Source organism: Excalfactoria chinensis, chromosome 2 (assembly GCF_039878825.1).
Source record: "Excalfactoria chinensis isolate bCotChi1 chromosome 2, bCotChi1.hap2, whole genome shotgun sequence".
NCBI lineage: Eukaryota > Metazoa > Chordata > Aves > Galliformes > Phasianidae > Excalfactoria > Excalfactoria chinensis.
Genome location: NC_092826.1, coordinates 122413542 through 122688648, shown reverse-complemented (window position 1 = coordinate 122688648; position 275107 = coordinate 122413542). Strand labels below are relative to the sequence as shown.

The 275107-nt window shown below is 39.3% G+C and overlaps 2 protein-coding genes across 2 annotated transcripts; both read left to right on the top strand.

Annotated features, from left to right (window-relative positions):
* Nucleotides 1–130003: 130003 nt before the first annotated feature.
* On the top strand, nucleotides 130004–175936 carry MINDY3 (MINDY lysine 48 deubiquitinase 3). Its single transcript, XM_072328491.1, has 15 exons — nucleotides 130004–130222; nucleotides 135508–135587; nucleotides 136064–136121; nucleotides 136871–137044; nucleotides 140846–140897; nucleotides 142614–142728; nucleotides 143220–143293; nucleotides 143723–143802; nucleotides 148571–148641; nucleotides 149737–149817; nucleotides 166012–166084; nucleotides 167574–167646; nucleotides 170817–170904; nucleotides 174291–174362; nucleotides 174866–175936. Exons 1-15 carry the CDS (start codon nucleotides 130126–130128, stop codon nucleotides 175013–175015), a joined length of 1338 nt encoding a protein of 445 aa, XP_072184592.1. The 5' UTR covers nucleotides 130004–130125; the 3' UTR covers nucleotides 175016–175936.
* Nucleotides 175937–181008: 5072 nt separating this feature from the next.
* Nucleotides 181009–274851, top strand: ITGA8 (integrin subunit alpha 8). Its single transcript, XM_072330194.1, has 30 exons — nucleotides 181009–181386; nucleotides 181522–181646; nucleotides 190101–190201; nucleotides 192079–192202; nucleotides 194248–194309; nucleotides 195338–195383; nucleotides 196348–196473; nucleotides 198786–198830; nucleotides 201014–201057; nucleotides 201631–201687; nucleotides 201859–201911; nucleotides 206635–206840; nucleotides 209073–209264; nucleotides 220084–220129; nucleotides 221796–221903; nucleotides 224340–224395; nucleotides 224932–225086; nucleotides 226182–226319; nucleotides 226797–226864; nucleotides 227698–227845; nucleotides 232863–232955; nucleotides 237262–237341; nucleotides 240087–240167; nucleotides 243479–243584; nucleotides 245212–245370; nucleotides 250510–250635; nucleotides 253668–253781; nucleotides 264822–264923; nucleotides 271232–271354; nucleotides 272439–274851. The coding sequence occupies exons 1-30, from the start codon at nucleotides 181223–181225 to the stop codon at nucleotides 272523–272525; spliced, it is 3135 nt and encodes a 1044-aa protein (XP_072186295.1). The 5' UTR covers nucleotides 181009–181222; the 3' UTR covers nucleotides 272526–274851.
* Nucleotides 274852–275107: the final 256 nt, after the last annotated feature.

The following is a 275107-nucleotide window of genomic DNA, read 5'->3' as shown; positions in this document are numbered from 1 at the left end:
TGCACTGGGACCTATGAGGACACAGTCCTCTCCAGACCGAAATCTCATCAGGACTCAGCTACTCAGGTGTGGCAGCAGATATAAGAATCATGCCATGTTTTGATTTACTCAGAGGGCAACTTATAATGTCTACGCTATCTTAAATGAAACATGTTTCTTCTTTGAAATAAGACCCTTTGTGGGGACTCTGGTTACAGTGCAATATTACAGCATTTGTTAGGCCAACTGATATACCTGGAAAAACAAACTATCAGATGCAAACTGTCAGCATCAAGTATGATGCTGCATATCAGCTGGATAGTTGGCTGACTGAAGAAACTAGTCTTCAACAAAATGTTAGTCCCAGGAGAATTTCAGTTCATTTTAACAAAAATTAGTAACTGGAGACCACAGATTGCTGTTATTCTTTCTTCAGAAGGATAATAAGCAAGTAAAGGAAAAAAGAAGTAATGTGTAAATTAAAGCAATATTTGTGCAAGTGCAATTGCAAACATTACATGTTCGCACATAGCACTGAAAAATGTGAAGTGAGAGTATGACTTGCACATATATATAATTCAGTCCATAGTTTACAGGTTAGCATGGATGAATGGGAAGCCTCGATAATATTTAGCAGAAAATAACAAAGCTGTTCGTTTATGAACAGCAAGAGTAAAAGGCTGTTTCTGAAGAATAAGAAGTTACAGTTTTCTGGAGGCAAAAAGCAGAACACTTAATTATTGACAAAAGAGTTACTCAATATTACATTCTTTGTTTTAATCTGAGATGGTGGAGGATATTTAGAAATAGCCCAGCTGGGCAGATAGTTTTGGAAGTTTGAAGAACTCAGCTTTGATATTGTTTCTGAATGCCATCTTTCTCCTTGCATTTAGAGTTAACATCTGCTTAAAATCCATGGAAATAATGCAGAAGAAAATAAATTCTAATAACTGAGGGAGTTTGGAGGAGCAAGCATCTGTAAAATAAGCTGTGGCTTTCCAGCCGTTGAATACAATTGTCTCACCACCTTCATCTGTTTTCCCTTTGTCTGGCTATGCTGGGGCTGTGGGCTGTGTGACGGTACCTCTCTTGTTATCCTGCTGATTAATATTTTAGGAGGAAAGGTATTGTCGAGTTTTGGTCTCACATGAAAAATGTCTATTATTTTTTCCCCAGAGAGGAGTATGCAGACAAGTTTCACAGCGAGTCTGTAAACTTCAGAGGTATTCGCAGCAAAAAGGATGTGTTCACTTTCTGAGTGAAGAGGAATTTTCCAAAGACATGTATGTAAATCCACTCAATCTAGATGCGAATTGACTATACAGACTTGTTTTAGAAGATGACAGGTTTACCAGCCACGTATCATCTTAAGCTGCAGGTGCCTTACTGGGATGATTACATAGTAGTGGAACAGAAGGAGGAGAGAAATGAAATTCCTGGTTGTGCTGGCAGAGTGGAAAATGAAATGATGGGGCAATTTGCATGATTTCTTATGGGCTTTCGGTTGAGAGCAGAAAGTTCCCAAATAAACATTACAGTCTCTTTTCAAGAAAGATTTATTTTTACTGTACAACAACAAAAATAAAGATTAGTGTGACTTTTCCTGTTTCACTTATTGTTACTGCCGTTAACATCATTTTGCCGTACTGGGTGGACTTTCACTGCTGTGTTTCTGTCTTGGTGCCGTAGTGGTTTCATTCAGTAGTACAAGATCACTGTTAGTGATCGGAGATAAAGCACATAAGTAAACAAATAGTGGTCACTTCAGCCTGCCACTTGGCTTTCGTTCTTTTGATAAAACCCAAGAGCTGCTGATAAACGACTTCTTTGATACCGTCTGTACTTGCAATTAGTACCAAAGTTACTAATATCTTCACAAGGATGTAATTGCAAGCAGAACCTGAGGCTATTACATTTCAGCTCACTGTACAAACACAATTTCTTCTAGTTAGTTGCCACCTTTTAAACTTTGTGTCTTTAATGAGAGAAACTGAGAATGAGAAAACTCCTTAATGAGGGGAATTGAAATGGAGATGGCTCTACAAGCTCAAACTAAACCATCAAGTGAGGCCAGACTATTTTATTTTCCCACTAACTCACCGGATCAAATCTTATCTCCTTAAATCAGTTCCCAACCTCCCATTACTTTATTACAAACAACATTTGTACTTTATAGCCTCAAATTACCATATCTTAGGATTAGGCTTCCAGAAGGCCATGAGGTTGTTTAAGTTTAAGAAAAGATAAAGCCTTTGCCTTGTCAAAAGCACATTTCAATTTTGTTTAAATGCGTTTCTCTTATTTGTTCACAGAAAGATGTTGTAAGTCATAGAATCATAGAACTGCTCAGGTTGGAAAAGACCTTAAGATCATCAAGTCCAACCACAGTCTAAGCACACTACCCTAACTCTAAGAATCCTCTACTAAATCATGTCCTTGAGCACCACATCCAAATGGTTTTTAAACACATCCAGGGACGGTGACAGCCAACCTCCCTGAGGAGCCTATTCCAGTGCCCTTACAGTAAAGAAGTTTTTCCTGATATCCAACCTAAACTTACCCTCGCACAACCTGAGGCCATTTCCTCTCATCCTGCCACCTGTCACCAGTGAGGAGAGACCAACCCCACTCTCACTGTAAGCACCTTTCAGATATTGGAAGAGAGCAATAAGGTCTCCCCTCAGCCTCCTTTTCCCCAGAACAAACAGCCCCAGTTTTCATGTGTTCTTTAAGCCAAGGAGTGAATTTAGACGCAGGGGATTGGGTCTGCTGTGCTCCATCCCCTAAATATTGCTGTTGAAATCAGTGTGAACATCACCGTTGCTCTATTCAGATGGAAGTTGAGTCATGAACATTATTTAGTCAAAGGTTCAACTGATGGCAGTTTAGAAGCATACAAAGTTAACAGGGAACATCCTGACTGGCATCCAAAACAGAACAGATGGACCTGAAACTGGTTAATGCTTAACTAAGTAAAACTCAAGGGCTTGTATTTATTAATGCGTGGTTACCTTCAGTAAACACAAGGCACTCGTGCCTGCCATAGCTTGCCCGTACTTTGCACTAAGCTAGCCTGATTCAAAGAACTACACAGACAGCAAAGGAGGCTCACGCAGTGCCTTTAACCATTGCCCTGCTGAGCAAAACTCTATAGTTTTGCCTCCAATGATCCACGTCCTAACAGTTTTACTTGTTATGGACTCTTCTTTTTAAACTTATATTAGCGGTCTGTATTTTTTCACAAGTAGAGTTTCTTTATTTTCCCTTCTTGCAGTTACGACCATCTGCTAACACTTCAACAGCATCTTTTTGATCATTTATTCTCACTTGTTCACTTGCCCATTGTTTTCGCCTGTCTCTCTAAGTAATACTAAGCATACATCTTTCCATGCTTCAGCGTCCAGTTTTTGCTCCACTCCGTCTTCTCAGTTTTTGCTCTCTGTCACGGCTCATGAGACACACAGTTCAAAACTTTCTTTCAGAGAAATGAAAGATATTGCATTTTCTCCAGTCTTCCTCCAACTCTTCACTTTAACCTTGATCCTTCTCTCATTTTTTTTTAATACTGATATAAACCGATTCATAACTCTAGACCAAAGAGATGCCTCCCCATGCAATGTATTATTATTTCCTTTTTTATTAGAAAAGTAAAATTAATTTCTGTGCACAGAAAAAAAAAAATCATAGTTCAGCTTTAGGCATTATAAAATGTTGTTTGGGAGATGATGCAACAATTGTTCTGATCCATGAAATTAACTACCAAACTCTAATCTTGATGAGATTTAGCTTGCTAAAAGGGGATTCAATTAAACATTTAAATACCTGAGAGTTTTAATTCTGGTTTTGTAAAGTTGGAGCTCATTTTTCCCTTATAGCAACCCTGACTGTACTCCATTTCCCTCATAGCTGACATGTACTGAAAAGGGACATTTTCTTATGGAATCCTCCTCTTAATGCCTCTCTTTTTGGACAACATCTATGTACTTGCTGGGACAACTCTTCCACTCTTGTTCTGCTGTCATATTTCCAGTCAGCGAAGCTGCCAAGGTATCAGGTCTGTGAGTGACCTGGAAGCTCCCCAGGGAGTAGATTGCTATTTAAGAATTGAGCCCTTTCAGTTGGCCTGCACTGCAAGGAACCTGCTTTTATCTATGGTAATTGCTTTTAGAGCTGGATAGCAAAGAGTCTCTTCCTGAGATTCCCATGCTTCATCCTCGCTTGTGGCAGACTGGTGTCACAGCAGCTCCAGCCCATTTAGGAGTCATTTTTCTTTCACCTCGTTGATATAAATCTGTTGCATCCCGCCCACAATTGACTGTCTCTCTGCTTCACTTTAGGACTTGTCCATTCAGAACCGCTTAATGATCCTGATCCTTCAGTCCCTTGGCATTGACCATAAGTTGGGTGGGAAAGGGGTCAGCTTTGAGGCTGATTGATAGAAACAGAAGTGACTGCCCCTTTCAAGTCAAACTATGGTGAGCCTTCTCTGCTGGCTTGCTGAATCTAGAATGCAGCTGCAGTCCACGCTGCTTAAGAGCAAATGTTTACAGGAGAGAACCAGCTTTCACAAGGCAAACAATTTTCTCTGTTTCTTACAGATTTCCTAATTATTGATCAGCACAGCCACTTTTCTGAAAAGGAAGAAAAGAGCCACTAGGTCGAGGAGAAAAGTAGCAAGATTTATACTGCATTAATTTGTATGATACCAACAGTATACTTAATAGCATTGCTTCTAGCCATATAATTCAGCCATAGAAATTCAAGGCTGATTTCCTGTTGCTTCCAGGGGCTATTGCAGCACCTTGAGACTGCTGGAATGAGAGTGTCCTGGATTTACCTTCTTTCTGCATAATTCTTCAGTTGCAAATATACTAACAGGGACAGGAGTACAGATCTGAAAGTTAAAACATTTCCCTTCTGCCTCATGCTCACCACGCAGGAATTGATGTAGCTGTGGGGAAAGGGGAAAACTGACAGCTCTTCAAGAATAACCAGCTGGAGACCAGGCACACAAACAAAAGGGATTTTCTCATATTGAACACTCATGGGGGAAGGACACGGAAAAATCTGCTTTCCATTTTGATTTTACAAAGAATTCCTTGAATTTTTAGATCTATAGTTCTTGCTCCTTAGTCAGGTGCCTGCTTCAGACAATGTTTTGCATCATGAATTAGCCCTGGATGCTGCAGGAAGCTGCATGTGGGAAGCCCTGTGCTCCCATGTGGAGCTTCACCACCTTCAATGGTGTGCTGTGTGGGAAAGGCATTACCCTCAGAGAGAAACTTTCAGCACCAGTCTCCTTTTATTTGCTTGCACTGATCTTCTAGGTAAAAAAAGGAAAGTAAAAGAAGTTAGCAAAGAGCTGAAAATCATGTGTCCTCGTAACACAAGCATGGAAAGGCACACATGCACAGAGGCCTGGGATTCAAAATAAACTATTCTAATTAATTTGTATGTTGCTGAAATTAAGAACTGGCAGTATCTCCTTATAGCCTAAATGGCATTCAACAGCTGCAAAAATCACACAGGGAGAAATTTCACATGCTCCTATGTTCTGATTTCAGAGGACATAACTTACGTTAGTGTATGTTTTTACATCTTTATTTCTAACAAATCTTCTGTTGTGCCTTTGTCTTATATACAGACGAATAAAATCAAGGATTATTCTGTTCAGCTGAAGCACTCTTTCCTAAAAAATTTGGCTGCTGTGTTCTTTGATTTGTTGCCTGACTTATGTTGGCCAACATACCAAGTCTCAAATCACAATATTCTTATTACAAATAGCAGTGTTTGCTGCTCTGAATATTATAACAGTTATCTCATTGACTGCACTTGAGACACTGTACCTGCCTGATTAATCACATTGCAGAAGCTATAAGTATGAGTTCCTATATAGTCATACAGGTTGTATCGTCAGTTACCCTTGTGCAAAAAGTGTGTGAAGGCTGAGACTCCTAGCTGAGACTCCTCCTTTGTCTGTACGATTGTCAGCAATAATACATGGAAGTCCATGCTTACAGAGAGATCATTTTCTGAGCAAAACAGATGGGACAAATTAATCAGAGATAATAGGCACACTTTACAGATTTTGCTTTTATTCCTTTCCTATTTGAAATGCCATCAATTCAGAAATGTTGTTAACATGGGTGCCAGTTTGCTAGAAGTATTCAGAACCAGATCCAGCTACTTATGCTTCTTTTGGTTGTGGCTTCCTCTATGAAATTAGGGGGAATACTCACAACTAAGATATAATTTTAGATGCCAGAGGTTTGGGCCCAGCCAGACTTAAAGGTCAGTAATTGACATGCAGCAGTTTTATCTCCAGTGGCCCTCAAAACACATTAAGAAGATGCCGAGAATGTTGGGCACAACTTCCTTCCAGCCATGCCACCTACCTCAGCAGGCCTGAGAAGTGGATGCCTCCTTTAGCAAGGAAACCCTCACACTGATGTTAAAATTTACATTACAACAGGACATTTGTTGCTAATTTGTTAAGGTTGACTTAAATAGATTGCTACTTTTTTTTTTTTTTTAACTTTTTTTTCTTTTTTCTTTTATTTTTTTTTATTAAGAAAATAAGATATTCAAAGAGAATCTGCTGCATGGCAGCAAGGCTCTGCTGCTCTTTGAGGTCACAGTGGAAGCAATACTCAGGAGATCAGCTCCAAAATATTTCTGCACCGATAATAGAGAGGAGGGCAAGCAGCCATGAAAAACCTGCAAAAAACTTTGTCATTGTCTGTATGAAAACACTTAAAGAATAAAAATAAATAAAGGTTACTAACATTTAATAGAATAAAAACAATGTTACTGCATTCAGAGCAGGCAGAGCAGATGTACTGAGCAAGTTAAATATCTCCGTGACCAGTACTATGAAAGCCAACAACGTTATGAAGCACCAAAGAAAGGTGTGAAGAATCTGTTGGACTGTTTGTACTCCTGGCCATCCTCCCACAGAAAGACCCTATTAAGTCAAGGTAAATTGTACCAACTGCCTAAAGTGGTACCTGTCTGTTCTAATTTTATTGAAGCACAGAGCTGAAGCTTGGTGTAATAGTGATTGCACTGACCTATTAAGGCTGAAACAGGAAAATGCAATTGTCACATACAGGTTTATTATTGTGATGCAACAGAAATATTTTCTCCTTGCACTGTTCTTGTGTGAAAAGGAGACAGAGGTTTGCTTCTCTTGTTTTCCAGTTAGATAACATTTGTAACTTTTGCTAAAAGGATGCATTTTAAGTGGTGTTCTTTTTAAAACGTATTTGACAGCCTGAAGATACTACCAGAATAAATTGCTTGTGCTTAATGCTGTGTTCTAACGGTACCTTCTCAAATGCTTTGTAAATAGAGCCACTTCACACTTTGAATCTGTTTATGATGGTTCAGTGTAACTCGTGTTGTTGGGCTAAACCAGACTGGTGATTTTTCCTCTCAGATCTTTTATGTGAGTTTAATGTTCATGACAGATGCCAGATTAACAGCCCTGGAGACTTTCTGTTCCAAGGACATCCAGAGGACTAGCAGTGAAAGTACAGTTTTTGCCATGCTGCCCCTGCAATGTGACATTGTTGTGACTATACTGACCAAAGGAGAAAGTAGCTCAGATTGTTTAGGTCAGAGTGTTCAGGTAAGGTTGCCATGGGAAAGTGTTTTGCTGGGATTGAATAAAAAGTACTGCACAGTGATGGACGTGTAGTCATGAGTTCACAGATTCTAGCAGTTGGCAATCCTGCCTGTGGAAGTGGGATCACAACTTGATGATCTTTGGGGTCCCTTCCAACCCAATCCATTCTATGACTCTATGCATGGTCCCACAGAAGATGGGTTACTGCTCTGGTTTAATTGTATGCTTAAGAGTCCATAACACCAATTTTACCAACAGCTCTCTATTGATAATCTCTTTTGATTAATATTAAAAGTTGTTGAGCAGTAATTAAGTCCTCCTGCAACCCTTTATGAAGTAACTTAAGTCCAAGATGTATCTTCTCTTTTTGGTACAGGATATTTTCCCGTTTGTTCAAGTGACATGGGAGCCAGCATCCTGACTTGTAAGCAAGTGTTGTTCCCAGTGCAGACAGGACTTCAGACTCAGATATTTTTCAAACCATGATATAGAAAGTGTCAAGCTTTCTTTGCTTCTTGCGCTTAGAATTCAATTGTGTAAAGTTTACACCTGAGTACTTGGACCGTGAACAATTTATTTGGAGGTGCCAATCAAACAGGCAGCAGTACAAATACTCCCAGACGTACCTGCATTTTCTTTTGCAGGTACAGAAGGAAAACTAGTTTTCAGTGAGTTGAAAGCCCCCAAATTGTGTTTCTTGATTAACCCTTTTTGTATTTTGTTTGCTTTATTTTGTTTTGTTGTGTTATTACAGGTGCAAGGGGGCATCAGAAGTATTTCTTAGGCTTTTCTTCAAAGATTAGCAGAAGCATTTTTAAAACTGTAGTTTTGGTGAAATAGCCAGGAAAGAATTACAACATGATTATCTGTAGCATCGTGATAGTTTTCTTCTCAGGATCCATGCAATAGATTCCTGGACTAGTACTACCATTTTCTGTATACTTAGGGTACTCTTTAACAGCCAGATGAAGCTTACAGGGATTTTTGTCACAGAAGTGCTAGTGAAAAAACTGCTAACTCCTCTGTGAGCTCACCTGTGAGGCAGTGAACATATGGGTCAAGAACAGGGACAGACAAGGCAAGGCAAGGCTTAGAGATATTTAATCTTCCAATACGTTAGTGTTCTATCAGGAGAGACGTAATTTTTCTCAGGCCGTCAGTCTGTTAGCATTGAGTGTTGGTGTACTGAAGCGTGAGGGACTGTATCTTCCTTTGATAGGAAACCTGTCTGATACAAACATACAGAATATATCAGACCTACGTGATATCAGCATAAAGTAATTGGTATGGTTCGATATGTTCATGGGAGCTTGCTTTGGTGTAGCTAACTTAAAGACAAGGTCTTAAGTCCAAAATGCATCTGGTCCTACAGATTCTGAGGCTACAAGTATGTGGTACAAAATGCAATAAGTATGTATGTGTTATGGAGTCCCCAGATTCCTTGCTAGAGATTAGAATAAAAAAATTGTTATTTTCAAGCCTTGGAGTATGGTTGAGAATTGACATGCGCTGTAAAATAACTCATGGGTTTCAGATTCAAGCGGCCTGCATTCTGTCATTAGGCATGTGGTGCAAGAGCATGTAAATCAACTTGGCATCTCCCTGTAGGAAAGGTACATTCTTTAGGCTAAACCTATGCCTCCAGGGTCTGTCCTCGGAAAGCTATTTCAACAGGGGTGTTTTCTGTAACTAGGGGAGCAAATCCAAGCAAATTCTCTCATTTATGATCTAAAAATGTAGACACAATAGACTAATAGTTCCTAAATTATTCATTATCTCATTTTAAGAAACTTCCTTTCCTGAAATTAAATTGACATACTGAGTACAATCCAGCTCATACTCATGTGATTTTTCATGACAGGTCTGTTCCTTCATCCCCTCAGAATACTCGTTTTACATCTTCTTGTACATCATCTGCATTCAGAAGTCTGAGAAGCAGTAGATGCTTACAAAGGGGATTTCTGTCCTGCCTTAGATCAAAAGCTTAGTTCCTGCCCTCATTATAGACTGAATACAAACAGTATTTACCTTTTCTAACTCCCTTGTCCTTGAATGTATTTTTTCTTCATGTTGTCTCTCCTCTTAAATGCACTTCAGCAGAAAAAAAAAAAAAAAAAAAAAAGGTAAAATATCTAATATTACATAAAATTGTTTAATATAGCTCAAGAAAATCATCTGTTATGCAATATACACGATATAAAATTAGTTTATATCTCTAGTCCCAGGCATTGTACTCCCAAGTTCATGTTGTAATAAGAACATAGTAAATAATTAGTGATAACTGTATGCTGAAATAATGGGATGTACACATTAGCATGAGTCTGTTTAGGCCACAGACACACAGACTGTAATTACTTTACAAACAAAGTTAGTTACAGACGGTACTGATTTGCAGATACTGATTTGCAGATATTGGCTCCAGATTGTTCTGTAGCTGCACTTTTTGAGTGAGCTGTTACAAATATATTGGGGAAGAAAAAAAAAAGAAGAGTGGGGAAAATAAAGAGTGCCCCCAAATTAGAGATTCTTGATTTTGTTCCGAGTAGCATTTTTTCTTCATAAAACTTTGATTTTTTTTCATTAAAAAACCCTTCTTTTCAGATGTGAGATAAAACAGTCAACATTTACATTTTATCACTCTCCACAACAATTTCTAGAAACACAACTTTAAACTTGAAACATACTGAACACGAGATTGACATTATACTGATTATCTGGAACTTGACTACACAGTAAGTCTCACAGAATAACAGTAAATGGGAAAATAATGATCTGGCATGGACAAGACATCTGTTCTTGGTTCACTGCAGTTCAATTGTCTTACTAATTATTTTTTGAATAATCAAATTAAAACCTCCAGATGCACACAAAAAATTGTAATGAAATAAATTCCATGAGATATAATTACTAGAAGAAGAAAATACTTTTTTTGAGTTTAACTGCATACAAAGACTTATAATTCAACTCACAGGAAGTATGGATAAGATAAGAATGTGAATTCAATACACCTGAATATAACAGCAGATAATCAAAAGAAGCTGAGTTCCCAATCTGATGCTTTATGTACAGCAGCAGCATAATTCCTCAATGCTTACACCTGCAAATATGAAATAGAAGTGGGAGACAGAATTACCTCCAGTCCATAGTGTCAGTATCTCAGCCTAGGTTTATAATTCTTTCTCGCTTTTGGATCTTCTTTCACAGAAAGAGAAAACAAGAAAGGGGCTCAGGGAAGAGTTGCATGAAGAAATATCAAGTAACAGCACAAGACTTATTCACTGTACATTAGTAAGAGATAGCCATTTGTATGTAGCTTTTCATTGGGAAAAGTAAAAGCACTGAACTTGAAGCTAGGCAAAATGAGATTAGAAGTAATACCCCATTTTTTAACAAGAGCAGCCAATCACTTTATCATTTAAAAATTATTTATCTGGGGAAAGAACAAAGTACTCATATCAAAGATTTAAAGTCAGTCAGAGAACCTGGGATTGCGATACTGAAATGCTAAGACAAAATTCTCCATAGTGCTCACCTTCTTAGAGTCTGTGAATGGCTTTCAGTCCCTTTGCTTTAGCCCTAATACTCTACAGCACTACCAATGGCTCTCACATGGATCAGAGAGGCTGAGGGCCTCTCTGAAATGAACCCAATGTCAGGTCCTACATCAGACCCTTGGAAACCCAGGTCCATGTGCGCTGCAAGCTACTGCTTCATCTTTCTGCTCCTTTACTTCTCAATACTGTTTCATTCTGCTCAGTTAGATCATTAGCTTTGAAGACGAGAATACACTGAAATACAAACAAACAAACAAAAAAACACAGTGCTATTATTTTGCTTCTCCGGTACTATATTTTCATGTTTGGACATCTAAAAATGACCTGCAGGTATTCATGTTTCCAGTCAACAAACCTGAGATATTTACATTTCCACACATCTTTTCCAGCAGCTGTACTCTTAAATATTGACCTGTGGGGGAACCTCTTACAGGGTGAAATGGTGGGGTTATTTCTTAGGAGATTCTTACGACAATTTTATTTTTAACCAGCCCCAACATATACATCTATGGATCATATAACATTCCTAGAAGGCTTCATTCTGCCTTTTGACTCAGTTCTGCTACATCCACTTGTTCAGAGCATTCTCAGAAGCGACAGACATTCAGATGAACTGATTTCAATGAATACCAAAGCAATTAATAACGATTAAACCCTTAGATTAAATGTCATCCTCTATATTTCAGTTTGAAAAGAATTTCTGGCACCTACTTTTACTTGAAGATAGTCTTATTGCCCACAGAAAATTTCAAGTGCATCCTCAAAGTTTAGCAATTAGCTGAGATCAGAAGGGCAGAAACAGAAAAGGCAGCACTGGGCATTTGCAGTTTGGGTTATTTCACAGGAAGCATGCGCCTTCCCAAGCTGTTTTTTTTTACCTAGAGTTAAGATGAGAATAAACATGCAAAAAATCATTTCCATTTGTTTTTAACAAGAGAGGAATGGGAGAGTTTCCTTTGTTGCTGTTGCCACATTTGGTTATGAAAATGTGGAGTGGGAACAGATTGCAGGGCAAATGGAGGCTCCATTGCTCAATTTCCTTTGTGACCACACAGTTTTATATGCATAGACACTAATGGTGGGGATGGAAACAGGAGGCAATAAGAGCAGTTTCATATGTCCCTGGCTATAGAAAATACAATAAGCCCTGTAGTGGGGGTGAAAAGAAGGTGAGGATTTAAGCATCCTCCAGGGATAGTTTGTCATTGATTTATGCTTAAATCTTCTCCAAAAATCAAATTGGACTGGTTTCCCGTTCACATTTGCAGGCCCCACTGTAGTAGCAGCCTCACTGGCTTCCAAAGAACAAAAGAAAACACAATGGTAAAGTGGAAAGATGCATCTAACCTCAAGGCTATAGAAATTATTCCCCTTTTCTGCCTTCACTGTGGACTAGAAGGACATGCACTTGCTGAACTTGTAACAAGATTCAGAAGCTCTGATAAAAGTAAACTATTTAGCAGTCACAGTCACTTTTATAGTCTCAGTGGCATTTAGAGCTGCATTACAGTGCACTGCAACTCAGCTTTCAATGCATGGGATGGCTTCTCCTTCACTAAAGAGGAAGATAGCTGAGCAAAGGACTAGTGTAGCTTCATCCTGGTCACTTCTTGTGTGGTGGCCTTTATGAAGAAGAGAACTAGGGTAGGGTAAAGTGTCATTAATCCACCATAATTGAGACATCAGTTTGGTTGGCAGGCATGAAGAAACCTTGAACAAAAGGGCAGAGCCACTCAGGAAATACTGGTTGTTTGTCTCCAGTAACAGGCTGATGAAGGAACCCTGAGGAGGCTCACATCAGTCTGCTGCTAAGTGGCCTTCAGGGAGGCTGCCTGGCCTCTGATCCTGCAGAGCACAGCATGGCTGGAGATCAGTGTGAGTGCCTTGCTCGGGGTACATGTGCACCAGCTTTACACTTGGCTCCTGCTGCATGACAGCTCTGTCCCCAGAGGTGCACAGGATTCTGCTGGGTCTTCAGCAAAGGCTGCTGAAAGGAGGAGAATTGACATTTTGCTGATTATCTTGACTGCTTTACATCTCATTGGCAGTACAAATGATCACTTATGTAAAGGTTATTTCAATGAAGACAACATCCCTTGGTGTGACTTAACTGTGAAAGTGTTCCAGTTCCCTTCAGGTGTCCCTCTGTGATTTCTAGCCTCCTAAAGAGTGCGTGTATTTCTAATAATGCCTGGGGATTAAGAAGAAGTTGGAATCTCAAGTCCGCAGAGCTTGTCTGAGCTGGCAGAAAGCACTGAAACTGAGGCTTGCTGCAAAAGGCTTTGAAGAGCTACCAATAAGACATGGAAAAAGGTGAGGAAAATCTGGCTCAAAGAGCTCTTTTGATTAAAAGTATCAAAACAGAGATGGGATCAGTCAGGAACTGCTGGGGTGGATGCTTGTGCCACCAGCATCACTTGGCAAGAAGAGGGCTTGTCCCAGCAGCGTCAGGCTGTTCTGAAGGGGCTTGCTCCCATCCTACTTCTGGGACTCTCAACCTTCTCAGGATGCTCAGAACAAAGAGACATAGTGTCGAATGTGATCTTTTGGTAAACTGGATTTTGTCAAATTAACGACACTTTGCTCAAATTCAGTGCTAGTCCTCCATAGTCACAGCTCAGCTTCTCCCTTCCTGTGAGTGTAAGAAAAGCACAAACACAGCTTGCTACTCCCTTATTTAGGATTTATCTCCTTGGATCATGTCTGTAGGTCTTGCTTGGCAGGCCCCTTAGGGTGCTGGCTTATTTTGTTTTTGTTGTTTGTTTGGTTTTTTTTTTTTTAAGTTTAGTTTTAATAAACACTGAACATTTCTAGATGAAACTATTTAATTCAAGGAGATGAAGCTTTAAGAACCACCATCAAGGACTGCAAAGGGCTCATGATACAGCAGCAAATCTATGGCTTAGCCATGGCCTGGCTGGCTGGACTTACCCTCCAATGCTCCTGTTGTGAGTAAGCCCAGGGCAGGGATGAGGCAGAGACATTTGTGCAGAATCCTTCTGGAAAGAGGAAGGCCAACATCCTGGTGCTATACACCAACCATGCTGTGCACTCTGCTGTTAGACATCTCATTTGCATGCCCATACAAGCATTTTTTCCCCCGATATCTGTATACTTAACTATTTAGTTAAGGTACACAGAGGTATCTGAAGTTTCTTTACATACTTGACATGGAAAAATGCAAATACAATCTTAGATATTGCTTTTCTTCATGTCTGAAAAATGCTCACATACTTCACTGCACTGATGCTGTTAGATCATGAAATAACAGGCCAAAGCAAAATTACCCCAGGTTAGTGAAAATGCCTTGCCACCATAGGTCAGTAAGCAGTTCATTTTCTGAATACTTGCCGTGAGCTCTGAATTAGTTTGATGCAAAATCATTTTGTAAAGATTGAACATGGGAGTTAATCTCAGTGCTATTTCATTGCACTGTAACGTGGGGTGGTGGTCAGAAGCACTGGAAACTTCCCCATATCTCAGAATTTCTCTCAGTTATCTACCTATGATTAACTAGAGGTAAGGGAAGAGCCCCAGACACAGTACTTGAAGAACTGTGTTGACTACCACTATAATTATGCTCTGGTCCTACTTCCGGGCTAGAGAGGCGCTGTGTAGAAAGGTAGGTCCACGTGGTTGATTTACAAAGTCTCCTATGAAGTGGTATCACTGTAAAATCATATGAAGGTCATGTAGTAGTTACCTGAACAGATTGCGCAGCACTCCATTCAGAAGAGTTTATGTCATGATACCACATTCTCATCAAACACACAGAAAAGAGCCTACATTCATACATTCCCTCCAGCATAGCTAAAAATCTTTATATCCAAATAGCAGTATTCTTCAGGAATGCACCAGAAAATCCAGATGTACCTCAAAGATATAAAATCTTGAGCCTCATCTTGTTTCACAGAGGAATTTCCATACCTCTGGAGCTGGTGGCAAGGTTTCTATCAGAGGGGCACAAAACATCAATTACCTTTCACAAGAGAAGATCTGCACTCACTCAGCTGACAAAGAAAAGCCGTAATACATTTGAGTCTGAGTGTAGAGGAGATAAACAGTGTTGTTTTCCTATGTATTTTGGTTGTGAAGTTTTGCTAAAGCTCTTTACTTTAAATAAAGCTGTGTACCATAAGTACACTAAGAACGTCAGCTGATGCCAAGCTATAGCAGGCATCTGGAATTGCCTGTTGGATTCATAATTGCAATAAATTAGTATATGATGATTTCTATAACAAATTCTGAAATGCCAAGTTAATTATTATTTATTGGACACTTGTTATACAGTATTGCCTGTCAGCGTATGACTCCATCTGGTCTGAAACTGTTGCAGATACTCTGAAGCAAGAATCTTTAAGAGAAAAGAAAGAGCTTCAAAACATGTAAAGTGAAAGGATGACAAAATAGGAAAGAACAAATGTTTCCAACTTTCAATTTTGTTTGCTTGGTGTTTAGGCTCAGTGAAATTCTTGTTAAGCTTTTCAGAGGCTAACAGTAAGGAACTGTTCCTCCGTGCAGAGATGACTGCATAAAGTTCCCTTGAGGTACAGACTGACTGCTAATACAGGCACTCACCAACATGTGGGGCTGTCTTCTGTTCTACAAGAGGAGCATACTGGCGATGAGAGAAGAAAGGATTTCTCTTATAATGGCCAATTTTAAAGTAATTTCTGTGCTGAGGAAAGTTGGGCATTCATATCACAGTGACTGAACAGTGCAAGGTGAAATGAATTCAATGCACTGGAAACCTGAACTAGAAGAGCCATCTTCTCTACAGTCATTCCAGGCAGCACAGAATGGTGCATTTAATGACCTTGCTTTGGCAGGCTGTTAATAAGAACCAGACATGCTGGTCAGACTTGTTTCTAAGTTTCCCCCAAATCAGCATGCTTGATTGTCCCCCACTTTACTTTTTTCAGCTTTCTTAGTTTTTGTTATATTTCACCATTTGCTCTCCAGTAAGAGCAAAATGTTTCCTGTGCTGAATATACTGGTTGACCTCCCACAAACTATCTCCATTTCTTTCTAAATAGGCTTTTCAAATGAAAAGTTAAAAATTAATTGCTGAAAAGCAATTGAGCATGCTTACTGATAACAGTATGATACTGGAAATAAGTGACTTCATTGATGTGACTATTAGTCACTGTAATCCTGCCACGCAAGTGGGATGTGATGAGCTGGCCCAGCTTCATACAAATATTGCTCAGACCCAAAACCATGAGTCTTCCCAAGAGCTGGGTCTAAATATATTTCTCCTCTACTTGAAAAATAATACTCCAGGTTTCTGTTGGATCTCTCAAACCTCACGGAGTCAATGAGGATGATTCCTCCATCTTTTGGGTTTCACTGTGGCTTGGTTTTGATGATACATTTGCAGTCTCCTGTTAGAAAGGATTTCACTTGAGTACACATCTGCCTATTGACAGCCAGCTAATCACAGCCATTTGAAATCCTTGGGCTAGAAACTCCAGTGGTGCCATTTCAATCAACATATACTGATTTACCAAAGGCAGCTGATGATGAGGCAAGAGACACAGACCCATCTTGCAACCTCTGTTACCTACGAACTGCTCAATCAGTTTCTACTCAATGACCAGTGTACAGTGATGTATAGTGACAATAATGCAAAGACAGTGCAAGAGAAGTAGTGATAAGTATCCAAAAGGTTATTTAAAAGAAAGACTCACCCAACATGGGCCTTCAGTCTGCTGAAAAATACTGAAACAATCTCCACCAAAGAGCAGTCTCAAAGAGATGCTGCTTCAGTGGTGGTCAGCCCTTAAATGAGGTGTAGAGGGGGTGGAGTCAGGCTCCACCCCTTCCAGGAGCACAGCTGAATTACTCTCACCTGTGTTCCCACAGCTGACCCGAAACTTGCCTCAGCTGATTAATCAGAGGTTCAGGCTGTGATTACCAATTTCCCACACAACCAGTTATTTTCTTCTCTTGGACCACAATAGATCTGTAGGTTCTTTTCTCCTTGCTTATTTTTCCCTCTCCCTTCTTAAGCACCAGTGGCTTTTGGTGTTTTTGTCTTTCTGCTCGTGTGTGATTTGTTTTGTGAAGCTTCCTCTTAATTCCCTTTTTGAGTCATTTTGCTTCCTGCAAAAAACATTTTGCTTTTATTACTAGGTAACATCTGACCATCTTCCCTGTCCTTCTTGGTTGTCATCCTACTCCCTGGCAGAGTTGACACAATAAGTCACAGAAAAAAACGTCTCACTTGACAATCAATTTCCCACTTTCCTTCCTGTTGTCCAACTGAAAAGGTTGATTCTCATTCTGTCTCCAGTTGCAGGCAACTCCAGAGAGGAGTTCAACTCTATTCTTCCTCTGTTAAAACTGTTTTTCAAATAAAATGGTGTGATTTTGGGCCTGACCTTACCCAAGTGAGTAGAGATTCTCTCTAAAGAATTTTCTGGATTATACTCCAGAAGTGCTTTTATTTTGCTCTGAACACAACAAATTGCTTTCTTGCCAACCTCCAGCTGTCTTAAAACAAAATCACAGCAATTATCAAGACTGATATTCTGTGACTCAGTTGCCACTTGACTGCAAGATCCCTCCTGTGCTTTGCTGCTTTTTCCCTTCCTTTGGGTAGCACTTCTGGCAGTAATCACCTCATCCATCACTGAGTTCTGCTCACCCAAGACTGAGGCTCTGCAGCCTCTCATCACTGCCAGTAGTCACGATCTTACTAAGTGTAGATGTTTCTGGTGTCTTACAAGAGTAACAGGTGCTTCATTTTGGCCCACAGTATTTCCACTAGCAGAGGAATTCTGGGCAGAAGAACTTAATGGGCAAAAACATGGAGAGGAGTCAGGGAAATGTAAGATCTCCTGAGTGCATGTTGAGCCACAGCCTGCCCCTTTCCCAGAACAAGACATCCTCTTGCAGCTTTCTGCACAGCTCTCATGCCGCAGGCTGATCAGGAAGCTGGACGTGCACAACCAGTCTGAGCAAACCCAGTGAAGCGGGTAGTCAAAGAAGCACAAATTGCACTGTTGCTGGTGGTTTCCTGACAACGGAGCCAACATTTTTGTCAGTGTTTTGATTGCTCATGTCTTCCTGGGCTGCCCTGAACACCTGTAATCACCTTTACTCCCCAGCAAGCATGGAACCAAAGGGAGACCCATAGGACCTTAGTCTGAGTTATATGGCTTGAAGACAGGACAACAGATTCCAGGGAAAGATCCAGACTTTCAGCAGATGCAGTTACTGAGTAATATCTATTCTAGAGTGTATCATGCAAGGATCCTGGTTTTCTGCTAGAATTAACTGTCTGTTTTTATGTATGTATTTTTTGTCTGAATCCTTGGCACCCAGGGACTGACTGGCTTCATATTCCAGAGAACTAGCAGAGAAGGCAGAATTTAACAGTTTGCTCTCAACAAGCAAACTATGCTTGTGTTGATTTCTTGTTTATTTTACTTCTGTGTTAAAATGTGGTGCTTAAGAACAGCATTTTAATTGTAAATGAAAGAAACACAGCCTTCTTGCTTCAGCAGGGTGAACGCCTACCTTCCAGGCTGGGTTCTTAGCGACTGGCTGTGAGGAAGAGGCTCTTTTCCTCTTTCCTCAGAACCCCTCGGGAAGATGAGGAATAAAGGGGAGCTCAGAGGCAGCCCAGATCCCCACATGAAGATGGGAAGCAGAGCACCAGGGGGCTCGAATGTGGCCAGGGTGGGTGCATTCTGGGTCAGGGTTAAGCTGCGAACTGGCTCTGATGGTGAGGGAGGCTGCCTGGCACTGACAGCTTTGGTGTGTGGATGGAGAAAAGGCTGGAAGGGTTTCCTGCTCAGAAGGGGATCCTGCAGTGGTTCCTTTAAACTGTGGCGTGTCAAAGAATCATTAAGCATGAGCTCAGGGTCACCATCCTGATGTATGATTTTTCAGCAACTTGCTTTTCCTCACAGGTGCTCAGGCTCTCAAAACTCTGCAGTTGTTGCCATAGTGAGAGGACCCAGCTCAGACAGAAAGACTCACATATTTTTTTTGACAGAGGTCCAAATTAAAAATAAGGAGAGTCCTCCTTTGACTTCAGTGATTGTCTCTTACCCAGGGAAAATTCATGCTCTTGTAAAGAAATGTGCTCTAGACGGCATGCCCTGGGGAGCTGCGTTCAGGACTGGACCACTTAGACATGGCAATGAGAGAAGGAATGCAGAGGGAAGATGTAGAAATGTGGTTAGTATGTTTACTGACTGAGAAGAGTAAGAGGCGTGGGAAGGAAGGGAAGCAACCTTGTCAGCATTGCCCACAATCTGTGAAGCAGATTCCAAGCCAGAGGAGAGCAATCTCACAGCCAGGAGGGAAGAACAGACTTCTGAGGACTTGCAGTGCTGCATGCCTGCATCTCTGGCGAGCTCTGGCTTAGAGCTGCTCCATGGTGCCTGTGTATCCCAGGGGTTTCAGAAACTGTTTTTCTTTGACCCTTCTGCCCTGCAAGTCAACAGCTACACTTTTCTCACTACCAAGAATTTCATACTCACTTTTAATCTAAATACCAGCTGTTCTGAACATTACTGCCCATCTATCTATCTCTTTCTCTAGACATACTACCTGAAAAGACTCAGAGATAAGGCTTTGCTCATCTCTGTTAAATGACTATCCTCACTTCTGATGGTGCCATGAAGAGAAACAGAACAAGTGTGCTAAGTGAGAAGAAACAAGTTCAGATATCTTTTGGAGGGAAAGACTAACATGTGGGTACAGGAGACATCTATCACACTGTCTGCGTGGTCAGTTGGAGTTTTGCCAATGATTCCAATGGGGATGATTTGGCAGGAAAGGGAATGGGAAATATTGGTGAAGAAGTGTATCAGCTTTGCATTTGTAGAAGAAAATGCAGCTGCATTAGCAACTGTCCCATTAAAAGGTGCCCAGGGAAACCAAGATTCATTACTTCGATCTTCTAGGCATTAACTGAACATTTTTACTCTACCTACTGATTAGAATATTTGATTGTACTAAGCCCCATGTTTTTCCCTCCTGTATGCAGTGTAATCAACCCAAGCAAGACTTAAGCTTAAAAGAAATGAGAGAAGTGGATGAGGGTGCTCTTCCTTCAGAGACTGAGATGCTCTCCTCCATGTCATGGGCAGACCAAGAAGTGACACAACTGTCACGTCCAACTAGACATGCAGGGAGAGCACATTTAAACATGGTCTTCACTACTGCATAGGAGAAAAGTATTGACACTCAGCCATCTCACTTGCTTTCACAGCTTTGTTGTTATTCTGTGAAAGCAGAGGACTTACAAATCCAGAGAGCAGGACATTAAACTCAATCTACAAATTTGGAGTCCTCTTCTGAAATTACTATCCCTTGTGGTAAAACAAGAAGTAAAAATAAATGTGGTTAATGATAAAGTAAGCAGGAATAGTCTGATTTTGTGGACTGGCAAAAGGGCAGAAAATGCTCTGTAGGTTACCTTGATGAGTACCAAGTCTCTGCATCCTAATGCCAGTCACTTGAAAGTTTGTCTTGACTATCGCAGCTGAAAGCACGTCTTATCTTACCACCAGATACCATGTTAGATTCGAGCTGTCTGGATCAACATATCTCCCATAGCTGACAGAAAGTTTTCTTTGTGAAATTGGAGCATATTCCCTGACTTTACTAATCAGCTAAGTTTCCATATGTGGTGTGATTTTTTCATTAACCAGATTTGTTCCTTCGCTTTCAGAAGTTCTGTAAAATACCAATTCTTAAGGCTTTGCCAGACTATTAATTCTTATTTTTCAAAAGTCACTTACAAAAAAAAAAAAAATTGGTTTTGAAAATATTGTCTTTCTGTGAGCAATCTTAGCAATGTTTTGAAGTAGTGATATCCCAGAATGCTCCTAGCAAACAATATTTACAAATCATTACAGCCACAAATGATCCTTTGAGTAGAAAATGGATGGCTACTTACATGGCTCCCTTCTTTTTCAGTCATATATATTAAAAAACTAAGCAGAACTAAAATATGGTCGCGCCAAAGATGAATCTTTCAGTATTTAATTTTTCCTTCTTTTGTGTAAACAGCATATTTGCATGCCTTATATATGAAACACGTTGCGAATATGGAAAAATGAATCCATTGGTTGAACTTGCATTTTCTGCTAATAAATGGGTTAATGTTATTAAGTAGGCAATATTCCATGCTTGTAGCTTTCGTCGTTATGTATGGCATCATTCTATCATTCTTCTTGCACCAGAATATAGCATAGAACCAAATCAGAATATCATGGAGAAAGGACTGGGTGATGAGAGGACTAAAATAGATTGGGTCATAGAGTATTGAATAAAAGATAACTGCACTTAAGGGAGTGTAACAAGACATTTTGAGGTAAACCAGGAATTCTTTGGTTTGAAATGAAAAAGGAGAAGAAAAACTTGGATGCGTTAGTCAATGATAGAGTGGCTGCCAGCAATAATTATGATAAAACTGTGAAAAAATCAAATTTGATACTAATGTAGCATCTGAAACATTTCAGAAAATAAGAAGTACAAATGTCGTTGTACAGTGCAGCTTATGGCATACAGCTCTGGGTATCTCTGTGCTAGAAAGATGAATTCAAATTAGAGTTGGTGCACAGTGAGGATGAGCAAGAGGGATGGAGATTAAAACATTTGGTTGATACTGGGAAAGCATGTGATTATGGTCTATAAATGCATAAAAAACATATGTAGTCAGAATAGGAGAGACCTAATAAGTAAAAGAACCAAGTAAGCACAGAACAAGTAAATACATATATTAGGCTGGAAATTAGCAAAAAAATAAAATAAAATAAAATAAAATAAAATAAAATAAAATAAAATAAAATAAAATAAAATAAAATAAAATAAAATAAAATAAAATAAAATAAAATAAAATAAAATAAAATAAATGTTTCTAACTGTTGAAGTGGTGAGATGCTGGAACAGCATCACCAAAAAGGTAGTTTTGGAAGGCAGAGCTTGGTGAGTATGCAGTACGGCTGTGTAAATTTGCAGAATTAGGGACCCATGGGTTTCTTTTCTGTGGCAATTCTTAAACTGTTTTCTCACAATTTCCTATTCAAACAAGCTAAGAGGAGACATGAAAGATTTACAAATAGATAAGGACCTTGAACTGACAGTCAGATTCTACTCAAGTCATCTGTGTTTTGGCGCAACAAATTGCCATGGCCAATGACCATGTTCATGGCCATTGCAACTGCTTTTCTTCAGGGAATTACAGAGAGTCTCTGTCTGACACCAGGAAGTAAACTGTGAATCACTGTCTTCCAGTTAAATGTCACAACGACTCAGTATCTCAGGCGGGGACTTGTATCAGGTATCCTTGGTTGTGGCCCAGCACCAGCAGCCTGTGCAGCAAAAATAGATGCAGGGTCCTCCCTCGGTTATACAGACCAAACTGCTGCAAAGGCACCGTTCTGTTGTTAGTGCGAGAAATGATAAATTCAGAATGTGCTCAACTGTTAGCCTGCTCCAGAAATTTTCTCGTCTAGGCAGCAAGTTTTGTCTCTGCAACAATTTCAGTTTAAGCAATACAGAGTCTGGGACCAAAGTAATAATCATAGAAAATTATTCTTTTCTAGTAAAATTCTCTGCTTAAAATATTTGTGCTGTTGACCCTCTCCTTCTCTGATATTCGCTCCCTCAAGGTGGGTATTTTTGTTTTCATCCCATGTCAGATGAAAAGTAATCCTTCTTATCCTGCACCACAGAGTTTCAATTCTGATTAAGCTTCAGACAGTATTATGTGGAAGGAGTTGTATGTTCTCAGAACAAAGCAGTTTCTTTACTGTACAGTGTAACCATATTTTCCATGTCTGAGTAGCAATGTGCTGCAATTCGCCCTCAGCATTCTGTTATATGTAGCATTTGGGGGAAAGCAGTGAACTGAAATAGACAGAAGATGCCTCAGACTCGGATTCCATCTTCATGCACTGACTACAACACTAAGCATACTTCGGCATCTCCTGTTCAGTATGAGCTATTTAATGCTCATTTCCTCATGATGCAATTTTGTTAATAGCTGAATTCAGTCACAAATGCACTTGTAAATAAACACCTTGTTACAGATTATGGTGATCTCGATCTGCATGGCTGTTTGGCTCAGTCAATCACCCAGTAAAATCTGCCAATATTGTGTATTAACTTCTGTCATGTTCAAGCGTTTTTATGCACTAATGGAGCAGCTTGTAATTTCACCATATAGGCTACCTACTCCTGGATATACAGCACATATCAGATAAATAAGCTGTCCAAAAAAGACATTTGTATTGGATGTTCACTGTTGGTTTCCTCCCATACTGGCCTCAGATGCAGAAGCTGCCCTGGGAGATGAATGTGCCAGGATAAGTTATCTGGGGCTCATAAAATCTTTTTTAGAAGATTGAAATAAAGTCAGTGCTTGCAGAAGACAAATCAATTGTGACATTTCTGAATAGAGTGCGATGCATTTAATTAGCACAAGACATACTGGCAAATGCTGAATTACCCAATAAATCACTGAATGCTGGAACCCATACAGCGCCAGGAATCAGCTGTCTTTTGAGATGTACAGCAAGTGATAATAGGAAGATCTGGCCATTTCTCCTCCATTTTCTGCTAAATTTCTCCCATTTTGACATTTGCACACCAGACCATTTTAATTATTTTAAAGTACTGAAGATTTTCTCCAACATAACCTGAGAAATCTGTACCATTATCTGCATTTGCTGAATACTTAAACTTCTGTCTGATGATGTACTACAGTTTTACCTTTCAGTCTGAGGAAAAGGATGGAAGTTTAGGCTCTGGGAATAAAGGAATTTCTATTTATAAGAAGAAAAGTGCCAGGGTGCTCCCAAGGGCAAATGTTACAGGACCAGTCTCAGAATCTCCTGAGGTTTCCCTGTGTGATGGGCAGAAGGGACTTCAGCCTCACTGCAGCCAGGCAAAAATGGAGCAGATATAATAATAGAATCAAACAACGGCTTGAGTTGGAATAATAAACGTGCTCCTTTGTTTGATGTTGCTGGCTATCAGCCCTCTCACCTTAACGAGGTCAGCAGCAGGGCTACGGTTGCACTTAGGTGTACACAGGCAGAAGTACCATCTTTATGTGCAATCCCAATATACTAGCCATGCCCTGGTACCACTGTCCTTACTACTGCTGTGTGTCAGAAGTGATTTGGTAGCTGTTCAGCAAAATTTCTATTAACATAAAACTCTCCAAGTTTTTACGTTGGCTCTCATCACCTCGCTGTTTGAACACCTCAGGAGGAGGCAAGCTCAAGAAGATTTTCATCAGAACACTGTTCGCCTGGGCAAGAGTCGACTCATGTACAGTTTGGACTGAGAGGTATATAGAGTTGCTTCACTGGGGCAAATCCTATTGCTTACTTTCAGTACTTTGGGTGGCACTGAGGAACATGACAAAGTGAATTAGGTTAATTAGCTTAATAAGGTGGTTAGGTGTCATTTTCAAAAGTTGGTCACTCAAGAAAGTTAAGAAAAAAAAATCAAAGAACAAAGAAGCTGTTAACATTATGAAGTATGTACACGGTTATTGAATATTTTGCGTGTAGCAAATCTGAATTTACAAAAGCTTCTTGTTTGCTTGTTGCTCTACAGCTTAATCTCACTTTTAAAATCTGTTTAATGGGGAAGGATATTACTGTTTCAAAAAACTTGGCCTCAAGCTAAACTGAGCTGTCTTTAAGAATAAGATACAAAGACACACACAACCGTACTGCTGATTTTGTGCCTGCAGTGATAGGAAACTGCATATGTAACAACAGCCATGGAATAAAGATTTTGCACGCATTATGAGGCCTGTGATTCTTAGGCTTTGGTATTTAATGATATTCCATCATTCGGGGTGGCCTACAGCCTCTGCCCAGCATCCTCTATCAGGCAAAATATCATGGCCTCTTCTCAAGAACAAATTCAATTGCTTTGGGTGCTGCCAGTATTTGATATTTATTTAAATCTGTATATCACCAGCATGAAAACAAATATAAATTTAGCTTCAGTTCGTGGGCCTAATTTCTGTATTTCTTCTGGCTGAATACATTCAGCGCAGTAGTGATTCAGAATACTTAGTAACCCATCCTTCTTCTGTAGAGGCTTTATTCTCCTGTCAGTTATGCAAGGTCCCATGCTTGTTTTCAGCCCACAGTTATTACTGCCCTGGAAGAGATGGTCTAGGCCTCTCTACCAGGCATGACAAGTGGCATGTATGTGATTCTTTTTTCTTCTCTCTGTTACCTTTGTCAGCAAGGGCACAGTGGTCCACTGGTTTCAGTTGAGATTACCTGCAAATAAAACAGGAACAAAACTGAGTGAAGAGGTTCTACTTTTTGCTTCTGTTTCTACATCAGCAGTCTTTACTTTCACCAAACAAGTTCATGTAGCCATGTAGTCTCTGATTTCACAGTGATGAGCATGGAAAAATTACAGCTTCTGTCCCCAGATCACAGCCTTCTACCTTTGGTGTGAAGCTGCTTGACTTCACTGATAGACACTTGCTACGGCTGTTTTTCAAAACAGATTGCAAACATGTAGAGTTCTGTGGACTGCTGGCAACAGAAGCGAGACCTCCAGCAAGACTGTGCTCCGCACACCAGTAGGGCTGGGCACTGCATCCCACAGGGGCCAGTGATGGAGGTGCCAACAGTGTTGCCCACCCACCCAAATCCTGTCAGTGCCTGCAGTGTAGGCCCTGAGGCTTTCAGATCAAAGCCACAACACTGCTGCAGAGAGGAGACTGGTTTGTCAAAGAGACAGAAAGAGTAAAGTCTGCCAAAAAGAAAGCTCACAGCACATTTGTGATGTGTATTAGAAGTATCACCTTTCATTCTGGCAGCCCACGCAGCCCTGCTGGGGAGCCAGCTTCTGTCCCCCAGCTCCTGGTGCAGGATGCAGTAGGACTCCTGCGGCCTGGCCTTCAGGTGGGAGGCCTCCCCCAGCCCCGAAATGAGCCGGCCTCTGACCCTGATGAAAGTCAGGTCTGGGACAGCAGAGATCTCTGCTGAGTGCTCTGCCATGCTTTGATTTATAAATTATAAGTGCTGAGGTAATTTGTGGTGTGGTGCTGTAGGTGACGATTTCTGCATCTTCTGCAGAGATGAGGTGCGACAGAATTAAGATTGTTGGCTCGGAGAAGACAAAACAGAAGATGTGTTGCCCACTCTTACTAGATCCTTATAAAACTTGAGCTCAATTTGTTAGGTGATCCCAAAGTTCCTTAGAGGCATTTGTCTTTTCTTCTGTACTGTTTTCAGTTCCCTTCATGATGCTGGTACTTCCCAATGTGGTATCAGAAGCACACAGGCCTTTCATGAATCCTTATTTTTGTTTCAGTATTATTAGAAAAAAGTTTAAGTGTACTCAATCCTACAAATTGTTCTTTGAAGGTTCCACTAATAAATTTCCCCTTTCTTTTCCTATCACCATCCAGGTCATTTTCTGAGGGATTTTATGATTCTCAGATCAATGCCAATCTCTTCCAGTTCAACACTGGATGACATTACATTGAGATAAATGAAATCTACAACATCTCATTTGTGCTGAAAATCAGCAGTGATCATACACAAACCCCAAATCTCAGGATGATTTGGCATGACCTATTCTGGTAAAGAATTGTACTTCTATTTCATTTTTTATACATTTCTATATTTTTTCATTTTTCTTTCCTTAAGGATACTTTCTCTAATCTTGAACGCTGTTGATTTACCTTGGGCTTTTCATAAGTTCTTCATAATTACAAATATCTAATTAACTGATCTTTGATGTGTGACACAGAACTGCCTTGAAAATTTCACCAAAAACCATTAACCTGGAAGTTCCAGTCTTTCCTTTTGCATTTGTAGAGCTGTAGAGATTTTCCTTCCACCTTAAATGTACTGATTTCTATCTCCCTTCCTTCCTGGTGTCAACAAGACCCAAATCTGGCCTTTTGTTGGAAGCAGCAAGCGACAGCGTGTACACAAAGCTGGGAATGCAGAGAAGGGCAGATGGGATTTCAGAAGCTGTTTTTGATAATTTGTCCTTACACATTTGTCCTAGTACACATGAGGCATAGCAGTAAGTGAAAGAAGAGAAAATTAATCCTCTTGCTAACAGAAGAATTTTCTCCTGGATCCTCCCCAATGAAGGGAGCATGAACAGCCAGTTGTCTTTGTAAAATTCAAGCCCCAACTTGTAGTGTATGTATATATATTGTGCTGTAACATGGAGTTTACCTGCTGAATTTATCTTTATAGAGGTTAATTGTGAGCTTTGTTGAGTATTTTCTGGATCATATACATCTTCATAGTCAACAGAATTCCTTATTAGTTTATCTTCTGCAATACCTTGCTGTGACAAAGAACAGTGAAGCTTTAACATCTTATATTAAGACTTATGTATTTTATATCTTCCATTTACTCCAGCTACTATAGCATCAAAGTGCTTTTTTCCTTACCGCTCCAAAACCAATTTGTTATTTGACAGTATATATATTTTGGCAGAGATAAGATCGAATTAACAGGTTGATGGTATTTTAATTATTTTATTGAGATGGTGTTGGCCCAGGATGCTTATCAGAATTTACAAATGTGCGTTGATTTATATTTTATTTTGTAAACCAGGCCCAAGAGGCTGACTAATTAGAAGCATGACTCAAAGCTATAAGGGTACTTATTGATTCAGCTCATGAAAAGACCAGAATGATCAAAAGCAAACATCTATCTCCCTCTTCATCTGGGGTTCAGAAGGTTAAGTGCTATTTGTCTCAAATCCCTGGCATTAGCTCTATCTCTGTAATGGAGAAGACAATTAACATCTATATCTATTCCGTTTTAATATGCACTATATTATTTACAAGAATGTGTTTTTCATAACTTAATTAAACCATGCACAACAAACTAATATTACAGGTTGTTTTCTTATGCAGTATTTTTGCATTTTTCTTCCTGTAAATTATGTTTTCTCTCAATACTCTTAAAGTTTTGGAATGTATGACTTCCTTTTGGAATAAATGATATGATTGGCTAAGTATACAGGTTTTGTGCTATAAATCTCATTTACATGCCATGGCAACATATCACTTCATTGGTTACTTGGGATCAATCTTAAGTGATATTAAGATTTCTATGTTGCCAGAAAGCAGTAAAAACACTAAAAATGTTAATGCATTCATGAAATTATCACAGAAAAGACAAAGCAGAAGTGTTTAATACTGTCTGCTCTGCTCCAGATCTCCAGTGGAGACTAGCTTCAGGGCTGAAATGGAGGAAATGGGAATGCTGAAAGCAGGCTGAGTGGGCTCCTCCTGAAGGCAGCTGATGGAGGGAGGTTTTGTTCTGAGGAAGAGAGCAAGCAGCTCCTTCTGCCCTGTGTCCTGCCAAGGGTGCTACACTCTGAGCTGATCTGGGTATATCCTTCTGATCCACCAAATAACTGCACAGGGACATAATGCGTCTGTGGGCAACCCACAATTTTAAGCAATCCCTTTTTCAGGCTGAAGAGCCTAATGCAAGGAATATGGTTACTTTTCAGTGTGTAATAACACACAGATTAATGTCTAGGTGTTCTGACTACTGTTCTGTCACTCTGTGTCATCTCACCACAGCAGACACACAAAGCAGAGCTAATTGCATTAGCACCAGGATACAGTGAGAAGCTGTATGTTGGAGCTGGGGCTTGAAAGCAGGGTTCTGGTGCAACTGTCTCTGCCAAAGCATTCATTACTATGAGCAGGAAATATTCACACCCTCCTACACACAAGGACTGGATTGAAAAAGTTTCATATTGCAGATTTATGGAAATTATTAAATAGGAAAACAAAAGATGTCTCATATGGGAAATGAACAGATCGAGTGTTTAGTGGTGTTAATGGAAGGCAGGACTTTTCATTCCAGATCAATGGGCTTCAGTAACAGCTACCACAAAGTCATTCATCCATTCAGTACCAAAGTAAAAGTGGCTTGATGCTTTCAGCACAGTCCCTGCAGAAGAAAACCTATTTTCTGTCATGGCAAAATTCATGGACTCAAGTGCAAGCTGAGCACCCAGCTTTCATTGCTGGGACCTGTAGGTATCCAGCCTCTAATGCTCTCTGCACTCAATGTTGCTCTCATTCCCTGAGCTGAGAGTTTCATGCTGGGGCTGAGGCCTGTTGCAGGCATCAGGTATCATTCCTGTGGATGTCTGCCTATGTTGTTCCTGTCCAGGAAGTAAGAACTTTGAACAGTACAGGGAGCAGCGGAGATGGAAGACATGGTGCTGTGGAGTGGTGAAAACATTAGGAAGTTTCTGCCTACTCTAATTATCCCAACCCAGCTTGCAATCTGTCATGTAAAACACTAAATCAATTCAGCTCCAGTTTGCCCTCGCTCAGCCTTTAGCATGTCAGGGCTATAAACCACAAGGATACAGGAGCGTGTTCACAAGAAGATGGAAAAAATGTACGCCTGGAAACATCTTCTAGAAAAATGGATGCTATAAACAAACCTGATTTAGACTGCAGCCAATGGGACAGCTGATTTCTTTAATTGTGCAATTATTTCCCAGAAAATGTAAATGGGATACATAGGTCACACTGAAAGTAATGCCTCCTATTTATTTTTATGGAAACTACAACAAATTCAAGGAGTACAATGGCAATGTCTGGTAGAGCAAATTCTCAGCTACAAAACACTATTTTTTAACATGAATCTTGACATGAATGATGCTTGTTTCTCACCAGAAAAGAAGGTCCCAGTGACTAGCTCAGACTTGGGTCCTTGCATTATAGATGTGTAAAGTTAAGTAAATTATTCCTACTCAACATGACAAATATTCTTCCTTTCTTAAACATTCTCATCATTGCCTTTGTTCCATGAAATATTTGAACTGCAGTGACCTTGCCTCCTTACTGTTCTGTTCTGTACCTTATTCATTTCTTTAGGCTGCAAATACTACTGAGAGGACATTGTTCTTTGCCTGATGTACCTACTTAACTGCAAAACGCTGTGTACACTGCTATATAAATAATATCTCTGAAAAAAAAAAAAAATGAATAATTGAATAGGATGGAAAACTTTGTTCATTTAGTTGACCGAAATAATGTAGTAGAAGCTGTATGGGAACAGAACCTACTGGGAAAAATTTTCTGAGCTTATCTCTGAAGAATTAATGTTGGCAGTTCAGTCTGGAGTTCTGTACAGGTACAAGCAAGTCAATACACAACTTTGGAGATGACAAGAGGATGACAACAAAGCAGGGAGCCCTGCTCCAGGTGGAGTTCATCTTGCTGATGCCTGTTTCCAAAACTCTTTGACAACTGGAATACCCGTTAAAAGAACTGGCTTGTAGTGCAGTGTGAGGAAGCTGCTGTTTCCAAATGGGCCATATTCTTTCATTTTCTACTGAGGTCATGAAGTGTTTGGCATTTGTGTTTCCACACTGGGTTGTTTTCACTTTTCCGAGTCCTGTTGGTGAAGGTGCAAGCACTTCTTGTAGGTAGGACTTGTTGTCCCACTATCTACTATGACATGAAGACTAGACTTAGTACTGTTGTACTAAGGGACATGGTTTAGTGGGGAAATAGTAGTAGGGGAATGGTTGGACTAGATGATCTTGGAGGTCTTTTCCAACCTTGGTGGCTCTGTGATTCTATAACATTTCTGTAGGTTATTTCTTTGGTCACGGACAAATTAAAGTAATTTTGCTTTCTCTTCGTGTCCTGCTTTGTAAAGAGACATACTGTGGTCTTTTACCCTGTCCTATTTAGTTAAAATTAATCTACCCTCATGAATCTTGTGGTCGTTTTCTTCTCAGTGGCTCTAATGCTTAACAGTGATAGCAAATTTTAATAATTCCGAAAAAAAATGTAAATATTTCTTAAAACAAACAAACAAACAAACAAAAAAAGAAAAAAAAAAAAAGAAAAGAATTGTCATTATAGGATCACAGGTTTGGATTGGATTTCATAGGTAGGCATTACTTCCACAGACCGTTACCCGAAGTTATCATCTTGAAGTAATTTAGAGGGAAATAATCATGGAGAACGTATATTGCAATTCGTTTTTAGTGTAAACTAGAGTTACATTTAAGGAAAGCTGCAAAAAGCAATTCTTAAGTTCTTGAATTTTATTGATAAGCAAAACAAAACAAAACAAAACCCAAAAACCCTTAAAGGAGAGCTTTGATGTAGTACAAAGGCATCTTTAATAACCCTGCAGTGACCATGCCAAGCTGGATGCAATCTGCCAATAAATCATACTTGGTACCTAACCTGTTTTTATAACACTGACAACACAGAGCAGGGCAGTGAGCTATCATGGGACTACAGGGCCTGTGCATTTCTGGCACAGATGTCTGTGTAAAAGGCTGAATGGAGTTTTTGTAGTTATGTATGTCAGAAGATGGGACACGGAAACATAAGTAATAATCAAGCAAGCAAGGATTTGTACTTGGTACCAACTGAATATACCCTTTTGTCTCTGAAAATTTACACCTTTGATTTGAGCAGCAGTGGGAATCATACAGTTTGTGCTCATCTATTGGGGCAAAAATGTTTGAGATATGTTCAAGATGGCTTTACATACATCTTTCAAGTGACCACAGTACACAAGCTGTTGTGGTACAATGTTCACAAGGAGTTGTCAGCCTCACTAGATACACGGAGTCCATGCAGAGGCCTAGGATGCTGTGCCTTTTGTGTTACATAGATCAAAGCTGACAAAGGTAAATCTATCCCTGCAGCAAGTGCACTGGCAACTCAGAGCACCTAAGGGTGTGCATGGACTCCAAGCTCAATGCTCCCACCTGTGCTAGCAGAATTTTCAAGAGTTACAGAGTATCCCATTGGTTCATTGGTCCCCTAATTAAGATTTTGGCCAATGCATGTGACACTGTATGAGGGTTTAGATGTGTTTTATTGTCATTAAGATGGCTTTTGGCCTTAGACTATGTCTTTCATGGGATATAGTTTGCTCTCAGATACCTTTTCTCATGACTCAGATAGAGATGATAAGTCATTACTGGAGTTATTGTTTGAAAGCCTAAATGAGAGCTCATGACCTGAATGTGCTGGTGAGGAGCTTGCTTTGGAGCAGTAAATTGCATGGAAGGAAGTACAAAAAGACAGAGAAAGAGATTACATTGTACATCACAAACTACAGTGAACCCCAAATTAACAAATAATATAATGCTGAAAAAAAAACAGAGATCTACTTGTGTGGATTCTTTACCTTCTTTGCCAACAGATGTTCATGGAAACCTGTAGCTCTTCATGAGAAGATCTTAACAAAGTTGCAGCTCCAAGAGCTTTGCAAAGAGACAAGTATTAATTAATCATTAATGACAAAAACCTCAAGAACTGACCACGGGAGCCAGAACTCAGCTGGGACCACTTTGCAAGTGGGAGATAGCATGTCCATAAGGGGCAGAAGAGACATACACACCTGGGTTAGATGCAGCCAGGCAGTGTTCCAGCAGAGATCAAGCACTGCAGAAAGAAGGGCTTCAGAGGAGTAGCAAAGATTTTCCACTTAGAGAGTCCGTATAGAAGCGTGCTGAGGAACTCGCAAATCCAGACTTTCTGCCTCCTCCTCTTGTGAATGCGCTTACCCCTGTGCATAACCCCATTTCATCATCCTCATATGTTTGTGTAATTTTTGTATCACAGATAGACAGAGTGTTAGCAAGGCAAACGTTTCCCTGAAAAGTAGCATCTTCTGTATGCCCGTAGCAGTACTGTCTTTTTTTAGGTTTACAGCGGAACATTTTATTTTGTTTGAAATTATCCCTTTGTTTAATCTTTTCCAGCTTTGAGTTGAATGTTGCCTTTGTGGAGGTGGAAGTTAAAGCATTTTCTTTTGTTCTAGTGACCAACATTTTCTATAACTATTTTCTGCTCATTGTTGTCTTATTGTTGGCAGTCAGACTTGATCCTTTTGTATTTGCTGTAAGCTTGGTCTTAAGATCATCTCTGATAAAACCCTTAAACCTTTGCAAACTGTGTTGATTGCCACACTATATTAGACCTTAACTAATACATTCTCACTGATAATATACTCTTAAGATATGACCATATACATATATAAGTTGCATCTTGTACAGACTTGTGAGCTGTTCATAAGGAACTAAGCATCAATGTATAGATTATCTCTTATTCTAAAAACAGTATAGATGCTTCCTGCTTATAACCACACACAAATTCCTTCTGCAACATAAAACCCCACATGCATCCAGCCAGTAAGAAAATATGTTTGGAAAAATATCTGCCCAAGCTTAAGACTACCGCAGCCCTCAGCCTTCTCTGTCCCCTGCTTTGGGTCCCCCCATGACCCTGATTAAAAGTACAGAGAGCAGTAGGTCAGACAGTTGCTGTCACTGGATTGGGGTCTGTTGCGGTGCAGCTCTCACTACACACCTAGTGTTACACCTGGGGGCGTATGAGAAAAATAAACACAAAATCTGGCAGCTACGAAAAGCTAGGTGCTTATTGGGAATATTATTGTTGCTACCTTATATAGCTGCTTCATCATGTTGTTTATATTGGCCAGTGATCCCCAAAGATTTCTTGCATGGCAAGGCACCTCAGGTATGTTGGAGGTCAGTCTGACCTTGCTGAACTGCCTGCTAGCAGTTTTTCTTGGCAAGATCAAGGTAATCAGCATCTGGAGGTAACTTTCTCTGCCTTTTCATTTCAGTGAGAGCCTCGAGTGACCAGACTTGCAGCTAGCTACCCATGACTAAGTAAGTGCCTAAATTTAGATGTTCATCATCATCAGTGTTGCAAGATACTGTAGTAACTGTATAGTAACTATGGCTTGTTGTTAAAGGTGAGAAGTAGATCAATCATCTTGTTGGATCACTGAAATAATGTGCTGGCATTTGAGCTGATTTGGGTACCTTTTCTTGGAGACGTGGTGTATTGCACTGGCATAAATGTGGTAATCCACAATTATGTGCCACAGAATTATCACGTTTAGTCCATGGAGTTATGACCCCAGCTTTGCACATGGGTCCATTCTATTCAGCAGCAGCTTTAATGCATGCAAAGAGCAGTGTGGGGCTCCTGCATTTAAACGTTATATTGCTACTAGTTCCTAGACTGAACAGAGATGGCATTACAGCTAAAAGACAGATTCACAGGGAGAGATGCTTCGTGAAACCTGGACCTCCTCTGGACCACCTGTAAAAGACTCTGGTTATTGCCTTCTTCAAAGCATGGCATTCATACACTTAGGAAATTAAAAAGTTCTGCAAACAGATGAGTTGGGAATGCTAAATGATGATAAATGTGCTTGTGGGAATATGGGAGGATGCTACTAAGTGGCTTAAATAGCAAAAGTTTTCATACATGGTATGATGCCAAAATGAGTGGGTGACAACGGAGGTCCAAATGCCAGCAGGAATTATTAATGTTAATACTGCTTTGGAGAGTACTTACCAAACATTTAAAATCAGGTTTTCATATTCCCCATTTAACTGCATTCTTTCCCAGCTGGTTTCCATTGCAGCTAAATTTGCAGATAAAATAGATGAGTTTCTGCAGTGTTGGATATTCCTACCTCTTGTTCACACATGCTTTTCCTTCCTGTCTGGTCACCTCCATAGTTACAGAGCAGACATCCTTCAAATACAGTTAATCTGCATAAATGCAAGAACTTTATTTTTCAGTGTGAAAGACAATGGGGTGGTTCTAGGCTTGGTTGAACATCTTGTCATTGGCAGTAGGCAATTGCTCTCACAAACATGGCAAGGATCTGAATTGCCTTTATAAGAGTAGTTCAAATCTTGCCAGCTTGGTAGGCAATGTTTTTACAATAAGCTGAAAGCAGAATCAAATATTAGACCAGCCTACAGCACTCTGCCAGTTGCTGTGGCTTTGCAGTCTTTTATTTCTGGGTTGAGGTTTTTTTTCCAGTCTTGGTTTGCAAGCATGTATATGTGTTTCTGCAATGGAAGTGAATGGCAGATGACTGGCTAAATTCCTCTAAGGGAGTGCTCCCAGAGACACGGTGTCAATAAACTGAAACATGCAGGATTATAATTATCTGCAATCTGTCTAATATAGTAATAATTTAATATGGGTAGGCACAGGGGGTCAGCTCTTTAGTTCAAATTAGCGCGCCTCTGTTGAATTAAATGGATCTCTGCCAGTCTTCGGCAGCTGAAGAGCTAGTTCAGTATTTTCATGCAAACTGTGATTTCAAATCAACAGTGCACCTTAAAAAGCCTGTGCACCGGTGGAACTCTCACACTTCACTGCAGAAAAAGAAACACCACTCTCTGCAAAGTGATTTGCCACCTCTTTCTCTACAGCAGTCTGGAGGCATGTGTGAGCTGAGTGGTACTGAGAGCTGTTCACCAACGCCAGGAAGAGAGTGCTGATCTTTACCATAAGCAAGATGCCAAGTGAGGAACAGTTTAATAGAAGAAATTAGTAAAGGAAGACAAAACATCTCTTCCATGAATGCAGAGATGTTTTCTAATTCCCTGAACACAACCCGTGTTGATTGGATGACATGACATTAAAACTGCTGACACGCTCAGAGATAGGCTGCTTGTTTACAATGAATTGAAATTCAGATCCATACTGTCTGGCAAGGCTGGCCGCAGACAGTTTCCTATTTCTTTCCTTTCCCTGCACTGCATCTCCAACAGTGTTTTCCCCCAAGAGATACTGACTTCTGCTAACCACACAAAATATATCCGTGCAGCAAATTCTGAAGCATATGCCAGCTCAGGGGCTTCATGATCTTTATGATGCATAAAAAAACTTCATGTTATTATATATCTTATTTTCAGAAGATCGATTCCCAAGAGGCTGAGCCCTGAAGGGCATGGTGGGATACCTGTTAGGCCAGGCCATGTTGAATCCTCCCAACTCCACCTCCTGGTATTGGGTGCTGAAGAGAAGACTTGTCTCAGAAAAAGGGAGCAAAGACTTGTGGCCTTTAAAACACTGCCTCAGCATGCTGTGCAAGCCCTTCTGGTGATAATAACTGTCTTTCTTTTGGAATTCGTGTACAGAGCACTGAAGATAGGAGGGAGCTCTCTGACAACTCGCCTCTTTGAGCACGGCTGCAGAATGCAGTTTGGAAGAACAGTGCTCCATCATTCAGGACATGCTGGTTTGGAAGAAAGTTCTGTCTTGAGGTGGGACTGCTGAAGTGCTTCATAGCCAATGCTCATTTTGCTTTTTTTTTTGTCCGAAGACAGTGGTGATGTCCTCTTATCCTGCTTGAAAATTAAAGCTTACATCACTTCCAGCTTGCAAACTAATTCTAAATAAAATTCTAAATGCCTTAAGAAACATTAATGTCATGGCATGGGAGGTTTATAAAATAAGGAAGAGCTCAGAAAGGGTTAATGTGAAACGATTAATGTCTCTGACACTTCTAGTTACAAGATCCAGGAGATTACATCAGTAAGTGGAAAGTTACATCTGTAGGTGGAAAGTTCAAAACAGTGGAGGTGTTTTTACATATCATGTAGATAATCCGTGTAACCCCTTGAGTCTGGAGGCTGTGAATACTGAGAATTCACACAGCATCATAAAACCAACCAGACAAATCCAATGAAGAAACCACCAGCATCCATTAAATGTAAAGACAACACCCCTCGTTCAGAAAGTCTCTGAGCTGCACATTCTTGAGGCAGGGAAAGAAGATGGGGGAAAAACGACTACCTGCTTCCCTGTTGCACTGTTCAGCTGCTGCTGGCAACAGTCAGGAACGCGGCACGGCACACAACGAAGCCAGGGTCTGACTCAGTAAAACTGGTCTTGCATTCTTATGTCATGCTGCACTACTGAATAGAATCAGAGAACTACTGTAAAGACCCATTGCAGCTGAGAAAGGCAAGGGGCTGGAAAACCTGCTCCATGACTATTTCTTTACTTTGGTGAACAACTGGAGTGGGGTTTTACACCATAAGTGTTGTAGGTCTGGACCATAATGTAGTTCTTCAATCTTTGTTGAAATCTTAAGAAATTTTGTAAGGTGAGGTAGTGGTTGAACAGAAAACCACAGTTTCCCCAGGATTTTTTCACAAAGATCCATGGCATGCACAGGCATTTTGAAATGGAGCAACCCTGTGTTTGATTATGCTGCAAACCAACAAAAGAGACAGATCAAGCTAGAACAATTTGCATTATCTGAAGCTCACATATATGTAATCTTGTCAAATAAAAAGCCACAACAAGCACAGTAGAACAAAGGACAGAGGGAGCTCCTTATGCTGTTTGTAGTGGGAACAGCTAAAGCCTTGATCCTTCCTATCAAAGGCAATATGTTTAAAGAAGCTGGGAAAGATGCCCACGTTCAAGCAAATTTTTACTTGCCCGTAATGTAAAGCAAGTTATTGTCATGGTAAAGAAACAGGCTTTAAACATGGTAGAAATGTGCATATATATATGTATATATATATACTTATATATACATGTATTTATTATCCCTTACAAGAGAAAAGCATATTATAATACAATTACCTGCAGTGAGAGGCTGCTGGGGAGCTCATAGCTCTCTGTGTTCTTGAGCTTGCAGAGCTCTGCGCTGCACCCAAAGGGCCTTCGCACTGTATGCTCTTTGCCTCCCTAAATTCAAATCTATCGCTTCAAAAAGAAGTTACTTTGCAAAGCACAAAGATGTATTTTAATAAAATAGTTCTAACCAAATTGCTGACGGCAGGACAATTCTGCAGCTTCACAATAGGAACTGTAGGGTTCCTGCTGCCTGATAAATGCATGATAAATTGCAAACCTCCTGCTCCTACATCACAAGCTCAGAGTGTTGTGTGATCACCATTGTTTTCCTGATTTATTTTTCATGCCTACTGGTGCCCATATACAATCTCAGTCTATTTATGCTCAGGCTTCCTCCATTTTTTTCATGGATTATGTAGCGCGACGATCAGATTGCCAATTAATGTAAACATATATCACGGATGTGAATTACATTTTAATTCTCTGCGTCCATCACATCTGCCATCTCTATTTGTGTGACTGCCTTAGCTGTGTGACTATTAACTCCAGCAGCAGGGCTCTAGAGAACAGTTTGCTCAGCTTTCCACAAGGCCTGGGTCTGCAGAGTTCTTATATTTACATTTCATTTTCATAAATGAAAAATCCTCCAGTTTCACCCACATTTTGCAGGGTTTCTGCCATGCAAAGTAAGGGGTTTATGACTGTTGCTGTTGCTTGAGTATGGCTGTAAGGTAGCCTCAAGCACTGGTAACACACAAGGACTTTTTTTCACCCAGACCTCTGTTCCTCACATTTCCTTACAGCTCTTTGAACAGATCCTCGTGGGCATTGGTCAGCTGGGCTTTCTCCTCTGTTTAGGCACAAGGAATTTGTGGAACTCCAATTATTTGCACGTCACTCTGGGGATCTTAACCAAAGTCCACTGAACATGAGAGCCTGATAATGGCTGAGATAGGATTTGCTTCCAGCTCAACAGTGAACTTCTTTGCCTTGAGCACTGTGAAATCTTAATTGATCAGATTAAAAAATCCCATCATAAGAAAAACAAGGAAGTAGAAATGAGGATGTATCCGCAGACGTAGGGCCTGCATGAGACCCCTGCAGTGCTGGCTACTCTCTGCCTAAACCTCAACCCTGCCAGGCCATAGGAATAATCTGATGGCCTCTGGTGCTCCATAAAGAGACTTGAACACCTTTGAACCAAGAAAAAAAACCACAAAGAACACATCAATGATTTCTTTCCAAGATCCATCAGTTAACCAGTTTTTAATCTATTTAGTACGTGCTTCAGTGATTCAGTTAAATGTTTTAATCGGGACGTCATGTTGTATTAAGTAAAAGAACCTGTGGAAATGTGTGTGTTTTGTGTCAGCTGTCACTTTTTATTAACTAATGCTTACCAAAAATGCTAGCAATATTTTTCTGGTAAGTGCTAACATTTACAAATTTACATTTAACAGGGATGCTACTGTTCTCATTAAAGAGCGCTGATAGTGTTCATTGCATCCGCATCCCACATTCATCAATTCTTTACAGTAACAGATATACCATGCTCAATATATGCTATTTTGTTCGGGGTCAATGCTAGCATAACAAGGCTGCCGTTAGCCATGCAATACCTTTTAGTCTTTAGAGCCCTTGCACACCATTAACATTTCAGCTGCTCAAATGCATTCATTGTTGTGCAGTATCAAACACAGAGTTCTTCCATGAAAAGGTGCATCTTGGTGAAGGCTGGTTGTTTCTGCATGCAAAAATTTAAGCTCTACCAAAAGCATCTACCAACGACTTTGAAGGTACAGTGAAAGTAAACACAGCACATCTTCTAAATTGTGATGCAGACTTTGGCACTTAACACCTGCAGTTAATGCTAGCATTGTTCAATGAAGTTTAAGGTGTGCATGTGTTGGTTAACATTTACACAGTATTTTGAATATACAAACAACACTACATAATTCTGCTGATTTAGTAGAGACAGTAAAGACATGAGCCACTCGAGGCATTATAAAACCTCGATGACAAGAGGGAAACTCAAGCTCAAAGCTGACATCCTACTGTGGCAGACAGGGTCCTGGTTCATTAAACAAACAAACAAACAAACAAACAAAAACTACAACAAAAACACCTTATGATTACTCAGACATTTACAGAACACTGTAAAGCCTAACTTGTGGCATGACTACAAGGAAAGGACACATGCAATGACACTGAGCGATCGACTCAAGTATGCTATAAAATAACAGTCCCAAAATAGTAAACCTCGCAATGAATTATTAAAGTTGCTTATTTTAACATTTTATTTACTGAATTTTGCATTATTAAAATTACAAATCATCAACTCACATTGTGTTGTCATTGAGTCTGGCCTCCCTGAGATTTACCTTGTTCCCATTCTGTCTACCCAGTTGGTTAACAAGATCTCGGATGCTGACCTTTTCCTCATTATACCCTTATGATTCATGCCACTGCCTCTCTCTTGCCCATTCCTTCTCATTTGAAATTTCTTGGCTGTGCCTGCAAAGCTTTGCAAGGCTCCATCACACCACGAATCTCTGATCATGTGTTTTCCCATATGCAGCACCTCTTGTCCTCCCTGTCCCAGGGTGCTACGTTACTGCTTTCTTTTGTTTAATTTTATCCTTGGCACTCATCTTTCCTGCAATACTCTAATAAGAAAAAAATTAGAATTGCTTGGTGAAAAGAAATCCCTCATGAAATGCCCAGCAGATGCCATCTTTCCTGTGATTCTTTTCAGACTGTGTAATTTTTTATTAAAGTGTTCCAATAATATCTAGCACCATTTCACATACGGGTCCATCAGTGGATTCTTTGACATGATGGCAAGTAGGGATTACTCCTGTGACATGCTTCAAATAGGCCAAGGCTTTGCGATGAAAGTCCTTATAGTGAGCACCCCAAAAGGAAACAACTTGTAATTCTAAAACCTGTACACTAAACAGGGAATGTTTTAGATAGAGTGAAAGAACAGAAGAGTAGAAACAGCTCTACCAACACTCATCTGAGTTCCTAGGAAAAGCTTGGGTTCCTAGAATCCCACTGGAGGAAATAGAACCGCTGCAGGATGGTGTCCAGGTCTGTTCCTTCCTGTGGCTCTCTTACCCTCTGGGTCTTCTCTGATGTCTACCTACAGCCTTCCTTGTCACTCACTCTGTGGCAAGCTGGGACAGCTGTTTAGCCACAGATGGTGGCACTGCCAACATGAGTTACAGCCATGATACTGCTGAGCTCCTGGGCTACCCTGCCTGGAGTCTCCCAGCTTCCTGCCCTTGTGCCTTCAAGAATAATAATGTATAAGGAAGAATTCTTATGAATACTTCCTTAGTATTTACTGAACTGTTTTTAAGGACACATAAAGCAGAATCCACACATTTCTGGATTATTGTTAAAAATGGTTGTGTGTTACATAGCAAATATTGCTAGATATACTTTTTTCTATTCCCCAAAATGGTATTGCTTTTCTGTTGAGCTTGAGTTCTCTTTGCCACTACAAGAAAACCCAGGGCATCGGGTAATCATTCCCAGACTGTTTCCATTTCAGGCTAAAGATCAAAAAGAGCAACTCCCAAGGTAGAAAGCAATTTAATACTGCTGCCAAATTCTTCAGGTTTCCCTTAAAGAATGGTCTTAGAACAAATGCTCTCTTGTGAATGATTTTGTGGAAGGTTACGCAAAATAATGTCAGCGTGTATTTTCTTCTTTGCTTCAGCTATCTGTGCCAAAGCAGCATATTCTACATGGCAAAGCCATGATATGTTTCCAAATGCAATACCTAGCACCAAGGCCTTCTGCATCTCATGGTATTAGGCCAGTGACTTGCAGATGCTGGCCTCAGTGATGTTCTCAGCTTGGCACAGTATCATCCTGGTAGGATTACACTCTTGGTGGAATGCTTGCAAAATCTGACAGCCTAGATGGATGCTCATTGCTGAATAAGCTTTGTTTACTATTTGTTTGTGTGCTGAAAACTAATCGAAAGGCTCTTCGATCACCTTCTGGCCAAAAGGCAGTGCTAGAGAAGTTTTCTCTCCAAAGACAATTTTGAATCTTGCTTAATATTTTCTGAAACTTGAAGAAACAAAAACAAATATTGTAATCCAACAGATACTTAGGAGCATGTGAAATAAGGTTCAAGTGAGTGTTCCAAAGTCTTTTGTTCATGCTGGAACATGGTGGTTACTTCTCTGTTTCCAAGATTTTAATTTATTTATATGTTTACCATCTCAACTTCACAGAATATAAATCCAAGAAAGTTCCCTTTATAGTATTTGGAATTAAGTACTGCACAGATATTTTGTTAACATCTGCCTGCTTCAGTTGAGAGAACAGAAACTGATTCATCTGAGGAAGCTGCTGGCAAGTGACATATAGAAATGCTGAATTACAGCCAGCACCAGAATCATAAAAATGAACTGGTTTGTTCAGAGGAGCGAATTTTGTCATTAGCCATGCCAAAGCCTGCCTTCATCAACAGAAATGGATGACAGCACATTATCTTATCTCAGAATCCAGTTTACCAGGTCACACACTGATGATATTCTGGTTGCACCCCTGATTCTGTAGAGATGACAAAGCCAAGATTGTTCCTAACTCAGGAGAAGTTTATCAAAGTCTGTATCTTTGAAACAGGTGTGTGGCCATCATGCCTCGTGGAAACAAATAGGCCTTGCAAGGAACTCCTCCATGGCACCACTGTGTCCTCCCCTTCATCCCACCTTGGAAGGGCTCTGTAATCAAGGAGGTACCAAGGAACACTGCAAAAATGAGAAAAAGAGGAGGAAAAGTCATTTGTCTTCTAACTTTTTGTGCTTTGTCATCTCAAAAGGTGCCTCGAGTGTGTTTTTTCCCTTTCTCTGCAAGTTGTTTGTATCTCCTGGGAAAGAATCTTAATAGATGAAAAACAGTTAACTAGCACAGGGAAAGTCTACAGGAAAACTACTGCCTTCTCTCAGCTCTGAGAGCAAATCTAAGGCTGAGTTTGTTAATGTGGACAGATGCTTAAACATCTGTAGTACATGTGATAGAAAATGAAAGGCTGCAGTTATTCAAAAGCTCAAACTTCTATTCATTTGTTAATTAGAGCACAGTTAAAAGATGAGTAAATAAATACCTTCATCCCAGAAACAATAAACTTATAGGCACAAGTACTATCAAGCTGTGTTAATCCTAGTTTCAGCTAGTTATGTCTGCCATTGTTACTACATTTCATGGCTTGCCTATACCCTTATATGCCAAGCATATAAATATCAACATTTCTCCTACATCAGGAAGACCAGAAAGAAAATGGGACTTTAGGAAACACGTTAGCCTATGTGTCAAGGGTGTGTTTGCATTAACAACAAAGATTCAGGAAAATAGGATTATGCACCTTTGCTCATACATTTGGCAGTTCATTGGGTTGTAAAACAAGGGATCTCAAGCTGTTCACATATTCATTCTCACGTGTTCTCAAGAAATCACACAAAAAAACTGAGGAAGGACTGCAGTAATTCACTAAGCACCTTCAGATGCCTTGAACTTTATATATATATATATATATATAAAGAATTAATAATACTATATGAAGGAAGATGCTTTTCTGCTGTAATGTGTATTGAAGTAGCGCTATAGTGAATGACCATGTGCTGTCAGAAACATTCTGAGAAGACGTCTTAGGTCCCTCCAATTTTTTTATGACCTTCAACTGAGTTTCTTAACATGCATTATGTTTCCATTATTACATTTTCATTTTAAGTTGAAATGATGCTGAAGACACAATGGCTCAAACCACTTTCCCTCCTGATCTCATTTCAAGTGCCCTGAAGTTATTAGAGTGGAATAATGCTTTTTTGTTAAATTATACAACTATTCCCATACACTCCATATTTTCAGTGTGAAGAACCCAGAAATATATATATATATATATATATATATGTAGCAGTACCTTATTCATTCACACTCATTAGAAGCCCTTAAAAAGCTTACAACAGCAAATTTGTATTTCTTCTCTCCCAAGCACCCTTCCCATTTCAGGAGAGTTGTAGCAACAGATGTCCCATCTTGATGTCCCATCTTGATGTCCCATCTTGATGTCCCATCTTGATGTCCCATCTTGATGTCCCATAGTGCTATGACAGCCACATTCTCCAAATATGCTGCCAAATATGTGCTGGATTCCACTAGGAAGTGGGCAAAATCTATTCTTAAAGTACTCAGCCTGACACAGGGAGCCTGCAGTAGGGCAAGGTGATGCAGCCTTGCAGCATGCCAGGGGGTTGTGACAGGCAGCACTTTGAGGGTGGGGTGAGGGGACACAGCACAGGTGCTGCTCAGCATCCTGTGGAATGAATCCGCTTTGAAATGAACAGACCATCTCTAGATGGTGTCATTTATTTTATCGCAAGCTTCCCAAACAAACCAGTTCCCAGAGGAGCCTCATGTTATTAAAGAGCTGAGAACAGGTAAGTTTCTGCTCTAATTAAGAAAATATGAATAAATAGAAAGGACACAATGTAAAGTGAAGGGTCAAATGCATGCTGTTCAAAAGTCTGTTACCAGAAAGCAGGGCCAGACTCACAGCTGTTGTAAATCACTGACTTCCCTGTTAATGACCTGAAACTCGTTTGTTGCAAAGTGCCCTGTGACATCCTTCTGAAGGATGCTGTGTGACAATATTCTTTCATTATGCAGTAACTGTTTCTTTACAGTAAGGGTTAAATCTGTGGGGCTGCAGAATTGCTCTCCTTTACAAGAGCAGCATTTGAATGGTAGTTGCACAGATGAGCCATTCTGACCACGAGTGAGAAGATGTGGAAAATCAGATACAGGTGAACTGTGGTTCGTAATCAATAAAATGGTTCTGACCCAAATTCCAGTGGGGAAGTAATGGTTGCCGCTGTCCTGAGGACATCATGGCCACCTGCAGCCCTGTAAAACTGAAGCACACACACACATTTGGCCTCTTTGATCCAAAACTAAACGTTGTTCTCTGTCTTCCATAGTTTTTCACCAGGATTATTTCAGTAAACAATAACCTATAGGTGGCATTCAAGGACAGCAAATTACTCCGGTTTTGCACACACGTGTAATGCTGCCACAGCTGGTCACACGGGATTGCTATGAATGGGTTTATTTGTTACAAACAGTGAGCTTTATGGTCACAGCCTGGCTGCGCTCTCGCAGACCACAGTTCTAGTCCATAAATGAAATCCCAAACGCTGTTGTTTCTTGGTAGAGATCAAACCCTGATAGCTCAGGAGCCTGTGAGGAGCTATCATGTGTCTCCTCAGTGGATCATGTATGGGCTTGTGCAACAGAGAGGACAATCTGCCTAGAAAAAGCAAAGGAAAGTGTAGAACGTAAAGTGATAGCACTGCTCCCACCCTCTGCTGTACATCAGTGCACCAAGGCTTGAGGCTTGATGGGAGAGAGGGAGGAACAAAAGCATGTGGGACAGCCTCAGGGGCAGTCCAGGACCACGGGTGGCTGCTGGGATCAGGGTGCTGGCTGGAGTGGGGCCACTTATGGCTTCCCTGCTATGTCCCAGGTGGTCCCCATCACACCAGTATGAGCCTGGGTTGAAAAGTGGGCTATCCTGGGAAGGGGGCATGCAGATAAGATACAGTGTTACCTCATCTCCTTGCCAAGGTGCAAACTCCAAATAAACAAGCTGAACTGTGCTGGAGTAATCTGCTCTCCAAAAATGAGCCTTTAATCCATGTATCTGCACAGGCCAGTCTTTCAGAGCATCCTCAGGTGGATGCATGACCCCAACACATGGGATTTCATCCCAGCAGTGCTTGAACTGCCCCGATGCTGTCCCCTATGTCATATCTCATCCCAGCTGGCACCAGGGGATGTTGGTCTGCACCAGCTTCCTTTAATCTCGTGTAGAGTTGGAGAGCACTGTAATAACTACCCTTATTGGTTTTACTTCCTTTATCTCCCATTCATCTCCACAAAGGGGAACCTCCCCTCCCTTTAACATACACAGCTGCTTCATGCAGGGCACGGGGCAGATGGAACAGCTTTTCTTATGGAGCAGCAGTGAGGTGCTGCTGCCTGCACTGCCAGCCTTTGCTATCTTCAGTGCACTGCAAGGGCGTGCAGTACTCTATTCTTGTGCAATAAGGGTTTCTTTAATGAATATGGGGCTTGGACATTGTTCAGGTATCATCCCGAAGGTCAGACTTTGTTTTGCCAAAGTTGTGACATTTCCCTTTGCATAAGCAACCTGTCCACACAAGGACTTTTTGTTTGCAAATTCGGTAAGGTATTGTATCAGGGGTAATTAAAGCAGTCTGTTTCTACAGCACGTTCTGTCTGTTTCTTCCTTTCATTATTAGATGTGATGACACATTTGCCTGTGTGGCTTCTTGCAGATGGCACGGAAATTTTGTGATCAAATGGTAAGAGTAAACCAACTGTCAGCTCCGATCACAGCTTCCCGTGTTGCCCCGCTGGTGGAAGAACGCTGCTTTAATAAAGGGCTCCTTCATTTTAGAATGGTTTAGCATGCGGCAAGGATGAAAGCTGAGAGTATGATGTCAAATTTGATTTTAACAGCTTCGAGATTATTAAGAAGATTGATATAAGTTTCAGCGATAGAGTTTATTTGCAAATGTTGTATAAAAAAATGAATGTAGGAAAAATTCTCGTTTCATCTTTTCTTCTTTTCCCCCAAGATAATCGGTCTTCTAAAAGCTCAGGAGTTTCCCTTAAACATTGAAGAGAAATAAAATACACAGAAAAATCACTGTGAAACATTTACATATCAACATCTTTTTGAGCATCTTGAAGGGTATTTTATTCAGCTTTAAAAATCTTTGGTAAAATCGGAAGGTCTCATTTTCTTGTATTGTTTTTGAAGCGTATTCTTGAGTACAAATTTCTACAGTAAGTGCCCATTGTTAGAGAATACGCTTTAAATCTGTAGGTTGTTTTCCTAGCAAACTGAATAAAATACAAAGTAATCTGGGTGGTGAAAAGCTGAAAAGCTTTGAAAATTCAGTCTTCAAAATAATAATAGTGTAAAATAATACCAAAAAGGAATAAAAGAAAACAAAAGAAGAATCTCTTATGTTACCTACCTGCTTTTGTTCAATTTACAGCAGGAAGGTGGTTTACAGGGAGAACAGCTGTAAGTTAGAGGTGCCCGTAGCAGTGTTAACACCAGGCACACTCACACCTGGCACTGACCAGCTCTCTGAACGCATCAGACTTGTCATGGGGGCACAGGAATTCTGATCCGGCACTTAGGAATCTCAGTAGAAATTCTAATTGGTCGTTTGGGTACTTGATGAGGAGCATAGAATATGCAGGAAAATAAAAAGAAAACATTTATTTGCAGTTTTAGCCTTTTCTACTATTCACAAATTAACTGTGAACAGAATTTGATCTTGACAGATTTGCTCAATATTCAAAATAGTCAGAACATATTCCAGACTATGTCTTGTTTGCAAATTATTTGTATTCAACTGTTTGCCGAGCACCATCCTATGTTGTTGAGTTGTTGAGAGGAGGAAAAGATTTCATAGCAAAGACAGGAGAAAATAAACTTCACACACTGATAAGAACCTGCATGCGGAGGTCAGTTTCTCTTCTTGCAGAGAGCTGTTGGACAGAAACATTTGGTGAGCTTCTCCCCGCCTTCCATCATGTACCCTAACCGTGAGGATGGAGATGCTCTTACTTTAGTGTGTATATGTGAAACTGTGCTGGAAGCAACCAATGGCCTGGGCTTGGCAGAAGGGAGGGGAAATCTTTTGCTATGAGGAGCTCAAATCCCTCACAGGCTGCTACCAGCACAGCAGCCTGCCAATCCCCCTGCACTCTCAAGGGACTGATTAAAAGAAGAGATCAATGTATGGCTCTGCAGCAATTTCACACTCAGAGAAAATTCCTTTTGCCTCTTGATATAATTAAAACAACTGACATTTTTTCTATGTTAATAAGTTACTTTATTCCTTGGCTGTGCTTCTTGGGGCATAACAAGCTCAAGCATGTGCAGGTTTGATGTTGTAAGAGGGCTGCTCTGAAAGTAATGTCTATTTCATTATATTGGCTCACAACTCCAGAGGCAGGTGATGGTGGTAGAGCAGGAGAGGCTGGACCTTTCCACCAATACTCTGCTACATTTTGTTGCTGTGTGACAGATGGCAGCAGAGGGGCACACTGACAAAGTGGTGCCTGACATCGGAGTGTGGATGAAGCAAAGGTGTGTCACTGAATTACTCGATGCAGAAAAAATGGTGCCCATTGACATTCACCAACGCTTGCTGAACATATATGAAGACCAAACAGTGGATGTGAGCACAGTGAGGCAGTGGGTGCTGCGTTGCAGTGGTGGTGACAGCAACACTGGTCACCCAATGGTGCAGATCATTACAAGCAGCACAAGGAGTCTCTTGTTCATCACTGGTGAAAATACGTAGCTGATGGTGGTGACTGTTGAAAAGCAGTGTTTTGTAGCTGAGAATTTGCTCTCTCAAATGGTATTATTGTGCTCTTTTTATCTGCCATTCCTATTCCTATTCCAAGGAAATATGTAGGAGGCATTACTTTCAGAGCGACCTGCGGTCATTGTCCTTTTTAGTTCTATAGTTACAGATGATTTCTCAGTATCACATGAAAGATCAATTTGACTAAGATACAATATTTAGAATCATAGTTTCTCATGCGCATATTAAATACTATTTTTAAAGGTCATAGCAATTTAAACGGTGATCTGCTGAACCTTTGCTATTTAGTGCATTATGCATTAGATACAAGTATTTTCAGGTTTTTAAGTCTCAGATGTTAAAAACCATTATTTTCCAATTTTGTTCTATAATTTCTGCCTTCCCTGCTGTCTCTGCTCATGGATATTTTTTGTGTTCTAAGCACTGATGAAAGAAAGGCACTGCTCTCACCTGAGGGAGTGTACTGTGCTCAGCGGTTGGCCCCTCACTACAGGGACACAGAGAAGACCAGCAAAGCTGGTGAATGGAACAGAAAACAAGAGTAATGAGGAATGCCTTGGGGAAAAGGGGGCTGTTTAGTCTGAAGAAGAGGATGCTGAGGGGAGACCTTTTCACTTTCTGCAACCACCTGAAAGGAGGTTGTGGTGAGGTGAGGGTTAGTCTGCTTTCTCAGGTGACAAGTGATAGGATGTGAAGAAGTGGCCTCAAGTTGTGCCAGAGGATGGTTTGACTGGATAGAAGTAAGATTTCTTCATGGAAGGGCTAGTTAGGCATTGGGATGGTCTAGCCATGGAGGTAGTGGAGTACCACCCACAGAGGTATTTATGAGACATGTGAATGTTTTGCTTCGGAACATGGTTTAGTGGTAGACTTGCAGGGTCAGGTGATGACTGGACTTAATTATCTTAATGGTCTTGTCCAACAGAAATGATTCCATGACTGTAATTTTTACCTCTACTGCTGTCCCCATGGTGACTGCCATGCCCATCAGTTCCTGGGGAGCACCTCCCTCTGCCGCAGGGGATTGGCACTGGAACCCCCAGCAACATGGTGACTGAAGTGTTTGCAAAAGAGCCCATTCCCAAATACACGCTGCCCAGTCCCATTTCAGCTGCCTTGGAATAAATGATCTGGTTTCAGGAAAAATCAGATTGGCTTCCTAAGGGTCTTGTTACGTTGCCAAGTGCAAATTGCTGTTGGAATTGAGTGTTAAAGATCTGGGTAGAGCAGGTTAAACATCTGCCAGATTTATTACCGTTTTATTTGTACTTCATCTGTAACTGGTACAATTAGGCCAATCAGAGTAAGTGAATCAAATCTAATTTACTCTCTAATGGACCAAAAAGGAATGGATAAACACAATGCTACTCGATCCAAATGATTAAACATGTCTCTGAGGTATTTTTTTCTATTTCAGTATAGAAGAATCATGGTGTTTATGCTGTAATTAACCACTAAGGAGTGAAGTGAAGCAGTTTGAGCATTCATTCATTTTTCATATGGTTTCATATAAATGCTGTACAAAACGTGTGAGTGTAATGCAAAAGATTCCATTGGAACGGGATACTTTTATTTATCTATTTACCTTATGCCTAAGATCCTGATAGGATTGATACAAAGAGAGAGACATATTTATCAAACAATTTGAAAATATGTTGTAATAATCTTTTTCACAGGCAATTTAAAGACAAAAGGTGTAAAACAGCTGACTAAGACACACACCTTGTTCAGCTTTGTTAGTTGACCTTAAAAGTTAGAGGAACACAGCCAAGACTCATTTGATATTTTCTGCTTTAAAAGTATGCCAAAAGGAGGTGGGTTCTTACCTGCTTCCTGGTATGCAGGGGCTGCACTGCTCCCTGGTGACTCTGAACCCTTTCACTCCTTACCTCCGGCAAGAACACCTTTGCTTGTAGCTGTTTGCTCACATCCCAGCTAGAAAGAACATTTAGCCTGAAATGAATTAGCTAAATGAGAAAAACACTTAAAACGTTTGACATGATTTAGCCATATCATTCAGAAGCAACCCTTGTTTTGGAACAACTTGCTTTGTAGCCCCAGTGTGATATCATCCAGTTTTCTCATTTGAGGAACACCTATTTATAAAATAGTTTCCTTTAGTGTATCTGGAGTTCTGTGATGTTTCTTTAAACCCTCCTCCCTCCTGCTCCTCTTTGCATCTTATACCCCTTCCTTCACATATGTGCTCTCATGTGATGATTTACCTCCCAACCATAGACCAGAAGGCATATGTCGCCATACATGACTTGGCTTGAAATACTAAACGCATTGTAAATGTGAATGTATTTCATTTTGTGTTGAGACACCTCTGCAAACAAGAGTCTTTTCCAAGGGCTCCTTGTTCCTGCAACCTCACGAAGTTCTTCTTAGTCATGTCTTTGTTAGGGCATTGGTCTCTATGCAAGAGACTAGTAATTCTGGGGCAGAGACACAAGGAAAGAGAAATTCTTCAGTCTTTTTGTAAGAAAGTATGTTTTCCCGTAATTTCTAAGCACACATGGAAATTTAGCAAACAGCTGAAGATATTAATAGCAGCATTCATGCTCCGAAAGCAGTACATTTCACAACTGAGGCTATCATCATCCATCAAATCACTTAAACAGTAAATTCCCAGTGACAGTTTTCAGTCTGGGCTGGTACAAAATCTAGCGTGAAGGAGTCCTGGCCCACAGCTGAGGCTTCGGAATAACATAACCACCAGACATACTATGTTGCTATAGCAAATCTACCGCTGTCTTGGCATAGACTAGAGCGCATATTTTTATCAGTCGTTACCATTCCCAAAATATTTTCGCAAGTGTGGCCACCATGATGAAGGAAGCATTTTCACAGCTGGTGTCAGCGTGCTCCCTGGTGCTGTGAGCAGCAGCGGTGCCATGGGGAGCTCCCCACTGCTCTGTGAGATCTGCAGACTGCCAAGCTGGACTGAGGAGAGAACACTGAGCGTTGCTGCTGGCCTTTGGGATGCTGAGAGGAGAGAGATGCCACTCTGAGGCAAGTTGGGCAGCTCCTCAGTGCTTCATGCCAAAAGCTAGCCCAGTAACCTCACTGCCTGTGTGCTTCCCAGCCATCCCAAGACAAACCAAGCTGGGCTCCAATAGCAGACACCTTGAGAGGTGTGGGACTGTGTGATCCTTGTGGGTCCCTTCCATCTTGGGGCGGTATTATTCTGTGATTTTGTGCTGAAATGGCATGGGGGAGTCTACATGGTAAATGAGAGATTAGCTGTCTGGAGGTGAAAAATGGGTGTAAATCTCCAAAATGATTACACCTGGGCTAAACACCAAATATAAACAGAACTTCTTGCTTTTTCTTAGGCGTAAAATGAATGAAACCAACAGCAGCGCTCAGGTGCAGATCCGTGTAAACATGCTGTTCACATATCTCTTACCATTTGCTTGGGTTGCTGCTGTGATGTGAAACAACCTCAATGCAAAGTCGCAATCCCAATGCAAAGGCACAATCCCAACGTTAAGACCAGTCTCCTCAGGTGTTTGCACTATGCACATTTTATTTCAGAAGCAAGATGCACGCCACGAGCCTGCTGGATAATCTGCAGATCTTTTGCAATGGTCTTTTCTTCGTAATGTTTTATTTAAGAAATGGAATCAATAAGCCTCTTCTTGTAATACTGCCCAGGTACCTGTTGCCTTTGGTGCGTGACTTTCAAGATCGGTGATCCATGGAGTCAGTTCAAAGGACGCACGTACCCTGCCTGAATGTCTGAGGATAAAGGCTGGTGCTGAGTCATTAGCTACGAACTGAATCACCCCAAGGAAAGGGAATTCTGCACAGGAGGATTTCGGATCTGAGTGTGGGAATAGATGCTGAAATGCAACATCTGCCTACAGATTTGTGTTGCTTTGATTTTCACTTAGGCTTACAGCAGGGTGTTAAGTAATGCAGTTCTGAAAACATATGTAAAGGACAAAACAAGATGTTTATTTTCAAAGTGGCAGACCAATTCGAAATTGCAATGAATAATTTATCTAGCATGATTAATAATTACTTTCTTTTAAAAATATAATGAGCATGGTTTTGATAGGTGGATTTAAGGCACTGTACCTAGCAAATATTTCTTATGAAAAGCACTTCAAAATACTTTAACTAATCGCCTGGAAAATAACTGTGTACCAAATAAAAGGGACAGGAGCCACCTGAGACTGCAGATCAGAGCCTTCAGTGAGTTAGCTTTAATTAGCAGCAAGAGAGTGAGAAAATGCGTAAGTCTCTCTGAAAGTAATGCCTCCAGTTTATTTCTGTGGAAACTACAATGGATACAAAGAGAGCACAGAAATGCTATTTGATGGAGCAAATTGTCAGCTACAAAACACTATTTTTCAGCATAGTCACCATCATTAGCTCTGCATTTTTGCCAGTGATGAACAAGAGCCTTCATGCTGCACTTATAGCAAAATGTATTGTAATATTGGTGGGAAGGTACAACCTCTACTGCCATACCACCAACATCCACCTCTGATGTCATGGGCCAACATTATAACACGGGAGGCATTGCTTTGGAAGCAGTCCTTGTATATTTCCAGAGCCAAAGCTAAAATTCAAAGTATTTATTCCTAGAAATGCAAAGGGACAGATATGCAGAGCAGTGTAAGTACCTAAAAATGGATTAAGGGTAGGGCAAAGAGAGACACAAAGCCAAGAGCTCCAGCTGGAGTGGGGCTGGGAATGGGCTGCCAAAGCGAAGGCTGGAAAGATGTTTGGATGGGAAGCACAGAGGCAGAAGATAGAAACAGCAGCTAGATTAGAAGAAAAATCTTTGGTGAGAGGCTTTCTGCTCAGACATGGGGTGTAAGGGTTTTGAGTATTTGCAGCATTTGCTTTTCATGCATATCCCAGGATTTCTGTTCTTGATCACCATATTATTTCATATATGCTTTCTCCTGTGGTATCTCCTGACACCAAAAATCTCCCCACTACTACTCAGTGGGAATTTCTGTTCCTCCATACCTAGTTCTCTTCATGTGTTATGCAGATACCTACCTGGCACAGGGAGGTTTTTAAAGGAGCTATGCTCCTTGTGCGGGGTTCACTGGTGAGCTTCTCCAGATGGGAACTCTGCAAACCCACAACTGTAGCAAGCTTGGGGTGCACCTGATGTCAGATTCAATCTCAGAGTTTTCATTCCAGCTCCTTGTAAGTGTGGTTAAGGAAGTAGGGTTGGTATGGAAGCTAGAAGTCCTTCGTACCACAGGTTCCTGCAGGAAGAAGATGTGTTGGAGAGGGAAAGCTGTCCATGTTTATGGATATTACCTCTTAAGAGTCACACATAAGTTTCTTGGTTGAAACTACTGTTGTGTAGGATTGCCTTTGAGTAGAATAAAGGGCTGTTTGAAATGTTCTCTTGACTAAGTCAAAATAGCGAAATACTGAAGCACCACCTTGGTGTGATGCATACATTTCACCTCCATGAAAGTTCTGCATTTCTGAATCTCTATTTCTTCACAGGCAGCTGTATTGCTAGCTCTTTTGGCAGGATAGAACAGCAGAAGTTCTACAATCAGGAGGACAAGAAGGTGTCAGGCACAAAGAGAAGGAGCTAAGGGGCCCAAGGCTGTAGTAACATTGTAGAGTGATAATGACAACATGAAAAGCTCACTCTGTGATCATTAGAAGGATCATGGTATGGTTGTCTTCTATTAGTGAAGCAACATGGCTTTCCAAGCTGGAAGGGGATATTTTTTCTTATGATTACAGAAGACTTACTATTACATCAAAGTTGCTCCAACTTCTGTTTTAATTTTATTTTTAAACTGGGAAATATTAGTCATCTATTCCCAATCTACAGCACCTAAAACACACATCCTGAATCCACTTAAGGTTTAATCATGCAATACCATCCTTATCTAGAAAACTGAGGGCTGGCTGCCTAGCTGCAGCGGAGCAATGTGTGCCGGGCAGTTAGTTTCCCAGCAATGCCAGAGCATGCAGGTAAGACTGCGCTCCTTATTCCACCTCTACTTCTATAGCTCACAGGAAGAGCTTGGGTTACACACAGTGCAAATATTGATGGCCACCCAAACAGTAACACCAGTCCTCTCCCTTGTGGCTCATCTACAAAATAGCCTGCGCAAAGATAAGAGAAAGTAAATTAGAAATTCCTTCCTCCTGTGTCAGGGAACATAAAGCTTGTAGATGGCAGACGAAAGGTGTCAATGAGACAGCAAGACAATCATTCTGCTGCTGAAAAATGAACTGAAGGTATGAATACATTCAAAGCGAGCTTGAGAAAGGCGTAAGGATGTTTATGTAAATGGAGCAGTTCCTGTGGTTGCAGATGTATGAGAAGCTTCCAGATGACAGGGCCACTTACTGACCTCAGCGTGCAATTAGCCTGGGTTTGCTCTCACTGCTCACAGCAATCTCCTGGCTGCCTTTCCTCTTCCTTCTTCTTTACAGATAAGATTCAGGCTACCCCTTGGTGTAATCTCTAAGGGGATTAATTGTGCATATCTTAACGATTAATTGTAGACTGAATATTAATATTATAGACTACATGATTTAAAATACCAATTTTCATGATACCGTGTGGATATATTTGGATTACATATGTTTCCTTATGTAAAAGAGATCTCCTTTTAGCAACACATTGTCTGCTGCACTTGCCTAGCACCCCCTACCATATGCTCTTTAAAACAAGCTGTTGCATTTCAAGAACTATCCCCAGTAATTAACAGGAAAAATATTGTTGTTTTTTTTTTCAGAATAAACTAAAAGACATTGCATCAATTATGTCTTATTTTCACCTCCGGCTAGTTGTTCCCGTGAGCCATAAAATCTCTTCCTTCTGTTCAGTCCCTCAGCCCCTGCCTATCAGTTCAGCTTCCAGCATCAGTGCTCACAGTAAATGCAAAGTAAGATTTTCTCAATCTTCTTTTCATCTCCCTTTTCCACTTTGCCTCTAAGCTTCTTGAAATCATTAAAATTAGCCTGCTTTGAGATCTCTTTTTCTTCTCTAATTTGCTCCCTTTATTCCTCTGCATGGGTCTCTCTTTCTTCCAGTGCATCTGAAACAGTCTCAGAGCTGCCACTTGCATCTCTTTGGACATCTTTCTGTGCATTTTGTGTTTGTTTCTTTGTTTGTTTGTTTTAATGAAGAAGTAACATTCTGCTTTTATTCCAGAAATGTTTTCCCTCTATGGTTTTTTCTCTTCCAGATCATCTCCCTGACACTCTAGTAATCAATATTTCTGCTGTACAATTCTGTCATTCCTTTCTTATCCTTTCAGTCTCTGCAAGATTCTAGGTCTTCAAATCGTTTCCCTTTTCCCCTTGTACCTCAGTTCTGGCCCATCTTGTTTGCTTATTGACATTTATATTCATATCCACAGATACCTATAGCACATTTACAACTGTGAGAGTCATGATCTTTTAATTCCATCTTCTTACAGTTCTTTTCCTTTATGCTCTGCCCCATATCCCCTAGACACTCAAAAATCCAAATGCACATGTAGCATTTAGTTTTGCCTGGTCTTCAATTTGGAAAGAGGGCAGGTTTTCCTAGAAAGACTGTGTGAAAAAATGAAGTGTTAAGTTGTTCCTGGTAACCTACTCATATGAACTTCACAGGATCTGACCAAAGCCTGAAGCTGGAGACTGTTATCTCATGAAGGCTGAGTGGTTTGGGAGACAAAAAGAGTACTTGAGAAAAACTTTGAATTATTAGCTCTGTTTTGACCAGCGCATATTTGGCCTTGCTTGGCTTGAGCAAAACTAAGCCAGACGTAATGTTCTGTAGGCATTCTGATGTCCAGAAACAGTAGAGGCTTCCTCTGCTTATTGTGGCAGTTCTTCTACTCTTATTTCAATAAAGCTTTCTTTTAACCTTGACAACTCATTTGCTTGTCCCACATACACAAACAGTTATGAGGTTTCCCCTCTTGGGAGATCTGTCACAATGTTTCCTTGAAGAAAGCTGGAAAATCCCTACATCCTTTAGACTGAATCACCATTTGATTTTGGCATGCAGGGACTTTGTTCAATTCACAAAGACAGTCAGGTGTCTGGATCAAATACAGCAGCAGTTATATGCCTGCCTCACAGGGAAAAGTTAATCCAACACTTTGACGTATCAAGTGATGATTTGACTCCTCTCGGGAGTCCTAAGTGATGGATTTGCTTCTTCTAAAACAGCAGCTGTTTCAGATACGTGTTACTGATTAGGAAATCGTTTCCTCATACATTCAGTCAGCAGAACATATGGTGTGTTGAGGTCCCCATAATCACATTCATGTGCCTCCCCACCACTGATCACTCCGTAGGGAACCTAAAACTCTGCTAAATACAGTGTGTAGGCCCTGAAATAGACCCATGCACAGTCCAGTACTGCAGGTTTAACTACTTCCAACTACATTTCCAAAATTGCCTTCTTCTTGCAAAACAGCTTATAAACAGGCAAAAACTAAGAACTAAAATAAAAAATCAGTTGTAATTACTTTCACCATAAAGATTTATTTCACAATCTGCTCATGGCTTTCTTCCTACATTCCACTTCAAAACTCCAAATAAGAAGATTTCTCCTTGAACTTTGTTGCTAGGGAAATACACTGCTGCATATCACATCCTGCAATAAAGAGCACGATGAAGGAGGTATTTGCAACTTCAAGCCAGCTGGTGGGCCTGAAATGGTAATAGTGAATTGTTGTATTTTACAGTATCATCCTATGCATGTATTTTTTTCTGTGGCTTGGAGGGATTCCTAGGGAAAAGTGTAAGACCACGGTAACATTACACCATGACGTGGTAAAAACAAAGTAGGAGTAGGATCTTAACCATAGCCACGTACTACAGGGAAGTGTGAGAGTCAAGGAGGATATCGTTTTATCCAAGTCAGGAAAATAAGTTTCATCCATTCTGTGCTGCAAAGTGGTTGTGTTCACTCCCGTGTTCAAGACTGGAAGGCTGCTGTGAGTTGGCTGGAAGGAAAAGTTGTTGTGGGAGAACCTCCAGACCAGCTGTTGTCGAATCTGTAAACTGTCACCACCTGAGCCAGGGCCGCCTGTGAACTCATCAAAGGTCTACCTTCTTTACAAATGAGTGCTCCACCAACCGACTCAAATCCCCCCTTTGAGTGAGCTTTCTAACAGTCAGCCTTCACCACCACCTTCCAATAACATCATCCTCCTTTGCAGCCTGAAGGATGATGGTCTGGTTAATTTCCAGCGGAGTAAATGTTAGCAGCACCGGGAGTTCTTTCCCTGTTTTGGAAGTAACGATAATGAATAAAAAACGAGGTTGCCCAGTAACAACGTTCTTTTTTTCACGTATCTTGGAGAATGTACTGTTCATAAAGATTCAGTTCCAAATATTATACTAAGGAAAAGTTACCTGGTCTTTCATTCTAATGCACACTGTTGTATAGAGACATTTGGAAATGTAAGTTACAATTCAAATCTTTATAAGTATCAAACATATTTTTTTATTTTGATGTTCATTTGATTTGAGTACTTCTGCCTAGTAATGACATATCTGACATTTAGCACAGCAGCTGTCAAAGGAGAGAAGGTTATATGGAAGAAGTAAAGCTAAGTGAAATTTCTGTGAGTTTTCATGTTGCTTGTTTAAGCTTCTCATCTGATATTTTAACTCTTGCTCGGTCAGTTCTAAGCTGTAAAGTTATTTTAAGTTATTTAAAAGTTTAAATAGAATTTAATTTTTTAACATTTAATATAAATTAATAATAAAATAGGTTAACTTCTTTTAAGACAAGGACAAGCTCTGCATGTTTCGAGAAGTATTGAGACTTGAAGATATGCTGCAAAACCAATTCATTTAAAACAAATTATGGTGGAATGGCAGAGAGGACCAGTAGTGATGTCAAGAAACACACTGTGAGGAGAACTGTACCAAAAATTCAGTACTGACATCTTCATACACTATTGGTATGGAAGTGAGAACTTTCTTACCACTAACTCATTTTTTACAGTGGAATTTGATTCTTCCATGCTGAATTACAAAACATTTAGTTCCAATTTGGTGATTAAAACAAGCGTACTTCTATGGCACATTCATTAATCATTCAAAAGACTAGCAAGAAAGATATATTAAGAACTTCTTGCAATGAAGTTATCATACAGGACTTTTACAGTGTCAGTGGTATAACAAACATGTAGGTGAAGCAGGGAGGACTGCCTTTTTGTTTTCTTTTGTTGCTTTTTTCACCAGACTTAGAGGGAGAAGTTCAAATATACATGACTGCTCCCCAAGAGCAGCCATATGCACCATCAGTTCAGTGCAGTGAAAAACACGGAACCCTACCAGGTATAAACAAAATTCCTTCCTCTGTGCACCTACTGGAGAAGAATGCCATGATTTACTTTTATTTTTTTCTCTTCTACATTATCTAAACATCTAAAAATTGGCTTTAAGCATGGGATGAAATATGATCATCTGTAGTTCCTGTTGTTGACAGAAGTTTATTTAAAAGATTGTTGGTATATTTAGGTGTACGAAATATTACATACACAAATTCTGATCCTCTTCCTCTCATAGATCCTTTGTTTCTTGAACATCATAGACTTGTGTAAGGAAAACAGACAGGCTGGTAGTATTCTGCCTCTCACATTCCTTCCCTTTCATTAATCCTGAACAAAAGCTCTGAAACCCAGCAATATCTTTGGTGTATGTACAGTTTGCTGGGGCACCAACCCAGATTGCTGCATTACAAATTACTATTAATAAATCATTGCAAAAACTCAGAGTTTAATTGTGTTGGAATAAGAGATCTACTATAGAGAGAATGCACAAGGGGTGAAATTGCACCGAAAGATTGGCAACTGTTTGCCTTTAATATTAATAGATTAATTAGACAGTGCATTTGAGACATGATTGCCTGGAGTTTTTTTCTTTGCAAACCAATGCAGTGAACTCAATAGGATGAAAGTTTGGTTGTCAGTGGTTACTCTGTAGATCTTTGAAGAAAATAGTTATAAAAAAATATTTTTATAACTTAGAAAATATCGGCATCATCATTACATGCGCAAATGTAATTGAGTCAGTTCAGTGACTGTGATATTTTAAAACACTCTCAAGATGTATAATGTCAAATCTTCTAACATGCCTTCCAAATATAAAGATTTGCCTTGGTCTTTCTTAGAATCTTAGAATCACAGAATCACCAAGGTTGGAAAAGATCTTCAAGATCATCCAGTCCAACTGTCCACCTATGCCAATATTTCCCACTAAACCATGCCCCCCAATATAACATCTAATTGTTTCTTGAACACCTCCAGCACCAGTGACTCCATCATCTCTCCGGGAAGCCCATTCCAGTGGGAGTGGAACCACTCTCTCAGGGAAGAAGTATTTCTTAATGTCCAACCCAAATCTCTCATGGCACAACTTGAGTCCATTCTCTCTAGTCCCGTCGCTAGTTACACAAGAGAAGAGATGATCCCCAACTCACCACAACTTCTCTTCAGGTATTTGAAGAGAGTGATAAGATTTCCCCTGAGCCTCCTCTTCTCCAGACTAAATAATTCCAGTTCGCTCAGCCAGTCCTCATAGGACTTGTGCTCTGGACCCCTCACCAGCTTCATTGCCCTGCTCCAAACATGCTCCAGAGACTTGATGTCTTTCTTGTACCAAGAGGCCCAAAACTGAGCACAGAACTCAAGGTGTGGCCTCACCAGGGCTGAGTACAGAGGTATGATCACTTCCCTGCTTCTGCTGGCAACGCTATTTCTCATACAAGCTAGGATGCCATTGGCCTTCTTGGCCACCTAGGCACACTGCTGGGTCATGTTCAGCAGAGCATCAACAAACACACTCAAGTTTGTTTCTTCTACAGAGTCTTCCAGCCACTCTGCCCCAAGCTGGTAGCAGTGCCTATGGCTGCCGAGGCTAAAGTGCAGGACCTAGCACTTATCTTGTTTAACTTCATCCCACTGGCCTCAGCCCAGCTTTTCAGCCTGTCCAGATCATTCTGTAGGGCCTTCCTACCCCATGGAAGATTGTCACTTCCTGCCAGTTTGGTGACATCTGCAAACTTACTGGGAGTTCACTCATTGCCTTGGTCCAGGTCATCAATAAAGATATTATACAGGACTGTCTGCTGTATCATCCCCTGAGGAGTACCACTTGTGACCAGAGGCCACCTGGATTTAATTCCATCCACCACAACTCTCTGTGCCCCACCATCCAGCCAGTTCTTTAAATGTGAAAGAGTTTATCTGCCCAAGACATGGGCTGCCAGTTTCTCCAGAAGAATTCTGTGGGAGACAGTGTCAAAGGCTTTGCTGAAGTCTAGGTAGACTACATTGGCAGCCTTTCCCTCATCCACTGGGCAGGTCACTCAATTATAGAAGATCGTGTTAGTCAAGCAGGATCTGCCTTTCATGAATCTCTGCTGGCCAGGCCTGATCCCACAGCTGTCCCACACATGCTGTGTGATCTCCCTCAATAACCTTTCCTGGCACAGAGGTCAGGCTGATGGGCCTGTAGTTTTCCAGATCCTCCTTATGACCCTTCCTGTAGATGGGTGTCACATTGGCAAGGCTCCAATCCTCTGAGACCTCTCCAGTTGACCAGGAGTGCTGATAGATGGTGGAAGACATCTTGGCTATTAGCTCTGTCAACTCCCTCAGTACCCTCAGAAACATCCCATCTGGCCCCATAGACTTGTGGCAGTCCAGGTGGAGTAATAGGTCTCTAACTGTTTCCACCTGAAATGTGGTGGGCTTATTCTGCTCCCCATCCAAGACTACCAGGTCAAAGATAGAGTATGCTGAGGATAACTGGTCTGACTTTTAAAGACAGATGCAGAGACAACATTGAGAACCTCAGCCTTTTCCTCATTCCCAGTGGTCACATCCCCCCTGCAAATTTCAAGACTTGCATTACCCCACTGGAGACATAAGAGCCCAATGGAATGTTTTTAAGCATTTTTTTGTTAGTCATTGGAATTACCAAAATCTGAATGATATCTACTTCAGTAACTGATCAGAGGAAAACAACCTGGATGAAAATGAATGCAAAGCAAGGGAACCAGAAAAAATATGATTCTAAAATACATACAGTTGTACAGCACTGAGTCAGCGCAGCTGGGCGTTCAAGATGCCGTTCAGACTAATTGGTGATGCACTATCAATGTTGGGGTGATGTGTTTGAAAATAACGACACATGATTGCAAAACACAGCTCCAGTAATGTCTACCAAGTACTGACACAGCAAACAAGAATTGTTGCATTTGGTCTGTCAAACCTCGCAAAAGTAATGTCCTTCGCTATCTTTTCTTCTGCATTTTGCTTCAGCTTTGTATGTACATCTCGACTATCAGCTTCATTTAAGCCTAAACAGTGTTTTGTGGGGATCTGTATAGTTATTTGTTCCAGTCAACATGAACTGGATAATAGAATGAGGACTCAGGGTTTGATATTGAAAAATGAAACAAACAACAACAACAACAACAAAAAAAAAAAAAACTATAGTAAAACCACAGCACTACACTGACATGAATTTATTTACAAAATGAAGCTGTTAGCCTCCAGCCAACTTGCTCTCTTCCATCTCAGAAGCTGTCAGACCTATCATACCTTGTAGTTAATTAATAATATGCTGTAACATATCGTGAGGAAATCTGGCAGGATTTGATTTAATCCAGTGTGATGCAAACTTGTCTCAGAAATATTCCTAAAAGGCACAGTATGAAAGCATCATAGTTGAGTAGCAAAATAGCCAGAAACATGCTCTATAAGAACAGAGTGTTTGATGATCTGCCTTCCCCAGCTGTTAAGCTGCTGTTTTGCTAACGAAGTGTCTGCTAACCTCACTTTCCAGGCAACATTTTATTAAAAATGAAACCAGCTTAAGCAAAAATAGAAAGGGCTATGCAGATGTTTCAAATAACTATGCAAAGATTTCTGAATTCTGGTTCTGACTCGAATATCACCAATTTTAATTAACTTAAGGAAAACAGAAGAGAAAACAAAGGGGAATAAAATAAAAAGACACACAGAGCTACTCCATTTTCAGAAATAACTACCAGATTGCCCTTATAATTTCGGGAGCTACTTGCAGAATTCTCATCATTTGAGATATAGTGAAGGTCTCAATTTCAGTTGTATGCAATCAACAAGGGGACATTCAGTCCAAGCACTTGGGCCAGGTTTACTGAAGATTTTTGTTCATTTGAATTGCATTTACCTTTGTACTTATTTACACAAGATTTCTGGGTTACAGTGATCTCATAATTAGGAAAGCATGGAGAATGTCACTTCAGGTCCAGGCTCTCTCTGTGGCCTTGGATGGATATTGTCACCATGCTGCACCTCAACTCTACCTCAGATAAACAGTGTTGTTTCCTAATATGCACAGGTTCTCTGTGTGGTTAACGTCTGATGGTAGAGTATTGGAAATAACCAATTCCCAGCACTTAAGATGCCAAACAAAGTAGTGGGAAACAGAGGTGAAATCCCCTGTGTAATTCAGGTAGAGCAGTGAAGGAAACTGGTTATTATGCCTTGGATAACCAATTCTGGGGTGAAAACCTTATTTTCTAGTTAGAAATTCTGCCTAAAAATATCTAAACTGTATCTGAAAGATATATCCCTCAGTGACACTACACATATTTCCTCCAAATGCAGTTACAAATGAGAGTTTTCAGACCAAACTGCAACACTGAAGAGTCCCACTCACCTCTAATGCTCAGCCCATGCATGATAGAGTCCACTTGGGCAGTCCCCTGGTGAGATGACTGGTGCCAACTAGGGTACTGTGACAAACAGAAGAGGTCATTGCAGTGTCACTGAGTTTGTGATATGCTGTTTGTTTGTTTTACCTCATCAGAAATAATGTCAAAACCAAAGCACAAAGTACCAATGAAGTAATGGGAGTAAACTCAGGATCAAAGTGGCTGTTTCTGACTGTCCTGATACAAAGAGGGGAGGTAGATAGTCTTGCTGTCAAAGTCACCAGGTAACTAGTTAATTTTATGTGCTCTACTGGCTTTCTACTATCTATTTAATTGTTAAAGGAAGATTAGCTATTAATTCTCCACCCATTTCCTAGGGATCCTGAGCCAAAGGTACGTTACACCATCTCTAATGTCACACTTAATGAGAGTCCATCACCATGTAACTTAGAATCACAAAATTACCAAGGTTGGAGAAGGTTTTTAAGATCATCCAGTCCAACCATCCACCTATACCAATATTTCCCACTAAACCATGCCCCCCCAGTATAACATCTAATCTTGATCGTGTAGGTTGACAAGTCTGTGATGAGCTTCCAACTCTTTTGGGCACCATGATGATGACTATATGACATAAATGGTTGGACTGATAAAATGTGAAGTTAACAAACTGTTAAGCTGATTCCTGAAATCCCAGCATGGTAGCCATAGCAATGGGCAATTCCACTTGCAATATGCACTGAAATAGAAATGATATTTTTCTTTGTTTTGCCACCTACTGTCCTTTAGACTAGGTTGCTTATTCTTTTTGTCGTGGCCCCACCTTTTCCTTTTGTTTGTATATGTCTAGGACATCTAAATTGTAATGTGTCCTCTTAGCAATGCAAGATTTCTATCACATTACTGACGACAATTGCGTAGTCAGTCTTCCCAAGGAAGATACTTGTTACCAAACGGCATGAGGAGAATCATGAATTTGTGTATGCTGCTTCTGCACAGTGCAAAATGTCAAAATAGCCATTATTTTCATTTTAACATACGTGTAATCTTACACATAATAATACTGAGATCCATCCAAAAGTCATGAGGCTCTACATTCACTTAATTTGTGATGATAATGTTAGCAATGGTGATACTTAATCATTTGAATATATGATTAAGAAAATTACATGAAACTTCAAACTGGCCACGTGTGGGAAAAGTCTCATTTTCACCCTGGAGGGACTGAGTTAAGCTGCCTCAAAGCAACAACTTTCAAGACTACCCAGTATTTTCTTTTGACATTTCTCTCATTCCTCTTGCTGTGCACCTTGCTGTATGGGTTGCACAAGCATTTTAGAATATCTGGTGTGTTCTTCTTTCACACCAGAGGAAAGAAAGCTGTAAAAAGACTGATTATGATGCTATGTATTTCCTTTTCACAGAACCAAGCTCAGGCTTTGTTTTGGCAGTTAAAGCTCTTAGAAATGCAGGAGTAGAACACCAGGTTGTGGTGGATATTTAGATGCCTGTTTCTCTATAGTCTTAACACCACCAATGTGCTTTCTTTTATAAGAAAAAAAATCCTGAAGTTCCTGCCAACCAATGATAATGAATGTCAGTATTTTGATACATGGAGCAGCTGGTATCTCCTACTAATATTTCAGTTAGCGTTATGAATGCTGGTTATAAATATTTCTGTGTGCTTTGGGAGTTTTCAGTTGGAAGGCTTGACTGCAGAAGAACTGGAAGGGCTAGCATTTTCTGACATTGCCTGAATAACTCTTGAAACAGCAGGTAGACAGGATGACATTTAGATACTATCACGCATGTGTTCACATTACAAACAAGATCCCAGCATTGGCTGTAACTGAGATTTGCTATTGCTTCAAATTTTTAGCTCCTCCTTCTGGTTGCTTATAACTTCACAAAACTGTGATTGTTCATAAGTTTTCTCCTTGTGATTTTCTATTTGGAGAGTAGATTTGTTTTTAAAGGTTTCACAAAAAAAAAAAAAAAAAAAAAAAAAAAAAAAAAGTGCTGTTTGCAGCAAAGCTGGATCTCTCACTCACACAATTTAATGTATTTGTAAGGCTGAAAACATCCATCCGGGGAGCCAAAGTGCTCCATTTGTATGTGCCAACTCTTTGCCCAAATTCCAGAAGAGCATTCAGTTGGCTTCAAATCAGTAAAGTGTTTTTAAAAGTTAGTTTCTAAATTCCCTGAAAATTTCAATAATAATATGTATGATCACCAGTATAGGTGAGGAAACTTGGAGCCTGCAGGTAGATGACAAAGGGAAGAGATGCAAGAACACAAACGGTACTGAGTGGGAAAGGGTACACTTTGCTGATGGGCTATGAACTAGACTGGGAAATGATCTGGAGTCTGAAGGGATGCATGAAACTAGATTTGAGTGAGGAAAGAGTCAGGGAGACAGATACTGAAACTGGAAAGTAGGACTGAGCAGGGAAAGAGACCGAAGCAATCACACTTCCTGGGGAAGATTCACCTTTAATTTTGACATCCACTGTGATACAAGATAACTATACAAATGCATGCAGATCTTTGGCCAAGACAGAAAAGTTAACAACTTTCTAATACAACCAGAGATTACTTGTCTGGATTTTCCTTTTCCCTTTACTGAGACAGCTGGGTAACCATTTCACTTCATCTTAAAAGCAGAACTGGAAGATTGGTCCTGCCCTTGGCTTGCTCAACGCAGCAGTGCCCACCTCTGATGGGGAGCACTGCTCCATATTTCCAATTTCTGTGCACTCTTTCCCCTCCTATAGTTTGCAGTCTGGCCTGCAAGGAGCCTCTGCATGCTTAAATCTTGAAAATTAATGCAGAGGTGTTAGCAAAACTGTCATACCTGTTTGAAGGAAACAAGTAGCCTCTCCAGAACAAGAGGGGAACAGCAGGAGTGTTTTTTCTTAATGTAAGTTTAATTACAATAACCGAGTAGCTGAGCATTGGCAGAGCATAAGTTGCAGCTCCCTGCTTATGATACACCTGCCAGGAGAAATTTCAGATTCCTTAAGATACGTGTCTAATAACTGGTGTCACCCCTCGAAGGCCGAAGCTTTCGCTCTGTATCCCTTTCTACTTCAAGTTGCTCAGTTTTAATTGGTCTGTGAAAATACATAGCAACAAATCCTTTAAAATTAATAACTTATACAATGAAGTGAGATTAATGAAACGCTTTATAAAACAGCTTAATCAATGACAAGGCTAAATGCTGCAGCTCACAAGTTCTGAACCTAGAAATTCACAAAATAAATCATCTCTGTTTATGCATACCAGGTTTACACAACTCACCTAGTAAGCGTAACCTTCAACGGATATACAGAGATTCAATGGAAGTAGAACAAAAGAGCCAACAGATGGCACTACGTGTAATTCGTTAACAGTGCTCACTTCTGTTTTTCTTTTTGCATTAAATTATGTAATTTTTCGGGGCTATTTGTGAATGCATCAACAATACTCAATTTAGTGTGTGACACAGTGTTTTTTTCATGCCCATGAGTAGCATATCTAAAATTTCCAGGGCCAGTTTTAGCACAGCTATAGTAGCTTGAATGGGGGCTCAAAATATTTTATATCTGGAAACTGCTTATTTTTTTCCTCTCTGCTTTTTCACTGACTATCAAGACTATTCCAGGAACACCTCCCAGGCATGCTAGCATAGAACTTCTGGTGGGTGCGCGATAGTCTTCAGCTGTGTTCCTGTAGGAGTGCTGGGCAGCAAGCTGGGGCTGTTTTATTGACTGTGTGCCAGTCTCCAAATCTGGTGCTAAACTTAGATGCCTGCTGTCAGCAGTACTACTCCTCAGAGTAGCACTTGCAGGATGAGGTGCTACCTGTGCAACATTGCACATACTGCACAACTGCTGCAAAGCTGATAGCGCTCTGGAAATGTACTCAGATGTCATAGACGGCCGTGCTTGATTCTAACCCTACTCTACACCTCAAGGACCATCTTCAACCAAGATACAAATGGTGTAATTTACAGTTTGAAAGACAAGAAACAGAATGAGAAAAAAAAAAATAAATAAATAAATCTTAAAAATAAACAGCAATTTTATAGTATTTTAACTACAATTCTGGGGGGTAGGGAAGGTTGAATGATTCTTCCCAAAGATCCTTTCTGGCAATACTACCATCTTCTGGACACTGTAATAAAGCCAGTGAGGAGCTGTATACTGGTTTTCTCTGCTTTTCTTTTCATCAGAGCTTACTAGACTCTCCAGTTTCATTCCTTCTGGTTCTCACTAATTTGCGTTTAAAAATAAAATGTTCTCATCAGACATAAAAATTATATAATTATTCCAACTGTGGACAAGAAGTGTCTTTCTTCAGAGGTCTCAGAATCACAGAATTGTAGGGGTTGGAAGGAACCCCTTGAGATCATCTAGTTCAACCCCCATGCCAAAGCAGGCTCCCTACACCAGGTTGCTGCAGAGGTAGGTGTCCAGAAGGGTCTTGAACATTTCCTGAGAAGGAGACTCCACAACTTCCCCGCACAGCCCTGGTCATTGATGGATTAGCGATGTCTCATGAATACTAACAACTCTTACAGAAATTATTTTGTCTCTATTTTTCTTTTGCCAAACAGGTCAGTTGTCCACAGCGCCATTTACTCTCTTAACATATTTTCTCTTTTAGATAGTGCATCCCCATTTGTGCATCCCTGAATGCCATCTCTACTTCGATAAAAAAATACTCTGGATTTTAATTCTATTTAGGTTACTATTATTTAGATATTGTAGTAGTATTGATACAATTACACCTATTATCTTAATGAGGTTTTCCTGGGACAATATATTTTTTAAAACATTATTATTAAACAACCAAATCAATTTTCAGACATCTAAATGAAATATTTAATTTCCAGGAATGTGGAGATAAAATTAAGTGGTTTTGAGTTCAGTACTTAAGTGTGCACAAATTATAAAGGAGTCTTTACTTCCAATGCACCCAGTGGATAGTGCTGCCCCCTGAAGTAAAAGTGATGCCAGAGAGGCAGTAGAGACATTCAAAGGATGGGAAAGAAAAGTATGCGTTTTTCTTCATTCTGGTGATATTGCCATTCCCATTTCCAGTCAGTTGTTGCAACTGCTGTACCACGAATATCCTTTGTTGTTTGTTCCCCAGGAAAAGAGACCCATAACAGCAACAGAGAGTCCTTGTGCCAAGTAGCAATGTGAGAAAGAAAGTGTAACCCCAAGAAAAAAATACAACCATTATGCCTAAGTCAGCAGACCTGCAGCTGCAAACCTAAGGAGCATTTTGTTATTTCTCTTAATTGAATAGTATTTAGGGATACTAAATCTGGACTTATTGATGCAAGGAGCCATTTAGGAAAAGAAACAAATGGAAAAAATCACAGGAGTATCTCCTACCAAGAAAACAGTTGTGTAAATCACAGCTTAAAAGACAGATAGAAGCAGAATCCAGAAAAGCTATCAAAAACAAAAGGCAATGTTGTACTCTTTTAATTACAATTTTGGAGGGAAAGAAAAAAATAAAAATAATAAGGTTGGAAAAAGACAAGTTGGAAATGGATGATTCCTCCCACAGACCCTTTCTGGCAGCACTACATCTGTGTTTTGTAACATGGTAAATGTCACAAGAATCCTTAAGTTGTTCTCTGATTGAATTTAGTCACCAAAATCTGAACTTCCACTGCTTAAATATAGACTAACAGCACCTTTAACAGCACTAGAGCCAAGCTAGAGAACACTGCTGCAGCCTGCCGTGCCAGCAGCGCAGCCTGATGCAGGACTGGGGCTGGGGGCAATGTAAAATATGCACGAGCGTAAGGATCAACAACAGAAATCTGCTGTTTTGCTTGTTTAAAGAATTAACCCCAACAGATGACACTGCCATGCCACATTCAGAGATCAAGCAGTCAGGAAAATGTCAGAGGTGGGAAATGCCGGGGGCTGCAAACCACTTGGTTTGCCTGCACTTGTGGTACTTTATTCATTTGGAAAGTGGTAATGAGGAGACATTTACTTAAAGGCTGATATTTAAAATAACAACCACCATTTTTACAAGCATTGACTTGTACCAGTTAATAACTGTGCCAAAAAAATGGAAGGTATTTTTAACAGCTAGTTCCTCAATCTGAAAGCCTTGACATGTGAACAAGCTACTCCGAGAATAACAAGTTACCAGAAGGCGATGGCTAAATTCAAAATTGCACCAGTGTGGCTCCAGATCAGCTTAAAATATATTTAAATAAATCAAACAAAACCTGCATTTCTTCCAATTTATCCAAAGTTTATGCAGAGTTCATCTGAATTGACTCAAATTCACATGAACCTGTTTAAAATACAATTAAGAAATGCTGACGCGTTGGCCAGGTCCTGAGTCCTGTAAGTGATGGGAGCATTCAGCGGAACCTTGCTAATCTCGTGACCACGTTAAGCCAGAGCAGGAGAGAATGTTTCTCCTTATTAATAAGGTGGCCATCAGCATGGTTATTCGGGCTGGGAAGAAGAGTCCTGGGGCCGTGGAAATGAAGGGGTGGTGGTAGAGACCTGCCTGTGCCCTGGGCTCCTTTCCTGCACTGACAGCTTTAAGCTGGCAGCCATGTTCAAAATAGACAGACTATTTGCATGGTGAAAAAGCAGTAACAGAGAGCTGCAGAAAATTGTCTGGCTTCTTTTTTCCTTTTTGTTGACTTTTTCACACATAACATTTTCTGTGACTGTTTAAGTCTGTGAGAAAAACCAAACTCTGCTTATTAAAAATATGTGTGTTTCTGAAGGGATACACATATCCAATATAACCTTCATTATGATGCTTCTAATTAACCAATCTGCTTCACAATAACACATCTAGCTGTCACCAAAATCAACACTTTTCAGCTATTAATAGATTAAGGAAAGAATGCTGATTTCTCCAGGCTCCTCTTGGGCTGGTCTCATTACTTTGTGAGCCAGATGGCGGCAGGGCCAGGCCTGTCAGCAGGCACCAGGAGGAAGACGACACTCGAGAAGTGCCAAGACGCAGCCACATCCAACAACCCGTGCTCTGGGGCAGCTGTTTGCCCTTCCCGTGGAGTTAACTCTGCAGAGAGCCCAAGAAACCTTTAACTGATCTAATTCTGTTTGATTTTTCTCACCTTTCCCCCCTACTCTTCCCGACATCACCTCTGAAACAATGCTGGCATTTGCCTCCAGCTGTGAAGGAGGCAGCTCTTCCTTGGTTCCAGGTGCCCAACTAATTGCCTTTTTCCTTTACGCTGATGGGTTTTACTGTCTCCTCTGAGTTGGCAGAGGGGTTGCCAAGTTGGAAGAGATACTGCCGTCTCCATCCAATTTGCTAGAGACTTTCTTACTGCGGGATAAGTCTAAGGAAAGAGACAAGCATGTTTTCACTCTGATCAGTCAGAACGTGTGGCTCAGGCCCAGCCCCACGTGACAGGAGCAGAACGTACCTCCTCACGCCGCATGGATTTACAGCCTGGCATGAAATGGGTTTTGAGCTGAAATTACAAGATTTTTACAAAATTACAGATCACAATTGTGTAGTTCCTCTTGGAAATAAATTCAAGTACTGGGGGTTTGGACAGAGAATTTCCATTAAAACTTCTGAAAAGAAGCGATGCCTTCTGTTTTACGTAACCACTCCCCCCCATGTTGGCTTTTCATTAGAAATTAAAAAAATAATAATAACTTGACATGAAATTAAAATCTAGAATTTTCCCATTTTCCCTTTTCTCCCCTTGAAACTGTACAGGGAATTGGTTTGTAGAGACACAGTGCTGAGCCAGGTCCTCCCTGCATAAGGATGCAGAACGGAACAGACCGAGACCATGCTGGAAATCTGTTCTTGAAATTTTCCATTGTGGGTAGCCCTGCCATCTCTGCCAGTAGCCTGTAACAGTAATTTACTGTCATTATTATTTGCAAGGTTTTTCTAAAGTCAAACCTAAATCTTCTTTGCTGCAAATTAACCCAATGTCATCTTATCCTTCCCGCATGCCGAACAGTTTATTACTCATTCTCTTTAGCCTCCAATTTGTATATTGTAAACTTGCTAATGTGCCCCTCTCCTAACTGTTGTCTGTGCATTCACTGAATATCTTATTTTCAACAAGTTCTGACGTTCCTTTCAATTTTGTCCCATCCTGGATTTTCTTCAATTATATTTTGATTTCTTCCCAGCTTATCAGTGCATTCATAACTGTTTTCTTTTTCAGCTTGTTCAGCCTCAATACAAAAGTAAAAATAATTTCATGTAAACTTAAATGTTTGTCTTTTCCTTAAAAAAGAGGAGGGAGGGAGGAAGGGAATAAACTTATGAACATTTTCCACAGGAAGTCGTCTTCCATTCTCATTCAAAATGCCCTCAGATGGATGCATTTTACCATCCCAACTCTCTATTAAAAAAAATAAAAAATAAAAAAAAAAATAATAAAAAAAGATTGAATGTACAAACTGTAATATTTCTGTGAAACATGACAGTAAAATGGTTCTAAGATTAGAGAACAAATATACCACAATGTGGGATGACCTATGAAGACATAGTATCTGTTCTGATCCTCCTTTAGATTGCCCTTTGCTTTGCTTTGGGGACCCTAAGTTTAGATTTTCTTGCCTATCTGAAGGTAAAGCTGAATGGGGCTCTAAAACCAGGCAGGACCCACAGCCCCATCCCACTGGCGCCACAGCAGGCATAGCAACAGCCTCACAAATAAGGGTTAAACTATTGGCACACAGACAGAGATAAAAGTCTGAGAGCTCTAGTTATAGGCTCGAGTTACAGAGTTTAAATATAAAAGGTTTTCATGCAGACTGATGTATATGATAGTCTTATGTAATTAAATGCCATAGAAGACACAGATTAATTGTAATGAAGGCCATTTTAGAAAGCCAGCTAAAATTACCCAGAAAACAAATTGAGAAATAGAGAATGGAAGAACAGATAGGGGAATTTATCTGAAGAAGATACATATCCTGTCCTTCATCAGGATAATACTGAGGGAGGGGACGAAACTAGCAATACCAAAATAGAAATCTGCCAAGATAAAGACAATAAATCCTGTATTTTTTAAGAGGCAAAATGAGCTTCAGCTGGTAACACGTTGTGAAAACCAGCCAACAAACAAAAAAAACCTGGCTGTACCACTATGAGGCATAAAGAGCTGATCCTGCAGTTTATAGGACCTTCAAAGAAGTACATTTTCCCATCAAAGCAGGAGACTACCAGTTTAAGACCTAGACTGCTACATTTGTTAAGGCTGAACTCATTTCAGTTACTCAAATGCATTCTTGGTGGAGTCAGTAGACAGAAGGATGGATGAGCAACTGGAAGAAAGCCAGACTTAGGCATTTGGATTATTTTGACTGAGAGAACCAGCTAAGTCAACGTAGCTGAAAAGAATCAGGATGGGCATGTGAGACAGGGTTCAGATTTCTCTGTCTCTCAAAGATAAAAGTGTCTGAAGCTCACACACCAGCCTAGAGGTAAATTGCTAACAAAAAGCAGCTGCAGACCTGACCAGTGACCTGGAAGGAAATACTAGAGCTAAGCAATAAGGCTACAATCAGAAGAGGAAAGAACTGATCGATAAAGAAAACAAATGTGTTGAGAAGTATTAAGATAGAATGAGAATCTTCAAAAGTGAAACTGAGTTAGACCTGACAAAGAAAATGTGAAAAAAGATAGGGAAAAGGAAAAAGGAAGTTGACCACAATGCACTGAGAATGTGAAAGAATGATTAAAGATTGACTGCGTACACTCCGGAATATAGACCCTAAATTTTCAGTAAGGATACTCTAGAATACTTTCCAACATTTTGAAAATATGAATTGTAGAAAAAGACTGTTGACAATCTCGTAAAATCAGAGATTATGCCAGAGGAGTGGAGAACATCAAATACGGCATCTATTTTTAGGAAGGAGAGGGCAGAAAAGTGATTCCAACAGCTAAATTCCCGTTCATAATCATCCTGGAAAGCTGGATGCCTGGAGAACTAAACATGAGAGCAGTGTTATCAGAGGCACAGAAGTAAGCAAAAGAGGATTTATTGAGCTAGGGGAGAGAAATTAAGGGTCCTCGTGCTCTATCTCCCAACAGCAGTGACTGTTGTTATGCAGGTGGTGCAGTCAGATGCACAGCACAAGGGTTCCCACTTTGCTTTACACATGCAGAGCAGTGCTCTTTCCAGTCCCGTAGATGGGAGGATATAGACAAAATTCACCATGAAATCATGAGGACAGAGCTATTAAATTTAACAGGCAGTATTAGTCTTTGAGGAACAATGAGCTGAAAATAAACCTATGCAGGAAACTAATGAGGTCTCCAACTATCAGAAAAAAAAACTGTGTTCTCAAATTGCCTTCCTACAGAAACAGCAGGAACAAAAACCCAAAAAAAAAGCAAACAAAAAACAGACCTCTAAGACATTCTACAATGGAAACGGATAATTTTACAGAAGGGATTGTGTGGTGTGACTACTTGAAAGAGCAGCAGTACAGACTTTATAATTAAGGAGGGCAATCCCAGTTCTTCTCTCATAATTCTCTGTCGATAAATGCACTTTGTGGGTTAATCAAATATTTCCATTTCCCATGGCAAACAAGACAAGAACAACATAATGCCTAAATATGAGTTCTCACAAATAGCACAAGGCCTTTCCATATAAATTTATCAAGAAGAAAATGTCTTTAGGCTACTGGGTAGCCACAAAATTTGCACCTTTAATATTTAATGTACTTATGTCAAACGAAGCCCATCTATGACCTGCAAATTGCCAACTAACTGCTGTAGCCTGACATCTCCAAGAGGCAGTGCTGAGTCCCCACAGTTATGCAGGTGTGCTCCAAGCCATGACCTGCAGATTGACCTCAGCACAATTCTCTTCTTCTCTGCTCGAATAAGTGTCCTACTCAGTGTCCTGCCTGGGCGTGCAAATACACTGCTGGAAAGCCTACACTGTATCCCCCAGTTTTGAATTATATGAAGATGGAAGAAAGACCAGAGTGGTCACCCAGCTCTGGAGAGATTTCATTCATTTCCTCCATCGTGTACCTTCTCTATGTCTCTGGTTAACTTTCCTCAGTGGACTGTCTGTAAAATGACTGAGAATTTTTTTTCCAGCTTGTAGAATAAAGGCAGGAGAAACAGAGCAATAAAGATCACAAGAAGGGGATATTTTTCAATGCAAAAGGGCAAGTACTACACACGGTTGGGTTTCGTGTACATAAATGCCACAGCAGGCAGATTCTATTTGTCAATAAATGTCCATTAGTTTAATTTGCTAATGAAATATAATGAAAATGCAATGGAAGATAAAATCTTAGCTCCTGACAACATAGCAGGAGTTTGGCTATTCATAGAAATAGGCTAGTGGATTTAACTCTACATTTACACAAGAGAACTCAAAACCTAGACCGATGTGAAGTCCAGATTCCCTGTGTACCGTCACTGAAGTCTGAAGCACTCTGGCTTTGCCCTGGCTAGTCGTAACTCTGCACTACCCTCCAGCTGGGCATCAGATTAAGGCATTCCCAGAAGAGGGATACCCCTCTGATTTTCCATTGGGAAGGTCAAAGCAGAGTGCAGTTTAGAAGTCAAGTGTTAAGTCCTTGGACATCGCTTGTCCTTTCCTGTTGGTTTCACAAAGTATAAGAGTAGCTGCCATGGTCTGAGCCCTGGAGGACTGGGAGCTTTGGAGAGCTGCAGGGCATCACAGAAAATCACTTTAGGCAGCACTGTAGATAACCCTGGAGATGGAGAGTGAGGGCTGGTTGCTTTATTCTGGAGCAGCTTTTTAAAATCCATCTCTTGGCCCTAACTTTGCTCCCCAGCAGTCCTTCCGGCTGCTGGCTAGTGACTGACAAGTAGGCCCCAACCACTGCCCAGGCCACCGCAGCAGCCCAGGGCCCTTCAGCAAGCCCTGCTGTGCTGCTCGGCTCGTTCCTTGCCTGCAGTGACTGACTGTGAATTTTAATGACTTGCCTGAGATTGAGGAGGATTCTCAGCCTTTCTTCCCCAAGTTAATGACAGCATGCCTGTTAATATGGGATAAGCTTCATGCAAACCAGCTCTTTTCCCAAGCTAAAACAAACCAAAAGATTTCAGACATTTCATGCATATTTTTAGGGGAAAACCACACCTGCACCCACCTCTCAACATTTAAACCTTCATCCCTTCTCTAACCCATCCTCTTTTTGATCTGAGGGAAACAAAAAGCACTGACAAAGCTGTTTCCTTATCTCTCAGTCTCGCCTGCCTTTACTTCAGCCCTGCAAAACCGCAAGAAGTGCTGCATAAAAATATTGTTTGTTTTGCAATTGTCCTTCAAACATACTATGTGCTCTGCTGAAAGCATGACATCATCTCCAGCAGGAATGGTTTGAGATAGAATCATAAAGTCATTAAGGTTAGAAGACCTCTAAGATCACCTAGTCCTGCCGTAAGGTGAGGCAAAGGTGCAGAATGAAACCTAAAGGAAGTAGCTGACACAGCCACATGACTTAATTACTAACATTACTAACTACTAAAGATTTGTCTTATATCTATTGTAAAAATCAGGTCAATTTCTGTGTTCTTTAATCTGCCTTTAACAACACAGTCACCATCAGCTCCGCACAGCCCTGGTGGGATCCCCACCAAGCTCTACAGACTTACTCTGAGGTTTTTAGTTTGCTCATGCTGTTCTAGTAGGCAGATATTTCAAATGGGCCCACAGAGCCAATAGTGCAGAAAAAGAAAAAAAAATGGGCACATGTGAAATTTTTTAATAACACCAGTGTAGTAGAGCACTGATTAAATACTTTCAGGGAAAGATCTCTGAAAATGCTTGTGTGTTGGTTATTTGCAGCAGTGGGTTGGGTTGTTCTTATAAAAGAACTTTCTTATGGATCCCTGCTTACTTAATGCTTATCTATAATTATCATGTCTGTTCTGGCTCAATGCTTTGCTGGCCAGCACTATCTGTCTGTTGGCCATCCAGGTGGCTTTCATTTCCTGTGGCTGCAAATTTCTCCATCTGTATATTTTACAGGAAGGTGTTGTTGCATGGAGTGCCCCGTACACCTTGCCTCATTCTCATTGGTGTCTGATGGTAGTATAATTTGGCACATATATGACACTTAAAGGGTATTGTATATGTGCCATGGAAGCACAGAGAACATTTTTAGAAAGGAAAGTACTACCAGTCAGCCATATATCAGCACACTCCCATCCCTAAGTATCTCTTGTGAAGCCTTTTGTCTTTTCCCTTGACACTATGCTTTTCTTCTTATCTACTTTTTCCACCAAAATGCTTTCAGGAAATATGAGTGTTTGCATCTCGTGACCCCCTTCAGTTTAGCGCAAACTCAATCATGCCATAGAGTTCAGCTGAGTAATAAAATATAATCTGATTGGTAGGGGGTATTAGAGTGGGCCATATCATTACAGATCCTCTTTTAACCCAGTTTAACAAGTTGCTCCTGAGAAGTTATTTATTTTAGCTGTCAACATCTTGTTGCTGATATGACAGCGATCAAATCTCTGTTACATCCTAATCTTATTCTTCTTACTCCACTTTCAAATATTTGAGAGCCTCATATAAGCTATATCACTTTTTGTCAGCAAAATGATTTGTTTGACATTGATCATTCACTGAAAGACACAACAATGTGTTTTTAAATGCCTTCAACAATTATTAGTATGAGATAAGGATGGAATAAATAGCAGACAAAAGTGAAACATGGAGCACTGAAAGTCTGAATTGTTGCTATCTTGAGCATGCTGATCTGTATACAAAACGAAAATGTATTTCACAATTACAAAAAGTCAGCCACACATTCCCAGGTGCGTAGATGTCACAGCAACAAATCATTAGTCAGAGACTGATGTTCTTGTGGTGTCCAATGGAGACCTCACTCACCAGTGAGTGTGCCAGTCTCACCTCTGTTATGAAGTTATAAGAGTTTTTTTATTGTATTGATGCTGGGAACTGGGGAGGGAAAAAACTATTTATTATCTGTCAGGAAGTTTCCACCTCCACTTCAACAGTCCTTAGACTTCAGAAACTCTCATCCCTGGAGAATGCATTCTCTGACTTTTGTCCATCTCCCCAGGCCCAGTCTCTGGTTCACCTCCAGCACTCCGCTGTTTGCATTACACTTGACAGTGACATTACTTTTTATGTATTTTTAGGCTATTCTATAAGGCTGCTGTAAAAGAAAAAAAAAAAAAATAAAGCTTGGAAGAAGCCTGGAATTTCATTGAGTGTAAGGTTTAGGGTGTTATTTGAAACAGGCAAATCACTTTAATTGTGGGAAGCTTAATACATTAGGTTTACACATTTGAATTAAAATATACCACCTACCGATTTCAAAATTATTCATTTTGGATGTATCTGTCTCTTGGGCCATTTGTGAATGCTGGGAAATCTCATTCCAGTAAGGGAGTATGAATGCAAGCTCGGTTTTAATGTTGGTACTCAGACCACCAGGGCACGTTCCATGGACAATAATGGTAAACTCAGTATACAGTATATTTGTGTAAGAATGGGGCCAGCTGGTGTATTTAAAGGTATCCACAAAAGTGTGAAAATCTTGTCCCTAATAGAGAGACGGCTGATCTAGTCAGCTTTGCATCTAATTGCCTGTTCCAGACAATCCTGTACCAAGAGGAGTCCTATTTGCCCATCAACGAGCATCATCCACTGCCTATGCTGCACATCCTCCTCACCATGTTCTGCTCTCTTCAAGCCTTGCAACTGCAAGGTGTAGAAAACATCTTTCATAGTAAAAGAAGGTAAATCTTTTCTCCACTGACTGCCTCTGAGACAGCCTACAGTGCAGCTCCCATCATGTCACCTTGAGCATATTCACCCCTGTCTGGGAAGTGGGCAAATCCCTGCTGCCCCCTTGCTAGCTGTGCGAAGTCTAGATCCTCCCCAGCTGTTCAGTGTAATTTTTGCTTTAATGAAAGATGATGTTGTAAAGAAAAGAGAAAAAATGCCATTCTGTATTCTTTCTTTCTCTTCCCATGAACAACTGACAACCTATACAAACGAGTGTCGTTTTTAAGATTTTCTTTACCAAAAATGGCAGATACTTCTGGAAATCCTAATTTGTGAGAGCATCTCTTCACCAAAGTTACATGTCTTGTATGTTGAGTGGATTTTGACACTTACCTCTTGGTTTCTTGTTACACTGATTTTGAGATCCCATCTTTCAGAAACTAGCATTTTGGGGCGCAAATGGAAAATGTGTTGCCTTCTTATTCCCTATGCATGAGTTGGCTTTCTGCAGTGGTATGCAAAGCCTTTTTCATGCATGCATATTATATGTATGTACAAATATATGTTGTCCTTCATCTCCTCATTACATCAGAGAATTTTGTGTTTTTACATTATTTTTCCCTCTTTTAAGGAACATATTTCATATTTTATTATAGTTTATGAAAGTGAACAGTCTTGGAATTCTTTTTAAAGCACTAATACATTTATATTGCTGGATTTCTTTGCACAAATTTCTAAGAACTGCTTTTGTTCGGAAACATGATCCCAGAAGAGGAAAGTTCCCATCTTCTACAGAAGAACTTGTTCACCACTGCATTTAGCTTCTACTAGCTGAGAAGTATTCTAACTGCATACAATAATAATAATTATTGTTATGTATATGACAATTTCTGCAACTACAGGAAGAATTTCTACTTTTTCCAAGTATTTTATCTATGTACATTTTGATCAGTTCTACAGCAAGAACAGCCTGTGTATCTCAAGGACACTCCATCCAGGATGCTAATAAACATCTTGGAGCATACAAAATGTTGCCTGAGGAAATCCCTAGAACTGCCTGAAATTCCATCTGGAGAGATCCTGGTAGGGTCAGTTGAATGCTCTGCTGCAAAGGAGGGTGCAGTGAACATCTATTTTAGGCCAGTCCACTGTCTCAAACTGAGACAAATATCTGACTGTGCAATTCCTGACTACTCAGGGGACTGATGGCTGAAGTGTGCTGGTGCACACACACTGATATCCAGAAACATCACCATAGTAACTACGCAACAAGCTAGATTTTCATACTGGTAAGTAGCAACATGCAAGTTGAGTTCCATAGCTTTTGCTATGGTGCAAACTGCTAAAAGAACTGCCCCACAACTTGTGCATCCTAAATGCATTGACCTTTCATGGAACAAGGGTCATGGCCCATAATTTCTTTTTCTGGGAGTGTGTTGCTTGAGGTTTCTTCTCTGGACCTACATTTTCTGTAGCACAGTGGCTCACTCCATCAGAAGCAACAAGGAAGATCACATTGTGTTTGCTTCACAGCTTGCTTTTAGAGCACTCTGCTACAAAATTGCATATCTAGATTTGATAGTTACTCAGTAGAGGGGCATCCAAGTGTAAGAAACAAATCAATGGGAAATAATCTCATTTGACTAATTATTTTAAGATAATGTTTTTCTTTAGTTTTACAGTGATCTTTCCATCTTTAAGTCTTCTTAAAGAGCCAGATGGAAATGGGTTCCAAGGGTTCGGGAAGAGCACGGTGCTGAAAACAGATACACAAAGACAAGAAGTAGAGAAGTAAAGAAGGCTGAGCCAGAATCCTCTTACTGGTGCAGAGGCAGGACAAGGGGTGGCAGACACAAGCTGAAATACATACAAGAAATTCTGCTACAACACAGGAATAAAGCTTTCTACTTCTATGTGTGGCCAAACACTAGCATAGTTTGGCCAGAGAGGTTGTGGCATCTGCACCCTTGGAGACACACACAGTCCAGCTGGACATGGCCCTGAGCAACCGGCTGTATTTGACCCTGATTCAAGCACATTGGACTGAGCATCTCAGGAGATGTCTGCCAACTATTCTTTGACTCTGTGAATCTGTACGTTTAGTCTAGTGGTATCTTTATATTCTTTTTGATTTAATATCTTGTCCTTGATTGTAAGGAACATTCCACATCTTCAAATTAGCATTTCAAGAAGTTGCTCGTATTTAAATGATTTTTATCTGTATCTCAAACTGATTTTCTTACATAAATTGTAAATAAAATCCTTGAATTTTTGTCTAATGTTTAAGCAAATTTCCTTCTCGGAAAATATGTGTATGAGGAGCTTCGACTTCTCTTTGAAAATCTGAACATACCTAAACATTGGAGACTTTTATCTGAACACTCACACTGTACAAGCTAATCTTATTTAATCTTTGAACAGGGCTTTATCTTAAATCCCTGCCAGGTGATAGAAATTTTCTCTAAGTCTAAGGAAAAAGCTTAAAGATATATTGCTATATTGTTTAATGTGAGAGATTCTCAATGAATTTGGAGCACTGATTTCATACTCTGACCGGATTCTTACCTACAAGTAAACTGAGAACATACTGAAAAATGAGAAGTTTATCTTTTGATCTTCAACTGTGCCTAATTAACACAGGAGCCTTGTTTCCAATGACAAAAAGAAATGCTCCTGATGTGAATTTTTGTTGTTGTTTTTTATTTTATTTTATGGCTTTTTTTTTTTTTTCCATGTGTGAAGTTAAACCTGTAGAATATCTAAATTAAAATTATATTTACTATGCCAAGAAACTCTTGAAATGGCATCTTTGTAATGTAGGAAACAGAAGATGAATTTTCCTAGTGGTAGGGAAGTGAGGCTCAGAGTTCCCTTCTTTGAACCACATTGAAGTGTTTGGATAAAATGTCAGTGAGGTAAATAATGCATCAATAATGTTAGCAGTGTTTCCTTAAGTTCCTTATGCAAAACAAACAAGAAGTTTACTTAACGTAGGCATAACTATTCTCCCTATTAGTTTTGATCAATTGCTTAGTGGTCATGTTCATTAGACAGCCTAATCTGAACCGCAATTAGATTTTATCCTTTTAAAAGACAAAGCAGAATCCCAAGGCATTAATTAAAGAGCCTGACTACAGTTGGTTGCAAGATGGATGTTGCATCCCCTTTACTGATGACTCAACTCAGCAAAACAGAGCACTTTAGTTTTAAGTAGCAAATATTCTAGCAGTAATTGAATACAAACTTTTGCTCTGGTGCAGCTGGAAGAAAGGAAATCATTTCATGTGTGCATTCTTGAAGACATGAAGTCCTAATGAGAACCACTCGGGTAAGCTAGATTTACATAGGAAAAGCAGCAAGTATGATCAAAATGATAGTATGATCAAAATGTTTGAAACAGGGGAAAATGATTGATAAACACTCCTACTTGTTTCCAGCATTGTTTCTTTCAGGTACAGAAAAAAATAATACCTGGTTTCCAGATCCACTGTTTCTAAGGCTGCAGTATCCCAATGGCCAAAAACAATTGGTTCCCCAGAAAATGAAAACCTCATTACTTTCTTACTACACCTGAAAACTACTGGTCAGCTAGAACATTAATGCATGTTTCAGGCAGAAGCTCTGCCTCTGCAAATGGAAGGAAGCTGTCTGCAGGTAAATAAATCCAATCTATTACTTACTACACGATACACTATCTCACCAAATGCTCCCTGATTGCATTCCAAGGTGTCCCTGAGGCTTCAATTTGTAGGAAGCTACTCCCTCATGCTATACAAACTGTAGGATGTGCATTAAACTTCCACATACAAATAAACCAATATTCTCCATTGTCCTCCTCCAGAAACCATAAGAAGCCTTAAAAGAGCTACTGGTCTTTAAGAAGGTCTGATGTATGGGACCACGTAATATTGAGTGCTCCAGGTTTAGGATTTTGCTTCTCCAAAAGTTTCAAAAAAAATATCAAAGGGAATTTCAATACCTGACTTTAAAGACAGTTGAAACATGGTGCCTTTGTATCTGGGTCTTTGTGGTTAAGATTACAGCCCTTCTCAAGATCTAGGGGACCCTGTGAGGCTCTTCACTCTTGTGGCAACTGGAAGAAGACTCCAAAGGTGAGGATGAAGTTAAAGGTGAAATATGGTAGTGTTAACAGAAGTTTTCAGAAGAATACGCACATAGGAAATTTTTAAGTTATAATATTATATATCATTAAAAAAAAAATAAAAAAAAATGCATGACTTGTTTTCATCTAGTGTTTCTTTGGACTTTCCCTTTCCATGACTTTGAAATAATGTTGCGTAGAAGAAGAAGAAAAGGATGTTCATTGTCAGTGAGGGAAAACTATATTGCAGACCTTGGCAACAAAGGCCTGCAGCTCGACCAGTCTTCTCAGCATGTAGCCAGAGCTGCTAACTCAGCTATGAGAGAGCCAAAGCACACAGAGAGGTTTTGTTTTTTTAATTAGCTGATTGTCCATTATTAATAGGAAACTCACAAAAAATAAAAAATACAAATGGTAAATAAACACAGAAGATTATTTTTGGTCTGTGATATATAGAAGAAGGAGGTACATGGCAGCCACAGGAGGTTATCTCCCATTTCTCTGAAGTTCTCCCCCATCAGTTTATGCACAGAGCTCACTGCCAGGGTTATCTGCCAGAAGCACTACGACAATACTGCATCATGCCCTTGCACAAGGCAGAAGGAATGGAAAAGAAAAGCCTTGCAGTTAGCTTAAGGAAGGTTTGTCCTGAATTCATGTCCTGTAGGACAAGAACAAAAATGACAAAAAAGCAGACTTCTCCCATGATAACCAAGCAGAGCAAAAAAGTCAGAAAATGGGATGACCACAAAACTAAACCCAAAACTAAAAAATCATAGCTTAAACAGTCTTTGCTTCAAAGCACGACTGCTAGCATAGGGAGACAGAGTTTAATACCAATAGTATTTTCTGCTTGTAATGATCTTTATACAGAAACTCATAGGCCACTCAACATCCCATCCATCGGCAAAAACACTTTTGCTGTGTGCTTTCCGCAAACAACTGGCATGGAGGATGATGCCCAGAAGTGCACCCTATACATTACTGAAATTAGAGGAATTTAAGGACATTTAGGTGGAAAAAAGAGGAAGAACTCCATCCCGCTGGTTGTGATGATGATGTTTGCTGTTGTTTTTTTTTTGTTTGTTTGTTTTGTTTTGTTTTGTTTTGTTTTAATAAAAGGCTTTCACACTGAAAAAATGTTTCAGCAAAACATGGGAAAGCATCTGGTCTTTCAGCTCTGAAAAAGAAAACAAATGCACATGATGAGCACAGAGCTTCCAATGTTAATATTTAAAGAAAAGGGTTTGTTAGATTTTCAGCTCAAAAAAGCTCCTGACCTTTGGGCTATTTAAAACACAGAGGTCAGAAGCAAAATGAAATGTTTTGAAACCATAAAAGTAATAATTTTACCCACATTACTTTGCCTTGAGAATTCCCGGTATATTCAGTTCTGATATCTGTATGGTACAGATTTTCAACATTTGAGAATCTCCATAGGACAAAAAATCAGTTCTCTTTTGTTTGTTCATTAAGACATTTGGAATGAAATCATGAAGAAAATTATAAGGGTGTTTTGCCGTGATTAAATAAACATCATAGTGGAATTGCTTCCTACCTTAAAAGTAAAAAAAAAATTGATTGATAATTTGCTGAATTCAACTAACACTTTTCCATTGCTTTTGGTGGGTTACATATCATTAACACCATGAAGGGCATCACTTTTCAGAAATGCAGGTCTATAGTTACATGTTTAAACAGGCATGGGTAAGTAACCATAAACTTTTCTACTGATTATGTGTTCCAGTCTTGCAGCTGTTTACACATTTTTGAAGTTGTTATGCATATATGTATGCCTGTCATGCATATACATAGAAAGGAACATTAAACATTTATACATTTTAGACTGTATATTCGGAACAAGTACACTTTTCTACCCTTAAAAGGCACACCCAAAAGAAAAAGAAAATCCATAGATTGTTAGCAGTCTAGGTTAGTGGTTTTTTTTGATATATTGCTGCCTAGCTGCTCATTAGGCAATCTTCCTCTTCCAAATGTATCACTTTAACATCAGATTTAGCACAAAGAACCTGCCTGCAAAAGGTACAAAATATATGTATTAATTATACTGACCAGTTCACGGTAGTATAAGCATTAGCAACACCAAAGTGTTTCTACTTATCATCATTTGCTTTGATGGAGCTCCATTTGTTTCATTTATTGTTCAATTCCTTTCAATTATTTCTTCTTGGGAAGGAGTGCAATCAGCATTATTTAGTTAGGATTGTGTTTGCCCACCAGGTTTTGTAAAGTCCATTAAAGTAAATGTTGTTGGATATCTGTGCATTGGATTTAGAGTTCTCCTCTGGTATCTGCCTACTTTGTGATTTAAAAATGCTTATGGTTTTTTTCTTACAGGAAGCAAACAGAGATTTAAGTATCTAAGCTCAAAAGTAACGTAGCAAAAATCACACAAACATTTTCTTTCCAATTTCAGGGTAACACTGTTCTGCATGAAACAAATGTCAATCTGAAAATCTTCTAGTAAGCATTGCTATTTACCTTACTGGTTTCAGGGGAGGTGTTTTGTTGTTTGGTGATTACTATTATTATTGTTGTTGTTGTTATTGTTATTATTATTATTGAAATGTTTGGAATTTTAAACCAAGACATGGGACATATAAATCTGACCATGAAATAAAATGACAAAATTTAGCTCAGGGGTTGCACACCCTGCTTAAGTCTGCTGAGTCATTATATGTAATAAGTCTGCAAATTGCTTCCACTTATCCTTCCCCATCTTTCCAAAGAAAAGAGGCCTAGGTGCATACATTGAAGGGACTACTTAGTTTCATGTTGCTGAGTTCAGAAAGGGCTCTTAGACTGCAAATCCTAAAGCAGTTCCCTCAGGGTCTCTGCACCACTCCATGCAAAACAGATGGATATGCTGGTCATGGATTTCATCCTGGAGACTTTAGCCTCCAATTTCTCTAGGAATCGCATTGCTAGACCTTGGCTATTGTCTGTTGAACCAGCAGTCCTATCTCAGCTCCTTCTTGAACTTAAACTGTATCCTTGAAGTATCAGAAGATGCAACATGGTGAATAAATACAGATACATCACCCAGTAGAATGAAGTAACAGTCAGATGTAAATTTACAAGTTTGAATTGGTACATGCAGTAGTGAGTTGTTCTTACCTATGGTGATGAGTTCTCCTGTTTCTGTATCCTCATGAAACTTTCTTGGTCACAGGCACCTGGATACTTAAGAACATTGAAAACAAGAAGATCTGACCCTGAAAGTTGCTTTTGACACCAAGGTAGCAATAATTTTGAAAGTCTGCAACAAATTCCAGTGAAAACAACAGGAATATATTACTCATCACTCAGCATATGAGTCATTGTGCTTCGAGGAAGAAGGCTCTGACTTCTATGAGACTTTTGATTGTTCTCCTTTAAACTTTTTCATTTGACTTTCCTTTGTAGAAATGAACAAGATCTGTCAGGTGCCAGTTTCAGGATGCCAGTTGATCACTTGGTAATCTCTGCAGTTAAAGACATCATTGAACTTCAGGTAGCCTGAGCTGAAAATGATGACAAGAACACTGATGGGTTTAAAGGGGAGTTTTGTTAACTGGGGATGAAGGACACTGCATTTAACACTACCTTGTGAAACACGTGTCACCCCTTTGCCTTCACAAACATTCTCTGTAGTAGAAATGAGACAGAAGAGAAATATTTAAGGGGGAAAAAAAAGGGGGGGGGGAGGGGGGGGGGGGGAGGTTTTTAAAGAATTAGTTGCACAAAGGTACCCCTACATGAAGAAATGCATCACTGTCCCTCCAACAATTTCTATGCTACAAAACCCTTTGGCATCCAAGACTTGGCTCCAGCACTCAGAAACTTTCTTTGACAAAGACAAACCTCACTCATGAGAAAAAGCACAAACTGCTTCCTCTTTGCCTCTTTGAATATGAACAAGAGATCAGGAACATATCTGCCTCTGTGTTTCATTCACTTGTGAAACAGGGACTCTCAGAGGCCCAGCAGGACAGCTAGACTTCCATCTGTTGTGCAGAGATATGTGGGTTTTTTTCTGCAAGGTATACAAGAAATAAGCAACATTTTATTTGAAAAGAAGTAGTTTGACCTTCATGTTAAAGAATGCCTTAGTCTGGCTACTGCCTTAGAAGATGTGGCTCGAGGTCCTTCTCTTCACCAGCCAGCTGAACTGAGGAGGGAAAATGGTCAAAGGAGTAACCAGAGCTTACCATCACATCCCCGCTCCACTACAAACATCCTTAAGGATCATGCAGAATCCACATTCTCTGCTTTATTGCTCTCTCTTAAATGATGCTTCTCTAATTTGTAGGAGCAAGGAGAGAACAAAGGCCATTACACTGTTATGTGCCTTTCAACGCACGGAGTTAGGGGACAGTTTGTACAAATAACAGGTTACTCAGCAGCAAATTCCTCTTTGAATATCACTTGGAAGGTTTGGGAGAGGCAGATTCAGGTACCCAAAGTGGTACATGGATATTCTGTTGATATCTATTATTATCTATTATTCTGATGATATCTATTAGGCTTTTTGAGGTACTTGGTCAGGATGGTGGTAGAAACTGTGACTGTGTTAGACAAGCAGAATCCATCCATACGTAGGCTCTCAGACTTGGGTTTGTGTTTTGGGTGGCCATGTGTGGGGACAATGACCACTGTGGGTCCATTCCAACTCAGGATATTGTGTGATTCTGTGATTCTGTTAAGTCCCAGGTTTGTGAAAGGGCACAATCTGCCAGCTATTCCCCCTCACAAGTAGTGCACAAGATTCTGACTAAAGTTTTCTTCATAAATACTTCTCCAAAGGGCAGCATCTGGGCTTCAGAGTACTCTCATAAAGGCTTTCTTTTGGGGTACAAGATGTGCAGCATAGGAATAGTTTAGATAGTAAACCTGGAAAGCCATTAGACATCAGAAAAAAAAAAAAAATACCAAAGGAAAGAACAAGTGCAATTAATAAAACATAAAACATTTGCACCATAAAAAAGCTAGAATATCATCATTACAGCTTCAAATTAGTTGAAGAGTAATTATCCCCAAGATGTTCTGGCACCTTCTACATCTTGCTCACAAAAGTTTGACAAAACAGAAAAGACTTGGTAAATATAAAGCTATCAGAGCTGTGTTGGATTAACAGAAGGAAGAGAATTAGAATTGAACTATTTTAAGTGAAAAAGCAATACAATAAGAATTGGACAGCGTTAGTTCTCTGTGCGTGGTGTGCACACGTGGGCAACTCAACCGCAGCAAAGGTGACCTTGCATGGTCTCCTCTGATGGAAAAGCAGATTAAAATTCCAATCTCAAATATTGTCATTACTTACTTTTAATAAACAATACGATCCTAGTGAAGAGTCCAGGTGATTGTGTAAGTGCTTGGTTTGCTGAAATTGTGCTGCCTTCTGCGCTGAGGTGATTTAGACAGAGATTTATTAAGCAGTTTTAGGGGCATAGGAAGGGTTTGTGGATCAGCATGGAAAAAGTCTTTATGAAGCTTTACTTTAAAAAAGGTCTTCTTATGAGATCTGTATTGTGGGATTCATTATCACTAATATTTCCACACTTATCTGTGATATGGAAAGAAGAGCACCTCTAGATCCCAGTGGTGTAAAGCCAGCAGAAAAGTCAAGGTTAACGCTGTCTTTGAGGCACATTCACACTTCCCGGTCTGGCCAGACTGGGTGAGACTTGCTGGGGACAGCCAGTGCTCTGCCTGGGAAGGGCATGGGAATGCTTTCTGTTGTGCCCCAGCCTGCTGAGCGTCAGGAGAGCAAAGAATCAGCCACCTCCTCCTCCTCCTTGAACAAGAGGAAAAGAAGCAGGGCAGGAGGAGGTGCCATGAGAGGGAAAGCCGGGGAAGATGGGCTGCTGGATGCCCTTCTCTCCCACCAATCCAGAGAAGAAGAATGCTTTGCTCTGTACTGTGCTAAAACATGACATTTAGACATAAGCAGTTTAAATACTCCCTTGAGCTATGTTGAGGGTGCAGAACAGCTGTATGTATAATTAAGTAAAGCTAATTACAATAAATTAAGTTAACTAGAAAATGAGTCAGAGTTTTTATTCCTAAAAGTTCTGTTGTTATTGCCAGAGTCAAGACTGCTGCAGGGCAAGATGCTGGCCCACCACAGACTGTTGGAGATCTCATATCATCAAAAATGGTGACTGGAAGGTGTGGAAGCAATGGGGAGAGTGTTCACATGCCTGGCATTTCAGAAGCTCTATGAGGAAGTCAGTCTCTTTGGGATAACTATAGAGCCATGGTGCATGTCTTCTCTCTCTTTTGGCTATAGAAGTCTTCTCGAGTGCTCAAGTTGACTTCAGAATATGGTGTGAATATTTCCTTTGCCCATCCGCCCAGCCATACCTGTGTAGTTCTGCTCTAAAGAAGCAACAGGCACAAAAACTATTTTAGTTTAGCTTTTAAGCATGGTGCACAGTCCAGTGAACATCTAGCACATATCCATGAAAGTCAACAAAGTTACACAAGAATGCTACTAGTGAGTCTTGTCAGAGAGGAGGATTTGCCTAACCATTTATCAACATTCCTGTTTCATGCTGTGCCAGTGAAAAAGGGGCAGCGTGCCAGGAAGAAGCCTGATTCTGAAGTAATTAGTGGAGAACATAAGCCAAAGTAATGCCATGGGATGAGCTGTAGATACCTTGGATTTAAAGTAGCATTGCTACCTTGAGAGGAACTCCAGGAAGAACACTGTACTGTACTGGTTGCAAATATTTGAAGGGGGAGAGTGTTGGGCAGATTTGGGCTCTAGCTGAGAAAGTACATTAGGAACAAACCTTCCGAGTTAAGAACACATTGGGAAAGAGTCATTGTAGTTAGTCTTTCTTTTACACACTTCTAACATCTGCTGCTATTGACTACTCAAACAGGATACAGCGCTGGAAGAATCCTTGATCTTGCCTTATGGAAGTATTATGATGGTTTGCTCTTTCAATTGTATGATGCATTTAGGAAGGGATACGCTGTAATTTAGCTGGCATACAAGAGAGATGCCAAAGGCTGTGAGAATTCCTCCTGTGTCTTACTGCTGGATGCCCGAATTAAAAGACCAGATTGTGAGAGGGAGAGCTATCTTTCTTTGCAGAGTAATGACTTTACTTGGTGCAAGGAGAAAGGAATTAGATTAGCAGGAGCTGCAATTTTGCTTCCTCCCCACAAGTCTGCAGAATATAGGTTGTTCTACGTATCATTCCCACAGAGAGTTTGCTCTTCTCCAAGCATCTCCTGGAACAGTGCAAAAATTGGCCTCTCCATTGCTCAAAAATTAGTCTCCCAGCAGGAAAAATACTGCTGAAAACTACATTTAATTAATCTGTATTTGCCTTATTTGATAAGAATGGATGTCACCACAGTATTAAAAAAAAAAGTCAGTAACTATCTTTAAATGACTTCGTTTAAGGGTAGGCGTAATGCAATCCACACAGGCTGTGAAATTACTCTCATCAAGAGGCTTTAAGGAAGGTTTCTGGGAACCAAGGTGAATTAAGGTTTGACCTTCTTTTTTAGTATTGTGTTTCTTGACACTTTCTTTTATATATACACTTGTTTTCAGGCTTCGGGAATGAGCTGCATTGATCCTGTTTTTGGAGATCAGTCATAGTGGTAAACAGCAAGCCTCTGTGATTTATGACTGGGCTTACTTGCTGATAGTACCTTGGAGATGTCTGAGCACCTGCAGCTGGAGAGCTGGCTTTAGGAACCAGGCATTTAAACCTTTCAGGTACAATTTGCTCAACAATTCTCATTTGTGAGGTGAAAACAAATGGGATAAAATGGGGATTATTGCCAGTGTTACTGATCACTGCCCAGTGATGTTTCTCAATTAAAAGAATTATTTATTGCCCTCTATCCTCATACCATATTTGATCAACAGTTTAGCAAAGGTTAAACATTCATAATTTCTAGTAACACCAGTAATAATGAAGGGACAGTGTCAGGAACTACTATGCATGTCATAAATTTGACACAGTTTGTGGAAAGGTTTTTGGTGACGTTACTGCATTACTGACTGATGACTTCATACCAACTACTAAAGAACACAGCTAACATGTGCAAGTGATATTTAGTCATACAAAATTGCAGGAATACAAAATAAGGTAAAACTGTACTTGTGAGCTGTAAGTATAATTAATTTCCTTACTTGCCATTGTACTTAATTTAAACATGAGTACTATTCAATATGTCCATTGTACAGACCACTGTATGCTTGACAATATGGATGTAAAGTCATCATATACTAAAGATAAACCTCTCAGTGAGCAAAAATTCCTTAAACACCAAGCCTTAAATTCAGGCATTTTCACTGCAAAGTAAGTGATGCAAAGATAAATTTGGCCACACAGTGTTGGATGCAACCGTCATATTAATAGAAATGGCTGTGCTGCACTACAGCTTCCCTTTTGACTGCACACCAGGGAGCAGATTGCTAAGGGGGAAGGCTACCACTTTCTGAGGCACTGCTATACCTGTCTGCTGGTATTGATGGGACATTTCAGCGTATCTAAGATTCATAAGATGATTTGTAACATAAAATTCTTTGAATCAAACACAGCAGCAGCAAAGAAAAACAACAACAAAAGCTGTGGGAAAAGCCCTGCAGGTAAATGGCACACCTGTATTGGTCAAGAACCACTTAATAACGCATAGAAAATATGCTACTATTCATTAGCAGTGTTTGAAGGCACACATTTTCAAGGGCAAGAGGAATGATTATGATTCAAGAATCTGATCCCATTTGCAACATGGACCAGAGGAGTCCTCCGGTGCAAGGCAAGCAGCTGTGCTTCAGCTAGGACATATCTTCTAGGAAATTTAGCTTCTCCATACTTTATAGTAAGCAGCTGAAAGAAAAGTCATCTTGGTCCTTTGTAATGTGTTCCTGTCACTAATCACACTCAGGAGAAATCTATACTCCTGTACTATTATCTACTTATCACATCATAGATGTTATGAGTGATTCATCCAACTTTAGGCACCTCCAATAGAGATCTACAACTGTGTGAGTCACAACAGGTACCTTTTACAGGCAGTGGAGCAAATAGAAATGTTAAGGGAGTAATTCATCTAACCTGTTTTAGACATCTACTCTAGACTTAGATGAATTGTGCTTTACCATCCGCTGAGAATATTGCTTAGATCTGTATTGACATGCACAGCTTCTAGATGGAGCAGCTCAGATACAGACATCTATATTTATCTAGATGAATCCTATCATCATATAGGCCTTTGTTCAGCTGAAGAGTTTGGCCTTCCCTAGTTGGATACTTTTGGACTATGAGCAAACTATCCTTTAGCTTTCCCTGCCCTTGTTAAGGGAGACGGGCCGGGATCTGTTAGTATTTGACCTGTTTCCTAACACCGTAAACAATTTTTACAGATTTCAATTTTTCATTTTCCTCCTGTAAATATCAGAATCAGACACAATATTAGAAAGATGATCATATATCAGGATGGTAAATATAGCAGTAATAAGAACAACAGTATGTGACTAGCTGTACTAGGTCAGACTCAAGGTCTGTCTAGATTAATGGCTTGTCTTTGATGGTGTGTAGTGGAATGATTTGGGGAAAGTATAAAGAAGGAAAGAAGTGAGTGATAGTTTCTGGACTCCTCTACAGACCTTCAGCTCTATGACAAATACAGACATCCCTGCACTGAAGAGTGCTCCACAGAAGGTGCTTACAAGAATTTGCCTCATTAGCATCTGTTTTAGTATCCATAATATTGAGTGCCAGTGAGTTTAACAGTTTAAATATGGAGCATTGCAATAATTTTTTTTTGTTTTGTTTTGAATCTGCCACTTTCTGTTTTTCAGTCATGTCTATCTGCTTGTTCAGAGGAGAGTGTCACAGCTCGGCTTGGCACAGTGACAGCTCAGTGGTGTTGCTTGTGCCATGGGACATGTCTGAATTGCAGCACAGGTTTGCTTGATGCTGCAGAAGCTGCATTGTCCTGAGGAGCCCTGACATTGCAACTGAGGCAGTAACTCTGCCTTTTGTGATTACACGTGTCATCAATTGCACTTATGCTGCTGATCTCTGGTCTGTGGCAACTGTAATTGCAGAAATGTCTTCTGTGTTCCTTCTGTGACTTGCCTCAGTCAGATCAGACAAAATGAATTTCTGAAGGAGAAAATGGGACTTTCATCCTATGCAACATAGCCAAAAATAGTTAACTCTTAAATGATATTTACAATTTTATCTCCTTCCTCCTGGAGGTAGGAATGAAGCTGGCATCTTCCCTGGTAAGATGCTTGCCAGAGGGTGGAATGCGTGAAAAGGGATCATTTCCTGAATCATACTCTGAAGGCGGCCTCACTCTAGAAGAGGGAGGGAGTGACCTCTCTACTTCTTCCCTATTGCACTCCATCTGGAGATGGATGCTGAGCACAGAAAGTGGGAGGCAGAGGGAAGGCACATGGGGAGTTGTGCACCTCCCACTCACCACGTTGGAACACACCAGTCCACTGACACAGGCTTGCCCTCTCCACTTCAGGCTGTTCTTTCATGTACTAGCAAAGACCAGGAAGCTATCCCAAAACAGGCCTTATATGTTCAACTCAAAACTCATTAGTCTTGAGTCACTCATGCTCAGGCAGGAACCACTATCCCTTACAAAACCAGAGATAAGAAGGGCTTAGAGCAATGGAAAAGACATCACACAGTCAAAGAGCAGAACCTGCCATACCACATGGTTTTCATTTCTAGACTATGAATAAAATCACTTTCTCAGGGTAACTAGATTACTATAAATCCTTGTTATAATATGACCTTTGCTACACTAGACAATGACATTAAAGTGACCTCTGATTATATAAACTTGATATTTTGACTGAAAGAAAAGAGACAACTTATGTTTATGTACAAGTCTAGGAATAAAAGAAGAAGAAATTGACAGAATTAAAAAGGTTTGCCATGTAAAATGATGTAGGCAGTCACCAGGACATCTAAATAAAACTACATATGAGTTTTGCCATTTAAGCTTTAAGTAAAGAATTTGCAAACTAATTGTGCCAGTGAACTGAGAGAACAGTTTCTGCTGACTCCACTGTCCACCAAAGATGCTTTGCAGTGTGGTCCAGGGTGTCTTTTTCATCATCTTCAGCTGATAACCTTTACAAATGAAATTTAATCCATTGCCATTGTATTACCACATATATGAATGAGAAACATTTATTTTTCTTAAATTTAACTACTCTTTGTCTGGGGAGGACTTTGTATCAGAGCTGCTGCACTGAAAACCAAGGAAAAAACACCTGTAGATCTGTAGGTCTGTGGTGCAGTTTCTGTCCTCTAATTGGCTGGCTTCAGAATAGCACAGGATGAAATGCCTAACAACAAAGAGCACTCATGTTGACCAGTAACTCAACATCCAGTTTGTTTGGTCTTCGTCTCAACGTTGAGAAAGGATGAAGCTTTCTCTGTATATGCAGGTTGAATATAAATTATCACAATACTTAAATACGGTAGCACTATACATACACGTCAGTACAAAGCTGAATAGAGCCGTACCTCCTCCAAATATGATGATATACAGATGGCTGGCACAACTGCTTTTGCCTGGTTTGCAACAGCACAAATATGAAAACTGATTTTGAATCAAAACAATCTTATTAAACAAACATTCATGTCAATGGCATGGACAACAGACTGTTTATTTTTTCAGACATATCCTCTTACTCCACTAGTTCAACAAAGCATTGCGTACTGATTTGACATAGATACTGTCAAATTACACTGAGTGACTGCAGGATGTACGAGTACAGACCTTATTTATATTCTGGAACTGTGCCCTTTCTGCCATCTTGGATCTTCCCATAAAATCTTATAAGATGCAAGAAAAAAATCTATTCTGCTTTTTCAGATTTATGACTCTCAAATGAAAGAAGGAACAGAAATAATCTTTCCATTTGTCAGCTTGTCATCTACATGAAACAGACACAGCTGCTGCTGCTGCTGCAAAAATTTATATTACAGGTGCAAAATGGACATTTTCTTCTCAAAAATTTTTGTTAGTAATTTTGCTCAAGAAAACTATGATATCTTAGGACAGTAGAATTCTCACTTCATCTTATGAACAAAAAGACATCATGATCCACTTTAGATTTAGCCTGTGTTATTTTGTGCAGTTGAAAAGCTGGCAAATTCTGGGTATTTCACATACCACTTTTGAAAAAGGTAGATGCAATGTTGCTCATTCACTTCAGTCTTCCACCAAAGAGATGATAGTAATAATAATGGGAGTCACCACAAAGTCCCTGAAAGTGCCAGGCAATGAAGGACATCCATTCTTACCTCCTCATCCAGTGATGGCTGAGCACTGTCTTTAGACTACAAATAACTTAGAGTGAGTTAAGTCTTTATTACAGAAGAGCATGCATGCTTAGGAAATACGTGCAACTGTGAAATTTCATCGGTTTCTTCTCAATAGATTGATAAGAGACTGCAGCTTGAGTAGAGTGGGAGAGGTAAAAGTGTTCTTCACTGTTGTATGGGAACTGTTAGGCCATGGTCTAAACCAGTGATTGAGCTCCTGGTGAAGAGGCGTGGTGAGTCTTGAGAGCACAGGTGGAAGCAATTCACCTGTGTGACCAGAAGGGGCAAACCTTGGATCCACTCCTCCCTCATCACATTTAAGGGCTGACAGGCTAGAGGGATGCATCTTTGTGCATGGAGATTGCTTCCTTCTGGAAGCTTTGAAGAAAAGCCCTTATCTTTGGGGCGAGTTGAGCTATTCCTTCCTTGCATTCCTTCCTTATTATCACATTGTGACTAATACCTTTCTTGGGTTATCTGAAAACTGGTCAGAGGCAACTATGTGCCTCTATTTCATACCATACAACTGCACACTTCCCTTTTAACTGTGTCAAGCCTGGGAAGAGGCGACTATCTCATTCTTATGGAGCAGGTCAGCCCAAGCCCCATCTGACAGAGGACCTGACTATTTCTCTTTGCCCAATCTAGTGTAGACAGACCTTCCTCTACTTTTTCTTGTTTTTCTTGAAAATACTTCTCTTCCTCAGATTCCTACAGGCTTTTCTTCTCCACCTGTTGCTCATAACATCCCATCTGAAACCTGACAGATCCTCAGAGGGGATGCTTGCTGGCATCCTTGCAAAGGGATACCTTGCTGTCTCCCACCTTTCTTCTCTCTGTCTCTTCTCTCTCTCCAGAGAATCGCATGGGCTAGTTGGAGTGAGTAGTAGAAAACTAGCAACTACTTAGTACCGTTTGGAAAGAGAAAGAAAGTGCTAAATGCAACTGAGATAGGAAAACAAGTTGGTTCCTACTGTAGAAATTCCTAAGAAAATATACGTGGAATAAATGTCAATCATTCGCATTGGTCTGTTAATGCAGGTGCAGCATTATACAACTGAAAAAAAAGATGTAAAACTAACACTTATGAGTCTCTTGCCTTTAACAAAAGGCAGAAGGGTTGAAACTACACAATTGGCTATATGCCCTTGAGTATAATCAGTCCACATGCATGACTTCAGCAAGAATCTTTGAATTAAAGAAAAATTAGATTGAACTGTAAATGTGAAATGTTTTTAAAAGCAGAGTTAATTTAATGAAGCAGTCTAATCACATGTTTTGAGTGGATAACTGTTTCTTCACCTGGAAGAGCAGAAGAATGTGTAGGAGAAGTAGTTGCTTGGGATTTCAGTAAAAATTTATCATGTTAGCAGCTAAACAGTATTTATGAGTAGCGTAAGAGAAAACTGTGAGAGTTGATCTCAGGAAAACTAAGTTTTCATTTTACAATATTACTTCTCAAAGCAGACTAAATTTGAAAATCTGAGGTGCTTTAAAGCAAGCAGATTCCAGCATGAAAGCTTGGTTTATTTTGACTAGTTGCAAACTTCACACAATCATTTGCAACAAATACTTGCCATTATTATGATAATATAAAAACCTGCTGTGTTCAGTATATACAGATCTTTGATGTACTCTATGTTGTATTGTAGTCCAGATGGGCCTTTCTTTCAGGTTCTTTTTTCTCACAAATAAAATGTATGTAATTATTTCTTAGGTCTATCAGGATACTGAAAACAGGAAGAAAGTGCTCTTTTACTTCTGAGATGATGACATTGAGTAAAGCTCTAATTTTGTGGAGGGGAAAAAAAAAAAGCTATTTTAAAGTTTTGAGCATAAAGCACAAGATAATTCACTATTTTTATTCTGAGACTATTATGTTTATCCTTTGGTTTAGTGGAGTTGGCATGCTCATAAATCCCACCTTTCTCTGGCTGTTATTTCTGTCTGTTAGATTATTTTTTTATTCGCAAGGCAATAAAAGGTCACAGAAAAGAGGAATATAATATTCAGTCTCATAAAATAAAGTTAAAGAGTATTTAGCATTTATATCTTTTCAGGGCGGTAAACAAAATGTGGTTTATTTGACTCAATGAAGACCTATGATACTGAAAAATATAAATTTAATGACTTGTTTTAACAGAGTAAGATAAATCTTTCGAGGCAAATTTTCAATAATACCATGTTGTTCCTGGGGAATGCCACTATACAATTATACATAGGTGTCCACAGAAAGGGCAGCACTTTGGCTCTTACCTGCCAGAATTATTTATGAGATGCACAAATGGATTTCTTAACTATTTCTGGATGTATCGCATGTTTCAAAGTTGTTGGTCTATTATATAGAAAAAACAAAAAACAAAGAACATTTCTTAATAATGTTTAGTTCTAAATTGGATAAAAGGGATAAAAGCTTTTCCATTTTACATCAAGCTCCATTTTGGCTGAGGGCTGGTTCCTGCAGTGCATTTTTGAACACCCAGAGCTGAACCCAATGAATTCCTTCTGGAAGTAAAAATTCAATTCTGCTTAGTAGGAAAATGTAATTCTGATTGAGAGACTTGTGTATATATATATATACACACAATATATATATACACACAATTGCTAACCGACTAAATGTGCCAAAACAAATAAAACCTTATGTGATAATACACTGAATTTTAATCTTTGAATGCATCTTTTAATGCAACCTGTAAGAATGGGAGTTCTGACAGAGAATCATACTGGGTGCGTGGTGTTCTTTAACAAGGAAGAGAATTTTATATGCACAGTCCAGACTTTTACTGATTGAGCTCAGGTATTAATCGTGATCTCTTCTGCATACTTTGAACAGAAAAAAAAAAAAAAAAAAAAAAAAATAGAACAAGTTATCTTTCAAGTTGAATGCTGTAATGAGGTTTTCTTCTGACATGGATTGAGCTTGAGCTTTTAGAGTAAATTTAAGCACCCTTCTACGTCTATCCTATGGGTTCTATTAGTTTTTACTCAGTTTTAACTCTCACCAATCTCAGCCTATTCAGAGAGATGAAAGGATTCAAAGGCACATGGGAAGAAAATTACGCCATCTGCAGTTTATGTTCAAAAAAAGTACTGGAATTTCAAAGGCACTTGAAACTAAAACACATTACTGGTGAGAGAGAGAATGTTAAGCATAGGTATTACCATTAGATTTGCTTCAGTGATCCACATTTTCATGGATTCATAGAATAGCAGTATAGCTTGGGTTGGAAGGGACCTTAAAGATCATCCAGTTCCAACTTCCTTCCATGGGCAGGGTTGTCACCCACTAGATCAGATTTTCAGTGAATCACTCGTCATCAATTTTGGCTCAGGGAGGTGGGAAAATGGATAAAGGAAAAGAACGAATTCTGGTACCTTAAGCTAGGGTATCTAAGCAATGCTGCTTGTGTTTTCCCTTTGTGTTTAGTTTCTAGAGTTCCCACTGAAGTTAGCACTCAGAATGTGTTAAAAACAACGTTCTTTTTTTGTGTGCCCAAGTTCAGGCAGGGGACTGTTTGTAGTTTGTCGTTTAGTAAAGACTCCTACCTAGTGTAATTCAGTAGGCATATCTGCTTTGTAAAGAGTTATAGATTCAGTGGAAGATGTGCTTTCCTTATAAACACAGAAAATAAGACCTCCAGAGGTCTTCTGCTGCACTCCCTACACTAAGACAGCAACACCTATACTGAGAGCATGTCTGATAAAATAACTTAATGTTTATGGCATCTTAAAGAAACTAGGGAAATAGTCCTTATAAACAAACAGAAAATAGGAAACCTGAATACTCTTTTGCACAATAGTTTTGATAATCAAGTTCCTTGCACTGATCACTGGTATCCCATTAACTACATACCAAAACTATTTTCAATTCCAGCAGGATCTGGCCCGTTATTAGGCCAAATTTCAAAGAGTCATTTATCAATCACAATTACACAAGTTTGAAATCAAAGCACAAATCCTTCTCTTGCTCAGTTGGTTTTGGTTCTGGGGAATTGTCTTCCACTTACAACAGGATCTAAACATCACAGTCTTGCAGAAGAAAAAACTTCTAATTTATGTGCGTGAAAATTTACATCTCCACTAAGCAGGTAATTTTTGGCTATTACTCTTTTTCAGTAAAGGAGTGGTACTGCCCCAATGCCACTGTATCTATTAGAAAGAGATTTTTGGAGCTGGATCTCAAAGAGTGATGGAAGTTTGATGGAACTCTTTTTCTTCCTTCCTTTCTCAGTACTGAAAATCAAATATAATCACTATTTATCCTTCCACCTGCAGAGCTCCCTGCCTTGAGCTTCTCAAGTGGCACCTTGTAACTTCATAACTCCCATAAATCAAGTAATCCTGTATTCAGTCTGAGAGGTGCCATGAACTCATTTTTTAACCCAACAAGATTTATTGGGTGGAGATTTTTCATGCCTTCTGGCACCCCAAGACAATGGATATTTATATTTTTTCCTTCTAACGTATTTCAAATACGTTTCAAAGCAATGACTGAATATCACAGTTTGTGTGCCAAAAGTATCACCTCATGACAAGCTCCTACGCATTTATACGCACATGATCTGAGAGTGCATCCATTTTTTCCATGACTTACTGCACCATAGGTTTTTACAATGAGAGGATGGAAGCATCTGGAACAGCGTGTCTCACACTGTCGTTCTGAAAGACCTTGTGATGTGTTAGTACAATAGATTTCACCTCGTTTGTGTTCCTAGAAATTGCCAAGATACAGGTGGTATATTATGCCCTGATTGATAATCTTGTTACCAAGTCTTGCCAGAAAGTTTTCAAGAGACCAACAAAAAGACAAAAAAAAATATAAAAAAATAAAAAATAAAAATTAAAAAAAAAAAGTCAGTAATAGGGTACAAGATAGAGCTTCTCTCTTGGTAGCAAAGTGTCCTGATACTCAAATGACTGAAGAATGATTGTCATCTCACCCTATAAATGTTATAGGAATAGGTCATACAGGACTACTAAGGTTTAGATGAACTTTTCTATTCTCATACTGAAATGAGTTAAGATTCTCTGAAGAGCTAATATTCATGGGAAGAGAAACAAGAGAAAAACTGAGGCATGTCTACACCTCAGCCAGGTTTAAGGTAGTTCTGGAATGAACAAAGCCTGGCAAAGAAATACATCAAAATGCAAAATAGTAAAGCCCAAAGATTCCTGAGGAGGTTATGTGATTGTTGTATTGAAGCCATACTCTATTAAGTGATTGTCTGTTCTGGCTTCTGGTGCATTTGGTTTCCTGATCACTGTGTTGTTTTGGTCAGTTCACTGACATGCTGGTGAGCACAGAGCTAATACCAGCTGCACTCTGACTTTTGCAACCTCATTTTCTCTAACCGACACCTCAATGATATGCAGATAGATCTCTGCATTACAAGCATTAGGCTGCAGTGCTAATGTTATTAGGTGCCATCATTATGAAGTTGATAATGCTATCATATTTTTAATAATTTGTTTGAATTACTTTATCTGTAATCCTACAGTTGTCTCAAAGAATGTTACTGTGCCATGATGTGTAATATCACCTGAGATCATTTAGGCATGCCAAGAAGCATATGATTTATTAATATTTTTGTTACCATTGACTTTGCCAGGATAATGGATTTTGACTAGACTTACAGAATAAAGATGTTAAACTATTACTTTTACTCTGTGATTCCAAAAGCAGATGGATGGATTCAGGACAAAGACTTGGGCTGTAAGGTAAGAGTAATTTTTTCATGCTCTAAAGCTGAACTTCATTTACTGCCACAAATAGCAGAAACAGACTTTACTACTATTAAAACTTTGTGAAATTTGCAATCTGCAGAAATAATGGGAAAATTGATGTAATATGAAAAGAAAATGGGTACCTTTGATTTTGACCTGGGAACAGGTGTCCAAAACGCTATTAAGGATTATTGTTTACCATAGGACAACGAGTGGCAAAAAGGCTTATGGACAGCAGTGGCTGATACACTCAGTTTTATCTACCTTTTTTTTTATTTTTTGGCAGATCCACAGGTTTAGCCAGTGATGTTATTCCACATTAGAATTATCTAGCAGTCATTTTCATAGTTGATTGTGTTAATTCTAAGCATGTAGATCTTTTGGTAGTAAGCAATAAAAATTGATGTGTGACGAACCTCTGCTCTCATGCTGACCGACCCTACTTGGCTGCTGTTATCAGTCTAGGAACAGAATAGGAACTGTTTCATAATTTCCTCATCAGTCCTCAATCGAGATTTGCATGCGATGTCAACATCAATAACAAGCAACATATCTGACACTCCGCAGAAAAATTCTCTTTCACATAAAGCCAAAGACAAAGCCAGTCTCAGTCAAATTCACCTTACATACAGCCCAACTCAAAGGGCCTAGTCCCAGTCTCAACCCTAATTCAAATTACAAATTTGATTCTTATTCTTCTTGTCTCTTTCCCATTCTAGTTTTGTTCTATGCTTCTATGAAGTACAAACTTCAGGCCTACGTCATCACTTCAGCCTTTCCTTTCTGTAACAACAAAGAAGCAAGAAATCATTCATTAACTTTATGTCATAAATCAATTCAAAAAAAGAAAATATCTCAATACTTAAGTAAGTTCTTTATCTGGTTACACTTATACCAATAAATTAATATATTTCACATCAAACTTTGGTTCCCTTGGATTTTAATGAAGGGTAAACTAAGTCTCTAACACAAGTAAAAATAAGGTCGTCTTTTTCAAAATTTAACATTTTTCCCAAACTATGTTTATTCTTTTGAAGGCACGGTTAGTTTTGGAGCCTTCTAGGAGGAATTCTCTTGAGAAAGACTAGATCTGGAGAAAAACAGTAGCTGTGCTGGCTCTCAGAAATATGGATGTACAGAAGTGGCATACGGAACAGGTTGCCCAAGGAGGTTGTGGATGCCCCATCCATGGAGGCATTCAAGGCCAGGCTGGATGCGGCTCTGGGCAGCCTGGTCTGGTGGTTGGCAACCCTGCATATGGAAGGGGGGGGGGGTTGGAAACTATAGGTGAGCATTATGGTCCTTTTCAACCCAGGCCATTCTATGATTCTAAGTTGTCACCCTGGAAAGCAGCGAAACCAAAGCAATCTATAAACTGGAAAGATACTGGAAACAAGACATGGAACACTTCACAAGATTGCCTGAACCAAAGGACTGCAGTGAGAACAATGAGAACAGATGACTGAAAAACTGACAGTAGTTCATTTTGAAGTGTTTTTAGCCATGTAGAGCACTCCCTCCACACAGCACCAGGCAGTCCCTCAAGAGAGGGGCAGCCCACGTTTTGTGGCTCTTAATGTACAAAACTTCATTCCTAGTAATGGTTTTAAAATATACACATGAAATGTGAAGAAAGAGTCTTGGGAAACACCTATGAAATAAAAATGGGTAAGGTCTATACAGTGCATACTGATTTAACATGTCCTTAAGGCTGCGTAATTTAATAGACAATACTGGCAAATGCAATATGGATTATGTTAACAGGTTATGGATTATGCTAACAGTGTCTGAGAGCCCTATAGAATATGATAGAAAATATTTATTTCTTTTAACCTTTGTGTCTGTAGCAAAGTCATAACAGTTTACTCAATTAAGGGGTTCAAAAATAATTTCAAAGTTCTTGCCTTCCACTTTCCAGTCTGGATAAAGATGACAAAATCTCAAAACCAACACAGCCCGTTTTGGCTCTGCACCGCAGCCCATCTCAAGGAAGAACCTTAATGCTCTTCCTGAGATGACATCATGGGCTTAGTCTAAATGTTTGGGAAAAAAAAAAGTAAAAAATAGAAAGGGACTATGTGTTCATGCCAAGTCTGCATCCAGACATCAGCCTTACAGCCTCAGCACTAAAAGCCCTGGAGACACGAGAAGCAGCTGTGCTGCTCTCCAGCTCAGCGCTGCTCTGTGCAGGGTTGGGTGAGCTCTGCTCAGTGAGCGGTGCGGAGCCGGAGCCCACCGTGCTGAGGAGGTTGCCACGGTTACCGTAGGGATCCCTGTGCTCTGTGCTGAGATTCAGGGCTGTAATAGAGATGCTTTGCTTCGCTAAACAGGAAAAAAATAGTAAAATATAGAACGATGATTAAGTAACTGACAATTGCTGCAGAAGTAAATAAAAATAAACAATAACAATTATGTGTAGACCAAAAGCAAGAGCTGTAAAACTGTTGCTAATCCCTTAATTATATACAGATGTTTAAAACAAATGTTTTATAAACCCAGTGGGAGTTTTCAACACAATAAGATTATAAATACAATCTCAGTCTCTATTATACCCTTTGTCACTCTTTCATCCCAGCTGTAGTGCCTGTGGGCAGATAGTTCTAGTGCAGGACAAGGTGAAGCCCCACATTCGGCCTCAGCTCAACTCACGCTGCATTTAGCCATAATGAGTCTCATCCTGCAGGACGATAACTGGGCTACAGATTAACTCAACAGTTGAACAAAAGGTACTCTTGGAATTCGGGCAGCTGCTGCAACCTGGGGGTAGAGGCAGCAGGGTAGGCTGGGGATGGGCCTCTTCTCCCATGTAGCAGTGATGAGAGGTAATGGCCTTACATTATGCATGGAAAGATTTTGGTTAGATGTTAGGAAAAAGTTGTTCTCAGAAAGAGCAGTGAGGCACTGGAACAGAAAGCAATGGAGTCACTGTCCCTGGAGGTGTTTAAGAAATACATAGATGTGGCACTGAGGGACACGCTTAGTGGGCATGGTGGTGGTGGGCTGGTGGTTGGACTGGATGATACCACTGGTCTTTTCCAGTCTTAATGATTCTGTCATTCTGTGATTTGGCTTTTTTGGCATAACATGTCTGTGTGAAATGGGGTAACCGGAGGTGCATGTCAGAGCAAAGACGTGACACCATGCTGCTGGGTATGGCACATGAGCTTAAGCACAGCGAGTGTGTAACTAATTTTATTACAAACATCAGGATAAAATAGCTTGTCTCTGAGTTCAGAATTGAGCCCTTGGTATAAATACAGATTTAAATTATGAGTTCAGAAGATACCGACGGTGGCTGTGAGACGCACTAAAGTTTCAAAAGCCTCCTAAAATGTTGAGAAAATTCCATCAATCACAGTCTTAAAACTGTTCATGCCCTTCATCATTTTGGACTTCTTTTCCAGCTCCTATTTTGCAGTCTGTGGTTGAAGAAGCCCTCTTGCTCTTTCCTATATTTACTTGTTTTTGACATAGAAGCATGTACATTTTTGTGCTTCTCTGGAAAACTTCTGTGATCAGAATGAGGTCAAGAAGAGGTGACTCATGTAATAAAAGAGTTTGAGTCAAAACTCATTTTAAAAGTAATGACATCGCTTCTATAATTATTTGTGATACAATGTTATACTGAGAAATTACTTTGACCAAAAAATATTAACTCTTTTTTATTGTTATTATTACTTTTTCTTAGAGGAATTGTTTAAATGCAAATATCTCTGGCTTAATAATTGCTATAAAATATCATTAACCGGTATAGGCTGTTTTTTTGCTTATGCTGTGAAACATAGGTTGGACACTTCCTTATTAGCATTCTTAACCATTTCAGTTATTCAGGATATCATTGACATTTGCTTCTTTCTAAACTGTTTATTTCCAAAGCTACTAGTTTTGAAGATTACTGCAGCATAAGTCCTGAATGTGGAAATCGTGAAGAAGGAAAGCCAGGAAGCTCTAGTAGAAAAATGAAATAGGCAGCTATTCAAACGAGGAAGTATAAGTAGTAAGTCTAAGGTAGAAAAGTAGATCTTATGAACTACAGCTATTTAAGCAAGAGTCCTTGTTGTTTTTTGTTTTGTTTTGTTTTGTTTTTTTCTGAAGGTTTTCAAGCAGTAAAATTAAACTAGGTAACACTGGTTCATTATGCCCAAGTTCAGCCAACACTGTGGAAAGCCCCATCAAAAAGCAATAACACTCATTCTGGCTTATCCTGCATTTGCCAGCTCATCACTGACTCTGCAGTGGGTTTAGGCAATGAGAGGAGGCAGTACTGTTGTTCAGCAGTACGACTGCCAGGAGGCCCGGGATGTTTCCATCTGTGGAAGAAAAATCCAGGTAGTTCTTGGTTTGAGCACAAAGATCCCTTTATTTAGAGTGATAAGGTGTGTTTTAGGTGCCTAAATAACCATCAAAGGCCAAACCCAATCACACTTGGCCTTTGATGGTTATTTAGGCACCTAAGTGCCCAACATTTCTTAACACTTGGCTTTCTCATAGGAAGATCCGTGACAAGCCCAGGCTTCTGGAGGCTCCCACTCATTTGTATTCCTGGACAGGCCCACCTATAGCAACACAGCAGCTCAGTGAAGGTGAGATTTTCGTGAGGGTATTGCTCTTTTATGTCAGCTGGCAGCACCTTACCCACAGTGATGAGCAACAGCAGGGGACTTTTGAACAAGCACCTCTGTTCTTTTGGACACACTCTTCACTGCTCTTGTGTGAGTGGGAGAGGCATCCTCAGACCCTGCTTGGCACAGCCAGGGGGTACAGAGTGAGAGAAGGCAGAGAATCTGTCCTATAAATCAGTACTGTCCCTTAACTTTCAAAACACAGTGTTCAATCCCTACATAAAACAAAAAGCAGCAGCTTTGGATCTACCTCCCTCTTACATCTCTTGTTCCTGAACACGCACTGTCAGACACACAGGCTGGGGGCAGACAGCTGGTGCACAATCCAAGCCAAAGGAAGGTGTGCTGCAAGAGTGCCTGCTTCTCCTGCTGCCTTTTATCATGAGGTTGTAAGCCTGTTTTCCTTCTTTGCTCTTACCATGCCTCTGACTGCAAGAGACTCAAGAGAATGGAGCCAGGAGACAAAGCACTGCATTTGCTGCATCAGAATTCTGTGTGAGCAAACTTTATGTCACAAGCAGCTCAGTGATTTCCTTGAGATATAAAGCTGAAGAAGAAGCTGACAAAGATGAGAAAAATCTCTCAGCAAGCACAGGAAAATGAAAAAGTCAAGAAGCAGCCCAGGAAATTGCTGTTTGTACATGTGATGTGGAAGTTTATCCTCAAAATATTCATGGAAATGCAGATTTATTCAAAATTTCTCTGTCTTTATATCTGTCACAAGTTTTTTACAACTTTGAATTACTGGACTGGGTAACTGAATTTAAAACCTAATGTGTTCAGCTGTAACAAATGGACGCAGAGATGGTCAGAATTTCAGTGAGACACTTAATGTGTGATTCTGGGGTTTGCACAAAATTAAAGGGATTAAACATCTCTCTTAGGGTTAACAGTATGATGTGGGACTATAAATAGAAAAGACCGTAATTCAGCTGCCTACCAAATATCTATTTAAAATGCATATTGATCTTTTAATCTAATTGAAAAAAAAAAAAAAAAAAAAAACATGAAGAAAAAATGGTCATGACAAAGTACATTGAGGCTGACTTTTTGGATTTTGTACCGTTAAGAGAAGTTTGGAGGCAACTAAAAAGATTTTTCCACCTTATCTAAACTAAATGAGAGGACAAAGGAAGGACTGTCCGGAGTACAAACGATGACCTATGAGATTAAAAAGTAGTCTCTCTGTTGCAATTTTATCATCACTTGTAAGTGACAAAGTACCAACAGACAGGTTTGTGGCAGCAGCAATATATTTTCTTCAGAGCAGGAAAATCATCAACAAGGTGTCCGTATGTGTGTAGCACTGCTTGAATATGAAAGCAATTTTCCGAAGCCCTGTGGCTTAATTCTATTGTTTTCGTCAAGAACAAGTATTCTGGATCACAATCTTCAGCAATGGAATAGGCACTCTGTGAAAAATGGATGAGCAAGTTCTTCAAATGACTACCAGACCAGGCTCCAGCACTGTCAACTGCAGTATTTGCATTTATCTAAAAATAAATTAATTGCTAGTGGGGTTTCAGTACATTTGCTTCTCTAGATTCCGTATACAATTCCCATTAAACTAAAGAGGAAGTGAAGTATGTAAAGGGAATAAAACAAAGAGAAAGGACAAAAAAGAAGGCACGCTGCACGTAGAGAGCAACTATAATCTTCCATTTTCTAAATACATTTGTTCTAATAAAATATTAGCTAGAAATACAAGCAGTGATGGAACTGCTCAAGGCATAGATAAGATGAGATTATATTAATTATTGCATGATTTACCTTGAAGAAAACCTAAGCATGCATTCAATATTCATTCTTAGTATCTCCTGAAAAACACTTCAGATTCATGAGAGTCAGTTCTTTTTCCTGCAGCAGGGCCATATCCTCCAGCATTTGATGGTAACATAAATTATAAGGTTCTTTAATTATTCAGTTCCACCCAGGCTGGCCAGCACCTTCATTATCTTCCCATGCAGAGCACCCTCGGACTTAGAGCAAAGCCTGTCTGTACAGGAGCAACACACAGGAGTTGTGTAGGCAAGCCAGGAGAATTCTGTTTTTGTGGGTAAACTGACATAGTTGCTGACTTCTCCATCTGCACAAAATCAGCTTCCCCCTGGTCACTGCTTTTATCCTAGTTATTTAAATTAACCCTTCACATAGAACTGTGAAGAATTCTTGCATTTGATTCTTAAATCTTTCTGATATCAAAGGAAAAAAGTATCTATCTTAGGCAGGGACATGGTCAGGCATTGAAAGCATTTGACTTGAAATAAAAATTCAAGATGTTGGGCCTGATTTAGGCAAGGATATAATCCAGGCACAGACTTCACTTTGTACATGTAAGCAGCCTCCTTTCACACACAGGAAAGTAAAAGCAAGTAGAGGTAAACAAAGGCAAAACAAAGCCCGTTCAGTTATTTGCATGTTTAAACAAAGGCATTTAATCCCAAAACTCCAAAGATATTTGGGTGCCTCAGTTCCTTTCAAAAGCTGTGCACTGCTGAGGAACTCTGGAAGTGGGCTTCTCTGGTAACTGTAGCTAAAAGAAGATGCTATACTGCTACAATTATATTCATATCTATAAACATTATGAGCCTGTTATCTTGACTCTTGATTTTAACACTTTGCATTTATGCATTAAGATGATTAGTCTTAAATGATTTTGAAGCTAGATTGTCTATTTAGAGCAAAAATAAAGCCCTTAAAATAACACAGTTATTGGAAGTACTCATTATTTGTCTATACACAAACTGAAATGCTCACAAAGGAATGTTCATTAGCTCTCTTCCACAGCAGTAGCACCATTCTGCTGGAGACACACATTATTACTGTTATAAAGCTCATATAGACGGTGCCTTGGGGCCAAAGTCTGACTTTCAGTGTGGGTGTTCTGCCCACAAACAAGGCTCAGAGGAAGATCGGTGCACATTCAAGGATAGATTCTGCCCAGAACTTTCCCTATTCCTACTTTTCTTGGGCAAGAAATGCTTACAGCCATCACTTGTCCAAGACGATTAGCAGCCTGCCGGTAGGTGTATGGTGTTACCTGTTCAGCTGAATTTCCCAGACTGTGACAAAGAGCTGGCAAAGTGAAGGGGACCTGCAGATTGCGTGGTGATGGCATCTCCCATACTGAGACTGTGTTGGTTGTACTGTGAGATATTTCTGCTTAACCTCCACAAAGAATGGAAAACTACAGCAATCTGTCTTCAACTCCCACACTAATAAGGTGTGAATAATAAATGGCTGAATGCAACTATCACAAGTAAGGCTGCTATTTAGGTTACCTATAACAGCAGGCACCAACTACACCAAGGGCTGTAAGGACAAAAGGGGCTGTAGGTGTTGTTAAACACTGGTTAAAAGCCTAACCGTCAGCTGGAAAAGAGTATTCTTTATAATTCACATTTTAAAAGGGAATTGTGGATATGTTGCTGTCTAATTGCTTTCAACAACAGTAATTTCTGATGCCATTTGCTATTACAACGAGTACTAAAAGTTTACATGAGCTTTATTCCCCTAAATACAAAAATTGTATAAAACCATGTTCCGAATGTCTCTAGCAGCTGTTGAAGTCTATTTGAAAACTCCAACCATTTCTTGAACTGGATTCACAATTGAATAAGTATAGCTCATGATGCAAAGATAACGACTCTTTGTTAAAGGCAATTTATGGAAGTATTTAGTATTATAGAACAAAAATCATACAGAAGATGTTTTGCAGTGAACTCCAGATCCTCCACGTAGATTTATTAAATTTCCAAAAAATCCCTCCATTAAAAAAAATTAGCTGGTTTCAGTGTAAGCTTCTTAATGGATCATTGAGGCCAGTCTCATTAGGGCTGAGATTCTGGGAGGGGTTCCAGAAAGATCAGACCATAAACAAGAAAAATAATTCATTATTTACCAAGATATTGGCGTTCTGTCTCTTCATTCAACTACTTCTAACACTGCACATGAGAACCACAGTACTGAAAATACACTGTACCAGGAACGGCAAACAAGATCTATGAACAATTTGTCCCTCCTGTCATTGCCAGAATAACTCACCAAAGCTCAGAAAAGAAGTAAAACAAACAAACAAACAAACTTATCAAAACAAAACAAAAAGAACCAACTAAAGCTCATAGGAAACCAACCAACCAACAAACCCCAGGTACTCAGTTCAAACAGCTCACATATCAAGGGCTAAATGTTCAAGATTTGTGACTTTCAAATTGTGTTACATGATTCCTGTGCGAAAATTGGCAATGCATACATACTCCTGTAAGGTATTTGTGAGTGTAGGAGCCCATTTCTCAATTAAGGTGCAGGTATCTGTACTGTGCTCTATTTGATACAGTTGGGCACTGAAAGCACACTATTATTTTGTGATAAATCATTTAAAGAATGAAAAAGATTTAAATTCTCACACATTGAAAGAGCAGCTGGCACAACAATGATGCTGGAGTACTTTGTATGGACAAGGATTCCACAGTATTTGGAACAGATAAAATAAATGTTCATGCAAAGATTTCTGGACCATCATCTCTGTGGCATCTTAAACAACAAAATCATGTAATTCCATTTACTTATTCATCAGTACCTGCATGAAATCCTGCCTTGCATCCACAGTCCCCACACAAGATTTTCACAGTTACTCTTTCAAAGGCTTTCATTTTTCCTTAAGTTTTATCCTGAATTTATTTATTCACATTTACTCATCTAAACTTACCTGTTTTCAGCAAACAATGCCCTTCAGTTTATCCAACTCTTTTCAGTCACTCTTGCCCATCTTCCTGACATGCCTAAAAATAGCAGTCATATCCTCTTCCAGCCTACTTTTGGCAAGGCTAAATAAACCCTGTTGTGATCTTCCTCTCCCTGATCATCCAGGGACTTTAGTTTGTAATTGTTTCTCCTTTGCTTCAATTTTATTGCACATGGGTGAGCAGAATGACATAAGTACACCATCTGAGATCTCGTCAGAGCCTTATAAGATGGCATTCACATTTCTTGTTTTCTCTTATAAATGTTTCACCTTATGTATTTTAATGATGCTTACATTTCACAGTTCAGGATACATGATGCTGTTGTCTTCTGTACCAGTGAATAATGGCAGCCCCTTTTAACTGCCTGTTACAGATTTGGCCAATGTCATCACTCTTTGATAAAAGGAAAGTCAACACTTCAAATTCATCTAGAATTGTTAAAATCCTTTGCGTACATTGGTTTAGTTTTTTGTTTTATTTAGATGTATTTTTTTTTTGAACGTGTACAGTGTTTTGATGTTTGGTCAGATCTCTAGGACGCAAGGCACTGAGTTACAGCCTTCTACTTTTGTTTGAATAAAACGCACTCTATATGTGAATATTGCCACTTTGTGATGAAGAGAATCAGTCTCTGCATTCAGACACCTCTGCACTTTGGGCATTTTGCCCAGCATTGCTCCTGGCATGGAGAAAATGGTATTTTAGTGTTACAGCCATTCTTCCTACAGCACTAAAACCACTGGATTCTTGGAAGATATTTTCTGTTCACAGAAAAGTGGGACAATAAAACGAGCATAAACCTGCAAAAGCGGTCAGAAGCTGATCTCACAGAGCTTGTGCATTTTCAGTGGCAAAGCCTTACTATCAACAGAGGCAAGGGAGCTCCAGCCTCTATTGTGCAGAAATACACACATATGCATTGACTGCTTGTATGCACCACTGACTGAGGTGAAACTGAATGTCTGTATAAAGCACAGCAGGATCAGTCTGCTGGCTTCACTCTTCTGTGATCCTGACTGGCCCTCTAGGTTCTCAGTAATTAGTAAGAGATCACAGTAGCAAGCTATGCATCCAAAAATATTTTTCCTATACCAAGATATTTCTCTGTTCTAGCAAGTAACACGCATTTCGACTTTTTAGTGCATTGGACTGGGTTACTATTGATACTTTGGCAGCATCTTTGCGTGCTTGTTTTCCCAACTGCTCTCACTAGCACTTGGGAAATGCCCGAGCTGGTGCTGTTAGCATTGTTATAGTACTGATAGCAAAGAAGAAAGGGATAATGAGAAGGAAAGAGGTCATTTATCAAGATGGAGAATTAAAAGCAAGAATTTAACAAAAATATATTTGGGTTAAGATTTTAAATGGCATTTGCCTGAATTGTCTAGGAACCAATTTCCATCTGCTATATCCTCCTGTGGCCAGAAGGCTTATACAATGCATTTTACTCTGTGTTTTTCCCTGTATTACAAGGGGAGAGTTATTTCAGATTCTACTGTGCTTCCATAGTTTCAAAGCTGAGTCTTAACCTTTCAATCTGCTTATTAATACTCACGTCATGGCTCCTGTTGAGAAAGAGGTTTAGTGTCACTGTCCTCAATCAGTGTCCTTTCATTCACTTTCATTAAGAACCATGTTTTCCTGACAAAGGATAACAAATGGACACTGTGGGTCCCTAATGTTCTTTCTGACTACGGAGCCTGCACCATTTCTCTGAAGCAATGGCAATTATTTGTCATTTTAATATGACTTGGCAAGGAGATCCAAAAACATATGACCATTATTCATCAATATGTATATCTTGTGCTTGCATTAATATTAGAATATCATTACTATTACCCTGACATTGTATGAGCTGGCTAAAATTACATCATGTAAAAAATGTATTACGCTATGTTCAGCTATATCTGTACAGCGAGGCAAAAGCAATTTAAAGACCTGTAGCAGCTCTGGGTTGAATGCTGCAATTTATTCTGATTAGTAGCAAAGCCCCTTTGCTGTGTATTAATGACACACATTTCAGTGTTGCTCCACTGTTGATTGGAAACAGCATAGTTCTCTGTTATTATTGTCACCAAACACACATGATGATTCCATCCGCTTTCTTTGTTTATAAAATGCCACAATATTTAATACTCCTGGCATTCCTGGTGCATCATTAAAAATTCAATTTATGCTACTTTTGGAGAATGACACAGCCATGTTTCATCTATTTTGTCTACACTTCCTTTGTTGTTGCTACTGTTTTTGTGCCAGCTATTTTACACGTATCTATAAGCTGAGCTTATATGTAATAATAGAGCACAGTTCTAAGTTCACTATCATTTTTTCCTAGAGGAATTAAAGAGTTGTGCTTTTGTCAATGACAGCCAGATTCAGATCCAAATTTATTGATAAAGCCAGAGACATACTATTACTGCTACCCGGTACTGTTGAGAACGGTATTAAAAGCAGATGGAGAAAACATCCTCGTAATATTTAAAAAATTTTTTCTCATTTCTATCCACCTGAAAAAGTGACACTGCTTTATGAAAAAAAAAGTGAGTTAGAAAAGTTTAGGAGAAAAACTTCTGTAATAAATTCCGTGGCAATATGTTCTATTCAAATAAGTTATTAGCCTTCACTGTGGTGTTAATTTGGGTTATTCCTTCCAAGAGAGTCTAACTTGAGGGGAAAAGACCACATCATGAAATAATATTTGAGTAATTACATTTCCCAAGTGAGATTTTTGCATGACATTAAAAATGCTTCAAAGTGTATGTTCCCTTGCACTTAGCAATGCACCGGGTTCAGACACTTAAAGGCACTTCTCTGGCAAATTGTTGGAGAATGTAATTAATAACTAAACAGCAACAGCAAAAATGATCAGAGGTGATGGTTAAGGCACGTTGCTCTGAAATGCTGAAAATGAGCATAAAAAAAAAAGGTGTACCACAAATCCACATCATACACAAATCCACATCATACACTGCTTTGTTTCGCAGCTGACAAATCACATTAACTCGGTATTTCATCTGTCATACTCCCAGCTGTGTAAAAAAGTGTACGTCAATCGGCTTCCTGATATGCACAAGATGCACAAGATTTTTTCAGGCCACTTGACCCAAGCATTTCAGTCCCTCCATTCAACTGGCTTGGACTAACTGGTGATCTCCTAAGGGCACAGGACTCTTCCCTTTGCTTATTCTTCTTGCCTTTCACTTAAAAATGAAAGCTATTTAGTTTTACCTCTCTTGTATGAATTGTCCATTAATTCCTATTTGTTCCAAATTTAACATCAGCTTTGTATTGGATATTTCTGATAAAATTGGGTTAATTTAAAGTATTTAAACCCCTCACACAGTATGTATCCTGCCCCTCAGTACATATCCTGCTGTAAAGTCAACTTTGTCCTTACATTCTACAAAGTTCTACAGTGTTCTACAAAGGGATCCCCTGTGAACACCTGAATGCTTTCTTAGTTGTCAGAAGAAGAAACTCTCTTATGGAACAGCATAGCAAGAAGCAATATGTGCTAGTTTAGGAGAAGCACATAAAATAAGCAAGGGTACAGGTGGAGGCAAAAAGGTCAAAGACATAAAGAGAAAGAATCAGTAAGCCAACAAGATATTCTATCTCAGATCAGCTCCTCATCTTGCACATGCCTTAACATCTCTTCCAGAAGAACCTGTAGTTTTCTCTTTCTTTCTTAAAACTGGGAGCAATGATTCTCTTTTTCCAGAAATGGGTACTTTACCTGACAGTCAAAAAAGGATGATATCAAGATACCTGACACACTCAGTCTTTTCTGAAAGGAACATCTCACTGACCAGTTGCCCAAGTTAAAAGACATGAGTGTGCTTTCAGCTGCTGCTCAAATGTCTTCACCTATGTAACAAGCAAGCAGTCCAGACAGATGGAGGTGAGTAGGCCTGGCCAGCACAGAAACAAATGCCATGTGAGGATGGGGAGCAGCAGGATCAGTAAAGGTGTCAGCAGTACAGAGATCACACAGCAGTGCAGAGCAAGCAAATTGCCATCTGGACTGCTCTGTCTGAAACATAGCTTTTGGTGAAGATTATTGGGGATTCCACAGGCATGTGATTCTTCCTGCTCTGTGAAGCCAGCACTGTGGTTTCCTATTTTTGTTAAGCATGGGAAAGACTTAGATAATTCAGGCGGGAATTGTTTCTCTACATGTCACACCCAGAAAGTAACTGAGTTGCTCTAAAACTGTGCCGGGGATTTGATGTATACAGAAAGAGAGAGGAAATACTGAAAACAATATATACGTGAAATGCAGCACAGTAAGATAAATCTCATGTAAGATGGTGAGTAATTGCACATATATATATACACACACATAATTCTCATTGCATTTTTGTCTTAATGAATACTTCTGTCTTAATAAATACTTTATATCCATGAGTTCTGCTTTGTTTCCAGCTCTCTCTCCCTCATCCCACTTGGGGACAGTGAACAAAAGCTGTGTGGTGTTTCATTGCCTGCCAGGTTAAACCACAACAGTGTCCGAATGTTTGTTTAACTGCTCAGAACCCAGCAGCATCTTTTCCTCCTGTTTCACTGGACAGGGCCCACAGGAATACACTCTCCATGTGCTTGGCAGCTACCAGTAGTAGCCTGAGAAAACAAACTTTTTGTGAAACTACAAAAGTTGGCCACAAGCACTTGAAGGATATTAAGATTTGCTCCTGAAGATCATCTACCATAAATACTGATCTGATATTTAAAGTCTGGAAAAATGTGGAAACAGTGTAAGAAATCCCTGAATGCAAGGAATAGTTTGGAATAGGCACAAGATGATAGTAATAGCTTTGCTGCTAAGGATTTCCTTTCAAATGAGACCAAATAAATCAGTAGAGAATGAGATAGAAGAATAAGACCTTTAATTTCAGTAATTGGAGTGTTCCGCTTCATCACTCGATCAATTTCTTTACTGTCAATTGAGAAATCCAAGATGTAAAAAGAATAGGGATATATACAAGGCACTGAGGCTTATGCTAAAATGCAGATATAATATTTTTTAGTCTTTTTTTTCATGTTTCTTGGGTCTATCACATCTGCTGTCATTTGTCACATTTTCCACCATGTGATTTTCTGTTAAACTGAGACAGAGATTGCCTTGTTTATTTGTGTTAACAACAACAAAAACCAGAAAACTGGAACTTTTGTCCCCTTTTCATGTTCCCAAGCAGTAGTAGGGAAAGGAGATGGAAGGGAAGGATATTATCTTGCACATGTCAAACCTGCAAATTCTGTCTACTGTATTTTTGTTGCTGCTCTGTTCTTTCTGTGAAGACAAATATGTATCCTAAGAAGTCAAATGGCCCTTTCCAGGAGGAGGATATCCCACATAGTGCAGTGCTTAATCAAGTTCTTTAAAATCTTTTCTCAAAAGATAGTTACTGTCCTTGACCACTTTTCAGAAAGGACAGGAAAATTGTATTTAGCTTTCCTAAGCAGTAGCAAAAGCTAATCAAACTCACTTTCATTTCCTTTTGCAGCATCTGTGTTGCCTTCTGATGAGGACTGCTGCCCACTGGCAGCTTAACCCAATTCTAAGAGATTCCCCACAGGATATCTGGGTACACTGAGACAGTGACTTCATGTTAACTGATCTCCAGAAGTTAGATTGCAGAATCCTAGTCATACTTTGTCCAGGGCAGCCCAACCTTTGTTTTAATAAGTATTTGTCCATAAAGAAATTTTTAACAGAAATGAAATGTATGGAATAGCAAAACCATTTTTCCTAAAGGGAGATTTTCCAACAGGAAAGATGCCTGGGATTTTTATTCCATTCTAGGGTCCCTTCAAATAGAAATATTGTGTATAACACTGTCTATAGTTTGTCAGTGACACATTCATGAATGGGAACATGTGGACAGTATTTATGCCAGATTACACCTGAATGCAATTTGACCTTGAAGCACAGAGAGCTCTGGAGGATATTACCAGAGATGGCAGGAAATGATGTTTTAAGGAAGGTTGAATGATGCTTGTGATGAGGTATAGCTCATTTTCTATTTGGTATGCAATCATAATAAACATAATAATGTTCAGTACTACTAAATTCTGCCAGTAAAATACACTTTCTGAGAACTTCCATTTCTATTCCATTGTTTGGGGAAGGGGATTCCAAGACCACTGTCACAAGCAAAATGTTCTAACAGACTAATCATGTTAGTGTCTGGAGAAGATATATCCCATCCACACGTTTTTTAGAAATCTGTTTTGGTAACTCAGCTATAGAGTGAAGTAAAAGCAGAATGGATAATAAATTAAACTGCATTAGCACTAAAATATCATTTTGAGTCCAGTTGATTAAGCAAGTGACTTAGGAATTCTGGTTAAGGTCAAACTAACCTTGTAATTACTAACCTAGTAATATTATTGTGGGCAGAAACTCACAGGTAAATGTAAGTATTCCAGCTGATTGCAGCACTGATGTTAAATGAGACAGCCCGCTCAGGCTAACAATTGTCAGTTTGTAGTGAACAGTTTCTCTCCTAACACGAGACTGTAATCAAATGTCCTGGCATAATTCAAGATCATGTGCTTCCATATTCATAGTATATGCAGTCTCTCAGGATCAACCACTGAACTTTTGAGGATCTAAGGACCTATGTAATAATCCTTTTCATAGATATTAAAATTTTCTAATATGTTGGCTGCTTCAGCATATGAAAAATGACATGAAGTTGGTCACGAATACAAACTTCAGTACAAAACAGTCCATAGAAGACAATTTGCAGGACATCTGTAGATAGATGTAGATTATCCTGAGGATGGTAATGAGATGGTTGGCAACTGGAGCAAGCTCTCTCCTTGCTCCAGTCCAGAACAGTATTTCTTCACTTTTACTTGGTGATATTTAGAGTTTTCACATCCATTGCAACTAGTCTAAGCTGCTGACACCAGATACTGTTTCCAGTGACAGTTCTGTTGAGTCATGCCTACAACACAGTGCTATGATGACAGGACCTTGAATTGACTGCAATTATCCATCTTACATTTTACTTGAAAATCTATTTGTCCAAATATTTCTGTTTTAAAAAACTTTGTTGTTTTTTTTTTTTTTTCCCCAAATCAACTCTGCTTTCAAACAAATGATACAATTTTAAATATATCTTTATGCTATCTGTTAGAACTAAGACATGCAAGGACACTAACATTGAAAAATCCTTCTAGAAATGTAGACTGAGAAACAGCAGATGGTGACTATGAGGCATAATTTTTGTGACTACTGGGGCTTCCTTAAACTTCAAAAAATTGGAAAGACCAATCCATGAAACTCATCATGAAACTTCATCATGAAACTCTTTTTTCTTCTTTGTGTTTCTCTTTAGTTTTGAGGGTGCAGTTAGAAGTTGGCATCTAACAAACAATGGCCATTTTACACAAATACGATCACAAGACTTTTGCCTATTAGTCAGTTTTCATCATGAGCACCTTGATTAGCTCTTTGGTGCCCGTCTCTCCAGCAGATCAGCCCCTAACCTGTACTGAAGCGTGTGGTTATTCCCTCCCAGAGTCTACCCTTGATCTTGTTAAACCTCATCAGGTTCCTCCTTTCCCAGCTCTCCATTCTATACAGGTCTTGTTGAATGGTAGCACAGCCTTCCATTGTGCTACCATAAAAAGCATTGAAATGTTGCATAATGCTTCCAAGCGAAAATCTTCCAGCAAAACATATTTACATGTGACCCATACTCAAAATTACAGTCATAAATATTTTGCAGTTAAGCAAGTTGGGGTTGCTTTAAAAAGGAGCAGTCAACATTTTTTTGACTAGAAAATAAAAATAACTAAGGTCTCTTTTTGATCCTTGTGAGTATACTTTATTTGCCCTTGAAAAAAATTTATCCAATGTACCTTTCAAAATGATTTATTATGTGTTATTGTTACAGTGTTCAATATTGTTCAATATGGAACTACTGTACTGATTACTACTCTCCCAGTCTGCTTTAGTTCTATCATGTGCTTTTATTTACCACCTGAGGCAAAAAACGTTTTAATTGGTTTAGGGAAGCTTGAACTCTATTTTATCAATGACAGATTTCAGAAAAATGGAAGGAAGCCAGGTGTTGTATGTACTCTACCAGTGTGGAAAAACAATTTTGGAGCTCAACTTTGGATACGGAACTCTGCATTGTAAATTACTTAATCGCTTTAATAGCAATACCAGAACATCTTAATTTCTTCTTCTTCTTCCCTTTTATGAATGGCAGGAAAAAGTGTATACGGATTGACCTAAATCTTTCATAGCATACTTTTCTTTGGACAAACAGATTCTGCAAACAGATCCTGAAGTCTGTACTGCCCACCTACCAAAGTTCTAGAGCAAAACTCAACATAATTTGTAGCACCGCAAGTGACAGAAGTGATCCATATATCCCAACTTACAAAGTTTATTTTCAAACGATCTGTATATGGAATGTAGAGAGAATTGTCATTTCTGAAATAAGTTTCATTATTTGCAACAGTAAGGAAAACGAGACCTATTTTTTTCTGGAACAAAACACTGTTGAAAAAGCATTTGACTCTCCCAGGGAAGACATCAGATGACCTGCAAGCAAGAAGAAAAACTTCTGTCTTTCTATTTTATGAAGATTGCATAGCTGATATGGCCAGGGCTCCATTGCAAACACACTTTTTTAAAGCTATTGAAAATGAAAACGTCTGCATCACTACCATATAGTGAACTAAAAAGTAAGGAACTAGTCTGCTACTCTTGCCATTGGTATTTCCAAGTGTATTTTATATCAAGATACAACAAGAATCATATGAGACAAACCTTCTTTTCAGGTACAGCAGAATGTGAGAGCTCTTTTCTCCCAGAAGCTCACATATTTCAGCCCTCACAGAGCCTGCCACAGTTCCTGCTTCTATCCTGGCTGTTTGGCTGGACAAAAGGGGCAGTGGCCAGCAACACACGCATGCTGACCAGCCAGAGGGTTTCTGTTTCAGCATATGGAGCAGTTCCAAGTACACTCACACATACATACACGTTCTTCATCTTCTCCACAAATTAAAGAAATCTACTCTAATCAAGTATGTGTTTTTACAACACTTCTCAAAATTCATTATCTTTAAGATCTCAGACCACCCACCCCAGGCTGAAACCAATTCTAGGATTCAGAAATCATCAGGATTGGCTGAAATGAAGGCTTTAAGGAAAGACAAATAGAACAATTGCAGGTGTTTTGAGGCACAATAAGGAATGTACATTACACCAGACCATACAGTCTACTGTTTTTATGTTAGAAACATTCATGGTACAGTTATCTACAGAAACTCATTACTTATTCCTGCTAGAAACCAGACATAGCAATTATTAACCAATTTAGGGTGATACTGTGTTTTGAGTGACTTACCTCCATGTTTTTCCTTATAGGCATAGTGTAACAGTATGGCTTTGAGGTGTTTTTGAACACTTCAGTCGCAGCTGAATTATGCAAGAGATTGTCACATTAAAGCTTCTAGGTTACATTAAGGTGCTAAATAAAATCCCTCTCCCATTTTTGGTCTGGGGTTCTCTCTGAGGAAGCATTTCTATCTAAGGCCTCCACAGATGGAGATGTTATTTGATAACAGGATTTGATACCGAGAGTCTAGGATTTACATTTAAAAGCCCAAGAAGCATTTCTGCTGCCTTCAGGGTTCCAGGTGAGCTGCCAAAAGAGCATCTGGCAAACCTCTGCCAAGCCTGCAGGTATTTCTTTGAGCTTACACAGGTTTGATGGCCTGGCACTGACTGACACAAGTTTTATATTAACATAAACTTGGGCAGGCAGTGAAGATTTTTATTATGTACTTGGTACCCAACATCAGAACACTTCCAACACCATCCTGGCCAAGCTTCTTACACTGATTATTCTGAGAGACTAGAAAGCCCCTCTTCAATCTGGGGAAACACTGATGGCATTTGGCTATTTGGTAAAAAATAAAAGTGAACATCCAACATTCACATACATCATTAAAAAACTCCCCCCTGTGACAGCTGTTTCACCTTGGTTCTTGCAAAACATTTTATATCACAACTTCTTGGCAAGTCTTAGGCAAGCCCAGAGAAATTCCAGCCCTTCAAAAGCATCTGTTGAAAGCCCATCAAACTTGAGGCTTCAGTGGGCTTAAAGTTCTGATTACCTAAGATGGCACTACTTTATTTCTTGATCATGCACTGTTAGATACAAAAGAAGAAGAAATTTTTCATGCTTATGAAAATGTTATTGGCAAAAGAGGAAATAAGGTGTTTATTGAAAAAAATTATTCCTTGAAAAATACTTCCAAAATAAATGGCAGGAGGTGAAGCTTTCAGATCTGACCAATTCTGAACACGACAATAACAAATTTGGCATTGAACCTATTCAGTAATCTAAAATATTAAGTTTAGATTTTTTAAAATTAATCTTAGTCAACAAGGGAGATCAAATATTGAAGATCATGCCTACTAAGAGGCTCAAAGAGAGCTAAAGATCCAGCTATAGCAAGATCTATAGACAAGCAGCAAAGTAGCTGTAACATCTGGAAACATGGGGAAATTTGGCACTTTATCACTTCATAGTCTTTACCTCCACAAATCTAGTTCAAGAAAGTATATGTACATATATATATATTTAAGGGATCTATGTTTTCATACAAGGCTTAGCTGATCTCACATAGAAGAGTAATGCATGCAAACTAAGCCCGAACCTGTGATTTACAATGTTTTCTTCAATGTTATTTATTACACTGAATGGTTTTAGATATATAGCGTAAATATCTAACGTTCATCCTTGATTGTTTTGAATTAGTACATTATTTTTTAAATTCTATTCCTTTTCTTTTGTTATGTTTATTGGGTAACATAAATTCTTATTGTTTTCCTTTGTTTGTTTTACAAGGTAAAAACTGTACTTTAATGTCTTATCTTCTGGGCATATAAATGGAACTTGATGGAGTACATTGTTATAATTTATACTTCTTCACACAGAACTGTCTGTGTATTTAATCCCACAGTGAGGCTATAATGTCTCTATAACTACCATTTATTTCTGAATAAAATTACTTGATATAAGAAATATATAACTATTGGGGGGGAGGGAGGGAACATTTCAAGAATAACAACCGAGAAAGACTAGAGGTAGATCGATTATCAGTGTGCAATAGTCAATATATCTGAGACCAGATTTTAGACTTGAGCACACATGGCGGATGGGTTTTGTCTTGGTGCTCTTCCTCTCTGGAGCATTAGCTCTGGGGAACAAAAACGATCCCCTAATTGATTCCTTTCTACATACAGACTTTTCTTCATTCTAAGTTTTCAAATACTGGACTGTCAGAGGGAGAAATCTCAATTCTCTAACCAGGAATAGGATGGGAAGGCACTAAGAAACTTCAAACTAAGTATGCAGCCACTAAGCTGTTAATCAGAGCACCTGACATAGTTTAGGAAATCTCTGCACATAGTTGTGTTTACTCAAGACAGCTAAGTTTCAGTAAAACAATTCCACTCTCTATTAGGATGAGCCTTCAAAAAGTTCTAATAGACTTATTTCAGCAGTAAGAATGCACAGAACTAGAATAATAATAATGAATATACAGCAAAGCCTCCCAGTTAGATGGAGGGGAACAGAACATTGAAGCACGTGGACCACCAACGGTGTGTGCAAAAAATGTCATGATGTGGTTATATGAAAAAAGAAAGCACGTTCACTTCCTAAAACGTTTTTATGAGGCAAGAGATCAAATGAAGTATCAAGAAGACATAGAGAAAGTGGAATAAATATCATACTATCCATACACCTCTAAGACTGTAGTAGAATAATATACAAATGAAAACTCATAACTCATTTTTTCCACTTCAGTTACTTCATCTTTATATTCTCAGCTGCAAAATGAAACTCAATTGACATGTACCTTATGGTTTAAAAATATGAATGAAGAGTAGAGAAGATAGATCTTTCTGACCGGAGTTAGCCCAGATGCATTCAACAGCTACCACTTAATGCATCTCTTATATACAATAGTGTAGCTTGGAAAGAATAACTATATATTGTTTACACCAACCTCTACTCATTGTAGGTCCAAATAAATAATACTGGGGTTTGTAGTCAGTTGAGTTTTGAGCGTCTCCAGGGATGGAGATACCACAACCTATCCAGGCAACCTGTTCCATCATCTGCTGACCACTCTCATGGGAATTGGGATGGAGTTCCCATGTTCCAGCTTTTGGTCCCAGCTTGTCCTTCCACCATGCTTCTTTGAGAAGATTTGGGCCCTGTCTTCTCCACATCCTGTATCAGACAGTCATCAACAGCAATAATCTTCCCTGTATCACATTCATCCTCTCTTGTTAGGATGAAAGAAACACATTCTCTCCACTTTTCCTTGTATATCACATGCTCCAGTCTGCTCATCATCTCCATGGTCCACTTTGTCAATGTCTCTCCTATACTGGGAAGCCCAAAACTGGACACAGAACTCCAGTGGTGGTCTCACAATTGCCAAATAGAAGGAACCATAATTTCCCTCTATGTGCTGGATATCCTGCTCTTCATGCCGCTCAAGATGCAGCTGGCCTATTTTTGCCATGAGGATACACTGAAGACTCATGATTTTCATGAGTTTCCTGGCAACCCATTTGTGAAGTCTGAGAATGCCACCCAAACAGCAGATCTGCCTTCAATTGCGATGTCCATCCTTCCAAATTCGTATTTTTTCCAGACTTGCTAAGGATGCTGTCATCAAAGTTGTTGCTGAAGATAAACATGATTATCATCACTATTAGTCCCTGATCTGTGCTGCTTATAACCAGCTGCCAGGTGAGCATTGTACCAGTGACCATGATCTCCATGGCTGAGCTCATTTACCCCCCGCATTACTGTATCACAGTCTCGTGCGAGTTGGAAGGGACCTTAGAGATCATCGAGTCCAACTCCCGGGATTCGAGCCTTTCTGTGTAGCAGAGCAGCATTTCTGCCACCTGCGCCACAGGGGGGATTCGAACCCCGGGCCTCTGGTGTTGCAAGCACCTTATACCACTGCGCCACCAGAGGCACACTCTGTCCGTTTATTCCACCTTTAGCTCATCAATCTGGCTGCAATAACAGTAGGCAGATCGTCAGAGGCCTTGCTAAATTCAAGGCATCCACTCCACTCCCATTACCCACTCAGTTGTCACCTCAGCACAGGGTGCAAGCAGACGTTCCTGACAGCCCACGGTGCACAGAGGACCTGTGGGCACCCTAAGGAAAGCTTACGACAGATGAGGAGTAGCTGGAGTACACAGAAACCAGTTGCTTGGCAACTGTTGCAAATCAGAAAAAAAAATAAAAAAATAAAATCCAGAATCCCAGGAAGATGCAACCGGTTCCTTGCTGGCCTTGCATTTTATTCTGGAATTCTGTAAGGAAACTTCTTTGTTCCCAAGGGTTCTGCTCACTACAAACAAACATGACGCTCTTTAAAACTCAAAAGAAACAGGCAGGATTTTAATTTGGTATGTCAGTATGGCAACTTAGACGAACATGGTAACACTGAGAGGCACAAGATTTAGGATATACATTCTCATCATTAACTGCTTGAAATGAACAGATTTCTTCACTGAAAGATACAAAACTTGTTGATGTTTTTTGCCACATTAAGCTACACATCAATTTTTATTTTCAGCGTTGTGAAAAAGGAGCCCAACCAAAAAATGCAACTCTTTCATCACGTGTTTCTCTATAGTACAAACTTGCTTTCACAGCTCCTGACAAGCTCTTGGGTTTTGCCTTCAGCTGCACTGTTCCAGAATGAAGTTTTCAAAGGCAGAGTAGAAGAAAGCTGCCCAAGGATCGTTTTGTGTGTAGCTGAAGCCACTAAAAGAACATAAAGGATAATAATTATAAAATTGGAGAGGTTATAATAGAAAGTAATGGGTTTGGAAACTCTACACACATTCTTCACATAACACTAAGTTTTGTAAAACACACTGCAAGAATGTACCATATATCAAACTACAGAACAAGTTCTGACACTACCAGTTTTGTACAAATTAATAACAAGCACCTCAACCACTTCTAGTGATTCAAGATGTTTGAATATCAAATTGCCCATTCTATACTTTACAGACAACCATCTTATGAGCAGAGTTGCCACAGTATTCTTAATTTACCTGCTGATTATTTATTTCTTATCAGTGGTTCTAGCAATAGTCCTACTGCCGGACTGAAAGAGCAGGCTTTCCCTTAGCCTTATTTTTCAAGAGTTCATACTTTTTAAAAGAAAAATGAAATTTAAACCTCAGTCAAGCTTTTGCCTTGTTGTAAAGTAGAATAACCAGAATAACCAGGGTATTTCATAGTTTAAGATAGTTTTGATCCCTGGATGTTGTGTTGAGGGACATGGTTTAGTGGGAGCTATTGGTAATAGGTGAACGGTTGAACTAGATGATCTTTTAGGTCTTTTCCAACCTTGGTGATTCTATGATCCTATGATTCTTACAAATGTTCTGAACCTACAGTCATTAACAATCAAATAGCAGAGACCATTTAACTGAAACAACAGATTTTTTGCTCTCGATTAAACATATTTTTCAAAGTGCTTTATTTAATATTCTTAAATAAGAATGCTATTCAACCTAATAAATGCAGTTTAAACTTCACAGAATATCATTCACAGAGATAAATATGTATCTATACTATGTATATATATATATATATATATAATGTATTACAGTGCACACATAAATATAACCATTAATAAACAAGTAGAAGGTTGGAGCTGGAGATTAAGAACATCAAATACATTCAGTGGAATCTACAGTTGAGAAATGTGGCTTAACATTTAATTATTTTGAATTTTGCTAGAAGACTGCCAACACACCTAATTATATGAACAGGACTACATGATTTTAAGCATAAATCTTCACACACACACACACGAAAATGGTTGTAATTGTATGTCTAATTTGCATAGGCAATTACTCCCCTTTCACACAGTCACTGCTACTGTGATTGCTCTGACTACATGTCCAAATTGGAGGAAAAAATGCAAGCACAGTTGCACAGTTTCTGCCTCAATGACTGCAAGTCATTAGTTTCTTTTCATCTGAAAGGTGGATTTAGCAATACAGGACATACACTGCAATACTGGATACAAATGAAGGAATGTGGCCACAGGGATCTAAATCTCCTGAGTATTAAACTCTCTTACATTGTACTGAAAACAAAGTATGCCAAGTACTGAATATTAAGGATGAACAACAGATGCGAACACAAGAGTAGAGAACTACATAATAGCACTCCTAAGCTATAATAGTTAACATATGATGGGAGGATTACAGTTGGTCACATGTGCTGGAAATATAAAAATGATGGTGGTAGTTGATAATTTTGTTGCCAAGATGCTAAGGAGTAGTGCTGGATGAAAACATAAGACTATGGAAATATTAGCAGAAAAGTAAGTACATACAATTTGCAGGTCAAGCGCATGAGGCAGTAAGAATGGCATAAGAAACATCTAAATGAGAAAAGATTGAACAGGTCACTAAAACCTGGACAGGTAGACACTGAAATGCTGTCTGGTTCCGTAGCAAATCAAATGTAAGACCACAGTAAGAACTTTTCCAAATCTTTTCCAACATCTGAAGATATTTCAAAGGGGCAGAAGGGAAGTAAGCAGAAAAGAAAAATATATCATTTAGATGCTCAGATGTTTCTGGAAGTGATCATTTTACAGAACAGAAAGAAAAGTGATTTCCTATAAAACAAGGAAACCTGCTTCTTTCCACCGAATGGCTAAATTTCAAGGAAAACCTTTTCTGGTACTTGCAGTTATGGTCTCTAACGTATGGACTGTGAATCATTCAAAGTATTTCATCTCAAGAACAGATTACATTAACTAATGGAGAAGTATCGTTTTGAGCGTAAACTCCTGTTCACCATTCAGTTTGTTACTAATAGATAATGTGGCTTTGAGGATACATTCCTAATTCATCTAGACAGTTTCAGATCATAACCATCTCACAATGCTATGATGCCCGGCTAAAGATGCCTATCAATTGCTTCTTAGAATGACAGGAGAGTCTTAATTCTTCTGGAATTAAAGTAGGAAAATCTGAAGCAAACAAAAACGACAGCATAATTTTGTATGGGCAGAAATGTAAGGGTAAAAAAAAGTGTTTTTTATGTTCGGGAATAAAAGATGTCAGTAAAAATGCCAACAGTATGTAAAACAGTGGCAAGTCATGGTTGTTGTGGGAAACCATAAATCTGAAATCCTTCACTGTGTGTGTTCCAAAGCAGATGTTCAGCTGCTATAAATCAGCAAAGCTTCCTGACCCTTAATTTCTTAACCACAGGACTATGCCACGGGTTTTTTACACTGGATTTATTTAAACTATATAGCTTTATTCTAGCTATTCAAAGAACTGCAATACCCTCTAGTGGGCAAAGAATTTTGTTCATAGAAACTTAAGTTAATTTGAACAACTTGAAGCAACCAGTGGTTTCATTCTTTAAATGTCATTCTTAAGTGCATGACTCAAATATATAGAGCCTAAGTAATAATCCTAAATAATAGGATATAATGATGAATACAATCCTATGATTTATTTTGGTGTAATAAAGGTGTAAAGGGGAAGTAGGAACTGGTCTCAACAAGTAAGAATATGTAGTCCGATGAAAGACAAGATCCATCTAAAATAAATGTTTAAGTTACAGTAACTTACTTATGAGCTCCCTTTCCCTACAATTCCTCACGAGTTGGGTGCTTTTCTCAGCACTGGCCAGTATCTCCACATTCACTGATGGTCACAAATGATGCTTCCCAAAAGGGTCTTTTGCCTTTACATTTTTCTTTACATATTCTTAAAATATGGTACGAATGTAATATCTGAGACAAAACAGTGGAAAGACAATAAAATAAAATAAGCAAGAGTCATTAAAAATAAGTACTGTAAGTAAAAAGGAAATGAGAACATATTTAAGATAATAATAGAGATAAGGTAAGATAATATAAGATCAGTTAGATAATATAGAGGGCAAGACTGCTAAGCTGGCAAATGCTTTTGACTGTCACATTTAGAGAAAGCAGCTCTGGTCTGTTTAGTACAAATAATTTTCCAACTGTTTTCACCTATGAGCCATCTGAACAATGCTCTTCAGTCTGCATTCTTCCAACACAGATCCCATTATCAACTCCAAAACCAAACTTCTCCACTAAAACAAAATTTTCCCCAGCATCTGCAAGCTAGAAGGAAAACCTGCTCTGAACACTTCAGTGGAATTTTCTGTAATAAACCAGCCCTTTTGCAAAGCTGAAACTTTCCTGCCTGACTCTAACTAGAGTATGTGTATTTAATTCGTTGTACATTTTAATACATTCAGAGGGATGTTCATCTTCCTGGTGAGGTAAAACATCTGCTGGCTGATGAGAAGCAGTGAATGAATTCCGTGTTTTGCTTTGCTTGCACGGGTGGCTTTTGCTTTATCTAGTAATCTGTCTTTGTCCTAACCCTCACAATTCTACCTTTCCAATTCTATCCCCCATCTCACTGAGGAGGACTGAGTGGCTGTGCTGTACTTAGATGCTTGCCAGTGTTAAAGCACAATAGAGTTAATCTGTAAAAAATACATTGAAGTAAACCAAAAAGGACTGCACAGATGGACAGTATGTGCTCATGTTCTTTATTACCTCCTTTTGTGGAGAACACGCTGCATAATGAAATTAATAGAACAAAGCTAAAGCAAGTGAGTTTGGATTAGAGCATAGAAGGGTGAGAATGGAAGCTGCTATGTTTCAAAAACAAAACAAAACAAAACCAGGAAAACACCAAACAAGCATACAGATGGAATTAACAGCATCTGACAAATTAAAAATGACTATTTAAAAGGCAAAATACGTTATCTCGCACCACCAAACCAACCGCAAGGTGGCAGCCCAACAGTTAAAAGGAGAAACTGAAAAAAAAGAGGAAAACCTTTAATAGAAACTATTCGGAAACAAATAAAAGTAGCTTACAGCTGTGCACTCAGGCTACGTGCAAGGAATGCTGTAGAGCAGTTAGTATAAATCTTTCTTGATTTGCTTACTTCTATGCATATTTAAGGAGGTAATATGGAGAAGCTTGCTGTTATCTTCCACAAACTCCTAACTGTACAGTATGTCTGTACGGTTCACCCCAGACTCCACAGAAACAATACTTACATACAGCAGTTTCAGAAAGCTTGGAAAATAGGATTTCCATGCATCTGTGTGCTGTTCTGCACACTTTTCATTCACAATTCAGTCCCCAGTTCTCATGTATTCAGTTTCTGAAATACAGGAGATAGTTTGCCCCTTATTGAAGAAAGCCAACAAACTGAAACAAGCAGAAGTCCTGCTATGTTCTAATGACAAAATATCAGACTTCCAGTTCAGTGTATTTCTCCAAATCTCCTTTTTTCAGTTTCCTCCTCTCATACTCAAAACTTTAAAGATGATCAGTGAGAGATTAAGTCATAATTTATGATAACCATGGCCCCATTTGCGTGTAGCCAGCGTTGTCTGGAACAACTGACGGTGTGGGTTTGCCTTTTACCCTTTGTATTACTGAAGCTAATGACTTCAGTGATATTTCCAAAATCATTTCCTAATGCTTTTTCTAACCACTGTGTGGCAGATTGCTGCCTCTTTCCCAGATTCATTAATTTGTCTTCATCAAACCCCATGTGTTGTACTGACAACCAAATCATCAAAATGGGTCAAATTGCTTTCCATCTTGTTTCTCATTACTTTGTTTTTGCCCGTAAAGTGAATAACTCTGAATAGAAGTTTTCTCATGTAAGCATTCAAACTACATGGAGGAAATTAATAGAATCCAGATGTAACCAATGGTGAACAGCTAGTGAGACATTTTAAAAGGGAAATCATTCTCATATGACATGAAGCACGGGTTATACGAGGTTATTGTGACACTACAGGAGTATTAGCTGCTAGCTCACCTATTGGTCTGTACTAAGAGACGTATGATTGGTAAGCAGGCTTCCAATCTATGATAAGTAAACCTACTGCACTTCGGGTTTTTTGGTGCTACTGGGTAGTAGCATCACCTAACTCCTATCCCTACAGCAGCGACTCATTCAGCTGTATGCTCAGCAGCCTGCTAAATCTTGCAGTTTTCTTCTCATAAAGACGGCCCATCAGTGAACAGTCTATAGTTGGTCGATGCTCATAACATTGCTCCATTTTGAAATGTTTCTATTATCCTCCTGCTCATGGGATGCTTACATTTTTAAGCCTATTACACCTAGTACTCTACTCAAGGCATTAAGTCCACAAGTAAATTCTTATTTTACTTTATTGGACATCATTGAAGCAAAACTTTTAAATCTAATAATCTAATAATAAAATTATAAAATAGATCTATAGTATGTATGGAATCTGATTTTGTATTGATATTTTTAATTTCAATTAAGTTCCACCTGTTTGGACCTACACTTTCTTTATGCAAAAAATCTGAACGTGGACATTTTAAGCATTATTTATGTAAATCCAAAATCAATACTGTTCATCAATACTGAAGGAAAGAGACGGCTTGTCAGTAAGTCAGGAAATACTTCTTCCTGCATGCACTGGAAAACGCTTAACAATCTGAAGTACAATCACACCATCTTCTGAGCAATCTGTGGTATTACACGTGAGAAAGCTCACAAACGCTCCAGCACTGGCTGTTCTCACAGTTAATTCAGTATGATTGCATATGTAACATTCCCAATAAAATTCAGTCTTTGTAAAGGTAATAACTGTATGATGAATAGAAACAGATGGGCACAATATTCCACATTAATTTCCAGATGGAGAACTGGTTTAAAATAATCATCATTTCAAAGTATTATATGAATTTAGGTACTGTCAGATAAGACAGCTTTTTCAAGAACAGTAAAACCTTTACGTATATATCCAGGCACTGCATCATACCCATATATCAGTTTGGAGCTTCTACCAAACATACACAGCAAACATGCAAAGCAAGCTCTCTCAATACATCTGTGGTACAATTGAGCTCCGAAACTGTCTTGACAAACCCAGGCCACATTAAAGCTGACAGCTCTTCACACTGAGTACTGTCTGTCTCATATTAACCCATAAAAGGTTCTGTTATGTAGTGCCACCGTCATCACCACTGCTGCCCCACTGCTCACAATTTCAAATAAAGCATCTAGGGTAGCGCATAAGGAGCAGCAAAGACTAAAAGGGAGAGCATACAGCATCAGGGTCAAAGACCAGAGAGACAGAATAGTTGGAGTTGTAAGGGGCCTCTGGAGATCACCCAACACAATGCCCTGCTAAAGGAGGCTCCTTACGGTGAGTTACACAGGAAAGCACCCAAGCACGTTTTGAGTATCTCCAGAGGAGACTCCACAACATACCTGGGCAGCTTGCTCCTGTGCTCTGTTACCCCCAAAATAAAGTAGCTTTTCCTCACATTCATATGGAACCTCCATGTTTTGTTTACATGCCCACTGCCCCTTGTTCTGCCACTGAGCCTACCCTCACCCACTTGATTCCCACCCTGAAAATATTCGTATGTCTTTAAAGCCCAGAAGCTGAGAGAAGGCTGAGGTCCCTTCTCCCAGCTGTGACAGGATGAGAGGTATCGGCCTTCTGTCGTGCCAGGGGAGGTTCAGGTTGGAGCTTATTGTTAAGAGCGGTGAGGCGCTGACACGGGCTGCCCGGGGAGGCGATGGAGTCACCGTCCGGGGGGAGCTCAAGAAACGAGTAGATGTGCCACTACAGGACATGGTGGTGATGGGTCGACGACTGGACTAGGTGACCTTAGAAGTCTTTTCCAAGCATAACGATTCTGTGATATATTCTGTATAGGTACTGCTGTCTCCCAGGGGCCGCTCACGACGCGCAGCACTGGCAGTGGGTTACCATTCGCCTTTACCCTGCGCTCCCCACACCCCCAGCCCTCCCGAGCTCGCCTCCGACTGCAACGGCTGCGCGGTCACCGCTGCACACAGGAAGCGGAACTGTAAGACGAGAGGCTGCGGCGCCTGCGCAGCTCCGCTAGGAGCCCGGCGCGGCCCGGCTCGGCCCGGCCCCTCCCCTGCGCAGGGGCAGCGGCTGCCGTAGCCGCCTCCGCCGCCGGCTCCGCCTCACCCTCCCGGCCCCGGGGGCCGCCGCCGCCCCGTCATGTCCGAGGTGGGCCAGGAGCTCGTCCACCTGGTGTGGGGCAAGAAAGCCGGGCCCCGCGGGCTGGCCGACACCATATTCTGCCGTTGGGCGCAAGGTAGCTGCGTGCTCGGTGTCCCGTGTTCCCCTCCGCCGGTCCGGGCCCCGCGGGGCCTCCACCGGCCTCGGCCCGCCCCGCTTCTCCCACCTGTGGGGCGGGACGGTGCCGCCCTCTGCCTCTGCGTGCGGCCCCGCGTGGGTGCCGAGGGCACCGTGGCCCTGTGGCGGGGCGCGGAGCTGCGTGCGGGCACCTTCCCGCTCCGCACGGCGTGGGGCCCTCGGGAAAATGATGCAGCAGTTTCGGTTCTGAGTCACTGGGGTTTGGGTCTGGTTTTTTTGTTTGTTTGTTTGTTTTGTTGTTTGTTTTTTTTTTTTAATGCAGCTTGATCGTCCTTTGCCTCTAATTTGAATAGGAAATGAACCGTATTTCTTACATGTCTTAAAAGGGCATCTTATTTCATTATTCTGCATAGCTTGTGGCATAGTGCTGAGGTGCCTTTCATTACTCCAAGAACAGGGCAGTCACAAACGGTCTTTTCTAAAGCAGGACAGGCCCGGGTCAGAAGATCTGTTTGTAAACGGGTTCTTTGGCACCTGGAGCACGTGCCTGGTACCAAGATGGTTAAGGCCCTGGAGGGGAGGACGTATGAGGAGTGGCTGAGGTCCCTGGGTTGCTCAGCCCAGAGCAGAGGAGCTGAGGGGAGACCTCTCACAGGGAGGAGAGGGACAGCGCTGAGCTCTGCTCTGTGTGACAGCGACAGGGCCCGAGGGAGCGGCATGGAGCTGTGGCGGGGGAGGTCACTTTTAGGTATCAGGAAAAAGTTCTTCAGTGGAGAGTGGTTAGGCACTGGAACAGGCTGCCCAGGGAGCGGTCATGACACTGTGCTGGCCAGAGCTGAGGAAGCATCTGAAGAATGCACTCGGGGTATGAGCTGGTTCCTTGGGTGGTCCTGTGTGGGGCTAAAAAGTTTGACCTGATGATCTTTATGAGTCCTTCCAACTCATTATATTCAATGATCCCTGGAAGGCAGCCGGAGACAAGACAGCAATATTGGACCATAGGGTATTTGTAGGGTGATTTTCTTTTTTTCTTTCTTTTTTTTCTTTTTTCATGTGTAAATTGCATATGAATCCTGTGCATAATTTCTTCTTGATGGGGATTTTCTGGTGTTGTATCAAACCTACATTTATAAGGAATAATACAGAAACTTACTGATAGAAATGACGTGCAAGATGTCAGTCTGTATCCCTGTCCTGTCTTAAAAGAAAACAGCCTTCTCTGTAAGGTATTATGGGAGAAGATCAACTGATGCATGGCCAGCTAGCAGAACTGAACTGACTAAAGTGGTTATGCAGTTTGAAGTGAGTGATGGTTTGAGAATTAGGAGTAATTCCCACACCATGCTGCACTGGCAACATTAAATTCTTTGTTTTGATTCTGGGGCTTGCAAACATGAAACTGTGAAGGTGCAAGACAAATGTTGGCACGCAGACAGGTGGAAGAAGTGACTGTAGCTGTTGTCTCACCTCTACTTGCTACTGCTGTCTGCCATAAGTACTATCTCTTTACATCCTTTAGTGGAACCATTTTTGTAGTTGCTGTATTAGTAATGCTATCAAACTTTGAACAAAGTATGCCTTGGCCTGGAGCTTTTGAGTTATGGTCTGTGGAATGCTTCTGAGAGCTCTGCAATCAGCCAAAGCTCCTGTGTAATTGAGATGGGAAAGTGTCTGAGGGGGGGTCTGTGCTGACATAAGGTGTGCAAATGACTGAACAGTGGGTTCCTGCTCCACAGGAAATATCACCCATTTGATTCAGGACCAAATGAAACAGAATCCATTTTTTTTCTTGAAAATTGACAGACTAGGCCTTCCTCAACCTCCCATCTATCCACTGTTTGTGCAGCATATCCCCAGTGTTACAGACTTTGTTTCTGGTTTCTGTACTACATTTGGTGAATGTCATTTTGTACCAAAGTGGTGAAATCTGGCATACCAGGGAGCTTGCTGCTTTGAAAAGGATGCTTTGGGGGAAGGGAGGAAATATTGATTCAATTATTTATTTAGAGGGAGTGTCATTATCTGTAAATAACACCCCTTCAGCGCTGTTGAACTGGAAGAGGAATAGAAGATACCATTCACTGCCCAAAATGGAGTGTGAATATGTAAATTAAGTTAATGAGAAGAGTATATTCTCTGGCTAACAGGCACGGTGGCTGATGTAGTTGGGATAAAGTAGAGCAGTAAGAATATGAAGTGCCCCATGACACAGTTATCTAAATGTGAAACCCAAATCTTTTTTCTACTGCCCAGGTCCAAAGAGGAAAATTGGAAAATATGCTGTCCTTACCTTAAGAAAGGCTGTGGTATCAAGATACCTCTCCTGATAAGGGTGACAGGCTTAATGAGAGCTCTAGAGAAGTGCTCACCTGGAAAGCTCTTACTAGTGTACGCATTTGTTGAAGTTCTGACATTTTGCAGAGCTATATGTTTGACAGATCTGAACTGGAGGAGACAGGTTGTAACCCTATTTGTTTTCTAGCAGGTGGCCGCCCAGTGTAATTAGCAGCCTGCTATTTAATTGGGGTAATTTCCTCAAAACCTTCCAGGACATCCTCACCTTTTAAGTAGAGTTGTTTGGGTTTTTTGTGGTAGTAGGTAACTAAGCTGTACATTTGTTAGGCGAAATGTGTGTAGAACTGACAGTTAGATGTAAGAAGTGTGAGCCTTGGTAAATGTCAGATCTGGGGAAGATGAGAAAAGTGAAACTTTGGTCAATAGTAGACAAAGTACATGAGGACAAATTGCAAATAGCAGAGAAGCTGTATCTGAAAATATTGGTGGCAGCGATTTAAAAACAGGAGTCTGGATGTACTTCATGCAGACAGGAGGGTAAAGCAGAACAGTGGTGGTGGAAAAACAAATGAGGGCAGCAGAAGAGTTGGTAGAGTTGTAAATGGCAAGCAAGGCAAACGATACCAGTGATTGATGTAATATGATAATGCTACTTATGGATAGAAGACAGGTAGATAGTAGGGGGGAAAAGGGTTAAATCAGCTGCATTATTTTACCTTGGTGTTTTTTTCTTCAGTAAAAGGAGCTGAATGACAGAAATAATTTGGATTAGTAGAAATTAGGACAGATCAGAGTTGCTGGTCTTACTCTGGTAGCTTAAAAGATGGCCAGACCATTCCTGTGGATCATTGCAAGAGTGTGGGGGTGATGAGTTCTTATAGAGATTGCTCAAGATGTGGTTATTTTGCAAAACAAAAAGTAAGGAGATGTGATTTGCAGGCTGTGGTAGTTTTGAAGCCAGAAGAACTTCAGTGCTGGTGTCTGAAATGTTACCTGAGCTGACTTTAGATTTCACAGACGTTTTAAGAAGGAAAACAACACCTTTGGTTTGTTTGGTTTCAGTGGGTTGATTTTGTGGTTTTTTTCTTGCTACTTCATGACACTTATTGAGCAATAAGCAGTGATTAGCTGAAAAGAAAATAACTGCTTTAGTTATTGCATGTGATTTTGCTGTGCTTGTGTTCTGTCATGTTGTAGATAGTATCAGTTTTGTATCGTCTTTCCCGAAATTCACCTTGATGAACCTCACTGGATTTTGTTTTTTTAGGAGGCAGTTTTTGAAAGCAGGGCAGGGTGAGCTGAGGCAGTTGGTGCTTTCTCTAAGAAACCTGAAGAATATGAAACAAAGTCAAGATTTCTAACCGTGGTCTAATGGTACCACATCCAAGTATGTTGTTTTACTGCAGCGGCTAAATCATTAAAATAACTAAAAAAAAGTTGATGCAGTGTGCTTAGCTGGCATGCTATAACGCTTCAAAGCAGAAAGAAACATGTTTTAATACAGATAAGCATGCACAAGCTAATTCAGATAGTTAAGATGTTGGTAATGTTTCTTATTAGGGCATGTGAACAGTGGAATGAATTCACACTAATGCGAATTTTGAAGTATGGATTAATACAGTTTCATTGCTAAATTCAGTGATGCTGGATCTGAGGCATGACAGGCATCTGAGGTTTGGATATAAAACACATCATTGTACTGCGCGTGGTTCAGAAAAGCTGGAGCCTTGCTATCAGATGCAGGGAAAGCCCACATTTTAAGAACTACAGCAGCACTGTACGCCTTACAGGTTTTTTTCACACCAGTGTTGAGCAAGTATCATGTCTGTGATGAAAGCTGCCCTCAGATGTGCACAGTGCTCTCTGGTGATGCTTGGGATGATGTGCCTGTTGTGCAGTTGCACAGAAGTCTGTACCAGGAGATACGTTGCCCTCGTTCAGACTCACATGCAGAAGTTGAGGGTGCTTGCATCTGATACAGCAGAGTATAATGGTACAGCACTGGGGAAAGGAGAAACTGTTGAATATTCTACTGAGGCTGACACTGCAAGGGATTATGCATGTGTATTTTCCTTTTTTTCTGTCCTTGCTTGCATTTGCTCATTAGTTGTTGTCTGTAGTTGCATGGTTTCTAGATTACATGAACATTACTTTAGCACTATCTTACTGGCACTTAAAAAATAATGTGAAATGCCACTCTCTCTAAGTTGTTGTGCACCAGCTTCATCAAGTTCTTTGTTGTCCATGTGCATGCTTTTACCTGAGAAGTGCAAGCTGTGAATTAGCATGTCTTGAAGGGAAGTTTAAGAGCAAAGTGATAGCAAATAATTCGGCATTTTTGGTTCCAGCGTTTGCCCTATCACATGGCTGTGAAAATAATTCTGACTTTAAAGATGGAGAAGGAAAAATAGGTGACCTTGTGTGTTGCTTAGTACGGTGTCTGTACTGTGAAATGCTGCTGCTAAGATGCTTGCTTCGGTGGTTATAAGTGAATATTTGAGTTACTCGTATTTCAGCCTTAATAGGCAGCACTGATACACCATCCTTTTGTAGGGAATGGAAATGCACTGTGTGTGCTCAGTAATGCTCAAAAAGTGATTTTTAAAAACTTTTTACATATTTGAGACAAAATATTGTAACTTATAAATGCATTTTAATTGATTTCTAAGAAATAATAAACTAAAAACTATGGTTGAAGTATTCAGCTACACATACTCTGATAGTCTTACTGGTTAAAAAAACCACACTAGCTGTTAGCCCTGTTATTTCTGTTGCTGAGATAATGCCTCTACTTACCTGTTTCTGTCTTTTTGGTTCAGATAGTTTAACCACATTCTGCTGCATGACTGTGGGCAGGGGGAGGTCTAGAAAACTCATTTAATCTTTAGAAAATGAAGAAAACAAATGCCTTTTCTGTTAGAAGACAGTGATATTTAAACACACTTGTTTACGTATTTCACTAATTACTGCTTGCTTTCCATCTGACAGGATTTGTCTTTAGTGAATCTGAATCAACTGCTTTAGAGCAATTTGAAGGTGGCCCTTGTGCAGTGATTGCACCTGTACAGGTAAGATGTCTTTATTACAGCAAGGATTTAAGATTAATAAGCCCAAATTTTGTTCTTTTCAGAGCATATATGGAACTAAAGTACGGAAATTATTGCAATAGATTTGTAATGGTTATATCAGTAATTCGTAAATACTGAAAGGGATTTTTGATTTCTGGTATTCCTCCTCAGTTACATATTGCAAAATTTTGCATCCATTACTACAGTCCTGTGACTCTGGAGGTGTTTGTTTTAATACTCTGAAGTCTGCTTTATTCAGTGTTAATGAGATTGAATGTAATATTTTGGGGCACCTTTACACTACATTGAATGAGAAAAATCAGTAAACAGTGCAGGCTTAGGGCGCCTTACTGAAGGACAAAGAGTGTGAAACTAATAACATACAGAAGTGCTTCGCTGTAGAGCTTGTAGTGATGTAAAATGTAAAATTTGGTGGTGTTTGTTTTTAATCATTACTTGATGCTTTGATATCAAAGGCGTTCCTTTTGAAGAGGCTTTTTACCAGCGAAAAGTCTACTTGGAGAGACTGTCCAGGTACCGAGACTTTTTTCTTTTTCTTTTATGAAAAAAAAGAGGAAAAAAAAAAAAAAAAGAGGTAGTATGTATAGAATGGTGGGATGGTTTGGGTTGGAAGGAGCACAGAGATCACCTAGTACACTTTCCTGCCATGGGCAGGGATACCGTTTGCTAGATCAGGTTGCTCAAAGCCCAGTCCAGTCTGATTTCAAACACCTCCAATGATGGGGCATCCATTGCTTCTCTAGGTTACCTGGTCCAGTGCCTCACTGTCATCTCTGTAAAGTATTTCTTTCTAATATATCATGTAAATTCACCCTCTTGAAGTTTAAAAGCCATTGTTCCTTATGCTGTCACCTGATCAAAAAAATAAAAAATAGAAAAGGTGTTTCTCTCTCTTCCAAGCTCTCTTATATAATAAAAGGCTGTAATAATGTTTTGCCAAAGCCTTGCTGTCTTCGTGCTAAACAACCCAAAGTCTCTGAATTCTTTTTTGTAAAGCACTTGTGTGTTTTATAAATACTTGATTAATTGAAATCTATTACTAAAAGAAGGAATAGGTTAGAAATCATATTAAAACATGTTTCTCTAAAGATAGCTTTATGATTCTTTGGTCCAGTGTTGTCACAGAGTAGTTAGTATTAGTAAGTTAAAGTTAGCTTACATAATTGTTTAGATAATGTTAACGAGTACAAAAAAAATGTTAGGAGCGCATATAAGATGCTGATTAACAGCAACTGAACTCATGCAGGTTTCTGATCTTTCAGAAGTAGAACAGAAAAACCTTCTCTGTCATACGTTATGTGATATTTTGGAAATGGCTTGCTCTGATAACTCTGAGTCGTACTCTCTGGCAACATGGATAAGGGGAAAAACAACTGAAGAAACTGCTAGTATTTCTGAAAGTCCTGCAGAATCCAGTCGTCAAGAGGAACAACCTTGTAAGATGTATTTCTGTTCTAAATTCTCTATAACGTAGTAAAGTATTATGTTACTATGTTGTTTTTAAGGGTCCTTTGCTTTTTATTAGTATACCGATGAGGTTCTCGCCTTTGTAATTCCATTAGCTGTAGTGGATATTTGTTTTAATTAGAGGCATGAATTCTTTTTGTGAAAGGCATCTCAATCACTGGGGTTCTTAGAGATGTTATTCCCTTGAATTTGAGCAATTTGCATGAACTTTTCAGGTTTGTTTTTGTAATTTGAGGCCATTTTTTGTTTTTTTTTTTTCCTTTTAATTTGGAAAAAAGGCATGCTTCCTGCCACCAGAGGAATATTTTAACTGGCCATTTGTAGCTGTATCAGAAGAGCTTCTACAAGAAACTCTTGAAAGCTGAATTAGTTCTGAAATATTCTGGATCCCCTGTTAGGGAGAAGTAGCATTCTGCCCTTTGCTTCCGTGTGATACCAGAACAGCTTAATCCAACAACCTTTTATTAGATTAACAGATTTTTTTTTTTTGTAGGCTAGAATTTTTCTTTTACCTACTTTATTCAAATGTCTTGATTTCTTCAGTAGTTACTGAATATCTTCTGTTACACTGAGATATGACATCAAGATGTGACAATTTAACTATTGTGGTTCCAGTGATATGGAAATTTTTTTGTATGCACGTGATCATTGAGATGTATTTATTAAGCATTAGTAGGGGATATATAACATGTTAAAAGTTAAGCTTCTTTTTCTTTTAGTTTTTGTTCTCAATGTGCCCTTTGAGAAGTATGAAAAACTCTTCACATGAGAACATGCTTATAAAGGTGCCATCTTTTGACGGAAGGTATCTGTCATTCACCACTTTGTGACATAATTACAAAGTAAGAATTGTACAAGTAGATTTGTATGTGTAAAGCTAGCTACAGCAATTAGTAGTGCTGGAGCTCTTTATGGCACAAGTCATCTTCATCTGCTGTGAAATGCTTCATGTGTTTTAGAGGACTTAAGTGATGATTAAACTTCTAGTTAACTGGGGGAAAAAAAGTCACCACAATAAAGTCCCAAAGTGAGCTATTCCTTATAAAGAAAGAATACTATATGGGAAATTGTATCTACAACTTTCCTGGTTTTGAGAATGAAAAAAATCTTCCTTTGAAAGTTAAAGTGGTTGTAACTTTGAAATTCCTGATTTTGGCTGCTTTTCCACATGTCTGCAAAGCTCTTGCTCATATTATGACTTTTCATTTGAAGAAAAAGTGAAGCAGAGCCTGGTTATCAATAGCTTTTTTAACTTCCTTTAGGTTAACATATGGCCTTGTTCCAAGGAACTTTATGGAAAGTGTGTTCATGAGGTCTTTTTAAGCACAAACTCTTTTTATCCTCAACGTTAACACTTAATGAACTAGTCAGTTCTATCTGTGCTTTTCCCAGTTCTCTACAAGCTCTACCTGACTTTGTCCTTAACACCATAGAATGCTTTTAGGAAGAGCAGAATACGCTCACTATGAGCAGTATGTTTTTGTCATGAATGCAAGTCTCCTTGACTGTTCATATTCTACTTGAACTATTCTACATTCCTGTTTTATGTACCCTACAGTTCAATCAGTATTTTAATTATTCATTATTTAATGCTACACATTTCCTGATTTAAGATGTACTTGTTAGTGCTTTCTTTTTAAAATCCTGCTATTTTAACTAAAAGAGCAATTTCAGTTTCTGCTTGGTTAGCCTAGGAAGAAAGATATTAGTAAGAAGGTACTGCTAATAATGCAGAGTTCTGTTGTTGCTAGTGCAAAAGAATAAGTTTATTTCTTGCTTGGCTGCTGTAACCAGTAAAAATACAAACTGACATTGTCATAGTTTCTGGAACTTGAGAGGTGATGTAGGCTGGCAGAGGAGTCTTAGAGATGCAATCCCTTGTGGCAGGCTAGTGCTACTTGGGAACTGAACGTGGGAATGAGTTTACAGTAAAATCATGAAATACAAAAACTTAAAATGTGATTAGATGCAGCACAATAGAATTTGGACTCAGTAGGATTTCTGTACTACTGTATTTTCACACAACTCGTGCTTTATTGCAGTTCGTACTTTTCCTCTCCACTAAGTGCTGTCTTTATCTAGCTTTGTTTGGATTATGTCTATCTGCACTTCTTTTTAGGATTTCTACTTCTTTCCCTTTGTTTCAAGAGTGCTTCTCTAACCACTTTGTTCTGTTCTGTAGTAACAGAATGGAGCTGCCTGTAATCTTGGTGTGTGAACAAAACAGGGATTCAAGCACACTTACTGAATGCAGTAGCATTTTTCATCTGCTTTTGTGATGTATTCTAGTGATTGTTGGCCATGCATTGGCTGTAGTAGTGCAAGTTCCCAGGTTCAAAGGTTGCTTTATATGGTTTATTCCCTCTAACTTTATGCAGAAATGGCATCAACTCTTTGGAAGGGGATCCTTTAGCATTTATAGTCTCCTTATTAAAATACTTATGCATTAATTAAAAAACAGGCATGGTTTGGAAATTTTCTGCGGTGTAGTCTAATATTTTCTTTCACATTTTTCAAAAATATCTTAATCTTTTTAAGCCTAATTTTGTTCTTGGAAACCTGGTTTTTGCAGTAGGTTTTGTTTTTGTTTTTGTTTTTTTTGTAGTAGTAGAAGTAATTGTTAAAAAGATAAAGAATAAACCACTGCCTTATTTTTGGGGTAGGAAATGAAATTATTCCGCTGCTGGAGAATCAGAGTCAGTTGTATTTATACATGGGCAAACCAAACACACCTTTCAAAATGAAGTCAGAAAATGGATAAAAAGCCATTAATAGAGTCGTGGGAGGAACTGGGCAGTAGTATTAACTCCAATGGCTTCAGGTCTTTAATGACAATCGTAGGAAGTCATTCAATAGCTAAGTGATCAGACTTCATTTAAAAAATCAGCTGAGTGGCCTGTATCAGCAAACTGCTCCATCTGTTTAGTGTATTACTCCACTCACAGGTACAAGTACTGAAGGGTAAAGGGCACTGAAGACTTCTACAGTCTTAATATCCAAATACTTGTCAGGATTCTATAATTACAGAACTGGCACATCTTTAAAAGTTTATTTCATCACCCTGGCTTGAAAATGTTATGAGGGGGAACAAAGATATAAAGCCTGCATTGAACTTGGGAAGACACTAAATGCTGTATTTTTTTTTTTATTATTTTTATTTTTTCTTGTTTTGGAGGTAACACTTGGAAGATTATTTAACTACGATTAACAGAAAACAGTGGAAAAACCTATGTAAAAATAGAATGTGTAGAAGTTCAATTCTACTCTTTTTTTGTGATAAATACTGAATTAGTATTAAAAGAGGAAGAACAAGAAACAAATTTCAGTAATATTGGTGTATTCTAAAAGAAAAAATACAGCTTTTCTACATTGATAAAATGATCCAAATAATCATGCTTGCTTTTCTAGGAAATAATACTTACTGACCTGTGAAGTTACATCTGTAGCATGCATATGCTTGATGACTTTGACAGTTGTGATTTGTACAAAATCAACAGCTTACCATTTGACAAATGTATTAAAAGCTGCGCAATCCAGTGGCTTTGTGCTTTTAATAAATTGATTACTCCAAATAGAAATAGTCAGTTTTGTACGGCGGAATCTTAATGTTCACTGGATCAGTTTTATACAAACTAGTTAAAAAATGAGAATGTCAAGGGAGGATTAAAAATCAAAAATATAGTTAAAGCTTGAAAGTATACTAGCTTGCTGTGTGTATCTTGTGTCATTTTTTGCCATGTGTAGTGCTGAAAAGTGTCTCTTGTGTATAGCTGCCTTGGCTGTGGAAGAGCTTGGCTTTGAGCGATTTCATGCATTAATTCAGTAAGTAATATGTTGTAACATTTAAAATACAATATTTTGAAGTAACGCTAATATTCATAGCCCTGGAGGGGCTGGCTGTGTTGAAGAACTTCTTGAGTGTTACAAATCAGGTTAAATTTTGATTTCAGTTTGGGGGTTTGGATTTTTATGTTGTTTTTTTGTTTGTTTGTTTCTTTTACATTTCACAGATTAAAATTGAATATTACCTTGAACAAAAGGATTTGACTTTAAAACTGGAGCAATGTAATAACGTGAAATTGCTGAATAAGCACAGCTAGTTAAAATTAATGTACTGAGTTTAAAACGTCCATCCTCAAATTCCACATAGTCCCACATATTTTGAAATATGTGATATTAATACTGACAAACAGATGTAATCTAGTATTGATTTGAAATTACACAGGAAGTGTGCATCGAAGTTTCAAATAGAAAACAGAATCTTAAAAAAGCAAAGTTTGAACTTTTCTTTCATGGGCGTAAGTACAGAGCTTGAGGTTCTGCTGAGTTTGTCTTTAAAGACAACTGTCTTCTATTTTCACAGCAAACAGTTTTTACGTATGATAAAAATAAATGCCAAAAGAGGAAAATAAGAGCAAGAGAAAACACTTGAGATTGAAAATAATACTTATTAGGAGTAAAATAACTGCTGATTATTGTCCTCAGTAGTAATAATAGGCTGAAGGAGCAAGCTGTAGTTGCATGAGGAAAGGAGAACATTACAATTTTTGTAACTTTATCTAATCTAAACACTGATTTGTTCCCCAATCCCAGTCTATGAATTATTGATACCCACTTTGATCTTTCACAGTCTCTCAATTGCAGTTAAGCCCTTTTCTCTGCCTCTAGAGCAAGTTGAGCGATGGATTTCATGACTTTGCCTTGTCAATTTAAATTTTTCAAGTGTTGGCCAGAGAAAACTCACATATGGGTATACTTTTACAAATGTACAGATAAGCGGAGAATGTGATCTAGTTTGAGTTACTCAATGAAAACTAATATTTGTGTTCTGGAAAGCAGAGTTCAGCTGTTAATTTCCCAAGAAAGGGCAAGTGTATTTTACTTCACTGGAATCTGATGGAACTCTTCCTTTCTCTACTTTTTACTTTTTATTTTTAAATACAAATCACTTGGTGTTATGTAATCATCGGGGCAGCAACCAAGTATTTTCCCAAATGTGGATGTACCACTTTGAATGTTGTTCTTTTTTTTTTTTTTTTCCACCAAATCTGGAATCTAATGTCAAATTCTCAAGGGAAATGTAGTAATTACTTCTAAAGGCTGAAATACTTTTTACCTAGTGGTATTTTTTCCCACCATTTTTGATCTGAAGGTCGTTTCAGAACAGTGTGTAATGCAGATTTCATTCTGGGGCACACAGTCCATCATGATTTCAGTAACGTTTAGTAGAATTCCTGGTTCAAGCTACTCAACTTGTTCACAAATGTATTTCACTTTAACTTTGGTGTTTGTGTATAAAATGTACGTTTTTACACCTTGCTCCAGATTTATCATCATTTTGTGGGTAAATACTAATGACTCTATGGCAATTATGATAACAACAGAACAGCTGCTGTGTCATTCTATGTGTAACGCTAGTTTTAGGCTGTTTTACTTGGACAGTTTCATGTTAGGTCTTAGTATGTCTTGTTTGTGCTTCATGGTGCTGTTCTTTTTCATCTCAATAGGTTCTTTTTTTCTGTTGCTTTTTGTCTTTAGCAAGCGCGCATTCAAAAGCTTCCCTGAGCTGAAGGATGCAATTTGGGATCAATATTCAGTGTGGACAAACAGATTTGGAGTATTACTCTTTCTGTATTCTGTGATACTGACAAAGGTTTGTGGGTTGTTTGATTATTGTGTGCGTCTTCATTAACAGAATGTTTGGTCATGGTAACCCTTTTTCTTTAAAACCATGAACAGTTAAGTCAGGTGATAAATCTAAATGGGTAGAATAGCATCTTCACTCCTGTTACAATTCATATGCAGCATAAAAATATGGAAAAGCTTAATCCCTGGTTTGTTTTTTTCCTCTTATCTGGGAGAATTACAGATTTTGGAAACATCCTTCCCTGTATATCCCTGGTATCAGGAGAAATGAGTGTGTTTTGGTTTCATTTAATTACATAAGAACATCAGCTTCCCTAGTAGCATTGTTTTACTACTGTATTATCTTGCTTTGTGTTTCTATTTGCTATCACAAGAAATAAGTGTGTTCATGTCTCACTTCATGTGATATCAGCCTCGTAGTGTTTTGGGATTACACTTTGTTGTAAATGTTGTTGTTCAATCCTGAGGAAGGCAAAAATACTTGTTATGTTTCTGCAGGGTACTGAAAACATAAAAAATGAAATTGAGGATGCAACTGAGCCATTGATAGATCCTGTTTATGGTCACGGAAGGTAAGCTGGGAAAGGTGTGGTTGCTGCTACTTAGAATAGAAAAATGTGCTCATTTTTAAGAAATTATTGGCATTATTAGAAGGATTCAGTCATAACATTATAGTATGTAAAAGCAACAATTATAGCATATCTCTTCACTGCTTACTCCCTCTTGTATGTGAGTTTTGAGGAAAGACTTAGGTTAATATTGAGTTTTCAGAGGAAGAATTCTCAATTTCAGGGCTATATTTTTATATCAAATCATTTGATGGGAAGAGTAGGAATCATATTAGTGTTGCTGAATTAAAAAATACACTGTAATTTAAAAAAATGTTAATGTATCTACTCAGCTGATTAAATAATAACATAGTTTTTCATTTGTTAAGTGTAGAGACCTTATAAGAAGTAATTGATGTCCCTTTCAATGGGCTATTTCTTTTTATTACATAGCCAAAGTTTGATTAACCTCCTGTTGACGGGGCATGCTGTTTCTAACGTGTGGGATGGAGACAGAGAATGTTCAGGAATGAGTAAGTTGACTATGCTTGTTCATAATTTTTACATACTATGGGATGCTCTCCTATACATTTGGAATACGATGTATCTCTGCTTTGATTTCTTCTCATTGCTGTCCTTTGATTTAAGCAGACATGCAATGAAAATAAGGTATACTTGCACAAAATCACTGATGTTGATATCGGAGATTGTCAGCTACAGGCTGGTATCATAAGATACCTGATGACTTGGATCGTGTAATGGCATGCAGTTGCAGCAAGTCAGGAAGATATGCCAGTGCATTGGAGGCAGGCACTGGAGGATTCAGAGTGACTTCATCAGGCTAGATAAATGAGCTGTTGGGAGCGTCATGAATGGAATAAGCCTGTGCATCAGCATTAGTGAGTGTCGAGCAAGTAGTTTTTTTAGAAAATAGCCGGAACATGTGAACAGCAGGTTGCACATGAGTCATCATAGTATGCCCTTCTGAGCAGGTACAGCAGCATCTTAGGCTGCATTAGGAGTTTAGCCAGAAATGATTTTTCCCTATATTTGACACTGGTGCTATCTGTCCCATTTTGGGCCCCCCGGTGTGGGGGAGACATTGACATAGTTGAGCAGGTCCAGTGAAGAACCATGAGGATAAGCGGGGCTGAGCACATGATGTACAAGTAGGGGTGGAGAGAGTGCCTTTGTTTCATTGCAAGAGGTGAATGCAATGTGGGAAGCTTGTTGCTGTCTATGACTGTCTTATGGGAAGTGTTGAGAAAATAGAGCCTGGCTCTTCTCGTAGGTGTGTAGTGGAAGAGCAAGAGTCTGTGACCAGAAGCTGTAACATGGAAACTCCATCTCAGCACCAGGGGAATAACTTTTCCCAGGAGAATGGTCAAATGCTGGAACAGGTTCCTGGATAGGTTGTGGAATCCCCACCCCTGGAGATGCTCAGAACTCAACTGGTCACAGCTTTCCATGGTCTCTGATTTAATTGGGCCTGCATTGAGTAGATGTTTGGAGTAGGTGACTTCTAAAGATCACTTTCAACATGAATTATTCTGTGGTTCTACCACGTCTTGTTACAAGTACTTACTGATTCTTTTACTGATGTGCTGGTACTTGTCCAGATCCTCATTTGTTTTGTGTTTTTTTCCCTTGATGTTGTCTTCCTAAGTGTTAATGCTTCTGCAATTATTTTTTGTTTGTTTGATTTCCTTTATTTCATGCAAAGAGAAGATGATCTTAAAACAATAAATGCTTTGAATTCTAAAGGTGTTCACCTTTTCTCTCATACTGCTACAAAGTACATCTCAGGTTCATCAGCATATATTTCACAAGGATTTTCTGTAATGTAAGTCATTGCCCAAAATATTTACAATAGATTCATATAAGCATATAGACTTAGAATAGATTCGTATAAGTCTCAATTCAGAATTGGAATTGAAATGCACTGGTTTTACAGTGAGCAGTTAGTGTAATCCCCTTTGAGACTTTTAGACTTCTACTTCCTTATGGTTCCATAGAGGCTATACTTTTGCATCAGGCTTGTCAGAACGTCATTTGGATACTGTAACTCTTTTCTTCACTAGGCTTCTTTCCAGGGCATTAAGATTGGATTACGGTGGTTTATTATTGATGAGTCTATACTGGCTGTTCTTTGATTTTGATCATTCTCCTGCATGCATATTGATTACTAGTTTGTTACAAGATTCTTTGGAGGTTAAAATCATCCTTTGTTCAGGGTTTTTTCTTTTTAGCATTTTTTGTTGTTTCTGTTAAGTACCCTGACTTATTTTCTCTTTTATAGTCTCCAGACCCCTCTTTTCTTTTCGATACATAAGGTAATAATGAATTTTCCGAGGCATATTTTGTCTAGCTACAGGTTCATATAAGGAGTTCCATTAGGATCTGCAACTTGGAATGTGTCTGTCTTAACTAAGTGTGCAGTTTTTTCCCTCCTTTGTCTTTCAGATTATCTTTCTGAGACTTCATTCATTAGTACTCCAAGATGGAAACAGTCTTCTAAGAATACTAAGATCTTATTCTATTATTTTTTTTCCCAGAGCTATCTACATAATTGTAGCAAGGTATAGGGAGTAGTATTTATTTTTAAAAGGCCAGTATGTGACAATTGGTATTCATTTGTCTGTTCTTCATTCATCAGGTAATTTTGGACATAGCTAGTTTAAGTCAAATTGTGCATCTGGCATTTTAAGGAGAGGTTCTCACGAGTTTTATGACAGATGAGAACTGCCAGAGACTCACACACACAAAATAGAGAAATTACTGCCTCCCGTAGGGGTGACTGTGCAAAAGTCCTGTGGTACCTCTTGCTTCACAAGTAAACGTGTACTGGCAGTGTAACTACTCTGCCGATGCAGCCTTCCTAGGCTGGTAGTAAGGGAATAATGGGCATCAAGAGAAGGTGTTGTAGGGGAGCAAGGAACAGGAAATATAGCAGGGGACTGGAAGTAGGAGTAGTCAAATTTATTGTTTGATGTGGTTCTGAATACAGAAATCCTAGAGGAATCTTTTTTTATTATTATTATTTTTGCATTCTGAGTTGTGCGGCGTGTGTTTTTGCTTGAGCTACCGAGCTTAGTTTCAGTTCAGTATTTTAATTTCAAATCTTTTCTGATGTTACTTAGAGTGAGCGTCCTTTTTTCAAGAACAAGAAGAAACGCAGCAATTTAATATGGAAAAAATGAAATGCTGTAATCTTTTGGGTTTTTTAAAAACTGCCAGGAATTTGTGATGTTTCAATCTATCACTAGGTGGTGGTATTCCGATACTGTTTGCAACAGTCTCATTACATTTTAAAGTCTTCATTAGTTTGTGCCTGATCTTCCTTTAAAGGTTCTGATTTTCTCCCTTTTAAGAAACTTAAAAATTTGCTTACATTGGCAAAAACTACTTTTAAAAAGAAAAAAATCTAACTTTCTGACCAGAGGCATATATACTCAATTTTGTAGATGAAGTTTGTGTTACCATAAGATCTGTTCAAGGATGCTACTTCCTTCTGCATGGAGAAGATATGTGCAAGGTTGAAGTTCAGGCTAGTGCTACTAGTCTCCCTTTGTATCATAGAATTACCCAGGTTGGAAAAGACCTTGAAGATCATCAAGTCCAACCGCAGCCTAACCAGTACCCAGTATGCAGCCTAACGGGGATTTTTGTTTGTCTCCACTGTTGGCTGACTGTGAAGTGAGAGTTTCTTTGACTTTGAAGTTAACATAATAGCTTTCAGATACATGGTCTGTTTAGCTTGATTACTGGTTATTTAGGATATTCCTACTCTGCTGCTACTGTCATGGTTAGAATGGTTGAAGTTGTAAGGCATCTGTGTGGGTTTTATGGTCCAACCCCCTGCTCAAGCAAAGATGCCTAGAGCACATTGCCCAGGAGCATGTCCAAACAGTTTTGGAATGTATACGAAAAGGAATACTCTGCCACATCTCTGGACAACCTGTTAATTATAACTTGAATCGTTATTTCCTGAATAGTAAATGTTACTCCTTGGTCCTCTTTCTTGTATTCTGAATTCTTTGTTTGTCAGACTGAACTTTATTGATTTTTAACTGACTTTTTCAAATTAAAGTCTGTGTTAAAATTATTTCCTTAATATAGCATTATTTACTTCTGTCATTTGTTTCCCTTCACCCACATATAAGTGTTATTTAACAATAAAAGCTGTTCCTTAGTTTGAAGGATCTTGAGCTCTCTTTCCTGCGGCTCAAATGAAAGATGAATTGTCTAAATGTATTGCAGTTTATAGCAGTGCAGTTGTAAGTCAGTGAGATAAGGAGGTTTTGAAAAGTAATATCTATGCAATCCCTTATGTTTTAATTAAAGCAAATGTGAAGATTGATCTGAAACTGTGCTTTCAGGGATTAAGAATTATAGGCTGCAAAGTGGTTCTTCTACATGTACAACTAGCAGCTTTACAGTAACGAGTTCTACTTACAGTCCACAAAGGTATTAAATGAGCCATTGTTTGTAAATTTGATTTTGTTTTTCTTAACAGTGGGGAGAAAAGTTAAACCATGTCTGTAATGACTGGTATCCACTGTTAGAAAACTCAGTCAGTTAAAGAAGGAAGCATGGCACTGACACTGCTTCACTGTTGAGATGGCATATATGTAAGCCCAGAGTTCCTTCAAATCCTTACAATTATGACTGGTTTCTAAGCTTGCATTTGAAAGTACTCAAAAAAAAACCTACAAAAAAGGCTTTGCAAGTGCTCTTTCAATCACTAGTATGTAAATAGTTCAGCTGTTTCTGCCAGCTGTGTGTGCTTTGAGGGCTGTATGATAAAAGGAAGTTGATATAGAAAATGAAAGTGAGGGAACAGTTTATTTTGTACTAACAGAACTACTATTTACAAAATTCTTATTATTCAGAATGTGAAATCATTAGCATAAATAAAGCTGTGGAACTCTCAGAAAGGGGCTGTAATATGTGCACGTGCTCATTCATACATGTGTGTGATTCTCTCCCTTTGGAAAAGCTGTTTTTCTATTATTTTTGAGTATAATTTTAGTGTAATTTACAAGTGCTTCTAATAAATCCAGCAACTTTTGAAAAGAGGCTATCAGCAGCAGTCTTCATCTACAAACACCTATTTGGTTCTTATTCCTTTGCGAGAGGGAAATTATTCAACTCTTGTCTTTTTCATTTTACTGTAACTTACATTTTCTGAAACTGCATGACTTTTAAAAATTGCTGCTTAACCAGTTTTAAGAGCAAGAGGGTGTGATTGAGAGAAGCTTTGCAGATTTTTCTTTAAGTTTTGGGTTTTGTTTTGAACAGAACTTCTTGGCATACATAAACAAGCAACAGTCGGCTTTCTGACACTGATGGAATCTCTGAGATACTGTAAGGTAAGCTGTTTTCTGATTTAAATTTTAGTTTCTTTTTTTGAGTGCTTTGGACTTTGACAGTATTACTTCAAGCTCCGCTGCAAATGATGAAAGGAGATATTACAGAACTCTGAATGGATGTTCAACTTCCAATTAAAACTGAGAATAATATTATGCTAGTGCAGATAAATAGGGCAATTGTTAAATCCATCTTATTAGGGAAATGTTGTTTGATGCTACTGTAAGTTAAAGTTTGATTGCACCAATTTAAGGTAGCCAGAAGCTCTTTTTTTTTTAAATATAATGCTTACTGCAGGTGATGTTGGTAGTTAAAAAACTTCTTTTCACAATATCAAGTCCCAGGGTGACTTGCAAATAGTGGTAGTAAAATGCTGTCACTGTCTTAAGATAAAACAATCCACAAACACAAGTGAAAAAACTCCTATGAAATGTGTTTTGAATCTGAAAGATTCAACATATAGACGTTATTTTGTGTTCAGATGTGCACAAATAAACACACTACTGAAGTGCAGCTTGATCCATGTCATTTCCCATCGTGACACAGAATTTCCATGAGTGTTTTGGGAAATTTTGTGCTTTACAAATACTATTTTTGAAACAGCATGAATGCCCTTAATTTCGAGTGCCTTTTTGCTTGTCCATGGCTTCTGCTTTGATTGTGTAGTTTGCAGAGCATTGTGTATTGACTGACACTCTCATATATTAATTAGACATCAATTCTGAATCGATATATCCAAAACCAGCTAGCAGGTCAAGTGAACTTCTGTCTCATTTCTGCATCTGATTATAGCATTGTTACATAAGAGTAGTTAGTTATTCCTGTGCATTTTCAGCATGTCTCCAAGGTTGAAATATTTGATATTGATGATACCACTTCCTCAGTGATGTCATCTTTCAGCTAGATAGCGTAAGTTACATTGTTTTCCAAGTCAGACAGGAATTGGAGATGTGCACATTAACTATTTTACATTATTTGTATTTTCTAGAGCATTTTATATTAGTTCTCAAAGCATTTGGATCTTCACAAACTGATTTGTCATTGACTTGATAAGATTTCTGAGTTTCCTTTGTGACTCTGATGTCATTGCACATTAGGTTGGCTCCTATTTGAAATCTCCAAAGTTCCCCATCTGGATACTCGGCAGTGAAACGCACCTCACAGTCTTTTTTGCCAAGGTATGTTGGATGTGGGTGTTTATGGATGTGGGTGTTTATTTGATTGCTGGTCTTTGTTGTTGTTGTCATCATTGTTGTTTTTTTTTTCAATCTCAGGCTTTTTGTTATATAACCTCAGACAGATAAATCTATGTAAATCTGTAGTTCAGGTGTTATTACAACATGAATTTCATGTGGCTATAATATAAAATATGGTTGCCAAGACTTTTAATTGAGCCTTCCTTTGAAGGCAGACTTGAGTGGTTTAATGATATCTGTTAAATTTTAGTGAAGTATTTTGGCCCCAGGTTAATATACTGGAAAATGCGATTTAGAATACCATAATTATGATATGCGCTGTCTTAAATTTCAGTGGTACAAGAGAGATTTATCTGTTGATTCCTATTAGTAGTTTAATCTTTCTGACAGTACTTTCACTGATTTTTTTAATCTATTACCATAAATATCTTTGTTCTACCTTAAAATAGAGGACTGTTACAGTAATTCCTTATATCTGTTCTAATCTATACAAGTGGCAATCTGTGGAACATATAAAACACCTTTGAGATAAGTCAGTTTGAAATCTTAGACCTGAGTTTCTGAGCAGGCAATTTCTATTTCTTTTGTTGAAGATAAGTTTTCCTACGCTTACATTGTGCTGAGCACTCCTTTCTGATTAAAAATACAAACATCAAATGGTACTTATTAGAACTTAGTGGAATGAACTTCCCTAAATTTAATAACTTAATATCTTACAAATGAATTATTCTTTCTAGGTACAATTCTTGAATGTACTAGAACTTACAAAAAATCAGGGCCATAAATTCTTTATGTTGAATTTCCTACATAAATAAAATGAAGAAATAAAGTAATTTTCTTTAAATTTATGTCAAAAATTAGCCTGTATTCTGCATTTATTTATTTTTATTGCTGTGTTTATTTCAATTTTGAAAAATTTCTCAGAATTGTACGAAGTCAGTATGAAGAAATGTTGGGGAAAAAAATAATTTCTTCCTTAAAACTGCAACTTTGATTGGAGCACATCTTATCAGAGAAAAAAATCAAGTGTTTTTCTTCCTGGGCCTTTGCTGACCTGTCTCCAGGCAAACAGTTATTTACAGATAGATATATTTGAGGCCATCCTGCAGTATGAGTAAGTTGTGATGCAGTAGATGATGTCTTGTACAGACTGTGGAAACATAAGAATACCCATCAAGATGTCTCCTCCTTCTGTGGAAGTGTTCTTTCTAAGTGAAAGAAAATAGATGAGAACTTCCTTCTATTTCAGACATGCTAAGTGTCCCTTTCAGGTGGTGCTAATTTAAGTAAATAAAAGGCTAAATGCCCTCTAAAAATCAGCTTTAATTTTTACAAAAATTAGGTTGTATGGAAGAGATTGAGAAATTGAGTGCCTCTGACAAGTAGAGATGAGGATGTGATGCTTTCACTGAAATACTGTGTGGTCAGCTCTTGGTTATTTTTATGACCCTTGTAATGGGAAGTTATGGCAAACTGAGGCTATTCAGAATCTTTAGGAATGCGAGTGTCATCAGGCACTGTGTAAAAGAATACAAACAAATTGAAATGTTATATGAGCGATACCAAAAAATGTGTCAAAGCAATTATTTTATCTCTGGCTTCTGGATATTACCTGCTGACAAACAGCTGTCTGTTTTCATTTGCAGCGTTGTAGCATTTCTAGACTTGAGCAATCAGATAAGCAGGAAAGTCAAGATGAAGAGACATCTGAACATTTATACATTAATGCTTTTCCAAGAAAGTGTCCCAGTTTTGCTGTGTTGGGTCTGTTCTTAGAGTTTTTCTAACTTCTATCACTGTAGTCTGTTCTCCATATTTTCAGGGCCTAAATTGGTTTCTGGGCCTTTCTGCAGTATTCTTGATAACATCGCCTGTCAGGGAAAAAAAAGGCATTTACTTCTCTTCCTAAACAGTCATTTTAATCAGAAGAACAACTGAGCAAACATTGACATTGCTGTAGCAGAATTACGAATTTGAGTCAGTGGTTTTTGCCAGAACTGGGCTAAAGAGGAGCATCGCAGTGTATGGCATTTAACTTCAAAACAGTAACAGAGAATGTCACTGGCCATGAAAGAAAATAAAATGCATGTAGAAAAATCCAGTCATTACTATTGTACTACTCAAAAGTAACCAAATAAATCAGCAGAGAAGGAATCAGAGTCAGATTTTGGAAGAATTTCACTTCAGGAAGTAGTTGCGTATGTAGTTCCATAGACTCTGGTTTCTTTGATTAAGTGGAATTGTACTGAGCAGGATTGTCCAGATATCTGGTAGAAGGAATATAGACGTGTAAGGCAGCAGCTGGACTGTAACAGGATTTTGGTTTTATGTTGCTGATTAAGAGCCGGAGAGACAGGTGCTGCTGTGTTCTTGTCAATAGCCCTGATCAAATTAACAGTGACTTTTCAGATGTATCTATCTGCTGTACGTTTCTGAAAGGAAAAAAAAAGAAAAAATTTGAGTGAATTTTAGGGCAGGGAGTTCCCTGTGCTATCTGTGGGCTGAGTCTACTGGTTAAGTTACACTTCATAGTATAAATGCTATTGTTAAACAAGTGAATTTAATTTGTTCTGAATAATGCATAGTTCACAAGGGTTGTTTTGTCCGAATAGTTTCTTAGGATAAAGGCCAAGTTTCTTTAGAATAGTAGTCTCGCAGTTGGAAAGGGGAACCTCAAAATAAAACACTTCTGTAAGTTATCTGTTCTATTCCAGCTTTGCAAGATCACAGAGCGTGACTGTGAAACCTTATTCTGCTTTTAGCAGAGTTACTGCAATGAAATTGTTCCTACTACAGATGCATATTTGTCTGAGAATGTGCACTTCTGATCCATTCCTTTGTTTGTTGTTTGAGAGGTTTTCTATGGAGAAATCTGTGCTTTTTTATTTTTTTTTTAATCCATGTAAATAATTCACCACTATTTACCAAAGGAAATTCTAGGTTTAATTTTTTGTATTTTTTAGTTGGTGGAATGACATCTTCAGGTGAGGTGTTTCCTTGCTGCAGCACTGTATGTAGAGGAAATGTTGAAAAACATTGAAGGCGCTGCTTAATAACCTTTATTCATGCTGTGTTGGGCCATGTTGTTTCAGTTACTGCTTTTGTCCTCATTACAGTTTAAGGCTGCCTGTGCTTTTATATAAAAGTTTAGAGGAACTTAACCTCAAAGCAGTGTTGATTCAAAAGCTTACTTAACTTTATAGTTAATTACATTGTAGCTTTCTAAATGAGAATGTGTGAGCCTGACTTGAAGCACATAACAGGGCAGGGAAGAGAATAGTGTTTAAATTTTGCTGCAGTGAAAGAGTCTGATGCATTTGTGTATATTTGCAGATATGTTTTTAATGAAGCTAAGTCCAACAAAGTGACGGTGGCTGTATTTTCTCTAAATCTGAAGCACTGTCATTTTTGAAGTCTCTGTATTTCTAGTTCTCATTTCTTTCATTAGAAATAAAAATTCTTTCTTTAACTGGAGGTAGTTTTCATAAGAAGCCTTAACATTTGCATGGTTTGGGGCACTCTTCAGGAGAAACGCTTCTTTTATTTTCTGTGTTTCAGGCTATTGCAATTAGCAGCCAGTTGACAGTGCTGCAAGTAAAAAGCACATCTGTCTCCTTTTATTTTTATTAAATCTGGACTTCATCTATACAAAAAAAAAAAAAGCTAATTAGTGGAGAAATAATTGAAGCTCCTCAGAGTAGTTATACCAACTTCTTACAGGAAACGTTTTTTTTTCCATGTATTCTGCTTGAGATTTGGGAAGGAAACTGGGTGTATCCTCTACAGTCCTAGAGAAGACATGAAAGACAGATTGTTTTTTTTTTTCTTCCTTTCTGGTGGTGCTTCAGACATGCAGAGTACAGCAGAAAGGTTGATTGAAAAGGTTGAGGTATGTGTGGGTCTATGGGTGGGTCTGAACAAGAGATAGAAGGTTAGAGCTCAGAAGATATGGTAAGAAATCCCATGAAAAATGTTAGGCTAAATCACATGCTAATGCAGACAGTAGACCAGAAAGGCTATGGTTACCACATACAATATTGTGTCCAAAGTCAAAAGGTCAAGAGACTGCTAAAATTTTCAGGTAGATCTGACATGGATTTTCCAGCTTTAGTGTTGGTGATTCAAGTCCTCTCAAAGTTTGGTAGGACTGCTGCATTTTTCTGAGTCTTTGCAAGAATAAAGGAACACAGTGCAATGACAAAGAGTGTATAGCAAGGAAAGGAAAGCAATAACCATGGACTCTAAAGTGATATGATTGAATTTTATCAAGGCTGGAGTACAGTAATATACTTAGATGTGTTGAGGAGATTGCTTTAAGCACAATCTGATACTCCTACAGCTCTTGAGGTTGAGTAGTAAAATAGTTGATGTCTTTGAACACTGGGTGCAGTGGTAGGTATTTTCATTGTTTGTGGCCAAAACTGTGTTTAACAGTTAGGTCAAGTTTCTGTAATGCTTATATCACTTTTGTCAAAAACACTGTACATCTCCTGATAAGAGTAGCATTCAGGAGGACTGGCTGGTTAGTTGGGTCATAAAGAGGTAACTCAGTCGTGAGTTGTTTGCATTATTTGTTCAGAACAGGTGAGATACAGACCTTTACATTATCGTTTCTCAGTAAATTGAGAGAGGGCATAAGGCTTTCAGTGTTAACCAAACCAGCTGTTTGGCTTTTGCTGTCTGAAAAACTGTTTTCTCTGTTCATCCTGATTCTCTGACTAATATCAGCAACTTAGCCTTATAAATAAAATTTTCTCAAGCTTTACAAAACTTAACGTTCATCCTATTAAGTAGTGCTTGACTGTAATTGTTTAAGGACATTGCTCATGCTTGGCTGATATAAACCATGAAATGTAATTATATATGCCCCTAAGCAAATTAATTCCTTTCAGGAAAAGACTTTTTGTCCATCTTTCAGAGAGGAAGTTTCAGTTTTTGTACATGAAATAGACTGAGTATAGGGCAGCTTAGATGGTGTTGCTTTTCATCTGCTCGTTACTCCAGTTTTTTTGTCACAGAATTATTTCTCCAGAAATACTACATTTCAATACTTTTTTTTAGTGCTGAAGTAAATGAGGGATTGGTTTTTATACTGTCTCGTTGCACACGGTTCCCAAGCCTAGATGAATGCTTGTAAAATGGGGTGGAAAATAGGTTTAGCACTTCCACTTGGAACTCTTGATTCACTAAAATTTAGATCTGATAATTCAAAATAAAATACTACTACTTGCTGCATGAGGCGCATCTTGAAAAAGAATGAGGGAAAGATGAAATAGGAAATAAAAGATGCACAATATAAAGAATGTTTTGTAGATCCACAAATGGAAAAATGAAGGAACTTCCTGTGACCTGCTGGGATCTCAGTTTTATTTACTATACAAGCACTTCCAAATAGGAAAAGTTATGAAGAAAATATGCTTGAGTAATGACCATGCATATCATACTACCCACTTTTGCAGAAATGGTGTTCCTTAGTCATTTCATGTCTATTTAAAATACAGTTAGGAAGAAAAGTGGTTCTAATCTAGCAGTTACTTATTTAGTCTATTTTCCAACTACCTGCTTCTCTTTGAAGCCTGTGTTCTGTTTCAGTCTTGAGTTTGCATTTTCAGTTGATTAAGAAATAACCTATTGTCTGATTTGTAAAAATTAGCAACGGGTTGTAGGAATGTATTTTAGACCTGTGTGGAATTGCCCCCGTGAAACAATTATTTTGGCTATAACTTAATTGGTGCATTGTTTCTGTATGCTGTGGCATTTTCAGTGGAATAGGTTGTAGTGGGTTTATAGAGCTGTTGTTGCGAAAAACATGGGACACATTACAGAAATTGTGGTTTATTTACTGCCTGTTTCTAGGCAAAGAATCCTGTGATTTATTATTTTTTCTTCATAATACAAAGAATGACTTTCATACAAGAACTGAAACTGGGGACTGTAGAGTGGTTGATTGGATCCTACCTCGTAAAAGTACTTTCTATCACCTAGTAGGATGTGCAGCCTTTAGTTTCAGAATCGAGGCTATGAGCAGTGTCTAGCTTGCATGTCAGTCTGTTTGATATTAGAAGAAACACACAAGTTTTTCTTTCTTTCTGGCAGTATGTGCAGAATGTCTTGCAAATATTAAATGCATCAAGGACATTGCTAAATAATAAGATTTGTAAATTATAAGTCACTGTATCAAGTAAATTCTGAAAGTCAACACATAGAAATGGAGGCTGAGAACATTACTGTATCATTCTGTATCCCTTTTAGGTATGAAACCAATGTTGGTTCCAGCTATATTTGATACAATAGCGAAGACTTGGGGGCTCGAGTCATCACATGACGGGTAGATATTCTGTTTTTCAAATTTGGAGGAATAGGAATCCCAGCTCGTTATTCAACTTATACAGTTTTTGTATTACATTTTTTAAATATCAATCACATTGATATTTACAGAAAAATGTTGTATAAAAATGAAGTAATTCCTAATTCCAATTCAAGTGAAAAACAAAATGCTAATGGCTTTTTCTCCATCATTTGCTTCTTCCACTTGTCAAGTACCTTTTTCTTTCCAGCTTCATTTTCAACTGAATTCTGCCATAATTACCATTCTAATTCCATTTTCTGCTATATTCAGTAGCAAACTGTTGTTTATGCTATTGCTTAGATAGTAGTACAACAGGATACAGTTGTCCAGCAAATACTGTTCTGAAGTTTTATATTAAAAAAAAGTGCAGATAATAATGTTCTCTCATGTTCCCCTGGCTGGGCACAAGGTACGTCCACACATTAATGTCCACATTAATGCTAACCAGTTGCAATCTTAATTCTGCATTTGGCATGTGCTGTGTTTGCAGTTGTTCACTCGGCAGGCAGTGTTTAGAAACCAGGTGTTATACATGTCTTTATGTAACTGCCTTACAGACAGATCCCTTCCTTCTCTTGTGCAGTTATCACTTGAATATTGCATGAAACAACTTAGAATCCTTCCAGTATCCAACAGCTCCTGACTTGTGCATGCTTTTATGGTTAGCTAGGAAAGCTTGAAAAGTACAACTGCTTCAGAAGTCATCTTCTCTAAAACTTCTCAAAATCTTCTCAAAACATTAAGCTTTTGATTTTCAAAATGATTTTACTCCCCCTAATAATGTAATTATTTTTTGTTTGAATACTTTTGTATTCAGTTGTACTCAGAATTTGTAATCGGTATTTAATTGTACTCAGAATTTTTGAGTAGATGGGGGGGAAAGGCATAAACTTCTTTTTTTTTTTTTTTTTTAATCCCATAAAAACTTTCTAAAGTCTTTGCCTAAAAGCTATCTAAAAGCTATGACTACAAATTATTGTATAGTATATAATCACATACAACGGAAATGCCAGCTTTCTTAGTAGTTAAGCTGGCATCAAGTGAAGAATGGAAGAAGGAGATATAGTTTCATGCTGTGGAGTGCTCCTTTCCAGAAAGTAAATAAATGCAGTAATGTGTTCCAGTATTCACATCAGATTTTGGCATGATTGTATACTTAGGAAAGAGATAAGGCAGCAGCTAAGGGGACTGTTCTAGTCATATGATGCCATCTCAGCTATGTGAAGGGGGAAAAATGTTTTTGCTTTTCATGTTTTCAACAGGTATATAGGTATGATTGTCAACATTTCTGAACTAATGCAGCTCAGCGAACAAGCGAATTTATGTCAGCAACTGGCTCATTCAGAGTTACTGGTTGACTTCATGAAATCCTTCCAAGAAGGGAATATTAAGAGATTTTATTGAGTTGTATCAGCAGAGTTGTTGATTGTTTTTTTTTGTTTTTTTTTCCCCTGAGGGTCTTGAAGTCTAACACGCTATTCTTGTAGTATCCAGACTCAAAAATCTGCACAACGTTGGCCTGTGGATAGCTGTCTTTGGATAAGAACTTTCAAGCTTATTGGTTGAGTTCAGATCACAGTTCACTTGGTCAAATAATTATACATTTGAATCTGTTAACTCTCAATTACATTGGGTAAAAATTAAGGGAAAATAGAGACCATTCTGTAGAGGAAGTTTGTACAGTAAGATTGTTATATGTCTTTAAGCACTTGTTCATTGTCTCAGCAAGGTTGGCTGAAGTTGTAAGATCAGAATAGTAAAGCTAGAACATTATAGAAATATGGAGCAAACAAGATTGGAAAGATCTAGTGGAGGTTTTAGAGTCAGGACCTTCACTGAAAGCAGCTCCTACCCAGGTTTGCTCAGGACGTTGTCCTGTTGCATTTTGATTATCTCTACAGCTTTGCTGGACAGCCTGTTCCAACATGTGGTTTCCTTCATGTATGAAAAATAAATTCTTCAAATAATGTCTAGTCAGAATTGCTTGTTTTGTGACTTGTACCCATTGTTCCTGTCCTTTTGCTGTGCATTTCCCAGAGGAGTCTGGCTCTGTCTTCCATATGTCTAGTTAGGTAGTTTAAGGTTATAGCAATGATTTTTCTGTTCAAACTTTAGAAATCAAGTCCTCTCAACTCCTCCTATATTACATGCTCTACCACCCCAGTCATTTTGGGTGTCCTGGATTGCTTCAGTATGGTAGTATATTGTGCTTGGGAGCTTAAACTTGCATCCTTGCTACTGACTGATACACAGCTTGTCCATGAGAACCTCCATATTACCTTTTCAAAAAACAAAAAAGTACATAATGAATATTTTGTTAAATTTCATCCCATATGGTGAAAGTGCTTCCAAGCCAAGGCACGTTGTGCAGGAGGAGACCACCCAAAGCCTGTCTTTCAGCAGGTTGTCTCCTAGACTCTTAAATTCATTTTTCCTTCTTTCCTCTTTCTGACTTGTATGTCTGTCTTCACTCCCAATATATATGTATGCAATGGTATATATGCTACTGTAGTTGTACCTACCACTTAACTCCTGTGAAGGCCTATGTGACAAGAGCCAGGCATGCAATCACCATTTTGAGCTTGTGCCTGTGGTGGTTGAGGTTTGTCTGCCTACTGCCAAGTGCAGTCATTAACAGCAGCGTCTGCCTTCGGTCTGGCTAGGAATGCAAGCTTCTGCATTTCTTCTCTGCCTGGCTTCCAGTTTCAGTGATGGAGCTTGAGATTCCAGTCCTGTTAAATAAAATGAAGTTGGACAGTGGATTCAGAAGTCAGTCAGAGATACAGGAATTGGTGTCAGATCCATCAGTCTTGTTTTCATAGGAAAGAATTTTGGAAAGGTTACTGTCTTGAAAGCCACAGATTATAGGATGGAAAAACACGTTTATCTACAATATAAGATCATATTAAACCTTCATTCTTGCAGCTCAAGTGAAATTGTAGTGAATTAAATAGTTGATAAATCATTGTTTCTATAATTTTTAGGTGAATTTTTCTGAAGTACTGTAACATGTAATTATTGTATGTATCACTCAGCAGTGCTATGAGTGGAATTATAAAGTAGCCCATCTGCAAACAGATTTCATTTTCAGGGGTAACAGAACAGGGCTTTCAGAGAGAAGTCTGTAAAAATTCATGGCCAGAATGTCAATGTAGCTTAGTCATTATGTTCTGGTTTTGATTTGTAGAATGAAAAACTCTGGAATGTTTTCATTAAAACTTAGGAAGAGTAATTTTTGCCTCCAAGGGTAGACTTGGGATCTTAAAATAACTGGTACTACTAATGAGAACTTTTCAAGTAATATGAAGTGACTTGTTTGTGTATCACAAGGGCCAATAGATGAAACTTGATTTGGGGGAACATGTTGTACTTAGTTTTGAAAATAATCATAATAATCAGCAGTTGATGGGATTCCCTTATATGGAACTTCCAATGTATGGGATTCATCAAAATACAATTCATAAGTCTTGAGGGTGGGTGTATATTTTGGCACATGAAATGAAATATCAGCCTTGTCAGCTGAAGTATGTTTTGGTTAGATATTTGTCATGTTTACAGCTTTGCTGTCAGGGAGATGTGTTTGGAGGAGGGAGGGGGGCTATATTTGGTTTGGTTTCTTTGGTTGGTTGGTTTGGGGAGGGGAGCAGTTGGGCTTTTTTGTTGTTTTTTTTTTTTTTTTTAACCTCAGTGGAAATATATGGACTTGTTGAACTTTTTGTTTCTGGATAGTGGATACGAATGATATACTAAGTAAAGGATATATGCGGTTTGCATATACACAGTTAAAATCTTGGAATTTAAGTTATTTATGGAGCAGCAGTATCAGTGAAAGGTGAGAATGATTTCAAACATGTAAAAGGGTTTGGGTTTGTTGGATTTTTTGTGCTTGTGTTTTTTGTTGTTTTTTTTTTGTCATCCCTCCTTGGCAGGTAATTTTCTAATTTACCCTTTCAAATGACTTGCTTTGACAATTGAAACATCACGCTTCATGGGGGGAAGAATAAGTTTTAATATATAACATGTGAGGTGCTCCAAAAGTAATGCCAAAAAGAAATAAAAGTATTTATTTCCATGGAAATAGCTACAGATAGGAAAATGTAGAGTAACACCATCTGATAGTGCAAATTCTCAGCAACAGGCTGTATTTCAACATAGCTGCAATCATAAGCCTGTTTGCACAGATAAGCTGATGAAGATGCTCTTCATTTTGTGGCGTGACAGCTGTGTGTGGCCATCTGGAATGTGGCTCGTCTTTCATCTGGCTGTTGCCACTCCTGAAATGCACCAGCCACTGCCTCGTGGTGCTCACATCCATTGTTTGGTCTTCATAAATGTTCAGAAAGTGTTGGTGAATGTCACTGGGTACCATTTTTTTTCTGCAGGAGGAATTTGGTGACACACCTTTGCTTCAACCCGCACTTCTTGTCAGATTTCATTCTGTCAGCTTACCCCTCTGCTGCCATCTGTCATGTGGCAACAGAATGTAATGGAGCATGTGACTTACTGTGTAAGGTCTTCCCATGTACATGTTCAGTGAAACAACTTAAGAGCTGAAAAACTAAAATGCCAACAGACACACTATCTGCAATTGGACTTTCAAGCTAAAACCTGTTGTGGGAGACTTTAAAATGAATAAATGTTTGCATTGCTTGAAATTGTGGAAGGTACTACGTTAAACACTGTAGTCTGAGGGCAGGTAGGACCAGAAGTAATAGTTGGTGTTCTTGGTTTATATGGGCAGAATTGAATACTTGTAAGTAGAAGCCAAGTATAACTTGGTAGTTTATGTTTGAAATAATACATCTTTGCATTTGAAAGGTACATTGGTAATATCCTTCCATACCGGGGAAACTCACTTGTGACGTTGTTTCCATGAGCTGCTTAGTCTTTCATGAGAACTTACCATTAAAATGTCACGTTCATAGAGTTAAATCCCAAATGTAGAAATCACTGGTCATTGGATTGCCCATAAGCTCTGTATACTCTGGCGTCGATTCTAAACTGGTAACTATTTTAAACTATTTTAAATTGTTCTCGTTTGCTGTATTCCTTAATACTGCCCCCAAAAATGAAACCTTTCCAATTCTGTGGTATTCCAGATCTCTTACTTAAGACTTAGTCACACGTTCTCAAATTTTACAATGTATGTACATTAAATAATCACTTCAGTGTTCCATTGTAGGATAATGTACCCCTTTTGGTGTAGCATCTCCTCAACAACTGCTCAGCTTGGTACAGCAACTGCTCTGTTTGGCAGCATAAAAATAATTGTGTTGATCTCTGTATGTTATTAAAATTGTATGGCTTCATATTAGGCTTGTTTTCAATTTGAATTTTAGCCCATGTTTAGCATGGAAGAGTTGTATCTCTTGTTAGTCAGTTACTACTGAATTTTGATACCATGTAGAGTTACTGTACCTTGTAAGTAAGCTCTTTGGCTTTCCTTTCCCTAAGGAAGACAAAAGTAGATGTTACGGTTTTTCTCTATTTTAATTTAATCTTCTAGAAAACTTTTCAGTACTTGTAAATAAATGTTTTCTTGACCAAAAAATAAAATAAAAATAAAAATGCTAGAAGTACAGTATATCCTGCAAAAGAGATAGTTATGGTAAGGGAACATGATGGAAATACATGGCGGGTCTGAATGGCGTGAAAGAAGCAAATCATGGAAGCAAATCATGGCTGCCCGTGGTTTGGATGGGTGCACGCTCCGCTGGGTGAAGAACTGGTTGGATGGCCGGGCCCAGAGAGTTGTGGTCAATGGAGTGGAATCCAGTTGGCGGCCGGTCACAAGTGGCGTCCCCCAGGGCTCGGTGCTTGGGCCGCTTCTGTTTAACATCTTCATTGATGATTTGGATGAGGGGATTGAGTGCACCCTCAGTAAGTTCGCAGACGACACTAAGCTGGGAGGGAGTGTTGATCTGCCTGAGGGGAGAAGGGCACTACAGAGAGACCTGGATAGACTTGATCGATGGGCCAAGGTTAATGGAATGAGTTTCAACAGGGCCAAGTGTCGGGTCCTGCATTTTGGTCATAACAACCCCAGGCAATCCTACAGGCTTGGGGAGGTGTGGCTGGAAAGCTCCCAGACGGAAAGGGACCTTGGTGTGCTGATGGACAGTCGGCTGAATATGAGCCAGCAGTGTGCCCAGGTGGCCAAGAAGGCCAATGGCATCCTGGCTTGTATCAGGAATGGTGTGGTGAGCAGGACTAAGGAAGTCATCCTGCCCCTGTACTCAGCATTGGTGAGGCCTCACCTCGAGTACTGTGTCCAGTTTTGGGCACCTCAGCACAAGAAGGACATGGAGGTACTGGAGCAGGTCCAGAGAAGGGCAACGAGGCTTGTTAAGGGCTTGGAGAATCAGCCCTATGAGGAGAGACTAAGGAAGCTGGGGCTGTTTAGTCTGAGGAAGAGGAGGCTGAGGGGAGACCTTATTGCTGTCTTCCAGTACCTGAAAGGTTCTTACAGTGAGAGTGGGGCAGGTCTATTCTCACTAGTGACTTGTGACAGGACGAGGGGAAATGGCCTCAAGTTGCGCCAGGGCAAGTTTAGGTTGGATATTAGAAAGAACTTCTTTACAGAAAGGGTGGTTAGGTACTGGAATGGGCTCCCCAAGGAGGTGGTTGAATCGCCATCCCTGGATGTGTTTAAGAGCCGCTTGGATGTGGTACTCAGGGATATGACTTAGAAGAGGTTTGTTGTTGTGGTATTGTTTTGTGGTTGTTTTTTAAGAGATAGGCTACTGGTTAGGCTGCGGTTGGACTTGATGATCTTCAAGGTCTTTTCCAACCTGAGTAATTCTATGATTCTATGATTCTATGACTTCTCCACATTTGTGTAACAATAAGTACGAAGTAAACTTAAACCACAAGCACCATCATATGAAAATATGGACAGCTTTGGGTTCCACATTTCCTGGAAATCTTTCATTAACCTTTTAAAAAAGTAATTTTTGCATTTTGTAAGGCTTTACAAACATTTGTTTTCTAATCCTCACATTTTCTGAGTCCTTCTTATCTGTGGAGTTTGTCAGAAGTGTCTGATTAGTACATATGAAAGCATGTTGTTCAATGACTGGGCTTTGTAAGTCCTTTGCTTATCATTCATTTATATAACCACTAGCCTATTTTTCATGTAGTAGTTTTCTGTTCTAAATTAATACTGTTTACAGAATCTTAAAATCACATTATGCTGATACCATAGTAATAGAAAAATGTAGTTTTATATTTCCACTAAATTAAGCAAGCAATTTGTAGGTGGCTTTTATCAGGAAGGTAGTAAAAAATTGCAAGGACTACTTCCTAATTAGTTCTGTATTTACTTCCTAATTCCTGTATTTACTACTTCCTAATTAGTTCCTAATTAGCTTCTGTACCCTTTTTCACTTTGAGTACAAAGTGATGATCAGGGTGACCTCATTGCAGCCTTTCAGTACCTGAAGGGAACCTATAATCAAGAGGGGAGTAAACTCTTTGAAAGGGACAATAATAGCAGGACGAGGGGAAATGGTTTTAAGTTGAAAGAGGGAAGGTTTAAGTTGGATGTTAGGGGGAAGTTCTGCACTAGGAGAGTGGCAAGGTCCTGGAACAGGCTGCCCAAGGACGTTGTGGACGCCCTGTTCCTGGAGTTGTTCAAGGCCAGGTTGGATGGGGCCCTGGGCAACTTGATCTAGTAAATGTGGAAGTTTGGTGGTTCTGCCAGGCAGGGGGGTTGGAGCATCATGATCCTTCAGGTCCCTTCCATCCTGGGCTATTCTGTGATTCTTTGTGATTCTGTGATGGAGATTGCATTGTTCAGTGGGATATATAGTCCTGGTTTCTCAGCAGAGCAGCCTGTTACAAATAAAGATGGGTTCAGAAGTCCTGTCACTGCAAGATCTAACACTCTAAGTCTGATACTGCACACAAGGGCACCTTCCAGAATGCCTTGCCTGCAGTGTGAAGACAAGCAGCTGGCTCTTTTTCTGTGCACTGTGTGTCTAGGCCTGTATGATATTCAGAATGCACAGATGCCATATAGATATACCTTAACGGATCACAGCAAATGAAACCCTAACCCTTCCCTCCAGGCACCATGCTCCTTAGTAATGCAGTTTTTGCATAGCAGTCAAGCAGCAGTGGGATGGCCCTTAATGGATGTGCAATGGACTGGTGAGATGGAGCATCAGCAGACAGGTCTCCGAACTTTTTGTCTAATGCAGTCCTTTGTGGACCAAATACTGCTCTGTCCCTTGGAGGGCAATAAGGGGAACTTTGTAACCTGTGATGCCAGTAATCTGATGCCAGTTACAGCTCTATCTTCCATGCATTCAAAATAAAACTTGCCTGTTATTTTTAGAAGTGCTTTATGTTGCTTGTTACCCTTTTTGTATATCCTAGAACAGCTGGCTTTCATTCAGCAAAGCTTTTAAGTTCAAGCCAGGTACCATTAGGTGTATACTTGAAATTCTTGGCTGACTTGGAGTCAGCTATTAAGAGAAACTGGATAAGAGTGGAATTTGGTTCTTTCCCTGAAGCGGATTTCTTAATCTGTGCAAAGAACAATAGGTCGCAATGCATCTTTCAGTCCTACATTTACTTTTAATAGGAACTTGAAACAGTGAACTCTGGTTTAATATGTACCACTTATAGTAAGCAGATATTGTTACAATTTTCCCTTTAAGTTATGTTCCAGAATGCAAAGTTGAGCTGAAACTGGAAATAAGATTTATCTATTTTGACTTGTGAAGAATACATTTGCTTCATACAGTTTCTTCACATTGTACGTTAAAAATAACATGAGGTTATTTTTGAGGTTTGGTTTGATTTCAGAGGTATACCAACGTATTGTTGTTTTTCTTGTGTTGCCTGTTCATAGCAGAGTGGATAACATTGCATTTCCACTTTGACAAGAAGGAAAACTACAGCAAGGCGTTGTCAAATGCAGTGTTTCTCTCTGCACGGGCTTTTCATTTCCCTTGTGATGTAAAAAACAATATAGGTGATCACAACTTTCCATGAGGAGACACAGCTTTTCAAGAGCAGTGCTTCAAGTACTCCTAGTGACCAGCATTTGGTGTTTCGAGTTCTCTTTGAATGTTATGCTTTTGTACCTTTTAAATTAAATGATGTTGTTGAATGTGGTGGATCTCTTAGCCTTTTTGCCATCATTTTATTTTGTGTGAATAACCATTGAATTTCACTTTTTCAGTGGTTTTGGCATAAAAATAGATTTGTTTTTGTTAATTTTACAATAGTACATAGGTATGCTTTCCTTGTGTGTAAGTATTGGAAAGCATAGTTGTACTTGAGATGAAAAAGTCACCGATGAGCCTTTAGAGCAGTTACTACTGAAATTGTGTGGGATTTTATATAATGCACCTAAAAAATGTGTGTTCTGCTAATCCGTGGAATGGACTTCAAAACTTTTTCCTTCAGCTTTCTATATGAATAAATTTCCCATCTGCTCCAGCATATGTGTAGCACACTCACTAAATTTCATGGCTGATTATTTGTGTTATCAGTTATACTAGATTATTTGTTATCAGTTATACTAGATATCAAAATCTTTAAGTAATACATAGTGTCCTAGTAGCTTTTCTGTGCCATGATTTCTGCATGAAAAGGCTTACATAAAGTTTGCATAGAAATTTGAATAACCTTTAACATATTTATTGATAGTTTTAAGTCGCTGTCGTCAATGTTTTCAGAGTACCTTCAGTTGTTCTTCTTATATTTGAATTTGCTTTAATTTAAGGTCCAAACCTGTGTAGTATGGTACAATGTTTCTTTAGTAACATGGATCTGAATTTAAGTATGTTCTGAAATAAACCTTTTTTTCCCTTAAGGATATGGCTCTTGTTGCTCCTGAAGCGCCTTCAGAACAAGCTAGGAGAGTTTTCCAGACATACGACCCTGAGGGTAAGGGCTGTACTTCTTTCAGAAGTGAGAATTTTGGATCCAAATGTACTCATTCTTTGGATACAAATTTTGAATTGTAACGGATGCAGAATTTTGTGGATTGTCACAAGGTTCAACAAAGCCAAGAAAAGGGCTTGTGTACACTGGTGGATAGTAGCTGGACATGGGGCAGTGCTGTGGCCTTGCAGCCCAGAAAGCTGATTGTATCCTGGGCTGCATCAAAAGAAGCATGGCTAGCAGAGTGAGGAAGTTGACCCTGCCAGTCTGCTCTGGTGAGGCCCCACCTGGCATACTGCATCCAGAGGTGGAGTACTCAGTACAAAGACGTGTTGAAGGGCATCCAGAGGAGGGCCATCATAATGAACATCTCTCCTATGGGGATAGGCTGAGAGAGCTTGGGCTGTTCAGCCTGGAGAAGACTCCAGGGAGACCTGAAAGCAATATCTAAAGGGGGGCTGTAAGAAAGAAGAGGACAGGCCCTCTGACATGGTCTGTGGTGATAGTATGAAGGGAAATTATTTCAAACTAAAAGAGGGGAGATTTAGGTTGGGTATAAGGATAAAGTCTTGCAGTTAGGGTGGTGAGGCACTGGAGCAGGTTGCCCAGAGAGGTGGTTGATGCCCCATCCTTGTAGGCATTTGATATCAGTCTGGACCAGGCTCTGAGCACCCTAATCTAGTTATGGGTATTTCTTTGCATTGCAGAGGAGTCGGACTTGATAATTTTTAAAAATCTCTTCAAAGAAACAGAACCATTATTATGTTCCAAATACTGCACTTTCAAATCTATTGTCCTTTCTATGCCATGATAATATTCTGTTTATTCCTGGGCTGTTCAAGCTAGTTATTAGAAGAATTAAGTACTTGCTATTAACAACAGTAAGTTTTCAATACAGTAATTAATCTACAAGTGAAAAGAAGAAATTATCTGAGGACTACTTCTATGAAAGGAAACAAGACTTTCATAGACTACTTCTATGAAAGTACAAGATTGTGTGATAGGAAGCAGCATTCTCTGTAATTAGTGGAAAGCTTGTGTATATTTTGTTGTCTTTTGTATTACATTTTCATAAAGAAGTTGATCTGCTATGACTGCTTTTCATTAAATTTTGTTCTTAAATGTGTATGGCACAAACTGAAAATCATATTTTGGAATCAGATAATGTCTAACATTCAGGTATTATCATAACTATTCAGAAGGGGGAAAATGTGCACTTATTACCCCCATGATATCAAAGAGATCGCTACAGACCAACATCTTAACAAGTATTAAGCTTCTAAGTGTATGTATGATGAGCTTGCAATTTCTGTATTACATTCCTTTTTTTATTTTTTCAAGTGTTAAAAAAGCAGTTAGAAATCTGTGTTCCTTCTAGAGCCCCCCACTGGTTGTTCAGTTTTAAAGATATACAGTATTTATGTTTGAGTAATATTTGTTTTCCTGGAAAGCATTTTGTTTCTTTTCCTAATGAACTTTGTTACTTTTACAGATAATGGTTTTATACCAGACACGCTCCTAGAAGATGTAATGAAGGCTCTGGACCTTGTTTCAGATCCTGAATAGTAAGTATAATAATAACATTTCTGTGTACAGAGATATGAGTTAACCACATTTTATTCTCACTTTTTTTTGTGGTTTGGTTGGGGTTTTTTTGCCTGTACTTGGGGCACAGGATGCTATTTTAGAGGTCTTAGGTCAACTTTAAATGAAGCAGAAGAGAAGAATTAGAATTAAAATGTCTCTAGCTTTAGTAGTGATGACTACAAGAAATATCCTTATGTCATTACTGTATGTTGAGGAGGTAGTTATTCTGAGTAGTTCCTGTGTGTTGACTAAAATGAAACAGTGGAAAAAACAAACAAACAAATAACACCAGTGTACTGGAAGGCATATTGAAAACAGATAAGCGTTGGATGCGCATGCAGAGTTTGAAGTGAAGCTGCTTCAATTACATTCTTGTTTTCAGGCACCCAGTACCGTGTGATTATAGTTGTAATATAATTGAAGAAGTGATACCCTGGTTTCTAGGGTAAGAGTCAAAGCTATTAAATGAAAAAGGTAATTTATTTTGTATATCATGTGAAAGACAGGACTAAGGTTTAGTACTAGTAGTAAACCTTCAGTGCCAAGGCTTACCTTCCAATCAAGTTTATCACTAAATGTTCAACTCAGAAAGGATGGATGTGCTTGGACAACCTTTTTTATTTTGTATCTCCAAAAGATGGTTCTGCTCTTTTGTAACCATGTGTTGTAGTTTATTGTGATATAAGTAATTGGTTTTTGTAGAATGGCTGTGGAGACTGCAAGCGTACTTACCACAGACATATGAAATTTGATTGAAGTGGTTTTCTATCCTTTACAATGTTACAAATTACAACGAAGTTCACTGGGCTGTTCTCTGTGGGGAAGAGGAGTGAAAATTGAAATTAAAAGACAGTCAAGAAACTAAAACCGAATAAACTGTGACCAAAATGCCAGCGTTTGTGTCATGTCAATAAACAGTGAAAATTACCAGCATTTTTGTAAAGGGGAAAAAAAATCCTTCATTGAAGAGGTCTGAGGAGCTTTGTTTTGGCCTTTTGTATTCTCTTGCCTCAGTGGGTTCCCTTTCTGTACTGAGCAGTTTTTTCATTTGTCTGCATGGCCTTTGGGACATCTGTGGCATAACCCTGATGTGTTTTGTTGTCCTTACCACATCAAATATAAGAGCCAGTAAAAGGCCTGCTATGTGGAAAAGACCTCACTGGAGATCAAACCATAGAATATTTGGTCTTGAAACATTTCTTCTTAAGTAAAAGAAATTGTCCAACATCACTGTGTTGAGGACCTATTATATTTTGTTTTTAGTTGTCCTGTCTGCTTAGAGGAATAGAAGTATAAGTTACACATTTCAAATAGCATTCAGGCTTTCCTGGTGGTTGGTTGGTTTTAAAGTAAATGAAAGGCATTGCTTCCAAGAGTGCTATTTACACCTTTTAGTTTGGGATTTAAATAAAAACTCTCTCTGATCGAGTACAATAATGATCAGACAACATGCTTGGAGCTTACAAAGGATAGAGGGGAAACTTTGTAGAACAGCTGTGAATTAACAAGTGAATCAACCATTTCAGTATTAAACAAGTTTGTGCAAATAGCATGTGATATAGTAAAGATTTTTAGTCTTGTAGTAAAAGCTTCTGAGAAACCACATCATCTGTAAATATGGAATAAGAAGAAAGGCTATGTTCTACATTGATAAGTGATTCCAATGATAGAAATTAGAAATATATATATATATTTTGTAGAGAGCTGTCATTAGAGGAATCCTGTGGGAATTTCTGCTTAACCTGTGAGGTTTGTTGTGGCATAGGTGAGATTTTAAAGGTAAAGATTAATATGATGGTTTGCTCCTTCACAGCACTACAAAAGTTTTCAAGACATTAAAAAAAATAAACTAATGTGGGAGAGCAACGGGAGTTACTAGAAGATAAGGTGATGGAGGTCTCAGAGTAGACGTTCTGTGAATTGATGGTACACAGTCTTGATTTGTACATGCACAGTGTTGGACTGCAAATTAGATGCTACCACTCAGGAAGGAGTTCTTAGATTTAAATCAGTGCAGTTCACAGATGACATATGGAATGGAGTATCTATGAATTATGCCATTGTAAAAATGCATGACATTCATTCTCTATTTATCAAACCAAGTGTTCATTGTTACTCAAGTACAAAAATAAGGTGGGTTAGCAGGTGGCAGTTTCAAAACATAAGATGCTTGTTCACAGAATCTTATTTTAATTTTAATATGTGAGTGGAGTTGATTAAATGACAGGAGTACATGGGTCAGAAGCCAATTAGGCACGTGCATGGAAAGAGAAAACAGGTATCTGTGTTTTAGGATCTGCCTCTCACTGAAGGTGTCTTTGAGCAGCAGACTGCTCGAAATGGGGAGGGTAAACTAAGGATATCACTGTATGCTTCCCTGTTGTACTCTATTATAAGCATCTTCTGCTGTCCAGTACCAGAAAGAGGATACTGCACAAGGCAGTCAGATGGTTTTACCCAGTGAGGGCATTCTTACTTATGGTACAACTTGTAGAGGGAAGGATAAGATAGTTACAAATAATCTGATGTCTATAGAAATATACTGGTTAAGTAGGAACATGAAAGTATAATTGGTATTAGTTGTAATGACCTAAGGTCATACTACATTCATTCAGTAAAGTTTTCAGATTAGTCCAGTGTACTGCTAATCTTGTTGATATTTTTTTAATTTATTTTTTTTCTATGAAGGGCACAATGTAAATATGAAATATGTTGATTAAACTTTTATTTTGGTATACTTAGTAAATCTTGGAGATTATTCAAGTCTCTGTGTAGAAACAGGTTGTTCAGCAGTTACTGGGCTGTTTAAGAGATGACTGTTTTATGTATCTAAGCTCAAGAATGCTTACAAGACAGCAAAATGCCTTTTGGGCCATAAACTGTGTTTTAGACTATATGAGTTTCAAATTACTTCTCCAAATATGGTGATCCTTCAGAATTATCGCTTATCTGAATTAAAATAACGGATTACTTAAAAATAAGTGTTTTGGCAACTTGCGTGCCGTTCTGGTGCATTTGTCACTGATGAGTAAAAATAGAATACTATTGATATACTTGGCTGCCGGTGCTGTGGTAGCACAGAACAATTTAGTCATGCAAAAGTAAAAATGTTTTAATCTTACTTTTATATCCAATGTTTTTCTCTTAGTGTAAACCTCATGAAGACCAAATTAGACCCAGAAGGGCTGGGCATCATATTACTGGGTCCCTTTCTGCAAGAATTCTTCCCTGAGCAGGTAATCAATATAGCTTTATTGCTACAGAGTAGCGTCTGTTCAACTTGTCTTTGAGAGTCATTAAACCCATCTACCAGTACCATAAAGATAGTTCTAAAATGTGTTGTATTTATCTGGCCTATATAATGGGCAAATAACATTTTTATATTTCAAAATAAACTGTAGATTCTGTTATTGCAAAATGCCCCTGATTTTGTGAGCTTTACACTGAAAGGAAGTTCCATGTAGTGCCAAGTTCAAAAATTAAGGTATGAAAATACATAATTACTTTGCACATGAAGTTTAACCACTTCTTTACCCAGAAAAGGGAGTTTATTTTTTTCTCAGAATGCAGTGACCAATTTGGCTCTATCAATATTAAAAATGTCTGCTAGAGTTGCAAGCAAATAGGTAAAGGTTGCAGTAGATTTAAAATGACTTGTGTATCTCTAATGATGTAAAAAGTTAACAAAAAAATCATCACAGATTTATGTTTAGCATGAAACAGAGCAAGAGTTTGAAAGTATTTTTCCAAATATTCATTAAGAAATCATCACCTCTGAGAAGTGTGTGTTAACCCAGCACTGCTCTCCTCCCATTTACCTGGGTTGCATTTTCCTGCTCTCGTGCTCCTTCCACCAAGAACATATTTATGCATATTAAACCAGAACGGGGAACTGATCTGGATGAGAGCAATCTTAGCAGTTTTGTGGGGGTTTGTTCCAATGCTGGTATTGGCAGAAGGTAGTGGGTTTCCCTTGGGACAGAAAGATGGGTTTTTGGAAGCACGAGAAGAGCTGAGAGGAGGAATCCTTTGGAAGCTTTTGTGGCTTAGCATATAATTGAAACTCTGTGGCTTAATTTTTATAGCCAAGAAAATGTGAAACTCGTATTTTTTAAAATAACTTCAGCGAGACTGTTGTGTTATGCAGGGTACTACACCCAAACAGTACTGCACTATGAAACAGCCTAGTCAGTCGTTCAGAAGAATACACTGCCAAAGATGGTAGTGAAAGAGCATCATTAAGAGATGATTCAGCATCTGGAGGAAGAAAAAACAAATAAGAGTTAGTGTTCATTCGCTTTGGATTTACAAATTAGGTCCACAGTGTGTAATTGCTGGCTATTTCTTTTTCCTTTCATTTGTACATCCAGAAGTAGAAATACTGTTGACAACAGTTGTTTTAAATAAGAGGAGTGCTGTGTCCAGGCCTGGGGTCCCCAGTACAGGAACAACGTGGAGCTCTTGCAGTGGGGCCAGAGAAAGGCCACTAAGATGATCAGAGGGCTGGAGCACCTCTCCTGTGAGGAATGGTTGAGGGAACTGGGATTGTTTAGCTAGGAGAAGAGAAGGCTCCAGGGAGACCTCATTGTAGCCTTCCAGTACTTGAAGTGAGCGGATGAATAGGAGGGGGAATAGCTGTTTACTTGGGTTGATAGTGGTAGGTCAAGGGGGAATGGTTTTAAACTGAGACAGGGAAGATTTAGGTTAGATATTAGGTGGAAATTTTTCACTCAGAGGGTAGTGATGCACTGGAACAGGTTGCCCTGTTCAGGCATTCAAGACCAGGCTGGATGTGGCTCTGGGCAGACTGGTCTGGTTGTTGGCAACCCTGCACATAGCAGGGGGTTTGAAATTAGATGATTTTTAAGGTCCTTTTCAACCCAAGGGCCAAGGGGAACTGGAGAAAGAAGCTTTGTGTAGTCCTGGGCAGGTCTGTCCTCAGTCCCTTGAAGACTTGGTGGAGCAGCTCTTCACCTGCTGTCAGTTTAGAGACCACAAGTCAGCACTACTTCCCCATTGCATATTATTCCCTGCCACTCAGTTTCCCCCAAGCTGTTGCTAGGCCTAGTGCAAAACATGGGAAGTATTACTGTCTGAAGAGTACTGTCTGAACAGTCAGTATAGTTTGGCCTGGAAACTCCTACTGTCTGTTAGTGAATTAATGCTTAGGACATGGATGTGCCGCTAAACCTGCCTGTGGCTCAGGATCAGGTAGAAGGAACCCTCCCCATACTGATACCTAGTTCAGGATTCTTTCCTGTCTTGTCTTAAAATACTGTGAGGAAATAGCAGATGCCAGTGATGGTTAGAGTTGCTGATAATTTCCCCCTTACACAGTATTTGAACAATTACCTAACAGTCAGGACTACCAGATTTAATTCCTTTTTGCTGAAAATGTTCAAGTTCCCAATTTCTCCTAGAAAGTACTTAAATCTGCCTCAAGAGCAAGAAAGGGTTTCAACTTTCCTATTCAAAGGTCTTGACTGAGATGAAAAATTTTCCAAGGTCATTTAGATTGAGAGAGCAAGCATAACTCCTTAGTGCTCAGATAGTGCTTGGAGAGAGGGGAAGTCCCCAGTTTCTCTGTATGTCCTTTTTTGGGTCATACACAAAATTATTAACATCTGTGGGACAGGAACTGGAAACCAGCACTTCTCTTCCTTCGAGGTGAGCATGCTCTCGTCAGGGAAAAGAATACGTGCTCAATTTCCTTCACTGCAAAGCCTAATTTATATGTGTCTGTGAATGAACTTCTGTAAGAAGAGTTACTGCTTACCTTTCTCTTCTCTGCCTTCCCTCCACTAAGTATCCTAGCTTGCTGTGTGAAACCTGTAGCTAGATAAGGTTTTTGAGTCCCTCTAGAGGAGAAAAATGAATAGGGGTATTATATTAACTGATGAAAGCGCTGTAACCAGAGCAGCTGTGTCCTCATTCCAGCATTTACTGCCATGTACTTAAAAGAGGGATAAGCTTTTATTCAGAGCCTGAACCGGTAGGTATGAAAGAGATGATATTACACCTACTTTGTGTTTCTGAGCTCAGTTCATCGTGAGGCTTTTCAGTCCTTTTAGGACTGAAGCACTTAAACGCCTGGAGTGGCAAAGGTTGACAACTGCAGTACATCTACTGTTAGGCATCTTCTGAGCAGGGTCCTCAGAATTAGTTTACAATTAGACAGGCATGGGCTTAAATTACTCTTAGGCTTCAAATGGAGGGGTGGAGACTGGATTTAATCTTCAGTAAATATTTAAGTTAGTAACATCCAAACAGTCATAGGTGCACACGACTGTGGATGCTACTGATGGTGTCTAACTTGAAAAGATAAAGCAGTAGGGCAGCTGAGTACTGAAGTGATTTAGAGTCCAGATGAACACAGAAAATCATTACTAGGTCTTGAAAATAGCAGGGGATTTGTCATCTTCTAATTTACTGACATCTTTGAATTGTTTGTGATGAGAAAGACAAGATGAACAAAATGTAAAAGAAATGGTTTTCTAGTTCTACAGTTTCATAGTCTTCATGTTGTCTTCATGTTTAAACACATTTGTCTAATTATAAAGGGAAGTCACTATCAAGGCACAGTATGCATAGTACATGGCATTAACAGTTTTCTTTCTGCTAGGACTCTAGGGTTTCGGAGTCGTTTACTGTTTACCATTACAATGGACTGAAGCAATCTAACTATAATGAAAAGGTAAGACGTAAATGATCTAAATCTGGCCTTAATAACAATCAGTCTACAAAACTCGCTCCCTGTGTGGAGTTATAAAACTGAGCGTAGTTACAAGTAAAATACTCTGCAAAGTTTTTTGTAGCTTTTTTTTTTTTTGCCTGTTTCTTGTTTTTTTCAAGAACACTGAATAATTGTATTGCAAAATGATGTATTTGAAATTGGAAACTTCTGCCTGCTACTGGTAATATTTTAGACATCATACTGGATCACTTAGCTTAACAGCACCTCTTCAGCTATGCTTTTTGAATAGATGAGCTTGCTCATCGTGACAAGTAGGATCTGAACTGTAAAGGACAGTGGAGGTGTAACTCAAACTTCAATTTTGTCCAGCCCAACTGTCCACCTGTCCCACTAAGCAGTGTCCCTCAATGCAATATCTAAACATTTCTTCAAATAAACCATCAAATAGGTACGACCTTATGTTTTAGGGAAGCCTCAACTGACATTTGGATTTATTTTGGCAGGTCATGTATGTAGAAGGCACAGCAGTTGTTATGGGTTTTGAAGAACCAATGCTGCAAACTGATGACACTCCTGTAAAACGCTGCTTGCAAACCAAATGGCCATATATAGAATTGCTGTGGACCACAGATCGATCTCCTTCTTTAAACTGATAGGTTTGATGTAAATGACATGCTACTGTTGAATGCTTGGAAGGGGATATAGGGATTGGTGTTTGCTTGAAAGTGGTATACTTTGACTGTGTGAAGTTATACACTGGTATCATTGAATTGTAAATAATGATTACAAACACTTTTTCAGTGTTAATTGGAATATTTAATTTTTTAATCAGATTGATTTCTATTATAATAGTTTGTCTTTTTTTCAGCCGCCATAGTACTGTTAATGTGAATTATCCTTAAAAAATAAAAAGGCTACTTATGAAGTCTTAGCATTATTTTGCCATCTCATGAAGAACTGAAGAATGTCTGATATTGCAGAATCTGAATATAAGATGTCAGATCTTTGAAACATATTCAGCTGCTTCTGAATCCATATTGGCATGTTTTATTATTTAAATTGGCTGACATTACAGTACCATGATGTGTGCACTAGACTGGCCTTTGCACTCGATATGTTTAAATGAGTTTAAACTTCCTGCAATATTTCCTAAAATCCAATTTTACCTAAAGAGCTTGCACAGTGTGACAGGAATACGATACGTTTCTAGGACTATTAATAAGTATAATACATAAATACTCTTTCTTGGCAGGTGTATATTACTGTGGCATAGTTATCGGGCATGTTAAAACAGAACAAAAAAATCTGAGGCAAAATAGATGTATTAATATTTATTTGAATTTGTATAAAAATGTAAAAAATAAATAAAACGGCGGAATTTCTTGCTCTATAATCTCTAAACTATTCAAACTCATAGTATTGCCAAATACCTCTTCTCAATTTGTCCAAACAGCAGTGTAAGCCAGCGTTATTGTATGTGTTAAGTGCATGAGAACATCTGTTACTACATTATTATATTCCTTTATTTATTATCAACTTGTTAGCCCTGAAATAAATTTTTTCCTTGAACCTTGATGCTCTTTTTTTATGTTTAAAATTTTACCTAAGATGATGGAAAGAGAGAGTTTAGAAATGTGAGGTTTTGAGATGCCTTTGGTGTGGAGGGGGCAGGGATGATTGCATCCTAACAGCAACTGATGTGCCTCCATTATTGCCACCAGGGCTGAAATTCACATTCAAAATTATTTTCTCCTGTTTAAAATTTCTTTCCGTATACATGTGACTCCGGAATGATCATCATACAGAAGAACAAGCTGACACAATCAAAGATAGCCTATGTATTTTCAGGAGGAAACCTTCATTGGAGAGCTTACACTGTAAGGTAAATGGTAATGCCAGAAAGAGATTATCTGCAGACTTTGATTGTGACAGTTCACTTCTCTTGTTCTTTTTCATAGATTCTGGAGTCTGTCTTACCTTCTGATACAGTGTTTCCCATCACAGCTTTCACTGAGTCTGCTGGAATGATGGGCAGCCTTTTGTAGTCTGGTGTCAGACAGTGTGTGCTCCATGTCAAAGAAAAAAAAATAAAACTAGAAGCCCTACTGAGGTGAGGTACAAGCATTTAAAACTTAGTACTCTAGGAAGAAAACAGCAGATGCCTTGTGTGCTAAACGAACCCTTATTCCTTTCTTTCTTTCCTTCAAACTGCCTGGCTTGAGGCTCGCTGGACTTCGGGTTACATTGCCAGCTGGGTTAATCGTGTGAAATAGACAAAAGCTATTTCCATGAGATCCCTAGAGAAGAAACCTCCTTCTGCTTAGATGGCTAGAAGACTTTGCTCATACTCAAATTAGTCTTGATGCTTTTCATATATGGATTACTTTTGCTGAGATTTTTAACTTGGACAGTGTTTGCAGGGGTGAAGTTCAAAACTTAGTGCAGAAAATCATTTGTTGGCACATCATCCTGAATTCACGTCCCAGCAACCAGCACATGGGGAGAAGAGAAAGGGTCTTTTATTAATACAGTTATTAATCTGAGGGAATCTAGCAAACGAAAGTACCGCTTAAAGAGTTTGCTATTTATTAATCAATTGAATTGGCTACAAGCAATTGTGTATCAAGCTTTTTGCTCTCAAATGTGTTTCTTCACTCAATTGCTCTCACACATATTGGCTGAAATTCATCCTTTTCAGTTCGGAGACGCAAGCAGGTGTTCAGATTCAGCAGCTGACAAGAACAAGGCTATTAAGTCATGCTTTTTGTCGGACATGGTCGTATTTTTCTCATTTCATCCTCTTGCTTTGTGACACCATATTCAATAGGTAACAGCTCTAATTGTAGTCTAGGAAGTTTCCTGCCTACAGAAGATGTTACCAGGGAATATCTAAGAGGATAGCTAAGCTTCCTGTGGGAATTGGACACTGTGGCTTCTGTCATGGCATGTTTTAGGAAAGTCTAGCAGCAAAATTGGCATCAATTTTGACAGTATTTATGTTAGAATCCCATACGATTCTTTGAAACACTTCTGCTAGCAGATAGATTACTAAGTAGTAGCATAACGTAAGATTAAAGCTTTCATAATACAGGCTTGTATGGAATGTTAAGAGGTTTACTTAGGCAAAACTTTCTGTAGAAGCTTTACTGATTTATTTTTAAGACCGTAATGATAACTTCACCTACTGCCTATAATGCAAGCTGTACAAATTCACACCAGGAAGATCATATAGTCTGTGCAAATTATTTGGTTCTGTGTCTGACCTTCTCCTTCTCCTGTACAGTAAATAGGTTTATAATGACTTTAAGAGCATTTAGCCAAAGAGGCCGATAAAGGCTTGCTCTCTTGGCTCCTGATCAGAGCCCATTAAGACAAGTGCAGTATTCAAAGCAATTGGTGTGTTGGGCCACCAGACTTCAGTCCAACAACATCTGGGGCAGCTGTTTGAACTGTGCAGTCCAGTGCAGGCAGTTTTAAAGTCTGGGGAACCCAAATCTGGAATAAGTTTCCAATAGCTGGAACAGATGTAGGTTATTTAGGGTAACGTGCCAGTTGTCTAAATGCAGAGATCTTAGAGCTGATGTCACTGAACAGATGAAGGAGAAATGACTCTCCTTTCTGGCAACAGTTCAGAATATGTGCATTTAGTGGTTTCTCTGCTTTATAGAGATGCGATGAGTAGATCTGTCATTTAGCTGTTGGAATCGAGTTGGATTGTCCTACACTCACATCTCTTTATTTGAGAGTGAAAAAGAAAAAAGCGAGCAATGTTTACACTAAGCAGCTCCAGTGGTACATACTTCACACAAGCAGGAAGAGAGGAGCATGTTAGAACTGCCTGTGTTCTTTCTGTGCCTCTCCCATTTTTCATCCGTGTCAACTCTCAGCAGTTTGCAGCTGGATTAATGAGCCATAACTACAATAGATGGACACAGCACCAGAATGTACTGCATACCCTGCAAAACTGACCCTTGTTGTTTTAAATAAGATGAGTACTGTGTCCAGGCCTGGGGCCCCCAGTACAGGAAGGATGTGGAGCTCTTGCAGTGGGGCCAGAGTAGGGCCACTAAGATGATCAGAGGGCTGGAGCACCTCTCCCAAGAGGAAAGGTTGGGGGAACTGGGCTTGTGTAGCTTGGAGAAGAGAAGGCTCCAGGGAGACCTCATTGTGGCCTTCCAGTACGTGGAGTGTGAGGATAAACAGGAGGGGGAATGGCTGTTTACATGGGTTGATAGTGGTAGGTCAAGGGGGAATGGTTTTAAAGTGAGACAGGGAAGATTTAGGTTAGATATTAGGTGGAAGTTTTTCACACAGAGGGTGGTGAGGCACTGGAACAGGTTCCCCAAGGAGGCTGTGGATGCCCCATCCCTGCAGGCATTCCAGGCCAGGCTGGATGTGGCTGTGTGACCCTGCACACAACAGGGGGCTGAAACCGGATGATCATTGTGGTCCTTTTCAACTCAGGCCAATCTATGCTTCTGTGATTCTATGATTACATTGTGTAATGCAACATTTACAGTGGCTGAATTTCTGTGTGTGCAGTATCATGGCACACAACTTTCAGTTGCCTTCAGTTGCTTTGGAAGTGCGTGACTTGTAAGGGCAGGCGATACCCCCACAAGTCATTGAGGTACTTCTGAGGTTATTGGTGGTGCTTAGATCTCTGAGCGGCCCTTGTCCAATGTAAAATAGCCAAGTAACCTCAGCAGTTATGTTTTGCTCTAATAGGAGGAGTAAGTCAGTAAAAGAATTAAGGAGTATTACAGACATGTGGTCCAGCTGCAGGTCGTCTATTGATGGAAATAAACACTGCTCTGTTTTCATGAGCAGGAATGTCCATCTTATCAGATTAATCTTGCCGTAAAGCACTTAAAATAAAACAAACACAAAAGTAAAGAAACCAGAGCCTCAGAACAAAACAAACAACTCTGCTTTCATAGGTATGCTCTGCTGGTGTATGTTTATAAGTGGCTTTCAGTCCGAATGTTCTCAATTTTTTCTGAACCTTCTCTGATATTTTTGGACACATCTCTATTATAAATGCTGCAAAACAAATCTTTTTGCTCAGAGTGGACTGAGCAGAAATTTACATGTTGGCTTCTTTGTTTTGGTTTGTTTTCCTCCTATCTTTGAATAGATCAGGAAAAAAAGAAAAGAATTGCATCCCTTGGAGATGCAGTGCCTTGTCTCGTTTAGTCTTGCTGGGGAAGGGAGCGTTATCAGGCAGACATGCTTTTACACAGAGTCAAGGCATATCCTGCATTGGAAGGAACCCATAAGGATCATCGACTCCAACTCCTGGCTCCACATAGAAGCACCCAAAAATCAGACCATATGTCCTTAAAAATACAGCTACAGCACTGCTCTGAGGCTCACTGGGGTAAAACAGTTCAAAATGGGCACTAGGCAGCCTCATCGTTATTAATGGCTTTGATGAAGAACCTGTAAGAGGAGCTTTCTTAAAGCTCAATTCAGAGCAACTTTCAGCAATGCAGCGTTGTTTCTATGCTGAAGGAGGCATGACGCCTGCTCTGCACTGAGCTCTGGGGTGAGCCCACAGCAGCACAGCCCTCTGTGCCAATGTAAGGTCCTCCCTGCAGCTGAGCAAGGTTTTATGGGCAGGCAAGCACCAACAGAGACACTTAGAGAGGAAATTCCTAGCTGCTAATGGTGACCACATCCAGAAAGATGAGGTGAACAGCTCAGAGTCCAGTGACCAGTGGTGTGCCTCAGGGGTCCGTGTTGGGACTGATACAGTCTGATATCTTTATAACTGATACGGACAGTGGGATCAAGGGCACCCTCAGGAATTTTGCGGATGACACCACGCTGTGCAGTGTGCTCAACACTAGAGAAGGAAGGAACACCATCCAGAGGGAACCATAAGGATGCTCAGAGGGCCAAAGCACTCTGCTGTTGTCGAAGGGCTGATGGCACTGGTGCTGTTCAGCCTCTAGAAGAAAAGGCTCTGGGGAGATCCCACTGCAGTCTTTCAATGTTTAAAAGTGGCCTATAAGAAGGATGGACTTCTGACTAAGGCACGTATTGATGGCAGACGGGATAATAGTTTAAAAGAGGGAAGATTTAGGTTAGGTGTTAGGTGAAGATTCTTTACTGGGAGGATAGCGAGGCACTGGCACTGCTGTCCAGAGGAGCTCTGGGTGCCCCGTCCCTGGACATGCTCAAGGATGTGGTCCTGGGCATCTTGATCAGTCCTGCCCACGGCACAGGGGTGTCTACGATCCCTTCCAAACCAAATTGTTCTTCGCTTCTACTGTTCTATGGTAACATGAGCCACTCTAAGACACTAATGCGTTCTGAAGGATGGGGTTGGGTTTACATCTGTTCTGTGGTAAGAGATTTGGGGGTTTTGCATATATATATATATTTAATGCCCACATTGGCAGTTGCATAACAGTCTGATGAAGGTCTATTTTTTTTTCCATGTGTTCACGCTGCCTAAAAGGCACTGTTCAGTTATCAGACCCTTCAGTTCAAAATCCTGAACATACTGGAAGCGGAGGGACATTTCACGTGGAAACCATCAGCCGCGGAGCGGCTGCGCACGCAGGGTGACAGCTGGGCTGAGCTAAGGGGGAAAGTTAAGAGCACCGCGAGCCGCAGCTCCGCCGTGCAGACGCCGGAGTTCGGCAAGGCACCGAAGCGCGGCCTCACCTCCAACTCTCCCTCCCTTCCTCTCCAACGGGCCGCCAGGAGGCGCCGGAGCTCGGCTCTCCGCCCGGCGCGGCGGGGCGAACGGGGCCGAGCCGCCCTCCAGCCGCCCGCCCCGCCGCAGGCAGCCCAGCGCTGCGCCGCTCCGGAGCTGCTCCCGGCCGCCGCGAGCCGCGCAGGGGACGAGGATGCCGCGCCGGCAGCCGCCGCGCCCGCTGCTCCTGCTGTCAGCCCTGCTCTGCGCGCCGGCGTCGGCCTTCAACCTGGACGAGGAGAAGCTGACGGTGTACAGCGGGCCGCCCGGCAGCTACTTCGGGTACTCGGTGGACTTCTACATCCCCGAGCCCAGCACGTGAGTGCCGGTGCTGGCGGCGGGCGGGCTGCGGGGGTGAATCCCGGGGCGGGGGCGGCGGGGTGTGACAAGCCCCGGCCCCGCGGCGGCGCCGAGCCCCCCGCTCCGCCGGTGATTCGCGAGCGTGCTCCGCAGGGTCAGCGTCCTGGTGGGAGCTCCCCGAGCCAACACCACGCAGCCGGACATCGTGGAAGGAGGAGCGGTGTACCACTGCGGCTGGCCGGCCGCGCGCTGCAGGCAGATCCCCTTCGATAACACCAGTAAGTGCTCTGCGGGGCCGGGCACCGCGCGGCTGGGGCGGATGGAGCGAGCCGGGAGCCGCTGCTTGCTCGGCAGACAACGAGGGTTCTCCTCTAGAGCAGCTCGGGCTGGATGCAGGCTGGTTTAGGCTCAGTGTGGGTAGATCGTAGCCGCTTCCAAAATCCCAAGACAGATGTTTCCTATTTAATTAGGGAGAACACACGTCTTAAGCAAGTCAGGCTTTTTATGTTTTCTGTTGTCTCTTTATAGGTCTTGAAAATACTTTAAACTGAGTGTTCCCAGGGACATAAAAATGGATTGGTTTCATTTAGGCAAAGTTTGACAGTTTAGTCGTTGAACAGAAGTTGTGATTCTTTACGTTGTATTTAATCTTAGCATTTATGGTGTGTTTAAATGCAAATGCAATGCAGTTCAGCCTTTTTCTAAGAATTAGAATTAATTAATAATAGAATATAATTAATTAATAATTAGGTTGAATTAGAAGAGCTTAAGTGAGGCAAGTGAGTGCAGTCCTTCCCCTTCCACCCCCAGCCAGCCACACATCCCATGGCTGTGTTCATCACTGCAAACCCTACTCAGAACTCTCCTCATATCTGGACGTTCTTCCAGACACACTCCACGTTCCTGCTCTGGGTGCAGTATTGGATGTGCATGTGGATACTTGGGTGTGTAGCATGATGTTGATCATAACTTGTATGTAAAGGGGAATGTATGGACGTAGAATGCCTTCCCTATCTTTATTGTAATACTAATATAATTAGTAGAGCAAATATTCCTTTCTTTCCATCTTAGGGTTAGATAGTTCGTGTACCAGAAGGTGAATATATTATCTATACAAATTACTTGTAGATTTGATTAGAAAACTTTCATAACAAGTGAAAATCCCATTGCTTTTTAATGGGAGTTTTGGAAAATGAATGACAATCTGGTGATGAAAAGCAGAATGACATCTGGCTTTCCTCTGGGAAACTCCAGAAGAGTTCACTGAAGAGGCTTAGGGCAACTCCATACCCCTATTTGTAGGTGTAGTATTTGAATAGAGATGCTACCAGTTTGAGCCAGCATCAAGGAATCATAGAATGGTTAGTTGGAAAGGACCCTTAAAAGGCATCTAGTCCAGCTCCCCATGAACAGCTACACGGCTTTGTGCTGTACCATGTCCAGAGAGGGCAGAGAGCTCAGCCTCTCCAAAGCATTGTTCCTTCAGTCTCCCTGAAGCGTATTGTATCCTCTGGATAGACACCTGACTTGCAGACAGTTGAAGTTAGGCAAGATGCCCACTGTGTGAACATAAATGCACTGTGCATGGATGTGTGACTGCAGCACAGGTGAGTCTGGCAGAGTCACCACTGCATGTCCAATTCAGGTACCAAGGGCAATTAAGGTGTCATTTCACACAACTCAGTGCTGGCCTCATAGACAAGAACCCCAGGAACATTTGCATAGCTTGTAAGAACACCTGCTTTTCAGTGCCAGAAACACAAAGACCATCTCCAGAATGGTCCATGGATTGTTCATTTTCCTGTAGTACATATATATGGTGTTCACTTTTTTCTCTCCAAAATACTTTACATCCTGGAGCAAGTCTTCCATCTTTACCACACTCATCCCAGGGCAGTCCATGTGAGCTCCAGCTTGGATGAGTCTACTTCAGCTTGTCTTTACGTGCAGTTCCCATCGGAGCCTCTTTGCACTGTGTGCCAAGCTGTAGTTAAACGCTCCTTTTCAGTATTAGTGGGATTTTCAAATTGTGGCCCTTTCTTGCACTGGCACCTTGTACTCACAGCGCCTTCTCCCTTCAACATCACTGAGAATTGCCATTACTGCCCTTTTGTATTGATATTCCCATTTTTATGTTTATTCTGAGAGACAGAAACAAAGCGAGTCCAGGTTGACAGAGACCATGTGGGATGTTGGTTGTGGTTTTTTTTTCCATCTTCCTCCAGTGCCTGAACCAGAAGAAACTCCTTTCTGCTAAAGCCACAACAGCAGCTAATTGTTAAAAGACTGAGCATTCAGCTCTAGGTCTTTAGCTTCAGAGATGAGTGCTTCAAGCCTCATAGTCTTGAAAGGCTGTGGTGAAGGCTTTCTGAGGCAGGAATGGTACATAAAGATGCTTCAAGGCTGGGAAGTCTCATTTTGATATATTTTTATACAAAGCTTCCTTGTTAAGTACTGTTTTCTTGAATGTAACCAAACAGTGTCAGCTCTTTCAATCGGGTTCATCAAGCACGGCAAAAGAAGTAGAACTTCTGAATCACTGACAGCGCTTTTAATTAACATCAGAAGTAAATATTGAGGGGAGCTGGAAAGGAAGCACGAGTGTAGTGTAACACTCAACAGGCAGCATGAGCCATTAAGAAAAGAACCTATTAAATCAGTATTGTTCACCACAAGAGTTCAATAGAGGACTTCTAAAGAATTTGTTAAAGAAAAGTAGGTTTGTGCAATCTATAGCCCAACATAGGGATGTGAAATTTCTGCACTCACAGAAACTGTGAGATTTCTACTATAGCCAAAAAATTCAAGAGATCAACAAATGCAAATGGTTGAAAACCACTAACTTAATATCACCACTCAAATACGAGTATGAAGGCTTTAGATGTCTTCTGTTTCTGAGGGCTGGATGCACAAATCGTAGAATCACAAGGTTGGAAAGGACCTACAAGCTCATCCAATCCAGCCATCCTCCCATTACCATTGCTACCACAAGTCACTAAACCAGATCTGATAGCTCCGTGTAGTAGTGCTCTGTGACATTATGCGTACAGTGCACTTGGATGTTATTTGGACTTTCTCCTGCCAACAGCAGCCATCAGAGTTCAGGAATGTTCACTGAATGAATGAGGACCCTTTTAGCAAAGATGTCATAGTCTTTTTGATTGCATCAGGGCTGGAATTACCTCACAAACTGAGCATCTCTGCTGCCAACTGCAGGTGCTGGAGTGTGTGGTCATTGCAAGTCATCCTGCAATGTCATAGGGCCAATGTTGGCTGGTGGAGAGGTGGACACCTAACCAATGAAACTCTTTCATAACTTCATAAAGATTATTTCACAGTTTCCAGAAGGAAAATGGATCTAATTTCAAGGTTTCTGTCATTTGCAAATGTATTGATATTATTTGTCTTAGAGCTATTCATATCTTGTTCCTCCTAAATTTAAGAAGCGATGGCAATGACCAGTTTTCTGTGATGACTTCAGTCAAGTTTCTAACCATTTCCTAATATTGAGGCATTACAGGTGTGGGCTTGCTTTGTACTAATTTATATTTTTCCCTTGTTTTACTGATTCCAACGTGTTTATTGAATGAATGCGTGTATTACTTCAGACAGAGGAAAGAATTGTTTTCAGAGAATGATTTGAGGGAACTGGGTGGTTGATAGACACCTTAGTGAACAACTGAGGCTACATTGGGTTAACACTAGGACGGTGAGCACTGAGACAGGATGGACTTTGGCCCTGCAGTCTGTAACACTGACAGTTTTATTTTCTTCTGAGCAACATCTTCCTATTTTGAAGATAACTACAAGTTTATTTTAAGGAAAGCTAATCTTTGTCCTCTGCACCACGGACTCCTGAAGGGAGAACAGAGGTGTGAAGCCCCTCTGGACCTGCCATCCCAACGCTGGTGTAAGGCAACTTTAGATTTTCCCCTTGGAGTGAAGCTGGTCTGAGTGCTATAAGCAGCTGCTTAACTTGTGTTAATGTGGATGTGTTTGTGGACTAAGCTATTCCAATGAGAAGATGGCAGACTTAGCAGAGGCTCAGGACTATCCACAGCTTGTGCCTGAAAGTCCTACCACTTACCTGCTATTGTTCTACTGGGAATTCTCACAGAGTGGCACTAATCTCCTCAGGCCACTGTATTTGTTCTGCAGATTATTCAGTCCAGACATTTCCAAAGCACTGAGGATATCTGCTTGCAAACTTACGTCAGTAATTAGTCCTCTTGATGTAATAGATTGTTTCTGCCAGGGGGCAGAGGAAGAAGGAAGATGAAATTTTGGCATGCATTGGGAGTTGAGTCCATCCATCAATACACAAGTCATGTAGCAGGACATTCCCATATGAATGGACCAGTGATATGGCCTGCAGCCAAGAAGGGGCTTTAACAGAAACTGTTTCCTCCTGCTGATGCAGCACTGACTCTGCAGTCCCTCAGAGCTCCCGAAACCTCGGTGCTGGAGCCAAGGCTGGGAGAAAGCTGAAAGCATTGCCCCTTAGAACACAACCAGTGCTTTAACCAATTTCTTTGCAGCAAGGGACTGATGTAAGGTCTAATGGAAGGGTTTTCAGTATTCCCTTACTTGAGGAAATACGGACTGAAGGGCAGGGTCTCTTCCTTGTTCCTTCCTATTGCACTGCAGTGGAAGGCAGAGATAGTCTTTGAAACTTGATGGGAGGACAGGGGAAGAAGCGTTGGGATTATAGTGAGGAGATACGATCTGGATTCCTTCTCTCATCTACACATAACTAACTATTCCTTTTCATTTTCTCCGTTATGAAAAGTTTTTTACCATGACCATTTCTGCCTCGCACTGAGGTACAGCTCCAAGTCCTCGTGTTTCATCGGGATGCTTTTCCTTAAGGCTGCCAGAAGAGGTAGCAGGAGAGCAATACGAAGAAAGCTCTCCCTCTTTGATTAAATGGGGAACTTCTGAAGTACTAAAGCATCTTGAAGCCAGGAGAAAACTTTAATGCCCCCTGAAATACACTGTTGCATTTGAGAGCTGTTAAAAAACTAATACTTCATATTTCAGGAATTCATTATAATGGTTATTTTTAATGGTAGTGCTAAACAAACTGGAACAAGTTCTCGTGTTTTAAATTAGCTCCGAGGGCAGAATTGTAAACACTTGCCCTAAATCTCCAGAGCTCACTATAGTGCTGCCTTCACTGTCAGTCATCTTCACCAGTGTTAGAAAAATAAGGTATATTTTCTAAACTAACAGGAGAGAATTTGGGCAGACTCTGAAGAAGAACAGGTAAGGGGAATGGAGGTCAGTCACGGCCCAATGTGCAGTTGATTAAAATCATGAGCTAATTTGGCCAGCAGTTGAGCTGATGGTAACAGAACCCAGGTACTGTATAAGGAAAGGATGTATAGTGGGACTCAAGAGATTTAGTAACATGAAAAAATCATTAGCTGTAAAGTTGGTAAGATTCTGAGGAGAACTTAGAATCCTGTTGTAAAAGAAACTTTACATCTCAAGAGAAAATGCCGAGGGAGAATTTAGTTGTACTTTTAAATGCTGACACATTTCAGTGAATATGCCAGAAAGACCTTATCTGGAGCCTCACGGTTCACTTGTAGCATTCTGATTTATCATGGGCCCTTGTCAGTTTCTTTTGTAAATCTCAACGTTATCTAAATAAGGGAAAAAAATAGCCTTAGCTGTGTTGGTTCATGCCCTGAGGTCTTGGTTTGTTTTTGATCAGATTGTACACAGGCAAAGAATCCTGTTGGGTTTGATGATTCTTTTTTTGTTTTTTTGTTTTTTTTTCTTGATTCATGGAATGAAAGTCCAAATAACGCTCTTTAGTTATGATCTGATAGCATCTATCAAATTAAAACAACTCACATGAGTAGAATCTAAGGCATGATGCAAAACCAGAAATTAAATAGATGTTTGCAGTATCAGATAAATATAAAAACAGAGGCAGCTCTCCTCGCTGTGCAGGGGTTTTGCATGTCCTTACATGGACAGGGGATGCTGACTTTTTACTATTAGTTCTCAATAACCGAATGAACCACAATGAGCCACAATCAGCATCTGGAAATCAGCTCTATAGGACCTGTAGAAAGTGCCAGATTTAGTCATATGTGTATATGGTGGATTTGCATTTACATTTATTCCAGGTTCAGGCTTCACTTCCTAGAAATGAACCTCTGTACTGTTGTTCTTGCATAGGTTTGTTTTTTTCTGTCTGGATTCTTGTCCAGATACTACAGAGGCCTCCTTCCCTTTGGTAGCCCCAGGTAGCTCAAGTCCAGAACAGTGGAGAAAGGAACACTGATTCTGAGACCCGTGTTTCCCTGTCTGCAGTACTGCCCCTTAAGCTGGATTGCAGGGTAACAGCAGTGCATGGGAGTTTTGGCTCCTGCAGCAAAAAATGAGATTATTTAGGGTTGCTAAGATGCTTAATTTTGTCTTTGCACCTAAATCTAAATACAGGCATCACTGCTCTTTGCATGCTCTTGCTTGTCTGGTCCTTAGCTTGCAGTACTGTCTTAGCCAGTATAATCGAGAGTGACTCCAGGGCTGTCATTTAAGCCAAGTCTGAGAGTCATCCAGACTGCTGAGCATCTGGAAGAGCTCCTGGGCTGGCTCTGAGGTGATCCAGCTGGGGCTCAGGCACCACTGGGCAGTGCTGCAGGCAGGCCTGAGTGCTGTGTGCCTGGCCCAGCTGCTGCCCTGTGGCCCAGCTCTCCTTGTGCTGGCATCATGTATCAGGATACGAGATAGCCTTGCTCTTAGTTCTAGAAGGGGCCAGACATGTTCCTCCAGAAGATATGGCATCTCTGTGCAACCTGAATGCAAGCCAAGCTGTTGTTGCTCACAGAAGTATAGCTGTAGAGCCATAGTATGCAGGCCTCAGATCCTCATAAAGAACACCAAGAGAGATATTTTACTGCCTTATGGTGGTATTGTCAGGATACAGACGTTATTTTTCGAAGCACTTAGATAGCACTGTTTTGAGGGACGTGCCAAAGACAGAAACAACTTCATTGTTTTCTGAAAACCAGAGTGTGATTTATCTGACAAACAAGTAGCTTTTATGTCAGCCTGGCTGCTCCAAGCCCGTCATCCTTGGCTCTCTGTAGTCAGATAAAAATAAAAGGAGGTTCTTTTCAGGCCATGGTTCATCTGGCTTTTCCAGGTGTGTGTATTTGGATGAGGACTATGCAGCAGATGATGCCCTCAGGTGTACACGGTGACTGGCTTGGGGCATTTATGAGTGTCCTCACTCGGAGCCTTGCTGTCAAATTCAGTGCAGCCAGTGCACAGTAATAGCAGTCCACATGGGGTCACACAGGCTAGTTGTGCTTATGGCTTCATTTTGGTAAAGATTTAGGGAAGCAATATTTATTTTACAACAATCTGAAATACCGTTTGTCTCTTATATATGGACTAAACTGTATTTTAAAGTGCAACCTCAGGGAGTGAGCACGTGATTTCATAGCTATGTCCTTATTATGTCCTTATTAGCTTCCATGGTTTCATGGTACTGAAACAGTTATTTCTATGAGGAGAAACACTTTCTTAGAGGCTTTTCAGACTTGTACAGATCCCTTCTCATTTGACTTTCTTGTTTGCTATTAGAAAAATACAGAGGTGAGATTTCCCTTTGCTCCAGATATCATGGCTTTTTCTTAATGTTTATGTCTGTAGCATCGATGAGGTTATCACAGGCCACAGTAACCAGCGACCCAACATCCATGAAAAGGATTCAGGTATCTCCTCTGTGCTGTTGGCCAAATCCCAGGAAGCGTTGGCTTTTAAAAAGGGACAGTTATATCAGCTGCATTTTCCCTCCAAGATATATATAAATCTATGCGATATAATAACATCACTTTTTTAGTTGTTTCTGTCTTCCAAGGTAGATAGTAAATGCTTTTATTTTCACTTAGAGAGAATAAAAAGAACTGATTCCTGTGCAATCCTTCTTGATAAGAACCAGAAACAAGCAGAAGGGAATGCAGGGGAAAGGAGTAATGTCCTGCGTATGTATAAATTCAGAAGTTCATTAGGAATGACTGGTAAGGGAAGAGAAAAGCTCAGGAACATATGGGAAATCAGTTCACTTTGGAGAACTAAGGGTGAAAGGAAGGGATGTCTGCTTTTTATTAAAACCTGAACTGCATTATAATTGGCTTGAGTCTATGCCCAGATGGCTTCTCTTATGCTGACATCTGCAAGAGCGTATATAGAGCAACATTAAGGAGCTGTCTCTTGTGACAGTATGTACACATGTAATTCTGTTAAGAACTAAGTCCTTTGCTGTCTGTCGTGTTGAGTCTTGAATATTCATGCTGAGAAATTTCATTTGCTTGACAAAAACTAATTGCAGAACATAGACTTTTTTTTTTTCAGAGTTTCTACCACCTATGGGAAAAGTTTTAAGGGATTTTTCTCATTTTTGTATATTTCTGTTCATCAATCATAAATTCCAGGACCTCCCCTTCTCTCCTCTCTTGTTGTTTTTCTGAACTTTAAGTATAGTTACTTTGAATTTTCACATGTGAATTTCATGTGTGAAAATGAGTCATTTTTCTCTGACCAATGAGAAGCGTAAATGTCAGTAGAACACTCCTGTATTAAACTGACAGAATGATGACAGTAGATATGATGTAATTGTTATATCTCTTGTTCTGTTCACTTACATCTGTAATGCACAGGGCAATACTTTTTAAAATAAGGTATCAACTTAATTCTCCGTTCTTTGTCAGACAACAGGAAAATTAAAGTCAATGGCACCAGGGAACCAATTGAATTTAAGACAAATCAGTGGTTTGGGGCAACAGTCAAAGCTCATAAAGAAAAAGTTGTGGTAAGTCTTATGTATTTGGTATTAATTTGGAGATAACGTTTACCTTTTCTCAAATGTGTATCTTTAATAGCTCTCTGTGTATAGATTATAGAAGGAAGTCTATGATTATGCGTGATTTATAAAGCAGGTTATGTATATGACTTGTATAAAATTGATCTGCAAAATCAGGTTGAGCTGATAACTTGAGGAGTCTGCCATGTCAAAACGGGATTGATTCAGATCAATAAGTAAGAGAACACTGACCTATTTTGTTATGTATAAATGGTTTCAGCTGTGCAATAGGGTAAAAGAGCTGAAAAAAAATAAGGAAATAAAAGCTCCAAGTCAGGATTGCTTTCCAAGTGCAGTGTCTGTATTCCAGTTTTGCTGAGCATTTTCTCTGCTGGTAGAGGAGCCTGGCATGGAGCAGCCTTAATGCTTAGTAAGGCAGTGGTGATGTTGCTTACACACAGACTTTCTCTGTTTGCAATTTACCTTAGTTTACATTGAAAATGCGGCTGAAAACATTTTATTATGAAGAAATTGTTTGATAATATGTTACAGTCTTTACAACTGCAAAGCAATGACTCGTGTGCTGAAATTAGCTTAAAATTTCCAATCATTAGTTAAAAAGTAGTTACAAGGGAAGAAATACGTAAAGAAAGTGCTTTTCCTTAAATTGTGTGCCTTGGGATTAATCTGGAGAAGGATTTTGGCATAAAACAGGTGATGAATAAAGCATCACTGCGTTCTGTTACAGAGCTAACACATACTGTTAGCTCCCTGTCCCTTCTGTCAGTGTTACTACGGCTCTGTTACTTTGTGTTCTATGCCTTCATATACCATTCTTTTATACGTGCACTTTGTAAAAGTTTGAACAGAAAAGCTACATGTCTTTTTCTTTTTTAAGCTTTGTAGACTATAAAGGGCAGAAAAAGAAATGGTCAGCAAGCTAAAAATCCAACCATAAACTGCCTTATGTCAACATTTATGTTTATAATTCTTTCTTCAATCCATTTTGCTCAATGCTACGAAATGTGCCTCAGCCTCATAGGATGCATAATTCCTCTTTGCTGCACTCTGGTTTTGCTCTCTAATATGTTTTACTCCATAAGCTGTTCTAAGCAGAGGCATGTCTTAGAGTCTCTGGCCCTAACCCGGTTTTCCAGAAGCTCAGACTGTTCCAGTAAGCTCTGAGTAAGGCAGTGGTTCATCCAGCTGGAACTGATTGCAGAAGTAAGGCCAATACAGTAATGTAAATAACAACGCCTCGCCAGAGGGTTTCTCATTGCAAAAGAGAGTCAGGGGAGGGTTTGGTTGTATCTTACAGAGAAGACAGCAGGGAAAGGTTACATCTCCACCCCACCACCCCTGCCATTGAAAAGTTTTAGGGCACAGGAACTCCTGAAGTGTAACTTGCGTACCTGACAGCTTGTCATTTTTGCTTTTACAAGTAAATGAGGTATTTCCAAAAGATTATCTCTCTACGCAACTCCTGTATCTTTTATCCTTAGACTGTCATGTTTGTAACACCACCACTGCAACACAGGAGATGAAATACTAGTCTACTTGCCAAACTAATTTAGCAGAAGAGTTTTTGCTGAAGGACTGTCAAATGCATTATAGCCGTGCTGCCTCTGTAGAGGTGGCAACTCTGTTTTTTAAGTTAGGAAGCAGGAGTTCGTAAGGCAGCAGGCAGTCTGATGGCTGCAACAGGCAATGTGACACTGCGCCCTGACAGATCTCCTTCTGTACTGAAGAGGAAAATCAAATAAGTTCTGCTGTAGCGACCATTACCTTATGACATATCAGGACAGAAGTAGGGACGTCTTCAGCCAAATACATTTAATGCCCAGTGGTTAAGAATGTTACGTGTGATATGGTTTCTGTTTTGGTAGGCTTGTGCTCCCTTATATCATTGGAGGACTCTTAAAGACAGCCCAGAGAAGGACCCCGTTGGTACCTGCTACGTAGCAATTCAGAACTTCAGTGCCTATGCTGAATACTCACCTTGTCGCAACAGTAGGTATTAATAGAAACCAGCTTGTGCTGGAGGAATTGATGCTGCGCTCAGTTTTTTTTTGCCTTCATTTTTTGTGCAGTCTTGTTTGAATGAAAATTGTTGCGTGTTATTATTGAATTGGATGAGGCTTAAAAAGAAATCAGCATTAAATTGTGTGCCTGAAACTGGTTGCTTTATTGTATAATTGAAAGAGGAGAAATTAAGTAAATTAAGCTCATGCAGTTATAGTGATGTGATATAATTGGTTCAACTTAAATGGCTTTAAAATGTAGCAAACAGATCTAGATAAGAACCAGACAGCATTTTAAACCAATTACTCATGCTCATACTGAGTATAAATCTCTCATCACAGGATCACCATCAGAAGACCAGACCCCACACAGAAACGCAGGCCTCTATCACCATTCATACCAGTATCACACACAGTAGTTCATTTATGAAGGACTTCTAGCATGGAAGAAATCTACACACATTATCACTGCTGTTCCACTCCTTTCCCTGTGCTATTCTGAGTCTGTGCGCCTCCACTCCACTGTAGCAGCAGTCTATGGGCCTTTCTTCTTGAGGAATAGGAAAAAATAGTGCATGTATGTTTAGAATCAAGCTCTGTTGCCTAGAAGTCTACAGTAAATTCCACACGTCAGATTCAATCAGTTGTTCATCCTTTTTGGCATTCTACGTCTAGACAAATATAATGATTTTTAATACCCTCTCTACCTCAGTGCTCCAAATTATTAAAATCAATAAGAGGTATCTAGAGACTTGGCTGGGCTGGGCATACTGCAGTTTCTGCACTCGCAGATCAGAGAATTGTTCATTCAGTAACATTCCTGAGGGCACTGTGTGCATGATATGATGGACAAATCTCACTCTTCCTTGAGAAACCCCTAAAGCAGAGCTACAGTGGTGTTCAGGTTAGGGAAGACAGGGTGCTCTTTCAAGCTGTGAGTGGTAGCTGATAGCAAGAGAAGTTTCTTGTCATGATCACAGAATGACCCAGGTTGGAAGGGACCTCAAGGATCATGTAGTTCCAACCCCCCTGCCTAGCAGGGCCACCAAACATACACATTTACTAGATCAGGTTGCCCAGGGCCCCATCCAACCTGGCCTTGAACACCTCCAAGGACTGGACATCCACAACCTCCCTGGGCAGCCTGTTCCAGGGCCTTAACCACTCTCCTAGTACACAACTTCACATAATTAGAAGATCTCTTTCCTGTAAAGATCTACAGTCAGCATCATATAATGTAGCTGGATTTTCCTGACATCTGACACATGCATCATAACGTAGCCCAGTAATGCTTTCTGTGGTCTACCAGAAAACCTGCGCACATAAGTGAACTGAAATAAAGCTCTAAGCTGAATTGTACTGCCAAGTGTTTTTTCATCTACTAATCCTTATCTCAGGATGGACAGACACAGAAAGCAACTGAAGCTGTAAAAGAGATGGTGCCCACAGGATCTGCTTCATATATTTCTGATGTCTTACTGGGGCTGTGCCAAAGCTGATGCCATTTGGAGAGGAATTTCAAGTGATCATTGGCATTGGTTTCCCAATCCTGCAGAGCTCCAGCACTCACAGGGAAGCCCTAAAATGGGTGTCAACACACTTTGTGCAATTATGTAAGAATTTAGACATAAAAATGGACATAAATAGGAAAGATGTTCTTGCAAGAGCAAACAAACATCCAGAATAATATTATGCTTAAGTCCTACTTGAGCAAATGTGTATGAGTTATAGGGGTGAGCCTTGTGAAGAGTATGTGTACCCTTCCTTTGCTGTGGTACAGATAAACAGGATGTTGTTTAAATGTTGGCCCCTTACCCACTATGTCAACGTTTTACCTTAGTAAATTCTTATTGAAGGCCTTGGTTTGCTCTACTTCTTTAAAACAAACAAAAAAGGAAAGAAAAACAACCTCCTTCCTTCTTTCATCGTGTTTTGGTAGTTTTGCGTTTGCAGCCATACGGTTCTAGGGGTGTGTATACTGTCTTCTGCACGCAGTATGAAATCAGTAAAATGCTTCTACTTTCATAATTGCAGGCAATGCAGATCCTGAAGGACAAGGCTTTTGTCAAGCAGGTTTCAGCTTAGATTTTTACAAGGTAAGATTGTGCCTTTGAAATGCTTTGACCAAATGTATTCCTAATATATATATTCCTACATATATTCCCCCATATCCACATACTGTCACAGTAATCGGGAGTTTAAGCTCATGATGTTGCATATGGGAAATTTTGCAAAGTTATTGGAAGTTCTTTTCCCTTTGTAAGCTAAAAACTTTCTGGTTTCAGAAAAAAAGGAATAAAAGATATAAGAATTATTACTATTTAACGCCCATTCATCTGTTAGCAGCACTCTAATTTGGCTCTCCTTAGTCTATATTAATAGTCAACTAAGCCAAAAATTGTATGTGCTTTTGTCTCAGTGTTTCACACTTCCATTGCTTTCCAGAGGCCTGACTTTCAGGAAATAATGGGCAGGAACCACTGTCTTTTTTGAAGCCAAACTAGATTATATAATGATGCTTTTGGAGCTAGATTAATGATTAAGATTGTTCTTCTGTGGAGGTGGTAGGGGAAATGCTGAAGGAAAATAGCTAGTTGTTGTTACATGCCAAGACAGTCCAAGAAAAATATTGTGGGCCAAAGAGTATGCTTTGCAGCTATTGTTGTTATCTGTGCCAAGAACCCACCTCTTTCACATTGTTGGAGTTGTTTTCAATGTTATGGAGCAACACTGTTATTCACACTATTAATAGTCAAGTAGTAAAGACCTCATTGTAGACTATACAGAACTGTACTTCTCTGTAAATCATTGCTGTTGTTTCATTGAAGGCCCTCTTTTATGCTGAATTTGTTTTGGTACAAATGATGGGAAATTTTTGGGATGCCTTGTTAGTACTGTAAAGATACTGGCTTTAATTCAAATGAAGATACGTAGGATGATGTTAACTTTATTTAAGTGTAGGTTTTTCTGAACATCCATGTGCATACATCCTTTCCTTGAACAAGGCTTTTCTCCCTTGTCATTATTCTGATATTCTTTTGATCATTTATATTGTTTTTCCATGCATGCTTCATTTTGTTGTGTTCTTTTGTTGTGTAATTTTATTCAATTATGCTTTTTGTAGAATGGAGACCTCATAGTAGGCGGGCCTGGTAGTTTTTATTGGCAAGGTATGTTCATCTGACTGGTTAACTTGATCTAAGAAATGAAACATAAAGTACTGTGGAAAATGTGGTTCTTGATGTCTAGTATTTTCTCAATTTAAGATAACCAGTCTCTGGTCTACTTTCAATAAAAATAAATCAGAGGAATTCTTTAATGCACCACTGAGCATAGAGAAGTCAGAGAAAATTCAGACTGTAGGCTCTGTAGAGAGACAAATAGAAATAACAATGTTGATGTTGATGTTTTAGTATATTTGCTGTTTACTTAATAAGCCATTTTCCTAAAAATACTTTTATTTTTAAAGTAGCTGATCATTGTACAGTAAATGTGATATTTTCAGTGTTTTGTCTCTGTTTGTTTCTGAACATAACCTTTTATTGCTATCTGCATATATTTTAAGTGTATTTATGGCAACACTGTAGTTTTCCAGATGTAGTTTCTCATGTAGATGAAACCTGCAGTAATTTTGGAAAAGGAAAAAAAGGATATTTTTGCTTTAACTGTTTTTGACATTTGTGACATAGCTGATGCCCAGACTCTGCCTACCAGCTTCCCTCTTGTCAGCTTCATCTGTGTGTTTTTTCATTGCCATTAAAAAAAGGAAGATCTAGTTGGGTATGACGGTAGGGAATGCATGGCTTTGAGATTTTTGTAAGAAATTACTTCCATTTGTCTGTTATGTCTGTACTATACAGCTTCAAAAGGTTGCTGTTCTGAAGAAGCAGAGGCTGAAAATGCTTGACTTCAGTTTGATTCAGTGCTGTGAAAGGAATCTGGAGTTGTTTATATGATGGTTCAAAAGAGAGTCGATGCCTTGTATTGATTTATGTGTAATCATGAGATAAATGAGAGAAGTAAGCCTAAGAGAACATGTGCTACACTCTCCATTTCAGCTCTGCCCTTACAGCTCTACTCTATTTTGTGGCTGTCCTTTGTGTCCCTATCATTTATGACACTGTTTAAATCCAGGTCAGGTGATCACTGCAAGCATTGCGGATATCATCGCAAATTATTCCTTCAAGGATATTCTGAGGAAACTGGCACGAGAGAAGCAAACAGGAGTTGCACCACCCACATATGATGACAACTATATGGGTAAGCTAAGCTCTGTCTCAATTAGTACTGTGTCCTAAAAGAATGGGACTTATATAAATAACAACTGTGAATTCAAACATGTGATGTTCAAATACAGTTGCACAGCAGCAATGTTAGTAGTTTGCTGCCTACTTCAATGAGATGAAGAACATTCTTTATGATATGCATAACAGATTTTGAAAGTTGAAATCTTAAATGTCTCATTAAAGTTTTTATTATTTGGTCTTAAATAAGCTAAAATTTTCCTATTTGTCATGTTTATTCCAAAAGAATGATTTGAGTTTAAAGTTATTGCTTGCTTCAGTTGTAACTTTTAAATGACAGAAGTCTGATTGAATTTATTATGAAGTAATAGTATAAAAAAAAAGGGGGCTCTTTATGTGCCTTTTATCTTCACTAAGAGTTTGCTTGGTTCACATATCTCCGCATACAAGACAGTTTCTTATTCACATAGTTATAGAAAAAGATGCAGTGGAATTAGAAGGCAAAGATGCATCCTTTTATCTCTGCCCATAGATCTGATACAATGTAAAAGCCTTTATCAGCATCAATCATCATACTCATTTACTAAAACCTCAGGAAGTACTTGACTGTCTATTTGGAAATCTGTCTTCCAAGTCGTGCTAAAACAGGATACTTGCACTGTGGTGGAAATGCTGAGTCATGTTTTGAACCAATGATTGAGCACCTGGTGGCAAGGCAGGGTGAACCCAGACGAGCTCAGGTGTATGCAGTGCACCTGAGTGACTGGAAGGAGTGCAGCCAGGATCCACCCCTTCCCAGACCTCATTTAAGGGCTGGCAATGGGAGCAAGGATCTTTTGCTGGAGATTCCTGTGTACCTGAGGCCTTCTGAGGGTAGGCAGCTTTTTTCCTTTGTTTCTGTGTCCATGGCTGCTGCATTTGGGTTTATCCTTGCTTGCTGCAGTCTGGGACTTTGCAACTCTGCTATTATTGCTGTGCTTTTATGACTTAATCTGGGCTAGGGTTCAATTTGCAAAAATTGGTCACCAGCCCAATCGTGTCCTTCTCCAGCTTTAGAGGCTGCTGGGGGAAAATCAAAAGTTTCAGACTATCTCCATAAAAGCAGGGGTAAGAATTATTGAAAAAGTACCCATGAGAACATGGAACCTGGAAGATTTCCTAGTTCCCAATGAAAGGAGAAAGCCTCCTTAGGTGACCCGGGCCACTGTGCCTGAGCCACCTAAGGAAAAAGAATTGTTGATTGCACTGTTACTTGCATGACAGGGGATGGCAGATCCCCTGCACCTAGAGCCCCCAGATGGGACCAGGAGCTCTGTGTCAAACTGACTATTTTTTGGTCTTGAAAGAATATACAGTGAATTATGGCATTAGGAGACACAGGTACAGAAATGTCAGAAATGTCTCCAGATGACTGTAGGAGTGTTCAGATGGAGAAAGAGGTGTATTAGTATCCGGGCAGTGCAGTTGATATTAAGAGGCTGTGTGAAATGTGAGGGTATTTGCCTGCCAGATCTGTGCCGAATTACTATTACTAGACAGTATAGGCTCCTGGGTGGGCAAGAGGAAATCTGCAGAATGGTGCAGGATCTAGAAAAAGTAGGGTCATAAGACCTGCACGTAACCCATGTAATTCCTGCATATGCTCAGAATTCAGATGGCACATGGAGAATGACAGTGGATTACAGAGAGTTAAATAAGGTCATGCTGCTCATTCATGCAGCTGTACCCAGTGTTGCCTCCCTGACTGACACATTGAGTAGGGGGACAGAAACCTACCAATGTACAACCCAGTGCAATAATAGACAATATTCAGGCATTCCCAGTCCCTACTGTGCTAAGGCAGCTGCAAGAACTTGGGGATCTATTGGGATACTGGCATTCCTTTATGCCCTGCTTACTGTAGCTGCTGAGGCCTTTATGCCAACTCACAGAGAAAGGCCAAAAATGAAACTGGGGACCTGCTATTGTTGCTGTGCATTCTGTCATGTTATAGTGTTAAACACGCATTGCAGTAGGAAGACCTAAATTGTGTCAATTGCCCTTAGTGCAAATTATAGTTACCTCCTGTTTTTCAGGTAAACTATTAAGTATTAACACTTTAACAGCTCATCTGGGGAGGAGGAGGCTGGATCTTTTATTCCTTAAGAACTACAGTTAACTGAGTCATGGTAACATGGTAGTTTTCCACTTCTTTCCACACAGTATTAGGAAACTAATTTTAGAAAATGTACATTCTGATGAGCAGATGAGAAGAAAAATCTGTTAGTCTTGACATATTTTTGGAAATAAATGATTTATTTTTTTGCTTGTAATTTATTTTTTAAACAGGGTACTCAGTAGCTGCTGGGGAATTTACTGGAGATTCTGAAGAAGGTAAGAAGCCATGTACGTGAAAGAAAACCATATGGTTGAGCCTCTGTTGAGTTCTTCTCTTTGGGTCTGTATGCAGGAACTTACCCTTTATACATCTGAAACACGCTAGTGAGGCTTAAGTTATCTGTACCTAATATTCCCAGAGGCAGATATTCTTTTGGAAGGTATGTGGATGGCAAAGCAGAATTTAGGTAACCAGAAGATCCAAATCTGTTGCTAGGGTGTCCTTCTGCACGTGCATCTGTTCTGCAGAGCTGTGACAGCGTTGTGGGTGAAGCCAGCGGAGCTCACTGGATTTCACCAGTTTGGTGATGAGTGGCTGTGAGTGGTACTAACAGAGCAGTCCTGTACATGTCTTAGTTCCATACTCGGTCTGCACAGAGGCTGCTGGACCTCAGCACCTGGGTGACCAGATACAGGTTTGAAAACATCTGTGTGTGTTGAAAGCACGCTTCTGAGTGCCACATAACTTTACAGTTAAGCAGAGGAGAAAACATTCAGCAGCTCCTGGGCTGACTATACCAGCACTCTTGCTCTTGGTGAGAGCTTGGCTCTGTAAATGTTTCCCAGGTTCCAGTTCATGTGTTATATGGATAGGGTGTCTGGGGCAGCTCATTAGCTGACCCATTTCATACAGAGTATTTTCCTGCACAGTCTTCTCCTGAGCCTTGTATTTCACAACAGGAAATGAAGGAACTGAATTCTTGTTATTAAAATCTGGGTTTAGAGGGAGAGAACGTTCTACAGGAAGATTACTATTCAGTTGATCCCTTGAATAAGGAAGAGCTGATTGGACGTGGATATGTGTCTGAAGAAGAATCACACCTGAGGCTTTCTAAATGTTCTGGGGGCAAGTTGGTTTGACACAGCACAAAACTAGTCAAAATTTGCAGTTAGCAGCTGTCAGTTATGAGGGAACAGACATATCACAATGTTAATAGCAGTGCTTAAAAGCGTCATTACTGTTGAATCTGGTATAGGGGAAAAACTGCTCCCTTTGCAGCTGTTTCATAGAGCATGTTAAACTAGAGATTTAGCTATTTTCAGAAATTATATAATATTTTGAAACATATAGTAAAAAAAAACCTGTGATCCTTGGTGTTCCTTACATTCAGAGCTATGCATCTCTTATAAGGCTGGTAATCAGTCGTAAAGCATTGTGTAAAGAGTAGCTTTCTAGAGGGGATGAGCAGCTCTTTGTCCCGTGCCACTTTGGGATGGACAAAAATAGACATTATTTTGAGGCCAGTGGTACACTGTATGGTAATTATTGGCACAAAGAATTACAGCATTGTCTGACCCAGTGATCCTTTATCACTGTTTCCATCTCCCTTTGACCTAATGCATATAACCACAAGGGAGTATATCAACTCATAGAGGAACTGGTGAATGGTCGGTCAGTCGAGGCAGATGTCTGAGATGCTCTGGTATATGAAACTCCTGCTCTTCTGTTATGGATATGGATATCCTAATGAGGGAAGCTTTTGTCAGTAAAACTGCTGTTTATGGCTTTGCTCTTTGTTTTGCTTTTTTTCCCCCTACTAGTTGTTTAAGCTTTGGCCTCTGTGCAGGATCACATCCCAGAGGGCAGCTTGGTCCAACATTTCATGTTCCAGTTCAATGAATTCTGTCAATACCACTCACCAAAACTTGCTTATAATGCTTTTAGAAAGCTATCATACGCAGAACTTATCAAATACTCTCATGGCATCCAGCCCAATAACAGATGTGAGAAAATGTTAAGCAGCCAGAAGGAAAAGAAAAATTTGTAGTGACAACTGTGTTTAGCTTTTGTATGATGGCGTGTGATGCCACAGCTCATTCTAGCTTGTTCAGTCCACAGCTGTCAGGTTGCAAGCTGAATTGTAGGAACAGCTGAAGTGCAGGAACAGCTTTGTTGTGCTGCACTGTGCTAAATAGCACTCAGGAGAAAAAGACCTCTGGCTAGGTGTGGATGAGTGTATTCAACAGTTCACTGTAATATTTCAAGCAACTAGATGCACTGAATGAACGTTAAAATCTCATGAATGAAGGTGCTGAAGTGATGTGCAGGTGTTTGTGATACAGACAACAAACCAAAATCCTGAAGATTACATACAAAGCAAGATTTAAGTGGTTTGGAATGTGTGTTGCGTGCTGCTCAGACAGCCTAACCAGTTCACTGCTGATCATTTGTATTTCAGAGCTGGTTGCTGGAGTCCCAAGGGGTGCACAGAATTTTGGCTACGTATGTACTGGATCCCCATTGTATCCTTTTTATGGTGGAAGTGACATTAGACTACTTGGAAGCTTCAGGGCTACATTGTTTTCTGTCTCTTAGAGCCTAAACTTTCTAATCAGAGAAAAATGCCACTGTCTTTCACTCCCAGGCTTACCTGGCTAGGTTGAAATGCTTTACTGGCCTGGGGTTTAAATGTTGGGCTCTTACTCTGCTCTGAAGTCTGTTTTCAGTACCCAGTTACTGGCACTCTTCAAGTATGAGCAGTATCCCAGTTCCCACTGAGTGCTATCAGACCTTGGCCTAAGCTATCCCACAGAATGGGACATTTCATATGTGTTCTTTCTAAGTATATATACTGGATTCCAAATGCAGGGAGTGGTGTTATACAGTTAGAAAGGAAGTGAAGGGAGATGTGTGGATACACAGCTGTTCTCTCCTAGGGGGAAAAAGAAATGTTTCAGGTATAACTTGATTGAGTAGCAGAAAGATCCCAGTCACAGACACATTCCCTAGTTCTGTGATGTTATGCTGTATCATACCTCTTTGCGCTTGAAACTTTTCTTGTCTTTCTGTTAATAGGTCTCAATCATTAATTCTTCAGACTTGACCTTTATCCAGAATTTCACTGGTGAACAGGTAATGCCAAACGGCTATTTGATGAAGTATTATATACCAAGAGGATATAATTTCATAAAGACTGTGTGAAATACTTATCTTTTAGAACTAATAACCATTGAAACAAAAGAGGTTTATCCATGAAACTTTTTTAAAATGATATGAAGCCTATCTGTTGTTTTTTATTTCCAGATGGCGTCTTATTTTGGGTACACTGTTGCAGTATCTGATGTTAACAATGATGGGTAGGTTACCAAATATATTCAGCTCCACTGAACATCCACAGAAGCATTGCCTGGTATTTGTCAATAAACACAGGTTTTTAGATGCTTCATACCTCAGATGCTTCTCTTGCCTTTTCTGCTTCTGTTTGCATAGGTTTATCTTCATGCATTTACAGTGGCGTGGCAATTTTTAGGCCTAGATTGAGCGAGTTTATCTTCCTGAATATGTATTAAATGCAGTACAATAGAGCAGGAATGTCTGAAGTCTTAGAAAACATCCAAGTTGAGGTACAGTGAATTAAAAAATGCAAGCTACTGATGGTAGGTGCAAGTCACAATTTCTTTCTACCATTCTTAGAAGCAGTTTAGTCTTTTCACATGCAGATCATTCTGAGCCTCACTTCTCAGTTTTAAGAGCTTTCCAATATCATTGGTGTCTCATTTCAGCACATGCTGGTTCAGAATTCATTTTTATCATATAGAGGACCAAAGAAGTATCTATGACCCATCGCTGTTAGGACAGCCATTGTGCTTGTCTTGAAGAACGCTATGTTACTGCCAACACTGTGCTTTATGACACTGGGATTCCAGGCCCCATTCAACAGATCACTTGCTAACTTTGAACTTATGTAAAATCATATTAGATACTTTGAAAAGTCAGGACTTTTTTAAGCAAATATTGGTGCTAGCTTTCTAAGAAGGAGATAAAATCAGTGAGGCTCAGGACTTTGGAAGTCTGCACAAAGATGAGCCAGGATTGTATTTAGAGCTGTGCATACTCTTGCATACTCCAAAATGTCTCAGCTGCACTTTCCTCATGTCCTTGTGATTGCTTCTTATTAGTGTCTTAAAAACAGAGCATTAAGTAGTTTTCTTTCATGTCACTGCTCTATCATTGCTTCCCATCAAGAAGTACTGAACCCTTAAAAAGTTAGGGATACAAGTATGAGAGAAGTAATGAGGTGACAAAATGTTGTAGTTCCAAAAGAAAAACAAAAAATACTTCAGCAGTTTCAGCGTCAGCTTTGCACTGGTCAAATCTTTCCAGATTTCTGACATCTGATTTTGTCCTGTTATCGTAGCTTTCTAAAATACCCTATTTTTCTGATACACGAAGTCGGGGTTTGGTTATGGGCAATAAAACCCTAACCCTAACCCAAACTTACTCTGTTGCATTACTGACATGAAAAAGTGGAGGAACACCAATCGTAGGTACAATCAACACACCTTGGACTTTCATGTATCTTATTAGTTAACTTCTCACTTAACCACACTGTTTCCCCTGCGGGTTATTTCCTGCAAATCATAGGGTTACTTCACAGGTTTCTTATTTTCTATGTGCCTCTGTGACCACAATTTATGTGAATACAGTCAAATTGCTGTTGAGGCCTGTGTGGTTTCCCAGTCCATGTCTTTAAAAACAAACAACCAAAAAACAAATGACTCCCTCTGAGATCCAAACATTGCACAGAAAACAAAGCTCTACATGTCTGATTATATGTAGTCCACTGTTGCCGATTTGCACGTATATTCAATAGAAATTTTTATCTGAAAGGGAGAGTAAAACTGGATGGGAGATCAAAAAGCAAATGGGAAATGGCCACTCCAAATTGTGTGTGTATGTGTGCATAAAAGAACAAAGGAATTAATGATGGCTTTACCAGTAGCAGAAGCCTGATCAAGTCATATGTTGAAAAGATTAATGAGGATGATATATTGTTGTAATGAGGCTGAAGACATGGCTCTAAGATTATAGGCTCATCCTAGGAAAATAGTGGCATTGACCTAATAATGAGAAATTTACAGTGAAGCTTAGCAAATCAAGCTGTGCCATCAGCTTGCAGACTGCATTCCTGGTAAAGAGGAAAAAAACACTCTCAGTTTGGACCAAAACAGTCAAATAAAATGTGGAATAAGTTGTTTAATGGCCTTTTATTTGGCCTATATCAAAGCTTTCCGTAGTTATGCTTTGACCTCTTGACAATTCCCCTACTTCTGCTCTTTGTTACACAGCAGGATACAAAGAAAGCACAAAATGGTCCCAGCAGGTAGTCAGCTTGTGCTTTTTAAAGTGTGCTTTTTTGTGTGCTGGTTGGTGGGTTGGGGTTTTTTTTGTTTGTTTGTTCTTTTATCAGAAGGGAAGCAATACTGGCTAGTTACCTTTCTATGCTGGAATGAAGATAAATATACCAGTTGGTGTTAGCGGCAACATCATAGTGTGGTGATGAAATGGATCTAAAGATGGGGTTTAAAATACCTTTGCACTCTGAACTGCACTTTATGATTTAATATTACTGTCTGGGGGCAGTAATATAAAATTGTTGGAGGGAGATTTCCTACTTGCAGTCTTGCAGAGGAGTTGCCAGAGCAGCTTGTCTTGCCCTGCTGAGCTTGGGCTTTGAGAAAGAAGAGAGAAAGCAAGAGGGTGAGAGATGGAGGGCTTTGGTATGGATGGGACATGTCAAGAGCTGGAGCAAAGGCAGACTGAGTGCTCTGGTTGTTCTGCTGCCAAAAGCAGTTCAGAGATAGGTTGTATGTGCGGCTACTTCTCAGCTGCTGAGCTCTGGTCCAGCCCCCTGTGTTATTCATGTATTTTATACAATCATTTTCATTTCTCCTAAAAAAGTAGAAATTTTCCTAGAAAAATAACCCAGGGCCATGCACTTTGATCTGAGATGCTAAAATCCTTACATATGGACTTGAGCTTTAGTCTGTCTGCATTCCATCTCAGCAGGTGAATCTTGTATTTGAGGTTAGGCTTCTGTTTAGGGAATTTTTGTCCTTACTGGGTGGTAGATAGTCTGCCTCTCTCTCCACTTAATGCACTCTAGATATTGCTGTGTGGCCCAGAGTTTCAACAGTGTCTACGTATTTTGTACTGATGTAGTGGGAGCTTACTGGCTCTGAATCTTTTGGTTCCCTATCACTTCTAAAAATCTTACCTTATCCTTACAGTCCACATTGGAGCCAGGCTCGTCTTTTACTTTGTGGTTCATACAGTGCACAACACCATGGGGTCTCAATCTCAATGGAGACATCTAGGCTGTGATGTCATAAAATAATAGATTACAGTACTACTGTACAATGCTTTTAGTACATGGTGAACATAAAATAACTTGGGGGGGGAAGAGCATTCATGATCCAAAACAACTTGCCAAAAAAGAACACTAATGATCTGTTTCTGTTGTTGCTGTTGTTTTGTGGCAACAGCTTTAGCTGACATTCTGTCCCAGCCTCCAACATCTTCCATTAGTAGAGGGCTTTTGATGTTTAATGTGTCAGGAAAACCCCACCTCTGATGTTAAGTCAGCATCTGCTTCCTTTTTTTCTTTAGTTATCCTTACCATGGGGTAATATTTGACCTATAAAGAAGAACTGTATGAAAGTGACCTAACATTTTGACTTACAGTTTCCTTTATGGAAATCTCCTATAAAGCTTTATAGAAAAATAATATTATGAGAAGTACTTTGTCGAAATTTCTGGAATGTGTGAGTTCTACAACAAGATTAAAAGGAGTATAAATGGCATATTCACTACTAAATGTTGTGGTATACATCTTAGAACCATGGTATATCTCTGTTGTAAATAAGTAGCTGAGCTACTCATGAAACAAACATGTTTGCTTTTTCTGTCAGTCTTAGGAAAAATAATGTAGAGCATTTTTCAATAATTGGTTTATTCATGTCTCTGAAAACATCACTATTGAGAATGTGATTAATTAAGAATATGAAGTTTCCCACGAGTTTACAAAGTTAGAACAAAATTTCGTGTTAGAGCAAGAGAATGTATTTTCTAAATTTAAAATTCTGGGAGCAAGTTCTTTGCAACAATGGAGTTACTTGATATGGATGACCAATGTCACTGAATATAATGGGAATTTTCCCTTTAGCATACATGGGCTTGAGCAACTTATATACTTCTTGGAGCAGCAAAACAGATAAAAGAACCTTTCCCTCTGAGTTTCATATTTCTCTGACTTTATGGACGTGGTTAGTTGGTATGGTGGGGTTGGGTTAACAATTGGGCCAGATGATCCCAGTGGTCTTTCCAATCGTTAGTGATTCTGTGGTTCTGTCTTTTCTCTTTAATACTTGATACAGCAAATTACATGAGCTCTGCAGCTACTCATGTACCTAATACTCAACAGAAGAACTTTCAGAAATGAAGCCTTAGCTTTGTCTTCCAGCATTCATTTGAATTAGTGATGAGGAATTCTCTATGAATTGATATTCAACCTGTTTTATGTATGTAACTTCAAAAATCTGGTAAAAAAAATAGATTATTTTTTCTTTTGTTCGCTTACTGATGTATAGCTTTAAAAGAAATCTGGATTTTATACTGAACTTTGAACTAGTGAAGTTAGCAAGGTAAATCTACGGTACTTGTTCTACTACTACAGGTGACCTCTGAGTTGAATTTCTGACCAGTGTCTTGTGGGCATGAATTGAAGTACAACAAATTCTATTTAAAGCTAAGAGGAAATGCTTTTGCTGTGAGGTTGCCCAGATAGGTTATAGAATCTCCGTACTTAGAGATATTGAAAACTGGAGTAGGCATAACCTTGGTAACCTCATCTGCTGACAATGCCTTGACCAAATGCTTGTACTAGGACACCAGAAATGTCTTCCTACCTCAGCCAGTCTATGACTCTGATAATTCTCTGCTTTGTCTTTATTAAGTGCATGAACTTTGTTGATTATGGTCAGTCTCTCAGTGACACTGTGTTTTGTTTGACTGTTCCAGTTTAGATGATATCTTAGTTGGGGCCCCTCTGTTTATGGAACGAGAATTTGAGAGCAAGCCTAAAGAAGTTGGGCAAGTCTATCTCTACCTGCAGGAAAGTGCTTTCCTCTTCCGAGATCCACAAATTCTGACAGGCACTGAAGTGTTCGGTAGATTTGGCAGTGCAATCACTCACCTTGGAGATCTCAATCAAGATGGATATAATGGTAATTTTTATATAAAGTGGTTATATGTTTTGGTTGTTGTTTTTTTGTTTTTGTTTTTGTTTTTTTTAAGATTATGCCCTTTTTTTGTTCATTTAATCTCAGTTTCTTACCCATCCCATTAGTGAAGAGAGTGAGCAAACTACGGCGTGGGGTTTAGCTGCCTGCTGGATTAAACCACAACACTGTATATCACTGACATTAGAAATGGCTAAGCAGTGATTATGAAGTGCTGTGCAGTGCCTGAAGAAGACTTTTAACTTGTAACTTCTCTTCAAAGTCAAGAGAATTCACACTAACCTTAAAATCTGGTACTGAGGGCCAAACAGTTGAAAGCTCGTCTATAGAACAGCATTCATATTCGCTACACTCCTATCTTTTTCTGAATATTAACATGTTTTGAATCAAAATATTATCTGTTGCTTTATAATTAGATTTAAATAGTTAAGATTTTGCATTTGTTTAAAAGCAAAGTTCTCTTTCTTTACTCGTATATTTGGATGGATTGAAAGAGGCTCAGTAATTGGAGCAGTTTAGCCACAATAAAAGAATTGGACAAATACACACATACTATTTTGAAATCAGACTTCCACTGGTAATTAGGCTTTGAAAGAAGCAGCTTCTCAGTGGGGTTTTTCTCAAATGCCAATACCACACAAACTGAAAAGAAAATATTCATGAAGTAAACTGGGAGACTAAGTTCAGGAAAACAGTCCAAGTAAACTAACTTGCTTAATTGTGTGAGATAGCTTGGATGTCCTGAGCAGCTAGAGTTAGTCTTCTACACCTGGTCAGTAACGCTGTCATCTTACACAGATTTCCTTTCTTCCTGTTTCCAGGTTGTTAGGGATCTGCAATTCAGGTATCTCTGCATCTAAAACCCTGCAAAGCTTTTACTGGAGGAGTTATCTTGAACAGTAGTCTTAAAGATAGTTTGGCCACTCAGGAAAAAACTAACAAACATGAACTCAGCTCCTTCTTACCTTGAGGGGTCTTTTTCACAGCAGTAGGCTCTAGAACAGTGCGGACAATTTGTGACTCTTGTGCAAGGGATGTGTCATCTCGAGAGCCATCAGATTTTACTGGAATTCAAGGTGCACAAAGCCAGAATACCATGCTGAGGGAAGAAGTTGCTGGGTTGTGGCCAGTGAGAGAGACTACCCTCACTGGGTTGTCCTGGAGCCCCACCATAGGATTCAGCTGGGAAGATTTCCCATTTTTTACTTGTGAGCAATAGCAGATACCTTCAGCTTCTCTGAGCAGGGAAGATTGGTCTCCTTGGCCTGAGAGGGAAAGGAGGGCATGATTCTGTTTTTCTCTCTCACGGTATGAAGAATTCTAGGAAGAATCTAGAGTCAAGGTCTTCTACTTCACAACTGAAGATACAACTTAATAGGGTTTTGTTGCACTTCTGCCATCAGCATGAAGGTGGGAGTTCCAGGTGCTGACATCATGTTAAAAAATGAGTCCAGCATCAGCTCCTAGATGAGATCCAAAAAAATGCAGCTGTAGATACGTACCCTCATCTTGTTTCCTGTTGGCTCGCTCAGCTAGTACAGCTGCTGAACCTGTTTGTGATTCTGTCTGCTTCCATTGTTTTAGAACTATGAAGAGCAACTGTGGTCTACTTGTTGGATATATGGTGCTTAGTTGCAGTGCCCAAGGCCTCCTGTTGAGTTCTTGACTCAGTACTGCTCCTGTTTCTCGATAGCATGTAGTCTTAGTATAGAAAAAATATAATATTCTGTTTTCTCTTCTGTGCACATAAGCAGTGTATGTTTGAAAGTGGATAGATTTTGTTGTCTGTGTTGACTTTTATTGGGAAAATAAATTTTATAAGAGCTTTTCCCTATCAATTATATAATAGAGGAAATCAGGTATTTTTTTTTAATGTTTAAATGAAATGAAGTAGAAACAGAAAATTATTAGGTGTTGGTTTATTAAAGCTTATCAAATGCCTCAGGGATAGGGTAGTGGAATTCAGTGTTGATTGGTAATTTCTTGTAATGCAATAGCCCCTTCATGGGATGATTTTGTAAGCATTTGTCATGAAAGTTTGATACATAAGAAATTATGAACATTTTTAAATGTTTGCCTTAAATGTAGAATTCATAGATAAGTACAGAAAGTGATAGTTCTTCAGTGTATGTAGAAGTCATTTATGCTTGTTTTCCTTTAGGGACTTAATTCTTATTTTAATTAAGCATATTCTTTTATTCTTTTATTGCACTACAGACATTGCCATTGGTGCACCATTTGCAGGTGAAGACAGAAGAGGTAAAGTGCTCATTTACAATGGATACAGTAATGGGTTAAAAACTGACCCTTCCCAAATTCTCAATGGAGCCTGGGCCTCACAGTCCATGCCTTCGGGATTTGGCTTTACTCTAAGAGGAGACTCAGATGTAGACAAGAATGATTACCCAGGTAAGATTTTTCCATGAGAAAGGGAATTTCATACTTCTGTTCTCTGGAAAATGCATCATACCTAAACTGCTCCTTTTGGAAGGCAGAGGTCAGATTTAAGGATAGATGTATTTTTGGACAGTTCTAGTTTGCTTTCCAGAGAGTTGAAATCAGACAAAACAAATACTCCTTTTCCTGTCAAAAGACATGATCAGAAAGTCAAAAAAGGACTCAAATAGTTACCCGAACATAAAGCATGTGAAGTTTACAATAAAAAGCTTAACCCTTTCCCCCACTTTCAAAAACTGAATGCTCTCAGCTTATTGACCTTGTGATGTGTCCTCCATCCTGGCATTCTTTCTTAATTCAAAACACGTGTTGTTGAAAAAGGGGTTGACTTGGTTGTGTTACTGGGTTGTTTTTTGCTGTCTGAAGAGATGCTGGGCTGAACATAGGTTCTTAATGGCTTTGATCTAATTACAAAAATACAGAATGTAATGGCATTGTTTGAAGGCAGATATTTCATTTGGGCATCTCTGTGCTTGTTTGTTTTCATTCTGCTATATTGACTCTTCTTTTTCATGTTATCTTTAATTCTTCTTTATTAGCTTACCTGACATGCATTCACATTTGTCAATTTGATAACATCAGTTGAGTTTTGCTATGGAGGAGGTGTTATTTTTCTAAAAACACACTGTTCCTAGCACCGTGAGTAGGGTGGATGTTGAAGATAATTTACATGTGTGTGTATTTACTCTCCCTCTCTCTTCTGGAAGCAAATCTGTTCTGTTTCTTTACATTAAAATTCAGAAGCCTAGCAAGAGTGCAATAAAACATACTTTGTCATTGTGAAATGTCCACATCCACAGTAGAATGCTATTTCTTTATTACCCAGCTCACTGTGAAATCACTTTTGTTAGTTTGGGTTGTATCAAGGCTAATGTTCTTAAAAGTTGTGCTGTTTATGAAGGGAAAATTGTTATTTTCAAAGAAAGGGAACAGCCTTTTGCCTTTTTGTGATGATTATAAAAAACTTGAAAGGGGTTTTTTTTCAAAAGAGAGAAGAAAATTGCTGAAAAGGGGTGTCTACAATAGCAATTACAGTCTTACCAAACAGAAAAGCTGACTGCAAAGTAATAAAACCAGGCTATCACAAGACTGAAGAGAGGGGACCTTTAAGCTTTTGGGAAAAGAAAGGGCTTTTAAACATTGTTCTGACTTTTTGTTTATATGTTGTTGATGGTGCTATTAATAGGCTTTCATTGTCCATGACTAATGAGGTTCTTTTGGACAAAGAGCTCTTTATTAAGGTTTCAGCATTTAAACATTTTCTAAAGCCACACACAAGGCCCCCCAGCAAAACCAAAGAAAACAGGATATTGCATTCCTGACATTTCTAAGATTGGGAAGATAGAGAGGAGGAAAGATTCTTTCAGGTCACACTGGGAACCAACAAGTCTACCTAGTGCTAAAATCACATTTTGTGGAGCATCTTTTAAGCTAATTAATGAAAAGTTTGGGTGATGGGCCTCAGTCTTTTTAAGTTTACACTAAGGAACTGGTGAACTTGTTTTGGTTGTGAGATTTAGTGGATTTTTCCTTCTTGTCATCATAGGCTCAGCTATGCATCTTGCTATTTCACATTGTGGTATTGGCTTACTATGTGTTAGATGGCTTGGGTTTGTTACATATATTATTTGTTTTAGGAAAAAATTCTCCATTGATTGTAACTGGCTTCTCCCTCTGTCCCTCAGCTTAGTATCGGGATGGGCAGTCCAAAGCACTGGTGAGAATCTCTCTGGAAACAAAGACATAATTAAAAAACCTTACTGTTAGTTGACCACCTCTTCCTTGAATCGCAGATGTGAAGCTCCAAAATAGAGCTGTAAAAACAGCACAACCGTGGCACAATATTAGCACAAGAATAGTATACTTTCCTGTGGGTAAAAGAAAGAAAGAAAGGAAATCATATGGGGAAATGCAAGTCCAGGACAAACATACTAGGCAGTGAAGCAAGTAATCCTTCTTGTGGCAAAGAGCTTTATTTCTCCACCTCCCAGCGGAAGTCTTGAAGGGCAGCTCTTGTACAAAGAGGAAAAAAGGGACAGAACTTCGAAGGAATAGGAAGGAAGTTTTATTTTAGGTGTGAGCTGAGAGGCAGAGCAGTTGCTGACTCTGGAAGATCTAGGAAACCAGCTTGTAATTCAGTGCTTCACAAACTAATGGCCATGGCTGTGATTTAGGGAGGGTTGTGAAAGATTAGAAAAAAGACTTTTGGTTTTTAGGTGTTCTTTTTTTTTTTTTTTTCTTTTTTTCATTTAAGCTTTTTAATGACTATATTGTAAAGCCAACCATTTTATAGAAAGAAAAAAGTAATAAAACTTCACTCTCAGAAGTTCATTACCCTGGAGACCGGGAAATGAGAGCCAGCTGTAATGTCTGGCTGCTGGTGTAATCCTGTATTGCCACAGCCTAAGGTGAGAGTCTCCCAGCAATTCTCTCTTCCAAAGTGTTGTATGAAGACAAGCTCAAAAAAGCTTGCAAGCAATCCAGGATCTCAGGCACCAGACTGTGAGGACTTGTAACTACAGCTGTACTTATACAGTTTTCTGAAGCCCTTTTACCTAGCATTGTAGAGCAGGCACATCCCTGCTAAGAAATGAGGGACTGAGAGATGGGTAATACTCTGCTAGATGATACAGTTAGAGACTGAATTACAAGTTGGGGAAAATTGTTTCTGAAAAGTGAGGATGAATCAAGTCATTTTCTTCTCTTGCACAAAGATTAAATGCAGTTTTTGCTGGAGGTTCAGATAAGGCAGAGACCTACCTATTTGCTTTCTGGAGAAGAGCAGCCCGTCTCATTTAATACAGGAATCTATGTATTTTGCTCCCTATCCAAATGCCTGTATAAGCTCAGGAGCAAAGAACAAAACAGAGTTTACAAAAGCTGCCTAATACTCAGGGTAGTTCAAATTCTCCAGCTATTCTGTGAATGGATGTGTGGTTTCTTCTCCCTCCTTTTTCTGCAGCTCCTGGCAAGTACAGGGAGAGAGAACAACCAGCTCCTGGTCTTACCTGGGAAAGGCAGAGGAAGACCCCCTTGTTCCCCAGTTCCTCCAGAGTAAATAGAGTGAAATGGGAAGCTGCATAACAAATAGAAGACTAACCAGGAACCTACTAGTGCAGATCTGTCTAGCAGATCTGTCTGGCACTGTAGCCTGTCTCCAGCAGTGGCCAACAGCTCGGATATCCAGGAAATTGTACAGTTGTTGTGATATTTCCTGCATGTTCACCTAGATCTAACCATCTGGAGGAGCAAGGTGTCTGAGTCTGAAGTTCTATCCTCACATTTAATAGCCCTTTACAGACTTTCCTATCCTGAATTTGACTACCCAGTGGCAAATTTGGCGTCTAGAGCAGCCCGTGCAAGGGGCCATGCAGACTGTGAGTCTTCTGATTGTTTTCACTGCATCACATTCAAGTCAAACGTTGCCCCTGACAGTTTCTTAGGATGTGCAGTAGTTCTTGTGCTGTAGAGACAGCAAGCAATTCTCCTGTACCCCACTTGTGTTTTACAGACCACTGTCATATTCCCTCCCTCAGCTGTATGTCTTTTTAATCCTGAAAAGGAACCTTAATTTACTTAATTGTTCCTTTACACGTGGCCAGTGACCCACCAGTCCTGCTGTACTAGTGGATGGTTCAGTCTTGCCATTACTGCTGCTTTTTTTTCCCATACATTTTTAAGATCAACTAACAGCAGTGTGTAAAGTGCAGCTTATGTCTGGCTTGAAGCATTGTTTCTGATAAAGATTTTATCATTGATTTGGTTTTCCAACTTTGCTAAGATCGAAAAAGCTTTATTTTTTTCTACCAAGAAGAAAATCAAAATTATTACTTGAGAAAAAATAATCTCAAATATTTTCCATTGAAATCAATAGTGATATATGTGCAAGGAAATAAAGTGAGCCAGAAACTTGTCTGACCTTGAGGCTGCACGGCACAGCTCAGCTCACCATCACCTGATGAAACCCTGCTGCCCCAGAAACAAGGTGGCTGTATTCAGACTGCCTTTTCAGAAGGATCCTTGGCCCAAGTTATTCTCCAGGCCATCCATGACCACCGTCTTGGACTGTACCAATTTATTGGGTGGTTCCTCACCTTGAAGAAGAATTCCAGTACCAGACAGTAGTAACGATGGCAGTGAATGGATGGATGCTCCTCTCTTTGTCATTGTATAAGAATTAGGCAAATTTTATAGTCAATAAATATAACTAGAGTATTTATCCATTCCTTCCTGTCTTTCTTTTGACATCTTTGGGCAGACTTTCATGTGCCTTTCAGATTCCTTTATTCTTGTTCCATCTTTGATTACTTATTACATCTAGTAAAAAAGCAGAAAGAGAATATAAAACATAAGGTGGTGCTCTGAGGCACAGTGCTGTACTTCCAGGTGAAGAGAACAAATGTAAATTCAGTAGGTAGATTATTTTGTTGAACAGCAGCTCTTCAGGTTTTGCCCAGGATCTTCTGCAGTCCTGTCCTCAGCTCACCCTACTTGACTGTCCAGTGTGCTCCATTTGAGCAGCTTAATAATAACTTTCCCCACAGCTTCTACTCCCTTTCCAGTTAAATCTGGGATGTTTAGAGCCTCTTTGCTCCATCCCAAGCATTGCTTGTGTCATCAAGGCTTGGAGAAGGGAATGAGGTCTCAGTTTAGGCTTTTGTTTTGAATTGTAGTTTGCTTTACTTATCGTTTTATCTATCTTTTTCTAATAGCATAATTCAGTTTTGATAGGTGCAAAATAAACCCATAAATGTGTTTAATGGGAAACAATTTTGTTTCTTTTTCCTTCTGGGCATCAGTTCAAAACTGGTCCCACTGAATGCTTGGGATCTGTGATTATCTAGGTGCTGGCGCTGCGCTTCCAGCTGGTGCATCTGTCTGTGCAGGGCTCAGGCATTTGGAAGCTGTAAGGTTTCCACCCTCATATTTCAGCATATGCTCAGTCACTTGGTGGCTGATTATAGCTGAGAAAATAGTTTATAATGAGAAACTTACTCAACTCATTATGCTTGCTTTCTTCTTGTGGCGTATCCTCCAGCAGACTGTGGTTTCTTCAAATGTGGGTGGGTTCCGAGCAGTGCTCTTTGTGAATTCACAATTCAGAAGTTGTTGATGGTTAATTACTTAATTGCTCAGATAAATTCTGCACTGTTGTTTCTGCTCCCTGCCTGTCCTGTCTAAGGACACTTGTGTAAAGTCTTCCCTGTTAACTTTGAGATTCTCCTGGGGTAAGTGATAAACTTCACCTTCAAGATATCCCAGTTTTATACAAACCCAGTTTGGCCTTTTATTTTGGTCATTCTTTTTATTCAAGCCTTTGTTGGCCAGAGAAACAAATAAAGGCATCTTCAGGCCTTACTATTTTGGGACCGCTTATTATCTTAAGAATAGCACATGTTTTACATAAACAAATTACTCCAGAAGCATTTTAAGGAAGAAACAAGTGCGATAGTCACACAAAATTTCCTAAGAACTTCAGTAATCCAGTCTAATCTTATTTAAATAGAAGCATTTAGCAGCTCCATCTGCTGAGTACATTAACTCAAAGAGTGGGAAGAAAGCACTCAAGTTTCTGAGAGGCAAGGGTTCTTCAGCATTCATATTTTTTTGACAACAATAGGCAGTGTGCCAGCAACAGCACAGAACTGTAATCTAGTGGTGATTAAATTATGAAACTGGGCCAGGAGATTTGTGGAAGACAAACAAATCAATGAAAAGTTTCATCTGTTATGGTAAGAGGGGACTGCTTGCTGAGTGTGGGAGCCAGAACATGAGCATAGCTTCTGCCTGCAGATGCGTCTGGCAAAAACACCAGCTGATTTTGTTTGCACATGAATGATCAATCAAAAATGTCATGACAAGCCAAGAATCTCCTGAAAATATGTTAATTTTGCAATTAAAAGCTAAACGCGTTATCTATGGAATTAATAGAGATGCTTTTCTAAAGTTCTTTGAGATATTTAATTAAATTAACAGTATTAAGCACAATAGATAATAAGAATAAAGCAGTTAATCCAGTAAGGGGGAACGAACTGATCTGATAGAGTATTAACTGCCTCTTTTTGCATTTGTTAGTGGTATGATGGAGTAGATAAAAACATTGTATTATGAAGGGTCTCATCCAGACAAAAAGAGGAGCACTGAATTAGCCTTTGAATGGTAGAATCATGGAATCATTTGAGTTGGAAGGGACATTTAAGGGTCATCTAGTCCAACTTCTCTGCAATGAACAGAGACTCCTAAAGCTACATAAGATTGCTCAGAGCCCTGCACAGCCTGATCTTCAGTGTCTCCAGGGATGAGGCAGCTACTCTGGGCAACCTTTTCCAATGCCTCGGTGTTATCCTTAACAAATCCGCTAACAGAGTGGTTGAAAAAGAAGGATCAAGGCAGTTGAAAATCATAGAAGATAGTGATTATGGTTTGAGTGATGGTTGCATGTAGTATTCAGTTAAAACCATTGGGTAATGTTGACAATGATTAGCACTGTGTCCTTTGTTATGGTCAAGCCTGTAGTAATGGCCATTTAAAGGGAATTTTATTCTTTCCTACTGAGATGGAAGGTTAGTGATCACTAAAATCCTAGAAAGAAGAAAGAGAAATCTGATGGTGGACCTTCCTGACCCTAATCAACTAAGGGAACAAGAACAGAAAAGGCTCACAGCAGTTTTTAACAGGGTTTTCAGTTAGGCAGATTTCTCAGTCTTTTATGAAATTTTCCATAGAACCTCTACTCAGATAGGATTCTAATTGCTTTTCAGTTACTATTTCTACTGCATAATTAAACTCGCAGACTGCATAACGTGCTGTCTAACACTGTCAGCAAACCATTCAGAGTCCATAAAATGAGCGCTCATGGCTGTATCCTGATAGCGTTGTGCTGGGGAGTTGACTCATCTGTCTGTTATTTCATTTCTGGGTCTCTCACAAATGAATTGTCGCCAGTTCCGTAGTTCTTCTCTGGCTGTTGTTCTTGGCCACTGTCTCCCCACAAGGAGCAATGGCATACCAGGCTGTGGCCATTTCTCCTGTGGCTGCTGGGCTGACAGGCACAAAGTGTCAAGCACACTCCACGTTCCGTCCTTCCTCAGCTCCCTGGGGCTGCATCTCACACAGGGGATGGAGTTAAAAATGGCAGGGGATCAAAAAATTTGCTGGAGCGAATAACTGGGGATACAACTTTGTTGATCTACTTATTCCCTTTGGTTGACTGAAGGTTCGGTCAGCATCATGCCCTTTAGCACAGCCACATAGAAGGTACAAGTGAAAGGATGAGCTTACAAAACTCAGTGTGCCCTTCAGTGCCATCTGTGAATGTTCTTTCCTTAACTGATTATGATAGTTTTATTTCAGAAAATGGATTATTTTTCACCAGGGGAGATATTGAAAGCCTTTCTTTGTATGCAACCCTCACGTTGTGTTGAATTGCAAGCTGAAAATTCCTTTGGAGTCACTGACTGCCTTTTTTCCTTATCTATTGGATATGGTGGTTTTGGGCCACGCAGCCATTTACTTGTATCTCAGAGGTACCTCATCCTCTTGAAAACAATTTTGGGTGTCAGATCCATCACTCTCTTTGTCTATTTATATACATTTCATTCAGGACTTGAAAAAAAAAAACCACCCTCACAAATGCAAAGATGCAGTCAGAGCTGTTCATATGCTTTTCTTCAGGCTCTGTTTGGAAGGATTGCAATTAGTTAAGCTGTTTTTCTTCATGTTGTTCTTTTTTGGTTTGGGGGTTTTTTGCTATGTAATTCCAAATTCCTTGTTAAACCCTTATTCTCCAGCTAGTGACCTTTGTATCATTGACCTTGCATGCGTAGCATTAACAGGCAATGAATAAAAACAACTTCCTTCTATTTTTAGGAGGGGAAAGTTGCCAAGCTTCAGATAATTTAGCCATGCATTTCTTTTCATAGAAATGATTAATAACTTTTTTTTTGCAGAAATTCATAACTTCTGTGTATGAATGCCCTAACTTGATGTGCATTCAAATCTCATGGATTAGTATCAATTTATCTTTTTTCCAGTGGTAGTTATAGGAGTTGACCCCTCAAGGCAAAGAAAGGACAAAACTAGAACAAGCAAAAGCAAAGCATAAATGTAATGGATCTTCCAGTAAATCCTCTGCTTGAATACATAATGATTTGGTCCTTATGTTAGAGCATATATGTCACTACTAGAAATGAGCATGTTTTATTCTTTGCATATTTGCTTCTAAACATATTATTCCTTCTCAGTAATTTCATGCTTTTGTGGCTCCTCCTCAATCTGGCTATCGGGGGAAGAGAATCGGAAGGGCAAATGTTAGAAAACTCATGGATTGAGACAAAGACAGTTTTATAAGAAAAGAGGAGGGGGAAAAAATGGGAAGAAGAAGCTCTGTGGCCAAAAGGCAATGTGCACTGCAGTTGCCCACCAGTGTTGAGTCAGTCCTCAATCAATGGCAGCTCCCTTGGCCAACTCTTCCCAGTGTTACTGTTGAACATGATGCCATATAATGCAGGTTATCCCACTGGTAAGTTTGGGTCAGCTGTCCTGGCTGTGTCTATTCACAACTCTTTCTGCACTCGAGCCTACTTGCTGGCAGGGCAGCACGAGAAGCACTTGGGCACAAGCCTGACTAAGGTGGCAGTGCAGCAAGGCTGCTCATGGAAAGGCAGGTTTTGGCGGCTGGGGCCTCAGGTTGTTTCTCTAAACACATGAACTTCTGTTTTTAAATAAGCTGGATTCTGTCACAAGGAAGGCAGTCTCACAGATGCATTCTTTTCATCATCAGGTTCAAACAGGCTACAGGTTGGTAAATGTGACTCACACAGTGAGTGTTTTCAAGCTTTACCTTGTGCCTGTGGTAAGGACTGCAGTGGTAGTGGTGTCACTGTGTCATCACAGTTGGGTTGGAGTGATTAATGTTTTAATGAAATATCAGATTATGAAATGATTACAAGTCCAGAATCCAGATAAGTCATGGATATCTGCCTGTTTTGTCTCTGCCATAGCACAGCATTTAATCCTTTTGAGTCCATGCTGGACTAGATATCCTACATTAAGTAAGTTGTAGTATTGATAAAGATCCAACAACCGGGAATGACAGATATAATGTGAAGTCCTTTTTCGTCCCTTTTTTCTGTTCATAGCACAGTGTCGGATTTTTTCCCTTTTTTTGATTTTTTTTTTTTTTGCTATTTTTTTTTTCTCTTTCCAAAAACAATATTAAATAGTTTTTGGTTACTCTGCATACTGCTATCAGGGAGATGCCAGGGAAATTTTTGCCATTTGCATTGTGTAGCTTTTGTGGTGATAAGCATGTCTCAATCAGTTGTTTGTTTAAGGAGAAAGTATCTTTAGATTTTGGGACTGTGTGTAAGCTCTCTATAAAAGCTACGAAAGAAGAGGACTCATAAATGTCCCAGAAAGGAGATAGAAACAATGCAGCTATTTTAAACATTCCTGACCCTGAAGCAAATTTTGTAAGGCCATTGGAAGCAGAAAAATGTAAGTGCTGCAAAAAAGAGAAGATCAGACCCATAAACTGCCCATGCCCTCTCCTCTGAGGACATTAGTTTAAACTTGTTAAATCCTGACCATCTGAAGGGCAGACAGCCCTGGAGAACATTCAGGCTGGCTAAGATCCACCACACTATTTAGCATCAGGGCTTTGTAGTTGCTCCATGATTTCAGAGACTCTTAAGCAAACCAGTGTACAAACTGTGGAAACAGCAGGGAAGGGTTTGTTTTTCAATCCTGACAACTACTTTAATGGATTTATTCAGATTAGTTTAGATTGCCAATCTGTGCCACTGCAAGATCCGTTGTGAGACTTTGTCTACTAAATTGTATACTTGTAAATCAAATCATAAACAGTAGAGTGAAAGGAATGTCCATCTGGGTACTTCACTAGGGGGACTGAAAAGGAAGCAAAGCTCTTTCCCTTCCTTGATTTCAGCTAGAAGCAGCAGAACAGCTGATCCTTTATTCCCCACTGGTTGGATCCAGCTTTTCTCCAGCAAAATCTGTAGATCTTTCCAACTAGACAGTCTATATGGGGACTCCACACAGAAAGAGGGCGCATTTGGGCTGATAGGATTTCAACTCAGTCTCGTACCCAGTCAGAAAGATGTGCCCAAGGCCCAGCGTAGTGCTTGCATTGTTGACCTTGTTTGTTCCAAACGGTGACTTGTGGGGAAAAAGATTGCAATCAACTGATAGCTGTTACCAGCCTTAGCACATCCTCTTACAATGCTGAAAACATTAGTGACTATGAAATCAGTTGTCCTCAAATATGTGCATTGTGTTGGTGCCCAAATACGTAGTGCCTAAATTAATGAACAAATGCCAGGAGGATTGTCAAGAAGAATCAGAACAAATTTTCAGTGTGAACTGCATTAGGGTGACCACAAAGTGGGTTTGTATCTCTTTGTGTCATAGGTAACTGGTGGTTTGGAATAAAATGTGTGCTGATGGGTGCTGATGGCATCCTTTTACTCCTTTATTACAAGCTGACCAAATCTTAAACGAACTGATTCTGGATGCAGCAAAGATAATTATGTGTCAGCTTCTGCCAATATTGAAACATTTCCTTTCAGATACAGTGTTCAAGAAAAAGGAAGAAAGAAAGAAAAGGCTTAGAAAGTAGGAATTTCACATTTGTTTCATGTAACTGAATTGTATGATTTGGTGACTCTAAATGTAAGTAGTCTAATTTAGGCTGGAAAAAATGTATGTGAGCCTTTTATGTAGTTCTTCTGAAGCTGCTTTCTTTTTCCAGATTTAATTGTAGGTGCGTTTGGAGCCGGAAAAGCAGTTGTTTACAGGTATGTATGTGATCAATACGAAGCATTTGTAATTTTACAGCTTTAGTGGGAGGTCTACAAATGAACAAATGTCCCATTTCTAGGTTTCCTTGGCACAGTGTGTAATAGATGCTGATTACAGATGATAAATGAAACAGCTTATGAGCAACAAACGCTGTTGATTTACAACAAGAGAAAGTAGTGTACTTTCTACCTTTAAAGCAACCTCACACACAGCCCTATATAATCAGAAGCCCTCACTACAGCTCATGAGAGAGAAATTTATTAGGGACAACACTGAAAATTAATTCCTTTTTTGGAGAATGGTACCAGTAAGCAACCTGGATTTTCAGGTGACTGTTGCCTCTTTAGAGCTCATGAACATTAAGAAATGATTTAACAGAAATAAAGTCGCTGCTTTAACCTCGATTTAGAAAAGATGGATGAGATCCCACTCTGCACATTTCCAAAGCTGTTGCTGATTACTGGTTTTCAGTAAATGCACTGTCTGAACATGAGTGTAAAGTACAGCTACCAAATCCATGGATGAAAATCTGCTGCTGCTGTGTTAATCCACACATACAGACAGTTCTTTGCATTTAAATATTCGCCCTCAGTCTTTGTTTCCTGAACAGAGTGTACAAATGCATAACTTGTCATATTGGATAAATAGATTTATTAGTGGAAACTTGCTTGAAAAAAAAAAAAAAAAAAAAAAAAAAAAAAAAAAAAGCATTTTCCCTTTTGCACAGGAATGAAGGCGGTAATTTTATTTTATTAGTACCTTGCTGAAGTAGAGCTGAAAAGAGATTTTAAAGACTCAACTGTGGATTAAAATATGAGGAAAGTAACTGTTGTAAGCTAATTTTGCCAGAATTATGTAAGTTACTGTAAGAGAGTATTGCTGTCTTAAGAAAAAGAAAATAAAAACACCAAAACAACCCAGAATTTTGTTTTCATTTCTCTTTTGAATTGCTCTCATTGCTCTCAATAACAAATTAGCTGATTACTCAATAGCAGCTTGTTTTTCAGGGGGTTGTTTTCCGTCACCACAACCATCTACTCACATACTCAGCAGAATTTTCTGTGCTGCTTATTCGTGGTTTACAAAGTCAGTTGTCTCAAGTCATGATTCTGTGTCAGAGTTTACTTCATTATTGGCTTCAGATAATTCTAGAACGGCTTCTATTTTAACCACATTGTCTTTATTTCTTTTTTTGAAGTATCTAAAGTGCAGATAGCAAGTCTGCTTATGTCAGTGTTCGTGGAGAAACAGGAATCTGGCCATTTATAAAGTAACAGCCAAAGGGCTGCTGTGAATCCCACAGGGCAGCTCTGGCCCCTTGTGAGATCCTGCTGTGATGAAATGTATCTGATGTGCCCATATCCCAGGACAGGCCTACTGTAAAGTGCAGCATACTGCGTCACTGATACCGTCTGCTCTTAACCTGTGCTTTTTTGTGAAGAACTGTGAAAATGTCTTGCTAAGGATCTGTCATAGTTTCTGCCAAAAACAAGAATTTTGAGTAGGAACAGCATTATAAGTTTTGTTTTGTTTTTTTTTTTTTCCCAAGTAACTCTATGTTTAGAGATTCTTCGGGGCCATCTCACTTAAGTGTTTTCTCTGCTGCAGTCTAGTACTTATGTGCTTCTACTCTACGTAGTGAACTTTATTTCTGTCCCTCAGAGCCAGACCTGTTGTGACTGTGAACGCTCTGCTCATTCTGAACCCCATGATTGTGAATCCAGACAACAAGACTTGCCAGCCCCCTGGCTCTCAGCTTTTGGTGGCCTGGTAAGTCCACGATTAGGCAAAAAAACATCCTCAGCATTCTCTTCTTTCTAAAATAACTTTCTACCTTGAGCTTTTAGTGCAACTTTTTGTTGAACAAACAGTTAAGCATGCTGTGAGTGCAACAAAGTCATGTTTGTTACCTCCCAGTACTTCATAGATTCTGTAAACAAAGTAGGGGAAAGTTGAGTTGTGTTATATTGAGTCTCCACCTGCACAGGAAAATGCTGAGTGTCTCATAGGATCAGGCTACAAGTTCACATTTTGTCTCTATATGAATGAAACATGAAACAGCTAAGACCGACAACACAGAAGCATCCCTCCAACAAAACACACATTTTTGTTGAGGAAGTGTGACAGTGAAAGTGGTGAAAGAGCTGATGATCTCACCATTTTCTGTTAGAGAAAGAGAGGTCTCAGTCCTTTGTAGAAGGGAAAAGATGTCCTGCAGACCATACAGAGTGTAGTTGTTGTTTCTGTCTGTCTTTGGTCAAAGCAAAGCTATGGACTGCATCATACCTGTCAGTGTTGGATGTATCCTTAAAGGAGAAACCCTCTGTCACAGTGGCATTTAACCTAGAAAAGGTGCACTCAAAATATGAAGCTAATTGGCAAAAAAAAAAATATATAGATATATATGATGGGTTTCAAATCTAAATGCTTGTAGTACAGTTGGATCTCTCTAATAATAGTAATGCCACACAGGTGGCAACACTGCAAGAAGGTCGCTTAGAATGCACTCAGCAGAATGATATGGCTCCAGATCATTGAAATTTTTGGCCCTTGTGGAGAATCCAGATAAAGATCTAATACAAATTTAAAATATCAGCATTGGGCTGCAGCATATTCATTTATCCAATATGTTGGGTTTGTTTTTTTCTTCAGTTTTTGAGGCTTTTTAAGAACTCTTCCCTATATATGGGATAGGACTTCTAAATAAAATGTACTGACAAGTTTGCTTGGAGAAAAATGTTTTTCTTCTTTTGCAAGAGAGAAGTGAATAAAAGCACCTCAATTAAAAATGTGTTCTTGCCATAAGATATTGCTTAAAAACAAAGGGAGAAAGGCAAGTCGTGCTCCTTTAACTTGTAGCTTTTTCATTAGTTTTCACTTTTGTTTACAGTAAGTCAGAAGGTGTTTGGTTCTTATCTACAAGACTTTTAGTAGGAGTATAATTTAATTTCTGTCTGCTTCATTCTAAAATATTTTCCCTGAAGATTTAGTGAGTACTACAAAATGACTGAAGACCAGCTGCTATTTTCCATGCTTTAATTTTTCTCTTTAGTTGATACAAGCTTGTATTCTACATATGAAAATAATTAATAGGGGAACTCCAACAGGCAAAGAATTCCTCAGTCCCGTGGGATAGATTTCTGTATGTCTTAGCCAGCTGTGCAACTTGTTTCAAGTGTCTGCTGACTGACATTGCAAAATCAGAATGAAAGGGAACCTCCCACCAGAATGGTTTCAGGAAGTAAAAAATATGAAGAACGTGGATTATTGTAGCTTTTCTAGAATTAGGAAAATATTATTTTTGCCACCATATACTTTAGAAAACTGAAGTATGGAGGAAGCAGACACAAAAAGTCATTTTTATACCACAGTCATAAGAGAATTGTTCCTAACTTCTGGAAACAGATATGATTTTTTCTCTGCTGAGTTTTAAACGTGGCTATTTCTGAGTTACCAAAACTAAAAACATTAGAGCGAATTCTGTGTATTTGAAGCTATCATATCATTAAGCCATTTTTGAGTGTCACAATGGAAGCTGAAAATCAGGAACATGTTTCCAGGGATTCATTATGGCTGATGTGATGCTTGTCACAGTTGTCGTTGTGTCACGCATATTATTGGGCTTAGAAAAAACTTGCTGTAGACTGTGAACAAGCAAATGAAAAACAAACATATAAACCTTACATGTTGAATTAGTGTACTAAATAATGCACCTGAATAATTAGTTTATCTGTGCTTCAATGGAGCTCTTCAAAACTTAGGAGAATTGAATACAAGAAGCAAAAATTGATCTAGTCAGTTGATGTGTTTGAATTGAATTGCACCTGCTTGAAGTCACGTAAGTCTTTCTTACTTGGCCACGATGAAGCAGAAGGGACTTCTGCAGACAGTCTCATGCAAAGGTAGTTCATTAAAGCTCAGAATACAGAACCCAGCTTTGCCAGTTGTATTAGAAGGGTGATCTCTATCGGCTGTTTCTAGGATTTGTGGAAAAGTTCTTCATATCTTTCCTGTTAGGTTACTCAGAGTATTAGAGGAGCTAGGGAGACACTCTGTCTTACGGTGTAGGGTTAGGTGCCTTAGCACAGATTGTAGTGAGCATCATTTTAAGAAAAGGAAAGGAAAACTTGGAGGTATGATTTTGGAATTTCTGGTTCCCACGTCTGCTCTCTTTCTACTTACAATTACTTCTTTTTTTTTATCTAGTTTTACTGTAAGAGTCTGTGCAGCATTTGAAGGCCAAAGTATTTCAGATGAGATAGGTAAGAAATCTTTTATATATTCCTATAATTTTCTCTGCCTCACTTAATTTCAGAACTTTTCTCTTATGCCTTGAATGTTGCTAGGAGTGCAATCCTCCTGAGGTAGGAAAAAGACATTTACACACACACACACACAAGCACAAAGCTTTTACAATTCATTTGAAGGACTTTTGTCCTGTTAAGCCATTTTATAGATAAAACCAAGATCTTACCCAGATGGAGAAAATTCTATTTTGTAAAAAAAGAAGAAAAAGAAAAGAAAGAAAAGCAAAGAACCAGAATTCCTGTACAGTACACACATGGCATGTAAATAAAGTTATGGTTTTATTGAAACTACGCATGTTCTATGCTTTGAATCAAAAACTAGTGTGCTCCTAAACGGACAGGTACCTTCAGCATGGACTAGTTTTGCTTGGAAGCCTTTGTTTGTCATTTGTAAAATTAATGTTGGTTATTAACTATATATATAATGAATTGTTTGCTGTTTTTCTTTCTGTGTTAAATAAATAAATGTTCAATTTACTTGTATCCTGTAGTGCTGAAAGGTGAATTGCAATTAGATTCATTGAAACAGAAAGGAGCTGTTAAAAGGACTCTCTTCTTTGATTACCATCTGTCACATCATTATTTCTCCATTGTGATGGGAAGACAGAAGAAGCTCTATTGCCAGGACTTTCTTGTTTATCTCAGAGTAAGTTTAAAATAGTTTGGACTGTCATCATAGTTTGAGCAGTATCGGGGATTAACGAAGATTTATAAAGAAGGGGAGCCATTTGAATGGCAAGAACATTTTACACGGGTGATAGATCCCAAAATTACACAAATGAGAGATAAGAAAGAACTGGCCTAAATGTCCAGACCATCCTTCTTATCAACAAGGATGTTATAAACAACATTTGCCATGAAAATATTTGATTCGCCTTCAGTCACTGAAAGTAAAAAAGAAAGGCTTCCTTTGTGCAGTTTTTCGGTGTATATTATTAATTTCATGCTCTTCCAGGAATTTTGATTCAATATGCATCTCCTCTTACAAAAGTATGAGGTTGTTCTCTCTTACGGTATTCACAGTTTAGTCAACTAAACTCATTAAATGCCATGACAGTTCTATTCCAACAAATATGTTAAAGAAATGTATTGACCTAAAATTCATATATTTTGAATATTTTAAATTAACTATGGGGAAAAAAAAAAAAGCACCTTAAAACTGCGGCACTTGAGAATGAAGAAGGGTCATTGGTTACTCACTTGCAGCTGGAATTACCTCATGCACATTCCTAGGCTGGTTCAAGAAATGTAGTGGGAGGTGGAATGGAGAAGACTGAAGCCATGTGTAAGACAGAATCTAGACAATTGAATTGGTGTTCTATCATCACTAATTCATATAAATCATTGGTTGTGGAATAAACCAACAGTATTACCTCCACAAATCCACACATACCTTCCCTCCATTCTAAATGAAAGGAGGGCAGTAGCTGATATGAATTTGTTCTGTGTGTCTCTTTTAAGTAGCTTCATGTTAGGCAAATGTTAAGAGAAAAAAAACTGAGTCTGCTCAGCTCAGCCTGCTTCTTCCAGATGTGGAGCTGTGGAGACAGTGTGTTCTGGGCATTCCAGTTACTGGTAGGTCATTATGCTTTCACAGTGAAATTACAAATAGTCACATTTTGGCCAGCACCTGTCAATGCAGTGTGTTTTTACCTTCAGTAAATAAGACCATGCTCTTCTAAATAAGACCATACTCATCCAAAATAATTATTTTTTTTTATTATTTGATTGTCACTCACAGGATGAAACAGAATTTAGAGATAAATTATCTCCCATCAATATAAACTTCAATTATAGCTTGGATGAATCCCATTTCAAAGATAGCTTGATGGTGAAGCCAATACTGAATTATTACCAGAGAAGCTCAGTAACAGAACAGGTATGAAATTTGCATGCAACATATCCTGTATACAAACAAGAAAACATTTAAGAATATTATGTGTGTCATCTTCCTTTAAAGAGTATCAGGCCCTGAAATTGCTCAACAAGGATTTAATTAATTCAAAATGGAAATTGAAGATAAATATAGAACCAGGCAATGCTTTAAAGCATTTCCAAAATTTTGGTGTGTTCATAGTTTTGATTGCATTTTACAAGATGTGAGCTGAGTTATTGTGGGAAAGGACCTGGAAGATATTATTCTGCTAAAGATGTAGTTTACGGTCTAGATAGTCTTGAGCAGTACTCATCTTGAAAGGAACTTTTAGAAGGGAGAACTAGATTTAACCATGAGGAGAATTGTAGTGATATTTAAGACATAAATTAGGGATATTTAATGAAGTGATTTGGACTTTGAAGCTTGTAGTAACTTTATGATATTGTTTTGTTTGTTTGTTTTTTATTAAATGACATGCAGGCTTACATTCTGGTAGACTGCGGGGAGGACAACTTGTGCATTCCTGACTTGCACCTTTCTGTTGTGCCGTAAGTTAAACAAAATAGGCCATGCTACATATAAAAATCCAGACTCTTCTAAGTGCTTCAGCCAAATGAAACTGTTTTGTTGTGTGCTGTATCTGCTCATTCTTACCTAATTTCCAAACTTTAATTTGTGCATCTAATTCACTTCGGAAACAATGGGGAAATGCATAGTTACACGCTATGTCTTTGTCAGACATATTCATCATATGTAAAGGCTACCATAGAAAACGCAGTTTGCAAATGTTAGGAGTGGTACTATTCTTTGGAATGCCAAGAGATAATACCAACTGCTGTTTCAAATAGCCTTTAAATTTACTGATTTCAGTATGTCAGTAAGTCTGAAATAGGGACACAATTCTCTTGAATTCAATGATATAGAAAATGATATAAATGAATCTCAGAATAAAAAATTCAAATAAAAACATGGCAACCATTCCTCTTACAGAGGGAGAAATATGCCAAGCAGAAGAGGGAGACCTCTGGCAGTTATCTGTCTGTGCCATCAAAATCAGTGGACAGCTGTGAAAGGAAAGGGCATAGTGCCATTGCATGTTTCTTCTAGTTGATAGTTGTCACTAGTTAGAAAACAGACAGGCTCTGAGGCTGTGTACAACTATCTTCCAAGCTTTCCAGTCGTCTACTCTGTTTGTGGGTGTTTTCCCTGGAACTCTTCATTCCCAGGTGCTTGCATGTTCTTCAAAGGGGTTATGAAAAAAAGTTTTACTCTGTATTCACAGAATATTTTCCAGAGAGATGCTAAGAGAGCAATTTGGCTTTCTGCTGTAAATCATAATTGTGTATGTTTTAACTTCTGACAAGTCATATGTTCTGCATAGAGATAAAGATCAGCTAATAATTGGAGAAGAAAACTGTGTCATGCTCATAATAAATCCAAGGAATGATGGGGAAGGAGCCTATGAAGCTGAGCTGCATATAAAGATTCCACCTGAAGCAGATTACACTGGGGTTGAACGCAACAACAAGGTAAATGAAAATCAATTGTTTTATCTTACGTATGTGCTAAAAAAAGCAGTTATAATGTAAAATGTGTCAGTGTTCTTACAGAAGGTCTGAAGTAGACTCATGTCCCATGGAGCTGTGCTGAGCACACTGTGTTTCCTTATGGGGTCTGTTTGTTTTTGAGAGTAAAGACGAAACACTATCCTGCAAACAAGCAACTTGTTCATGTATTCTCTGTTGGACAGCAAGTCTGCATCACCTCATCTGCACATAAATCTCCCAGACTGTTGCAACATGAACCTTCTTTTTTTTCTGTCTGTGCCTGGAATGCACAGCAGGGCCTCAAGGGTGAGAGTGGGAGAAAGTGAGTTAATTTCCTTTCTGGAGGCAAATGTTTTAAGGAAGTTGACAGTAACTTACAAGGTATTTCTTTACTGTCTCTATTACTGGGCTTTGAACCCCAGTTAGATGAAAATGACAAGATCTACTGATGTCTCTAAAGATGATGATACAGAACAATAATACAGAAATTCTCTGAAACTTCACTTCTAAAAAGCATTTTCTGTGCACAAATAAGCAAAGACTGGCCTCTTGCTGTATTGCTTTTATTCTCTTTTAACCAACTCCTTTTTCATACTGTGATCTACAAGGCATAAAGAAAACTAAGATTCTCTTTGATATGCTACACCTGGTTGTATTTTTCCTTTGTTACACTTTGGGAATCTTTGGCCGTTCTTTTGACCATTACCAAGGATGTCAGGGGAGGCAGTTACTCCAAAGCCCACATGTATTCGCATGTATCTATCATTTTGACTGGACAGAAGTCGCTCTGGACTTCTTATTGTTTTAGGGAAGATTGAATTCTTCAGTGCCAGAAACGTAGGCTTGGGGAGGAAGGGGCTGTTAGAGGGAAAGGAAGGAAAGTTGAGAGAGTCTGGTGTTTTGGAAGTATGAGGACAAGGTAGAAGTGGGTTGGCAAAAGATGTAACTATTCTTCTTTTAAAAACAAATTTTTCAAAGCCCAGGAAACATGATCAAACTTCTTCATTTTCTACAGTTTTTATTGCATATAAAATACACCTTTGACAAGTCCAGTTCTGAATCCTCCTGCACTCAAGAGAGAATTGCCTTGGTTTTCCTCACATTTAGTTAGTTCACTACAGCACAGAATTTATTTCATAATCTCTTACAGTTCATACTTATTCCATCCAGAGAGTTGCATGATGTTCTTTCTGAGACATATGAGAAATTGATTCGACTATCTACATCATTCTTATTACCATGGGGGTTGGATGTAATGATCTCTAGAGATACGTTCCAGTCCCAACAATTCTGTCATTCTGTGATCTTGCCTTCTACACTTCAGCTTACACGAAGTACTGAAATCAGATCTGTTCTACTGATTTTGAACTATAATGGTATAGTTTTGAAAAGCATAGTCTTTGTGTTGTTGTGGGTCAGTCAACTCAAAACATCACTTGTAAATGTTCATTTGGGAGATGAATTGCTATTGTAATTTTCTTCAAAAATGCAGCTAAAATGTATTGGCATTCTGCTGGGGTGGGGTGGCTCTTGTATGCAGTCAGTTGATTTTCTGTACTGCCATGTCACTTAAAACTTCTGTGAACACAACCAAAAAGAGCATATTATCTTCATATATAATCAGTCTTTCAGTCACAATAATGCTCCTAAAGCCCTGTATCTGAGAACTTTATTGACTATTCATTGTATCAGTGTTTACAGTTGTTTTTCTCCATGCTGTTGCTTAAAGGCAGAGATAATAATCAGCAAAACAGGTAAGCTTAGGGCTGAACAAATGAAGTGTAATGAGCCAAACAAATCACTCGGTACATTTCTGATGGATCTTTATAACCAAATCATTCTCTTACACTGCTATCATTTCAAAGTAGATGCACTCATATAGGGTGTTAGACTAATATGGGACTTCTCTGGATTTACCAGAGAATTGAGAGACAAAGCCTGTTTTTTTGGAAACAATTTCTTGTGTTATTCTAAATCACCTGAATTGCATATAATAATGTAACTGAAAATTCTCTTGGCTTTATGAAAAGCAATGTTTGATGATCCTCAATTGTTATTATCTTGTTATCTTTGGCCCAATTATGTAATATATTATACTTAGAAAGGGCAGCTGCATTGGAAGAGTAGCATTTTGCAGAGATGTACATGAGCACATGCAAGTGAAGAGACAAATGAGTGCGGTCTTAAAGTTTGAGATCAAGGATATGATTTTGAAGTCTTAGTAGTCTTGCACATACTGATACTTCTTTCAGTCAAAAAGTGGTAAATGAAATACAATGACTTACAATGAAATCAAATATGTTATTCATTAGTTATACTGTGGAAATGCTTAGAAGCTCCAGATACCAGGTAAATGAGAAAATTACCACAGCTTTACAAGTTACTGGAAACCTGTTGGCTTGCAATAACTGGTCATATGCAAGAGGTATAGAATTACTGGAATTAACAGCAATGAAAAATATAACCACATTATATTACCTGACATTTCCATGGCCAGCAGTGGGCTTTAGGCAGCATATGCTTGCTGTATGGTAAGTGCTTATACTACAATAGCATAATTGTGTGATTGGAGCTGAAGCCACTGTCTGCACACTGTACAGTAATTCTTTGCCCAGCAAAAGTTTCCCATGCTGAACAGCTCAGTCCTCCCGTAGCTCCCTTAGTAGCAACAATCGGAGCCCAAACCCTCATGGAATAATTAATAAATCAGGCAAATACAAAGCCCTATTAGGTATTTGTTCCACACCAAAAACATTATATATTTTGGCACAGTTGTCTCTGTTAAGGCTGGGAACTGCAGGGGTGTTTCAGATTACAGCCAGATTTAATTTGCATTGAATAAGCTCTGAGCTAAAGCCCTATGTATTTCTATATTATAGTATAATACTCTTTTAAAATAGGAAAAAGACGTGCAACTTTCTTATATTACTGGAAAAATCTTACGGTAAGAATCAGTAGATGGTGACTGGCTAGATGAGACATAATTTGAACCTTTTGAGAACAAACACTGGTTCTCGTACAGCAGTTAGATTGAAGATAAACTCTGGCACCTGGTACCTAATCCATCCACTCTGCTCAGATGAGATTGGAGAGTGTTGATCCAGAAAGGAGAGGAGGTGTTTTACTCCACAGCCAGTTGTGCTTAACTGCTCTGGCATCAATTAGTAATTCATCACTAAGACCACCAGGAAGCATTTCAAGTTTGGAGGCTGCCTGGATGAAGTAGAGCAGCCAATCATTTTTTAGTTAACATGCTCCCTGGGAGTACACGTGTTAATTGTTGGGATTTTGCTTCTGCTCAAGACTGCCAAAAAGACCATGTGTAGCTGTAAAGTTATAAATTGCTACCAGTGACAGGTAGAAGGGCTTCGTGACAAAGCCTTCCATCTGGCTGAGTTACGTATGGGATCACTGATATTAACAGTTCTGGGTGTGTAAGTCCCTTGCTTACTTCCTTCCTGTTTCCTTTTCCTGTTGTGCATTTAACCACCTCAGAAAGGTGATCAGTGGAAAACTGAAGACAAAAGAAATTCTCACTCTCTCTGTCACATCTTTATCCTGCATAAATCAGTTATTGTGATGCTGTTCATACAAATTCTGTTCTATTAATAATTTCTGGTTTAAAAGCATTGCCTCTAAATTGCAGAAAGCGTACTTGCAGAACTCTTCTAACTGGTTAGCTTTAAAGAGACGACGATTGTGTGATAAGGGCTGATGTTCTCTGTAGTCGTGTATGATATGCTATTAATGAAGAAACTGCAAAATAGAAGATGTAAATGAATATCTGTGTTAAACATTTAAACATTAATTAAAAAACAAATTAAAAGGTCAGAAATAAAATGATAAACTCAGAAATCAATTTAATATGAACAATTTTCCAGCCATCTCTAATTACTGATCTCTAATTAGCTGGAACAGCTACCTCCCTCCTGTAGAGAGGCTTGGGATGGCTAGCAGTTCACTGAACATGCTGTGTAAAAGACTTTTTGTTTCCTCCTAACAAACTGTAAAACTGTCAATATAAACAAGGTGTGCACTGAAGGTGTGATTCACATAGGCTCCTTTTAGGATATGCCTTATCTTTTCTTTCAGCCTCAGGAAGCGATAAGATCAGCATGCCCACACTGGCTTTTACAGATTAGGAATGAATTAGTAGTCAGTGTCTAGAGATTTCCAGGTCTTTGTATACAGAGCAGGACCCTGCATGTATTGCTTAATCTCTGAGAATCACAAATGGGAGGAAAGGGAAAGTGTTATAGCAGTAACTCTAGCTTCATTCTGCTTTTTACAAAGCTAGTTTATTCTACCCACAAATGTTTTTCCTCTTATTTATCTTACTCTGTGTCTCCTTCCACTATCCTATTCCTCCTTCTGTACTGTTTTCTGTGAAGATGGAACAACCAGCTATAAAGACTATGAAGGGTTGAAAGACAAAAGCAAACCTGTGGGACACATTTTGCATTAAGAGCTTTAAAGAGAAATTACCTGAGTAGAAATGCATCTCCTTTGTTACTAAATTATAAACACAAGTTATGGTTTATGTTATTAGAGAAATATTTAATCTAAGAACCTTACCATAGATTTAAAAATAATATTCTAGACTCAGTGGGTAATGAAGTTCTCCCAGTTCCGGACATTCATTACAGAGACTTCTAGTGACAGATAATACAATGAGTGCAAAACCTGCTCCTCTCAGGTTTTTTTTAAGCTATATGTCATTGTGGCCATAAGAATGATTCACAGCAACAAAGTGGTGTGCTAGAATTAGAAATACAGTGGTCACATCATGGCCCTAAAGGTACTGGGAAACTTCCCTGTTTGTTTTTCCCTGGCATCAGTTTTCACCATTGTCTGACAATAACCAATTAAATGTTTTTGTAGTGCACTGAGCGGGGGTCTGAAATCAAAAGAAATGTCACAGTCAGAAAGGCATCACTTTCCCAACTGGATGGATTTCACTGTGATCTCTGACCTCCTTATTGGTGTCCTTTTGTTACAGGCACTGCGTGTGTTGAGCTGTGATTACAAGATGGAAAATGAAACTAGAATGGTGGTTTGTGATCTTGGGAACCCCATGGTGGCTGGCGCAAATGTAAGGGAAAACCAGATGCATGTCCTGACTTTTATCTAATTGAATTTTAAAGAAGAGTAAATGGGAAACTATTCAATTAGCAGTGTGTGTTCGAATAAACAGCACCTAACCGAATTATTTACTTGGACAGGAAATTGTTGGTGCAATAAGAAGCAGCGCTGTGCTTCTGAAAAATTAATTATGCCGTTCTAAAAGATTAATGATGTTAGAGCTCATGTTATAATATTGCCTTATGTTGCCATTTCATAAACTCTGAAGAAAATCAGTGTCTCTCAGTTTAAGTCACAAAAGTTACACCATTACAAAGTGAAGGGAATCACAATCTGTAATGTACATAATGTTTATTTCTGCCTTTTGTTATTCTGTCTGTATAAGATGTGTATAGTAAGTGGCAGCTTCTTTAGGCTGGTTCTAATCTTGAGTGTGTGAGCATTCTCTTACCAGTTTATATCATGTTTCACATCAGTGAAGAGGAGGTTGGAGTCAGGTTTTCCTTCAAGCTACAAATGTCATTCCAAACACTTTCCTAAGATATCTACTCATAAATCGTACTGCACGTTTTTAGGTGGTACCTCGGTAGCATGGTTTCCAGACAAGATCAGAATTATATAATGAATAACGATGGAGAGCAGAAGAGGATTGAACATATAAGTTGAGATAAAAAAAGTACTGTCCGTTCCACTATTGTCACCACCTCTTCCTGATTCGTGACAAACAGTTCAGAGCAGGATACAGGCAAAAGTGGTCAAGAATCATTTGGATGATTGTTGAGAGGGTTTTGAAGAGGAAAGGGAGTCAGAACACAAGAGGCTACAGGGTTTTGAAGAGGAAAGGGAGTCAGAACACAAGAGGCTACAACTACCATTGTTTATCAGTGTAGGAGCGAATCCTTTTTGTTTTGTACTTAGTCTTAGACACAAGCAATGGTCTGAGTGGGGAGATGTTAAACCACAGCTTCTCTGCTCCTCCCTGTAAGTCCAAAGCCCTGTTATTACATCATCCCAGACCCAGACTGCTGGCAGTATGAAGAATTAGGAATATTGTTTTGGTGGACACTGAAGCAGTTCTACTCTCATCTGTCTCCTTATCAGTTCTTATGGTGTAACTAATTCTGTTTTATTTCAGAATCTGTGCTAGGAACATAAATGCACTATTAATATTCCTAAACAAAATACTTCATAAAGAGAGAATTAGGAGTAGCAGAATAAAACAGCGGGATTCATAACTTCTTTTTTCCCAAAAGTTTAAGAATATTCTGTTTTATAACAAAGGGTTTTCGTGAAATTGAGAAAGAAACCTGGCATGTGAGGATAGAGCATCACAAAGCCAGATGGCAGAAGTGTTTGAGTATGGTTGGTAAAGCCTGACTTTGTCTTTGAAACCAGCTCTCCTGGAAGCTTAGTAAAGGTGAAAGGACTTGAACTTTTTCAGCCAAACATATTTATGATGGCAAATGTACTTCCAACAGCAAAATACTAACCCCTCATACAAATTGCATAAATCATGAAAGGCTGCTCTGATCCATTTCCAATTTCACAAAACAATTCTACTTTGGCAGCAGATCAGTTATTCTGAAAATACTCAGTCAAAAGGGAACTCTGGAAGTTGTGAGGGAGGGGGAAGGGAGGGTTATGTCAAAATCAAACATTCCTGAAACTCTTAACTATTGACTCACTGTAATGACTTTCCAGCACCCTGGAACCCTGGAATTCTTCAACTCCTTAAGATTAATTTCTTATTATGGGTATTATGTCAGAATTTTGTGATGAACCCCATAGGATATTACTGCAGCAGGCTATAGGACATCTCTTCAACATTGCCATCAGAATTGCTATATCTCTGAATATTTGAAATTCCATGTCGTTAAAATCATTTACTGCCCACTGGTTATTTCTTGGTATGTACCAACCTGATTCTTCAAGAGCACAGAGTCTTTATTTGTAATGTGCACTTTAAGATCCTGGGAGAAAAGCTAGCTCCTGGGCACTGTTAAATATAACAAACTGAGGATTATCAGTAGTAACAGAAATGTCATGTATTTCATGATGGTTTTAACATAGCAAGTTGGTTTTATGGTTTTAATGAAACCAACTTCACTTGAAAAATGTAAATAAGTTTGAACTATTCCGATAAAACTAATTTCCTACTAAAATAAGGAGCACCTGTGACCTCTAGGGTACATTCTCAAGCAAATTCAGCTCCTTTGGCCTCAGTGAGGTTTGAGCCAGGGCATGTGAGCATCTTATTCATTGCTGTGTCAAGGACTACTTGACATTGACAAAGTCGTACTACTGCACAAAGGCAACATCTGCAGCTCATTAGACTCATACAGTAGGACTGTGTTTCACTATTAAATAAGGGATTAAACCTGGTGTGCTAGAGGTGTAATAGATCATCAAAACTGCAGTTCATGCCTGCTCTGTTAGGTCAGGAAGATTGAATCTTTGGTTCATCTGATCAGTAAAAATGGTAAGACAAAAGCTGAAGTCAATATTTGACAGGGATTAAAAAGATCATAATGTATTCTTTAATTTCAATGGAATATCGAATGGTTGTTGAAATAATCTCAAAAAAATTTTGATAAAAATATCTTATATCTATATTCCAAGTCAGCTGTTCATCTCCTGCTAAATTTAACGAGCACTCTATTTTCATCTTAAAGATTTTGCTTCCCAAAAGAGAGATTAGCTCTAACCGTGATATTAAAATTATAAGAATTCAATGATTTGAATTTGCCATTCTTTCAGTGATAACATAGGACAATTGAAGGAAGTAAGTCTCATTTAGCAGATGGACTAATATTCAGTGATCCACTGCTGCAAGTGAGAAAAGAGGGGAAAATGATGGAAGATTTAACACTAACTAATGCTTGGAAAAAAATTAAAGAAATTTCTTATAAATATGAAATGTCACCCACAGAGGAAAATCCCTCCTCATCTTCAGTGGTCTTGAATGTTGGTCCAAAACAAAAGTCAGTAGGTTGTGCTGTGTCCTGTTGCTTACAGTGCTGCCTTGCATATGCCAAGGAAGCATGTTAGGTTCTTTTTATCCTCTGCAGTCCAGTCAGACATTGGCAGAGATGAAGGACTGATGTCCTCACTCCTGGTGCCTTTTTATGACTTTTTCAGAAAGGATATTTCTTCCCATGGAGAAAAGGCTTATATATAACCATCTCTTTTTTGAAAGAAAATTGTTTCTGCAAGTTATATGGCAGGAAATTTCACCGTCAGGCAGTATGGGAGGCGAGAGGGAGGGGAAGTTGTACAAGATTACAGACTGTGTACTTTGCTGTCAGCCTCAATGCAAAATTCACATTTCAAAAATGAACAGATTCAAAACATATGCAGCTGAAATGAGGCAATTAAAAAGATTAATTTAAACATTGCAGTACAATTTTATTAATTGAAAGTGGAGGACAGATGGCATCTCCCCCTCCTCCTCTGCCACTTGCATACCAGGGCTGTAACAGTGTCTGACAAGAGGGCTGAGGAGACCCCACCGTATGCTGATATATATTCCTTCTATGTCTAGCCCTGTAATTCCATTTGCCCTTGAATTAGCTTGTTACTCCATGACTGTTTTGCAAAGCAAATGGAAATTAGCAGCAGGAGGAAGAAGTGGATTTTTAGGCTTGAGGTCTATGTAAACACGGGGGAGCGCGGATGGAAGCCCTTACACCCTTCAGTTTGGGGAGTTGTGTGTTTTACACTCTGTCTTCTGTGGCCACAAGCTGCAATTTGTGGTAAGCTCAACTGCAAGGATGACTTTGAAGTGTTATTCATCTTAGTGGAACTACAGCTGCTAGAAGCTGCAGTGTAAAAACCCAAATCAAATCAAAATGTTGTGATTCTTCTGCTTCAGCCTCTAAAAGAAAAAGGTGATCCATCAGTCCTGCAGCACCTAAGGCGTGCAGCTTCTGCCTCAGTTACAGAGGCAAGAGAGGGAAGACTTGGAGTGCCGAATGAGGGCGTGCATGGATGGAAGCAGAGCAGAGGTGCCAGACAGCTGTTAATTCTGTCTTGGCAGTGTACAGCTAAGACTCTGCATGGGGAAGGGCCCACTGCTGTGCTCTCAGGAGCCTGCTGCTGTCTTCCACTTGATCTTTCCTCTGTACAAGTTTTCCATCTGGCAACGTATGCAGGCTGGATGGTGTTTTTTTTCCCCAAAAAGAACAAAATTACGTTATTTCATAGTAATTGGAAAAAAATAACAGTACCCTACATAAGTGTGTGAGACTCAACAGTAAACAATAATGTTTTCTCAAAGCGAAAAGATCAACTAACCCTTGATTTTGTTTCTTCGCCAGTTCTCTACAGGTATCCGGTTTTCTGTTCAGCATTTCGAGAATTCAGATTTCAGCATCAATTTTGAGCTGCAAATAAAAAGGTTAGAAGTTTTATAAGAGTATGGTTATGTAAACTCTGAATTCCTGTTTATCTCTGAAGTTCAACATATAAGAAGTTTAACTCTTCAGCATCAGTGGGTATTTCATGCGCCTTCCTATGGTAGCTTTCTTCAGGAGGATTTTTAGAGCCTTGTTGGCCTTTAGCTTGTTAGTTACAGTTGTATCAGAGCTGTTCTGAGGATTCTATGTGGTTAGATTTTGGGTTGAATGATTTTTGTTGACGGTCGAAAGGTCTTCAGCAGATTCACAAACTTTGCGCTTGGTTTTCCACTTGAGGACTGATGAATAATGATCACTTTGTAACAAAGTTCTATATTTAAAGACAGGTCATCCTGTGGGGGGGAAAAAGAGCTGCTGCTTTACAACAGTAGAGTGGTTAAAATCGGCTCAGTGCTTTTCCTCTCTTTTTTTCTTTTTTTTTAAAGATGAGTTTTGAAATATTTCCAGTTCTTAAAAATGTTTTGAGTTGTTTTATATCTATATTTTTAGATTTACTCTTTATCTTTTTGAAATGAAATTACCCAATTTTTGCTGCCTCCGCATGTGCGGAAATGTTTCTTTGTAGTCAAATGCTTTATTTTCTATAGACTACCTAGCTGAAGTTACTGTCCTGATGAGAAAAAAGTATTTTAGTTCAGTTCATGTGAATCTGTCATTTTCCATTAGTTTCCTCCCCATTTTTGAGGATGAAATATTACTGCTGGAACATTTTCTGGTTTTTGCTGAGCAATCCTTTTCTGAGAGGGGCCAAAAAGCACAGGTCAGGCTGGTTAGGATCACAGCAAACACAAAACATGGGAGTTATTCAGTAGGTTACAGGGCTTCTGCTACCCCTGTCCTCATCAAATATACACCGGAGTTCCTGGTGGGGCCCTTGCTGCCCCACACTCAGAGACTTAATTGCTAATGTCTGGCCTTTAATGAGGGCCTTGATCATGCTCCCTGTGTTAAATAACTGAGACATTTAAAATGTTTAAGTCATGTTTTCAGAATGTAACCCTGGAGGGAAAGGATGTGCACAAACTTGGGAAGTGCACAGCAATGCCACAGAAGACAGAGGGGTCCCTGGGCAGGTCTCAGCTCTCTGGGGAGCGCTGCTGCTGAGCTGAGGCCATGCTAACCCAGTCATGGGCACCTCCAGAGGGAGAGAGAAAATATATATAATGTCTGTCTTGTGGGTCCCTACTCCATTGTACTGTTCATCATCAGGTCATTAATGCAAGTAATATGTAATAGGTGTGAAACATGTATCAGAGGCTCTCATCACTACCCTTTTAATGGAACGCAGTAGGCTCAGAGCTTTGGGATGGCTAGATCTCAAATGTTTAAAAAAAAAAAAAAAATGGAAATGAAATGAGCTAAAATGGATTTCTTTTCTGATGTGGATTTTGGTAGGCATTGTATACCCCTTAGCAAGAGAGGTGTCCTGGCACCTTTATTTAAACTGTTTTGTTCTCTCCAAAATACCGTGATACACAAACAGAATTTGAATACCAAGTGATCAAAATCTGTATTTTAATTCAATGGAAAGTAGTATTGCAATAGAAACTGGATAAAAAAATATACTAGCAAATTAATGGTCCAGTCATTTTTATTTTTTATTTTTTTTACTTAAAAGCAAATTTTAGATGTTGAGTGCAGCTCAAGAAATGACTGTAAGAGGATTACATCAAAAGTTCAGCTCATGTTTGAGGGGAATCTGCATTAGTTTACAAACAAATTAGAGCTGCTCCTAATTTTAGCAATCTGTAACCAGAAAGCCTGGATCAAAGCACTGTTGCCCTTTCCTTCTCAGGAGTCAGTCACTGGGAATGCTGGCCTCCTCTGAGTGTTTCCATTTGACTGATGCTACCCAGATGTGATAACATTAAACTGTGACAGCAATAGACACTTAGTCTCCATGAACAAGGAAGTGCTTCCATGCTTGCTTGAGTAAAACCTCCTAACTTACTGTTATTGATCCTATAATTAAATACATTCTAAATCTCTTAAGTTTTGTTTTTTTTTAATGTCTTCATGAATTTGACCCTGCAGATTGTTCTTTACATGAATGGTCAATACTCACACAAATGGCTGTGTAAAGTGAAACTACCTTTGCTAATAAGGACTGGTAGTAAGAAAAGACAATGCAAGAAGAGAGAGCACCATGCTTTAAATGTAGAGATCTGTGGGAATTGTAGTGTAAGCTCTCTGGACTGGAGAAGGGAGAGAATAAGAAAAGGAAAGAAACCATTTATTTTGTTGTTGTTGTTTTCTTTCTTTAAAGACTGCTATGTAGAAGTCACAAGTTTGGAGAGTCATAGAAGCAAATTTAGTTATAACAAAGCCCACCTTGTTCATTAACATTGCCTCCTCCAATGCATGAAAGCCTTGTATTCAGTTAGAATATTCCTATTCATACAGATAGCCAAGTTGAACAAGGAAACTTAAATGCTATTCTGAATCAAATAAATTTGTATCATGTTTTCCATGCATGGGATTCTCTAAAGGGAGTTTGAGTTGATTCTGTTATAAAATTTGCAGTAAGCTCAAATGATATCAAACTGAAATACAGATCTCCCAAAAAAATCTGACGAATGGCAGTAACAAGCCCTGTGTTGTATAAAGTCCAATGGCACCATTTCCTAACTGTGGGCCTTGTAGATGTCCAGTTCTGTATCTATAACAGTCTAGAGTTCTGCTCCAAAAAAAACCTTATTTTTAACCTTTGTACAAATCTTTTCCAGTTCTAACAAGATTAATTCCACCAGCAATTTAGTTAACCTTCATATCAACATCACTGCTGCGGCTCAGGTGCAGGTCCGAGGGTAAGTATTCCACCATTTCAATTCAGAGACAGAACTATTTGCTGTCAAGAACAGAAATGGCATCATATTTTCTAGAATTAGTGGTGATGATAGAGAAATGAATTGGCTGGGAAGATGAATGTTGTATTAGGAAGTGAAGAATACATAATGAGTGGCAATGAGTGCCAGACATCTAAAGGTCAGGGAAGTAAGAACCACGGGGGTTAGTTGGTGGGCTGATGTGTGAGAGAAAATGTTGGGAGACAGCAACTGCTGGGTGCTGCCATGGGTGGGCAACCAGGTTAAGAGTTTCAGTGCTGTAATGAAAAGGTTATGGATACCTAATGAGACTTCTCTGTAAGAGCTGCTTTCTGCACTGCAGATTTTGATTTTTTCAGTGATGTTGTGTATCACATTCATAGGAATATCTTAAAAACCTTTTGTATTCTTTGCAGACGTTTTGTATCCATCACATTCTTTCTGTGCCATGCTGTGTTCTTTGTAATGAGAAGCTCTGTAATAAATATATAGGTAGACACCAAAAATGACAAAAACTACCTCTGCTCTTAAGAGGAGCGTGCCTCCGAGTGGAAAAAAGAGGCTTGAGTTGCTGCCTGCACAGCTAAGGAACAGGTTATTAAATACAGAGGTATTATTTAATTGAATGACTTCCAGTTTCTTTCCTCATAAGTCTTTGGTTTTCATTTTAGCTGTAATATGCGTGTACAAGGGAAAATTCCCAAATGCTTTGTTGACAGATTTTGCTTATTACTCAGAGATGGTGAAGTATACAGCTCCACAGGAACTATTTGCTCATTATTTCCTAGATAAAAATAAAAGAAAGTCTGAGTCCACATTTGGACTGGAAAATGTCGTACACTGGTTCCCCTACTGCTCTGCACGGGTTTGGATGAAGTGAGACTGCAATCATTATGCACTGTACTGAGAAAGACTACAGTTACCAAACTGCATCTGCATATATGCATATATACTTACACAGTAGATGTACGGAAATGCTATCTCTATGAGAAAGGAAGAAATCTTCAGTATCCTCTTCAAAAGCAATTTGAGATTGCTCCTTAATTTATTCAATGAGTAGTTGCTCAGATAACTAAGATTAGATTGTGGTGATGACTTTTTTTTTTCCTATAAAAATCTTGAGTGTTTTATAGCTGTAACCATGATATCCCATCACCGAAAGAGTTGTAGAGGAATGAGGGATGCAGGAAGGAAGGAATTTGGACTGCAAGGACTTGTACCCGGCAGAGTTTTTAGTGTATATCACACATAACCATTTTTTATAGAACTTATTTCTTATATTTTTCAGTGGTCACATTTGGCTGATCATTGGCACCTGAAAGTCTAGGAGAAATTTTCATCTAGTAAATCATTCAAGTGTTAAAAATGTTCTAATAGTCAAAAGAGTGGATTTCTGTTTAATTTGACTCGATTTTACTACTTCAGTGTTCATTAAATCTATTAAAACAAAAGCACACACGTGGCTGTTTGTGAAAGATTAGTCTAATTACCTCACCTGAAATGACATACTATGATAGAGAATGCAAGAATCGTAGAGTCACTAGGGTTGGAAAAGACCTCCAAGGTCATCCCATCCAACTGTCCACCTACCACCAGTATTTCCCTACTACGTTTCATTTTCTTTACTATTTGGTTTTGCTTGTAAATTGGTCTTCTGACATTTTTGTTGGTAGGAGCTAATTAGCATTTTAAGTCTGGGTTTAGATCTAGCAGGATGCCTAACATTTCATGAAGCTTTGTACTTTGGCTGGATGGCATTAAGTTGTCCTCTCTGATTCCGCATGGTTTGAGAAGCTATATTCTGTGAAAGATTTTATCAGACACGTATTTCATTGTATATGACATAAGAGCTGAAAGTGGGAGCCCTTTTTCCTCCTAAACTATTGCAGAAATGTCAGCATTTGTAACAAAAGAATCCATCCCTCTGTTGTCTTCTTTAAGGAGCAAACTGTATCTGCAGTGATGCTTCTTCCCTTCAAGCAAATGGGAATTAACACCAGTGAATGGAAGTCCATCACTTCACTCAAATGTTATATTGTTGAAAAAAAAAAGTTAGCAATTTTAATTTAACATTTTTTTTTTTGTCAGCAAACTCCCAGCTTTAGTAGAACACGCACTGAACATTTTTTGCCTTTCCTCTAAACTAAAGAATCTGGAAACCAGCAAAGCAAAGTGAAGGCTGATTGTTGTAAAAACTAAAATGAAACAATTAAAGAGGGTGATGCCTATTGCTTTAACACCAAGGGCGCTTCTGTTGCCAGCAGATGGCAGATGCCTGGGCCAGAATTCACCTGCCCTGCTGAAAGAAACTCTTGGGATCTGATTTCCCAAGCTCTCAACAGCAGAGCAAGGTTAAAGCTGGCATCTGAATGAAGCCCCTCTAGGGAGCTTTCGTTTGTTATGGGAAATAATGCTTCTGATTCAAATGGAAATGTTAACGGGAGACTGTTTAGTTCTTTATTGAGATCAGACACAGAAGGGAAAAGTAAAATAGGAGAACTAAACAAAGATGTCCAATTCTAAGCTGCTGTTTTTTGGCTTTTGTCATTTGTCTTTGAATTTCATTGTGAATATTTTAACGATGTTTCAGGCAATGCCCTATCTGTCACTTTGTTTGCAAAACAAATAGGAAAGCCTGGAGTAAGGTTCCGTGCTGTAGCTTTAAACTCAGTTTCTTGATAAAGTAATTTCCACTGCAACTTTATGGAAGCAATTTGCCCTACCTGTACTTCATTTTTCCACCTATAAAGTGGGGTATATTGCTACCTTTTCAGTTTCTTTAAAGGTATAGTATAAGGCAAATTCACAATCAGAGGAATTTTATTTGTTTGTTTGTTTGCCTGTTTCTTTATTTTTGCAGGGAAGGAAGATGCATAGCATTGATTATATACAGGATTTAAGCGTGAAAATATATTATTTATGCACCATTACTCTAGTTTTGTGAGTATTTGTATGCCTCATCAGTGAGAATGATGTGAATCCCAGGTAGACTGCATTCCTCTTTGCCAAAAGAGAAAGTCACTCAGTTGTCTGGAAGGAATTACCTCTCCAGGGAAGTGTGGACCTAAATGGTCACCCTCTGTAGTTGTAAGGATGGGGCAGTACTTCATATCATCGTATGGAAGTATTTTTCATCATCATATGGAAGCATCATGTTGCTTCCATAGCAATAGGCAAACCTCTCCTAATGGCAATGAATGTGCCCTTCTGTAGTGGTCTTGAATTTGGGTTTGTTTGGTTTTTTTTGAGGTAATGCAATTGACCACTGTTTGCACTCATTTTATGCATTACAGAGTATCTCACCCACCCCAAATAGTTCTACCTCTTCACAACTGGGAGCCCAAAGATGAACCTACAAAAGAAGAAGAAATCGGTCCATTAGTTGAACACATCTATGAGGTAATAATGATATATGATTCCATAGGACCTTACACTGCTCCCAGTAAAATCCTGATGAACTTGAATTGTTGTCTTTATCAGCATCCTAGATAAAGCCATGCATGTAAATATTCCCTCTTCAGAACTTGACCCGAACTTAATCTGGGAACTCACAACTCTTTTCATACTAGCAAAGGAGACACTAATTTATGTTTGAAATCTACTCTTGACATTTAAGAGATCTATAAACATTTAGGATGCTTGGCAGGAATTAAAAATAGTGCTTAAAAGCTCACTACAGCCAACATCAAGTATCTGTACTGACTTGGTTGTTTTTTCATTAAAAGCTATGAGCAGAAGAGTTCAGGCTAGAAACAAGTGTCACGAATGAGCTGTATCGAATACGAAGCATCTTAGGAATCTGATGGATGACCTTTATTCCAGGATATAAAGCAGAATGCCTCACATATGGTTACAATTCACAAATCAGTGCTCAAGAGCTGACAGTGTAAGATTAAAATTTGCATGATATCATGAACTGTAGTGAATCAGACTACGAAATACAAAATCTTACTCGTTTTAGCCTCAACTTATTTCTCTAAACTGAAAAATCTAACAAATCTTCCTATCTCACTCACCTGTTTGTGGAGCAAGATATGTGGTTTCAAGCATATTTTAATAGTCATTCAATATTTAAGGTGATTCAGGAAGCCTCTCGTGGTTTACTGATATCAGCAAGGCACAATGAATATCAAACACGAGCACAAAAACTCCTTAATGGATAAGGTGTAAGATTGAAAGTGGGTTTTGTTTGGTTCAAAATAAAGCACAACAGTAGCAAAAATTCTGTACATTAAAAAAGAAAAATAAAAGGAGCGGAGGGGGGGGACTATTTCAAGTCTCCAGAAGCTTTGAATAAAGCTTTGTGGTGTTCTGCTTCTGTAGCTCTCAAATCCAGTGCTAGCACATACTCAAACCTCCATGCAGTCATCCATCAGACATTGTCAAATTGTATACTGTTAAAAGAAAACTTTTAACATCCCATGTATTAATTTCTATGCCTTTTTTTCCTCCCCATGGAAAATAATGCTATCTTGTGATATTACTTCAGGAAAGTTAATTCTTCCTTCTCTTCTTGGGAAATTTGAACTAAGAAACACTGAAAATAGAGTTCTTAATCACAAAATTACTTTAGACTTCACTTCTAATCCTTCACCCTGAAATGTGATTCCTTTGTGTCATGAAGTTTCTGTTGTTTTCAGTATTTTTTGTTCTGGTTGTTGTATATATTTTTACAGTGCTAATGTGTTTTGCTTTGATTCTTGTTGGGTGGGTTTTTTTTTTTTTTAGGTCATTTCAGGTCTTTCATACACAGGAAAAAAATGGGAAAGGTGATGGCTTTTTTCAAAACAATCTTAGACAAATAAGCTGTTCTCCCAGATTTGCTTTCTAACTGATAGGAGAAGGTTCTTTTTCACTGCCTGCCATAGGTTTTCCATCAATAAAATGATAATAATAATCTATACCTCTTTCCAAAAGTACTCCAGGATTACAGACATTAAGAATTTGGAAACATCAAAGTGATGACTGATGTTGTTTTTGTTATTATTTTCTGCCTTTGACAGCTCTGATAATGTTTGTTTCCCAGCTTTACAATATAGGACCAAGTGCCATCAACAATACAGTTCTCCATGTCGGTTGGCCTGTGTCCAGTCGAGAAGAGTTTCTTCTTTACATTCTGCATATTCAGACACATGGACCATTGCACTGTCAAACAAGCTCTCCTATTAATGTAATGCAAATCAATGTAAGTCACCCACTGTTATTTCCATCCCTGTCTACATTTGCTTTTTCTTTGCCTGCAACTTCACAATGGGAAGGAGTTCTTTGGAAATTTTTCACAATGGCCCTGAGATCATTTTCATGGGTAAAAAGCAAACTAGAGATAGTCCAGCATGTGTCTAGTGTGGCAACTGTGTCATGTGATATGTGCTGTGTAATGAATTATCAGCAGAAGGTTATGCGTTTGATTCAGTATCACTGCTTGAGAGTGCAGCACGGGGTGCTGTTGGCCCTCTCTGCTATCAGGCTCTCACTGCTGGCTCCTCCACAGGTAAACAGGGCTGCTGCATATCGGTCAGTCACAGCATGTGTTGTAGCCAGGGGATAATTCATCGCACCAAATATAGGATGCATATTTTTAATATCAAAAACCGTATTTTGTAGTGTGGTTAAGTTAACATGTTTGAGACAGTATACTCTATACAATTAGAGTCACTGTAGAAACACATATATCTTTTTACCTGTTTTAAGGTGATGGTGATTTTGATGTCAAGTAACATTATTTGAATATCATATAAAAGAAGCTAGCAACTGGAATTCTGCATCAAGTGTACCCCAGAAATGAATGGTTTCATGTATTGCTACGTGATAAAAGGGTTCCTACAGACTACAATTATTTTTATGCCTTAATCAACATTAATTCATTAAATTTACCACCCTGTAGCAACATGACAAGCTTTTTGTGTTGTTTTTTTTTTCCTACTTGGAAATGGTCCTGTAATTATTTTAATTGTACCAACAAAAGGGACAAAAACTCCCCCACCAGTTTTTTCTTGGTACTCCTACACATTGTCTGCTGTCCAGATTGTTTCTCCTACCATGGCTGTGGTTCTTGTTTTGCAGCAGAGCTGCAGATCTCAGAGTTTGGAGGTGGCAGGACCAAGGAACAGCCTTGTTGCAGCATCCTTAGCATGGTGCTGATGATAGGCAGTGGGTCTCAAAGCCTGTTTTAAGGTCTGTGTTTGTGATGGCAGATCCTGCAAAAAGAACTGGGTTTGGCTCCAAGTCAGAAGATTTAGCAAAGCACAGCTCTCCTTATTATCCCATCAAAAACAAGGTATCCAGTTTATTAAGCATAACTGATTCCAGACCCTTCTGGAATAAGCACCACTTCTCAAGTGTAACCAGTAGTCTGTTAAACATCTTGTGGGGAGAGCTGCATTCCAAATGCTAAAGCTGTACTATATCTTCTGCTTACCAGCAGGGCCGGAGCTGAGTTCAGCGGAGAGAAGTGGAGGCAGCTTTCTAGCCAGCAGGATTGCTCTCCACTTCAGGAGCTACATGACTAGGCTTTTGCTTACAGAGATAGAAATGCACTACATAGTCACAAAAATATAGAAAAAAATGTGTATAACAAACACCATTATGGCTAAATTTTGTTGTTTCTTTCAAGGAAGGCAGAAAAGTGAATTCTTCCTCTTCGTTTAGTTTTACTACAGGATGGAAATGGAAATGAGAGGAAACTCAAGATGTTTCCATTTTGTAGGCAAAACACAACAAGTTTGGAAATATTTTTTTACTATGATCTTTTGCACTTCATTTCCACTTATTTTTTAGAAGCTGTGAGGAACAGGAAGCTAAGCTGCCCAGTTTGTATTTGCAACCCTAGGAGCTCAAAGCCCACTGCTCAGATCAGGTTGCAAGTAATGTAAAGGAGTTCCGCATCCTTCCCCCTGGCTACTGGATGCTGCTTTGAGTTTCACTTTAGAAGCCAAGATGGGAGCATTACTGTCAGGAAGGCAGAGCCTGTCGGTGGAATAGTGCCAAAGTTCTGAATAACATTTTCAGGGCAATGTATTTTTTTATGTTGTTGGGTTGTTGGTTTTTTTTTTGTTTGTTTTGTTCTGTTTTGTTTTTTTAATGTTTCTTGAGTTTGCTTTTCCTCTCCTATTGATAATGGTTACATCTGTTACCTAAACAAGAAGGAATCCTTGTGAGGCTTAAATGAAATTTCTTGTTGAAATCACAGTCTGTTTGTCATAGCAGAATACAGCTTCAGTCATTGCTGCAAGAATTAAACATTCTCCCCTTGCTTTAGCTTTCAGAGCACTAACAGCATGAATACACAATTGGTTTCAAATGCTTCATGCTTATGTACTGCTTCAGATGGGTAGAGGATATGGGGGTTTTGTATAAACATCAGGCTGTCTGGCTCCTATTTCCAAATAAGGCTAAGGACATGACATGCCTGGCTCCTCTTGCATTTCAGAGCCTTGCATTCTTAGGGTGCTTGGATGTTCCCCCTTAAAAATAACTTGTTCACTTTCAATTAAAGCAGTATATCGCTTCCCATTGTTGAATTTATTTTCTTGTGGAAAGCTTTCCATCACGTTTCATTGTTTCATTCCTAAAGATAAGTTTTGATTGTAAAACTACGCACATGGGAAGACTCCTATTTAGGGGCTTTTTTCTGTAGCTTCTCTTTCTTTCAGGGTGGGGATAATAAAATTATTAATCTTGCAAGTGGTGTGAAGAGGAGGAAGAGGGCTGATCAAATGTGTGGAACAAATTCAGTGCACAAAGGAGCTCAGTATGCTAGGATGCTTCACACTTTGCATAGATACAATCTACAAGATGGGAAGTGGTGGGGACAGCATGCTGAGGGCCTGACTGCCCTTAGCCTGCTCCTGCACAGGAATGCCATGTGTTCACAGCACAGGAACTGGAGCATCAAGTGAAGCTTGCAGTCTGATTCAAAGCAAGCAGAAGGAAGTGGTGGTTCATGCAACAGGCATTGGATGTCTGGAACTTGTTGCCAGAGGAAGCAGTTGGGGTTAAAAGTTTATGTGAGTTTAGGAGAGAACTGGACAAATTTGCAAAAGAGAAGGACAGTGAAGATTATTAAATGAACAGCAAGTTCATCTGCATCAGGAAGTCCCTGAGCTGGAAGCTGAAAGTTATTAGAAGAGGGTATGGCAAATGCATGCCTTGTTCCTGCTCTTCCACATCTGTTTGAAGGCAGAGCTGTTGAGAAAGGGCTTGGTGAGCTGGACCTTTGGCCTGATCCAGTATTTATCCAGTATTTATATATTATGAGGTGTTTGTGTTTTTTTTTTTACCGTGCTAATAGCAAGAAGTGGTTTTAGGCAGCCTGTGCCTGTAAATACCAGAGGGACAGGCAGTGGTTTCCAACTGCAATGGACAGTACAGAACACACACAGTAAAGCCACCACATGGGTAAGGTGCACCTGCTAACAGATTCTGATGTCATCCCAAGGCTATTCTCTGTGCTGCAAAGCTCTCACCAATGTGTGCCACTTCTGGTCTGGGGACACAAAAAATCCTCCTGAACATTCCTGATGGAATTACATGTTGCTGCTATCTTTCACCTGATATCTTTAACCTGAATATTTAGGTAGTTCTGCTTTTAAACTGTTGCAGGAGACATTTATGTTTTTCATAGTCTCTCTGAGCTGTTTTCAAGCTTAGCTGTAAATAATTCATTATCGGAGATGCTGACACTCTATGATTTATTTAAAAAAATAAGCAAATGTAAAAATGATCAAGTATTCAAATGGCTCTACATATGTATCAGTTGTCTTTGTATATCAAGGGCTTCTTCAAAGGTATGTCATTATATTGTGGGGTTTTTTGTCATCATTATAGAAGTCTGTATATCCTGGTGAAAGAATCCTGTAGAGAGAATTCCCACATGTTATCACATGGAGAGGCAAAGATTTACTAGCTACTCAACTGTTCCCTTATTGCAAAGGATGCTTCTCACTGAAGATCTCAGACAATGTCAAAACGGTTCCCTTTTTGCCTTCAGATTTTAATCAAATATTCCAAACCCAGTGCAGCACAGTGTTGGACTCTGGGAGGTTTTGTGGGATTGCAGCTGTAGCTTCACTTCTGTGCTACAACATGGCTAATATGTTCTTCAGGAATTTAAGACAGAGGTTAAAGTTGAAGGAACTTTAAAGAAAGGCTGAGAGAGCTGACTGAGAGCCTGGAGAATAGGATCCAGGGCCTTCCCTGGAGTTGCCTTCTGGTACCTGAAGGGAGCCTGCAGGAAAGCTGGGGGGGGGGACTTTCTATAACAGCAGGTAGGGATAGGGTGCAGGGCAATGGCTTTAAACTGGAAGAGGGTAGATTTAGATTGATTATTAGGAAGAAATTCTTTATTGTAAGTGTGGTGAGATACCGGAACAGGTTGCCCAGCAAGGCTGTTGATGCCTCCTCCCTGGAAGCATTCAAGGCCAGGGTGGGTGGAGCTTTGAGCATCCTGGTCTAGAGGAAGGTGTCCCTTCCTATAGCAGGGGGTTGGAACTGGATGATCTTAGAGGTCTCTTCCAACCCATTCTGTGGTTCTAAAGATGGATTTGATGTAGCTGTTTCTAATCTGAGGTGCCCACTGAATAGTGTTGCTATGCTTAGGTGAGTACCTTTGAGATCTTATTACAAACTTCTACCTATATTTTATTGTGATTTGACACAATTAGATTCTCATAAACTAGAATTTACCTGTCCCTCTATAGAGGTTGAATTTCCACTCATTTTGAGGCGGCTTCTTGAGAGAAGCTTTAGAAGCTCTGTGTATAGATTAAAGGCAAACTGGCAGCAATAAAACCAGCATTCATTCAGAGATCATAAAACCATGAAGGTAAAGCAAAGTGGGATGCATTTTAATATGAGACTGAAAATGAACATTATACAAAGTTGTTTTAAAAACAATCTTCAACAATGATGAAAAGCTGTGCTGCTACAATTCAGATTTACTTTCTTTCCTATTACTTTCTGATAATGATGGTAAAATCATTATCTTGCAATAGGCAGATTCTGATCTGAGCTAATGACCAGATTTTGAATTTATCCCATTACAGAGGAAAGAACTCAGCCTCAAGAGTCCAACAAAAATAAGTACGGAGTGAACAAATGTCATCTACTGGAATCCCTATAGCCAAGCAGTATGTTGCTGTGCCACTGCTAATTGTACTCTGAATGGAGACAGTCCATTTTCACATTGGTGTTGTTAAACTGAAAAAGAAAAAAAACAAACAGTTTTAATCCAAAATTGAAAACCTCTGAGAAGGGAACCAGTCTGTTAGATCCGTTGTGTGGATGTATCATTAATATTCAGGTGTTGTTTTTTTTCTCTTTGTAGTTTGCTGTTCCACAGGACACTCCTGAACTTGCTGCTTTTTTATACAATTCCACAATTTCTCATTACATCAAGAGAAGGGAAGTAGCTGTGGCAGAACCTTACAGGAGGAACTCTGCAAAAATACTGGTGAGCTGACTGAAATCTGTACACTGAGGCTATACATGCAGTGCAGTCTTGGTGGCTGTTGGTTTGGCTGCAGTTTATTTACAGGCTCGTAAAAAGTACCTCATGCTTAAAATGAAAATTTTCATGTGAAGTGACAGCTCTGATGTGCAAATACTTTGGAGCATATTCTGCCCTACCACTAAGTACTTATATACACACATTGAAAGATAAGACTCCTTCCCTTTCCAGCACCACAAGCAAGGCAGATGGGACAGGACACCACATTCCAATCAGCAGCTGAAGTGTTTGAAATTATGAGCAAGAGCAAAACTATCTCCCAGCTAGTCCAGGAAGATAGTTCTGTTTGGTCAGTCTGGTACCTGAATGTTTGTACATGACTGCATTTTCAGATGGATTTTCTGTTTCTTCACTCCTGCATTCTGTGTCCAATCTCAAGGATACTTCGGCATTGTTGGCATCAGCTCCCTGGGCCTGAAGGCTGCATTCAGTGTTGGTGACCTCGAGGTCGGTGGTGGGAATCATGCAGTCAGTGCTTTCCTTTTACTTTTATGAACCTCAGGCAAAGTTTCTTTCACATAGTGCAGTCTCTTATTAAGCTATTTACTGCAAGCTCATATTTGGATTCCTTGACATGACTACAATTTGGTAGGAAGAAAAGAACATCACAGGTGTCAGTGTTCTGGAGTAATGCAATAATTCCACTGCTTCTGAACATTAATTTGGCAATTTTTATAACAGAACATGAAAGTAATGAACACCATAATGTAATTAAGAGCAAAAAGCACTGATGAATCCCATTTGAAGCAGTAATCACTGCTGATGCCTATGTAATCCTTTCATCAATCTAATGCCCTGGGAAGCCTCTGATTCCACTGAGGCTGAAGGAGAAATGCCTGGACTTCCAGACATACCGGTCAATACCACAGAACACTTAATCCATTCTTCAGTAATACCTTAATTATCAGTTGTCTTCCTCAGTGATTAAGCTCATATGCTACCAACATAGAAATTACTGCAGCAACTGTGAATGGTTAACCAACATTGTAAGTATGCACTGTGTCTGCACCTTATTACTCAATTTAAAATACGAGGCAGATTTTTCAGCTGCTCGATGCAGGCTGAGCGTACGCAGAAATATAAAACTGGCACATGTGATGATCAGTCCTCCCATGCAATGTGCTTTTGATAAGCACAAATCAGAATGGGATTGGGTACAGTGCCTGCGAATGAATATATAGCAAGGCTTATTCAGGATAGACATAGAAAAACAAGCTAATGTATCATTTATTCTGTTAGAAACTGGTCCCAGTTCCTCCTGCCTTCAGCACTGACTACTACAGATTAAAAAATGTATATTTTTTTAAATTGTGACTCATGGAGGATATGTATGGAAAGTGAACGCTGTTGTTGAAAATGACTGATAGGCCAAAGGCAATTATTTGTTCAAACTGTTATATTTCTTCACAAGTTGTAAGCAATCTTCATTTTCATTAAAACACGTTCACAGAAATGAGAAATGTTCTGAGAACTTCTAGTGCTGTTTGTAAAGTTTGTTAAACATTAGGTTACTCTTCCATTAGTTCTACTGTTACAGTGTCCTGAAAAATCACTATGGATTAAATGCGGTACTACATAGAAATATGTGCTCCGGCCCTGAATGTCAGCCAAAAGTAGACTTTTTTGCATACTAATAATTTATTATGTTAATATGTTGTTTTGGCCACTATGATTAATGAATACAGCTCTCCTCCTTCCTGAAGATAAATAAATCTGGATGGAGGATGTTTAAATATAAAAAGCCAAATAAACAGATACTCCAAAATCCTCATTAAAGAAAAAAAGAAAAAAGAAGTTAATGGTTGCAAGTTCCAGTTTCATTTTCAGACAGATTTAGAGAATAGCATGTAAGTATTTAGCTTCTGCTTAACTGGTAATAAGGTAGGATTGGTGGGGAAAGCTGTCCATAAAGATACAGGATTCCTTAAAGATACTTTTAAATCTATTACATCTGCCATCATCTCGGTTTCTGAAGTATGGGCTCTGGTAGGGCAGCTATTCTTCCTCCCCCAGAGGAATACACTTGTGAGAAATAACCTTTGCCATCGAGGTCATGAGGTTTCCTGACAGGAGAGTTGATAAAGCATCCATAAGAAAAAGAATCTCTGCTGTGTTATAAAAATACGAGTCAGATAAAACCACAGCCTTCCTCTGGAATGAAATCAAAACTTTTCAGGTAAAACTCATTTGTATATGTACAACAATGCATTTTTTCTCCAAACCTTAACACACTTTTAATTGTCTTTCTATGACATCTGCCTTCCTTTACACCCTGAACAACCCCATCATTTCTGGGGTTTCCCATGGGACTTTGCTCATTCCCTTCAGTGGCTTCCAGTCAGCTTTTAGCAATTTTTGTGACATTCTTCTGGCAGACTTTAACAGAATATATGGTTTTGAGTTTACTTGACTTGACTTTTGCCTTCTTGTCTGTTTATAAGCCAGAATCACTGCTCATCAGCAACGTTTCATGGGCCATGAGTTTTAAATAAAGCAACTAATGAATCTTAGCAAACATTCTGGCTGCTATAATGTAAATATCAGTAGGAAAACTGGGAGAGTTGGAAGAGGGAAAAGATTTAAGAACACGGATGTAGACTTCAGGAAGAGAGGACAGAAAAAATACACACTGAAGTGACAAAATGGTCAATAGAGATTGAACGCATGCTTCAAAGGATTGATGGATACCTGGACATTTTAAGACTTCTGCATATTAGATTGGTGAAAGCTATTACTTTTATTTTCATTACTACAGTATTGATTGTATTCACTGATGGCACAAACACAATTTCCCTCTTGGTTTATATTCTCACAGTGGCTCGTGACATATCTCATTTATATTAGATTACATCACTGGTTTCAGACTGCTTAACTCTTATAGGAAAAGTCCATTTGTTTTGATAATTTAGAGCATTTGAAAGTGATTTCATTCATCTTTAAAACAAAAGTATGACTTCCCTTTGTTTTCTACCCAGAACTGTACAAATGTGAAGTGTATCCTAATTTCCTGCAATGTGGGACAGCTGGAAAGAGGGAAGAGTGCAGCGCTGAAAATCAGGTCCCGGCTATGGGCTGAAACTTTCCTGCAGGTAATGCAAACAAAAAACTTTCTATACGCATTGATCCCTACATCTTTTATTTGGTTAGATAGTTACGACAGTTATTAGATATAATGACTGTGGAATTAAATGGGCCAAGTGCGAATCCTTGTGAGTTTGACTTCCTTGAAGGTAATATCTGACTAGCTCCTGTTCAGGTCACATGCATGTTGCTTACTTTCCCTTCACCCACTATCAGCCCTTCTCAAACTCATCTCCTGGATCTTCCCTGAAAATTCTAAGATGATTTTTAAGCATCTTTGCTGTTTTTCTTTCTGCTTTCCTGGACTGGCCCAAATCAATCATCTCTAAGGATTCACTGGGGTGCTCTGCATTCCACACATCTTTCCAGATGAAAGATCTCTCTAGGAGCTGCACTGTGGATGGTGTACACTGTATCCAGTTTACAAATAAATTTTTATTGTCTGTTAAGGAAGAGGGAAATGCATTAAGTTCATGTCATATAATCATACAATGCTTCAGGTTGGAAAAATATCATCTACTTTCATCTCCCATGTGACATACTGTATTCAAGTAGAGACTACCTGTGACCCACCCCTAAGAAGACAGGGCAGTTGCAGACTATGGAAAGAATGAATTTCCTTCCAAATTCATCCAATTCCAACTTCACCTGCTCTCAGAATTGTATTTATGCTATGTAAGGCAGAGGGATTGCACTGTGAGCTGTTAAATTATAGTTGGCCACATGACTTCAATATAATATGGTTGTCACAGACTTGTCGTTTTACAGTAGTGTTTTCCAAACAGCCCTTCAGAGGGAATCCTCTCTGTGCTATTGAAAAGATAAAGTTACTGTGTCTTGTTTTTGAAAATAAAAAATCCCATGATTTATATCACAATCTGAAATGTGAAACTTTCCAGATCTTCATTGCTGTAGTGCTTCTCTGAAGGATTTGTTTTTCTTAGAGATAACACCTTTAAGCACTGTGCTAAGAGAATGATAAGAATATCAGCGCTGTGGGTTTGGGTGAATAGCTCTGGACAATACACTGAGTAATTTTTATTTCAGTTTGCTGTTACTGGGAAATAACAGCAGATCCTATTGTGATGGAACTGGTAGGTTATTGCCTTTCTTCTTCGAGGAATTTAGTATTTCTACCAGGAGTGCAGTAGCCTTCCTGTGTTCTCTGTAGCTGCGGGAGAAAAACAGTTCATGCCCACAGTGCCTCTTACCCTAGCAGGAGAAGAACAGAATGCTCAGCTTACAACAGGAGGTTTAAGTGGAGCTCTTCACACCACTGAAGTTAATTTTTCTTTTTCTGGAATTGTGAAAGGAGATGAATTTTTCCTCATTTAACTTGCTTCCCTGGAGAAACCAGAGAGCACGTGGGCCCTTTGCACATCAGCTAGCCCCTGTTAAATTCATTTAATAGCTTAGCCCAGCTACTTCACTATCCCGAGCACACAGAGACAGAGAGGAAAAGATTTTCCATGGCTAGAACTATTTTATGATAATTTTGATCACTGCTGTGTCCAAGTAATATTAGAAGTGAACCTTCTTCATCTTACTCACCAAACAAGAGATAAAACTTAACTCCCTTTGTGAGCTACAGTACTGGGAGCTGGACCTATCACATTCAGGATATAATCAGGTCTTTCTGTTCATCATTCTGCAGGTGAAATCTAAGTAAATTTGTAAGGGCCAAAGCTTTGTCTTGTTAAAAACCAAACATGTAAATGAAACCCCTTGCACAGACCCTAGACCCTGGGTTTCTAGGCCACTTACAGCTATTTCAGTGGGAAATATTCTCCTGAGTGTTCTGAGTACAGTTTTGTATGTAGCAGGAAATAACTATGAGGTTAAACAAATTTAATGAGAAACAGAGTGGTTCTCTAAGCTTTTGGTTGTGACAGAGGATGTGTAGCATTAGCAGAAACTAGCTACAATAGACACGAAGTCTCCTCTTAGTATTCCTAATAGACAGAATATTTTTCTAGAATGTTAGCTAAAGAGTTTATATTTTAAAAGCTTAAATATGAGCTTTTTCTAGACAGTAAGCCTGACTTTGTCTCAGGTGGAAGACAACTGCATGAAATTTAGTGGTGTGGTTTTACAGGAGCGGTGAGACTCACCTTACTTCATTTTAAGCATCTGAAAGTTCTGTGCCAGAGCATACAACTGTATGGGGACAGGGACAAGAAAGAGAAGTGTCTGAAGAGGAAGTTTTATGGAGCTGATTCAGAACACCCTTCTCTACTGTCTTGATCTGAGTGGTGGAGAATGGTCACAGCTGTGCTTTGGGACACAGTTGTGTGCAAACACAGAGGCAGTGCCAGGGAGGATGCTGCAATCCCTTTAGCATTATCTTCTCACTTAACAGAGCCTGCTTGCTATGAATGTATCTCCCTCCATGTAGAGAGCTTGAGGCAGAGATGGATCCCCATCCTCACAGGAATGAGCCCTCCTGTAGGCTCTGTGGGTGCTGAGACCCCACGACACACACCCATACAGGTACCTCTTTTGATGCTGCACTGTCCTTGCATACCCTGCTATCAAAAGAAGTTTTGGTTTCTTTTAGTTTTTTAATGAGCTGTGGGGATTTTACATTTTATCTGTATCCTCAGGAAGCATTGCTGTTTCCTTCAGATTGTGGCTTACAGGCCTTATAAAGGCCCAGAAAACTCCACTTTCAGCAACAGGATTTTTTTCCATATAAAAACTGGCAGTCCCCTGAGAACTGTTGCATCCTCCCATTTATGTCTAAAAAGCTGCCAGAATAACATGACCCCTGCTTCACATGCAAACATATATACTGAGAAGAGAGAGAGGGCAAATAGTGTGATGGGATCCGGTTGCCTTCCTCCCACTCACCTCAAAACAGTTCCCTTTTTCAAAGCCCCTTTTAAAATTAACACTTCGGCAGCCATCACCATAAAAGAAGATAGAACACAATTAGTTTCCTAAAAAGGGCATTCTTTGCTGTTAGTAAGCCTGTAAACTTTTAGTTCGCAAAGTTATTCCAGAAGGAAAGTGAAGTACGCCTCAGAAAACTGCTGCTGTGAGCACGTCTGAAATCTACAGCTTCAAATTGAGGATTAAGATACAGACAAAACAGTCAGGATGTGGTGGTTCCGAACCAGGACACAGTGACCCCACACTAATGCTTTTGTGCATAAGCTCAGGGGAGAAGCTGCTGTCTTCACAGCAATATCTCAAACGCTTTTGTACATGTGCTTAATGCACAGTATTTTCATGTGCCAAAGAAGGCAGGATGGTGGTGACATGCAGCATTCCACAACTGTGTTATAATCCAGGGGAATATATGCTGATCTGCAGAAGAAATGTTGTGCCCATTAAAGCTGAGCACAAACTGTCAGTATGCATTTTGCCCTCCTAGACATGTTAATGTCTCCTTATAGATATATTGCTGTGAACCCAGTAAAAAACTGAAGTGATTGATTAATGCTCAGATGAAATAATTCCTGTTTCTCCTTGAAGCTCTGTGGATGAGCCTGTATATTTTGTTAACTCAAAGTATCCATCCTGTAGTGAGCGATTCCTTCCTGTTCCACTTAGATTATTTGGCAACAGCTGACCCCTTTGCCTCTTGACAGTTGCAATCTCTCACCCTAAAGCCTAAACTCCCATAACAAATAGCAGCTAAATGACATGCTACAAGTAGACATGTTTGAGTAAATAAAGCAGCCCAAATTTCCCAAGCAGCCAACAAAGATAGAGACAGACATTGTGCAAAGGCCAAGAAGAATCACAGACTTTTTTTGGATTAACTTCAAAGCCTGGCTGTAAATGTGAACCCTCCACTAAAGCTGACTTTTGGATTCAGACTTGCTGACCTAGCAAATAGTGGCCTGATTCATACAAAAAGCGAAACAACCTTACATGGCCACATTATGTTGTGTGCTGTTAGGGCACTGTGATGTCCTCATTTATCTAATTGTGGCCTTCCTGACTCATCAGAAGGAGATCCAAGGGGATCCTGACCAGCATTCTTTGAACTCCAATGGGTACTTTTTCATGTAATGCTCAGGAGTTTGGAAAATGTATTTCTAAATGGTGAATCTGCACCATATGTCTGATTTAAAGACATGCTTCCAGGCTCCAAGCACTTTGGCCATTTACAACCTTGTGGGCAATGGAATAAAGTTCATCCTTAGCTTCTGTTTCAATCTCTATTGTAAATTCCTCACTCTCTCAGAATGCAGAATCCAAAATCACTCACAAGGGGATATGCTTACAGCATTACCTGAAAGGCTTACAGAAGACTTTGGTTATTCAGAATCCAGTGGCAAGATTTAGAGCTGGCAATCTAGTATTTGGGGAATTCATAATAGGAAAATATGAGTTAAATCACCTCGTTAGTTCAAGAAGCCCCACATCCCCTCATTATAGGAAGAGGGTGTCCCCTTCTGCTCATGCTGTACCTGTACAGGGACACAAAAGTGAATCCAGTGGTCTGGAAGGGCATAGGAAATGAGGAAGAGCCTTGGCAATACCTTGGCATATGGGGCCTTCAGCTAGAAGTCCTCCCAGTACTCTCATTTGCCTTGACTTCACTGCCCAGCACCTGGAGCTGTCATCACTGTTAGAGTGCATGCTCTAATTACATACACTTCCTTGATGAAAAATTTTGTTGAGAAAGTCCATATTTTGCTACTGGTGACCTCAGAAGCTCTTTGTAGTGCGGTAGAAATCCTCTATGCCAGTCAGTGTCTTTCAGTCAAGGAGTCAATGTAACTACACAGATGCAGAAGAGAGCTGATAGGGGCCACGCCGACTGTTCTGGGTGTTGCACATGTGGTGTTTGCAGAGGGCTGGAAATTAGAACAGAGGTGAACTGATGGAGGTGGTCTGTCCCTAGTTGCCAAAGATAGGCCTTGGCCATATATAGAAGATTAAGTAAATTAGTTTCATTCAGATTGAGGACTGAAAGTCATAAATCTGATGCACTGCACTTCAGGACACACAGAATAATAACAAAAGGAGGAAGTTGTCAGAGAAATCTGCCTTTATGTCAAACAGTTGTTGTTATTTGAGAAAACAAAATAAGTAAAAAAGAAAACGGTGTGTGGCCAAAAATACCACATTATGCTGGATTTGGTTGTTTATTTGGAGTGAAGGCTAGAAAGGGAGACTTTGGCATTGGGCTGAGCCAGCTGGATGGTTTTTTGGGTGTGGGCTCATTTTGTTTTCATTCATTGTTATTCAAAATAATGTCAAAATGCTAACAAGAGCAGAACACAAGGATCTTGGTAGATGTGCTAGTGTATATGTTAGGTTAAGTTTATGGAGAAATAAGCATCTTTAACTGATAACCATTAAAATCACTTTAAAGAGATCTGAAATCACAAGAAGTAGCTGCCTCTATTGTACTTTAAAATACTCCATTTAAATGATATAGTTTGCCATTTAAAAGATACAGTATGTCAAGTATAAAGGATTAAAGGTAGAGATGAGAAGGTGTTGATTTTCAAAGACGTATTATCTTTGTTCAGGAGCATGGGCTTGCCATCTTAGTACAGACAGCACTTTTTCACCATGCATGCAGTAATAGATGCATTCTTTTAAATATGCTGGAAGAACAAATGGTTTCCTGACCTCTACTCTCAGCATTTATGTAAGCTACTCCTTGTTGGCAGTTGTTCAGGTTTTTGGAGGTATGGGTCAAAGAAAGCAAACTAATGAATTCCCTAAGCCTACACTTAAAAGGTAACACCATATTGCTTCACGTCTCCTCTCTAAAATGTGCCAGACTGTGGCGTACACAGAGGGAAACAAGGATTAATCAAGAGAGCCAATATTATTGCAATGGCACTGAACTCTGCAGGAGATAGCAGCTCTGGGGGGAAAATTCCCCCACAACATGCAACTTGCTATAGAGACAGCACCTGCTCTTCAAGTAGGGCAGCTTCACCAGGCTGCATCTAACCAGAAAAGCATATTTCAGAGAAGCTGACAGTGCTCCACAGAGGCAGTGGAACAAGGTCATCTGGGGAGTCTCTCTTGTAGTTAAACTCTTCAAACTTGCAGAAAAGCAATCAGCTGTCAGACTTCCTCACGCTGCTACAGGTTCTATTCCTCCTGCTCTCAGTCTGGCTACCCTTCACCCTCTGCATGTCAATCTGCCCTGAGACAAAGATGCCTCAGTGTGACCTAAAGATATTGGGTGACCTCAGGTCTTCGCCTGAGCTTCCTGCAGAAACTGCCAGCTTTCTGACAGAGCCTGGAGAACTTTCTTCTGAGTTCTCCAAGCATTTCCAGCACTCCCCAGATTATTTCTTTTTATCTCAATTCTTCACTGAATACCTACTGGGAATGCTTTCCTTCATTTCTGGCTGCTCCATGTGTCTCGCAACTCTTAAAGAAAACAAAGGCTTCAGTTGAAACTGTTTGTAAAACAGAAGTGTGTGGAAAGAGGGAAGTGTTAGCACATCCACCAGCAGGGATCTGCCACCCAGGCAGCACAGGGAATGGGCTTGTTCCACCACTTAGACAGGATCTGGACAAACAGCTGTCTCAGTGACATGCACAGGGGCAGGCTCAGTTGTTTGCCCACCATGGGAACTTAAAAAGGCTGATGTAGCCAGGGCTGGGCTCCCTCCTGTTGATCATTAGGCACTGACATCCTCTAAGACCAAATTCCTTCTTCCCTTTTCTCTGAGCCACAATGGAACCCTCAATTGAACTGCAAACCACAAGTCCTGCTCCTTCCAGTAAACACTGAATATTTAAATATATGCTGTTCAAAAAATTATATGCTAAAATCCTATGCTCCATTATATGCATAAAGAAATGCTGTTTCTCACAAATGACTTGAGAATTATAGACACAGCTGCAGGCGAGACAGCTGCCTGTCTCCAAAGTGTCGGTACAAGTAAAATCCTATTCCCAACTGATGCTGACCACAGTCATTGTTTTAACACTCTTTGCCACAAGCACAGAATTCTGCACAGGAAAATACTCTTTTATATTCCCCATTTCTATAAAGTAATAGAGATGTGCACATTTCCAAGATCCTAATGATGGGTTGAGAACAGTTGATAGAAGTGGGCACAACCCGCAGTTGTTAACCCCAGCCAAGTACTAAATCGCAGAAAGTATCCTCCTCTGCCTCTAATGTTCTTATTGCTGAAATAAGCAGAAAATGAAATAAGCCATGTATAGTAGGTGAAAGGATTTGTTTTCCTATGGGTTCTGCCTTTCTTTATAGGATATTTCAAGAGTTAATGCCTTTGCTGTACCTTAGCCAATCAGTCTGTCTGCTTAATATATGCTTCTTTAATACTCTAATATTTCCTGCCCTCTCCACTACAGATTATTTTTATAAATGACATAAATCACCAGAATCCTGCTTAATATGAATTGCTTAGAACTGAAAGCGTGAGGCTTTTTTCAGGCAGAGGGAGTTCTGAATTTGCAAATGCAAATTATTGTACAACTACAGAAACGTGCTGGGGTTTCATGAAACAGTCCAACACTTGGCATCTCCCATAGAAGTTGAAGAATCCCTTGAGTCTAGAAATGGAAAATAAGGAATGTGGTAAAGAAAACATAATTTTTCTGAAGACCATCTCATAGACGTTAAGCACCATGAAAGTTTAGAATAATTGTTTATTTTCTAAGTCTAATATTATGTCAGTTTATTTTTTATTTCAAGCATTGATGATAGAAAATGTAGTTCCTTCCATTAGATGTCTTCTGTGTTAAGGAGCTGATTTGACTGCTCCTATGTAGTCTCCTAAGGCAGTTTTCTTTCTGTTACTCATTCCTAATATAAGCCTAAAGGAGAAGTTGAATGTTCTGATAAAGTACGTTCAGCTGCAGTCAACATTTTGAAAGAACAAAATTAATGTACAGACAAATGGATTCCAGAAAAGAATAAATATGCTGGCTTAATGTCACTGTCACTAGGAATCGCTCACATACTTGAAGAGAAGGTTTATTGTCTAAGAACAAAACAGAAAGGACAAGACAAATACCAGAACTACTGCCCTGGTCCTCAGTAGAACAGGCTTCAGCCTTTTTCAGGGATCTGCTTGAAAGAACTGCTTGTTCTCCAGGAGAGTGAGTTGATTCTCCACCATTATCTCCATCAAGTTCATGAACAGTCCATTCTAACATGCAAGAAGTCAAGCAAAGGTAGCAGGAGCTCTGCATGTGTGAACAAGGACTTCCTGGTAAAGCTCAGAGGTAAAAAGGAAACATGCAAGAAGTGGAAGAAGAATCAGTTGACCTGGGGTGGAGGGTGGGTTGGAAGTGCCAAAACACTCTGTGAGTGTGCAGGGACAGTTTGGAATGAAAAAACTCACAGGAGCTGAGCCTAGCAGGGGATTTAAAGGGCAGCAATGCAGCTCCTATAAATGTATCAGAAGAAAATAAAGGCTGAGGACAACATGGACCTCCTGCTCAATGGGACATGGAAAAGGGAAAAAAAAAAAAAAACAAAAAACAACAAACTGATCCAACACTGAAACAGGTTGCTCTTAGTATTTGGAGTTTCCATTCTTGGAGATATTCAAAACGCAGCTAACATGGCTCTGGGCATCCTGTTGATTGACCCAGCTCTGAGCATGTTCTCAGACTACATGATCTCAAGAGGCATCTTCCAACATCAGCAGTTCTGGGAAAACTGAGTTTGGGCACAACCATCCAGCTTCACCCAAACCAAGAAACTGTCGTCATTCAGTCAAGAAAAGAGTAGCCTGTATTATCATAAAACCTTTGTGTCTCAGTCTTCACTCCATAAAACAGCTAAAAAGGGAGAAACCTTTCTTAAACTGAAAGGTTTTGTATCTTTTTATGCAGCAGGAAATTTCAGAGGAAAACAACATTTAGGAGGGAGGAATAGGTTTTGGATAATCACGTAGGAGCTAAGTCTTGTCAGTGGAACAGAACTCCTAAACGTGCCAAAAATACAAAGTGGGAGAAAGAGTTTTGCAGAAGGTGATTCAGGAAATGACAGGGTCATTCCAGAATTCACTGGATATGAATACGGTCAATAAAAAAAAAACTAATGTGATGGTTAGAATCAATTTAATGATTTATAAAGCAATAAAGCACTGTACAGTTCAGCGTACAGAAAAAACAAAATCACAGGAAATGCTATAAAAATGGGAAATACTGCAGGTTTCATTCGTTATTAAATAACAAATCTGACTTGAGAAGATGAGAAATGGCTTTCAGTACTTCCACATTAGTCTGCCTTGAAGACAGGGGAAATTTCATAAGTGCACAGAGATTATGAGGGGTATGAAGGTAGAATTTACACTTGGCTCAGGTTACTGGGATCATTTAAAATTCATCCCAGTACATTCATTACTCAGTGAACTCTGTAAGCAACTGCAGCCAAAACAAGGGATTGCTTTACTTACAAGGCTCTGTCTTTCCATAAATCAATACTGGAATACTGTGTTTAATTCTGATATTTCAGAAAGGATTGAGACAGGTAGCAAAAAATGATTAAGTGCTTCCAAAATGTTCTTATATGTAAGATTAACATTTTTTGTCTCAAGGAGTCTAATGCAAAGGAATATAATGATATTTGTAACTCTAAGGCCTTATTTAATTCTATTCAGGGCAAACTGAAGCACTCATACAGGAGATTCTTATCATTACCCCAACTTCACATGGATATGTGATATGGAATATCTTCCATATATGTGGAAGATAAGGCACATGTAGTGTTACCCAGAAAAATCAGCTGCAGAGATGGAACGTGAAACAGGTTTCTTGGCTTCCAAAAAGCATGGTAACCCATCAGGCATCCTTCCTTGGGATAAAAATGAGAAAGGAAGCGGGCAGACACAGTGTGAGATCTTCCCTATTTAACTACAAGGCAGTCAGTGAAAATGGAAGACTTAAGAGATTTACTTGATAGATGGTTTACCTAGCCTTCAAAACCAATTCCAATTAGATACTGATGGTGCCAAGAGCTCGAAAGGAATCAAAATGTGTGTGTGGAAAATATTTGTATCTCTTTGAGTAAATGTTGCAATCATCAAGAAGACTAAGGCACAGGAGCCTTCACATGTCAAGGTTTACACCAATTCCTAACAGTGAAGATTTTTGCACTTAGGTACCATGTTGAGAGGTTTGCACAGGGTGGGAGGTCACTGTCAAGGGCAGAACTGCACAGGGAGGCAGACAGTTGGGTGGAGGGTGTCACTGCCTGCCTGGCTTCCAGATGAGGTGACAGGACTAATTAAAAGTCTCAGCATGAGCTGCATGATGTAACTTTTAGTTGTTCTAAACAACGGAAGATGCTGCCCAATCTAATCTAGCCTAGCCTAGTGTAGCCTACTCTAATATGTAATCTAATGTCTAGTAAATACAGGCAAATTTAAATGAAAGATGAAGAACAAACAGCTGCAGTTTGTTTAGTCTGAACATCTTTGGCTACACTGAAGTGCTTAATGAGAGCTGTGTAAAAATTTTATTAGGCAGCATGTTAAGCAGTAACAACTAAACATTGATGTTGCAGTTGTATGGTGTAGTAAAAAAAACAAGGTGAGTTGTTCTGGTTGTTTTTGAACTCTACTGCTATAGGAAATCAATCACACCGTAAGTGAAGTGCAGAGATGTTGGTCCCTATTGTTGTTCTGTGATGGGAGTGCAGAGCAGTTTCTTTGATGCCAACAAGGAGCCCTACCAGCCTGGCCTCAATGTGGGCCTGGAAATCTTCTCAAGATACCTATGGTTTCAGTTTGCCTTCCTGAGCAGAGGCAAGGTTTTAAAACATAGACACCCCATAAACCTCCCGCTCCTTCAAGCTCACCAGTCTCCTGTTGCAGGGAGAAATATGAGGAACAACTTCATGTGCCATTTGGTACATCTGACCCTTTGTACCCACTTGGAACATGCAGTCTGTATTTCAGCTTTATCCTGAAACTTGTGGATGCACACATGTCCCAAGAACCTGGGACCCTTTACCAAAACAAACCATCTGTGCTTTAGAAAATCAATTATCTCTATTTGTTCTCTTCTTACTTCTCATAATACTTTAAGGTACAGGTACACTTTTTTAATAATTTCTTCTATTTATTCAATTTCAGAGGAAAAATGATCCATATACTCTTTCTTCCAATGTGTCCTTCAAAGTTAAGAACATGCCCTATAAAGTGCAGCCAGCGAAGCTCCCCGAGGGAAGCATAGCAGTAAGTAACTGAAAACGATACCTCTGTGTGAAGCACATTTATTTGGTCATTCTGATCTCCGCTGTGGAAGTTTTTATAGGTGAAAATATTGAGATCAGTCTTTCCTGTGTTTCTAGTGTAAATTCCTGAAATAATACCTAAAGGAAATATATTTATTGCTTTCTGTGGAAGTTGCTGCTACGTGATACTGATTCCATTTTGAAATAATTGCCGGCTGCATTCGTGTGTGGACTGTATTATTGCAGTCTGGATGGATTTTTCACCCAGAGGAAAACAACAGAACTGTGAAAGCGAGGATCTAATTACCTCATGTGGGGTAAAACAATTCTGGAGGATCGTTTTTTGGTGAAAATTACAAAATGTTCTTTCTCCCACAGCCAGAGATCTTCCTCTAGTCAGCAGTCCCCTCACACACACAAGCTTATGGGCTATCTCTGGCAGCATTTATCTATATTAAACTTCCTCAAGACCCTTATTTTCAGAAGGGCCTGTTTGGTACGCCAGGTTTTGCCACCTCACAGAGCATCAGGTACAGGGTATGAAATTACCTGGTAATCCCTCCAGACGTGTTAGTTGAATATCAAAGTACTTGCCTGCTTTGCAGAGTGAGATTAGTATGGCTCTGGGCTGTTATATGAAAAATGAATCCTGGAAGTATATGTTTGATTTGTTCCCCATTGCCAATGCATTGAACATGGGGAGCAACTTAAAAGGAGTTTATTATTCTGGTGTCTAATATCATGGATAAAATTTTGCTCTTTTTTCTTTCATTACGGATGGAAGTGAGTAAAATACGAGTGCAGAATTTGATTCTAGTATGAGTCATGTGAAATTTGAAGGCTTATTGTTCTCATTTTGATAAAGATTTATTGTTCACAGTTCTTTATGTGGTGATCTCAGCCCGAACTCCTCCAGGTTAAATCCTGATATGTATACATCATATTGGTCTGTTGAGATACAGTAGAATGAAACAGGATGTTTTCTCATCTTTAAAATCCACCTTAATGCTTACACAACCTTAGAGTTTACCACTTTCGAGTTTACACTGAATATGTGGTAAAGGATGCAAGGTATAACATTTAGAGTTGAACATGAACAGATTTAATGGCTGGTTGATATTTGCAGTGGGAAGACATGAGGTTAGATCTTTGTCCTATAAGCTCAGTGACAGAACTTCAGCCTCTCACACCGAGGGAGCCGTGATTTCATCAGGGAGACTGGATACTTAATGCAGTATTCACCCAAAAAGGTTCAAAGGCACCAGGCTGACAGATATATTCAGGCCCTTCTATTTTCTTGAAGCATGTGTTCCATACCAGAAACACATGTTGTGCAGAGCTCTCTTGATAGTGGTGCCTTCATCTGGACTGAAGCGCTGTACCCCAGGTGATAGCCTGCTGTTCTCAGCAAGTGTCAGATGATCTACGGGCGATCAGATAAGCATTTTATTCTCTTACTCCAGCAGAATAATGCTTGTTATTTGGTGCAGATGATTTACAGCAAAATGCCTGTAATGGCAACTGTAAAATGTTGAAAAATGATAGTGCTTTTATGTTGCTTCATATCTGGACATGGCAGTGGATTTTTGCCAGCCCTACATCTCGATGTGTTATATGCACAAGCTCTTTTGATGTTCAACTTGCAAGAAGTTGGGCAATGCTTAATATTTTTGCTTCTTCTGGAAAAGGTCAGCAGCTGTGTTTTAAAAGTTTCCAGCTATTTCTTCGGAAGTTCATGGGTTGTTTTTATTTTCAGACAATGCAAGGCAGGAAATGGAATAAAGATTTTAATATTTTAAAATCAATTGTCAATGGTATGTACTTAAGAACCAGCTAACACCTTGTGGTTTATGTAGTTAAGATAATACGTTGTATAAGAGAACACGATGGCCTTCATTTAGCTCATTCAGTACTGGGTTCCAGTGATGCAGGATCATAATGTGTCTTTAATTTTAATGTAATAAATATTTGCATGCACATCAGTAATGGCATGCACTTATGTATTTGTAGCCCTGAAGCCTTTATTTTCATCACCATGGAATATTTTACAGTAAAAATTTAGAGTGAAAATAGCTGGGAACTTAGTGGAGCTTAAATCAAAATTCAGTAGAGTCAATAAAAGCATTTATGTTGATTTTGATAGGCTTGGAATTACAGTTATTTATTGTGCAACTCATTGGATTTCCCTGCTTGCTGATGTATCAACAAAGATAAAATGTCACTTTTTCTTAGAGATACTATTATGGTAATAAGAATGTAATACTTGATCAGTTTCTTTTGGAAGGGAAAATATAATACCTTTCATTATACAGAGTTAGAAGAAACAGAATTTTAATTGCCATTTTCATTTCTGATTCTTGAGCCAGTTTTGGAATTTAATAAGATACTTTGGTTTATCTCAGATGTTTGGTAAGATCTTCAGAGGGAAAGCCTTTAGTATAAATTGTTTGACCAGTGTCCTACTGTGCACAAAATTGGTTTCACTCAGACTTGTAACTCTTTTTTATCTGTTCTACACTTATGAGTACTCCTGATTTAAATGTGCTTTTGTGCCCTACAAAATGTATGTGTACAAATGTTTGTGAAGAGTCAACATCAATGTCTATAATAATTATGACTTCCAAGCTTAAAGGAGCTTTTACATTCTATTTTTGAGTGTTTTTTGAGAGCATGCAGGAACATAATTGTGCTGAAGTTGGATGGGAGCATGCAGGAGTACTAAAGAGTTACTGTTCCTCAGTCTCTATGCAAAATGACTGAAGATCAGAGAAAGGTCAACATCTGCAGTAAAAATCCCGGTATTAGAGCAATTAATTTACTTACTGTTTCTTAAAGTAGCAGACAACAGTACAGATGCAATATTATTCTTAAAGTGCATCTTTCAAAGGACAGGAGGGTAAAAAGCTTTGTGCAGAGCTCACTGGCAGGCACTGCACTGGTTCTAGGTGTTCCCAGTAGTAGAACCCACCTCCCACCCGTGCAGGAGGACCTGCCAGTGGGCCTCACCACGTTCCCTCCCTGCTGTCCACTGGAGGCAGGGTCAGTCTTGGAACTATGGCAAATAGCACCAAAATCAGGAGCAAAGCCCAAACTGTATAAAAACCAATGAGAAAGAAAATATATAGTATTTCTTTTATTAGTTAGAATGTGCTTAAATGTGGCACATTAAAAAATAAAAATAAAAAAAGGATGCAACATAAAGAAGTCTTCTTGCTCTGAACTTAGAAAGGAGCTAAAATGAGCCTGGAGGGCAGTGCCAACAGGCTGCACGTGCAAGAATTCCACTTCTTCATGTTGGCCACCTTAGATGAAAACAGATAAATCCTCCCCAAAACATTCCCTGGCTCTGGTCCTGCAGCAGTAAACCTACCACATGGAGAAGAACACAAATCCAAGCTGAACAATGCAGACTGATCTTAAATCAAAATCGTATGGAAGAGCATTGTGGACAGCATCTGTTTGAGGAGGGTCTGTCTTCTGTGGAGATGGTGAACTGGGGCGGGCAAAGCTGATGGGATGCTCTGTTTCTGTCTTCCCCTCTGCTTCTGCTTTAGTCCCGTGGGTGTTCAGGACTTGTGGTGTCAAGGTGTTGACCAGGAGTTGTGTCCACAGCCCCCCAAGTCTTTGTGCAAGTGTAAAAGGAGGTGGCCCAGGGCATTAATCCTGCTGTCAGTGCACACACAGGAGCGAGTCTGATGCTGTAGCCAATCCTCTGCTCACCAAATAAATCTCAAGCACTTCGCACAATCATTTGCTGGCTCTCAGGAGCCTAAGATGAGGGTAGCGGAGAGGATTATGAGCACATGCAGAACAGGCAAGGCCATGCACTGCCACATCACTGTACAGTGTACCTTTTAAAAGGCCCTGATGTCCCCATCTGTCTCTGTGCTGACATGCGCACAAGCAGAGACAGGTTGCCTTCCTGTTTCCACAGCCTGAAAAGAAAGAAAACACAAGAGGCAAGTGCAACAAATGTCTGGGAAATAGTGCCTAAGAGGAATCACAGAACAGTAGTTCCATACACTGCCCACCATCTTTAACCAAAGCCTAGTGAAATCCACTGCCCTTGTGCTATAAGCAACCAGGTCTTCAAGGTTTGCCGCAGAGAAGCATGCATGAGGATCTTCAAGCAGCTTTCTTTGTTGGACATCTGAGCTCACTGCTTGCTACAGGCTTCATGCAGCCCACCATGTCTGTGTTCTTCTGATGTCCCTGGCCAGATCAGCCTTTTACTTCAATTCATCTTTTTCCTTAACAGGCTTTTCTCTGGAAGGAATCTCTGCAGACAGTCCTGATGACCTTTTTCTCATTTTCTCTGCCCTTGCATTTTACTGCCAGATACAATAGCACTCAGAGACACAAGGAAAGCCATTTAGAAGTACTTTGTCCATATGAAATAAGTACTGCTGTTGCTGAACGTAGTGATACAGAGAGACCACAGAGTTCTGCAGTGCTTAAGAAACTTCTCAAAGTGATGGCAGTGGTATCCTTGCAGTGACATGGTGACTCACACAAGATATCTGCTGGGACCCAGCAGTGGCTTTTTGTATTCTTTATTTGCCTTGAAATGAATTTCTCTTGCTTTGATTGGAGAACCTATACTTATTCTTTGCACGTACTTTCTTTTTGCCTGACTAAAAATTAAGTGTTTTAGAGTAATAACTATTTGCAGCTGCTCTAGTAGAAGTGTATTATGTGAATGTATTTGTTAGGATTGCATGATTGTGTGACCAACTCAGCAAACACTTCATGCTACCAGTCAGTGTTGGAGTGCTGTCACTGTGAGGACTGGGCAGCCTCAGGAATTCCAGTGTAACCCTCAGTGTAAGCTTTGGTAGAAGATAATTGTCATTCCACACACATTTTGTTCTTAATTTCAACTATGTGTCCCATAACAGTGGGGGATGCTATAAAAAACAGAAGCGTCCGGAGTCTTTAACAGACTGCCATTTTTGCAAGCACTGTGTCAGAGTGGGGATAGCTGGCAGCACAGATGAAGTGTGTGAAACTGTTCTGAACCATCTTCCAGTTAAGCATGATGGTAGCCAGGAGAAAGATCTGTTGGTGCTTACAGAAAGGGAAGTCTAGGGCAGATCATGAGGACGATTTAGCATGAATCAGCCAGCTGGAGTTCTGCTAAATTTAAGGTGTATTAGCCCGTGAGTTAATAGCCAAAAAACAAGTAGAATTTGCAATGAGAGTAGATCAGGGAGTAGACAATGGCCAAGAAACTTATTAAGAGGATCAGATTTCCTATCTGTACCTCCAGCATTAAAGGGGAAGATAATTTGAGAGTTTGTGTAATCAGTTTGCAAAGCAAACTTGTCGTCTTGTCATGGAGAACAAAATAACTTCCATCTGCCACATACTTACTCTGTTTAAAAGTAAATGAGAGAGGTTCAGCTGAAAACCCCTGAGAGAAATAACTTCCTAGCCTAGCAATTAAGGAGACAGCTTGGCACACACACACAAAAAAGACAAACCTTAAGGGGCATAACTGTGGCTGAAGGAGATAAGGAAAGCTCAGACTCATTCCTTCCCACTTGAGAACAGCGGGGAGAGAGTAAATATTAAATAAGATTGATGAAGAGCCTTCCCAGCAGTCGGGGAGCATAGAATACATTTGGTACAACATATAGAGTGGAGAGCAAGGAGGAGGTTACTTATATGGATGACCCAGAAGGAGAAATACGGAAGGGTTATTATTGCTCTTTGTCAAGATGAAGCTCTGGAGAGAGAAGCTGACTCAACAAAAACCATACATAAGTCGTGTTAAACACATCTGCTGCTTTCTAGAGCCTCAGACAATGAGACAATGTGTTTTACACTTACTTTCTTTGTATGTAACAGAGTCTAGCCTTCTTTTAAGGGGGGTAACATCATACAGAAATTGTAAAAGCTGGTATCTACTGTGGTTTGAATAGAACTTGGGCTGCAGTCAACCACTGTTTCTGAATATTTTTGTATGTAAGTTATACTGGTGTAGGCTATACCAGCATGAATGTGAATAGAATTTTGCTGCTTGAACTGAAACAAAAGGTGTTTTGTTTGTTTTTTCCTACATTGGAAAAATGATTCTTACATCTGAGATGGCAAGTGCTTGTATATGTGCAAATCCCATTTCTAGTAATTATCATGAACAAGGAAAAAGAAACTTGCAGTAAATTAAGCTACTATGGGAAAATTCCAAGCAATGTGTTTTTCTAATCTGAGAAACGCCATTAAAGTGAATGCTTATATCCTATGTATTCTACTGTCAGATTTGCTTTCCTTATTTTTTATCCACTTAATGCATTCTTTTCATTCCAGATCAGAACATCAGTCATTTGGTCCACTCCAAATGTCTCCTTTGTCATTCCTTTGTGGGTTATAATACTAGCAATAATGCTTGGTCTGCTGGTACTAGCGGTGTTGACCCTTGCTTTATGGAAGGTATGTTGCATTATTACTGTTACTGTTCTCTTAAAAAAGTGCTGGAAGATACTAACAGATGAGGAAAAATGCTGGAAGTTTGGAGGAAAAGCAACAATAGACATGTGTCTTCTTTGTTTTGGCAGTTCTGACATGCTAGTGTCACTGACCTTTGTGTAGGGAACTTATTTTCAAAGTCTTCGCTTATTATTACAGTGTGGTTATAAATGGGCATACTACAGAGTTTGGCTCTGTTTCCCAAGACCTATGAGCCTCTTTTTCAGGATGTTTAGGTTCAGAAAGAAGTGACTCTAATTTTGTGTTCTCTGAATACTTCAGGAACTTCCAGTTTTTGTTAGCATATAACAACACTCCCAGTTTTGGCAATTCATTTTTAATTTCATTTTATATTAGTGCGTTCATTGTTACATTCCCTTTGCGAGCTTAAATACAAGTTATTGGAAACTGCTACATTACAGGGAACGAGTGTGGCTTTTTGCCATCCTTATAGTTCCTCTTTAAAGAAGAAAATAATTTTGTATAATAGGATATGGCTGTTCTGTTGTTGGCTGCCTAAAGGTGGGTTAGCTGTTCAGCCAGTTCTAACTATCCTGATTCCTTTTGTAGTTCAACAACAACAAAGAATCTCTAAACCATGGGAGGGGGAGAGGAGTTACCTCTTGGTAGTATTTTGCTTTGAACTTTTCTAAGGTCTATGGAACTACTTTCAACTAGAAAGATAACTTCGAGGCATTTAAAGTTAGTTGACAGATATCTCATCTTACTGATCTTTAGTCTCAGTCACAGCAGTGTTCTGTACACATTTCCCAACATATATTCCATTTTGATTATTTTCTCATCCTAATCTTTTCTAAACGAATGTCTTACTGAAGAGAAATTGACGGTTTCCTCATTGGGAAGTTAGTATCAGAATTCAAGGAAGCCCACACATCATCTGCAAAGATAGCTTTCATATAGTTTGAATTTTTAAAGCTATACTGTACCCCACCTTTCAGATCAAGAGAGTGAAGTACGAAACTACAGCTGAGACCTCCTATGGTTGTCTTATCATGACGCCTTTGTTTCTGTTGATTGTTTTCTATAGTGCGGCTTCTTTGACAGAGCTAGACCTCCTCAAGATGACATGGCAGACAGAGAACAACTGACAAATAACAAGACTACTGATGCATAGAGGAAGAGAGTGACAGATCAAGTCAGAATCCTGCCTGGACTAGAACACAGTGAGGATGAACTGAAGGTTTCCTTCCACCAATCTTCTTTTGTGCCTGCAAGTGAAATGGCATCATAATCTGATCTAAGCTACGTTCTGAGAATATGCCACATGATGGCCATCCTTGCCAAAGAAAGAAACTTTATCACTGCCGTAAGAACATACTCACCACTGAACAGAATGTTTATTCCGTATTTTGGTCAGTCTACATTTGAGCAGATGCTCTTAAAGATGTGTGGCACACTGAGGTGCTTCCAGAACAAGCCCAGATCTCCCAACAAGAAAATGCCTGCATTACTGTACTGTCTAGAAGATGGAACGGGACGGAGCTTTGAACACTACTGTATCATGCAGAATACCTTTGACACCTCCCTAAGAACTCTTATGACGTTATGGCTCAGGGAGACAAGCAATTAATCAGTACTGTGGAAGTACTTCTGAAAAACAAAGGTAGTCTATGAAGAATTTTATAGATGGGGCACAATTATTTATTTTTCCACCTTTTCAGGATAAGTATCTGATATAATCATCAACTTACATTTTAAGAGAAATAAAGTCAAAATACAGAAATCATGTACTTATTTTGCATGTAAATAGAAAAGCAAACCAATTGTACACACTGAGCACATCTTTCTTGGCTACAGGGCATTTGGCAAAACAGAGGATTTATTTAATATTTTGCAAGATAAGTCATATGATAAACAAGCATGTATTGTATATCAGTCCAGAGCAGGGGATCACACCCAGATAACAAAATCCGTAGGCATTATAATGCAGTAGATGAGTTACCCTTCCACCCCATTGCTGATGGCTGCCCATGCAGCTCTTTGTGATTTAAATTACTGATTTAAATTATTACAGACTTGTGTCTGTGGTGATATGAAGAGAACTTGGGAATCTGGGGCTAGGATAAGTTTTATTTTTGTCATCTACATTACTTGGTGAAGTGCTCTCTTAAAATGGCTACAGCTGTTGTATCATCTATTGAATTTATGTCACAGGCCCTAATGTTTTGTTCATGTGAAGAAATCTTTGCCTTTTGTTTTCATTTTATGGACAAGAATCCAGCAGTGTATTTAAAGAGCTGAAGATATTTCTCCAGAGTTTATGGCAGAATTTAATGATCCCTTAAGCAGAGTCTCATGGAGAAAGTGAGCAAGGTTTCTGTTTATGCAGAAAATAGGATGCCAGCCAGCCAAGCATGAACAAGAAGAAGGAAAGATATTTTGAGATAAAGAGTAACAATGCACACATTTGGTTTAAGTGCTTTTTGGCGTGGGTTGTTTTTTGTTTTTTAGTTGGTTGGTCTTCCTGACTTGGGGATTCTGAGGAGGAGAAGCTTCACTCTTTCTCCTCTCTGAGCAAAAATAGCCTGGTCCTTATCTCAGCTGGGGATCTGAGCTCTGGATCTGTGCAGATTTTTGCCTGAAAACCCAAGTCTTCCAGTGCTGTCTTAGTGAGGAATTTGCCATCTTGTGTAAAATTTAGGAGGGTTTGTTCATTTTCTGAAACAAACATCACATCTTCTTTTTCCTGAGCTCCTTTTCTTTCCCATCCAGTAGTTAGATGGCCTCATCCATTCTGTGTGGCTGCTTTAGGGTAACTGCCTCCCTGCTTCTGAAGACATTAGGACAGAAGTAGCCATAACACGTGGTCACTTCTGTCAGTCTAACAGATATTTCACCATTTCTGGCAAGCAGGATGACTTATAAAATCTAAGCAATGTAAGGAAGCCTGAGAAGGTGTGTTCCATCTTCATGTCTGAGGGAAATTGCAAGACCTCTATGGAGCCTTCAGCTGATCATTCACAGTGTGCCCACAAGACTGACTGAGAGGAGACGCAGGTGGAGAAGGGGCTGCACCTCAGGGTCTTGAGGATGGGGAGCCTGACCACATCCCACTCCCCAGCAAGCTACAAACAGCAGTATTCCCCAAAGGGGCAGAGGGAATCAGCTGGTAAATGCCACCATGAGGCCACCCAAGCCCACATGTGCACACTTTTGTATGCCAAATATCCCAGGTAGAATTATCCTCCTGTGAAAAGCACAGGGAGCTTGCAGCCTTTGTAAATATTGAACTGTTCCATGAAGCAGCTTCCAAAATAAGATCTACTAGCTCCTGAAATTCACGTCACTGGCACAGCTCTGATGAAACAGCGCCATGAAGAGATACCAAACATAGGACTCTCATATGTGCAATACTTTATATTACTTATATACGTGAAGCATGTTTACACTGGCATTTGTGGTTGTTTTTTGAACTTTTGAATATACTGATTAATGATTACAATAAAGAAAAAAAAAAAAAAAAAAAAAAAAAGAGTAGGAAAAAAGAACAAATGTGGCTCTGTTTGGTATTTGTTCCAATGTGTTTTCAATTCCGCATTGCCCCAAGGATAGGACTAGGTGACCTAATAAGTTCTTTGCAGTTGTAACATCCATGGTTCACTTTTGAGCAATTACTCTCCATTTTAATGATGGGCAAAACATGTTCAGATACTAAATTTAAACCAAAAAGAACCTCAGTAACTGCTGGGCCTGGCA

Bases quoted from the DNA above. Each gene is read 5' to 3' on its own strand.
- MINDY3 (XM_072328491.1), top strand. From the start codon at position 130,126: ATGTCCGAGGTGGGCCAGGAGCTCGTCCACCTGGTGTGGGGCAAGAAA. The intron at 143,803-148,570 runs GTAAGTTGACTA...TGTTTTGAACAG, and splicing joins CAGAGAATGTTCAGGAATGA to AACTTCTTGGCATACATAAA. The intron at 149,818-166,011 runs GTATGTTGGATG...TTTTCCCTTAAG, and splicing joins TCACAGTCTTTTTTGCCAAG to GATATGGCTCTTGTTGCTCC.
- ITGA8 (XM_072330194.1), top strand. From the start codon at position 181,223: ATGCCGCGCCGGCAGCCGCCGCGCCCGCTGCTCCTGCTGTCAGCCCTG. The intron at 194,310-195,337 runs GTAAGATTGTGC...TGCTTTTTGTAG, and splicing joins TCAGCTTAGATTTTTACAAG to AATGGAGACCTCATAGTAGG. The intron at 201,688-201,858 runs GTAATGCCAAAC...TTTTATTTCCAG, and splicing joins AGAATTTCACTGGTGAACAG to ATGGCGTCTTATTTTGGGTA.